This window comes from Periplaneta americana, chromosome 2, assembly GCF_040183065.1.
Source record: "Periplaneta americana isolate PAMFEO1 chromosome 2, P.americana_PAMFEO1_priV1, whole genome shotgun sequence".
In the NCBI taxonomy this organism is placed as follows: domain Eukaryota; kingdom Metazoa; phylum Arthropoda; class Insecta; order Blattodea; family Blattidae; genus Periplaneta; species Periplaneta americana.
In genome coordinates, this window is record NC_091118.1 from 165100017 (window position 1) to 165364109 (window position 264093).

The 264093-nt window shown below is 36.1% G+C and overlaps 1 protein-coding gene across 2 annotated transcripts; it reads left to right on the plus strand.

Moving 5' to 3' along the window:
• Window positions 1-70473: 70473 nt before the first annotated feature.
• Window positions 70474-243572, plus strand: LOC138694769 (very long chain fatty acid elongase AAEL008004-like). Of its 2 annotated transcripts, none has more exons than XM_069818802.1 (9): window positions 70474-70493; window positions 173115-173227; window positions 193237-193427; window positions 220956-221039; window positions 228160-228216; window positions 232582-232687; window positions 235056-235192; window positions 238579-238764; window positions 241579-243572. In XM_069818802.1, the coding sequence occupies exons 2-9, from the start codon at window positions 173170-173172 to the stop codon at window positions 241762-241764; spliced, it is 1005 nt and encodes a 334-aa protein (XP_069674903.1). In that variant the 5' UTR covers window positions 70474-70493; window positions 173115-173169; the 3' UTR covers window positions 241765-243572. The 2 variants fall into 2 exon arrangements, with proteins under 2 accessions (XP_069674903.1, XP_069674902.1); XM_069818801.1 differs by lacking the exon at window positions 70474-70493 and adding an exon at window positions 164496-164601.
• Window positions 243573-264093: the final 20521 nt, after the last annotated feature.

The window sequence follows — 264093 nt, forward strand, 5'->3', positions numbered from 1 at the left end:
CAATGTTCGCTCTGCAAAAGGCTTGTTGTGTTTGTTCCACGTCGTTATAAACATATTTTATGTCCTTCACTTCTATCCCTTCATGTTTTAACCGCTTAAAAGATTATAGCACAGATCTTGCGATTAGTTTTTCATATGAAATAAGACGAAGTTTGTAATCCCTTGGTTGCCTCTCTCATGCTCGAACATTGCAGGACACCAGTCTGAGATAAACTTCCGTGTTCGTAGATTCGTATAATGTTAACCATTCTGAAATAAGTTTGCAATTCATTTTGAATAATTTATCAGATAAGTCTATGATATACAATAAAACGATTTGATGTTTTCAGTCAATGACTTAACTTCATATGTATGTAAGATGTAAGCCCTTATATTGCATGATTTATTTTAGTATAAACGTTTTCATCGTTCCAGACGACATCATCAGATACATATTTATGTTAGAATATAATAATCTCTTAGTTTTAAATGCATGTGTCCTTATTACCAACAATTAAAACCTTATGCAATGAGCATAGATGAGTATAAATATATTAAAATCAACATAATTTAGGAATTGAATTTGGGAATATCAATAATCTCTTATTTTATGTGCATATGCTCTCATTGTCGACTGGTTAAAACCTTATTATATAATTACAAATACATATCAAATATAAAATTTGCAAGTCTTCACATTTTAAGAATCTTAAATCTGAAAGGAATCATGTGAAGTGTTGTGTGAAGACATGTTTACAATCATAACTCTTTGTTAATCCAACTTGCTTACAATCTATGTTTTTGTTAACCTATTATATGCCTTGCATTATGAATGCATTGAAATTTCATTCGAATTGATAATGTTTATGTATATACAATAAAATATAGGTATTAGATTCATACGTTGAAGCTTTTAAGCCATCGATGTTGATAATGACGGCATTACAACGAGCACAATATTTCTATGATGAAAGGTGGTCCTCTAATATTAATTGATGACGCGAAACTGTGCGTACAATTGTAACTGATGGTCTTCAATATGATTTTTATTAGAGGAAGATATCCAAATTCTATAGACGATGTGGAATGTTTTTGTAAGCTAAGTTGCGGCATTGTAATTTTGGATAGATATGAGATTGTATGTTAGATGTTGACTGTGCAGACGCTGTGTGTTCTGTGTTTTTTTTAGACATGTCTGTAGTTAAAACACGTCGGATTATGGAAGATAATCACAATTGTTCCAGATTTTGGTTTTTTTAAGATTACTGTAGGCTATAAACATTCTTCCTCTTCCGCGTTTTATACTTTCTTGTATTAGCGCTACTTTTAACTCGTTACCAAATGTGGTATGATAAAATACAAACTAGAGAGCTTCTTATACAAGTCTTGAGAAGATAATAAATGTACAAACTTCCAGTGCACGATCCTGCCCCATTCCCTTAAGCAAAATAATAATAATAATAATAATAATAATAATAATAATAATAATAATAATAAGGGAGTATAAGGGTACAGAGCATCAGTTATTCATAGATTTCAAAAAGGCATATGACTCGGTTAAGAGATAAGATTTATATGATATTCTTATTGAATTTGGTATTCCAAGAAACTAGTTCGATTAATTAAAATGTGCCTCAGTGAAACGTACAGCAGAGTCCGTATAGATCAGTTTCTGTCAGATGCGTTTCCAATTCACTGTGGGCTAAAGCAAGGAGATGCACTATCACCTTTACTTCTTAACTATGCCATTAGGAAAGTTCAGGATAACAGAGATGGTTTGGAATTGAACGGGTTACATCAGCTGTTTGTCTATGCGGATGATGTGAATATGTTAGGAGAAAATCCACAAACGATTAGGGGAAAAAACGGGAATTTTACTTGAAGCAAGTAAAGAGATGGATTTGGAAGTAAATCCTAATGGGAAATGCCTGTTATTATTCGGTTGAGAAGCTTTTGTCAGTTACTCTGCTGTCAAAAAATCTGAAAGTTAGAATTTATAAAACAGTTATATTACCGGTTGTTCTATATGGTTGTGAAGCTTGGACTCTCACTTTGAGAGAGGAACAGAGATTAAGGGAGTTTGAGAATAAGGTTCTTAGGAAAATATTTGGGGCTAAGAGGGATGAAGTTACAGGATAATGGAGAAAGTTACACAACGCAGAGCTGCACGCATTGTATTCTTCACCTGATATAATTAGGGGCATTAAATCCAGACGCTTGAGATGGGCAGGACATGTAGCACGTATGGGCGAATCCAGAAATGCATATAGAGTGTTAGTTGGGAGGCCGGCGGGAAAAATACCTTTAGGGAGGCCGAGAAGTAGATGGGAAGATAATATTAAAATGGATTTGAGGGAGGTGGGATATGATGGTAGAGACTGGATTAATCTTGCTCTGGATAGGGATCAATGGCGGGCTTATGTGAGGGCGGCAATGAACCTCCGGATTCCTTAAAAGCCAATAAAAAGTAAGTAAGTAAATCCCTAAAGACAAAGTATATGATTATGTCTCGTGACGAGAATATTGTATGAAATGGAAATATACAAATTGGAAATTTATCCTTTCAAGAGGTGGAAAAATTCAAATATCTGGGAAGAACAGTAACATATATAAATGATACTCGGGAGGAAATTAAACACAGAATAAATAAGGGAAATGTCTGTTATTCGGTTGAGAAGCATTTATCATTCAGTCTGCTATCAAAAAATCTGAAAGTTGGAATTTATAAAACAGTTATATTACCGTTATTCTTTATGGTTGTGAAACTTGGACTCTAACTTTAAGAGGGGAACATAGGTTAAGGGTGTTTGAGAATAAGGTTCTTAGGAAAATATTTGGGCTAAGAGGGATGAAGTTACAGGAGAATGGAGAAAGTTACACAACACAGAACTGCACGCATTGTATCTTCACCTTACATAATTAGGAACATTAAATGCAGACGTTTGAGATGGGCAAGGCATGTAGCACGTATGGGTGAGTCTATAAATGCATATAGAGTGTTAGTTGGAAGGCCGGAGGGAAAAAGACTTTTGGGGAGGCCGAGACGTAGATGGGAAGATAATATAAAAATTGATTTTAGGGAAGTGGGATATATGATTTTAGGGAAGTGGGAAGTGGGAAGTGGGTAGAGACTGGATTAACCTTAACAATTAGTATAATATAACAGATTAATGTATAACAGATATATTCTGTAGGACCAAAAAATAATAATCTCTACATGGATTAATCTTGCTTAGGATAGGGACCAATGGCCGGCTTATGTGAGGGCGGCAATGAACCTCCGGGTTCCTTAAAAGCCAATAAGTAATAATAATAATAATAATAATAATAATAATAATAATAATAATAATAATAATAATAATAATTCGGTTCATTAGCGTTTTAGAGCTAGAATCGTATCATTCAATTCTAAGATTACAGGGGTTAAGCCATTTATAACAATTGGCAATAGAGGGAGAATCACACTAGTTCATTGCCTACTGATGATGTTAATTAATGGGGTAAACGGCATTAATTCGAGAAAACTTGATCCAGTTGTGTATTCTTCATCACTTAAACAAATTGCATTCGACTCCGGGTCTGTCACATGGAAGGCCGATGTCTTAGTCAATGAACTGAAGGTGTGGCCCTGAGGGTTTAAAAAACAGCAAATATAGATACAGAGTAAAAACAAGCTATACTTAAGGAGCTGAAGAACCCGAACTTGACATGTAAGCCTTTGGACTAACGGTGTGGCCCTGAGGGTTTCAACAGTAGGAAATATAGAACAAAAACAGGCTGTACTCAAGGAGCTGAAGAACTCGTATAAGAACTTGAAACCGCAGGCAGATCTTCAGGACAGTAGCGTCACTGACGATCAGTTGCAGTGAATTTGTATTTCCTATCTATAATCTATAAGAAACTTGCGACCAGTGATTGGCATTGAACTTCAGCCAGGTTGCTATGAGCCCCCGATTTAATTTAAAGTTTTGTATTTAAGGTTATTGTCCAGTGTCCACTGTGATTCGTTCACTGAACGCGATTTTTTTTTCCGAATTTGCCTATACATATAAAAATAACATACAAAGTATACAATTATGATTCTAGCCTCATTATAACAAATGACAATAAACATTTTCATTTTATCAAAAGAAATACTCCTTTTATGTTCAGAAAAAAAATACAATATTTATACATCTTGATTACATAACTATTAACACTGTATCACTTCGGAATATGTATGATAAAAACTTTCTTGTGTTAAATATTAACGTACCTTGTTAACATATTTCGACCTATTTTCGGTCATCTTCGGAACTGGTCGTTGTTGGTCTTGGCGCCTCTTGTTTCCTGTGTGGGTGCGTTCGTAGTGTAGAGTCAAAGAGTGTATGTGTTTTGAAATTGAGTTGTGTGTTGAGAATATCGTTGGAGTGTGTTTTCGTGTGTCTGTGTATTTCATATTGTTCTAGTGTGTTGAGTTTCTGGCTTTTTGGTTGGATGTGCAGTATCACATCACAGCCATAACAAAATTACAAAACATCTCTACATATGCAGAACATATCACAAATGCCAACCACACCTACAGAGACATCAACACAGACTTGGAAATACTGCACATCCAACCAAAAAGCCAGAAACTCAACACACTAGAACAATATGAAATATACAGACACACGAAAACACACCCCAACGACATTCTCAACACACAACTCAATTTCAAAACACATACACTCTTTGACTCTACACTACGAACTCGCACCCACACAGGAAACAAGAGGCGCCAAGACCAACAACGACCAGTTCCGAAGATGACCGGAAATTGTAGCGGTCGTCGTCGTCGTCGGCTGCCCATCTCGTGTCGTATATATGGCCAAAATATGATGCTGTCGCCGTCGTCGTTGTTGGTCGTCGTCGCCCTCGGCTGCCAGCTCCGAAATATGGAAAGTATCTCGAGGATGGCACATCGATGTAATAATTAACTACGTACACTGATTAATTTGGGCGCCAGCCTCCTCGAGATTACTCCGGTAGAGGATGAGGTTCCCAGGTCAGCTGCAAAACGGTCGGGACATGGGGTTTGGGAGACGTGCTCGTAGGTTGAAATGATGTAGGCGCACACCAGAAGTTGTTGGTAAGAACTATGAAAATGTTTATTATTATTATTATTAAGTGTTCGTTTCAGATTAGCAGAAATGCGCGTCCAAGTGTATAATATCTCGCTCTCACTTCCCGCAAGTTGGTATACTAATTTCTGAGTTCACGTAATTATATATTTTGTACTATAAAACACCAGTAATATAACGGACAGTTGATAACGTGATGAGAGGAAAGAATTCAGACTTATAATAATAATGCAACACACGACTTCTTACTACACTCACTAAAAAATTCTAAGTCCGTAAATTGTTATACTTCCGAGTTAGGTTTGCCGAGAATATGTGGAGTTCGACCTCTCCGAACACTGTCTATCTGCCTTCTGTCTATCTGCCAAATCTATCCCCTACTTTCAACCACCAAACATAGAATTTCGCCCTCCTATCTATATATCACGTGTCTCTATTAAGAATCCTGATTGGCCATGATTACACTTACGTCACTTAAGACGCGTTCTTCAAAAATTGTTCGTTAACTAGAACATCCCCCTACTTCCGGCGTCCTATTCTCTGACATATACCAGATCATCTCTATTGGAACCTGGCTTGGCGTCATCTTACTGACCACCCGCAGGCAAGGTCCATACATTCCCTCATCAGTCAACTCCACGCCTGGACACATGTTTCCTGTCCCCCTAGCTTGGGTTCGGCCTTCCTGTCCACCTGTTACTTCCGTCTCAGATTCTGTAACTTACACGTCCATGCTTCTTACTATCCATATGAGAATATTAACACGAAATACTAATCTAATGAAAATCTCCTTATCCTATACGAGGAACCGTCTCAAATGCCCTCTCATAACAAAGAATATTCCCAAGGGAATATTTGTTGTTATGAGACGTCCCAAAAAAAAATACCTTCGCTACTAGTCTCCGGTGTCCCCTAATTAGTCACACTTGGATACACCTTTTGCTATGCTTATAAACAATGTACAAATTTACACTTACAATTATTACATATTTACAACTATTCACATGTATGAATCTATATACACACCTCACGCCTGCTTACATCTCACACGCCAGTTTAACTGACTTCTACCTGACATATATACAGCATCCAATCGTAACATTCAGGGCACATCCGAATACAATGGCGCTCTCTCACTCACATTCATGATCGGTTCCTTGATACATACTTATACTTATAACATATAAATAAGAATTATGAACCACAATAAAAAAAATATACGCTAAATAATACATAATACATTTTAAAATACCAATTAACCCTTTATATCATACTTCATACATTATCGGAAGCCTTGAAAACACATTTACATTCATAAAATTGAAATAATAACCATTAACCAGAATCAAAATTATACTAAACGATACATAATACTTCTGAAATACTGACTCTATTTATCATATCTCATACACAAGCTGCAACCTTGAATACACATCTCGAATAACGTCCCCTCAATATAGAGGACAACTTTATGTCTCGAACTAAAAATGATGGTCTGGCACTTAATATTGATTCTAAAAAAAATGGATACATATTCAAATCGAATCATTCAACCTCTACAAATGAATGAACATAAATGAAGTTAATTAAAAAAATATTCTATCATTATTATTAATCATTATTAACATTATCTTTAAATTATTGCCACAGGGAATACTACTTATCGCATGATCTTATAAGAAAACACACAAAAACAACTAATTCTGAAGGTGGCAAAAAAAAACAAAAGTAACAAAAATTTTCCCAAGGTTAACATTTTCAGCACTGAAATCAGTTCTTGGTTCTAGTTGCTTATACCGCTCAAATACTACATGCATAAAACAAACACATTCTTATTTTTCTTATAATTAAAATCATATTATTTTCAACTTTACACAAATTCTCGTCTATTAACCGGGTACGTCGCCTGGATGTCTATCATGAATCGGATCGTCATTCTCCGAATGGGATCGTCTGCGGCCTTCCTCATATGTCATTGTGCCATTCTTAAATTGACAGTTTACACGTGGAGACACGCTACTCCTCACATTAAATCTACCAGCATGCTTCCACTTAACTTTTTCTCCTCCTGCAGAAAAATGAGGCCTCCAATAGCCCTTCCTATATTCACTTCTTTGATCGTTGCAGTACCGCTTCCTATTGTTAGAAAATCGGTTCACAAAATACCGCGTGTCATTATTGTAGGGTTGTAAACCATGACCGCCAGCACTGTGTGGCCGATCCCTGCTCCAACCGTCATTATGGTCATTGCTATTGTACCCTCTGTGGGGTGGGAAGGCTTCTTCTGCCCTCCGCCCCATGTTTGTGATGGTTTCCGCATTCTCTTTCCCAAGTCCACTATTGCTCCTAAACTCATAAAACTTTTCGATTACTCTATTTACTTGCTCCTTGAATGCTCTATAACTTTCTAACACCTGGCTCTCTAACCTGATACTGTCCTCGGCTAGTCTATACTGCAATTCATTATTATTCTCATCGAGATTATCGTCCAATCCATTAATATCCATATTTATTTTACTTTCCAGCTCATTACTATTTCCAGCTACCTTACTATTCAATTCCTCAATATTCTTATCTACTTTATTCTCCAATTCATGACTATAACCTGCTTTCTTATTATTCACTCCATTAATATTCTCAGCTAACTTATCTTTCAGTTCAGTACTATTTTCATCTAGTTTCTCTTTCAACTCATTAATATTCACAGCTAGTTTAATTTCCACTTCATTACAATTCGCAGCTAGTTCATTACTCAATTCATTAATATTCTCAGCTAACTTATCTTTCAGTTCAGTACTATTTTCATCTAGTTTCTCATTCAACTCATTAATATTCACAGATAATTTAATTTCCACTTCATTACAATTCTCAGCTAGTTCATTACTCAATTCATTGATATTCTCAGCTAACTTATCTTTCAGTTCAGTACTATTTTCATCTAGTTTCTCATTCAACTCATTAATATTCACAGATAATTTAATTTCCACTTCATTACAATTCTCAGCTAGTTCATTACTCAATTCATTGATATTCTCAGCTAACTTATCTTTCAGTTCAGTACTATTTTCATCTAGTTTCTCATTCAACTCATTAATATTCACAGATAATTTAATTTCCACTTCATTACAATTCTCAGCTAGTTCATTACTCAATTCATTGATATTCTTAGCTAACTTATCTTTCTGTTCAGTACTATTTTCAACTAGTTTCTCTTTCAACTCATTAATATTCACAGCTAATTTAATTTCCCCTTCATTACTATTCTCGGCTACCATATTATTCAATTCATCAATATTCTCTTCTAATTTATTATCCAATACATTACAATTTTCATCTAGATTATCTCCCAATTCATCAATATCCACAGCTAATTTACTTCTCACTTCATTACTATTCTCGGCTATCCTATTATCCAATTCACTAGTATCCACAATTAATTTACTTTCCACTTCATTACTATTCTCGGCTACCTTATTATCCAATTCACTAGTATCCACAATTAATTTTCTTTCCACTTCATTACTATTCTCGGCTATCTTATTATCCAATTCACTAGTATCCACAATTAATTTTCTTTCCACTTCATTACTATTCTCGGCTATCTTATTATCCAATTCACTAGTATCCACAATTAATTTACTTTCCACTTCATTACTATTCTCGGCTACCTCATTATTCAATTCACTAATATCCTCAATTAATTTACTTTCCACCTCATTACTATTCTCGGCTATCTTATTATCCAATTCACTAATATCCTCAATTAATTTACTTTCCACTTCATTACTATTCTCGGCTATCTTATTATCCAATTCACTAATATCCACAATTAATTTACTTTCCACTTCATTACTATTCTCGGCTACCTTATTATTCAATTCACTAATATCCTCAATTAATTTACTTTCCACTTCATTACTATTCTCGGCTATCTTATTATCCAATTCACTAGTATCCTCAATTAATTTACTTTCCACTTCATTACTATTCTCGGCTATCTTATTATCCAATTCACTAATATCCTCAATTAATTTACTTTCCACTTCATTACTATTCTCGGCTACCTTATTTCTCAAATTAACGAACTGGCTCTCTAGCCTGCTAGTATGGCTCTCTAGCTTGCTACTATACTCAGCCATCTCACTCTTCAAATTATTACTAGTTTCTATCATTTCGTTCCTCATCTGATTCATCTGCTCCAATATCCGCTCTAACACATTATTCGACATGACATTGTCCGAACCTCGCGAACTTTCTTTATCTTGGCTAGTGTTCGTCCCTGCTGTAGTCTCCATTTTTCCACTTTTAGTTTGGCTCCTTAGCAACATGTAATATATAATATATCTTCAACAATTCCCCTTAAACTCAAAAACAAAATAAACCCTACCAAAATGAATTACACACATGTACATATATATGGATACAACAATTGAAATGAAACCCTTTATGCTTACGTATCGACGTCTTCTAGGTTACGCCTGGTTGATCGTCTCCCCCACCGTCCATCATTGTTCTCAGCTGTTTCGGGTCTGCACGGTGTTGTGGCTGTCGGTCGTTGACACTGCATGATACTGCAAGCTGCTCTACTAACACTGCGTCGGCTGTCGGCTCTCGCGTCGATCCTCGCTGCGGTCATTGTTGCCATCAGCCGCATTAACCCTGCATCGGCTGTCGGCTCTCGCGTCGATCCCCGCCGTGGTCATTGTTGCCATCTCGAGCCGCATTAACCCTGCGTCGGCTGTCGGCTCTCGCGTCGATCCCCGCCGTGGTCATTGTTGCCATCTCGAGCCCGACGTTGGGACGCCAAAATATGTAGCGGTCGTCGTCGTCGTCGGCTGCCCATCTCGTGTCGTATATATGGCCAAAATATGATGCTGTCGCCGTCGTCGTTGTTGGTCGTCGTCGCCCTCGGCTGCCAGCTCCGAAATATGGAAAGTATCTCGAGGATGGCACATCGATGTAATAATTAACTACGTACACTGATTAATTTGGGCGCCAGCCTCCTCGAGATTACTCCGGTAGAGGATGAGGTTCCCAGGTCAGCTGCAAAACGGTCGGGACATGGGGTTTGGGAGACGTGCTCGTAGGTTGAAATGATGTAGGCGCACACCAGAAGTTGTTGGTAAGAACTATGAAAATGTTTATTATTATTATTATTAAGTGTTCGTTTCAGATTAGCAGAAATGCGCGTCCAAGTGTATAATATCTCGCTCTCACTTCCCGCAAGTTGGTATACTAATTTCTGAGTTCACGTAATTATATATTTTGTACTATAAAACACCAGTAATATAACGGACAGTTGATAACGTGATGAGAGGAAAGAATTCAGACTTATAATAATAATGCAACACACGACTTCTTACTACACTCACTAAAAAATTCTAAGTCCGTAAATTGTTATACTTCCGAGTTAGGTTTGCCGAGAATATGTGGAGTTCGACCTCTCCGAACACTGTCTATCTGCCTTCTGTCTATCTGCCAAATCTATCCCCTACTTTCAACCACCAAACATAGAATTTCGCCCTCCTATCTATATATCACGTGTCTCTATTAAGAATCCTGATTGGCCATGATTACACTTACGTCACTTAAGACGCGTTCTTCAAAAATTGTTCGTTAACTAGAACATCCCCCTACTTCCGGCGTCCTATTCTCTGACATATACCAGATCATCTCTATTGGAACCTGGCTTGGCGTCATCTTACTGACCACCCGCAGGCAAGGTCCATACATTCCCTCATCAGTCAACTCCACGCCTGGACACATGTTTCCTGTCCCCCTAGCTTGGGTTCGGCCTTCCTGTCCACCTGTTACTTCCGTCTCAGATTCTGTAACTTACACGTCCATGCTTCTTACTATCCATATGAGAATATTAACACGAAATACTAATCTAATGAAAATCTCCTTATCCTATACGAGGAACCGTCTCAAAATAGATCGAAACATGTTAACGTTAATATTTAACACAAGAAAGTTCTTATCATACATATTCCGAAACAATATTTATACCCTGAAAATATTCGTTTTACGTCACAAGACGTTACTGGAGCAAATCTGAAATATGGTACAGTATTTCTTACTATCATCAGGTGAACAACTACTTTCTGAATCTAATGGTGTATCTCGTATATGGCACGCAATATTAATCCAGAATTGTTTTCAAGAAAATTTTAATTTCTTTTGTAATGACAGTTAAAAAGTTCTAATCGTAATTCTGATGTTGAACTTGTACAGTAACGCAACCGAATGCATAGCAGCACAAGACGCCAACATTTAACGAAGAATAATCCGGGGAAAAACAAACGTGTTACACGCTCCTGTTTACATAATTATTTATTAACAGATTAATTTACTTTTTTGGAATCATGCGTAATATATTATTAACTTTACGTAAATAATACAATAACAGAATAGCTCACTTTGTTTAGAACCTAAAATATTGATATAAATTAACAATATTCTTCAAATTGTTCACGACTCTACACAGCTTCATAGAATGCCCCTATGCGTTGTTTATGTGAACATACTGGGTATCATCTGTAGCGAGTGGGATGACATCTATACTCCTCGCTATACTAAACTGAAATCTACTTTTTGTTACGAACTTCCTACCTATGGTTATAAGTAAATGAATGTATGAATTTTATTATAATTGTCATGTTCGCGCTAAATTGGAATATGCCTCTGTAATTTGGTCACCCACTTGCAAATCACATAGTAATCAAATTGAAAAAATTCAAAAACGATTCTCTAGATATCTGTATTTTAGAAGATATCATTGTTCATCCCTCCATAACAAAATTTCGTACAACAATCTACTTGCTGAATTTAATTTAATGTCTCTTGCCAGTCCTAGACTACTTGCTGAACAACTTTTATTATATAAAATATTCAACGGTCTACTGGATAATAGCGAAATATTATCACAAATCCAGATTAACGCTAGAACATCACATTTAAGAAATCGTCAATTGTTATATTATAAAAAACCAAACACTTCATCACATAAAAATTCACCAGTGTTAAAAATGTGTTCAAATTTCAATGAAATATGTGAAACATGGGATCTACATTTCTGCATTTCTTACATGGAATACAAACATTTTCTTATTAATATACTGAAGGTAGTTGATTTTATATAATATTGCTATTTGTTACTCTGTAATTTGCCAATTATAGCTACATTTTACATTTTTGGCTATGATATCTATATTTAACTATTTTTCATTTATTTTATTTTGCATTTTTCATTTATATCTTTATCTGTATCTTTTATTTAGGTAGTATCTACTTGTCTGTTCTTTTTTTTCTTTCCTTCTCATTTTCAATTTTAATTTGTATTTACACTTGTATCTGTTTCATCTCTTTTTTCATGTTATCTATTTTTTTTGTAAACGAATATCAGTACTGTCTATTGTAATTGGGGCTTTGCCCTGTTATAGGCAGGAATGAATGAATGAATGAATGAATGAATTAATTAATTAATTAATTAATTAATTAATTAATTAATTAATGTTTAATAGTAGATTAAAACTTTTAATTCACTGCTGAGGAAAGAGTATTGTTTATGTCGGCAAGGACGACGAAAGAAAGAGCATTTGCGAATACACCAGTAATGTATACAGCAGTAAAATAAAATTCTGGTATACAGTACAACGACACTACTCGAGGAGAAAAAAGTTGTCAATGAAAACAAAACAAGACAAGAAAGCAGGTTAATGCACAGCGAAATATTTTCATTAATCAACTTGGCTGTTTTCCAGATACAGACATTGCTGAAGTAAAAACGAAATATTACTCTTAAAACCACGAATGATAATAATACAGACAATGTTGTTTCGGTCTTGAAGACCATAATGAAAGGCTTGGAACTTAGAAGTTCTCCTCTATTTGACCTCAAGAGGATTGGGAAACAATTCTCAGAAAATACCTCAAGGAGACGTGAATTTAAACTCCGGCTGACAAACAAACATTCTCATGGGGGCATATAAAAAAAATTATTTTTTTTTCTTCCACCATGTTAATAATGTCAAAATTAGTATAGTCCGGGTCAGCTTACTTCATACCCTAAGAGTGAAACCTAACCATTTTTCTCCCCATTACCTACTACATATGCTAGTGGATTATGGTGATTTTCTAGTTTCAGGTTGAATTCTCTTTTGCCAATTTCGTTTCGAATTTCGATACTGACAAATACTACAAATGGTAGTGATTTTGTAACTGGTATGTTGGCAGCTGAGACAAGTATCGACAATATTTGTGGGTACTGGAGTTCCATGAAATTAAAATTGTACTAGATTTCTGACTCGGTTACTGGAAGCTAGTGAAATTTGAACATACTAATATAATTAACATCAGTATTATTATTAATACATAATACAGTAGTTACTTTATGCGTTGCGTTGTGGTTATAATTCAAGACTATTATAGTCAGGTAAGTTTTCGGTTATAATAGGCCTACTAATAATTTCATGTGGTCAAACAAAATACATTTTTAGGTTAGGTCTCGTGAGTCAATTGTTTAGTCAAACCAATGAATTTCGTATTGCCAGACAAAATACTTGACGTGTTGATCCCTTTCCCGTATAGTTTGCCTACGAAAATATGTTACAAATTATTGTATTATTTAGAATAACCTTGTACATAAAGTACGGTAAGTAAATAATTAATTTAGTACATAGGATCGTGTGATATATGGTAACAGTTGGCAACACTGATAAGATGGTAATATTTGCTGTTTAGGAGCTGTTCTCATGTGACCCTCACTATGCTTATACAAATTTTGGCCACTCGAGCGCAATTACAAGGGCGTAAAAAAATACGTTTCCCTGGAGCCCTTTACAGAAATAAACGACAATTGGAAAAATTTATTTAAACAGATACAGCAATTGTTGATCAATTTTTTAAACATATTCCCCACCGGAATTGAGAAATGTGTCATACCATGGGATCAACTTTTATATTCCTCTGTCATAGAAGTCTGCTGCCTGGGATCGAAACCAGTGTGTGACAGCCATCTGCGCCTCTCTGTCGATCCCATTATATGACAAATGTTTCAATTCCGGTGGGAAATATGTTGAAAAAAAGTCGACAATTGCTGTATCTGTTCCAATAAATTTTTCCAATGAAAAATCGTGCTTTTTTTCTGTAAACGGCCACAGGAAAATTTATTTTTTACGGCCCTCGTAATTGCGCTCGAGTGGCCAAAATTTGCCCAAGCACCTGTTTTGACATTAACATGATGGAAGAAAAAAATAACTTTTTTATCTGCCCCCATGAGAATGTTTGCTTCTGAGAGAAACTGAACGTTGAACACCTAGGGCCGTATTCATAGACATTCTTAGCGCAGGCTTCCGGTGGATGATCAGCGAAATAACGTTTTTCGTATTCATAAACCAGTGTTAGCGACATGATGTGATATGAATGCTGTACAAGTAATCAGTCGATAGCCGGGGCTAGTTTAGCACGCTCGTAGCGCGGGCTAGCGAAATGTCTATGCATAGCACCTCTGGTTATTTTTTATTTCGTGGTGAACACATTTAGTTTGGAACTTCCGCCTTGTATTTCAGCGGCTTATAGTTTAGAGACAATTTCAGTCGCTTGAATTATGTTATTAGAGTAGAACCCCGCTAATCCGAAATTCCGGACAATTCGAACGTGCCAGAGAGAGAGAGAGAGAGAGAGAGAGAGAGAGAGAGTGAAGGAGAAGAAGGAGAAGAAAGAGAAGGAGAAGGAGAAGGAGAAGAAGAAAAATAGAATTCCAACATGAAACTCAGTAAATTTAATGCTACAATATTTAGAAACTCAAAATGTACAATATAGAGTACAACTTATGTTGTCACTAGTGAAAGAATTGGTACTTGTTTTCTATGCTGTTATGATGTCGGCAGATAATCTTGACGAATTGGAGGACAGTGAAGATTGGAGAGGGGATAAGGCATGGTTTCCCAGCTTGCATTCCTGTTCTCCGCTTAATCCGAAACTTCGATAATCCGAACAGTCCCAATTTGTTGTGACTAGGGGGCTCAACTGTATTTCATACAAAAAATGAAGAACTCAGTTCCATATTTCTTAGATTATCATCATCCAAAATTTGTGGAAATTTGTATCAGAATAATACGTGAAAAAATGTTGTTTATTCTTCAGAGGGAACTGTTCGTGAGCACCTGTTGAAACTTATCCTCAAACTACGCACGTAAATCTCTACTGCAGATATAAGAAAAAGTTACTCAAACTAACTGTAAGAGTATGAAAAATTTTCTTGAAATGAAGCATTAAAAACCTAGGAGTAGTTGAGTTGCTATCCTATCGTGAATGCCTACGATATCGAGTGATATGCGACATGACCTTGAGCACTCAACGCGCTTCGCCAGCTGAGTGAGCACTATCTACTCACGACCGGGGGATAGTAATTTACTCGAAATGAAACATTAAGAACCTTTGTGGAGTGTGGCATTGTATAGAGCAAAAACATGGACCTTACGACGAAATGAAGAGAAACGAATAGAACCATTTGAAATGTGGATATAGAGGAGAATGGAATGTGTGAAGTGGACAGACAGAATAAGAAATGAAGTTGTGTTGGAAAGAGTGGGTGAAGAAAGAATGATGCTGAAACTGATCAGGAAGAGGAAAAGGAATTGGTTTGGTCGGTGGCTGAGAAGAAACTGCCTACTGAAGGATGCACTGGAAGGAACGGTGAATGGGAGAAGAAGAGTTCGGGGCAGAAGAAGATATCAGATGATAGACCTGTCCATGGGCAGAACACGTGTATGTATGTATGTATGTATGTATGTATGTATGTATGTATGTATGTATGTATGTATTTTTTTATTTTATTAACTCAACCTGCATGTTCCATTGCTATGGAGTAATATTACAGGCAATGATATTAACTTGGTATGCATGCTATGTTAACTAAATATTACAGTTACTTTCTTTCTTACAAGATAGTGTATGACAAATTATTCTTTTCATTGTAACTTGTCAAAATCTATATTATTAGCAAATTTAATGAAGTTTGTAGTGTATTATGAGATCAATTTATTTTTGTTGGCTGGCCAATTTTCTATCCGTAGAACTTTTGCTTTCAAAGTTTCTCTTTCCTGCTCTATTAATTTACAATCATATATAAGGTGATCCACTGATTGTTCTGCTGAATTACAAGCGCACATAGGGTTGTCTATATTACAAGCACACATAGGGTTGTCTATAATTTTATACTTGTGTAAATATGATTATGTATGTAAGTATGTATGTATGTATGTATGTATGTATGTAACAAAAGTTTGAAATGGGTAGGGTATGTAGCTCGCATGGGTGAATCCAGAAACGCATAATAAAATTATAGAGTATTAGTTGGAAGACTTGAGGGGGGGGGAAGACCTTCGGGGAGGCCAAGGCGTAAATGGGAGGGTTATATTAAAAAGGATTTGTGGGAGGTGGGATATGATGATAGAGACAAGATTAATCTTGCTTAGGATAGGACTCGATGGCGGGCTTATGTGAGAGCTGCAATGAAGCTCCGGGTTCCTTAAAAGCTTTTTGTAAGTAGTAAGTAATTATATAGCAACATATTCTTAAAGATTTCAGTACGTAAATTTACGACGTAACAGCACATAAAAGTTCAAAGCCATAGGTGTACTAAAAATGTGTAAAATAAAATGATCAGTAGCGTGACTACTTATCAGATGTGACACGTTTGTTATTTGAATACATTAATTTCTATTTATTTGCATACTACTGTAGTTTGTACAACTTAATTAGCTCAATAGCAATTTAATTTAATGTCAGGTTATGCCGAAGGAGTATCCGTGTATAAATCTAGCGGAACCAGTTCGATCCCCGAGGGAATTATTGAGATATTTATCTCTCCCACGGGGATTGTTACTGTTATTGTAATTATACCTTACGCTGCGTGTATCTATGATCTATAAGAAAGTGGGGAGAAGCCACTAATCCTTTAGGACACGGTATTAATTCCAAGTAAAAATTATCAGCTGCACCTCAGGTTGGTGATAACTCACTTTCTTTTTTTTAAGTACTGACTTAACCTGTCAGACGTAATACTTTATCAAGAGTACGCAATCTCCAGAGATTACACAATGCCTGCCGTATGTCTCAGACGGCTTCAGTCTTCATTTCTATAAGTCAGTGGTTATCGAAAGTGGGTTAATCGCATTGCTGTTTTAAATGGTGGGGGGAGGGGAGATTCGTCTCTGTCTGCAAACCTCGCATGACGCTCTAATGACGCTACATTCTTGAGTGTAAAATGAACACGATAATTTTGACGCTGTTTTCCAGGAAAGGAAATGACCTTATAACATGGCTGTCCTTGTGTACACATTCTTTTGGTGTGTGTGTGTGTGTGTGTGTGCGTGCGTGCGTGCCTCGGAGCTCCCTAATAACTGCTATACAGCCACCAGCGTAGCTCAGTCGGCTAAGGTACAGTACGGTTATTTAGTCCTGACAGTCGCCGATAATGTGCGCCTAGGTCAGGCGAGTCCATGAAGTTACACCAAGGGGTGTTCGGGTTAGTCAGTCGCTTGCATTTAGAGCGATCGGATGTCACGCGTTCAGTAGAGCGGTGTGTTTCCGGTACAGTTAAGCTGTACTGCATTTCCTTACTGACCGCTCGCTCTTATCTCTACTCCTGAGCTCTCCCCACTACTATTACTTCCCCTCTTTCGCGTCGCCAAGCTGTCAGGCCTAAATAATCGGTTTGTACTTGCCTACCGATCGTGAGTTGCTCTCGGGAGCGGGTTCGGTTCCCACTTGGACTGATTACCTGATTGGATTCCGAGGTTTTCCCCAACTGTAAGGCGAATATCAGGTAATCTATGGCGAATCCTCGCCCTCATCTCGCCATCATCAATCCCATTGACGCTAAATAACCCAGTAATTGATACAGTGTCGTTAAATGGTAAAAAAAAATAATACTGCTACATAGCTACATCAATTCATTTTTTTATAGTATACAAAGCGTTAAAAGAAGTTCATCAACATCAAAGGACGGGTGCTTAATGTGTTTTCCATTAAACAAGAAAAAGCATTCATTATTCTTAGAGGTGGTATTAAGTTATCAAAATGTCTAATAAACATGAATCCTAAAATTAAATTTTGCACGAAACAAGAGTTTTGAAAGTGGTATTATAAGAACATATCTTCTGTGAGCTCTTGGCTTCTTTCTGGTAGGGTATACATGTGACATCGGAAATGCAGTAAACAAAAGGGAAACAAAACGTGATTCTCTAAGACTTAGGGCAGAAGGATCCGTTACTATGAATGGAAATCACTGTGAGCATCTCCTATATTGTTGGTAAATAAGTAGGGGCCTACTCATACCTCGATTTTTTTTAATTTTATGACCCATGTTCATTAGACCCAAGTTTCTTGTTTTGATGACTACTATCACTTCTCAGAATACTGAACGCTCTTTTTTATGGAAATCACATTGAACATCTGCTATGATGTTTATGAACAAATACTCATATCTTGGAAGATATTAATTTTAAGACGCATGTTTTTTAGACTTTTTTTACTTGTTTTGATGAATACTATCACCTTTCAAAATATTGAATGTTTTTGTAACACTCTGTATATAATATCGGTGGCCCTAGAATATTTTAGTTTGCAGAGCAACAGACTACGGACTGGAAGGTCCTGGGTTCAATCTTGGGCAGTGAAGGGATTTCTCTCGTTACCGAAACTTCAGAAACCGCCCCGAGGTTCACTTAGCCTCCTGTCAAAATGAATAGGCCTACCATGTCCTTTCCGGTGGTAAAAGGCTGTCGGAACATGATGCCGATCTGGACTGCATCCTGTATTTTGACATTAAACTATGCGGTGCGAACTTAACCTAACTCAATTCACTCCGAACCACGGGTTTAGTGTTCTGCTTGTTCGGCAGTTGATATAAGTTAGCGGAAATGTTTATCAGTTACGTCCAGTGAAATATGATACTCGTATTAAATTCCTACATCACATGTTTTGCCAGAGTTTATCACGCTGAGAGACGCATCATCTACAGAAGGGGATTGTGAAATTGTCAAGAATTAGTTCACAGAAGCTACTTCAATCCAGAAATTTTGGAGTGCCTTTTAATTTCATGGCAGACTCGAACTGTGTGATGTGAGAATTTATGTTCGATAACGTTCCAAACGTTGACCATGGGAATCATATAAATTGTATCTTAATTAGGGAAGTCTGAATTATTGTAATATAATTATGTAAAGTAGAACAAACAGTGCTGTAAGGTGTATAAAATCATGATCTATAGAAATGTTTTGTATATTATATAGATCTTGCAGTTGAGAGATTTGGAATGTTTATCGTTTGTGTTCGTGTAAAACACACTCATTCACAAACATAGAGAATGGTTGTATTATTGGGACAAACTTCGGGAGGTGATTCCTGGTCATATCAACATATATCCGGAAATGCATTTGTTCCGAGATAGATGGCAACACTATCGTTCACTACATTTCCTATCAGCGATTTAATTAGTGAAAGCGGATCTACACAGCGTGTTGTCTTTCTGTACCATTAGCAGTGGCGAGCATGTGGTTGATGCATGATGGAGCTCAAGACAAATTCTCTGTCACTATTCGCAATTATCTGTAAATCCTACCTGGCAAATGGATCGGTCGGAGGTTCTGTCTCGTGACCCGCTCGGTCTCCGGACCTAAACCCCTTTGACTTTTACTTGTGGAAGCATCTGAAAAGTGACACGGTTTTTGATGTTTCAATTATAGAACAACGTGTGCATGCCCTTTGTAACACTGTTCTGACACAGAGCGAAGCATTCTAAAGGGTGCGTCGGCCCATAATGCGATGTGTGATTACTTGCCAGAAATAAGTACAGTGTGTCATACTGTTTTTCATAGTAAATCGTGAATTGTGGATTGAAATCCATAATATATTCATAGAACCAGGAATCACCTCTCGAAGTTTGTCCCATATTTTGATACCTCTCTGAAAGTACATAGAAGAAACGCACGGGGATTTTTTTTTTTACTTCAGTTATTTAACGACGTTATATCAACTACTAGGTTATAAATAAATAAATAAATTTAGCGTCGATGAAATTGGTGATGACGAGGTGATACTTGGTGACATGAAGTTGAGGATTCGCGAGGGATTATCTAATATTCACTTTACAGTTGCGAAAACCTATGAAAAAACCATACCAGGTAATCAACTCTACCTCGAATCGAATCCACACCCGAACGCAGCTACGAATCAGCAGGAAAACACGTTACCGCCTGAGTTACGGCTGTGAGGATCGTGCTACCCGTCCATTGTAGATCGCCAGTGTTGATTCCACGAACTAACAGAGTGCATCCCCTCCGCGAATGTTTTAATCCCCTAGACTCCGTAATCGTCTACGATGTCTTCCATACAGTGGCGACATCAGCGCTCAGTGGTCATGTAACATTGAACGCGAAGTACATAGTACATCAGTACACATAATACTGTAGTCTATCCAAAATAAATACCGCCCTTGGTGTCTGTAAACACTGATATCAATACTCAAGGCGGAAAGAAAGAAAGAATTCTTTACTTTTCATTTTTTCTTGGGTATTCTAATTCTGTTTTACAATTTGTAGCATTTCGTTTTTATGGACATGTATAACAAATATATTGGCGATTAATATTGTGTTTGTCTAATAAATTGGCAATTATAAAAATATATACAGTAAGTAATAAGGTTCTTAGGAAAATATTTGGAGCTAAGAGGGATGAAGTTACAGGAGAATGGGGGAAGTTACACAACGCAGAGCTGCACGCATTGTATACTTCACCTGACATAATTAGGACCATAAAATCCAGACATTTGAGATGGGCAGGACATGTAGCACGTATGAGCGAATCCAGAAATGCATATAGAGTGTTAGTTGGGAGGCCAGAGGGGAAAAGACCTTTGGGGATGCCGAGACGTAGATGGGAAGATAATATTAAAATGAATTTGAGGGAGGTAGAATATGATGGTAGAGACTGGATTAATCTTGCACAGGATAGGGACCAATGGCGGGCTTATGTGAGGGCGGCAATGAATCTCCGGGTTCCTTAAAAGCCAGTAAGTAAGTAAGTATACAGTAAGTAGCTGAGATATTTCTTTAATAATTGTCGTCAATTTTTTATATGGATGTAACATTCCATATCGCGGAAAGCGATGTATAAATGCGAAAAATACATTTGAAATAAATAAGCTGCAACGTAACAGGTTGGAGTAAGATTAGCCACGTACGTGGTGGAGTAACAGCTTGGCCCCTATTTGTTTACGTCAAGAACGGGTCTTACGTTGGATGAACTGTACTAACATTACTAGCATTAATAACTCATTTGTCTCATCCCAAAGTCAGCAATTTAGAAACCTTCTTGTAGTTTAAAGTTGTCCTTTTGCTTATTTTTAATGCGCTGCAGAATTCAAACATTTTTCAGTAAGTTTTTTTGGACGCAATCGTGAAAAGGTACTTCATAAGAGTGTAAGAGGTATAATTAGAGCTGATGTAGCGAGGAGGGAATCTTAGTTGCCTTTATTCCTGTAGTTACAGTCTACAAGAACAAGCATAGCCATCCCGAACAACCGCAGCGTATAGCAAAAATAAAAGACAATAGATAAATATACTTCTCTCGGGTGGAAATTGAGATTATAAAACATTTGAAGACGTAAGCGCAACCATGATTCTTTTTGTTTTATCGTCGACTGGTTTTACATCTAAACTTGTAGCAACCTTACATTTCTGTGTCCGAGGTTGCGAGTTCGATCCCGGCTCAGATCGATGACATTTAAGTGTGCTTGGTGCGACGGCTTATGTCAGTAGATTTATTGGCATGTGAAAGAACTCCTGCTGGACAAAATTCTGGCACACAGACGACGCTGATATTACCTCGGCAGTTGCGAGCTTCGTTAAATAAGAACATAATTTACAACAAATTAATTTCATTTCTGGGTCTACCTACCCAAACATATAACCTCGCATAAAATCTATAACCTGGCTACGTGCACGATATTTCTGCCATGTTGAGGCAAAACGTGGAAATACTGCCGAGCGGCAAATGGAATATCGTGCATTATAGGCGCTATATTCGGTTCAAGTTTGTCGAGTATGGTGAAATTCGATATTCGCTGATGGTCGCTCTGCAGGAGGAGGCCGTCGTGTTTTTTCCACCTTGTTATAAAAATCTCCATTCCCACCTCTTCATTTATAACAGCTTAAGAATTTAGCACAGATCTTGCGATTAGTTTTTCATATGAAATAAGTCGAAGTTTGTAATGTCTTGGTTCCCGCTCTCATGTTCGAACATTGCAGTACACAAGAAATATAGTTGACATACACATAAGATCATAATAGAATCAACGTGTTTACCATGCGCGAAGGCTCATATAATTACAGGGTGATTCACGAGAATTTACCGCCACTTACGGAACTTATTTCCGAAGACATTTTGAGCAAAATATGTCATATAAACATGCGTTTTAATCTCGATATTTTCATAGTTACACTAATTTCAAGTATTTAGTAAAATACCCTTTTTCTTTAGTTTTAAGGCTGAAAGAATATTACAAATAGAGAATGAAGTACCATTTATTTAATTGGCTAGTGTTCTGAAGCTAAAAATGTATTGTTAATTGCTTTGTACAGATTTTGTTTTTAAATTTTTAACTAAATATTACGTCATTCTATCGCACTTATCATAAAAATTATTACAAATCATACGACTTTAGGAACGTCATTCTTTTAAGTTTAATTATGTATCCTAATGTACAATTTTAAAGAATTTGCAAGAACGGCGTGATTTGTAACAATAAATTAAGATAAATGCGTAAAAAATGTAATTTTGTACTTAAAAATTGAAAAAAATCTGTACTAAGCAACTATGGAATTTACAACACATTTTTAGTTCCAGAATTCTAGATAATTAAAGAAATGATACTCCTGAATAGTTCATCCTTTGTATAATTTTACCCTTAAAACTAGAGAATAATGATATTTTACAAATAACTTCAAATTAGTGTAACTCTGAAAATATTGATATTGGGAAACACGTTTATATGACTTTTTTGCTCAAAATGTCTGCGGAAATAAGCTTCGTAAGTGGCGGTAAATCCTCGTGAATCACTCTGTATAACGTTAGGTCTATCATATTCTGTGATGCAGGAAAGAATAATAGTATCACGATATCGTTAGAAAAACCAACGGAAAGGGCAGTCAGAATGTTAGGTATTAGTAAAACAACAATATGCAAAATACGCAAAGAATGGAGTTGTCGTCAGTAGGTGGGTGTACGATTGCTTGTTGTTTATTAAATTTGTATTCCTTTTGTGCCACTAGCCACCAGATCTACGGTCCGCTTAGCCAGGTAATATGGTCTCTTTTTACTAGATTATTTTACGACGCTTTATCAACTGCTGTAGTTATTTAGCGTGTGATTGATATGAAGGTGATAATGCCGTCGAAATTAGTTCAGGGTCCAGCGCCGAAAGTTACCCAGCATTTGTTCTTGATGGGTTGAGGGAAAACTCCGGAAAAAACCTCAACCAGGTAACTTGTCCCAACCAGGATTTGAACCCGGGCCCGCTCGTTTCACGATCAAGCTGTGGACTACAGTATGATCTTCATTTCGCAATATTATCAGATGAAGTTTTGGAAGCAACCATCTTCCGAAAGATTTAGGAATACAATACAGATGCTTAGTCCATCTATGTACGAGTGATGGACAAAGTCGCAATAGGTTTTTCTCGGGACTTTCCCGTTTTCTCATATTAGGCATATACACCATTCCGTCAATATTTCTCCATTTCGCCATCATTCATAGCATAGCATCCGGCTGGCGACGCACGGAGGGGGCTGGCTAGGGACGAGTAGAGTTGCCTGCTCGAAACATGGGTACTCAGCGAACCTTAGTGTAGTCAGCCGGTGTGGGTTTGGGAATATGCCTAGCTTGAGAGTTTGCGCAACAGATGTGTCATAGTGCCCTCTCCCGGAATTTCATTCCTTCTCTGTGCTGTTGATTTGCATTAACTGAACGTGGTGTAATGGAAAATGAGCATTGTTTAATTTATTTTATTTTATTTATGAACATGCTAATAATAGCTTATCGTCAATAACAGCTTAGCACTATGTTATCTATATAATCTAGAATCTGTTATGTCATCAGTCTACATAATAATGCAAATAATGTATATGTTATTAATTAAGAAAGATTTGTACAATATTTATGTTCAACATATCTTTGACAAAGAAATCATAACTTTCAAAACCTAAGTTTAATTTACAGTTTTTATCAGTTGACTGAAAAAATAGTCGTAAGTTATGTATTACTGTGTAGAAAAAACAACTTGTCATGTCTTTTACAGGAACACTTAAGTCGGTGTTATCAAAGAATGATTCACAGTTTGTATTTCCTTTAAAGATACAGAAAAGAAAGATATTGTCGTTGGAAATGTAAAGTGTCACACTGCAACATATTACACTTATTTTATTATTTATTATCGAATCAATTGCATAGGAAGCTGCATCAACATGGGAGCATGAATTTGCGTTGCATACTTTTTAACCTTACAAAGTCTGTTGTAATAGAATCCAAAACTACAAATGCATACAGTATTCAGTTTTGATTAGACTAGAGTGAAGTAGAAGATTAAACGTGAGTTAGTTACTATCGAAGAAGAATAACTTACAGACCATATTACTGTACCCAATATTCTATTTGCATGGTTGTAAATTAATTCAACTCGTCTATGAAACAGTTTTGTATTAAATTCAGTTCTCGTTTATAATATATTGCAATTCAACAAAAAAAGTCTTGTTAATTAAAAATACGTTTGTTCACGATCCATTTAACTCCATATTGTTTAATTAGACCATGTTATGGTATTATAATCTACGTGCCGCTGGTGAAAATGAGTACAATTTTCATAAATACACAATTTTTTTCTAAGTCATCAGTAAAAGTCTGAACTTGTTCTTATACAGAAAACATTCTGTATAGTAATTAATCACAATGATAATGGTGGCAATCGAAATCCATTAGAAAATGTTTGTTACTCATTAATGTTATTAATTCATGATACAAATATTTTATTTAAGATATGTGTAACAACAGCAATACTAATTTTAAGTTCAAGATTTTTAGTAGGTTCAAGATTTTATGTCGTTAATTTTTCACAAATTAACTTTTTTTCCCCACAACGACGGCGATGGACGGATGCTTCGCTTCACTCGAGCGTCCGCATCTAGGAGTGATACATCGAAGCTTTAGTTCTTTTTGGCGCCAGTTTAGGTCATTATCATGATGATTAAAATAGCAGTGGTGGGAGACGGGAGTACCCCCGAAAAATTTGGACCTACCGAGCTTCGAGCCCGAATTACCAGCATGAAAAGCCGACGCTCTAGTCAAGCGGCCATATGTTAATAATTGTGAGTAATAGTGGTGATCGTAGTGGTGGTGGTGGTGGTAGGAGAAGCAGTTGCGATAGTGCGGTAGTATAGTGAGGATCACGTAAGAGTAGTCCCTAAAAGGCTAATTTGGCCGTCTCTTCAGTGTTGCCAACTAATACCAGATATCACCAAAGAGGGTAAAGTCACAATGTCATGTAGGTACTTTAACAATAATAATAATAATAATAATAATAATAATAATAATATAGTACCGTATTGACAATAACAATGTCTTACTTATTTATTTAGGCTGTTTACCACATCTCAACTTTATGTTGAAAGGTGTTTTCTAAATGGTTCAATAAATTGTAAAAGACTAGTCTATATTTTCCTCCTGGACCTCTTGCAATTTATGTTGGTAATTGTAGTAGATCAGTAGCAGTAGTAGTTCGCCCTCGGGAGCGCAGTTAGTATAGCGCTGGCCTTCTATGCTCTATGTTGCGGGTTCGATCACGGCCGAGGTCGATGGCATTTAAGTGTGTTTAAATGCGACAGGCTCATGTCAGTAGATTTACTGGCATGTGAAAGAACTCCTGCGGGACAAAAATTCCGGCACACTTGCGACGCTGATATAACCTCTGCAGTTGCGAGCGTCGTTAAATAAATCCTAATTTAAATTTAAACAATAACACCCTCAAGGACGGTGGGAGTAGGATGTACTTCAGTAACGGAAAAATGAAGAACCTCGACCGTCACTGATTCAAGTTGCCCACAGCATATAAATTTTGTTTACGTAGTCATCCTGTCGATCGCCTACTTGGAATTCAACGTGACAGCAACTACGGTTTCCGCTAACCGGCTACGTAGCTACTCTAGGAGGACATTACCCTAAACACTCAAACTCTACGTTTCGAAGCTATCCAGTCGCTTTCTTAATCTTACATCGAACTAGGTTGAGTGACATAACGTTGCATGACTCTTGTTTGTGAAACATAATTTTGAAAGAGTCATAAAACTCGTAAGTATTTATGCCAGTTAACTGTTCAAGACATACGCATTAACCAAGTTTTATGAAATACAGTATCTGTACCTCTTTTGATGGTAATTGTCTTTCAAAAATAGTGTATTTTGTTCTTCTGAGAAGCATTATAAACAGTCTTTATCATTAGTGAAAACCGTGTATAATTTATTCATTCATTTATTCATAGTTTTCTGTCTAAGGGCAGGTCTTTCACCTAGCATTCTCCAAACTTCCCTTTTTTCTGCCTTCCTCTTAGCCTCCGCATAGATCCATATATCTTAATGTCGTCTATCGTCAGATATCTTCTACTTCCCCGAACTTTTCTCCCGTTCTCAATTCCTTCCCGAGCATCCTTCATTAGGCAGTTCTTAGCCAGTGACCCAATCAATTTCTTTTTCTCTTTCTCATAAGTTTCAGCATCATTCTCTCTTCACCCACTCTTTCCAACACAGCTTAATTTCGTATTCTTTCTGTCCATTTCACACGCTCCATTCTTCTCCATATCCGCATTTCACATTATTCTAGTTGTTTCTCTTTACTTCAGTAATATGCCACATTATTGTATAAATGCCTCAAATTATTACTATGGTAATTAAAATGTAATTACTTCCGTTATGACGGCATAACTTGTGCCATAAAATTAATATTATGAAACGATTTGCCGTTTGTAAACAGTCTTTATCATTAATTAAAATAGTGCATAATATGCCACATTATTGTATCAGAGCTGTAAAATATTACCATGCCAACTAAAACGTCATGACTTGTATTACGACGACATAACTTGTGCCATAAAGTTAACATTATGAAACGATTTTCCAATGGCAAACATTGTTATAATATATTTAATACAGGATTGTTGTCATAGCAACCTCTTTCTTCATAGACCATGATATAAAGCTACCCATCATTACAAATCTGATGTTAGTTCTTTATTAATTGTTTTATAATGCTGTCGTACAATGTGGTATATTATTGAAACACGTTTATGTTGTTTTATAGTTATACGGAGTAGCACTCATTAAAATTATAAAACTCGCTTAGCTCGTTTCTTAAATATTGACTCGTGCGTTAAACTGTAGCATTATGAACTTGATCGGTAACTTATATTATTATGTAACTAGTGGGTTAAGTACATTATTACCGCTAGAGTGTGCTTTTGAAAAACGAGGCGTTTTTTTTCTCTTGTACGAAGGAGGACCCCAAAGCTCATACTGCAGCCTGAGGCTTATTGTGCTTACCACTCCTATTCCTGTGAATGATTGGGTAGCCAAATGGCCGAGCTCTTGTAAAAGTACAGCACGCCGTACCGTGAACTTAACCCGGGCTATTGTATGGATGATGGTGATATGTGAATTAATGATGGCGAAATGAGTCCGAGGTCCAACGCTGAAAATTACCCATCAATTCTGCTTCAATTGGTTGAGGGGAAAACCCCGGAAAAAAACTCAACCAGATAATTTGTCCCAACCAGGATTTGAACTCCGGCGTTAGCATACAATATTTTATCCATGGTCGTTTGAAAATGTATATTTCTTAAACTATCATAATAATTATTTTTAAATGAAAGTATCATCATTTTAAATGTAGGCTGGACTTTGGAATCTATATGTCATGGTGTCATTGATTGCCAGGGCAATTTAATGTTTGTTATATTTTATAATATTTATTTATGTAAGTATGGCTGCACGTCAAAAATATTAAGTCGCTGAAGTGAGTGATTCTGAAGAAATCTTTCCTTCAGACACCGAAGAAGCAGCTTAGACTATTAATTATTTTACCTCCTTTACCAGAAAAATAGAGAGTTTAATATGAATTGGCATATGAGTGCTGCCTGAAAAGTAGTTAATATTACAAATGAGAGGATCGAAATGGAAATTGTAGGTGTTAATATAATCAAGCATTGGAAATATTACCAGTAGAAATTTTTCACAAAATTTGATATCTGGTCGTAATTTATATAAATGCAAGGTTGTGTAATAATTGTTGATAATTGGTAACCTAGGTAAGATAAAATAAGTAATGCAATGTTTATGTGTTTTTTTCAGTAAATTCAGAGTTCATTATATGTTGTGTGATTTTTTTTTTTTTTTTTCAGTAAATTCAGAGTTGATTACCGCACTCAGTCGTTGCCATGGTGGAATAAGTAGGCATCATTGAATGATCGTAGATAAATATTATTATTGACTAATTGTATTCATAAAATGGGCCAGCATCGAATTCCGCGTCAGAATATAAAGTACCGCCTTTATGGAAAGAGATCAGTTGTTCGGTCGCTGGGAAGACCACAAAGATGATGATGAGACCTGACCTTGGAAATCTCACAAGGCCGTCAGTTACAGCAGAGACGTGTTCGAAGTGGAAGAGCGGGAATGGTAAAAGGCAACGACAAAGCAATGAAGGTTATTGTTGTGTGGGATTTCTGGATTATCGTGTGGTGTAACATGCGGATTAATCACACGTATCAGAGTTATGGATCAGCTCCATCGTTTGGGAAGGCAAGGTTAAATAAAGGGGAACCTTTCTGATGGATCCTTTAACAGGAGCTGCAGTATCTGTTCTCCAGAAATACAGTAGATATGTAGCGCCGAAATACAGGGGTCAGAGATGGGATAAGTAGTTATACAGCTGTATAATAGCATGTATAATAATCCGCGGCGCTACAACCATGAAGGTTCCAGGCCGACCAGCCGGCTGCTAGCCTCACGTCCACATGCCGAAGCAGAGGTGAATGATCATCCAACCAGAATGGAGGTATCGTGTGGTGTGATCCACCCAGCCGTTATATCTGGCTTTCGCAACCAGATTTCGCTACCTATCGTAGCTCCCCAAGTGCATCATGATGCTGGGTGGGCACCGGTCCCATACACTGGCCGAAATTTCATGAAAAATTTCTTCTTCCATGAGGACTCGAACCAGCGCGCATTCCGTAACGCGAGTCTTAGGCAATAGTATGTATAGTAGGTGGATTAAGATGAGTATTTTGATCAAGAATTATGCAAGGTTTATTAGAGGATGATCCAGATTGCCGTTTACAATTCTGCGAAGTGATGTCTAACGAAGAGCGTGAAGGTAATGGAATTGTTCGAAGAAATGTGTGGGTTATTTTACGACGCTGTATCAACATTTCAGGTTATTTAGCATATGAATGAAACGAAGGTGATAACGCCGGTGAAACGAATCCGGAGTCCAGCGCCGATAGTTACCCAACATTTGCTCATATTGGATTAAGGGAAAATCCCGGAGAAAACCTCAACCAGGTAACTTGCCCCGACCAAAATTCGAACCCGGATCACCTGGTTTCGCAGTCAGACGCCTAACGGTTACTCTACAGGTGTGGACTTTTAAACTGTCGGGTATTGTAAATAGATATAACTGTGTCTACTACTCAACAGTAAACCTCCACTTAACAATACTGAGGAACAGCTGAATCAACCCAGCGTTACTACAGTTTGGGCTACCCTCTCGTGTAGATGAGTCATTGGATCTATCATTATGAACACAAGTGTAGACCACGTGTATTTCAACGACATTTCGAGGATTGCAGTACCACAAATACGATTGAACACAATTAAGACTGCTATTTCTAAGAAGATGGGGCTCCTGCTCACTATGCATTAATTGTGCGAGACTTTCTAAAATATAGATGAAGGATTTCCAAATAAGTGGATAGGACGACGAAGATCAATTGACTGGCCTCTAAGATCTCCAGATTTTATTCCTATGGACTTCTTTTTTGGAGTGTTGTTAAAGCTAAGGTATTTGCAAGAAGACCACATACTGTTGATACGATTCTGTTCATAAGAGAGGCATGCCAAGAAATTCATGAAAATAAAGAACTGTGTCGTAAACTGTGTTTGAGTGTAAAATCTAGACGACAAGAGTGTGTAAATACCGAATGCCAACAATTTGAACATTCAAGATAGTAGGCTAGTAATACTCAGTGTTACGTGTTTCTTCATAAAACTATACTATAGTGGAATTTAATTCAGATTTTCTTTGTTTCAATACTGTATACTTACTTATGCCCACCCCTGTATGTATTGGATGCTTCTACAAAATTATGTAACTGTGTAAGAGTAAAGAAATCTACCACTAAATTATATTTTAATATTATTATTATCATCATCATCGTGACAAGTATTAGGCCAAGTAGTCTGTTACAGTCTTGTCTTCTGTCCATATTTTTTAGGTTTGCCAATGAATTTCTTTTCCCTCGTTCGATAATTTAAAATTGCCTTTGGAAATCTGTTGTTGCTCATTCTGTTGACGTGATCTTTCCAGTTTTCTTGATATCGACAAATGTATTCCATCATTGGTTCAGCCTCGTGTTCCTCCATGATATCCTCATTCCGCTTGTGGTCGAATTTAGTGCATCCCGCAGTCCTCCTCATGATTCTCGTCTGACATGCTATGGTTCTGCTAATATGAGTTCTTGAGGCCCATGCCTCACTTCCATAAGAGAGAACTGGTATTGCGAAAATATTATACAGGCGTAAACGGGTATATTTCTGAACAATTGCAGGCTTGAAAACATTATTGATTATGCTCATAGTTTTAGTGTATTGTTGAATTTCTGGGAGATATCCGTTTCAGATTGAAAAGATAGGTTGTACCTCAAGTAAATGAAGTCATTCACCCTTTCCAAAATTTTGTTTTCTAAACATATTTTACTTCGAATTTGATCTTTGCCGGAAAATACCATAATTTTTGTTTTATCAGGTAAAATTTCCATGTTATATCGACCAGAAATATGGGGACAATGAAGCGATCTTAAATCATTTCCTGAAGATGCTAGCGAAAAGTATAGCACTGATTTTCCAATTTCTCTTTATTGGTATTTTGCCGTGAGGCTTCAGTTTCCATTCTTCCATAATTGTATTAATATACTATATTACAAATAACAGAGGTGATGGCCCACGACCTTCTTGTTATTGTTATTATTATTATTATTATTATTATTATTATTATTATTAGCCGATGAGGGGTGGTCCTCCAATTTAGGGGTTGGGCGAAGGGCTGACAACCCATCACCGTAAAAAACAGCTTGTTACGAAACCTTTAAATAAGCCTCGGACTGGGACTGATTCTCTGGCACGACCACAGCAAAGGAATAAGGTTTTGATAGAGTGTTAGTTGGGAGGCCAGGGGGATCAAGAAAATGGATTTGAGGGAGGTGGGATACGATGATAGAGACTGAATTAATCTTGCTCAGGATAGGGACCAATGGCGGGCTTATGTGAGGGTGGCAATGAACCTCCGGGTTCCTTAAAAGCCAGTAAGTATTATTATCATTATTATTATTATTATTATTATTATTATTATTATTATTGTTATTATTATTGTTATTATTATTATTATTGCTATTAGACTTGTGCAATAAAAAATTTGAAATTACACATTTTCGATACTATTCACAAGATACATAGGTTATTACTTATTAAAATAAAAATGTACAAGATAAACTTTCATGATATCCAACTGAAAACGAGTATGTCGTAGATGACACATTACACGTTTTACGCGTTTCTCAACATTCAGTTCTTTGCCTTATTCCGACTGATACTGTTTACATTTTATTTTTTTGCAACTGCTAGGACGCGCGGTGACATTGCGTTGCGCTACAAGCATGAAGATCGAGGGTTCGATTCTGTTAATGTCATAGATTTTCTCCGGCCGCATTATGTGATTCTATTACTATTGCTGACCTTATTACTATGACTACTCTTTTTACTATTATTAGGTCTATTATTACTACCCTTACTTTTGCAATTAATCATTATTACTACTTACTTTACTTTATTAGAACTCTTATTGTAATTACTGAAGCAAGCAATGAGATAGGTTTGGAAGTAAATCCCGAACATAGTACGAAATGGAAATATAAAAAATTGTAAATTTATCCTTTGAGAAGTGGAAAAATTCAAATATCTTGGAGTAAAAGCAATAAAAATAGGCTATAAATTACACTAGAAAGAAAATTAAAAGAAGAATAGATATGAAGAATAGGTTTTATTATTAATACTTCACAGAATAGTACATATACGTAACAATTAAAACTAACATACATACAATTTATAATTTTTCACATTAAATATACAATTTTAACACAATTTCTAAAATCAAATAATTAATATAAGTTGTCTTGTCTTGCACTTACGTCTAGTTTTAGTGCAAGACTCAACCATCTTAGTACGCTGTAGTCAAAATAAATTTGTATAATTATCTCTTATTAAATCTTGTGACTATTTGCATTTGAATAATTTCTAAATAGTACCAAAGTAGTAAGCATTTTTCTTATCTAATCTTTACTCATTCGTTACCAGTTAAAAAAAGAATAGATATGGAAATTTCCTGCTTGTAGTTTAACTTATTTTCGATGTATGCAATATTTAACAATGCAGTAGGCTAAAAAAAAAAAAACACTACAAAAATAACCTTTATGCTACTTATGGGTTTTTCTATCTCTTGTTAGCTAGCAAGTCCACCACGTCCACTTCCTCATGAAGTAACCGCTGTTATCACCTGTCATTCACCCAACTGTCTCTATCGTTATTAGTAGGCGAGATAAGTGATTTAATTTCCTTTTATTCTTCTTTGGTCGGTGACTGTAGAGTTTATAGCAATGAATCGATAGGCTCTGTAGTGAATTAAAAACACTTGAGTGCTTCATGCTGATCGACTTTGTCTCTTTTTTTCGCTGTTTGTAATTTGTTGAATTTAATTTTAAAACCGTATCACGAAGATATCGGAGACACCGGCGCGCTGCGTAGCTCAGGCGGCAGCGCGTTTGCCTGTTGTTCCGGATTTCCACTCGGGCGTGGGTTGTGCTGGTTACTTAGTTGGGTCCTTTTTCCGAGTTTTTCCTAACTGTAAAGCAAATGTCAGCTGATCTATGCCAAATACCATCACGTTATCACCAACCTCATCGACAGTAAATAATCAAATAGTTGATACAGCGTTGTTTATAACCGAATAAATACAAGACATGTCTTTCTCATTATACTATTTCAGTCCTTCTTATTTACACGTTATTTTCTTGAACTGTTATTGCTCAAACGACATGCATAAATGAAATCATTTGCAGTACTGTGCACTGAAAGCGTCGCTCGGTTCACCATTGGAGATGAGCTGCATAGCATCGATGGTAGAGTGTTGGTGGAATGAAATGTGTAATACCGAGGGGAAAAGGGGGAACTCATCTGATTTTATTCCACCACAAGTACATTCCAGTCAACGCCGAGATCGAACCTTAATCTGCGAAATTTTAAGCTTGTGTTCTGCCATTCAGTCACTAATCCTCATTCCATACAAGAAGACTCCCGATAAGCCCACAGACAGACCTTAAAATTCTTCCGTGCGCCAACCACTGATTGGTCTTACGTTAGCGCTGGAAAATGAGGTACGCATTGACAAGTGTGAGGCAGTGACATAATAGACAGGTATTTTAAGCTAACAGCTTAACGTAAAGCATCGAATGCATACGGGAATTTTACAAAAACGTATTTACATTATCAAGAGTCCAAGTCGGGTAACAGACTGTTTCTAAAGACTTTCCTCCTTACGATGTTTTAAGCCTGAATTACTGGCAAGTGACTAGTCATTTTAGCCTACAACCCTGTACTGTTACTGCATACAGGTGAGCCGTAACTCATGTCATTAATTTCAAGGGGTTATTGAGATATTTCAAACAAAAGTTTAGCGCAATTTTGCTCGTTTTTGCTTCCTTTTCGAGATAAAAATTGTTTTGTATGAAACATTTCATAGCGTGTTTTGGGAAGGCCATTGGTTTAATTCCCAGTATGTTCAGTCAATAAGAGAGCAGTATATTATGATAATAAATTATTGATATAATTTTAGTTTTGTCCTTTAAATGTATAGAAATTTGATCGGAACAAATGTAACTTTTCGTTCTGAAAAAAAAAAATTAAAACGTTACATTTGTTCGGATCAAATTTCTACACATTTAAAGGACAAAACTAAAATTATTTCAATAATTTATTGGCATAATACACTGCTCTCTTAAATTGACTGAGCATATTGGGAATTAGACCAATGGCCTTCCCAAATTACGCTATGAAAATAATATTTCTTATAAAACAATTTTTATCTCTAAAAGGAAGCAAAAACTAGCAAAATTGCATTAAACTTTTTTGATTGAAATATCTCAAAGAGTAACCCCCTGAAATTAATGACATTACTTACAGTTTATTCTGTATATGTCACAGAACGTTAACAGGATGCAATTTAACATCACTGAACCGATACCATATTATAACATGGTACAAGGAGCAAACAGTATCAGAAATCGATTGACCAATCACCGTTTCCACCTCTTTGTTTGAGTTATGATTTTAGTGGTTACACAGCCATTACACAGCCTCCTTGTTATATCACCCCTCATTGCAATGGTCCATAATAGACCCCACTCATAAATCATATTCTTTCATGACAACTTTAATTAGTTTTCCAGCTACTTCGAATATCGTATTTCCTTCTCGTGTTTAGAAAAACAGCAAGTTTGCCATTAACACTTCGAAAATGTGTAACAGGTGTGCTTTCAGACAGGGAACAGGTTCTTTGTCTTGCAGCCAATAGGGAGGGCTTGAGACAAGTGCATTTGTTTACATGTGGAATCTTCTTGTATGAAATGAAGATTAGAGAGAGGTAATAGATTTTAGTCTTGCGTCGAACGTGGCTTTTTATCCATTATCATTATTATGTCATACGTTTTAAGTGCTTTCCTCGGTGAAAAAGTTTTATGCGTTCTTCTTTCGACATAGCTTGTGAAGTAACTTTGCGATAACCAGAAGTGATAAAAATTCTGTCAACGTCATTAGATAAATTGCACAGCTTCTTCTGAATAATGTATCAATACAATTAAACCGGTATTGAGTACATGTGATATGATTTTTTCTCATAATACTTAAGTAGCTATCGCCGTGGTCTTCGTATAGCGAACAGAACTCCTGCTTTCAGTCCACGCGCAGACGTGAAATCGAAACCCGCTTGAATCGATTACCTGGCTGGGATTTTTTTCGATGTTTTCCGCAGCTATAAAGGGAATATCAGGTAATCTTATTGAGGATTCTTGGACTATCTCACTGTCGCCAATTCATGAACGCTGAATAACGCCGCAGCTGATACAATATAGTTAAACAACTAATAAATTGAGAGTGTTCTTTAAAATTAAGTTACGCAATAAAAGGTAGGCTAAATTGACATGAATGGGTAAACCTAATAAAATAGAGGCTACCAAAGAGTGTCGAAACTGAGGCACAACTGTTGCTTTTAGTACGGCCAATTGTTTTGCTCATATCAGGTGAAAATGAATTCTTTCCTTAGATCTAAATTGAATTTCATATGAGAACGAATAGAAATTTTCGAGTAACTTCAGAAGTTGTAGGATATTATAAGTATGTTGCAACCTGTATTTTTAACGTTTCATAATGTGTACAGAAACAATAAGTAAATCAGGTCTTCAAGTTGCACAGTAGTCGAATTGCTCAACTGAAAGGTAAAGACGTATGCGAGTTACTGTTCTGTTTTATTCACCTACGAAGGACTATTTAATCAGAATTGACGTATATGTATATACTGTGCCAGCAAATACTTGACGATAGTGTATCGTATGTCGTAATAATCACTCTGATATTACGTTAACGTCATCAGATGTGCTTATATGCTTGCATATTTCTTCGTTTGCACACTGACGTTCAATGTTATCTGACCTTATTAATCGATGGTGATCGATAATTTTTTGGTGTAAGTGTGGTTTCTTTAGTTATTACTTCTATGAATAGATATATGTATGTATGTATGTATGTATTTATTTACACTGCAAGTGGGCAAGCACCCGGTGGCAGTGGTATATACAATATTAACAATACACAGTTAAAATGATAAGCAATACACAATAAAATTTACAATACATAATAAAATTTACAACACATATACAATTTTATACACAATACAATAAGAATACACAATACAATTTAACACAATAATAATAAAACATAAAATAAAACACCTAATTTTACAACACAACCTACATAATTATGTATAGGTCCTACATAATTTTCAATAGTCTTTCACTTTACTCTCATCTCATTCCCTGTAGTGGCACTATGACGCATTTCACTGACACTTTAGCACACATTTCACTGACACTCTAACACATTTCACTGACACTATAGAACACATTTCATTGACGCTATAAATTATCACTGATCGGAACTGTTCACTGCACTGTAAAACCATAACTTCACTGACTCACCTCGCTTCACTGATACAACAGTTCAAATAAGTCTAATAATTGCATTCTTATGCATACTTATAAACAGAACTACATTTAAACTAAACATTTCTAGTCTAAGGCCCTCTTACACGCTATGTTTAAATAATTTACAATTCAAACCAAGGAAGTAAACTCGTCAGGCTAGATAAATACATGCCACCTTAAAAAATTAAATGTTGAATGTCACCTTAATTTTAATTTTCACTTTATATACAACTCTTTAAATTATTCTTGAATCTCCTTAAGGAAGGACAGCCCTCAAAGACCGCTGCAGGTAGGTCATTCCAATCATTTATAGTTCTATTTAAAAATGAGAATTTACCTACATCCGTTTTCTGTTTCCTACATTTGATTTTAAAATCATGATCGTTCCTACCATAGTACGTTGGCTTTTCTAACCGAGCCGTTATGTCTACCCATGCTTTCTGACCTAGATGTGCTCTATACAATGATGTTATTAATACAATGATGGTGATGATAACAGTCAATGTCGCCAATCGTACATAAATATACCCGCATTATAGAATTAACTTTTTCATTCCACTCTACTGATTGTAAAACAACCTCGGTGTAGCTGGAAACCGCTGATATTGTCCATTGAGCTTATTTATAACTTTAAACCAAACCTGCTGGATTTTTGTATTCAAAAGCAAAAGGCGTAGGCCTACCCATCAATGAGTACAAATTCAGTACAATTTTCTTTGCCTTTCACAATGACATACGTAGCCTATGTGAAAGTAGATTTTCTTGTATAGTATTTTTTAAGAAAAAAAAAAGCATAAAACTGAACATGACCTGACATTAAAGCTTTCAAAAACTATTTCTGATATTAAAAGCCTAGAGTCATCAAAACAAGGCCGTACTTCTCATTAAGAACATGTTTTGTAATTCCTGTATCTAATAAACTTATGGTAAATCCCTATATTTCTTCTGGTAAGTATTACTTGAATCTTCACTCATTTAATTAATGGTACTCGAAGAACAAAAAAGTTTGAGAATTCCTGATCTAGCAGAGAAGTTTTCAAAATTAAAAATATAATTAGAATCTAAAATTTGTTTAATCACTAAGAAGACCATATAGATAAATAATTGATTAAATGGCGATCTTACTCGTGTTAATTGTGTAAGCATGTGCGGCTTACAGATGTTTCAGTGCTTCTTCACACCATCCTCAGAGCCTACTAGATCTCGGCGTCATCTCGAACTTCGCTGCCTGTTGTGTGAGTGCGTTCGATTGTTGAAAAGTGTTTAAATGTGGTGTCAAATAGTGTGTGTGTTCTGAAATTAATCTGTGTGTTGAGAATTTGATCAGACATGGAAATCCTACACATATAACCCAAAAACCAAAACATCAACACACTAGAACAATATGAAATATACAGACACAGTAAAACACACCCTGATCAAATTCTCAACACACAGATCAATTTCAGAACACACACACTATTTGACACCACATTTCAACACTTTTCAACAATCGAACGCACCCACATAACAGGCAGCGAAGTTCGAGATGACGCCGAGATCTAGTAGGCTCTGAGGATGGTATGAAGAAGCACCGAAACAGCTGTAAGCTGCACATGCTTACACAGTTAACACGAGTAAGATCGCCATTTAATCAATTATTTATATTCAAGTGTTAAAAATAGTGTACGAAAGATTCAACATGGGATATAGATAAAATTGTGCAATTACAATAGCAGTATCTTTTTCCAGAACTAAAACAACATATGAGCTACATCAGTGACGTTTACAGATTAGTTTTCCGAATTAGTGACTTGTACTCGTGTACTCTTCAGTAGATGGCATTACTTTAAAAATGTATGTATACTGACGTTCAAAGATATCTGATCTATGATTTATGTAGGCCTAAGCGCTGAATGGGAAGAAATTTTCTCATGAAATTTCGGCCAGTGTATGGGACCGGTGCCCACCTAGCATCGTGATGCACTTGGGGAGCTACGATAGGCAGCGAAATCCGGTTGCGAATACCAGCTATAACGGCTGTGGGGATCATCGTGCTAACCACACGATACTCCATTCTGGTTGGATGATCGTCCACCTCTGCTTCGGCATGTGGGCGTGAAGCCAACAGCCGGCTGGTCGGTCTAGGCCCTTCACGGGCTGTACCGCCACGGATTATTATTTAAGCGCTGAATATTGTATACTTTTCGAGTGTGTCTATTTCGTATTTTATCATCTTTTTTTACTGTTTTTTTTTTTCCAAGCGTAGCCCTTTCTTAGGTTTCCAGTATATTTTCTTTTCTTTACGAATCGGTCCTTGCTTCAGAGGCATATGTAAGGACGGAATGCAGTAATTCATAAGTTCTGACTTTCGTATGAGTTATAACAAGACCAAATGTGCTGTCTTCGTGATACATTTTTCTGCTTATTCAAGGTGTGAAACCTTTCTCTTCTTGATCCTCATTCTTGTGGATAGCTTGCGCAAAACCGCAGTCATGGCCAAATTAATACGAACCTGAAACTAAGAATTGACAGCCAGTTGCCGGACGGGAAAATATAGTAATATCTTCTTTTTCCAATGAGATTAAACATTGATCCGTCTGGTTGGTGACCACAAACGCATCTACCTTGCTGCACAGAAGCTTTGTTTTGTGGTTTGCATAATAAAACTGTCACTTCTGAGTACAATTACTCATGCGTTGCGACAAGGAAAATTATGACTTAATTCAGGTACAGCACAAAATAACAGTCATTACGTTGTGCTCGCATATCTCTGCATAACAGGTGTTAGGTAAGTCCGTGAAAGGAATTGAATTTCAGGCAGTTGGTTCTAAGGAATATTCTAAGTATTCCATCCATTTATTGAGAGTTGATTTCTCTGACTTTTCGGATCCAATTACGTTTCATTTCCTAATGGGTTTTTCTTGTCCACACGGAATAATAAAATATTAATACACTGTTGAAATAATCAACATTTCCTTCACGACTTTGAAAAGTAATATTTGAATGATCTTATAACTTGTATATGTTCTAGTATAAAAGCTAAATAGTTCGCTTTTGCGGTCGTGTAGGTGGCGTGTTCCGTGGTTCGGCGTGGAGAATGGAAGAAATTTACCTTCGTCCACGAAAATGAATGCTTGTCCATTGCCATGTGTTCTGAGTTGTCTCAGGGGTGGACCTACGCCGTGCTGATCACATGACCAGGGAGGCACACAATGTGTACTTATTAAATGTGTTGGTCCATAGCAATATAGGCCTACTCTTCCTTACACAGCATGAATTTAAGTCTTTACGAGATTAAAAGAAGATAGAAAGATTGGGCTTACAGTAAAAAAGAACTTAATTTTTCACGGGGATTTGGTCCCTGTATAAACATAAGAGGTTTCACAAAAGTGAACTTAATTTTTCACGGGCATTCGATCCCTGTATAAACATAAGAGGTTTCACAAAAGTGAACTTAATTTTTCATGGGCATTTGGTTCCTGTATAAACATAAGAGGTTTCACAAAAGTGAACTTAATTTTTCACGGGCATTTGATCCCTGTATAAACATAAGAGGTTTCACAAAAGTGAACTTAATTTTTCATGGGCATTTGGTCCCTGTATGAACATAAGAGGTTTCACAAAAGTGAACTTAATTTTTCACAGGCATTTGGTACCTGTATAAACATAAGAGGTTTCACAAAAGTGAACTTAATTTTTCATGGGCATTTGGTCCCTGTATAAACATAAGAGGTTTCATAAAAGTGAACTTAATTTTTCATGGGCATTTGGTCCCTGTATAAACATAAGAGGTTTCACAAAAGTGAACTTAATTTTTCATGGGCATTTGGTCCCTGTATAAACATAAGAGGTTTCACAAAAGTGAACTTAATTTTTCACGGGCATTTGATCCCTGTATAAACATAAGAGGTTTCACAAAAGTGAACTTAATTTTTCACGGGCATTTGGTTCCTGTATAAACATAAGAGGTTTCACAAAAGTGAACTTAATTTTTCACGGGCATTTGGTCCCTGTATAAACATAAGAGGTTTCATAAAAGTGAACTTAATTTTTCACGGGAATTTGGTCCCTGTATAAGGACAAGAGTGAAACATCGGTTTTGAAGGGATATCCTTAAACTATTGGTAGAAACTGTATGTTAATGCCGGGTATTTCTCTCTCAAAACTTCATGATCCCGTTCTAGCTGTTGAGAATAAAGATCCACATCGACTGCACGTCCGTTTTGAACAAACTCCAAGTGAATCACAGTCTCAAAATTCCAACAGACACATTACATTACTTTTGGACCGAACCGATTTTGCTTAGCGGCGACTTTCGCAGGTTTTCGGTAATCGAGCCACTATTTTGAGGTGTCAGGAGTGCGGCAATGTACCCATTATTCATCACATATGGCAATTCTCCTGATAAATCTATCATTCATGGAATTAGCGATAAGCTGACGACAGATATCCACTCTGCGTTGAGCCTGTTCAGGTGTAAATTCATCATTTACAACTTCTGTATGATTGTCTAAGCGTCTTAATTTTCGATGTATTGTGTCTTTAAGCAGCAAGTTCTTCTGACAACCTAATAGTACTTTTTTGTGTATTTTTTTTACCAAAACTCTGCGTGCATTCTCAATATTTCATACCTTAGATCTTCCAGGACAATGTAAATGTTTAATGTTTCCTTCTCTATTATTGAAACGTTGGAGCCACCGTTACGCTACACGCTCACGAACGACACCTTCACCCTCGACTTCAATATTTTTCGAACCGTGGCAGAAGCTCTATAATCTTGTTTCTCTTAGTACTTTAGAATGACTCTGATCTCAAACTTTATCACCTCCATTTTGTTTTTTGTATTAACAATTGACGACTGTCACATGCTCACAACACACAATAATAATTATAGCTTCCTGTAAATTGCATTGCCTAATTAAATAAAATAATTAAAATCTTAAAGAATTTAAATTATTTATGACATGACCTAGTAATTGTAAGAGGAGTCGTGCCTGATTTTTTAAAATATTTGAGAAGATCAGGCATGTGAATTTAAAGCCTATGAAGCTTTCTTAATGCACTCGTATTGAAGACTTGTGTAATTTTAGCGAATATTTTCATTTCTGCTTTTATTTATATCCCGTTATTCCATTACTACCGTTAGGTAGAAAGAGAAATTGCTTCTACATACTATTAACATTCTGCAACTGATGGACTTGATTCATACTTGGCACTAGGACGTAAGAAGGAGACAGCGGAGACTACGATGAAGAATGATGTTGCCACATTGTTCGTGTTGCAACACCCGCCGAGCAAATTTCTCATTCATTGTGATCGAGATACACCTGTGCTTCGATACAGATACAATACAGCAGTAACAATGATATTGCACACACGCCTTCAACTGTTTTATTTGGTTGCCAAGGAATAATACAAACAAAATACAAGAGAATCTTTATAGTTTTGATCTATATTAATTACTTCTGAGAGAAAAAGAGCTTATTAAAGACTATTGCACCTATACTGCGTCATACTACTTTCGACCAGTGAGACGGTACGGAATGACGTGTTTCAACCAATCATGGCTGCTTATCCTACATTTTATCACCTCCCTATCATTTGTTTTTATCACCTCCCTAGCATTATTTTATCACCTCCCTAACATTGTTTGTTTTTATCACCTCCCTAGCAGTTTCTTTGTCAACATTGTACTTTCAATTATTTTTTCCATCATTTATATTGTTCATATTAACAGCATTTCTTAACCTTTTTGATGATGCTGCCCCCTTGCTGTTACATTATATTCATGCGGATCCCTGAAGTGTTTAGGTGTGCTTTATAAAAAATTAAAACTAAGGTAACACTACAAATCAAATATATTTGAAATTAATAAAGGTTTAGCAATAAATGTTACAAAATTATTCTGCCTCAATGTATTAAACTCTTGACGTGTTCACAGTTTATAATGATCTTTGAGTTGATGATGATAAATGAAACACTTCACTTATGCAACAAACTAAATGTGATACTTATTTTTGTAATCCTTCTACAAGATTATCAATTCTTGACTTCAATATTTTATTCAGACCTAGTCGCAAACAGTTTTGCAGATTGGGTAGCTCTAGCCGATTCCTTTCCTTTGAACATATTGAAGCAATTGCTGATAAGCCTGCCCCACATAACCAGGTAGTTGAGAATGGAAGAAGCTTTTTCACTGCCACACTGCTGAGCGAAGGATATTTTCTGCTTACGCTTATCCAAAATTTTGATAATGAAGTTTTCAAGAATTTATTTTTCAGAGTGTTGTCAGATAATTTCTGAAAACACCTCTTCACTAAATCCTCCAAGTAGATGTTGAACAGAGTAGGTGATAAAGATCATCCTTGTCGTACTCCTCTCCCTATTTCACTTCCTTCTGTCATTTCTTCTCCTATCCTGACTTTGACTCGTTTCATATAGCCTAAAGGTTCTGAACAGCTTCCTCTCTTTCCAATCCACTCCAATTTTCTTTAGAATCCCCATCAGTTTATTCCAATCCACTCTGTCAAACGCCTTTTCTAAGTTCACAAATACTATATACACTTCTTTATTCTTCTCTAGATATCTTCCGCCGATTGTTCGTAGCAGTCCAATTGCATCACTCGTACCTTTTCGTTTATTATTTGTAGAGTAATAAATTACACAACACTGCAATGTTGCATTGGTCTTCTCATAGTTCAATTAGTCAATCAGATATCAGAAGAAAGATGCATTAATAATGGAGTTTGACAAGACTGTCCGTTATCATCAATTTTATTTTAATATTTACATTACTTACTTATTTACTTATGGCGTTATGACTTTTAAGGAACCCGGAGGTTCATTGCCGCCCTCACATAAGCCCGTCATCGGTCTCTATCCTGAGCAAGATTAATCCAGTTCCTACCATCATATCCCACCTCCCTCAAATGCACTTCATTGCCGCCCTCACGTAAGTCCGCCATCGGTCTCTATTCTAGCAAGATTAATCCAGTTCCTACCATCATATCCCACCTCCCTCAAATCCACTTTAATATTATCCTCCCATCTATGTCTCGGCCTTCTCAAAGATTTTTTTTTCTCCGGCCTCCCAACTAACAATCTATATGCATTTTTGGATTCGCACATATTATATGTATACATGCCTTGCCCATCTTAAACGTCAGGATTTAATGTTCCTAATTATGTCAGGTGAAGAATACAATGCATGCAATTCTGCGTTGTGTAACTTTCTCCATTCTCCTGTAACTTCATTCCTCTCGACCCCAAATGTTTTCCTAAGCACTTAATTCTCAAACACCCTTAACCTTTGTTCCTCTCTCAAAGTGAGAGTCCAAGTTTCACAACCATATTAATATTTACATTAAAGAAATTATTACCAAATGGAACGAAATCTAATATATTATACGAAATTAAACACTAAGTTTTGCAGATGTTCGAGTTATGATTATTAACTCGGAGGATAATTTACAAAGATACATATTTAAAATAAAAGATAAGATTTAGGCTTTGATGAATCTACAAAAATGTAGAACTACGTCATACTTAGGACAGAGTCTAATAAAAAGCAAAATCATAATTAACAACAGATGTTCAGAGCAAGTACCAAACTTTTAGTACCGGTACGTTGGATGTGATATTATAATGTGAAGTGAAAAAATGTACACAAGAAAATCACTAAGTTCACATAAATTTTGTGAACAATAAATAACACTCAAAATGCTAATTCAGTACATAAAATTGTTTTGAATCAATATATGTAACACTTCAACTTTTTCTACACTTTCATATGAAGCTAAATTGGACTCTAAACCAAAGCGATAGAGAAATATTGAAAATCAATTAAATTAAATTTGTCAAAAAAGAAAAGCAGGAAATTATTTTTATACTTACAGGAATTAAGGATTTTAGTAGAATTACATGTTTAATCAGTTGAAGACAAAATTGACAATAATCGTAAGTGCAATCGCTGTATCATAAAATCCAAAATGGATAGCACAAGAATCTAAAGGATAATGTCCCAATGAAGATAAATGCAAACAAGACGAAGACGATGATCGTAGTGGGGTGTAGGCCTACTGTAAACGTTAACGAGCTGTTGCCAGGAAGTGAAAAGGAGGATAGCAATGACAATTGAAGCTTTTAATAGAAAAAGGAGCATCTTCTGCGGACCTCTGGAAAAAGAACTAAGGAAAATACTAGTGAAGTGTTTCGTATGGAGTGTGACACTGTATGAGGCAGAAACATGGGCATTACGACGAAGTGAAGAAAAACTAATAGAAGCATTTGAAATGTGGATATAGAGAAGAATGGAGCGTGTGAAATGGACAGACAGAATAAGAAACGAAGCTGTGTTGGAAAGAGTGGGTAAAGAAAGAATGATGCTGAAACTGATCAGGAAGAGAAAAAGGGCAACTGACTGAGAAGAAACTGCTTACTGAAGGATGCACTGGAAGGAATGGTGAACGGGAGAAGAGATCGGGCAGAAGAAGATATCAAATAATAGACGACATTAAGATATATGGATCATTTGCGGAGGCTAAGGAAGGCAGAAAATGGGAAAAGACTGGAGAATACTGGGTTTGCAGTGAAAGACCTGCCCTTGGGCAGAACATTATGAATGAATGAATCAATCAATCAATCTCCTACAAACCAAGACGATACAAAAGCCCAGACAGACCTCTCAAGCGATTATCGGATGGGGCCGAAACAGATCGAAGAGGGCTTAATTCGTGATGAACGATGATGATCAACTGTTCAACCAATCAGTTGGATGAAGACTTATCACCAAAAGGATCTGGCATAGATGCAAGATATCTGTGAGATTTAGTTAGTTACGAGCATTTAGTTTCCTCTTACCATTTGGACTGAACCATCATACCTTCATCATACCTTAACAAATACGAAATATCTAGGAATTTCATAACCATTACCAAAGAACTGTCTCTGTTTATCATGGTATTATCTGATTTCTGACGCGTTAGGCGCGAAACTTTCACGCGAAGACTTCAGACGTTGTAGATGTTGTGTCGCTTCATTTGTTGGAAGTGAAATTGTTTGGATTAGGAAAGGGCGAAGTGCCAAATACAGTTGTGAGATCATGCGTGAAGAGTGTTTAATCATCTCTGTTCAGTTTCAAATAAGTTAGCATGTAATGGGCACAGTTAAATATTTGGCGAGTAGCAGAACTAGGTGTGAGAATCCGTATTACGACACTGAATTCTTCTGTAAACACAGTTAAAGTTGTGCACGTAATAGTTGCTGTTGATACACAATCAGTCCAGATCTGAATTATAGGCTGCGTCCCTCATTTCGGTGTTGTAGGGCACTGGTTCCCAAAGTGGGGGGTCGTGTAAAGTGCTGAGGGGTGTCGTGAGATGATTTACTAAAAGAAAACACATTATTAACATGCTTTTGTATTGTATTTATAAACATAAACAACGTTGAAATTAAGTATAAAAAATGTTTCAGTAGGCTATTTATAAAGCAAAAAATAATTACTGAGATACATGTGCCTGTTTTTTCTCTTTCAGAAAGTAGTTTCTCAAATCTGGACTCTGTATTCGATACAGTGATATCACAGTCTAGTATATACAGTCACGAAGCTCAATACGTAGTAAATATGCATCCATAGATAGTTGCTCACCACAAGGATCGCTATCTCCCCATTACAGACAATGCGAAATAGTGCCTGCACAGTCTATTGTTCCTAGCACCCTCAAAACTCAAGCTTCGTGACTGTGTATACTAGACTGGTGATATTTTCAATGTCAATTAGATTTCTCGTTTTTGTTTTAATGGCGATAGTAGACGAGAAACTTATTTTATATACATACAAGGTTACAAATATTATAAAAAAAATTTAAGAGATTATTTTGCAATATCGATATATTCGGTATAGTTGCATTCTGTTGATGCAAATCTGGTTTACGCTTTACGAAAAAAAAAAACTACTAGTTTCAACAGTCCATCAGTAGGTACATATTTCAACGAGTTTCTTCGTCATATATATTTCCGCCAGATAAACGTAACTGCTCAAAAACAAATTCATTATCTATCTGTGAATGTCATAATTGTTTTGAGTTTCTTCCAGAAACACTCAAAAGCTATTGTTGAAAATTGTGCAAATTAAATTTATTGTGTGTCCGAAAAAAACAAACTATTTATCGTAGTCTTAAAATATGTAGTTAATTTTTGTAATACAATGAAATGAATCAATTTTTTTTTTGTCAGTGATGTGGACCATAAATCAAGGTTCCTTATAAATCCTTCGGGTAATTGCGTCATGGCTGTAATATTTCGAATAGGCCTACGTACCTAAAATGATTCCTATGTACAGTCCGCGTCACCGTTTTTGGCGTGTGAAATAAGTAATGGGAACGTTAAGTACTAGTGTCTTACCTTTACCGTAGTCAGTCTGACAACTGTGTTTGGCAAATAGCTGATGTGACGTGTATAGGAAGTGGTACTATCATCAGCTGCACTAGCAACATGATCACAAACTGGGTACAATACTCTAGGACACACGCCAAAAACGCTGGCGTCAGCTGTAACAATTCGTGTCATTGTTACATCATAAACTTGTATTTTTGTTATTATTTGGGTGATACCCACTCATTGAGTAAAATTATTGTCGTTTTCAATTTTACAGAAATTCGTATTTTTTGAATGGGATTAAGTACCTGTACTCCAGTGGGGGATTGCAAACAAAAGTTTCGCCCAAAAGAGGATCGTGTCTCCAAAAAATTTGGGAACCACTTGTGTAGGAGAATTGTGCTGATTGTTTTTCTTCAAAGAATAATTAATAAGATAAATTGAACAAATAAAAAGTAATTGGGCGATTAAAAGCAACTGTGGGAGGAATGATAATCTTTCGAGGGTTCTTTGGGCAAATGATAATTATATGAGCTTCGCCTGAGTGCCACCTGTCCCTTTCTACTACCACCGTTCCAGCTCGAAGGATTTAGATAATTTTGATGAGAAATAAGATGTAACATTGAAATATATGAAGGAAAAAAGTCAATGTTGAACATACTGCAAGTACAGGCACATCAACGACCGCTGCATTCCTCACAGTTCCAGCATTTGCAGCGCACTCAAGTCGGACACCGAAGATCGAACTTGGTGATAAATATAAGTAATAAATAATCAGTGATTAAAGAGAAATAAAAAATAGGATAGAAATAAAAAAATAGGTTGCAGCCGTCAAATTACTCTTCAAGGAACGGCCACTCACATAAATTGAGGGAAAGAAGACAGAGGACGGACACTGGAAAGTTTTCTGTTCTTAATCGTGCTATCAGGGACTGGAATGCTTTACCTGCATACTTACTAAAGGCTTTACCAATAACCAAAAATGTATTTAAAAATAGGCTTAAGGACTTAGTAATAGACTGTAGTATATTATGCACACTACATTTTTTAAAGGGTGTAATTGATGTTTTGCTATTTGAAGTGTTGTATCAGTGAAGAAGTGTGTTGTGATAGTGAAGTGTGTTGTATCAGTGAAGTGTGTTTGTGTCAGTGAAGTTTTATAGTTTATAGTGGTAGACCAAAGTATTTGAATAGTGAAATGTTTTTGAAGTGTTAGTGAAATCAGGATAGTATCAGTGAAATGTGTCGTAGTTCTATGCCAGTGAGTGAGTTGACATCGAAATGAGTGTAGTGCCTCATGAATTCCATGTCTACGACCGTTACTCTTGAGAAGTCTGGTGCTCTAATTGTCCATGTCTTTAAATATATCAACATGAATAATAGCCTACCTGTAACAAAAGTACGGGTGTTGATGTAGCAATAGGAGTTTTAAATTTCAATTTAATTTGCGAAGATGTTACATGTATCGATTTTTCATTATTTATACATTTCCTTCAGATGTTCCTTAATACAAATAAGCTACGTTGCAATGGATTCAGGCTTTACAACGTGAGTTGATACACCATGCCGGCAACCTCCATAACAACAAGGTTGGTCATAAATAATTATTGGCCTCAGCACTCGCTATAATGGCATAGTTGACAAGAGAGGACTCTCGAGTGAGTAAATCATTAATTTGTTATGTAGGTAGTAACACCAAAATTTTCTTCAAGGTCCGAGGCCGTAACTTTCACTTCATGCTGCGTCAAAATGCAATTCGTACACAAAACACACAAAATATCGACCTTGTAAAGCTCAAGGAACTCAAAACAACTGTAGTACATATTTCAAAACATGGCACATGAGAGGTTATTTTCATTTTGCGTCCAACCTTCGAAAGATGCGTTTATATCATTCACGTTATAGAACACAGTTTTTGTAAAAAGATTTTTTTTTCTTTTTTATTCATATGTTGAGATTTATTTTCGGAACAACTTAGTTTCTGTTGTGGTGATGGTGCTGGTGCTATTACTTCATTTAACGATACTTTCATTCAGCATTGAAATTCACGGATAGGGAATGGCCGACCAATTTTATATGGAACCAGCTATCAGAGACGGTGTTCTGTTAAGTGCCTCAAACTATAGGCTTACGACAAGGCTCTCCCAACTTCGTTTCGTTTCCGGAGGAATTTGTGCTAATGGTACTTAGTCTTTAAAGTCCATCACCCTCGGCGGGGTTTTAACCCCCAAACCTCGAATCAACCGTCGGATCCACACCTGTGGAGTAACGGTCAGCGCGTCTGGCTGCGAAACCAGGTGGCCCGGGTTCGAATCCCGGTCGGGGGAAGTTACCTGGTTGAGGTTTTTTCCGGTGTTGGACCCCGGACTCATTTCACCGGCATTATCACCTTCATATCATTCAGACGCTAAATAACCTAGATGTTGATACAGCGTCGTAAAATAACCCAATCAACCGTCGGCATGGTAACCGTAAGGCGCAATTCACACAGAGAAGACGTGGCTCGGACATCGGGCGGAGGCATGATGGCGTTTTGAGTCTCTCCCATGTAAACAAATGTATCGATGCACACAGAGAGGACGGGATGGGGGCACGCCATTTCGAAGCCAGCGCTTCGCCTCTTTCGAGTCACGAGTGGCCCTTCAAAGCGACACGTGGCGTCTGACTGTAAAAGAAAATTCGCGACGATTTTGAATTTAATATTCAATTTTGTGAAGATATGGTGTAATATAGTATAGAAACATTGGTGGGACACTATATAAAAATTCTGGAAACGGTCGGGATATATGTTCAATTCTTTCATTACATCTTCTACTCCAAAATATCTGAGAACTCGCTTTGAATATTTTACAACTTTGCGAAATCAACATCAGACTTTATTATCTATTCCTCGTCATCCTACTTCATCCTATTCATCCTCTTTCATCGTGCATTTTGTCGCCTATGGAACTCCTTACCTCGTCTTGTCAGGGATTGCCAAACAGTTAATCAATTTAAATTAAGAATTAAAATTACATACTTTTACATGGAATTGATTTGTGAGTGTAGCCGAATTTAATAGGTAATTCTATGTGTTATTTAGGCGTATTATAAAGTGGGAATAGGATATAAATTGCAATTACTTAATTATGGCCTTAGCTCTACCAGAATGAATAAATGAATAAATAAATAAATAAATAAATAAATAAATAAATAAATAAATAAATAACTCGTCTTAATGTGTGTACTCAATGTAACATGATTAAAGCATGTAGTGTTATTTGAAAAATTGATGACATGACGTGTATCTTGTATCATAATGTAGTTACATGCACCAAATCTCCACATTCGTGTTAGCCCTTCGTTCTAACATAACGCTCAAAAACAAAAATTCCAATACCTATCCAAACAAAAAAATAATAGGTGCACAAGATAAATGGGACACCCTGTATAGTCAGGTTCCATTCGCACACGCGTAACCGGATAAGGCCCGGGCGCCCGGAGCCCCAAGCCCTTCCAACATCAGCATCGGAAACCCGTACGCCCCCAAGACTTTACTATTGCAGATGATAGATGAAATGAGGGGGAGGTAGAGTGTGTTAGTGCAATGATAGAAAGAAATGGGAGTACCCCGAGAAAGACACTCTGCAACGTCTATTTTGTCCACCACAAATTTCATAACTATTGGCCGAAAATCGAACCTGGGCCACCTGGATGCAGGATGCGCTACCACTTGATCGATATTTGAATCCGTGTTGCCAGCGTCAAAAACTGACGCTCTAGCTGTTCGGCTAACGTTGCGTCTCACAAATTTTGTAGGAAATATAAAAGTCAACAATTTAATATGTAGTATTATTACTGCGAAGAAATAACTATTACATAATTGAGTACCTCCGTGGGAAAAGGTTGGATGTAACATGTTAACAAAGTGTTAGGCCTTACATCCAACCTTATTCCACGGAGGTACTCAATTATAGACACCAAAAACACATGAAGTAGCAAATTATGTAGACCTTAAGTTTGTAAATGTTACGGACATATGAAGTTAAAGATGGAGATTCATTTTGAAAGCAAGCTCCATACATGAACCTTGGTAAACACAGTATACATAGGTCCATTATTAAATCTCGGAAGGTCATATATTTTTATTTTTTCCTGGGGGTATAAGTGTACGCTGATAAAGTGTCTATAGGTACTAACTACAAATTTTGAACACGAGCCGGTGTTGCATGTAACTGTCTATGTTTCCAGTACTGCTTAAACGCATCTCATATTCAACACCTAAAATCATAAGGCATGCGTTTTTAGGATTATAATAATTAATTACACTTTGGGTTTTCTACCTATCCTGGGCCTTGACATTTCCAGCGTTTCGGAATTACATAAGGTTCTATCAACTGGGCAGATAGATGAGACCAGACCTGAAGAATCCGACAGAGTAGGAAAATATTCTTTTTACGTCTTATAAATCTAAAACACAGACCCCTGAAGGAAGCCATACGAAGGCTTTCCATTATCCTTAAAAGTCCATCACCCTCAAGCGGATTTGAACTCGGGACCCTCGTATCCAGTGACATGTATTGCAACCATTATTTATACGACTTGAGACGATACTCCAAGAAGGAAAGTCGACGTTTTAGAATTCAAGACGCAGGCTTAGTAGCTTACATAAATAATGTGGAGTGTTGGTAAAATCATATAAATCTTCCTCAGGATAGGGACCAATGGCGGGCTTATGTGAGAGTGGCAATGAACCTCCATGTTCCTTAAAAGCCAGTAACTAAGTAAGTAAGTAAGTTGGTAAAATGGAAAATGTCGGAGAAAAGGTAAGAGTAAAGTAAGACTTGGATTGGCTGGACCCGGGACGGATCCGTACACTTCAGCACGCTTTGGCCCATTGCGATGATTGTCCAATTCCGACAGGTGGCCTGGGTGCCATCCGTGAATCCGATGTTGACAGGTGACCCATCCTGCTTCAGCCCCTGATAAGAGTCAGGTCCAGTTTCGCGGTCGATTAAACTGATAAGTTCCAGGGGCCGGGAGTCTCAAGCCCTTCTTGTCTTCGTCGGCTCACAGGTCTCAATTCCTGATAAGATCCAGGTTCCAACCGCACACTAGTAGCCTGATAACCCCCAGGCGCCCAGAGCCCCAAGCCCTCCCTGTATCAGCATCGGAAATCCGTACTACCCCAAGAATTTATCCCAGCCTATATTTACTATTGCAGATGATAGATGAAATGAGGGGAGGTAGAGAGTCTTGGTAGAATGATAGATGAAACGGGAGTAATTTGGAAAGAAACCTCCGAAACGTATGCTTTGTCTACCACAAATTCCATCATGTGGCCGGAGATCGAATACGGACCGTCTAGATAGAAGACCAACGCGGTAGCACTTCAACCACAGACGAGGCTGGACGCTGATTTGTTGATGTTTAGTCAACTGTCCGAAGACAAGTTTGAACCTCACAAGTGACGCCAATAAGGCATTACTCATGAAGCAACTAAGCCAGGAAATAATGGGGTACGGTGGCCAGTTCCTTTCCCCCTCTACTGCATACATCGCTGACTAGATATATATTTCACTAATCAGACTTGAGATATATACAAACAATTGAATGCCTAATATTCTAAATGTGCTAAGTACCAATTTTTCAAATTTCATTTCATTCAATCTAAGAGACGAACATCCATACGAGAATATCATACTAAATTGTCTGAACTGTAAGTGACTCATTCGTGCGCCAAAAGACGGTGTTGTAGGTATCTTAATTAACATGCATTTCCAATAGGTAAGGAGTATGGTGGAGGAGGCTAGCTAGGATAGCGAAGTATAATATGTAGAAAATTAGTGAGATCGGAACAGGGAATGCACACAAGAAACAGACATAATAACGAACATATTGGACAATGGTGTAATATGTTTTAGTAACAACTATTATTAGAAACAGTGTGTGTTCGATGTAAGTGAACTGAAAATCAAGAACAGAGTCGTAAAAGTGTCAATTTTGAATGGTTTAAAATAAGTTGTTAGGTTTTAAAGGTGAGAATATTGATCAATTTAAATGGGGTCGAAAGTTAAATTATAAGAACGTCTACAAAAGGTATAGGCCTATCTGTAATGGTGGCACCGGATGCAAAATTGTGAGGTCCACATTACATGGATGTAAATGTTGACATCAAATATATCAAACCTCAAACATACATTTCGCAGTGTTTTTTCATAAATATCTCAAAGTTGTTTTTGGCACTTAGCACATTTAGAATGTTAAGTCCTCAATTGTTTTTCCGTCCACACCTGTGGAGTAACGGTTAGCGCGTCTGGCCGCGAAATCAGGTGGCCCGGCTTCGAATCCCGGTTGGGACAAGTTAACTGATTGAGGTTTTTCCGGTGTTTTCCCTCAACCCATTACGAGAAAATGCTGGCTAACTATCGGTGCTGGTCCTCGGGCTCATTTCACCGGCATTATCACCTTCATCTCATTCAGACGCTAAATAACCTAAGTTGTTGATACAGCGTCGTAAAATAACGTACTAAAAAAATTGTTCTTCCTCTGTCATACATATAGATAGTCAAATGAGATGTACTGTCTGATAATAGATATAGCTACATATCAGCCAGAACCTCAATCAGAGGTTGGACGCTGATTTAGTAAAATAAAACAAATCCGTGACGCAAAACTCCAGTAACAGCCAGGATCGACCAACCGACTGCTTGTTCACGTCTACATGCTTCCGCACAGGTGAACGATCATTCAACCAGGACGCAAGTATCGTGTGGTTAGCACGATGACCTCACCAGCCATTATAGCTGGTTGTAACAGGACTCCCATACACTGGCCGAAATTTCATGAGAAAACGTCTTCCCCCATGAGGACTCTACCCAGCATGCCTTCCGTAACGCAAGTCCTAGGCAGGATGCCATAGACCACGACGCCGCGGCGCGGGACTCTGATTTAGTAGCTTACATAAATTTGAAGTGTTTATAATGTGGAAAATGTGAGTGGAAAGGTAAAAGCTCAGTAACAATAAATTAATTGTGGCAGAATGCGGTCGCTGCAATTAGATGCCCCAACGTACTTGTTTGTATACTTAATAGCCGTCTTCACTGGTAACTGGAGCGTTCACAGTCATCGCCTTTATGTAATACAGCCTTTCAACTAGCGATTTAGAATGTAAACTATTACGTAACACAATACGGCATTGTAGTAAATTTATGATTCTTTCATTTATCTGGTTGGTATCTAACAAAACGATACGCTATGTTGTCATGATTGAAAGAGAACTGCTTTTGATAGAACATCTGCTAACAACACAGCTGACGGCACGCGAGTACGCGCCCACTAACACGCAAATTGTTCAACTGTCACTCTTGTTGTATGTTTCGTTCCTGGCCATTCATTTAAATTAATTAGTCTTTTCACCATTTTTATGGGATAAGTACGGTGATAATCGCTAGTCTTGCTTTGCTGGTACTAATAGGATATACTCATATATCCAACACGTTTATGACAACACTTAAGCGCACCGTTAGCTGAAAATGAATTATTTTGCATACGGTTACGTTTCTTATGTAAATAGACTTTTTGCAGAGAAGTTTTATGTGTGTTTGTGTGTGAGAAATTAATCCTAGGAGACCTAAAATATTTCCAGTATTTAGAATACATTTTTCAGAGCAATTATTAATCGAATTACTACTATAACATTTATAATTTAATCACTTCCGTTCCTAACTTCCGTCAAAATTTATTAACCCGAGTTAACTCGTGTGAGTCCCATTTTCGCTGTTAAGGATTATTATCCCGAATATATACGTTTCCATCATTTCATTAACATGTGATATTGCTACATCTGGTGGTGGGATTCCTACGTTTGGTATACGATATCTGAAGGCAGGAAGACACCCTTTGACTATCGAATGGTGGTAATTCGTAAGATTTTCGAAAAATACACGCCGAACGTCCTATCACTCAAGGCAGGATGGCCAGGAAAATCGCCCAACCCGCTTCGGCTTACAGGTAGACATTTTCCAGAAGTTATTCCACGAACTCTGAAGAAGAACAACCAACCAGACAGGATTTCATGTGTAGTATTGCGAGAGACTCAAAATACAAACAAATTCGACACAAGAGCAGATACCACTGTCCGGAATGCAATGTGCTACTGTGCGTAATACCCTGCTTTCGAGTCTATCACACGACAAGCAACATTTAACGCCTTGATAACAGCACTATTATTGTACCTCATAAATTAATCTATAAAGAAAACATAAGTTGGTAAATAGTTCAGGAGAAAATCAACGTGGGACAACTACCAGAGCTGGAATCAAGGTGCACAAGATAACTCGGGATAATAATTCAGGAATGAATGTATGTCTATTTTATAGTGATTTTTTTAGGTATGTAAGAAAATTAGTGATGTACAGTGATTCTGTTATATTAAATGACCTCTATACAAAAATAAAAAAAATATTATTATTTTTTTTTCACAAAATTGGTAAAATATATAGTAAGGGAAGAGGTTAAAATAAATTTTACATTACATTTTCATTGTGAGCACGTAAGAACCAGGAGAGAGTAGGCCACTCGACAGATATCAAGATTACAGTGAAGATCGGCGGTATATTAAATGCCCGAAGTGCTAGCCCAATATCATGAATGAATAAATGAAGGAAGGAAGGAAGGAAGGAAAGAAAGAAAGAAAGAAAGAAAGAAAGAAAGAAAGAATGAAAGAGAGAATGGGGCAAGTGGGAGAAGAAACATTCGAAAGGTACGCGAAAATGCATTCTTGCAAGGAAAATAGGAGCTGAGAGGAATTGTCCATGTAAGCTACAAACCTGTTGATCATTTGTCTCTTCGATTTTCGTCATTCAAAACCTCTGCGACAAACTCTGAGGGGTGATAGATCTAACAATAAGGAACCCTCTTTGTTAAACAACATATGTCTTTTGAAGCGTCGTTTCGAAGTTACAGTTGAAAATATTTTTGCGCGGGCGTACGTTAATGTATGCGAATGTGTGCAACCCTCTTTATTTGTTTGTTTGTTTGTTTGTTTGTTTGTTTGTTTGTTGAGATGTTTGTAAGAGACGTGAAGGGTTGTTGTTATTTGTTTACGTTTAAGATACCTTTTTCTTTCAGTTCAGTGTAATCATCAATTGAGAATGGATGTCTACTCGGTCTTCCACCAATGCGCCGGGGACGAAGAGACCCATCGTCTCGAAAGCGCTGATAAAGTCGAGCAAACATTGTGTGATGAGGGTGATTTCTGTTTTGAAACTGTTGTTGGTGCATGTGAAAAGCTCTTCTTCCGTTTCCGCGAGCCTCCCAATAACACATTACCATGTCGGCTAACTCGGGAAAAGTGTAGACATCCATTCTCAATTGACGATTAGACTGAACTGAAAGGAAAAGATATTGAACATTAAACGTAAATAAACAACCTTTTCTCGTCTCTTACAAACATCTCAACAAACAAACAGGGGAACACACATTCGCATACATTGACATAAGTCCGCGCAAAAACATAGGTTGTTTAACAAAAAGGGGTCCTTATTGTTAGATCTATCACCCCTCAGAGTTTGTTGCAGAGATTTTGAATCACCCTGTATATGAATGAACATTACATAATTTTGAAGGGAAAGCCGAAAATGGACGTAATCTAATAGCTACCACATGAGGGTGAAACGAAGCACCATGACATAACAGAAACAGAGCAGATTCGCTGAAATTATAAAAGCCTGGGCACTCAGTGGGGTGAGGGGGAGCCGCAGTCCTCGCAAGAGAAGGGATCCGATCCCTTGCGCTGTGGAAGTGACACGAATAAACTCGACCTAGAGTAGCCTATCGAAGGCGACAATGCGAAAGCCAAGGCCCCTATTTCAGGAAAACTCAGTTTTGAAATTGTCGAAGTTTATATTGGGATGGGGGTCTGCAGTCTGTGCCCATTTCTTGTAGGCCTATGGCTCATCCCGATCATTTTCTTCGCATCTTAGCTAAACCACAGAAAACCACAAGTAGGATGAGTTGTCTCATTGCACTACAGCTTAATTGTACTGGAAACGTACCGCTATACCGCACGCATGACATCCGATCGCTTCGAAGGCAAGCGAGTGAATAACTCAAACACTCCTTGGCGTAACTAAATGGACTCGCCTGACCCAGGCGCACATCGCCTGCGACTGTCAGGACTAAATAATCGTACTGTACTAAAATTCTATTTCACTAATGTTGGCTTATCCTCTGATTGAGGTTCTGGCTGATATATAGGCTACATCTATTATCAGGCAGTACTGTACATCTCACTTGACGATATTTGCCAGAGGAAGAACAATTGTTTGTATGCATCTGAAGTCTGACTAGTGTAATATGTAGCTAGTCGGCGATATATGCAATGGAGGGGGGAAAGGAACTGGCCACCCTATCCCATTATCTCCTGACCTAGTTGCCTTATAAGTGGTGCATTCTTGGTATCACTTGTGAGGTTCAGATCTGTCTTCGGACAGTTGACTAAACATCAATAACAACAATGTTAGCTTCACCAAAACGTTTGAACGGAGCCGCCATTTTCTGTTGACTATCTATGCGGGAAACAAATGACGCTCGCAAAGCATGTTTTATAGTACCGTAAAGAATTTGTAGTTTTAAATGTTGGCAAACAAAGAAACAAATGCTAATGAAGTGATAAAAACAAATAATTGCTAGGGAAGTGATAAAAACAAACAAATGCTAGGGAAGTGATAAAATTGTAGGATTAACAGCCATGATTGGCTGAAACACGTCCTTTCGTACCGTTTTATTGGTCCAAAGTAGTATGATGTAGTAAAAGTGTAATAGTCAAATAAGAATACTTAGTATCTTGAATCTTGTGAGCAATAATTGATTTTTCATTATTGCTTTCGTATCTACTTGTGTAATTGTTTAGTTGGGTGTCCTCTGTAAGTGATAGTTTGTCGGTTCAATATAGATTCACTCTGAAATATTAGACATATTCACATTGCAGGTCTCCCCAAGAATGTGGTTAGTATGATGCAACGCCACCACTCAGACATCACAGACCAAGCAAAAGAATAAGAATAAACAATCAGTTCCGTAGAATGGAGATAATCAAACCACGGACCGGTTGATTGGAAAGCAGACGCACTATCCACAGAATGACAACGGTGGACATTCTGCCTATACGAAGTAGTCACCATAGTTTCTCGACACGTAGATAGGCCTAAGACTTGCTTCGCCACTAGTTTCTCGCCCAAGCCAAGGTGAAGTAGTTTTTATATTTTTTCCCGCTGTCTTGGGTGCAAGTACGATACCTTCCCTGCAGGTATTCCCCTTGTGTCATATAATAAACAGTTACACTATCTCTGATTTACATAGACATTTTTTTTTTTCGATTAGTGTCTTTGTTTTGCGACTGGTATTTGTTCTTTATCGAGAATGTTAAGACTTGCGATATTTTGAATATAGTGTATGTATACTTATATCTACATTTAAGGCCCTGTTGTATGATCGCGGAATAAATCTTGGAATAGCTCTTCGTGGAATAGCCTAACTATAGAATAACTGGAGCTCCGTGTTGTATGAAGTTCGTTTATTCCAAGGTTATCTATTCCATAGTTAGCAAAATTCGAACAGAAGGTCCGCACTTGTGGAGTAGGCCTATTTATTTTATTTATTTATTTACTTATTTATTTATTTACTTATTTATTTATTTACATACTTATTTATTTATTTACTTATTTACTTACTTATTTATTTACTTATTGATTTATTTACTTATTTATTTATTTATTTACTTATTTACTTATTTACTTATTATTTACTTAGTTACTATTTACTTACTTATTTACTTATTATTTACTTACTTACTATTTACGTATTTATTTACTTACTTATTTACTTACTTATTTCCTTACTTACTTATTTCCTTACTTACTTATTTCCTTACTTATTTATTTACTTACTTATTTATTTACTTATTTATTTACTTATTTATTTACTTACTTATTTACTTATTTATTTACTTGCTTATTTATTTACTTATTTATTTACTTGCTTATTTATTTATTTATTCATTTAATTAATTTATTTATTTAATTTACTTATTTTATTTATTTAATTTACTTATTTTATTTATTTACTTATTTGCTTATTATTTATCTATTTATCTATCTATCTATCTATCTATCTATCTATCTATCTATCTATCTATCTATCTATTTACTTATTTATTTATTTATCTATTTATTTATTTATTTATTTATTTATTTATTTATTTATTTATTTATTTATTTATTTATTAACTTACTTAGATTTATAGGAAAGTTACAGATCTTTCGGGAGAGAAGTATGGGTGGAGGCCTGTGTTGTAGATTTACGGCACATCTAGGAACCCTGCCACTAATCAAGGTGATTCCTCGTCCTCCTCAAGGTGATTTGGATATAGCACAACGAGCCTGTTACAATGGCCTAAATACCCGAGCTTGTACCATCCTCTACCCCAAATCCGTCTCTGCTATTCGAGTCATTATCAGTGTATCAACGTGTCGGTTCGAATAATGATATGATGGACATGTTGTTCGTTCTTCCTCCTGCATATGTCTGTGTACTATTGCTTCCGGTCTAGCGAGCTAGCCTGAGGCCAGCGACCTGTCAGAGTTTTGTATGTTGATTTTCACAAGGATGTAAATCGACCTATTTAATAACATACAATGGGCCAGAGGGAGGAGTTGCGTTGCCTAGGGCTGCATTTACCTTTAGTCGAACTTCGGGTCAATATTGTGTTTGTTCCTTAACAGCACTGTAGGATATTTGTACATTGTGAACCGTGGAAACATAGCATGTGTATTGTCTTCGTTTTACAGCACAACCGATAGCGATCATAATATACTGTACCTGCATACCAGAAAGCTGTATGGCTGTGTAATTCACAATTTTCGCCAGGTCTTACTTCCATCATTGTCATTATACAGAATGCCCCAAAAGTCCGCGCATTATATAGACCAAAACATATGTTTTTTTTTTTTTTTTTTTTTAAAAGATTTAGGGTCAGCTATGCGCTCTTAAGCAGTGGTTTTCAAGAGCCACGGATCCGACACACTGTGCGTGAAATTCTGTTGATGCTTTCAGTAGGCCTATATAGCTTTGAGTGGTTTTTATAACAGAACGTCATTGCGTCGGTTTTTAGTTAAGATGGCTAAAATCATGGATCTAGGAGTTAATTCTTTGTTAGAACATGTGGCAGATATAGATGAAATTCTAATAATAATATAACTATATAGCCTAAATGTATTTCCCATAGTCTATAAAATACTGATGTTTTAAATAGTAACATTTTGTTATCTTTAGTACCCTTTGCTTTATCCATGTTAGCTATTAAATTTTAGTATTATTATAGTTTAATCCAGTTATTTACTGTAGAAACACCAGTAAGAAGTTTACTTTATTTGTATAAGAAATATGTTTATGTTAATTATGTCAAAGAAACTTGTATAAATTCAAAGAGTTAAGTTACCATTAAATAATCTCGCATAAAAGTTATCGGAATGTCTGATTTAATATAAAAATCAATGAAGAATCAATATGATATAAATCCAAATTGAATTTAATGCTATATATTTTATATTAAATTAATCATCACTATTTATAACTACACGAGGAAATCTATATTTTTAGTTTTGTGCTAAATTAAACAGACTGGAAAATCTATCAAAATACGTAATAACAAATAATTTATTAAGTTACAGTAAACTTACTAGGTTTTCCCAATAATGTGCCACACATTCTCTTTTAATGTCATGTTTTTGTAATTATTGTTCGATAAATTATATAATATGGGATAATTCCATACTAAATCTTTCAATTTTTCACCCATATCGTTGCTGAACTTGGATGTCATTTTTGTGACAATCACGCTGTCAGATGCCGGGACATTTGCCGGCTATTCAAGCGGACCGTGATGCAATCTTGTGCAAATTGAGTATGCGCAGCGTGGCATGCTGGAAACCATCATAACGTATCATCCATAAGAAACGTGAAAACGAAATTTCGTCCCCGCATTACCTGGCGGGACAAGCTTGGCTCTTGAAAACCACCGCTTTTAGAGTTTGGAATGCTGCGTAACACTACTTTCGGGATCTGTAACTTACAACAGTTTACGATTTGTGTTGGCAGAAAATTTGTTGCAATGTTTCCTTTTCAATATCACTCGTTCACGACTTTTTAATAGGGGTTTCCATCTGATGATTTGGAATGTTTCTTTGCTTGAATATAGTAATCCTTCATCCCATGCCTCTCTTGAGTTATTTTTGTTGCTTTCTCGAATATTTCACGCATTGCCGGATACGTAATCATCGTTCTTTAATAATTTTGTTGTCCTATAAGTTTATCACTGCTCCTGCGAAGTAACTAAGAAGAAAATTATTACTTTAAAATTATTGTTTCTATGTATTCATCCGATAAAAAGACTGTTCTAACAGTTGGTATGAAGGTAGGGGAAAAAGTACCAGAAATGGCCGTGTATACCCCGTAATATGACTCTTTACGTTACCACAGCAATATTGGCATGTCTACGTACAATACAAAAACGCGTAAGTACAGCACTTCAGTGAACTTGTTCAGATTACACAAAGCGAGTCTCTGGTGTGCTATCCTTTGTCACTTAATATTGCATTCTTTCTTTTGCATGTATTAAATATATTTTTATCATTCGCTGCAGGACGCTGTGGACTAACGGTTAGCACGTCTGACTGTGAAACGAGCGGGCCCAGGTTTAAATCCTGGTTGCGGCAAGTTACTTAATAGTGTTTTTTTTTTTCCTCAATTGCTGAGTAAATTTTGGATTGCACTCCAGACCCGTTTGTCACCATTACCACAGCTCTCGAGTTACGTTCACAGTACAGAGTGTTGTATTCCTACAAGAACGCGGCGAACCATTCGGCAACATAACCTATATTATTCGCGACAAGTGAGAATTCTGAGTGTGCTGTGGGCTGTTGTCATTTTAAAAAATGTATAACATCTAGTTAATGTTTTTATAAATGTTTATATGGGGGAGGGGGGAACAAAATCGTTGACGGAATATTGTTCAGAAACCTAATGAACTTTTGTGTGCATTTTTTCTATTATAAATATTGCTGTGGACAAATTTCTTACTCTGTCCATTTCACACGCTCCATTCTTCTCTATATCCACATTTCAAACCGTCGTTGTTTCTGCAATAACTCCTATGTGACATATTTATCTATTTTCAGATTTTTGCTCTATTAAATAACTTAAATAGTGATACAGCAAATAATAAAATCTTCTATATGTAATTATATTTTTTTGTTTCGAAAATTAAGAATTCACAGTCTCCTATGTACGGCTGCCATAGGATGAATAAATGTGTTTTTTCTTCCTACTGAAAAATTTTATATTTTGCACATAGGAGTTATTGCAGGAACAACGACGATATACTTCTATTCGCTTCTCTTCACTTCGTCGTAATGTCCATGTTTCTTCCCCATACAATGCTACACTCCACACAAAGCACTTCACTAGTCTCTTCCATAGTTCTTTCTCCAGAGATACGTACGTACGTATGTATGTATGTGTGTGTATATATATATATATATATATATATATGAGCTATTCCATCTCAAATCGACAGAAATATAGAGAAAATTGACCTTACAATTTCTAAATACAATAAAACGTTTTTTTTTGTACGTAGAAAACTGTGATACAATGCTTTGTGCAAAGTCTGAGGCATCACAACTTCATGGTGTTTAAATTAGAAATATTTAAATTTATCGTATTTTCATAAAATTTGCAACTTTAAACTGTTGTAGCTCCGAAACTCTTTCACCCAATGATCAAAATCATGGTTTATTTTGATGCTGAGAAATTAAAGTTTATATTGACATATAAACATATTTTCTTACTTTTTATGGAAATGGAGAAATTTAGATTTTTCCTCATTAAGACGCCTTTGGCAAGGAAAAAATATTTTAAAAATATATGGTTAGATTTCGCATTGAAAGTACAAATAAACACATATTTTTTACTGATGGTACGTTGATAAGAAAATATTGAAAAATCAAATAAAGAAAACAAATAGTACGCGCGTGAGGCGGGAGCTAGCCGAGGTAAGCAAGACCAGGAGACATAAACACGTGATGTGTCGTCTAGAATTCATGGCTGTGCTAGCTTTATTACAGGTTTTCATAAACACAGGAGTAAAATGAAGCCCAACGCTCGCTTATCTTCAGCTCTCGGCCAGTGCGTGCGGTACTGCGCCATTCAAGTCTAGGCGTGTGAAAATAATCTATTTAATAACCTCGAAACGTATTGTCGTGCCACTAAGCAAACAATGCCGAATCCCTCTTAATAATGCAAGGTTTTTTCTCTATATTTTTTTACATTTTTACAAATTAGCATAAAGCCTAAAAGTAAGTAAAATTAGATTATCTGCCTCTTTGTGTACAATAAAAAAAGGATTACTTCTTAACACAACCTACCAAATATCAGCTTCAAAATAAGCTCTCGTTCAATGTTCTGCAGAAAATGGTTCCAGAGTTCTGAGCGCAGAAAGAGGCTTGTTTTTCTAAAATACGCTAAATTTGTCGCTCAATAATACAAAAACCGTTTGACTTTCGATAGTATATTTTTGAAAATTCACTCTCCTCAGCACCTTGTATAAATATGGAAAAAATTAGGTAGAGGGGGACCTGCCCCTAGATCACCGGATTTAAATCATTTGAATTTGTGTCTATGATATTATGGAAAAAGCCTAGTTTACACAACAGACATCACCAGACCTGAAGAATTGCAGCATCGGATTGTAGATGCCTTCTAACAAATTAGGAATTACCCAGGATTGCTCGAGCGCATTCGCGGGTCTTTGCGGAGAAGACTAGAGAGGTGCATTCAAGTGCATGGTTAGCTGTAAAATTCTTCAGTTAACATGTTCATATTGTACTGTACTCTACATTGTTTATTCACAAAATGTACTGTTTTTTTAAAACAAAAAAGTTTCTTTTATGTATGTTCAATCTGATTTCTGTGGTGTTGAAGCCAAAATGATGAATTGTACTGTCTCGTGATTGATAAACTAAATAAAATTGTCACTGCTTTTGTTGGAATTAGTACTTAGCGGGCCCAACCAGCACAAAATGACTTTATCTCGTGTTTCTCTTCGTTTTTACTTCCCATCCACAAATTTTTGACCATCAGTTTTGTAGTTAAATTCGTGATATGATAAGAAAATGTATTGTAGCCTATATATAATACAAATTTATACATTAAAAATAAATATTTTAATATTAGAATTACGCTTTTGCGCAATCCATCATGTCCTGGAACTTGATTACCAAAAGGCCTAATTTTAATCATAGTCATCGTGAAAGCCTAAAAGCTCATAAAACATTTTAATAGTTTATTTTAAGATATAATATTTAAAGTTATTTTGGGTTTGATTTTAAAATGTATTATGCGATTCGATACATCTAAATTATACAGGGTGTTTAAAAATACGGGGCGTAATTTCAGGTATGTATTTCCCACATGTAGACAATCAAAATAGTTAATTACAACATGTGTCACCGGAACGTTTTTCTTCCCGCAGGTCGTTGCCGTCAAAGGAGACATTAAGAGGGCACTCTGACAGTTCATTCCGAGGCGAAGGTTACATTCAGTGTTGTGTAGGCGTTAGACTGTGCGACATGTATTCAAATCAAGAGCTGGCAGAGATACATTTCATGTACGGTAAGGCGGACGGCAATACTGCGCTGGCTCGTCGTTTGTACCAGGAGAGGTACCCACAGCGACAATGTCCAGATCGGAAGACATTTGTACGTCTCCATTACCGTCTGTGCGAGTATGGGAAATTTAACTCTCCTGGTGTGGGAAGGGGACGACCAAGATCTACAACTCCAGAAGTACAGGAGGAGATTCTGGAGGCTGTGAACATGACTCCTTCTATCAGCACACGAAGGGTAGCGTTGCAAGTCAATGTTCCTCATACGATTGTCTGGAGACTGTTGAAAAAGTACCGTATCAATTGTATCCTTATCATTTGCAACGTGTACAGGCCCTGTCACCAGCAGATTACCCTGCACGAGTTAGGTTCTGTCAGTGGTTCTTGCAGCAGTGTGGTGTAAATCCGAACTTTCCTGCCTTAGTATTATTTACAGATGAAGCACAGTTCACACGAGATGGCATAACAAATTTCCACAATCAGCATGTATGGGGTATGAAAACCCACGTGCAACTGTTCAATCTCACCACCAGGTGCGGTTCTCCCTCAACATGTGGGCCGGTATCATTGGTGATCGATTAGTTGGACTTCCTGGAAAACACCATACCTCATGTTTTAGAAGACACTCCACTGATCAATCGTCAACACATTCACTTCTTGCATGATGGCGCTCCTGCACACTTCAGTCGTACGGCTCGCCGGTACTTGGATCGAAGGTTTCCTGATCGATGGATAGGTAGAGGTGGCCCAATTGCTTGGCCTCCACGCTCACCTGATCTGAACCCTCTCGATTTCTACTTGTGGAGCCATTTAAAATCACTGGTTTATTCGTCTCCGGTGCCTGATTTGAAATCCCTTCGGAATCGAATTTTGGCATGTTCTGAGGACATACGCAATACTCGTGGAGTTTGGGATCGTGTTCGCAGGTCAATGAGACATCGATGTGAGGTCTGTATTCAAGCAGGAGGTGGACATTTTGAACATCTTCTGTAATGACAACGACTTGCGGAAAGAAAAACGTTCCGGTGAATTTCAATGTTGTGAAGGCCATAACTCGGAAATGAAGCATTTCCGGATATTTTTTGTAATGAACTATTTTGATTGTCTACATGTGGGAAATGCATACCTGAAATTATGCCCCGTATTTTTGAAACACCCTGTATATTTACAATTTTTGTTGAAAACCTGTTTTGAAAAGTGATGTAATGGTGACGTGACCTAACAATGTATACCAGTTTATATATTTCATAATTGTATTAAATTTTCGTTAACAGATTATAACAAGTGAAACCATTGTGTACACTATTTTTGCCCATTTTTAATTTATCTTAAAATACGTAAGGAGAAAGTACGGTTCTAGTATGCAGCTTGTAAGTGCAAGTTGAGTTTTAGTGGAAAGGTTTAATAAGAACAGGAAGACAGATGCGTGAACGGCCCTTATGAATAATTGATTCAGTGATGCAATGTATATTGTTTACGTAAGGTGCGGCGAAGTAGATTCCACAGCTAATCCTCGTTTATAGTCGCCACTGTCTTATTTCTCGTGTTATGATTGTGCAGAAGGGAAAGGAAAGCAGAAGTGCAAGAGTAACGGTGTAAATGTCTAATTTGGATTCACCAAAAAAAAAGTGCATTATAATCGTAAGGTTTTAAATAGATTATGATGATGTAGATTGTGATTATGATAATATAAAAAATTGCCCTAATAATAATAATAATAATAATAATATAATAATAATAATAATACGTAATTTTCAGTTTTATCTTCTGTTTTAATTTAACATATATTTTGATATTTTCGTATGATAATAATGACGATGATGGTGGTGGTAGTTCTAGTTTTTATTTTCTCTTTTGGTTTAAGATGTCTTTGGACAGGTCAGTAGGGTGATTATAGTAATAGTAGTAGTAGTAGTATGATGATGATGATGATGATGATCCAGTCTGTTGTCAAAAAATCTTAGTTAGAATTTATAAAACATTTATATTACCGGTTGTTCTTTATGGTTGTGGAACTTGGACTCTCACTTTGAGAGAGGAATATAGGTTAAAGGTGTTTGAGAATAAGGTGCTTAGGAAAATATTTGGGACTAAGAGGGATGTAGTTACAGGAGAATGGAGAAAGTTGCACAATACAGAACTGCACGCATTGTATTCTTCACCTGACATAATTAGGAACATTAAATCCAGACGTTTGAGATGGGCAGGCATGTAGCACGTATGGGCGAATCCAGAAATGCGTATAAAGTGTTAGTTGGGAGGCCGGAAGGAAAAAGACCTTTGGAGAGGCCGAGACGTAGATGGGAAGATAATATTAAAATGGATTTGAGGGAGGTGGGATATGATGATAGAGACTGGATTAATCTTGCTCAGGATAGGGACCAATGGCAGGCTCATGTGAGGGCGGCAATGAACCTCCGGGTTCCTTAAAAGCCAGTAAGTAAGTATGATGATGACAACGATAATGATTATAATATGTAATTCTCAATGTTATGTTCACTTCTGGTCAGCTTAGTAGGCTTAATAGTATGTGGTGGTGGTCGTGGTGGTGGTGGTGGTGGTGGTGGTGGTGGTGGTGGTGGTGGTGTCTCGCTGTTAAGTGATCATTGGCTTGCTAAATCTTCATGCACGCTATAGTTTCGAGATAATGAAAGATTTTTTTTGCCTTATTCCCTTCTTATTTGTTAAGAACAGGCTTCTTAACAGCAATAAATTTATTAAACAAATTAGACATTTTATTTCTTCGAGGTGCTTAACTTAATTTTTTAATGTATAGACCAATTGAATATTTAAAATTACATTTCCAAATAAATGAAATTGTACAATTAATTTTTCTTTTCTTGTTTCAGATTGGAAGGTAGGTCACACTGCATAAAATTTACCTCTGCTCATGGCATACGTAAGTACTCTGTTACATTAGGACATTTTTTAGTTGTACAATACTGCGTGAAGATTCTTTCAGTCATATATTCGATATTAATTATTATTAAATATAAGCTTTTTTATGTGTTTTTGCACATGTTCTTGTCCTTAGGTTTTTCAAAGAAACCGAGCTAGCTTTGTTGGTTTATGTCGGCACAGGATTTTTTAGAAAAGGAGTATGTAGCCTACTCACACTCCCACTTACATTCATCGTTGACGTAACCTCTCAGAAACGGATAGACCGAATTTCTTTTGTTTTCTTTCTTCTTTAAGATGTTATATAGGCCTACATCGTAACCGGTATTGTGCCATAGTGCCGAGGTTATTAAAGTTACGTCCTGGTCTTACGAGCAATCGCTTGCTGGCGTTTACGTACTAAACCGTGCAGTGTGTGATAACTCGTGCATAACATGCAGTTACCATCTGCAGTCCCAAGACTTACTGCACAAAAGCGAAGCAGGTGAGCGATATAACAAAACATGCAGCTAGTAGAACTAATGGCGCAAACATTTCCTTTCTCCCCTATTTTTCCTTCCTATGTGGTTCAATTAAGTAGCCTGCATGAGACTTGTCACTGTCTTACTAAACACATTATAGGTCTGCGCATTGGGCGCGTTGTAAACCAGCGACTGGTTACTCATTACTATACTATTTTCGCTGTAAGAAAAATCCTAATGTAAACACAAGCACGTTGCTGTCATACCCGTGATTGGTTCACAGTCGAAACGTTCACACGTCGCAGGAAAATATAGCCCTTATTTGAAAACTATCATCTTGTATTGTTTGAAAATAAAAAATTGAATTCTAGTTGTTAAATATAATGAAACATATAACTTCACTCATATGTAAAACGATATGTAAAAGAAAAGCTACTTTTATATTTTGTTATGTACTATGAGCGCGGATGAATACAAACAGTAATACCGAGGTAGTCTGTTCTTGTAACAAGCTGGCGTCACTTGAGTTCGTAGTTGTTCACGTAAGCACGTGGTACTGAAGTATGGCTTCTGCATCCTCAGTGTGTTTGGTTATTAAACATAAGAGTGGAAACCCTCTCAAAAGTGGAGAAAAACAAATAGTCTTAAATGTATATAATAAGTTATGTGAGTTTTAATTACAATAATTATAAAATAAATGTTTCCTAAGCAAATGAATGCATGGTAGTGAGGTTAGGCCTACTTGACGAGTAACGGGAAATGTTTAACATGAAACAGAATGTACAACAGTAGGCGGGAACACGTACTGAGAATCTATGGCGCCAAACAGCGGCCAATGAAGCGTCACTTCAGTCACGTGCTATTGTTTACATTAGGATTTTTCTTACAGCGAAAAGATTATAGTTTCGTATTCCAGCTACCTAAAGACTGAAGTTAAAGACACAATGGATATATAGTACGCCGAACAAAGGTAATACAACGGATAAGAATATAAACAAACACGTCTCGCTGGGTGTTCGTGGAGTACAGTCAAATCCCGATATTCTGAAGCTATATTAGTAAACACATGCTTGAGCCGTGATCTTCATTTTCGTCGTGATCTTTGCAGTGAATAATAACGTGCATTCGTAAGTTACGGAACTTGAACATATGCGGATGTCACTATAAATGATTTTATATTACAAGAAATTCTTTCAATAGCACATGATGTTATTGGTGCATGATGCAGTACAAGATATTCCTATTGTCTGATATTTTTTCGTGTTTCATTAGGATATTGCATGTCGCTAATCACTGGAAATCCACTAATTTTCTATGTACTTTTCTAGAAGTTCTCTAAAATGTAGATTATGTAATTTATTAATTGGGATGTTGGCACTGAACATCATGGTAAGCTACACAAATCCGTGCTAAACGTCGAGTTAATATCTTCATAATTTTCAGATTTTGATGGTAATGGTTCTTTTGGATTACGTTCAATACACTTTCTGTGCCTTTTGGTATTGCAGTGTCTTTCAGTGCACTGTTTTTTGGTACTTTTATGTTTATTTTACCTAATTTATATGTAATGTTGTCTATATTGACAGTGAAAATATTAGTTCAAATATCCTCAACTATGCCCTGCAATATTACACGCTTGAGCGTCTTACCCAAGGTATTTTACCTCTGCAATGAACCTTCAATCAGCCACAAAGATGTAGTTATTTAAATAATATGACTAGTAAGAGCAGTGATCGATAAGACTACTCAATATGACTACGTCTCGATTTTATTTTCTAGAGGAAGAGGGCAGAGGAATATGTAACTATTTTGTATACGCAAATCTGGCTTTCAGGTAATAGCTCCCTGTAAAGTAGGTTTCAATAATTTCAAGGAAAAATTGTTCCGGGGCCGGATATCGATCCCTTGACCCCTTGCTTAGCGCATGAATGCTCTCCCGACTGAGCTACCCCAGGAACTATAGACGACACCGTCACAATTTTTCCTTTATATCCACACAACTCAAATGGGCTGTATACGAACGTACCTGTACCTGTGCTGTGACGTCATATATAATTCGAATCAGGCAATTTCATTCCAGTTTATAGGTAGCTGGAATACGGACCCTACTCATTACAGCACTGACATAGGGCGCAATTGCGACATACTGTATACAGATATTCCACTGTAATGTAATTTTAAAATCTTATCTCATTGTGTCAGGCGTTGGTTTCCGACAAGTTAATGTAGTTCAGTTAGTACCAATGATGAGACAGCACGCTACAGAACATTCAAGACCTGATTACTGCTGTCCGGACTTTCAGGTTTTTACGAACACAGTTTTAATCTTTACTGATAATTTAAATAGCTCCTGTCACGCTTAAATCACAGGTTTAGGCTTTACCACAGAAAACGTGAAATTCAAGTTTTACTGGCGCATTGAACAGCAAACTTTATGTAAGGCTATAGTATCTTTTTTGTATAGCCTACACCTAATTACAGCAATGTTGTTGTTTAGTCAACTGTCCGAAGACAGGTCTGAACCTCACAAGTGATACCAAGAAGGTACCACTTATGAGGAAACTAGGCCAGGAGATAATGGGGTAGGGTGGCCAGTTTTTTTCCCCCTAATTTCAGCATTATATATCTTAAAATCAGAATTACATTTAGAAGACAGGAATCTGCACTGTGATATTGTAAATTTATGCTTAAATATCCATATACATATATAGGCCTAGTATATATCTTTCTATGTAAGCATTTGTTTGTATCTCATGCTAAGAGAGAGAGAGAGAGAGAGAGAGAGAGAGAGTGAGAGAGTGAGTTATAGTGAGGGTCAGACTGTAACGTGACGAGTGAAATTCACAAAGGCTAGTGAACTTACGACTAAATCACTTCTGGAACATTGTCATAAGTATCTTATTCTACATAACCGTACAAAAAATTTCCATTTTTCAACAGTTTCTTGGAATCCACAACGAAAAGTTTAACCGTCTACAAAGGAACTTTTTTGTTCGTCGTACTTATAGGAATCATATCTGTGAAAGTAATAATGTTCCCTTCCATTCTGTATCTGGTTTTTTTTTTTATTTACAAGAATTTTGTGTTTCTATCTATTACTCAGAATTTAATAATGAAGCCGTTCTTATTTTCCAATGCTAACAAGATAATATTTAAGACTTTGATATGCAGTTTTCAAAGCTGGACAGAGAGAGAGAGAGAGGGGGGAGGACTCCATAGCCATCCCCCATCCTTCAAATTTTATTATCGATCATTATTGTGCTAATTTTAAGTCACTTTTAATTTTACCTAAGTAAACTGTTATGTTACACAATGAGAGACATCATATTATATTCTTTACATTGGACATAATATTTTTTAACACAAACGAAAAATTTATCACATTTTTTTTGGTCTCTGCTACTGTAGCAGTTTACAGAATTTAATTTCTGTGTGGCACTTGTAACACAGAACTCATAAGTCTTATAATGAGATGAGATTCATTGATAAATACTCTTGAATTCAATCCCTGGAAGTTTGTTGGTCGTAAGAAATTGATAAGGCCCATATCATTTCGAGATAATGTTGGTAAGTTTTGAAGACTGTAATTGTAGCGCTGGTACTAGTATTGGTAGTGGTGGTGGTGGTAGTAGTATTAGTAATAGTATTCGTACTAGTATAAGTATTAGTGTTGGTATTGGTATTGGTATTGGTAGTGGTAGTAGTATTGGCATCAACAGTAGTAGTAGTGTTGGCATTGGTGGTGGTGGTAGTGGTAGTGTTGGCATCAGTAGCGATGGAGGTAGTGTTGGCATCAGTAGCTAGCGATGGAGGTAGTGTTGGCATCAGTAGCAATGGAGGTAGTGTTGGCATCAGTAGCGATGGAGGTAGTGTTGGCATCAGTAGCGATGGAGGTAGTGTTGGCGCCAGTAGTCTTATTTCTCTTCTTCAGCTGTAACAACTACTTATGTATCTCCTTGGCCATACGAGTAAATAATTGCATCGAAGTATGTTGCAGCAGCAAGATGGATAGCATTAGGAACAGCACGAATATCACTAATAGCATCTAGTTATGGCGGTGGCGGTAGTTGTAATGGTAGTAGTTGTGTCAGTGATAGTAGCTGTAGTAGTTGTTGCAGCAGTAATTGTAGTTGTAGTGGCAATTATACTAGTTGTAGTGGTAGTGTAGTTTGTTGTTTTGAAGTTAAGACAGAACGTAAATCTTATTCTTTATGAACTCTCAGAAGAATGAAAGAAATTGGGGATGTATAACGGAATGAAATGAAATTTACGGGACGAGATATAGGTTTACTATAGCCCAGCACTGAGACCTATTACTATCTATTGCGCTAACCCTCAAGCTAGGCGCGTTCCCAAACCCACACCGGCTGACTACACTAAGGTTCGCTGCGTATCCAGGTTTCGAGCAGGCAATCTCCTCTCGTCTCTAGGCCAGCCACCTTCGTACGTCGCCAGCCGGCGATCGGGGAATGTTATGGAATGATGACGAAATGGAGAAATGGCGACTGAATGATCTAGATGCCTAATATGGGGAAAACCGGAAGAACCCCGAGGAAAACCCCAACTAGGGCCTTGTCCGCCACAAGTGTCACTATAGATTTTTCAATGAAAAATTCCAGACCTTACCGGGTCTCGAACCCGGGCCGCCTGCGTGGCAGACTGGAAGTCGGGTAGGAGAGATGTATAACTATCTACAGATCTGTCTGCAAGCTCATTCGGTCATCTTTTGTAAACATTTCTTGTTGTCGATACTACTTTCTGTAGCTTTTGTAAAGCTATTATCCTTGTTACTCTTTTTTGTGTACTTTTAAGTACCGCGGTTGCAAGGATGTCAATAAACAATTGAAGTTCAGTGAATATTTAACTGTGTTTGCTGTCTATGGCACTTGAGTTGTTCAGTTTAAGAATCTTCGGGCAGTGGTACACGTACTCGATAGCACTGCATTCTGTATTTTTACGAATGTGTTGTATATGACGTTCAAACCTCCAAAAGCACTTGAAAAGTCGGGTAACTGCTAGTATTGATATTGGCTGGGTTCCCACAGTTATATCTTACAGTTGTGTATAAATATGTGTATATTTGAATGTTTTTATTTTCTGCAGACAATATTTTTTTGTGTTTGCGACTTTTACATTTACAAGAAACGACTTTTAGATCATTTTTGTCACAAACTGTAATACCAGACTTATTGTCAATACTTTTGTCATTAATTATGCATCTTTATTTCGTAATGTTCTAATACATTATTATTATTATTATTATTATTATTATTATTATTATTATTATTATTATTATTATTATTATTATTATTATTATTTGTTAGACATTTCCGCTTTCCAGCAGTTGCCTCTAAATTCTCTTTCTTCTCGATAGAGGAGAGAACACTCAACCAGTTGCCATATTTCTCGACCTATAGTGGAAGGAGGGAGGATTACATACGAAATTATGTATGATAGATTGTAGGATTGGGAAGGAAGCGGGTCGTGATCCTTGTAATTGCTGCTATCCAGTTTTCGCATGGAGATACTTGAGAAAACGCAAAAAGCCCAAATCAGGATAGCCGGCTCCTGGAATCTAACTCCGGCCCTCCCGAATACAAAGTGAATGTATTAATCTCTTCACAACCGTGCTTGGTATTATTATTATTATTATTATTATTACTCCATGGTTAAATTATATTTAAATAATGGATACTGCACCAGATGTTATTACTTCATTAAGGCGGGGATTTTACATCTGGTTGGTGCAGCGATCACCGCTTATGCTACCACAAGTTACTGAGGAAAGCCGTGCATTTCGCATTAAATGTACAGGTACGGAATATAAATTTCAAGCGAATCTTGATGGGTCCACCTGTATGCAGCCAACAATTTCACACGACTGTCCACAAGTAGCTTATATACAGGTGCTCTTGTTTACTGCACGTGCGCAGTGTGTTGGAAGCGAAACTTATACAATAAGGTAGCTGCAAATTTTACTTCCGTATCTGTACTTGTAAACACCCAAAAACGATATTTGGATCACCTAATTTTAAAAAGTTCCAGATACAACGCATTGCGCATGTGCAGTGAACAAGAGTGCCTAAATCTATGCTACTTGTCGACAGTCTTGCGAAGCTTGTTGCCTACATCGAGGAGGACTGCTACCAATACTCGGCCCTTTTTTTAATTCCATATCTGTACATGTACATGAATGTGATGATTTGAATTAAATAAGGGCCTAAGCGCCATTTTCCTAAAACGTTTTTTTAATGAAATAATTAATATAGTTAGTTCTGCAACCTAAAAATAAAACAACGGATTTTTTCTTTTCTTTATCGTTTTATTAGTCGTTCACAGATGACGGGACGTCAACGTTTTTTTAAGACTCATTTTTCTCGGAAGCTTGAAAATGGCACTTAGATCCTTATTTACGACTCATGTCAAGGGAATACGGAAGATGTTTCAATATTTCCTAATTCCATCTCTGTAGCAATTCAGCCACCTCTCCTGTGACATGACAACGAGCATTATCCTGCAAGATGAAAGGTGGATTGTTTCTCAGGAAATGTGAACGTTTGCGCCGCTTCACTGTCGTATGCCACTATCAGCATGAGTTTCATCCTAGAGGGTTCATATCGCACTTTTTTGGACGTGGTGATTCTTTGTGGTGTCATTCATTAGACTGACGCTTTAGTTCAGGCTCGTATGCCCATGCCCTCGCCTCGTCAATGGCAACAATACGTTGCAGGAATACGTCCCCTTCGTTGTGGTATTTCTATAGTTTGAGTTGACCTGTTGCGTATCGGTGCACTTCTGTGCTTCCATCAGGTTATGAGGAATTAAACGTGCTGCAGTTTTCTCATGTGGGAGTTTTTCTTCAGGATGTGCCACACAGTTTGATGAGTGAGTCAACCTCGATGGATAATTCTCGTAGAGTCCAGCGATGGTCAACAGCAAGGAGACCTCGCACTAACTCCACTTGTTCGTCACAAATGGACGGGCGACCTGTGCGAGTCACATGTGCCATCCCATTCCGACCCGTACGAAATGCAGAGATGCATCTTGCAACCGTCCGATAAGGTAGTGCATCGTTGCCACAAGCTTCAAGTAACCTTTGATGATATTGGCGTGCATTTCTACCACGGGCTATCTCGATTTTATCCACGATCGCTGCTCAAGTTTAATAAACATGCTTCAGAGCAGTTAAAAATAGTGCTCTACATTTAACTATACTTGTTTTTTTTTTTAAAGATGGGACATGACAGGAGCGTTGCTATCGGAAAAACAACTGAATGTCACAAGGCGTGGTAGGCCTGTTGCTATGGTAACCGCGGTTGAGTTGGCAAACTTACAGTTCCCATTTGGCAGTGCTCTCTTGGCGACATTTATTGTGCACACAATGTTAGCATTGGTACGTTTCGTCTTTGATTCTCTATCGATTTTTGTATTGTTTTTTTACCTTCGCGTCAATTGTCAATGAATGTTTTAACGTCAGCTATCTTAACGACAATTGCTAGCTTCCATCAGCTGGCAGCGTGATAGTTCATATTGGCAACATGGCACTGTAGTTCCAAGCTCGGCCGCTTAACTGTCATGTCCCATCTTTCAAAAAAAAAAGTATACGCACAGTAACAACATCTGTTGTCATAGCAATCGGTTTTTCGACAATATCTCCAACTACGATCACCATTTGTCTCGTATTGCATGCGAATGCGCATGACCCATTCCCGGCAGTGTTGCCACTACATTTACAACCTATGTACTTATGTAGATTAGAAGTTGGGAGATTTGAAACAAAACACAAATGCTGAACATAGTCAGCGTCTTTGAAGTTATTACCTTTTACCTTTTTAATGGTCTGTGATTTCTGTTGCCGATAGTGTCGCTGTTCGCAATATTTCATTATCTAATCCAGAGTGGCCTATGTGTTATGAGGGACACTGCTTCGTGATATCTTAAGCCTCACGTTCTGGCGTGCATAAACAAGTTCTCAACATGACAAGACATGCGATTGCTCGGCCACACGGAAAAGTGTAATTTACCGTTTACCGAGAATATCAGTAAAATTACCGGTTCGGAGAACATCTTCGTGGAAAGTACCCACAACATTTCCATAGGTGGGGGAACTGTATCAGGTTAGAATTATCACTGTGTAGCACTGGTTTATAGGCCTTTTTATGATCGTTTGCGTAGTACAAGACATATGAGATATGACTCTAAAATGAAAACTAAGTAATTTGTAAATAAATAAGTCCGTTAAACGTTGAGGCATTTGCACTTTTCGCACGTTTTCAACTTAACTTCCTGCTTTTCTCGCTACAAGAGGTCTCTTCGGTATCATGAGACGTCCTGAAGAGCATCTGCAGGACTTAAGAGATTTTTTTTTTCGTTGTTGGTAACTCTATAGCATCTATTAGATGCTTTATGGCTGTGCTAACAAATGGAGTTACTTGTCAACAATGTGACGCTGAAACGTGTGTTCAGGTTACTGCCCAGCGACAGTCCTGGTGTATTTTTATATTTGTGATGATTGGTTAATTAATATTAACCCGGCACACTCACAATCACACTCACATTTATACAAATTTCCAGACTCTAGACACCCAGGAAATTCCTCTTCTTCAAGAAAAATTCGAACCCGGGACCTCCTGATGTGGAAACCAGCATGCTGACCAACAGACCACGGAGGCAGTCGACTTAAGAGATGCTATAACCGTTCCGATCCGATTCTACACATTTGACAGATTCGCATTAAACCATTAAATTTGTCTCAGCAGGCAATAAATTGCAGGCTTTACTGGACATTAGAGTTCAAAGTGTAACATAACGCAGTGTGCCGGTATCTGACAGACAACCCAGAAGAACTACTTTTCGTGGAAAACAAGAAGAAGACTTTTTTTTATATTAAAAGCAAGAAATTTAAAATAATTTATCAATTCTACAGTTTAAGTAGGTATCTTCAATAATTTTTTAGAAGTATATAAAGTATCTATATGCATATTGTAATAATTCATTATATCATTTTCATATTTACTAAGATCGGTACAGTATTTAAAAATTAGACGTTATTGAAACAAATGGCTTATGACTAGAGCCAGAGACTGATAATACTTTAATAAGTTTGTCTACTACCCACTTCTGGCAGATGAGGATAAAGATATACTAATTTTTCAATAAAATGCAGAGCTAATTCTATATACAGGGTGTTTAAAAAATACGGGGCATAATTTCAGGTATGTATTTCCCACATGTAGACAATCAAAATAGTTCATTACAACATATGTCCGGAAATGCTTCATTTCCGAGTTATGGCCTTCACAACATTGAAATTCACCGGAACGTTTTTCTTTCCGCAGGTCGTTGTCATTACAGAAGATGTTCAAAATGTACCTCCTGCTTGAATACAGACCTCACATCGATGTCTCATTGACCTGCGAACACGATCCCAAACTCCAGGAGTATTGCGTATATCCTCAGAACATGCCACAATTCGATTCCGAAGGGATTCCAAATCAGGCACCGGAGACGAATAAACCAATGATTTTAAATGGCCCCACAAGTAGAAATCGAGAGGGTTCAGATCAGGTGAGCGTGGAGGCCAAGCAATTGGACCACCTCTACCTATCCATCGATCAGGAAACCTTCGATCCAAGTACCGGCGAGCCGTACGACTGAAGTGTGCAGGAGCGCCATCATGCAAGAAGTGAATGTGTTGACGATTGATCAGTGGAGTGTCTTCTAAAACATGAGGTATGGTGTTTTCCAGGAAGTTTGTGTACGCCTGCCCCGTAAGTCTGTTTACAAGTACATGGGGTCCAACTAATCGATCACCAATGATACCGGCCCACATGTTGATGGAGAACCGCACCTGGTGGTGAGATGGAACAGTTGCACGTGGGTTTTCATACGCCCATACATCCTGATTGTGGAAATTTGTTATGCCATCTCGTGTGAACTGTGCTTCATCTGTAAATAATACTAAGGCAGGAAAGTTCGGATTTACACCACATTGCTGCAAGAACCACTGACAGAACCTAACTCGTGCAGGGTAATCTGCTGGTGACAGGGCCTGTACACGTTGCAAATGATAAGGATACAATTGATACGGTACTCTTTCAACAGTCTCCAGACAGTCGTATGAGGAACATTGACTTGCAACGCTACCCTTCGTGTGCTGATAGAAGTAGTCATGTTCACAGCCTCCAGAATCTCCTCCTGTACTTCTGGAGTTGTAGATCTTGACCCTACCCTTCCCAAACCAGGAGAGTTAAATTTTCCATACTCGCACAGACTGTAATGGAGACGTACAAATGTCTTCCGATCTGGACATTGTCGCTGTGGGTACCTCTCCTGGTACAAACGACGAGCCAGCGCAGCATTGCCGTCCGCCTTACCGTACATGAAGTGTATCTCTGCCAGCTCTTGATTTGAATACATGTCGCACAGTCTAACGCCTACACAACACTGAATGTAACCTTCGCCTCGGAATGAACTGTCAGAGTGCCCTCTTAATGTCTCCTTTGACGGAAACGACCTGCGGAAAGAAAAACGTTCCGGTGAATTTCAATGCTGTGAAGGCCATAACTCGGAAATAAAGCATTTCCGGACACATGTTGTAATGAACTATTTTGATTGTCTACATGTGGGAAATACATACCTGAAATTATGCCCCGTATTTTTTAAACACTCTGTATGTATAATATTTATTTTCTATTATGAAAATACAGATGACTTTCTTTCCATGAGATTAACAAAGCATATTATGAACTATACATTATTATTTAAATCGGTAATTTTCTCAACATATGCCACTTAATATTAATGACAAAGTTGAAAATCTCGAGACCTATGCAATGTATTATTTTACCACGATTTCTTGCAGTTTCAAGATATTCTGTGAATTCTGATATAGTTGGGGACATGTTCATGGGAGAGTGGAAGTGAACCAAAATCTTCGGTTACCACTGTGTTGAAAGCTCTATAGCTTTTTAGGTGACTTTTTTCGAATTATAACACCTTATGTCATTATGCTTCTTCCCATATTGTTGTGGCCATTTCGTCATCTCATTATACGTAAGTTTCTCTAGCAAGCTAAGTTAATAAAGCTAGTGCAGTATTACGCCACCTTCCTAGCATTTTTTAGCTTAATTTGCCTCGTATGAAATACATCATATCTCGCAAGCTGTTAATTAAAAAACAGATATCTAAGTGGGTATGTTTATCATTTATTTATTTTTGTTATCGCGTCTTCAGAACAATATCAAAACGGCATACGTGATCATTTTGGCATAGGCCTAACAATTCTGCGCTTTATCAGGGCGCATTGGCACGTATTAGGTATGTCACCCAGATTCGGAAATTTGTGTTGATCTGAATGTTTTATTTTTGTTTCACTTTATAAATGGAGAGTATGGGTCTATGATAAGATACATAAATTAATTAAGGTAATGCAATATATTTTCTCTCCATATAAGCAACATTCCGGAATTACTCCTAGCTTACAACAAATTTTTCACTAGTGTTCACTCAAAGTGTATCATATATGACTATTATCACATCAATATTACAGCACTAGATGTTAAAAATCAAAATGTGGTAGCACATGGAAATATAAAAATTGGAAATTTATCCTTTGAAAAGGTAGAAAAGTTCAAATATTTTGGAGCAACGGTAACAATTATAAATGACACTCGGGAGGAAATCAAACGCAGAATGAATATGGAAAATTACTTTTATTATTCGGTTGAGAAGCTTTTGTCATCTAGTCTGCTCTCAAAAAACCTAAAAGTTACAATTTATAAAACAGTTATATTACCGGTTGTTCTGTATGGTTGTGAAACTTGGACTCTCACTTTGAGAGGGGAACAGTGTTTGACAATAAGAGTGCTTAGGAAAGTATTTGGGGCTAAGAGGGATGAAGTTACAGGAGAATGGAGAAAGTTACACAACGCAGATCTGCATGCATTGCATTCTTCACCTGACGTAATTAGGGGCATTAAATCCGGACGTTTGTTATGGGCAGGGCATGTAGCACGTATGAGGGGATCCAGCAATGCATATAGAGTGTTAGTTGAGAGGCCGGAGGGAAAAAGACTTTTGGGGAGGCCGAGACGTAAATGGGAGGATAATATAAAAATGGATTTGAGGGAGACGGGATATGATGGTAGAGACTGGATTAATCTTGCTCAGGATAGGGAGCGATGGCGGGCTTATGTGAGTGTGGCAATGAACCTCCGGGTTCCTTAAAAGCCATTTGTAAGTAAGTAAATTGTAAGGTAGTAGAGGCCTGGTGCTACTCTCGATTCCGAGATATTACTGAGAAAGGCTGCTCGGCACTGCTTATTTTGTACGCAGTTTCGATGCCCTCATTCTCATAGCGACGGGAGTTGTCATCATTGAGCTCAATCACACAAGTTATTTCGATTGATGGCCTATCTACTAATAAGTTAATAACAATATATTCGACTGCGGCACACAGTGTTGTTACAGTAAACATTTGAAATTCTGTGATCCCAAAACAGGTATTCATACTCGGTGGGATGAGAAACGTATTCTATGTCAAAATAAAGGCATATTACTCGAAAACAAGACATTTGTGAAAAGATTTATACCGTATGTATATTGGCAGCTTCTTTACCAAATCCATCAGAGCGTTCTCTGTGTAGAACTATACTAAAAATTAATATAGTAATTACATGATGTGAACATATTGTAAACATTGTTCCAGTTGAGAATTGTGAAGCTTTGCCTTATATGGTTACATTACAGAAAACCCCTTAAAACTACTTATAATATTGCAGCCTAAAAAAATACAAATAGCGGTTATTCGAAACTAGTTAGAAATTATCTGCGACACACTTCGTAGCCTCTAATTAGTCGTTCGTTACTGGAAGCCGTTAGTCGATAACGTATCGTCAGTCTACTTTTCTCACGAACTGTTTAAAACCAAATGCAGATTTTAAATTTCGAATAAATTTATACATTACGTCCGAGGTTCCTGCAGTAAACCCTAGCCGAGACAATAGATTAAAGGCCGCTATTTTGTATCATACATTCCTTCCAAATATAAGTAAAGACGGGAAGTCCGAATCTTGTAATTATTATAATTAATAGATCTTATAATTATATTAGAGGCCTTATAGTTATTATAATTATATTAGAAGTCTTACAGTTATTATAATTATATTAGAAGTCTTATAATTATTATACTATAATTATATTAGAGTTCTTATAGGCTTAATTAGAACAGATGTCGCATTATTTATTTATTTATTTATTTATTTATTTATTTATTTATTTATTTATTTATTTATTTATTTATTTATTTATTTATTTATTTATTTGATTTATTTGTTGGTTTGTTTAAATATTGATTGATTTATTTATTTAATTATTTAATTATTTATTTAATATTATATATGAGAGTATTTTAGGGAACATTTACCGACCAATTTTCTTTCATGTAAAGGAACAATTCTGTTAGTCATCGTTGTAACTTATCGCCTCTTCAGAATCTCTCATAGCGTTAACGAATTCATAAAGCCAAAACAAAGTAAGTGGTTCTTATTCCAAATTTGCTCATTCTTTCGAATCCAGTGAGTAGCAGCTGTAAAATTTGGTTCCAGTAGTGCTTTACAAGGACCCTAATCTCAATCTTTTATCATCTTCATTTTATATTCTTTGTATTGACGACTATTACCTGCTCACAATAAGCAATAATAACCACAGCGTCCTGTAATATATTACGATACAAGTGTGGTAAGTGCATTATAGCGGAACCGAGGAAGCAGTTCGAAAAAACGAGGTGAAGCCATAAATAAACTATTGCCTACTTTGACTCCATATTCCGATGCCAGAGGACTTGGAGCTCTGCGAGGCGAAATGGCATTTTGTGATTGGTTAAATTTGCACCCATGTTAGAATTTTTTTGTTGACGATAACGGACGACGATGTACTTGGACTCGTGAACTTACAGATCACAGAATACCAAATATATAGTTATCTATTATGGTTTCGCGGGCTATCAGCTAAGTCAAGTTTTTGAAATTCTCCAAGTTTTCGGCTACTATCTTCAGAGATGAAAATGGCTGCAGAGTTAGTAGCCGAAAGCTTGGAGAATTTCAACAACTTGATACTTGACTCAGCTGATAGCGAAACCATCATACGACGACAATGTTTTCATACATACAGGTTATTTGGCGCGTAATATTTTCATACATATAGCTTAGCTACCATTTCATGGAGAGCTGTGATCATCTTTTGTTTCCGCATCTTAACATGCGCTGTTCACCTCTTAGGCCTTATTTATTTGGTATTCTGTGTATTAGGCAACGTGTCAGAATATCAGAAATAGAAGAGACGTTTAGATCCGGATGTGATAGTTCAATAGGCCTACTAGAGAAGTACAAAAAAGGTATGAGTTGGTATATAATACTTACTTACTTACAAATGGCTTTTAAGGAACCCGAAAATTCATTGCCGCCCTCACACAAGCCCGCCATCGGTCCCTATCCTGTGCAAGATTAATCCAGTCTCTATCATCATATCCCACCTCCCTCAAATCCATTTTAATATTATCCTCCCATCTACGTCTCGGCCTCCCCAAAGATCTTTTTCCCTCCAGTCTCCCAACTAACACTCTATATGCATTAGTTTGCTGTGGTCGTGCCAGAGAATCAGTCCTATTCCGAGGCTTATTGTAGGGATTCGTAACAAGCTGTTTTTTTACGGTGATGGGTTGTTAGCCCTTTGCCCAACCCCCAAGCTGGAGGACCACCCCTTATCGGCTGTCCACGACTGCTTATTCAATATATTCGCAGCTACCCTTCATATCTGGAGGCCGTCTCCTCTATCCGCAACCTGAGGACGCGCCATGCCGTGGTGATAGGGACCCACAATACATGGAGTTGGTATATAATACATTCCAAAAATGGTTACATGCAAAACTTTTCAAGATCAATGAGAAATTTGTTGGCGTAGATCTATTTTGTTATAAGAACCAACTTCTTTCACGGGGCACGCTTTCAGGAGAACGTATGAAACTTTGTTTGTAGGTACAGGTGCTGACATTCTATCACTCAAAAGGCATGGAGGATGGAAATCTACTAATGTGGCAGAGGCCCATGTTGAGAATTCTCTACAAAGCAAAATTAAGTTTGCTACAAATGCTTTCAACTTAAAGACTATGAATGCAGATGCGGCAATAACATTTAATAATTTTAAAAACTGTAACATCACCTTGAATATTACAAAATAAAACTTCGTTTTGTAATAGTTTCACTTACCACACGTGTGCTTTATTTAACTATAACAGCATTGCATTTTCTTTTGCTTGCATAGAAACCAGATGAGGTGTGGTATTCGTTAATTTCATACGATCATACCAACAACATGAGTAAATACAGAGTCCGGGAAAAAGATCCGACATTGTTTTTTGAATGAGACAATACAAATTGTAAGTTCGTTTTTATTCTTTTATCGAAAAGAGGCATTATTGCCATTTATTGATGCAAAAGAACAAAATTAGGTTTTCAAAATTACACCATTCAAATGACGTCCATTTTTTCGAATGCACTCCTGGAGCCTGACTCTGAAGTTCAGCATTGCCCTACCTACCATGTCGGTAAGGTTCTTGGCCTTCCTGTTGATTTAAGTTTTGATGCTGAAAGAGTCGTTCTGAAATTGTTTACCCACAATTTGTGTTACGAGTGGGAACTCGCCCATGTCGACCCACACTGAAATGTTGTCGGAACTGCGCTGCGTAAGAACTACTGAATCATTTGTTTTTAAAAATATCTCCACGGAAAATGCCCGAAGCGATGCATTCCACGGATCCATAGCAACTGAAATGGCATCAATAATGGCGTTCACTCAATATCCTGCCACCGCTGCTCGACTGTCTCAGCCACAGTTACTGCCAATCTAAACACGTCAAATCTTTACACAAGTCAGATCATTCAAAATTTGCATTGTCCAACTAAAGAAAATCATTGAAATCTTTAAAAAAAACTTTTAACCGGTACTACTACTACTACTACTACTACTACTACTACTACTACTACTACTACTACATTAATAGTGCCTAGAAAAATCTTAGTTAACACTTCCATATAATGTGAATTATCAGCCATATCGGACCAGTAATAAAGTGGATAGGCATTAGACACACACACTTTATCAATTGCAAGTTTTATCTAGCGTCGATCGAATTGGTAATAGCAATGTGGTATTTGGCAAGATGGGTCAGAAGATTCGCTATGGAATTACCTGACATTTGTCTTACAGTTTGAGAAAACGTCTGAAAAAACCCAAGCAGATAGTCGGCGCAAGTGGGATTCAAACTCACACCCGAATGCAGCCTTCGATCAGTAGGCGACAGCGATACGGCCTGAGTTACGCCGGTAGCTTGACCATGACTGCAACAGTTTATTTTATCTAGCAATAGAGAATGACGTAATGTACGTTTACACGATTACACATTTTAGAATTCTCAACTCACGTGATCTGGTTCTCTTAGAAGTCGCTGCGGATTTACTACCACTCATCTCTTGTAAGACCATTACTTTCTCTTTTATATACTCCCTGCGGCATGAATATTAATGAATAGGAACAAGATATAAGCAAGCTATAATTTTGCTATAAATGCATTAACTGCATTTTTGAAGCCAATGAACTGCAACACGTGTATCATTCCACACTGTTATCAAGTCTGCTTCTACTAGGTTGCCAGCTTTGTTAAATGAAATTATCAGTCATTTGACACACGTAAGTTTGGATGAATGTAATATTAATATAATTTATAATTATGTAATGTACTAAATACAGAATCTGTTAAGGAAACTGTTTATTTTTGTTGAACTGTTGAGAGACAAACGGTTATATCCTAAGGTTACCAAACATCCCTATTTCCCAGGGACAGTCCCTGAATTTTTGTTTGTTCCCGGAAAAATTCGTCCAGGCAATGTTCCCGGATGTAGGTCTAATAATTTTTTCCAGATATTCCCGGATTTTCATTCTTAATTATGAACAGTGGCGAAGCTCGTAAGAGGCTTTTGAGGCTTAGCCTACCAAAAAAAATTGAGTTATTATACCTAGTAACATTAGGCCTGTAAGTTAGTAAAGGATAGCTACGACCTTGACTTGTAAGCTTGAGGAGGTGGGGGGGGGACGGGGACGGGGTGTCGATTCGCTACATCTCGTGCTAAACAAGGCTAGCCTTGTAGCCTATCGTCACAACAATACGTCGCGCTATATTGGTGTTCTATGAATGTACTGTGTTGTTGAGCGTTAGTTTAATCAAAAGAGCATACGTGTGTGTGTTGCATATTAATTTTGTGTGAAATGGCTCACACTGAGAAAACATTAAGGTCATTATTATTATTTATCTGTACCTTGATAATATGTTTGTGACCATTTATATCTGCCATCGTAAATTATGCTCATCGATTGTGCTGCGACCGCAATGCAAGAGGACGCTTTATAGTCTATACAGTGGACTCTCCTAAGTTCGACTGAACAGAATGATTGAAAGTGCAGTCCAATAAGAGTAGTGGGTGTGGCAGGTGAAATGAATACAAATTCTTATTGGTTATCCATCAACGAATATACTACTATACTTGCATTTCCTGTTCGCCCCGAGACTTGTGTAAGCGCTTCTAGTACCACAGTGGGTTTCGACAGTTCCGTCTCACAAACGGCACAGTTCTCAAATAGAAAAAGAAAAGTTCATTAATTTAAAATCAGTGATTAAATATGGATATCCTAATCAATAAAATATTTATTCATTTATTCATTTATTTATTTATTTATTTACTTATTTATTTAACCTGGTAGAGATAAGGCCATCAGGCCTTCTCTTCCCCCCTACCAGGGGATTACAACTACAATATTAGGAATGCAATTACAATTATAATTACAATTAACTTTAAATTTACCAATACAATAAAAATCTAAGTACTAAAAGATTAACTGATTAATAAAAGCTAGACAGTTTATTGTAAAACTTAAGAAGAGAGAAACATTTTTTTATTCTGTTTCCCTTTAACAAAAGTATCACTACAAGACACAGAACCAATTCCTATTCAAATGGCAAACCCATTTCTTAGTGCCCGTATAGGGGTGTGTCTAATTCTCCTACGTAAGCAGTCGAACTATAGGATATCGAACTTGTTTTCTGTCGAACTTAAGAGCTTCCACTGTTTAATGATTGCGCAAAGGCAGAGTTTCGTCGTCGGCAAATTACTGCCTCCCTTGAATTTTATTTTTATTGTTTCAATAATTTCACTTTACTGATGTGCTTAATTATTTACTAGAAAAAATCAAGTGTCACTCACAATTACGTCAGATGATCCAAGTGTTCACCTTCTGCTCTTAAACATACACCGTCTGTTGAAAAATTGCAGGAAGCTGCCTGATAGTGTAATGATACAATCATAATTCTTTGCGTTCAAGTAATAATGTATGCAGGTCTTTTTGTTGGTTGGAAGCTTATTAAGTTAATCTGTTTTCCCATAATTTAACAGCAGCAATTCTAATGCTTTCTCAAACAAACCACTTCACCATCCTCTTCTTTAAGTGCACGTCGTTTGATCTGATACTAAGCTCTGCGATAAATCTATGACGTAATCATATTTTTTTTTCCACTATTCCATACACGTGTCCTAATCATACGAAGTGAAATAGAAATTAAACTTTCGACAAATAATTTAATTAATCAAAAAATTGTTATTAATTAGTCAATTAAAAATGTAAATCTACAGGAGTCTCTCCTATAAGCCTCCACATAACACTAAAAATGATACAGTTTAATTTTAAAATATCCTGGAAATACTGAAAATGCAGACATTAAGAGTGGAAATTAAGCCAGGAAACAATAGCCCTACTCGCTTTTATTTTAAACTTTGTTCATTATTCGAATATATGCGTTTGCTTGCATGTAGCACGCATGCATTTTATGTTATATAAATCAATAATGTTACTTTCAGAAAATGTCGTAAAACATGAAATTACTTTCCTTGAACCTCATTTTGTAATACGTCCTTTCGCAGTCCAAGAACATGGATTTCTTCTTATAACTTTTTTCCCCCGTCTCTATAGCTCGGGGTGGGCATTGGTATTTGTCTGGAATTTTCCTCGATCTAAATTTAGGTTAATACACACTGGGTCTCTTGTGACGCCGAAATTCTATCTAAGACAAAGAAGGATGTTACATTTACAGCAGACTAAACCTCCGTGTCCTCCGTAGAATCTGAACCTGCGAGATGCAGTTTTATGTAATATAGGCTAAAGTCTAATACAGTATAACTGTGTGATTTATTTTTCCAAGCAAATAAAATGAAAAATCGCTCCAGTCCATTTCTCTGCCAAGAATTAATAAAAATATTTAATATTATTTTTAAAAATCATGAAAAATCGTGATTATAATATATATCCCTATTACAGGCCCACAGGGAAGCTGAAGACTAAGGGTGCTATTCATAGACATTTTGCTAGCCCGCGCTATCGACTGGTTACTTGTACAGGATTCATATCATATCGCTAACACTGGTTTATGAATACGAAAAACGTTAGTTCGCTGATCATCCACCGGAAGCCCACGCTAAGAATCTCTATGAATACGGCCCTAAGACTCCAACCTGTGCAGATAATCGGCATTAATGACAGTAGGGACGGAATTCCTGAATAAATCCCAGGACCGTAGCGCAGCTAGAAGGATTGAATCAATGGAGAAAATATATTACCCCATCGGGAATTGAACCCAGTGACCTCCTAGATTACAGCGCAACGCCTTAATCGCGACTTTATCGCGCGTCCCATTGTTATATTACATGTGTAACTATGTATTAATACTGAATGATCTAGTAGACAATCGACCGCCATACGGTATATGTGCTATCGGCGGGTAAGGCAGAACAAACTGGCAAATCAAGCTTCACATTCTCGTTAATCCAATGTAACAACAACCGATTCCGTAACATATTAAATGTAGACATTTTAAGATGTAGTATACATATCTAAACTAAGGAAATAGTTGTTGAAAGTTTCGATCATATTGTTCCAGACATTTCTGCACCCTTTAAATCAGTGGAAAATATACGGTTTATTGTTTGAAGCCAGAGGAGGTGTTACAAAATTTGTACATGAAATCTTAATAGAATGAGGTTTCACGGTAAATTTCTTGCGATAAATAATTATTGATGTTACAAAAGATTCCTTAGAGATACTTCACCACCATTTATACTTTTCAAATTAGTATTTTAAACTATTCTTGTTTTTTTTTTTTACTTGGTTATTTAACGACGCTGTATCAAATACGAGGTTATTTAGCTTCGATGGGTTTGGTGATAGCGAGATGGTATTTGGCGAGATGAGGCCGAGGATTCACCATAGACTACCTGACATTTGCCTTACGGTTGGGGAAAACCTCGAAAAAAGCCAACCAGGTAATCAGCCCAAGCGGGAATCGAACCCGCGCCCGAACGCAACTCCGGATCGACTATTCTTGTTAACTTAATATTTGATAATATTTCATATTGTTTGTTTGAAAGTTTTATATATCTTTATTATTATAATTATTAAATTCATTGTTTAGACTATGTAATTGTTGCACTTTTTTTTATATTCTGGACCCTCGTGGTCAACAGCAGTTCAGCAGCAGATGAAAATTATTAAATTTTATTAGAAGTATCAACATAATAACAAAGAACAAAACATTATTTTAATAATTATGCCGAAATATTTATTGTTGCTATTATTAGCAAGCAGTATGGTAGAAAGAGAAGTCTACCGTTGTGAAGTAACGATTAGCATATTTGACTGTCTTGGGCCCAGATTCAAATCCTGGTTGGGACAAGTTACCTGGTTGGGTTTTTTCAGAAGTTTTTCCTCGAGAAATTGAAGCAGAGTTGCTGGTAACTTTCGGCGTTGGGTCTCGGACTCATTTGCCATAATTTATTCACACCGCATTATCATCATTACCATAGCCCTGTTAAGTCGGCGGTGCAGCGTGCTGTATTCATACAAGAGGCGGCCATTCGACGAAAAGAATCATTCAGAGAACAAGAGTGGTACACACAATAAGCCTCAGACTGGGGTGCAAGCCATTGGGCTCCTCCACCGTCAACAAAAAATGGTAGAAAGAGGAGAGGGAACAGAGTTAACATTATATGTGCCATTAGAAAGAAACTCGCTGTTAGTTCTACATGATATGTTTCGATCTATATCTCCATCATGCACATTGTTTAGAATTCAAGAAAATCAGCCCCTTTGTCCAAGAGATATTTTGAGATATTGTCTATTTACTTATTTATTGCACTAAGAAATATATCTCGTTTTCTTTTACCTATTTGTTACATTGGAAAATAGATGTCGCTCGTATCGTTCGATCGGTTACCTAGTTCTTGCGTTACATTCTGTGCGATTTTTGCTATGCTGTAACAGAGATAAATAAAAAACGCAAATTTCGAGTTACCTAGTTCTTGCATTCAGGTGACGATATATTCTGCCTCAAAATAATGTAATCCTTATACGGTTTTAGCTTTAATAATTATGTATCCTGTTTGTTTCGAAGCGCAAAGAAACGTTTTGATAGGAGAATTTTTCAATCGAAAGTTAATGCCATCCAAATTCTCCTCCCTCGTTAGTCCTCTCCGTTCTTGTTTAGATTTTTAAGCTTTAACCATTTTTCTCATCTCCTACTGTTTGTTCACCATGTTATATACCGTGGAAAGGTGTTGAATCCTAACGCCAAGGAAATTGAGCTCTGAACCGTTTTCTCATGCCGATTCCGTTCACACGCATCAATCGTACATGAAAATCCTTTGTGAGGTGGAATATTTAAATTGAGCCGTCATTTCCCTTTATTAAAAATTCACATAATCATAAAGAAAAGTTAGAAATCGCAAGTACACTTCAGCCAACGATTTTTTTAATATTTGTAAGGGGAGAGAGAAGAAAACCTAGCTAGAATTGTGTGTTTTGAAAATAGATTCTTCAAATACCTATTATTGGAGAGAAAATTCTTCCCGGCATCGGGAATCGAACCCAGGACCTCTCAGCTTTGCGCGCTGAGCGCTCTTTCCATCTGAGCTATGCCGGGACCCGATTCACGGTGCCGGCCAAACTCTCCTCCTCTGTTTCATCAATGAGCTGCTACTTGCATTTTAGACATGTAAGTCATGTATACAGGAGCGCTTATTGAAATGACTTTTTGGCCATTTTCGACAACAGTTTTTGAGTCACTATATATAAGTTACTTTATATTAATATATGAGGAGTCCACACTTGTGGAGTAACGGTTAGCGCATCTGGCCGCGAAACCAGGTGGCCTTGATTCCATTCCAGATCGGGACAAGTTACCTGGTTGAGGTTTTTTTCGGAGTTTTCCCTCAACCCAATATGAGCAAATGCTGGGTAACTCGTGCTGGACCCCGGACTCATTTCACCGGCATTATCACCTTCATCTCATGCTAAATAGCCTAAGATATTGATTAAAGCATCGTAAAATAATCTACTAAAAATATATATGAAGACCTCGCCGTCCTCATTGAATAATCAGTGTCTGTGTCATATATGTCGAATCTCGACATAGCTCAGATGGAAAGAGCGCTCAGTTCGCAAAGCTGAGAGGTCCTGGGTTCGATTCCCGATGCCTGAACGAATTTTTCTCCAATAATAGCTTATAGTCATTGGTTATTCAATGAAGACGGCGAAGTCATATGAACATAAAGTAGGCTATATAGATTCTTGAAATTGTTTTAATATTAATTCCTGCATCCGAAGAGGACTTTCCGCACCGATAATTTTTTCTTAATAAGGTACTGCTGCAGTGCAGAAATGAACATTATCAATTGCAACACATTTTTGCACCACAGTAATCTCGAAATTTTTCTTGCAAGGTTATGAACATTGTTTCTAAGTGGAACGTTCAACTGTCACGCACTGTTCAAAACACTCGAGGGATGTCTAGACATCTACAAATGCATTGTCCTCAATATTCGAGAATAGGAAACATTGCAGCGGTAAATACAGTTAAGTCTTGAAAGGTTTTATTGAAATGCATTTTAAAACGGCGCTTTCCAAATATTTGCTTATCTGTAGATCATGACCCACTCTCGTAGGTTCTTGAATTTCCTGCTACACAGTCTAAGAATACAAGTGTCACTTTAGCTTTACACTTTCCACTTCAGAGCTACCTGGCGATCCTTGTGAAATATTTAGACAGAATGTATGGACAAAGAATCGTTCCATTTTTAATCATATTCAAGACAAATTTCGAAATTACGTCTCCTTGTAAGTGGCATAGCTGACAATGAATAACTTATGCGCTTGACGAAAATACAAAAGCTTTTTTCTTGGTGCGGGGAGGAGGGAATTCTGTAAACCAATACGCAGAATTGTTTTATTTAGAAAGGGAAGGTTCATTTCAATACTAGTAGGCCTATCATTACTCTTCACCTACTCTTCTTTTTTACTTTTCTTTCTTTTCCTTTCTTTCATTTTTGTGACATTAAACGTCTGTATTCGACCTACAAACTGTGGAAATATGTAACGCGTTTGTGTAAGATGAAGTTTTTTTTTATTTATATAATATTTTAGCTCTTAATTTCCAAGGATTTGTTAGCGTTAGATAGCAGATAAAAAATACATGGACACGTATGAATATTTTCATAGAATAAATTATGGGGCATTTTTAACATCTAAAAATTCAGTTTCGAGAAAAAGAAAAATTTGTGAAAGTGGATGCAATACTGAATACTTTATGAAAATCGCTCCTGGGCCTCAAATGAGACGTAGAGCCAAAAAAATCTTACTATGAACGTTCTAAGTACCAGGGAACATTTTCATACAAAAGACAAAAATTGATTTATGTGCTTTCTTAAAAAAATATTCACAATCAGTCCTACTGTCCCTTATGACTGGAAGTTTGATTCGTGGACGAAATAATCTAAATTATTTTATAGTATCAAGTCCACATCTGTGGAGTAACGGTCACCGCGTCTGGCCGCGAAACCAGGTGGCCCGGGTTCGAATCCCGATCGGGGCAAGTTACCTGGTTGAGGTTTTTCCGGGGTTTTCCCTCAACCCAATACGAGCAAATGCTGGGTAACTTTCGGTGCTGGACCCCGGACTCATTTCACCGGCATTATCACCTTGATTTCATTCAGACGCTAAATAACCTTAGATGTTGACACAGCGTCGTAAAATAACCCAATAAAATAAAAAAAAATTATAGTATCAAACTACTATCGATTCTTTTTGTCCTTCAGGAATGAAAGTAACTCTTCTATTAAAGGAGCTCTTTTATTTCGCAAGTGAAGCACTATAAGCGTAACAGAAATATAGATTAGCAAAATTAGATTTGCGTCGCCGGAATCAGGAGTAGCTTCTTGTATGATCTTTTATGAAGCATATTTATAAAACGAAATACAAATTTAATTGTACAGAAATAATTGAGAATAAATCTTATTTGACCGTTGTTATGGTCTGCCTTTTTGTACACCGAATCCAATCCTATTACGTACACATGAGGATGTGCTGCCGTACTGTTGTTTATCATGACGTTGGCCTATGTGGTATTTTCATCATTTTTTCTATATGAGAAAAAAACTTAAATTTTACTTTTATATATTTACACACAGTGTTACATTCAGACCTTTTCCTCCAAGTGTGGATTTATACTGTACTGGGGGAAGGTGGAACCACAGTCTACTATATACAGTCACGAAGCTTGAGTTGTGAGGGTGCTAGGAACAATTGACTGTGCCGGTACTAGTATGCATTGTCTGTAATGAGACGATATTAACGATCCTAGTGGTTTGCAACTATCTATGGATGCATATTTACTATGTATTGAGCTTCGCGACTGTATATACTAGACTGTGGTGGAACCGACAACAAAAAGAAACAATAATTCAGATCTTGCGTAACAGGAGAGGCAATCCATGTGGAATGGGATATAGAAAAATGGGGTCGATTAAAGAAGTAAAACTTTCATTCGTTTATATTTGTTTTAAATGCTAGTAAATGTTAATACAGGTATTAAATTAAACAATATTTTGTAGAACATGATGAATATGACCAGGTAACTATCCTTCTGTACAAAATTGTCCCATAAAGCTGGTGTTAAGTATCCTTAATAGTTGATACATAAACAGCCTAAATTCAATACCTACAATTAGCCATTACTCACCGCTTAAATTAGACGAATGCGTTTTCCAGTAGCTTTTCTGAAGTTTTTTTTTTATGATTTCCCCCTTCTGTTTTTTAAGAGTTTCGATGTCATTTTTAAATTAGTTTCACATTGTGCAAAATACACATCCCGTGTACGATCGAACGAAATACAGTCAGTCATATTCAGTTTCCCATCATTTTTTATATTTTATTTCGCGTCCAACCATTTTATTAATTGACTCACCATTAACAGCATTACACTCCGTTTCTGAAATCTGTAAAATAAGTCGAAACATTGGGTGGAGCCGATGACAAGCGAATGGACGGAGCCTATCAGTGCGGAAATGTATTGCGGGCTGCATCGGCTCCCGTCTGCTAAGGGGTAAGATGCGCGTGGAAGAAGGTGTGGCATTTTAGACGCTCATGTTCAAGCAATGGTTTTCCCCAGAGCGGTCATTGGACTGGCCCCCTCCACTCACCACTTGCGCAAAGGACTTGTTTCGTCTCCTATACTCTACAGATTCCAGAAACGGAGTACAGATGAAGGTAATACGAATGGAATTACCGGTTCACATATTTAATTTTCGCTTAAAGTCAATTAAGAATTTTCTTCATTAAATGCAACCGAAGTACTTTCCATTGACTCCTTAATATGTCTTTCCTTTTCAGGAAAAGTAAACAATGAGTCTTTTTTTTTTTTTGATCGTACACTGAAATATTTATAGATTACACATATAGGCCAAGGAGGAAAGGAACTGGCCACCCTACCCCATTATGTCCTGGCCTAGTTGCCTCATAAGTGTTGCCTTATTAGTATCACTTGTGAAGTTCAAACCTGTCTTCGGACAGTTAAATAAACATATATAGGCCTTACTGTATAGGCCTCTGCTATAACTACTTCAGTAAACAAAATTTGTTATATATTTTTTAAACAAAACCAATATTAAAAACTACGCCAATAAAGAGTACTATAACAATAAAGACTCAACATCCAAATGATTTAAATTTCATTCAATGAAGATCGGAAGGAAACAACTACCTGAAAATCTACATAACAGAATTTGTTAGTTACTGAAAAGTTATATCAAATTAAAATATATATCGTAAAAATTATATTTTTCTAATTTAAAATGTCTGAAATCTCCTGGAGAGACATCTTAGAATCCGGAGGAGAAATCTCCCTGTGCGTCGGGCCACCCCCTGAATTCGTCACTGATTACACAATCCCACAATTAGCCTATAAAACTACTTTACCGGCGAGGTGACTCAGTGTTGAGATTTTTATTTGGAAAGCCCCAGCTACAATTCCCAGTGCCAGCTAACAAGTTTTCATTGGTTTCCTCCTTCATAAAATAATCGGATAGAGTTATTGGGTTATTTTACGACGCTGTATCAACATCTAGGTTATTTAGCGTCTGAATGATATGAAGGTGATAATGCCGGTGAAATGAGTCTGGGGTCCAGCACCGAAAGTTACCTAGCATTTGCTCGTATTGGGTTAAGGGAAAACCCCGGAAAAAACCTCAACCAGGTAACTTGCCCCGACCGGGATTCGAACCCGGGCCACCTGGTTTCGCAGCCAGACGCGCTGACCGTTACTCCACAGGTGTGGACTAATCGGATAGAACAATGTTACCAGAAGCGCTCACACATTCTACAAGAGCATGATTCTCTGGTCACTATACAGAGTGGAAGTGAAATAACCCTGCAGATTTTCATAGTGAATAGCTCATGTTGTATGTTTAAAAGAAATGGTATACATATTGGTGGAAAGTTAATAGTTTTTTTTACCAAATATTTAACACCCTCTTATTCGGTAACAGTAGGATCGTCATTTTTGTCCATATTGATAGAAAATCTAAGGAAGAATCATTAAGCGTGGACGATTTTCGTGTAAATTTAATTTTAAACCCACTAATTTCAAGCCACTGAACGATGCGAGAAGATTGCAACGTTGAAACGAGAGAGGGAGGTTCGTGTACAGAGACAGACCTGAGTTCGTTGGCCTCGTACATCTTTATTTATTGCGGGAAAAAAGACGACTGTGTTAGTGGCGATGTTGCCAGACTGCTGAAACTTCCAAGTTAATTTTCTAATATTAGCCGTGCATTTAATCACGAAATGTAGTATAGGCATTCTGTTCCTTTAAGTGTACCCTATCGTCCCTTTCAGTTTGCAGGATTATTTCACTTCCGTCCTGTATAGCCTATAGGCCTACGTTCGTCTGTGGACAAATTTGTTTCCAATTTGTGCCGCAATATACTTAAGGCCAGATTCATCAACAAGCCACAAGTGACTTTTTCTGTATTTTCCAGTATCGTCAGGAGAGTTTTCAGTTTGTTACAGAAGTTCTGAATCAGCTGAGAGTTTCCCTTTGAGGTACGGTACACAGACAAGTTTTCAAGAGTTCTCAGACCTTTCATTAGCATTTAATACTTCTTATATTAGAGTTTATTTTACACTTGGACTCGTGTTATTCTCTAGCTGATTTCAAATACGATCATACAGTTTGTGGAACTTCTTTGATGTTGAACGACGGTGGGATTTATTGAAATGTCAAAGTGAAACAAGTATACAATAATACATATTATGTTCTCTGCCGTAGATGAATTTCGAACCATAATTAATTAACTAGCGGACTTACTCGTGTTAATTATGTAAGTTTGTGCGGCTTACAGCTGTTTCAGTGCTTCACGCACCATCCTCAGAGCCTACTAGATCTCGGCGTCATCTCGAACTTCTCTGCCTGTTATTTGGGTGTGTTTGATTGTTGAAAGATGTTGAAGAGTGGAGTCAAACACCTTTCAACAATCAAACACACCCAAGTAAGCCCGCAAGTTAATCAATTAATTATATTCAAGTGTTAAAAGTAGTTTACGCAAGATTCAAAATGGATTCGAACCATAGATGTGAGATCCGCATGTCTGTACCACATTTTCACTGCAATTTATACTATTTCTTTTTGCTTAGGCATTTTACACTACAGTGTCTCGCTTTTGTTTTAAGACATTTTCAACCTTGTGCAATAAACACGCACTTAGTGAGACTCCCGTGACGTGGGGTCACATTGACAATGAACAGACATTCCCTAGGCGATTTTGCAACTCATGATCGTGGCTTCAACACAATAAATATGCTGCATGTTTTGATCTTTGTGTATTTATGTTACTTAGATTACATAACATGAAATTAATCTTTGTTTTGATTATGTCTCTCTGTATAATACCAGCCTGTGCTTCTCTCTTTATTTCTTGTACACTCTTCAGTTATCACAACAGATGTTCGCAGAGGTTCCTTCCCTTCCTCCGCCCACGTTCACGAATACCCGCAGCGATGTCTTGGATTCGACTTGTCTGGGCTAACTAGCGGTTTGAAACAGTCACCTAAATCGTTTTTGTATTCAAGACTTGCCGTACTTTTGTGTTGTTTTTCTGCTAATCATAACTAGAGCCTGAAAGTTCAAATATTTGCATATTTTTTCTTCCGGAGACAACTCCGCAACTAAACCGTTGGCGACAAATTGTGTGAACTATCAACTTTTATGTGAATTTTAAACATTATAGGCTACATATCATTCATTGATCGCATGAACTTGTTCACCGTGTATGGAGAATAGAACCCTCTACTTTTGTAGGAGGTCATTGCCCTTTTTGGTCATCCTTAATCTTTAATCTTCAAAAGCTACAAATAACTCCATCATCAGCACAGCCCTGATCGAGCCTCGGCTTGCTTCAAGATCTTCTTTCTTCTTGACGGAAGCGAAATGGTAATTTAGCGATAGACCTAGGGTTCATCATGGATTACCTGATATTCGTCTCACAGTTCAAGTCTTTAGTATATGGTGTACCTCAGGGATCTGTTTTAGGTCCTATATTGTTTATTATGTATATTAATGATTTACCTTGTGTTGTTAATAGTAACTCTGTTAACCTTTATCTGTTTGCTGATGATGTGGCTATTCAGCTAGCTGCTGATTGTTATTCTGATTCTCAAGATTTGTTAGATGAGAATGACATCTTAATTACGTCATGGTGTTCTTCTAATTATTTATGCATTAATGAAAGTGAAGTGACATCTTAAATTTAGCTTAGATAGAAAAAGTGATGCTTTTCGTAATAACATCAAGTTTTTTTGATATCTATATATATAATTTGAACTGGTAATTTGAACTGGTGAATTACGGGAAAACTGCTGAACGGATTTTAATAAATGGCCCCTCATTTTGAAGCTTGGAACCCAAAGTTTTTCAGAAAAGTAGTAGTTTTCAGTGAAATGTCAATTTTCCTACATAATTTTCCTATTTTCCAAAATCCATCTGTTGTCAGTTTTGAGAAGTAATTTTATCGAATCACGGCCGACTTGATTGAATTTCAGAACAAAACACACACTACAATAAACAATAGGCTATTACACGGAGGCCATGACCTGCAGGATTGCCGACATATTTAGAGCTCAATTCAATTTGTTATTAAAAACTGATTCTGCAGCGTATAATAATTTTCTGAGTACAGCTGTGTATTGGATATTCAAATCTACGAAACTTGAGGTGGTTTGATGACATTATTATCATTAGAAATTAAATATTATTATAGTTAATATCATGATACATCTATTTTTCATTAATTGTACATAATATTGATGCTATATTGATGACATGAAAGTGAAACGTTTTGAGGTTATGTAAGTAAATGTAGAGAAAATCTTAATTTAGATCTTCATTTCTATAATTTACTGAGTGGCTGCTATATGTAACTACAAAACTTAAGTAAGATAATAATATTATTAAAAATCAAATATTTTTATACTTATTAGCCCAGTGGGGTTGGGTCTTTTTCATATACTAAATGGCGGTGTAGTGTAGATATTTATATGTGTCATTGTCTTCAGTATTGGCTCGAGAGAGCCCAAAAATTACAGTTCCTAAGGAAAGATCAAAAGGTATTACTTACTGATAAAATAAGAGGCCTAGAAAATTTTGTAGTCTCCAGATCATTTCAGCAAGATCTCTTAGTAGGATAAAATGATTTTACGCTCTACATTTCAAGTTCTACATGCAGCAGTTATACGAAAATGCTATTGTTCGAAAGCTTAGCAAACATGACTTTTTTTAACTTTCGCTTAGAATCCACAATGACCTGAAATAGCTACTGCTATCGTCCTGACATTGATACTTGCGTTTTCGCGTTGAAACTCAAAAACTGAAGTTGGATAGGTTCAAGAAAAAGTATTTGGCCTCAAAAATCCAGTACACTTAAATGCCATCGACCTGGCCCGGGGTCGAACCCGCAACCTTGGGCATAGAAGACCAGCGCTATACCAACTCGCTAACCAGGTCGAAAAGTGCTATTAACTGTATAGCTTTCATACATTCATAGTCATCTTCAATGTGATATTTTATTATGGGGGAATCACAGTTCATCTTTTAATATTTTTAAATTACAGAAGAAAGCAGTGAGAATTATTTGTGGTGTTCGACCAAAAGAACATTGTAAACGTTTATTTCAATCCTGTAAAATTCTCACTCTTCCATCGCTATATGTATTGCAGTGTTTGTTATATACTAAATTAAATATCAGTAATTTCCCATTGAACTTGATTTTTAACGAACACCATACGAGAAGTTGCAACGATATAAGACTTGGTTAATGCAGACACAAAACTACACAAAATAATTTTTATTATATGTCTCTGAAGTTGTACAATAAGTTACCAAGTTCAACTAAAAATTTAAATTACGATTTATTCAAGTCGTTAATTAAAAGAAAATTATATTAACACAGTTTGTATAGCATTATCGACTATTTTAACTTGGCAAATACTTTTGTATAATTTTGTTTATATTGACGTTGCTATGCATATTGGATTTATGTCCAAGCAATAAAGTAGCTATCTATCTAAAAAAAAAAAAAAGCCATTTCGAATTTTATCGCTCATGTGAAAAATAAACCTTAATCATGCTTCTTTTCAGCTGTAGCATTGTAATACGTATGTAGGAAGTATAATATTTATTACATATACAACAATTTATGTGTGTTCAACTATGTGATTGTAAAATTACCGAATATTGTTTGGGGAACAATATTTTTATTAAGCATTATTATTTTATTAATGTGTTGTTACTGTTATATTTATATGTATATAGTTGTGTGATCTAAATAAAAAAACTGGAGAAAAAAATGAAAGAGGGAACGTATAGTATTGGATCCGTTATGAAGAGCTATTCTTCGAGACAAAGAATTTCCTATTTATGTTCATTACATGGTCCAAGGTCATCGCCGAGACATCACAGAATTAATTCAAGGCAAGTTACGTACAATCAATGTAGGTGATCACTACCATTATCGTACGCATTGAGGACCAGACCTATTTTCCCTGTTTCGTCTCCAGCAAATCTCGTATCACTCCATCGTTTTGTGGGCCGTCCTAAATGTTTCCTGCCGTTAGGCTTATACTAGTACGCGTGGTAGGGTGTGGCATCGTTACGTTCGTAGAAAATAGTCATGTAATTGGTGTTACGATCCGATGAACCTGATATTTCAAGTAAACTATGCACCTACAACTCCGCACGAATGCCCGCTTGCCTTATAAGGTCCAATAAACTGTATGCTGTTATTAGTCTTAACAGTTTGTTTCGGGGCCTTCCCTCCCTTTGTGTTGGGTATTAATCAGAACTCAATTTGATGTTTCGCAATCTACTTCCTTCATCTCTTTAGTAATGTACGTTTCATTGTGTGTACAACAATCAGTTTTAATGAATGTAAGTAGCTCCACCAATCAGAAATTAAATCCGGGTCGTCTAAACCCCTGAGCAGCATAAAGTATCCTTCCATAACAACAATCACAACTCCCTTTGAAATTTTGTGCACGGATAAAAAAGAACAAGTTAGTGATTTATAAGACTATACAGTAGCTTCTTCTTTTCATCAATGAAAATTCCTTGTCAATGAAACTTATTCCTCTCTCCTTTCGGCTACTTTTTTATTTCTTGATAGTTATGGCATCCTATGATTGTCATCATATCTTCCAGAATCATCTTTCGACGTCTTCCTCTTGCTATTCTCTCAAAATTTTGCTTTAAAAATTAATTTAAGGAAATTGTTGTGACAATACATGACCAAAAAAGAAAACACTTTTTTTTTTTTACTGATTACGTCTTAAAATTAGACCGACATATTCATTTATTTACTTACTTATTTATTTGATTTATTTGTTTGTTTGTTTGTTTGTTTGTTTGTTTTTGTTTGTTTGTTTATTTTTGTTTGTTTTTTTGTTTGTTTGTGTGTTTGTTTCTTTCTTTATCTATCTATCTGTCTATCTATCTATCTATCTATCTATCTATCTATCTATCTATCTATCTATCTATCTATCTATCTATCTATCTATCTATCTATCTATCTATCTATCTATCTATCTATCTATCTATCTATCTATCTATCTATCTATCTATCTATCTATCTATCTATCTATCTATCTATCTATCTATCTATCTATCTATCTATCTATCTATCTATCTATCTATCTATCTATCTATCTATCTATCTATCTATCTATCTATCTATCTATCTATCTATCTATCTATCTATCTATCTATCTATCTATCCATTCATTCTGGTGGAGTTACGGCCATCAGGCCTTCTCTTATACACCACAAGAAATACAATACAACTACAAGAAAAATTATACAACAATGCAATTAATCTACAGTAATAACGAGTGACAGAATGAATATGACATAAAAACAACTGAACATACAAATAGAAATTGAAAATAATAAAAATTAGTCTAACATATTAAATGATACTAAAAAAGAACAAACAAAAAGTAAAAACATATACAATAAATATAGACACAAAATAAGTGTCACTCAGCATCATTGTTATTAACTACGGGACAATAAGCTGTTCTAGTATCCTGGCACAAAGACAGGAGAAAGGATTAATCCAACAAAAGGAAATTATTGCCAAAATACTAAAGATAAAAACTTCGGCATAAATCTGGTAATTTCTCAGAAACGGATTTCATGAGATAAAACATACTTTTCTAGTTTACTTTTAAACTGTTGCGGTGTCCGGCAATCCCTGACGTCACTAGGTAACGTATTCCAGAGGCGAGGCAATGATGCAGTATAGGAGGAGTTCTGTGACGAGGAATAGAAAGGAGAGATTGATGCTGATTTCGTGAAGTAGTGAGGAACTGAAAGCTTGAAGACATATGGGGTACACTGGCGTTCAAAGACACCTGACCCCTACTAACGATAGTTACCGATCATAAAATTTGTTCATGCAAGTGTGACTTCTTTAGTTATTACTTTTATAAAAAAAATGGCGAAGATAACAGTCAGTGTCGCCAACAGTACCTAAGTATATCCACATTATAGAATTAAGAATTTTATCCCCTCTAAAGATTGTAAAAGCAGTAGATTTAGCGGGATACCGTTGATAATGTCAATTATGAGGATAAATTGTACTTAATCTGCATCACCATTTTCCCCAACACTTTTTAATCCTTCCCAATCATACTGTCATCTATTGAGAACTAATGCAACTATTTCAAAGTTTGTCAATTTGTAATATCTTTGGTTCTGACTTATCCTGTTGTTAGGGTTGCCAACTCTCCCGTATTTTGGGATCTCTCGTATTTGGCCCCATTTTTAACTGTCACCCATTTTGACTGCTTTTAGAACGATTTTCTCCCTTATTCATGTCACGCAAATAGCTTTGTTTCAGACTTCTAATTTTACCACTCTATTATATTAATTTGAAATACAATGTAACGAATGCAGAGCGAATGGTTTCTGAAAATATAGGCTATATGTGTGTATGTATGTGTATATTATATATATATATATATATATATATATATATATATATTAAAATGTGCACTGTCTATAGAAGGTAATGCTAACTAGAAATTTATGTCAGTGTTTACCACTTTAAAATTAAAAAAAAATGGCGCTGTTCCAAATGTGACCAAATTAGTAGGTTTTGTTTTTAGCATACCCGGTAGTAATGTGCATACAGAGAGTATTTTCTCTCATGAACAATAAATGGACAAATATGCGAAATAGAAGCAGTACAAATCTAATAAAAGTAGAAATTCAAATTGCAGCCAACTTCAAATATTCCTGCAGAGAATTTTTACAATTTGTAAAAAATGATGTAAAACTTCGTCATGAAGCCAAATCTGTAACAAAATACAATGAGGTTTGACTTTGTTAGAATAAGGGTTTTCTTTAATAAATATAGTGTCATTACTTGTTGATTTATTGTATAACATTTTGTCGCTTACTTAATCTCCCGTATTTTCTTGAAAAAATAGTTGGCACCCCTACCTGTTGTTAGGAAGTTTGCTTACAAGATCAGAAATTTGTAGGTCAGATATCTTTGAACGCCAGTGTACCAAGACGAAAACGGCGATGTAATGTTCGCAGGATGATCTATTCCGATACTATAATTTTGTGAGTAATTGTGTGATTGAAATAAATGTGGTCTCTTTCGATCGCGTACACAACTACAATGCGAGCATGACCTTGAGTTTGTGCCACGCATGAGCGAGGAGTGGGATGGGGCCCGCAGTGACTGGCACCCATTTTGAACGTATGCGAAAATTTCCAGGCAGTACATCTCACGCCTCCGATGTGCTAGCGTGCTGATTTTGGGTGTCAAGTGAAATATTTCGTCTAGATCTATCGACTTAGAAAAACGTATTCCCGTAAATCCCACGGCCGTGTCCCCGACGAAATTACATCCCGATTTGTTTCTGTTGTTAATTAAAAAAAATATGATGTATCTTTTGCTTCATCAAGTAGTTGCTGGTTTGTTTTCTCATCTACCCAGCTAATCCTTGCTATTCTTCTCAAAAGTCACATTTCCATTGCATGTAGTCTCTTTCACTTTTTGTCAGGATCCAACATCTACAAGCATAATCTAATCTAACAGTACATTTCAAAAATAAGACTATATAAATTATTTCCTTTTTCTACTGCTTAGATTCTTGTTCTCAAATAATCCTATACAAGTGTGCTTTGTTCACGACAAATTCTATCACGACCTGGCCAAGAGCCAAACCCGGGCTGTCTGGTTGGAAGAGCAGCGTGTTAATAGTGAACCACAGACGTGGTTAATGCTATTCCGTGCTGGTGATAGAATGTTCTACCAGTTGTCGTTTGTGCTTTTGTTTTTAAAAATATAAAGGGAGAGACCAAAAAACCGCTCACTTTAAATTAAGATAGTATTACGTTTTTATGTAAATAAACTGTTTTCTTTTCTTTTCTTATGTAAATATACTAGTTTTACCGGTTTTTCTGTATGGATGTGAAACTTGGACTCTCACTTTGAGAGAGGCATAGAGGTTAAGAGTGTTTGAGAATAAGGAAAATATTTGAGGTTAAGAGGGATGAAGTTACAGGAGAATGGAGAAAGTTACACAACGCAGAACTGCACGCATTGTAGTCTTTACTTGACATAATTAAGAACATTAAATCCAAACGTTTGAGATGAGTAGGGCATGTAGCACTTATGGGCGAATCAAGAAACGCATACTATAGCCTAGAGTGTTAGTTGGGAGGCGGAGGGAAAAAGACTTTTGGAGAGGCCGAGACGTAGATGGAAAGATAATATTAATGGATTTGAGGGAGGTGAGATATGATGATAGAGACTGGATTAACCTTGCTCAAGATAGGGAGCCACTGGCGTAGCTCGGTCGGTTAAGGGGCTTGCCTGCCGATTCGGAGTTGCTCTCGGGCGCGGGTTGGATTCCCGCTTGGGCTGACTACCTGGTTGGGTTTTTTCCGAGGTTTTCCCCAACCGCAAGGCAAATGTCAGGTAATCTATGGCGAATCCTCGGCCTCATCTCGCCAAATATCATCTAGCTATCACGAATCCCATCGACGCTAAATAACCTCGTAGTTGATACAGCGTCGTTAAATAACCAAGTAAAAAAAAAAAAGGATAGAGATCGTTGGCGGGCTTCTGTGAGGGCATCAATGCACCTCCGGGTTCCTTAAATCCATAAGTGAGTAAATGTAAATACACTAAACATTGGACTTAAGCAGCGCTTTTTTTTCAGCCGGAACGGTCCGGAACGCGTTCCGGTAAACTTTTTGCCATTACAAATTCCAACGAGATATATTTTATAAGCGAAATTGAAAATTAAAATTGCCGCCACTGCTGAGTCCAAGAGTTTACATTTTCTCATTATTATCGTTGGTGCAAAAGTAACTCATGCAATCTAGTGCTGCCATCTTCCGTTATTGATCCTGAAACTATAGCTCGAAATCGCAAAATTTCCGTTATGCTTAAAATCGATGAGCTACGTTTGGAACTTATTCTAATATAAGGTATGTAGGCCTAATATTTTTAAACCTACGTTTTTGTTGTATAATGTGATCGAGTGATAGAGTTCCGGTAAACTTTTTTCCAGAACAAAAGCACTGGACTTAAGAGTGACGAAGTGTATGTTGTTTTATAATCTTGTAACTAGTGGCAGGACGTGAAATTCCTTTCTTATATGCAGTTCCTTCCACAATTATGGGTAAAAAAATTCATTTATTGCGATTTCGGCTCAGAATGCATAATCCACGTCTTTCTATTGCGATTTTTTTTGTGAGAAACATTGTTTGTGAATGTTTGTTTTGTCCTTTCAACATTAAATTCGTTAGCTACTTTTAAAGCTAGATCATACGATGGATGACGTCTTTGTCGTTTTGAGTATAATTAATTAATTAATTCTCTTCGTGTAATGTTGCTATTCTAGACCTAAAGGCATTTGTTCCGAGGAATGACACAGTTCAATAACGATGCTATAGTTGAAGCACGTGCTGCCGTGCTTCTTTCTGTAAGGAAATGGCCCTCTGTGCTCAGCCAGAGCATCCTGCGTTGCGTAATAGACGAGATTCCGGCCAAAACATTGACACTAAATCGCTGCTTGGCCATGGCATGACGGAGCTGGGCACACTACCGGCTGTCCATTCATGTAATTCGTTGCAGTGTTTACATCGCTTTTGTAAAGACGAACTCCTCGTCTATCCCACGCTGTCGTGGATATTGAAGGTTCCATTATTTTCATAGCACTGTTACAATTATTAATCTATCTTCTTCTGATATCAGAGTTCAAAGTTTGTCCACTTCTTGTCTTAACGCGAAGCCTCATCACTGTGGCTGTTCCTCGACTTTGGAATTCCCTACCGAGTAATGTCAGAGACTGTCAGGCATCAAACCAATTTAAGAATAGACCAAGGAAATATGTTTCAAGCAATTCTCGTTAACAATAATAGCTGTTTAATGTTTAATGATTATACATATACAGGGCTTTCATTTCAAAAATTCCCAGTTTAAATAGCTAATTATTTAAATTGAATTAAATTTAGATATTGAGGGGAAGTCTGAAACCAGACTTAATTGCATTTTAGATTTCACCCCCATCCCCAGCCAGCCCATTTTGAAATTTCAAATGGCCCCCCTAAATTTTATACTTAAATATGAAAGAGTATTCAATTGTTTATACACCTCATTCGTTTTCGCATCTTTCGTTTTATATCGTCGCCTGGCAACCTGGATTGTTGTTATTGTTGATTAGAGCTGAAGCGAATCTACAAAAACTTATTGAGCATTTCATGTAATAGTTGTGTTTGTGTATTAAATTATTTTAACCCCTTCAGGCCTGATGTACATTATACTGTACAGTAGTGGCAAAAAAAGACCGGACCGACCCTTGTAGCTGATTTCAAGGCCTTGTTCACTCCAGACCACGATAGACTGGTAACTAAGACTTTCGTGGTTCGAATCCTGCCTGGGAAGGAAACTTTTTTTTGTTCCTTATTCAAATTTACTCCCAATACTTTTCGATTGCAACGATATTTTACTATTTATTTAACTTATTATTCCCAGAATATGAATTTTTACCGCAATCGAAAAGTATTGGGAATAAATTTGAATAAGGAACAAAAAAAAGTTTCCTTCCCAGGCAGGATTCGAACCACGAACGTCTTAGTTACCAGTCTATCGTGCTCTGGAGTGAACAAGGCTCTGAAATCAGCTACAAGGGTCGGTCCGGTACTTTTTGCCAGTACTGTACATTATACTGTACATTGTTTCTTTTTTTATTTTCTTAGAATGTCTTCGATACTTTTAAATATTTTGAAAAATTCAATGCGGTAGAAATGGAGAATATTATTTTTTAAATATTTCTATACCTGAATTTAAAATAAAATTTTAAAGTTTGGGACCCCCAAATTTTGATTTTCTGTGAAGACTTGATTTGGGATTTTTGGATCCCCAGAATGATTATGTAACTAGTTTTTTTTCAAGTTTTTTTAAATATAAATTCAGGACTGAAGGGGTTAAAATGATATATACCCTTCAAGGGAGAAAATAAATCATCCTTATTGATTAAATTTAGGAAATTACACAATTAAATCAACAATAACAACAACAACAATAACAAAAATACAGATCTAGTGACATAATTAGGAACATTAAATCCAAACGTTTGAGATAGGCAGGGCATGTAGCACGTATGGGCGAATCCAAAAATGCATACAGAGTGTTAATTGGAAGACCGGAAGGAAAAATACCTTTGAGAAGGCCGAGATTTAGATGGGAGGATAATATTAAAATGGATTTGAGGCAGGTGGGATATGATGCTAGGGACTGCATTAATGTTGCTCAGGATTAGGGACCGATGGCGGGCTTATGTGAACCTCCGGGTTCTCTAAACGCCATTTGTAAGTAAGCAAATGTATCATATTGTGAAATAAGAGTTTCCGTCAGTTAGCTATTTCACTCTCATTAAATTGAAATTCTGCCTATTGTGATTGTGAAATTAAGTCAAAGCACTCAATGAAAGTGAAGCCTATATTGAACTCAAGTTCAGTGGTTGCACTGCCTGTACGATTACAGATATTTTAAAGGAGCAGTTTATTCCAAGTTTCAAACGGGATTATTAATTTTAAATAATACTGAATTACATTACTTGTTCAGTTGTTCTTTGTTCTTATGTATTCAAGAAGGTACAAATAGGAGCGCGCAACGAGAAGTGCTTGAGCGAAGTGCAACGGATATGACGTCAGACTACACCTGTTACGTCTCATGACGCTCCACGCGACTTGACTGGGGAAGGATTCAGTTATGCTATCTACTCTCACTTCAGCCCTTTTCATTACATGAAATGTGATATCGGTTTCAGCTGTTGAGTTAAGATTACGATTTGTGTCCCTGTAGATTGTTTTTCCTTTAGTATTCACGAACTTAGCAGATGTCACATTATGACAATGAGACTGAATATTCCGATGGTTCTTTGTTCCTCTCCTTTTTTTAATACACAATTTCCTTCCCATTGCACCTGTCTTCTCATTTTTCTCTCTCTCACTTTCCTCTAATCCTCATTCAGACTGTAAATGTAATTTATTTATTGATACTACAGTGCGTTAAAATAAAGAATATTTGATACAGAGTGAACCGTAAGTACAGTACGATTATTTAGTCCTGACAGTCCCGGCGATGTGCGCCTGGATCAGGCAAGTCCATTTAGTTTCGCCAAGGTGTGTTTGGGTTAGTCTCTCGCTTGCCGTCGGAGCGATCGGATGTCATGCGTGCGGTATAGCGGTATGTTTCTAGTACAATTAAGTTGTACTGCATTCCTTTAGCGACTGATCGCCCTTATCTCTACTCTGGAGCTCTCCCCACTACTCCTATTACTGCCCCTCTTTCGCGTCGCTGAGCTGTCAGGACTAAATAATCGGTCTGTAATGTCGTTAATTTCAGGGGGTTACTCTTTGAGATATTTCAAACAAAAAAGTACAATACAATTTTACTCGTTTTGGTTCCTTTTCGAGATAAAAACTTTTATATGAAACATTTCATGGCGTGTTTTGGGAAAGCTATTGAATTAATTCCCAATATGCTCAGTCAATTTAAGAGAGCAGTCTATTATGATAATAAATTATTGAAATAATTTTAGTTTTATTCTTTAAATGTGAAGAAATTTGATTCGAACCAATGTAACATTGTAAAATGCCTTTGCAGATCGAAAAGTTACATTTCATAGCGTATTTTGGGAGAGCCATTGATGTAATTGCCAATATACTCCGTCAATTTAACAGAGCAGTGTATTATGATAATAAATGATTCAAAGATTTATAGTTTTGTCCTTTAAATGTGCAGAAATTTCATCTGAACAAATGTAACTTTTCGTTCTGAAAAGGAATTTTAAAATGTTACATTTGTTTGAATGACATTTCTGTACATTTAAAGGATAAAACTAAAATTATTTTATTAATTCATTATCATAATACACTGTACTCTTAAATTGACTGAGCGTATTGAGAATTAAAGCAATGGCTTTTCAAGAGTTTGAAATATCTCGAAGAATAACCCCCTAAAATTAATGACATTATTTACGGTTCATCCTGCGGTGCTTAGATCATCAGCCTGTCACGCAGCCGAATCGGGTTCGAGTCCTGGTTAAGCCTCGAATTTTTCATTGAAAAATCCATAGTTTCACTTGCAACAGAAGAGTTGTGGTTTTTCTCTAGGTTCTACCGTTTCCCCGAGCTAATAGGCCTAAGCATCGACATCATTCCGTCAACATCTCTCCATTTCATTCTCATATTCGTCAACATTTTCCCTATAATCAGGCGAGATATGCAGGATAGGCTATTCCAGGCGCATGTGGAGTTGAAGTATGCACAGTGGATAAACAGGATGCCTTAGCATAGTCAACTGATGTGAGTGAGAATTGGTTAGCTAGGAGTTAGTACAATGGAGTAGAGAATGATTCAGGAAACTTAATTACAGGAGGGCCGAATGTAAAATCAAAATTGAGGCGTTCTCTGAAACAAGATCTTAACTACAAAATCTTGAATTTGAGATACAGAGAAGTAAACATTTTAGAACTTGTATAAGAGCATAACACAGAACGACGTTCAAATGTTTCTAGAGAGTGCTGCATTTGTTGGAGGGAAATAATATTTCGTCAGGAGAGAGATGTTTTATTAAGGATTCATTATAAGCTGGAGAAAGAAAAACGGCGTAATGTACGTTAAGTTGATATTCCAAGGAACGGCTCAATACTTGGCACATCTGAAAATGCACATAATAGATCGGCATGAAGCCCTGAATAAGTTAAAGTTGAACATATTTTCTAAATAATGCAGAACAGTTACTAGTTTATATTAAACTAATATTCATTTTTTTAACCTGAAAAAAAAAACACATAAAGCAAATGGACTTATTATTGTACGATGTGAAATAATACTTCCATAACCACTCATCTTTGAACACTCCGTTTCTTAAAAGTAGGTTACTGTTCATTGTTTGCAAATCAGATACAATATTTATAATAGAAATACAACATGAACACAAAACGATGTTTACGCGCAAGGGAGTGGAACTAGATGTATACTGACAGAGAAGTTGATTTCTCACTGTGATGGAATAGTTCAGGAGGAGGGGTGTCAGGGTGGAAAAATATCGGAATTGACATCCTGGGCCGCGAGTAACATTGCAATGCAGGCAATACTACAAGGATAAAGTATTTACCTGTCCGAGGGTCAATCACCCCTACATCGTGTAATTTTTAACAGAGAATAAAAGGTGAAATTTGTCTCTTTTTGCCGTTAACTTTGCCTCTTGTTTACTTTATCTATTATTCGTATACATTTATGTTTAAAAAAGAAGAAGAAGAAGAAGAAGGAAAAGAAGAAGACGCTATTTATCCTGCAGATCGGAATGAACAAATCGGCCGTATTTGGTCTGTAGGGCGTAGTTGCCCACCCCTGGTCTAAGTGTTGGATTGTTATTGCCCTCCATGCATACCTATAAATAAATCAGTCAATCCTATCCATTTGGTCAAGCCATCTCTTAAAAAAAAGGTTCTGGACTCACTCCGATTCCCTATAGGAGAAAAATCTCCATTTTCCTGCCGGAATTCGAATTACGGGCCTCTGAAATGTAGCTATAATCTCTGTAACTTGACCCATGACGAACTAACGTTGTGTTTCATATATGTAATTTGAGTATTCTGAAAGCATGGACATTCTAAAAGTTTTTTAAATTGATAACTTATAGCAACTTTATGAGCATCACAATATTGCGTGTTTGTCCAATCGAATGTCGTTTGTGCAATGCATTTATTGTCAATCTGGAGAAGTGTACCAATTGTCACTTCGAATGAGCACTGCACAACGTTAAACTGTTCCACATATGCGGGTCAAAAGTTCATGTGCATGCACATCATTGAAGTTAATTTAGTATTTTCTCAGAACTCTCTGCATAAAGAAATATTCCAAGAAAATAATCTATTGGAGTGAAATTTAATGTGGATTTAACATATAAAGCACAAACTGTAGACTAAATTGTACAAGTAAATAAAGGCAAATAGCTCTTTTTTTGACGTGGAATATGTCTTTTCACACGCAGAATATGGGAGTCCGTTCAGGGATACGTGTAGAAAAAGAATTTAGATTTCATATCATTACCTTCTACATCTCATTCCATAGACACATTAAGATAAGACGCAGCTCTTCGTCCGCTTACGGGAGGGGACGTCCTCTCTGCAACCGTTCCTGGGTTCCCAGTCTTCCTCAATATCTCTGTCAGGATTCATTTCCTTAAGAGCACTTCCAAGGGCGCTTCGACACCTTGGTAGAGCCGTTGGAATGGGTCCTGTGCTGCTTGGTCACCTTAGCTAGCAGTATGAATTTAGGGTGAGGGGTAGAGGATCCCCATTGGATGAGTAGGTGAAGGGTCACATGCAACCGGTAGGTTGGTACACCTCATCCTCATTCATCCCATAAATTCGGAATGCACAATAGGCCTCATATGGGCGACGTGCAAAGGGTCGTCCCTAACCCGCCCCTGGCCACCGTTACTAACCTGAACTACATCTCTACTGTCATTACTATAGATAAAATAAGAACGCCGAAAAAATGATAGCCGTTGGGAAGGTTTCAAGTGTGTTATTTTACTCGTAAACGCATTCGTTATCGTTATAAATAAATAAGAATGAAATATCGTCAATGAATATATATATATATATATATATAAGATAGCCAACAACAGACTGAAACTAGTCAACAAGGTACCGTACCTAGTATTTAACACGCGAAAGCGATAAACAACATATTACGAAGTAATATAGTGTTAAAAGTTGTGTATTCAATATTATATATTGTGCACCCCGAATTTATAGGATGAATAAGGATGAGGTGTACCAACCCACCGGCCGCATGTGACCTCTCACCCGCTTATCCAATATATATATATATGTGTGATAATAATAATGGCTTTATTTAACCTGGCAGAGTTAAGGCCGTAAGGCCTTCTCTTACATTCAACCAGGATTAAAACTTGCTTACATAGTTGAACATACAACTGGAGCGGAATTAAGTAATTACGTAATATGTATTTTCAAATTTAAACTTGGTTCCCCTGTAACATTATTGTACTGTAGCCAGTGTTATAAAACGATTACAAAATTAAATACATCATTTAGCTTACATTTATTCATGGATCACAACACCGAATTTACTTATTGCATGTCGTATTCTAAACATTCTCGCGTCATGATAAGTTCATAAAACAGTGATGTGATAATACGTCCTGAGATGGAAATAATGTTGTTTCAAAGAATTCATTATGTCCAGCGTCTTTACGCCTCTTTAATTATTGGGTGGCTGGTTAAGTTAATTTTACATTAAAGTAAAAAAAAATCCTTTGTACGACCTTATCAAGCTGAATAAAATGATTTTATCAGATATCTACTACTGATGTAATTGTGAGAACACAACACAATAATTGCCTACCGTTTAACTGAAACAATTCCCACGCTGGAGAACCGGATCATATGTAGACCTATCATATTCAAATTGAAGTTAGTAACCTTGAAATACGACATTGTGGACAGGTCCTGCTCGAGCATTTCCGCTACGTAGCACTACATCACAAGAAATGCATGTCATTAAGGAATAATTATCCCACTGATGGAATTAAAGATGCAACTGACGTATAATTAAGAAATCTAACGACGGCATGTTCAAGGATTAATATTTGTGGGAGGGAGGCTGACCGTCTACTATTTTTTGGGAGGGGGAAGCTGACCGTCTATGCCAATGATCACCAAAAGCTGTGTCATGACACATGTATCATATCTGCATCTACTGGATCATACATCCATACTTATCTTGCCCCCCTCGCTTCGTTACAAATAAATAGACAGATATGAGCAGCGGACATACAGCTCGATTCAACGTTAATGGCCCCTGTCCTTGGTTGTTTGGCTAGTGAGCAAATTGTGTGTTGCGTCACAAGAAAGAAATTGATCACAAACGTGCAAGGAGGGGAAGAGGGAAGAGAAAAAATGAAAATAATACTGTACTCCAACCATGAGAAAGTCTTCGGGGACTGAGACGAAGCGGGATAATGCTGTGAATGAATGTTGATGTCATAAGGTCACACACGTGGGTACTCTTATCTCTATTGGCTAGCTCTCACAGCACAAACCATAACATTGATCACACATATTGATAATTTTTGGGTGAAATCTTAATATTTATTATGACTTCATTTTATCTGAGGCTATGAAATCTTGGTGGATTTGCCGTAGATAATGCAACACTAAATCGATTCTTCACATTTCATTTTCTTCTTCTACCCTAGTTACAAAATTATATCACGGTTAATCTCCTGGTCTTTCAATCTCTCCATACAGGAAATAACATATGGAGGTGAGCGCATGGTTTTTAAACTGACGTTATAACGGTAATATTGTCTATCTACTTCGTTCCAATAGATGACGCAATAGTAAGCACATTCCTTTCACGGTTCATCTCCTGGTTGGAGAACAGTATCTTTGCTCGTAGCTGTGGGACACTCATGTCAAGAAAATGTCATCATGACAGTGTTTAGTCAACAGGCGTAGTGGTTAGTGACAGGACGTGTGGAATATATTCTGTTTTAGACGGAGTGTACCGCGACATGATAAGAAGGAAGTGTTAGGTGTTATGACTGCGCGGCCTGACCTGTGTGACCCACCTCGCCAGTAGTGATGAGTAACTCGCTCTTAGTCTGTTTACTTTTTGTAAGGGCCAAAATCCTGAATCAAGATGTACATTTGTAATACTATACTCCGTTTCATATTGTCTGACAGGCGACATAAACATTGCCGGAAGAGAGAGTAATTGATAATGAAGCAATAGCAGATGTATTATTCCAGGCTTGTCTTGAAGTTAGGCGGTCTAAAGCGTTCTATCCTCGCCCAACTTCAAGACAAACGTGAATTAAGACCTGTTACTGCTTGAATAACAATTATACTTCTCCCCTTCTCTGGCGGTAATGTTTACGTCGTCTATAAGACATTATAGAACAAGTATAAGTATGCTGGATACTGTGTTTCGAAATGTCTCTTTGAAAACCGAAAACAAATACGCAAAAACGTAAATTTTAAGAAGTATGAGAGAAACAGTTTTTCTTTCATACAGATGGCGAAAATGTGAGGTGTTTAATTTGCTGTGAAATGTTAAATGGAATTTATGAGAACAATATACGGCGTAATTATTCTTCTTGTCATAAAGATTACCACACCTTTATCTGGAAATTGAATCTGTCATTAATAAAATTAATAAACAAAAAATAAAAGTTATCTGTTCCTATGTCGGCTTACAAAATGAAGGCAACCTTCAGTGTCATACATAAAATATGACGCGAACTTTGTTACATAAATAGATACAGTAATATTGTTCCAAGTTTATGGATGAAATTTCAGAGTTTTTATTTTAGGAATAAAACGAATTGAAACGCTTTAACATTTGAAAGAAGCAAGTTCATATACAAACGATGTGAAGAAGTTACCACAACCGTGACTATGAAGCGAAAAAAACTTCTAGCTAGCTATTTTGTTGCCTCGAAAAATTTACCGTTTCATTTTGAGATCAGAAGCCTTAGTCGGGGTAAAATACTTCGGCGTTTTTTCGACATAACTGGTGAAATTTCTAATTTCATATTCAATCTAGTACGTTTTTCTAATTTGAAAAGTCTGCTGATATAAAGTAGGCCTAGGCCTACGTGTTTTCTTTCATGGAGCATAGCATAGGCTATCTATTCTGTTTTATTAATAATTTAATAATAATGAATAAGAGAGGAGAAAGTTAACACGGATAAAGCTGTGTAGCTAATACAGTAGAAGAATATTATATTGTTTTTGTTTCCGGTTACTGTCCGTCTCTGCACAGTCATTCACTGCATTACCTGAGGAGATACCGACTCCACCCCTCTCTGCGATAGTGGTGTACGGGCTGCATTTCTATTACGTCACCATTTCGAGGTGTTCGACTTATAATCGTGATAATAAGCATAGTATTTTTTTCAATGACGCTTTTAAATGCCGAGGTAATTCTTTGTCGAAATTTAATGTGGACGAAAAATGACCGACAGATTTTGCCTGGAAGTCCCTCGTCAGGGACAGGATTCATTTACATGTCGTAAATCTAAGACACGGAAAACACAGCTTTACTTCCCTTCCGGAGGGAAATATGCTAAGGATGTGGAACTATTCCTGTTCTTTGAAGTGAACACTCTTCTTTGTTCTTATTTATGTATATTTCTGGAATAGGAGTTATTAACCATCGGGATACCTCAGTCAGCAGTGGCGTTTTCCTGCTGACTCGGAGCTGCACTCTGGCGTGGCTTCGATTCCTGCTTGGCTGATTACGGTTAGGATTTTCTGAGGTTTTTTTCCAACTGTAAGGCGAATGTCAAATAATTCCACGACTAATTTTCGACTACATCTCGGTATCATCAATTTAATCGACGCTAAATAACCTAATAGTTGATACCTACATCGTCATTATATAACCGGCTAAAAAAAAAGGGCGTTATAATAGGCAGAGAACTTTTCTATGCCATTGGAAAATAAATGTTTTTATAGGAATATGACTGAAATAATTTAACAAATCTTCACTGAACACATTAGAATTTTCGCACCCTCGAAGCCCGCTAAACGTCTAACGCTATGTTGTCATTGATGACAGTGTTATTCAAAGCCGCCTCACGTTATTTCAATAGTGGAACTCGCTAGCTTTAGCCGAACAACGTGGACGTGAATGCAGTTTACCGTAGACCTAATTCGGTGTTAAAACATGGTATCTTGTTTGAGATTTACCACTGTGAATGATATTTATCTACTTATAACAGCTCAAGATGGATAAATCATTCAATCAGGAGTACAAAAAGGCTCAGGAAAGAATTTTTCGTTGAGATTCCAACAGACAAACTGTTGAATTGTGACTATTCCGCCAAACGAAAACGCACCTTTGTTTAACCCGCCGTAACTTGGACACCAGTAGATATTTTGAGTAGCGATCACTTTTAAAAGTAATTTCCATTCTTTCTCAACATTTCTTTCGCTTTGTCCTCCCATCTAACGTGAAAAACAAAAAAGTTTACTGCTTATTAACTTTTAAAGGTGTTAATATCTATTCCGAACAGATCATATCGAAGTTAGTATTTTGTTCTCACTTTTCAAAAAAAGATTTTCTTTTCGAATTTTTTCTGTGTCTTTCCTCAGACATTGAACTGTCAATTAAAAACATTATAGCGCGATTCAGTGACTATCATAGGAACAACAACATGATAAATGGTAAATCAGAGGGAAATATCGTGTAATGATTCTTTCCGTAGTTTTACGGACGTTAACATACGTCACCAAATTTGTCATTACTAACGTAAATATAGCGTTAACAGATCAGCGTACCAGGAGGGTACGAAAACTCTATTGATAATTTAAATTACTGCGTAAGACGTTTGATAATAACTCATGCGATTTTAACGACGCCTATTTTTAAGTTAGATTCATTGAACATAGCGATCGCGATCATTTAAATTAGGGTAACTTAGGAACTTTTGAACAGTGGGGCTTGTTGGATACTTTGTACTTTAACGTGTTACCTCGCCACTTGAGGGCACCACATTCTGTTAGAAGTCAGTGACGGAAGTAGCCACGAATGGAAGCTTCACAGAGAATAGAGGATCTACAAACAAACAGTGGCGAGGTAACACGTTAAAGTACAAAGTGTCCAACAAGCCCCACTGTCCAAAAGACCCTAAGTTACCGTACTGTCTGTAGAGTGATAAATCGTACGCTTTTTAATAACATCCATTTTTAAATTATGATACAATATGAATATTCAATAAGAATCTTACATCAATCATAATGGTAGTCTCGAATTTCACGTTTATGAATGTTTTACTTTATCAGTATTTGTATCAAGAAAAGGGAACATTTTGCCACGGGAATGAGGCGACTTTGTGTGCTCGTACGTAAACATGTTCAAGGCCTTTACTAATAAGGTGAAGGAAAACACAATTTCCCATGAGTCAACAATACGGTAGGCCTATGTGCTTTATTTCCAAGTTCCCACATTTCTTAATACAATTTTCCTCACTGCGTAACTTGCACTGTGATTCTAATTTTACTAACTCCGACGTAAATTGGAAGGATTGCTCCTGGAAACTAGTTTCATATCTGTAATATCTGTCGCTATTGTACTCCATTGTCTACTGCAACTTGTCAATTCTCATTGTTGTGTATCAAGATGTGCCTGTCCTTGACGAAAATTATGTTGAAAGATTATAGTGTTTAAGATCATAGGAGGATTGGAAAGACATTCTGAGGCAGAATGTTGAAAGAGTCTCTACCATAAAGTTGACATTTAGTAGCCACGTTGTAAGCGCCCTGTGAGAAGTGAATTTCAGTAGCTGAAGAAAGAAGAACTAGATCAGTAAGAAAGTTATTTTTTATTTCTGTGTGTAAAACACAGAATTTTTTAACTTAAGTGTCTTACGTAAACGTAAGTACAAGGACAGTGTTTTAAATTAATATTCTGTTTTGATTGTCGCTTAAGTCAACCAAAATTATTCTTCTTGTCAGTGTTGTGTCCAGCACTCTAAAATTTTACTGCAATATTTGACGAAACAGATTATTTCGCACCGAGCGAGATGGCTCAGTGGTAACGCACTGGACTCAAATTCGGAAGGTTCCGGGTTCGATCCCCGGTGCCGACCAATCTGGCCGAGGTTTTCCTGTGATTCTATTCGACTGTATATTACAAATTTTCAGTTAAATAAACGATGATGCTGGATTGTACACCTACTACTACGTAATAATAGACAGTACAACAGCTACAAGCATTCCAAACTGAACAGTCGTGATCTAGGAGTTAAAGCTAGTTTGTTGTTTGGTTCGTTCGTTCATGTACTTCCTTCGTTTCTTCGCTAATTTTTTTACTTTTTCATTATGCCAAATCAATAAAAATATGCAATTGCATCAAGTCCCGCTTTCTACTCTTGATTGTTGCTTTCTTGATTCTTTTTGTCCACTGGTGTAAAGTTACAGGCTTGTGTCGGAAAAACGTATTGAATATCGATTTGTTTCCAAGTTTTCTGATCTGGTCTGTGATCTTGTGACTGACGTGTGGCAATGCGTTGTTGTGCAATAGCAGAACATCCCGAGTGTCCTTTATATTTGTTACTTTTTATTATTATTATTATTATTATTATTATTATTATTATTATTATTATTATTATTATTATTATTATGCAAAACACACTAGTTGTGTGTAATCCGCGGGCCTGTTCCAGTAGGGGATATACTCTTCATAGTTGACAGCGTATAACACTGAAATGAAACAACATCCAAATATTACATTCGCAAACAATAACCTTTTCTGTGAAATCTTTATGTACTTGACATTCGAGAAATATGGTCACACTTTCTGTTAATACGGTGATGTTATTAATTACAGTAGGCCTTGGATGACTGAATTTATGAGTAGTTTCGAAGCCCAGCCAGTCGTGATGAGACACAAATGAAAAATAAATGGATGTGACATCATAAATAATTATTATCGTATACAAATAGGAGTTATTAATAAATGCTGGGAGTATAAAGGCAGAATTACGTAGTTAATTTAACATACTTTTAATTATAAAGTAGTTCTAACTATGGTATTAATCAATTTCATGTTGAAGTTTGCCTATAAGCTATTAATGTTTGACTATAATTATATGTGTACAAAACCGCCTTTGCTTATGATAAAATAAATAAATTTTCATTAACGTTTTCGATATTTGTGTATCATCTTCAGATGTGAAATGTTAGATTAATATGATGAAAACCTTGCCTATTAGATGGAACTTAATGTGGTAATTTTCGGGTCATATTAGTCTGATTGCTTGGACTTAACTTAGGTTGATCTATGATATACATGCTGTGTTAGGTTAAATCACTGCGAGTCATATGATATGATCTAAAATATATAAAAATAAAACTGTTTAAGAATTGTAACCACTATTAGCGTAGTCATTGAAATCTTTAAATCGGCAAACACAGCCAACATATGTTCAACGTGATTATAATCTTTCAAAGTGATTTTACAAAGTGTTCACATTTCAATGACTACGCTAATAGTGGTTACAATTCTTAAACAGTTTTATTTTTATATATTTTATGTCATGTCACATGACTTGCAGTGATTTAAATCTGCAAATACAGCCAACACATGTCCAAAGTGATTTAAACTTGTAAAGTGTTTATACAAAGTGCTCACATTTCAATAACTACGCTAATAGTGGTTACAATTCTTAAACAGTTTTATTTTTATATATTTTAGATCATATCATATGACTCGCAGTGATTTAACCCAACACAGCATGTATATCATAGATCAACCTAAGTTAAGTCCAAGCAATCACACTAATATGACCCGAAAATTACCACATTAAGTTCCATCTAATAGGCAAGGTTTTCATCATATTAATCTAACATTTCACATCTGAAGATGAAACACAAGTATCGAAAACGTTAATGAAAATTTATTTATTTTATGATAAGCAAAGGCGGTTTTGTACACATATAATTATAGTCAAACATATAGTATTACTCGTTAAAACATTATATTACCGGTTGTTTTGTATGGTTGTGAAACTTGGACTCTCACTTTGAGAGAGGAACAGAGATTAGGGGTGTTTGAGAATAAGGTTCTTATGAAAATATTTGGGACTAAGAGGGATGAAGTTACAGGAGAATGGAGAAAGTTGCACAACGCAGAACTGCACGCATTGTATTCTTCACCTGATATAATTAGGAACATTAAATTCAGACGTTTCAAATGGACAGGGCGTGTAGCACGTATGGCCGAATCCAGAAATGCATATAGAGTGTTAGTTGGGAGCCCGGAGGGAAAAAGATCTTTGGGGAGGCCGAAACGTAAATGGGAGGATAACATTAAAATGTATTTGAGGGAGGTAGGATATGATGATAGAGATTGGATTAATCTTGCACAGGATAGGGACCGATGGCGGGCTTATGTGAGGACGGCAATGAACCTGCGGGTTCCTTAAAAGCCATGAGTAAGTAACTTATTAAAGTATTACTCGTAATTCCCAATGCAGTTTCCAAACATTATTATTGTTTACAATTTCAAACAAATCATTAGCGTCATACTTTTTTTTACATTCATTGTTTGCTCTCTAGCACCTCTTAATGCTTTCTGGTTGACTTACAGATGGTATTATTTGTCAACAATGTGTCATTGAATCATGTATTCAGGTTTCTGTTCAGCGAGAGTCTTGATAATATTGGATTTGTTTTATTTGAAGACTGGTTAATTAATAACCCTCCATTCTAGCAAACACACTAGCATTCATACAAATTTTCAGAGTCTAGACACCCGGGAACCTTTCTACTTCAAGGAAAATTCCCCGAGAGTTCAGCCCAGGAATCAAATCTAGGACTTCCAGGTCTGGAAGCCAGCATGCTAACCACCAGGTCATGGAGACAGTTTGGCGACATATTTATGTGCAAATTGTTTCGACTATCCATTGCGTTGTTGCCTAGGTCTCATAGAATGACGAAGCAATTATGAAGTAATTAACGAGAAGTTTTCACTTTATTAAATTTAAATGCGGAGAGTATAAAGACAGAAATTAAAAGAAATATCAAAATGTTATTCAGAATTCCAAACATGTCTTACAATTCTTACAGTAACATTCACGGACAGCACAGACGTTTCATACAATAGACAATTTCTGAAATACAGGTTACTAATCTGTAGTACGATTGAAGCTTTCTGAAATAAAAGTTACTGATCACAAATACAAGTTATTAATCTGAAATACAATTAACGCGTTGTGAGTTACAAGTTATATTAATCTGAAATACAATTGACGCTTTCTGAAATACAAGTTACTGATCTGAAATAAAAGTTACTAATCTTAAATACATTTGACTCTTTCTGAAATAAAAGTTATTAATCTGAAATACAAGTCACTGATATGAAATACAATTAACGCTTTCTGAAATACAAGTTATTAATATAAATGCAATTGATATTTTCTGAAATACAAGTTACTGATCGGAAATATAAGTTATTAATCTTAAATACAATTATTGTCACTTCCTGAAATACAAGTTCCTGATCTACAGTACAATTGACGCTTTCTGAAGTGCAAGTTAATAATGTGAAATACAATTGACGCTTTCAGAAATACAAGTTACTGATCTCAAATACAAGTTATTAATCTGAAATACAATTAACGCTTTGTGAGTTACAAGTTATATTAATCTGAAATACAATTGACGCTTTCTGAAATACAAGTTACTGATCTGAAATAAAAGTTACTAATCTTAAATACATTTGACTCTTTCTGAAATAAAAGTTATTAATCTGAAATACAAGTCACTGATATGAAATACAATTAACGCTTTCTGAAATACAAGTTATTAATATAAATGCAATTGACTTTTTCTGAAATACAAGTTATTAATCTGAAATACAATTAATGTTTTGTGAATTACAAGTTATATTAATATGAAATACAATTGACGCTTTCTGAAATACAAGTTACTGATCTGAAATACAAGTTACTGATCTGAAATACAAGTTACTGATCTGAAATACAAGTTACTGATCTGAAATACAAGTTACTGATCTGAAATACAAGTTACTGATCTGAAATACAAGTTACTAATTTTAAATACTTTTGACTCTTTCTGAAATACAAGTTACTGATCTAAAATACAAGTTACTAATCTAAACACAATTGTTGCTTTTCAAAATTAAAAATCAGTCACCGGCGTAGCTCAGTCGGATAAGGAGCTTGCCTACCGATCAAGAGTTGCGCTCGGTCGCGGGTTAGATTTCCGCTTGGGCTGATTACCTGGTTGGGTGTTCCCTAACCGTAAGGCAAATGTCTGATAATCTATGGCAAATCCTCGGTCTCATCTCGCCGAATATCATCTCGCTATCACAATACCATCGACGCTAAATAACCTCGTAGTTGATACAGCGCCATTAAATAACCAAGTAAAAGAATTAAATATCATTAACTTACTTACTTACTTTAACCGTATCATGTTTAACCTCGGATTAATTCGCAGTTTGTTTTTTAAATTGCTCTGCTCTTATTAGAGTTCTGAAAACTGGTTTCAGCGTGAAGATCTCGAAAATGGATTTTCTTCCATCATCATAGTATAAGGAAGAAGTAAAGAACTGAAAGGAAGAGATCGGCTCATCTGCGCCGACGTGGTCAATTTCCACAGTAACGATTGCACTTATATTTGCAATGCATTAAGAAGAATAAATAGCCAATGTCAACTTTCGCCATGTACTTCCGTTAAGAGGAAAGTGTACTCATCACTTGAAGAAATATTAACATTTCCTGAAGATGTTTTCTTTGCTGCTCGTCAAACAGGAAGATTTATCGAAAGAATTACTGCTGTATGCACCCTAATCATGTGACAGGATTTCAACTTACTACTTTATTATAGCTCACAAAAAACAGTTCAAATTTCCGATTTCTGACTTCATTGTGCGATGTTGTTATGAGTGACAAGTATTCGTTCATTTATGAAGAAGGTGATAACTGTTAAATTCCACTGATCATTTGCAGTGAGTGCCGGATCTGATTATTCAAAATGTTGGCATAAACTATAGGGACTCCGTATTTGCCTTGTGTGACGTCTGTAGTCACCTTGTTGATGCATGGGAGGCGGGGAAGTATGGCTTCCACACTTACTTAACCTCAGCGCAAAAAGGTGACGTTCTCAGCATTAAGTTCCGGCCTTCTTTTATCTCAAGGAAAGACTCACAAGCAAACATCCTGATGGCAGGCAGATAAATAAGTTATTATTTATTTTCTTCCAGGATGTTAATCATGTTCAAGTAAGTCCTTATATAAATTTTGGCCACTCGAGCGCAATTACGAGGGCCGTAAAAAGGAGTTTCCCTGGAGCCGTTTACAGAAATGAAACACAATTTCATGGACAGATTTATTGAAACAGATACAGCAATTGTTGAGCTATTTTTAAACATATTTCCCACCGGAATTGTGACATTTGTCATAGCTTGGCATCAACCTTTGTATCCTGAAATCTGCCGCCTGAGATCGGAACCAGTTTGCTCCTCTCTGTCGATCCCATGTTATGACAAATGTCTCAATTTCAGTGGGGAATGTGTTGAAAAATGGTTCAGTAGTTGTATCTGTTCCAATAAATTTTTCCAATGAAATTGTGTTTTCTTTCTGTAAACGGCTGAAGGAATACCAGACGAAAGATTACGCCTCTACCTAGATGTGAACCCAGGCTCTTCCTGTCCATAATTTGTCACTCTAATGACAAAGGCAGCTTCTGATTGTCTCTTGCATATTCTCGGATAATTTTAATACTTTTCACAACGTTCTAGATTTCATTTTGCAGTACCTGAATATTTTAAAATTTAAATTAAAATTCTTTTTGCAGTACCTAGATATTTTTAAATTTGAATTAATATTAATTTTGCATTACCTGGATATTTTTTAATTTGAATTAATTTTATGTAAGGTACTATTAGCGGAATTTAGTTAATTATCTCGTCTTCATGAGTCCTCTTTCCGGTACTTGCAAGAGATAATATATGAAGCCTCTGCAATTGGATCAATGATAATAATCTGTACGGGATGGTCAGTCGATCGCACATCCCTGGCAATGATGTAATGGAGCAATGGCAGAATAATTCGCAGGGAAAAACGAAGAACTCGGAGGAAACGTGATCCAGAACCGCTTTGTCCACCACAAATATCGCTAGCACTGCCGGGGATCTAACCTTGATCGAGGTCGGTGAAAGTATGTCATCTAACCGACTAAGCCAAGGTTCGGCTTATTAATTAATTATATTATGTAGATATACAGGCTGTCCCGTTATTATGTACCTTAAACGCATGCACCGTGTTCTTACATCTATATACAAACAAAAAATGTCACATGAACATACAAACTGTCTAAAACGCTTAGTTTCTCACAATTGGAGACGACGAGAATTCTAATTCGGAACGTACTTGCAAGAGTCTTATTTTGTGAGGGCAAGATTTAATTCATGTTTTGCTGTTCGTATGTACGGCCCACATTGTCCCAAACATTTGGACATTAAATTTCCAAGACGACGGATCGAGAGGAATGGACCAGTTCCGTGGCCGACAAGATCACTCGGTCTCACGTCTTGTGATTTTTTGTTATTCGGTCATCTAAATGGTCTGGTGTATGCTGAAAGATATCCTACGCAATACCATTTGTTGCAATCAATTGTGGAGGTGTGTGCTGAGATTTCGGAACTTTCCTCTTTCCAAAACCAAAGACTACACAATAATGGGACTTCCTGTTATACATACGTTGTATAGTGAAGTGAAAGGACATAGTAAAGAGCAGGTATTAAGGTCACGATTCGTCTGTGTTTTATGATGCAAATAATGTAAATAAGGGAATGCTGGCCCGAATACAGAAATTTGAAGGGTCAGCAAGTCCGAATAAATATGTATATATACTTTTATATATATATACAAAGGGGTTAGAGAGAGAATAACGAAATTAAAAAATCGGAAGTCTCGAGGACCAGATAGTATTGCTACAGAGATTCTTAAATTAGGTTCCGAGGCCATAATTCCATACTTAATGCGTATATTTCATGTTTCCATAAACAATGCAGCTATTCCATGTGACTGGAAATCAGCTATAGTGGTACCCATACATAAAGGTGGAAATAAATTAGATGTCGGAAACTACAGACCGATTAGCCTTACATCTGTCGTATGTAAAGTCATGGAGCATTTGATATCGGATTATATTCGTCATGTTCTAAATGCGAAAGACTGGTTTTACAACCGCCAGCATGGTTTTAGGGAAGGCTTCTCATGTGATAGTCAAATTACGTCGCTGGTTCAGGATCTAGCTGAAGAGGTAGATAGAGGCGGAAGAATCGATGCAGTTGTGATTGACTTTTCGAAAGCATTTGATTTGGTGCCACATGACATATTAATAGATAAGTTAAGTAGGCTAGGAATAGATAAAAGAGTGGTGCTATGGATCCAAGAATTCTTAAAAGGTAGAACCCAGAGAGTTAGAGTAGGTCATGAAATATCGGAAATTGGAAATATAAGTTCAGGGGTGCCACAGGGCAGCGTTCTGGGTCCATTACTCTTTATAATATACGTAAATGACCTATGCCAGGATATTACATCAAATGTGAGGCTATTTGCAGACGACTGCATTATCTATAGAAAGATTAGAAATAATTCAGATGTAGATGCTATTCAAACAGACTTGAATAAAATTTACAACTGGGCGTTAAAGCATAGGATGAAAATAAATGGTTCTAAAAGTAAATCTATAACATTTTGTAAAACCCGAGAGGAAACTACTCTTAATTACGAATTCAGTGGTGTTGTAATTCCGCAAGAACAATGTTGTAAATACCTAGGAGTGTATTTAAACTCCAAACTTTCTTGGGGAGAGCATGTTGATAATGTTACAGGCAAAGCATGGAGGGCACTTCACTTTATTATGAGAATCTTGAGAAAGGCTAGCCCCAAATCGAGGGAAATAGCATATCTAACATTAGTGCGACCGTTAATGGAATACGGAACTACATGTTGGGATCCCTATAGAATATATCAGATAAATTCCTTAGAAAGAATCCAGTATAGGGCAGCTAAATTTGTTAAAGGTAAAAGAGAAGATGGGAACGATACGATAAAAGAACTTAAATGGGAAACTTTGGAAAACAGACGTAGGAAAACTAGAATAACATCATTGTATAGAGCACATCTAGGTCAGAAAGCATGGGTAGACTTAACGGCTCGGTTAGAAAAGTCAACGTACTATGGTAGGAACGATCATGATTTTAAAATCAAATGTAGGAAACAGAAAACGGATGTAGGTAAATTCTCATTTTTAAATAGAACTATAAATGATTGGAATGACCTACCTGCAGCGGTCTTTGAGGGCTGTCCTTCCTTAAGGAGATTCAAGAATAATTTAAAGAGTTGTGTATAAAGTGAAAATTAAAATTAACGTGACATTCAACATTTAATTTTTTAAGGTGGCATGTATTTATCTAGCCTGACGAGTTTACTTCCTTGGTTTGAATTGTAAATTATTTAAAAATAGCGTGTAAGAGGGCCTTAGACTAGAAATGTTTAGTTTAAATGTAGTTCTGTTTATAAGTACAGTATGCATAAGAATGCAATTATTTGACTTATTTGAACTGTTGTATCAGTGAAGCGAGGTGAGTCAGTGAAGTTATGGTTTTACAGTGCAGTGAACAGTTCCGATCAGTGATAATTTATAGCGTCAATGAAATGTGTTCTATAGTGTCAGTGAAATGTGTTACAGAGTGTCAGTGAAATGTGTGCTAAAGTGTCAGTGAAATGCGTCATAGTGCCACTACAGGGAATGAGATGAGAGTAAAGTGAAAGACTATTGAAAATTATGTAGGACCTATACATAATCATGTAGGTTGTGTTGTAAAATTAGGTGTTTTATTTTATGTTTTATTATTATTGTGTTAAATTGTATTGTGTATTCTTATTGTATTGTGTATAAAATTGTATATGTGTTGTAAATTTTATTATGTATTGTAAATTTTATTGTGTATTGCTTATCATTTTAACTGTGTATTGTTAATATTGTATATACCACTGCCACCGGGTGCTTGCCCACTTGCAGTGTAAATAAATACATACATATTTATGTATATATAATGAGACAGCAATAATATTTTGAAACAAAAGAAGATACTACTTTAATTAAGAATGCATAAAGCTAATATTGATTATAAACAATTTGTTGAGTGCGTTTGTGGTGCCTGCAAGCACAGCTGGCATAGTCTGCAACATCTTAAGATGCCCCATCGGATATTGACGTGTTATACTAGTTACCAGCCGATATAGTTTTAGTTGTAAAACAGTTTTCAATTTTATGTTTATCTTCTGTCTTCTATCTTACACTTTAGATTTAGATTTGTTTAACTCACGATTTTAACTCTATCACTTCAAGACAAACTGTGACGTCATTTCTTGCATTTTTGTTTTCAGGAGCGAGCTTTTAAAGTTTGAATGCGCGTATAAAATCATAGTAATCTTCTTTCATAACAACGAGTTAGAGAGAAAAGTAATAGAACTATGCATGTCATATTTTGCCACAATAAAGATGCCATCAGGATGTACAATCGCAAAATTTTGTTTTCGAATTGACATATCACCTTTTGTCTTGGAATCACATAACTGTAATAAATTTGTGTATTTATGATGTTATGGCACATACTCGTGAATGGAACAATGTTACAGATTTTAATCTAAGATATGATATTCACTATTATCGTACTATAAATAAAAGTAATAGTGGTATTCCTTTTTCTACATTGATCAAAGTTTATAATAGTTATATGATGGGTATTAAGTTTTACAACAAAATGCCAATTAAATAACATCATTTTTATTTATTTATTTAACTAGCTAGCTAATGAGTACAAATTAAATTTATAAAACAAAAATGTACGGCACACATTGTCCCAAACATTTGGACATTAAATTTCCAGGACGATGGATCGAGAGGAATGGACCACTTCCGTGGCCGACAAGATCACCCGGTCTCAAGTCTTATTTTTTGTTATTCGGTCATCTAAATTGTCAACTTTGAATGCATTTAAAAGTAAATTTTATGATTCGTTGATAAGGAACTCTTATAATTCCGTGAATGAATTTTTACTGTGTCAAGATATTGTATTATAAATTTTGTATTTCTAATTTGTATTTTTATGAATTGGCCAATTGTTGTTGTAGCTTAAAGGCTTAATAAAACGAATACGAATATGAATATTGAATCCTTTAAATGACACACTTCAGCTTAATATGCTGATAACTTTAAATTACATTACAGTGTTTACAATTTGTTTGCAACTTCCTGAAATTCCACTTCCGAAGCTATCAATTAGATGACCTTTCGCAAAGAATTGATGATGCATCATCATTTGATTTCAAGGTTTAAGCTACTTGCCTCATTGTCTCCTCATTTATATGAGGATTGTGAATCCACTCCAGACCTTCAGTAACAGTGGAACTCCTTGGTTATGCAGTCAGTATGGTACAAGGCCACCGCTTAAGACAACATAGAACAAACGCAAAACACGGGCACAATGTCATTACCCTTGGCATGGAGATATTAATTCCTTACGCAGGATAATAATCTTCCAATAATCCATATTGTCTTGCATTAAGGCGCTATGTTCGGTTCAAGTTTGTCGAGTCTGGTGAAGTTCGATATTCGCAGGAGGAGGAGGCCTGTCATGTTTGTTCGGCCTTGTTATGAAAATATGCGATGTCCTCCACTCCCATTCCTTCATATTTTAACCTCTTAAGGATTTTATTACAAGCCGCCACGGTGGTCTAGTGGCTAGAGCGCTGGACTTATAATCCTGTGGACCAGGGTTCGATTCTTTATTTATAACTTGTGTTGGGCAAGTCCCTGGTCCGCGTATAAACAAAGCCACCGTTTATGGCGCGCGAAATAAGTAATGGGAACGTTGAGAGTGAGTATCTTATATTTGCCATAGTCTGTGGGCGAGAAAGCTGACAACTGTGATTGGCAGATTGCTGACGTCACATCTGTTTAGGAGGTGGTACCACTTTCAGCCAAATTGGCAACAGATGCTACTGACTCCACAGTGTACTCAATGACACACCCCAGAAATGCAAAGTGAGAGTGTCTTGCCTTTGACGCAGTCAGTAGGCAATAAGACTGACAACTGTGATTGGCAGGTTGCTGACGTGACGTGTTAGGTGGTACCGTTCTCAGCTGGACTGCCAATAAGTGCTCAATGACTGGTTTTTACACAAGGACACACGCCAGAAACGCTGGCATTGGTTTTAACACAGGGGTTTTCTTCAGGATTTCCTGTCCCCCTATGGCATCCCAACAAATCTTCTTCGTCATCTTTTCTCATTGCGGGTGTAGTGTAGACCAGACTCCTATGGCGCCTCTGGGCAACGACTCTGTTGGTAAATTCGTTTACACAACTGGCTTCATATGGGTGAATGCCTTCAATCAAATATCCGATCGCGGACATGAGTTTAACTCATGACGAAGGCGGAGTTATTTTTGTGATGCACAAAGCCAAGGTTGTGACAGGCTTTTCTAGAGTGTCTCCGTTTTCGTTCTTTATTTCACCAATATTCTCCTCAATTCTTCATTCATTGTAATCTTTGTTTCGAAAAACAGAACACTACTTGCGTTTATGCGGCGTTGAATCGACAGTCCGCCGTGGTAGGTGTTCCTCATAGTTTGGCTAATGATTGACAGATGGCAGTGGTATTGGTTTCTAGCGAGACCGTCTCCAATACAATTTATAACAATTGACCGGTTTTGTTTATATTTGTGAAACTTGGACTCTCACTTTGAGAGTGGAACAGAGGTTAAGAGTGTACGAGAATAAGGTTCTTAGGAAAATATTTGGATCTAAGAGGGATGAAGTTACAGGAGAATGGGAAAAGTTACACAAAGTAGAACTGTACGTATTGTATTCTTCACCTCACATAATTAGGAACATTAAATCCAGACGTTTGAGATGGGCAGGTCATGTAGCATGTATGGGCGAATCAAGAAATGCATATAGAGTGTTAATTGGGAGGCCGGTGGGAAAAAGACCTTTTGGGAGGCCGAGGCGTAGATGGGAGGATAATATTAAAATGGATTTGAGGGAGGTGGAATATGATGGTAGAGACTGGATTAATCTTGCTCTTGATAGGGACCGACAGCAGACTTATCTGAGGACGGCAATGAATCTCTCGGTTCCTTAAAAGCCATAAGTAAGTAAATAAGTAAATGTATATCTTTTCTTGTTCTAATGAGATATTATAACGGTAGCCTAAATATTTAAATGAGTTAACTTGTTCTAAAATTTTGTTTCGTATATGACATTTACCATGAAATGCCATTATTTTGGTTTTGTATCTACCGCAGATACAACTCCGCCATCTCGGAGAATTGAACTTGGGACTGCAATCGTCGTCAGCAAGCGCTCTGCCATGAGCTACTAAGGCGGCTAGGATATACGTCTAGAACACTGACAGATATTTTACATCAACCGTGCCAACAAAAACATAACTTGATTATTGAAGAGTTGGCAGTGTTTTCGGGTGGCGATGCTCGTTTATCTTTATCACCTCTCCTGTAGTCCATTTAGACCAGAAACGTTTCGTGGGCGTATAAGAACCGAGGAAATAGAGAGCCTCAAACCTTTCAGAACTTCCTGAATGGTAATCATCAAGCCAATGTCGCACATCTTAGAGAAAATAAACAGTATCATGCGAAATGGCACATTTCCTGATTGTAAATTTTATGCACTAACCACAAAACCGCCATCTTAACTAAGATTGTGGTAAATTAATTGTCATCGAGCGTTTTATATCCAATATATCCTCTTTTTAGCGTAAGGATTATGTTTCACATTAAAATTGGTGTAGTTCTTTCTAGAAAGATATAATAGTGTCAATTCCTTGTAGCCACGTCAAGGATATGTTTTTATCTCACTGTGCTATTAGTCGTAGGTTGGATCATTGTTATAAAATGTTTCTTGTTTGAAGGTGACGGCGATTACCGATTACTTATTTACTAGCTATATAGTCAATCTTCTGCATCTCTCGCTCCTACATTAGTTTGATCTAACCGTTGACGATTATAAGAATTGAGCGTAAACTCCCTATCGTAGGACCTTCTCCAATTTCACAGTATAGTGTTACAGAATTAAAAAAAAAAGTATATCAGTAAATGATGAAAGATGAGTGAAACGGAGAAAAATTCTCTCCGGCACCGGGATTTGAATCTGGGTTTTCAGCTCTACGTGCTGACGTTCTATCCACTAAGTCACACCGGATTCCCATCCCGGTGTCGATCGAATCCTCTCAGTTTAAGTTCCACATCTTGGGTTCCTTCTAGTGGCCTACCCTCATGCACTGCGTCATAGATGACTGTATGACAGTGGCACAATGTCCACACATGTGCAGAGGTGCACTCGTTATGAGTGAATAGAGCGTCAGCACCTAGAGCTGAAAACCCGGGTTCAAATCCCGGTGCCGGAGAGAATTTTTCTCCGTTCCACTCATCTTTCATCATATGATGACGCAGAATTTTTTGCATGGAAATATCATATGTACTTCGGTACATCATAATAATATATGTCAGTAAAGTTATTATTCTCGGATATATTCAGTAATTTATTATAGAAATAAAAAAATAGCCCTGTAGAAGAAATTACTAACAAGGACAATGTTTCAGATAGGCGGAACGTTAAAAATAACTGATACGTGTTATAGTTTTACTACGCTGCATATCTTTACGTAGAACTATGTGGGCAGAATAGAATGAGAACAGGGAAAATATTTTAAGTAGGTTATTTTACGACGCTTTATCAACATCCTAGGTTATTTAACGTCTGAATGAGATGAAGGTAATGATTCCGGTGAAATGAGTTCGGGGTCCAGCACCGAAAGTTATCCAGCATTAGCTCATGTTGAATTGAGAGAAAACCTCGGAAAAACTTCAACCAGGTAACTTGCCCCGACCGGGAATCCAATCCTGGCCACCTGGCTTCGCGGCCAGACGCGCTAACCGTTACTCCACAGGTGTGCGCACAGGGAGAATAGAATGGAATGAGAACAGAGAGAATGGAATGAGAAAACGGGGAGAATACAATGAGAACAATGGGAATATAATGAGGACAAGGAAAGTAAAGGAATAACGAGGGAAATACAAGGAATATCCCCAATGGTGCCACCTATTGAGAACTAGCGAAACTTTTTCAAAGTTTGTCAATTTATTATATATTTGGTTCTGACTTATCCCGCGGTTGGAAAGTTCGCTTACACGATTATAAAATTGTAGGTCAGATATCTTTGAACGCCAGTGTATATAGGATGAACTTCGACGATCGTTGTGTGCTTCATGGTCATTGATCAGTCGCATTGTGAAATGTTTAGTTATTCCAGCTCGAATACCGTGAAACATTGCTACTTCAAGTCAATGTATATGCATTTGAGAAATACTGAGACCTTGGAATGTTGTTCGATGTCTCTTGAATGGGAGTTTCCGCAGTAGCCTTTGAAGTGGCTCGATACTTGTTTTACACTCGCGTTAATGACACTTTATTCGCACATTTCCTCTGTGTGTTCCCTAGCTCTCAGGATGGATATTACGTCACAAGGTGCCGCAACATAATGGTTGTGTTCGAAATTTTGTTACTGTCGTTAAATCGTACTTGCTAGACTGAAACGTTTTTGAGAGGCCGACTGTGGAATTATGTATGATAAGTACCTACTGATGCTCAGTGACCCAATTGGAACGCATTCAAAACTATCGTTTCCACTTGGCATTTCAGACCCTGTTTCATTGTGCGTTAGTCGTGCAACTGTACCTGTCTCTCATTTTATACCTGGCTCGAGGTTGAAACGTGCGTAAACACGTACAGGAATTTTGACGCAAGAACTTGGTTACTTTTTCTTTCTATTTCGGTGCTACATTTCTGAGAATGCATAGCTATACCTGGTAAGGTTTATCTTGTCTCAGTAGCAATAAAACCAAGTCCCTTCAAATGAGGGTGGAGATTATAGGAGGGTTGTAAATTTTCAGGATTCCTTTCAAAACTTTGTTATTGTACAGGCTACCGGAACTCAGTTTCTTGAAAGACAAGCTCTGTGACGGAACTACACAGTACGAAGAAAGATATTTTGTAATTTTATTTTGCGCTACAGAATGTATCAACTGGTCCCTCCCGCCACTGGATGGATGGACGGCATCGCTCCACTCCCCCATTGCCATAACAACACAGACGAAGTAAGACATCTACTTTCTCTCTCTTTTCACAGTGAGACAAGATACATCACACAGACTTTAGTTACTGTTGGGCAAAATACATAAAATTATGAGAATTTCGTTTTGGTTTGATATAAAAATATTTTTGCATTTTCTCTTCTTTTTATCTAATCTTTACCGAAGTCCATATCGGAATTTTTTCTAAGCTTCATGCATTTTTAAACTAATACATTGTGGAACTCCTATGATGTGAGATCAACCAGGCAACATCATTCGATTCTGGGTATCACACTTACCTCCATGCCGCTCTTGCACTTTCATGGCGTGAAAAAGGAATTATATATATACCAGCCATGGGCATAAGAGGAGAAGTGAAAAGGACTAAGATACCCTCGCCCATGTCCTTCTCGCTTACACCGCCTATAAACAAACGTAGATTGAGGCTCTGTGTATCAGTGGTGGATTTTAGGCGACCAGCGAGAGCCGAAAGTTCGTAAAAGCTGATACAATCCATCACTGACTTCTTTTCCACTCTTACCGCACCAAAACATAATTGTGTCAGCCGGGGAAGGTGGAGTTAAGGGGTGATCTGCAGTGATTCAATCGAGTTAATAACGCCCAGGCCTGATCATGGCCATCATGGATGCAAAGTTCGTTAATTCAAACCCTCCCGAGGATAATAAAAGGCTTCGCTTAAACCGTTAAATATACTTGCATGTGTCACTAAAGATCATTTTTTTCATGCCTGTTGAGTCAGTCTATCAAACAGCATCAGATTGTCTTTAAGAACTGAACTTCTATACCTGATTTTCTGCAAACGTGTTAAGGATTACCGCGATTTTTCCTGGAATCTTACGCCTTATGACAAGTCTTCTTCTCTGCCTTTCAAGTAATGCATTTAGTATACGTTCCAGGCATTTCCCTGGTTCTAGATAGCTTCTATGCTTACTATGTCCTGTGTATTGCCTACATTGTATATTATATAATATTCCTCATAAGTGTTGTCTAGTTATAATTTGTCTCGACTTGTAACTCTAAATTTGTACTATTGTGTAATTTAGTTCACTTATTTCTTGCTTACTGTAATATTAATTGAGAGTAACTTCAAAGCCATAATTCGATGGTGTTGAACAGCAAGCTCGTATGTCAAAATAATTAAATTTATAGAAAATCGAAAAAGCATTTTAATATCTTGATAATATAAAAAATATATGACATCAGATGGTATTTAAATAGCTTTATGCTCGACCATGCATGTAGTAATTATACACCTGGTAGTAGCCCTTTAATGCACCTCATTAAAGTACACCTATTCATTATAATTCAGTTGCTCAGCCAATGAGAAATCACCTTTGTACTGATTGTACCATTATAAAACCGCAAGTATCGATTATTCTCGGATATGCAATCGAAAGACAATTAGCGAAAAGTCACGGAGGCTGGAAATCCAATATTGTCGCAGAAGGTTATGTTCTGTTACTATAATAATTAGCGTTAATTGTAAATAATATTCAAATAAATTCAATTTGTCATCTCGTTTTTCAATTCTAAATCAATTTCCAGGTTATATCAAGACTAATGTTCATGTTATTCTATAGATTATATCAAGGTCAATGACATTCGTGCCTCGGAAAAAACAATACTTTCGCGTCTGCGCAAATCTCGCAATTCAGGTCAGTTCCGCTCCTCACTTACATAATAATTTTAAGTTAGAAATACGGTCGAGCATAAAAAGTCGTATGAAACTTGCCTATAATGGTAATTAAGACGCTCGTATGAAAATTATGAAACTCGCTTGCGCTCGTTTCATAAAAAAACATACTCGGGGTCTTAATTACTATCATTATAGGCTCGTTGCATAATGTACCATTTAAGTTTGCATCCATGCCTTGACGTAAGATGTTTGAAAAAATTCGGAAAGACTTTTTATATAGGGATAAAGTGAAATCTTATTTTGTTATTTTTTTACATACAAGGTTGCTGTTCAGTGCCATGAATATATTATTTTGAAATTAATATTTAGTATGATTTCATTATTTTATTAAACTTATTCTTGTATACCTATATTATCAATCTTCGAAAGTTCTTTAAATATTAATCTGAAATTATTATCGTGTATTATTAACTTGCAAAATTGTATACACTTCTTTGTTTCTGGCTGAGTGGAAGAGAAGGCCTACTGGTCTTAACTCCACCAGAAAAAATAAATAAATAAAATAAAAATGTCAGTTGTTGCCTCTGAAAATGTAGTAAAATGTACACTTAAAAAAAAAATATCCACGAAAGAACAAAATACTATTAGATTTTCTTGTTTCGTCTACTCTGTATCTGGCACTGACTGCTCAGTTTCCGTCACACGTTGATTATTATGAAATGAGACGACAAAAATTCACTGACAATTATGTTAGAAATGGAAAAGATATAACAGAATGTTACTTTCAGTTGGAAGGGTTCGTTGTTTCCTCAGTTTGCTCCAGTCTGGTGTTCATATTTGCACGATTAATGTAGGGCTCTCCGCTGGAGCAGGAAAGCACGGAACTTGATTTGTATCTCTGTCGTGTGAATGTAATATGTCTTCATCAACTCCTCCCACACGTTCTACTATTGCTAGACACTGTTCGCGCCATGTATATACTCGTACATGACCGAGAGCGCTGATTTGCTTTCTCCATTGACTACCTTAAATGAAATACCCCGGTATTTTTATAGGTTACATTAAAATATTCAAAATATGCGATAAAATAGACATGTTTACAATGGTGGCAATCACGAGGATTTTTTATTGCTGAATTTCCATTGCCTAAGAAATAAATAGTTTTTCTTGGGTTGAACCCACTTGTTAGTCTTGAAGTGAAGAGAAAAAAGACGGGATTCATCGGATTGTTATAATTGCGTGAAACGTTTATGCTGTTCGTGACTGTTGTTGTGAGCATGGTTGGGATTGTAAGGATGTTTGGGGCTTGAAGTAAAAATTTAATTTGTCTTCATACCTATCGATTTATTTTTAACAAAGCGGAGACTTCTAGTTAACTACTCATAATCGCTTCCTCATTCCAGCAGCCTTCTCTCGAATTAATGCAATTAATAGTCGAATCGAATGATAGGTCTACATCAATATGACGTCAATAAGTTGTTTGAAATTCTGTTTTGTTGATCAACTGTCCGAAGACAGGTTTGAGCCTCACAAGTGATAGCAATAAGGCACCATTAATGAGAGAACTAAGCCACGAGATAATGGGGCCTGGATGGCCAAGCGCTTCCTATATCAGATCGGAAACCCGTACTATCCCTAATACTTCACCCCAGCCTATTTTTACTATTGCAGATGATAGATGAAATGAGAGAAGAAATGGAAAGTATTGATGGAATGATAGATTGAAACGCCCCTGGAGCTTATCAGTTTACTCGTCCGCAAAACGAGATCTGGCTCTATCTGGGGCTGAGGCAGGATAGCCCACTTGTCAGCGTCGGATTCACCCAGGCCACCAGTCGAACTTGGAAAATCATCGCATATAAGGGCGCACGAAGGAACAAGTCATGCCCAATTATTGTGGACTCGTCGTGGGTCCACCCTCGTAAAGCCAAGCCAAGCAAAGACGTCCTACTGCTTCCCAGAAATCATTTGTGAAGTTTGTTGACCGTTAGGAACCGCCTGATACATTCTGCTGTATTTCCGAAATGAATAGTCTTCATGATTGCCAGATTCTCTCATCAGGAATCCAGGACAGATTATAATACTGCGTACCTTAACGTCATTAAAGATTTGAAATAATAATTAAATTTGCAACACAACAGATTTTATGTATTTCAACTACTTATATTAAGACTTAAGCTTTTAATTTTGTTACATTCTTGCTAGATTATGAAATTTCGTTTGAATTATTGATAAAGTCTGGAAAAATAATTCCATATTAGAGGCTAATCTATAGGCCTACAGGAAAAATGCACGATAATACAGTGTTTAAATCCCATCAATATCCAACGAGAATAAAGACTAAAAATACTGTATAATACCTAATATACTGGGTGTTCATTTGAAAGTGTGTCATGACGTCACTGTTGATGAGTCAACGATTTGAAGCGAGTTTCACCTTTTGTGTCAGAGAAGTTGCCTATTAATCAAGGCGTTCAATCTGAACTTGAGAACGTGTATGGTATAACTTGAACGTCGTAGCAACAGATGGCGGTCTGTACGGTCTGTGTGCTACCATAACCTCTTTCGAACTGTGTTTTGCACGGCCAAGTCGTACGCAGGGTATTTTTTATCATCGGTTTCGCACGGCAACATTCCACAATACAAATCAAATGCTCCGTGTCCATGTTGACCATCGAAGTTAATGTCAACAAATACATAAGTAATCGTCTTAACCCTCTCCCCATATCCCGACAGTAAGAAAAAACTCACCTCAGTACATGTTTCGAAACAGTTCACATTCCTGTCACTACCGGCGTTACCGTACGTATCGGTAAGTGCTCTTCTGAATGAACGCCGTACTTGCTAGGCAACTTTTCTGGCACATAGTAATACACCTCTGCGGAAGTGTAGGAAGATTGAATTCTCTAGGCTCATCGACTAGCCACATGACGACATACAGCGAGCCATGACACACTTTGAACTGAACACCCAGTATACTGTAGTAGGCACCAGGCGGTAATGACGATGACATTAAACATAGGTTGGATAGGGTCTTAAAAATGAATAAGAAATTTTAAAATTCATTGTATAGAAATGAACAAAACATTACTTTTTTTTTTACATTCCGCAACAAATATAACTCAATTCACAATGTTTGACAACCTTGACAGTCACCCCCTTTTCCTTGAAGTTCTATGCATAAAGAACTTCCTTAAGGGTATATCTAAACATCCGCCTCCTTCGTACACACACAAACACATACGCACACCTTGTTTTTCAACGCGATCATTTGACCATATGACGTATGTCTTGGACTTCTTCCACTCCCATTTATTTAGATATTGATAACGTTTTAAATTTTCCACGAAATCGGATTCTCGGAAGTCTGGAGAAAACTGTCTTGTGATGATAGAGTATCTTATCAATTATTGCTTCTTTATCCGATTACCTTTTTTATGTGTCTGCCTTGTACGTAGTACAGAATCCTCCACACTCACCATTCCAACATGAGATTTCCAGTCTGTGAAACCAGGTCGTGGTACGTACCCTGTGATTAAGACATAACTTGGGCACAGCTTAGAAGCCACGGTCGTGCGTTCAAAACCCGCCTAGAGCAGAGACGTGTGTTCGTTTGTTGTTTCAGTCCATCATGCCATTTCCTATTGCGTGATGGCATAGTGTTTGTAGGTTGAAGAAGTTCGAATGAGCTAAGGACAAACCTAGACAAGTAGACTCGATGTACGCACATGGATATTTATGGAAAATCGGTGGAACTGCTCAGTGGCTGTTAAGGCCCATTCACAATGAAAATTAAACGTAAACGTAACTTAAACATAAAAGCTAGAAGCTATGTAATATAATGGAACCGTTCACAATGGAACACGTAAACAAACATACAGCCCTGGGCACAACGGGGAAGTGAAACGGAACTCTGAAACCCCCCTCCCATGTCCTTTCCGCTTACACTGCCTTATAAACAAACGCACAGTAGGCACTATGCATCAGTGATGGATTTCAGGCGACCAGCGAGAGAGGAAGTTCGTAAAAGCTATGATGCAATCCGTCACAGAGCAGTGCTTAATAAGCTGGCCTAGTCGTCTCAGCCGGGAAAGGTGGAATCAGGAGTTAAGGGGAAATCTGTACGACCCAATTGAACTAATAGCGCCCAGGACTGACATAGAAGCTTGCAAGCTCCAAGCTTCTGTGTTTACGGTTATGCGAAAGGTAAGAAATCAGCCAACCAGAGCGCACTGCTGTTGTTCATAGTTCCACAATGGCGTCGATTAGTTGCGATTTATCGTACCAGACATCCCTGTTTGTATGACAAGAAAATCAAGTCGTACAAAGATGCAGCGATCTACACCTGTGGAGTAACAGTTAGCGCGTCTGACCGCGAAATCAGGTGACCCGGGTTCGAATCCCGGTCGGGGCGAGTTACCTGGTTGAGGTTTCGCCGGAGTTTTTCCTCAACCTAATATGAGCAAATGCTGGGTAACTATCGGTGCTGGACCTCATTTCACCGGCATTATCACCTTCATTTCATTCAGACGCTAAATAATCTGAGATGTTGCTATAACGTCGTAAAATAACCTACTAAAAAAAGGCAATGTTAAAAGATTATGTATGAGAATCAATTTCACGTGAATTAAACTGTGAAAGTAAATAAATTGTTTTACATTATTGTATGTACATAACCTATTCCGTTTTTTTAATGTTTTCATCATCATATCCTGTCAAGGATTAGGCCCTCTGGCCTGTTCCGCCTCAAGTGAGCTGGTCCTTCCATCGCTTTTTCGGCCTTCCAAGATCTCTCTTCCCGTTAGATCTGTAAGCAAATAATCTTTGAGGTTGCCTGTCACTGGACATCCGTGATGTGTCCATACCAGTTACCTCGGTAAACTGTTATGGTTTCAGTGATGGCTATGACGTTTAATTCCTCTCTGATGTCACCATTTCTTTTATGATCAAAAACGTATAGCCCGTTAGGAGTCTTAGCAATCTCATCTTAGCCGCTTCTATTCTTCGGAGTTGATGTGATGTTAAGGCCTATGTTTCTGATCCATATAATAAAGTTGGGACTGCCAGTGTTTTATAAAATTTCAAAATTGTCTCTCGTCTGACTTTCTTTCTTTAGTAATGTTGAAATTGGGCTAATTTTATGCCTACATCCCTAGAGTTTATGTAGGAGAGATTACAACCGAGATAATTGAATTCACGTAGACCTACAGTGATTATTTATTAATAACAATTTTAGATCTTTGATGATTTTTCCCTTCAAAAGCCATTATTTTAGTTTTCTTTGTAGATGTATTCAGATTACAGTCGTTTGCTATTTGTTGTAAAGTGTATACTGCCTTTTGTAAATTGTCTTCAGAAATAGCTAAAATGATCTGGTCATCTGCATAAAGTAGTGTATTAAGTGGGTAGTCATTGTTCATGAACTGTGTTGTTAATTCAGATTCCCAAGTCTTAATAATAGCATTTGTATAGTTATTAACAGGCTTCGGCCTAGGGACACAGAGTAACCAGTATGAGGTTCAGAGTACACGGAGTATAAATGACGTCATGACCCGTGTGGAGGGGTGACTGCAACAGCACAGGTGGGTCCGTAATGTGCATTACCGTTGTGTGTATTGCTGCTTGGCTGCGGTACGTGTAACAGGCTTCGGCGTAGGGACACCTGATTGAAGGTCACAACTCACGTTAATACTTTAATGGTAGATATTTATTGTCCACACTAGGAATGTACTGTATATTCTGCAGCTACATATATAGGGTGAAATATATTTTGTGCCGTACTATGACGGACTGTTTACATGTTGAGACATGAAGTAACGGCGCGCTCCATCCCCCACTCCACTCGACCAACACAACACTAAACGTCCGTGCGTTCTGAATTTCATGCGTTTCTGTGCCCAGGACCGAAGCCTGGTTATTAAACAGGGTAGGGGACATTGGACAACCCTGTTTCAAACCTTGGTTTATTGTTCTACTTTCATTACTTGTAGTATTATTAATTTTGATTTTTGTGCTTTCGTACATGCTTTGTATTGCATGAATTAGACGTTCTGTAATTCCTGTTTTAACTAAAACTCCCCAAAGCAGTACTCTGTTCACAATAACAAAAGCTTTTTAATAAATAACGTAATGTCATGTAGGTTTTTAGTTATTTATTTTTATTTTGTTGCGTCTATCATGAACGTCGTGGAATCAGAAAATGCTTTGAAATTATAATGTTTATTTTATAAGGAAATTCTGCATTTCATACAGTTAATGCTTGTAAGTCAAGAATGGAATTGTAACAAAAACGATACAAGTTGCCATTTTGAATCAGCTACCATTCTTCCACTTGTATTTTCTGATAGGCGTTTGCATATTTCAGTGTGAATGCCTAGCTACATTCCAGTAATTTTACGCGTTCAAGTTTTATGTTCGTACATTTACGCTTAATTTTCATTGTGAATGACCTTTACTCATATAACGCGCACTTCAATTTCCTGAATAGAAGCTTATAGAACTAATACTCGTAGATTGGTGCTGCTATTTAGCGAGCCGAAATTAAATGCAATTGACTGTGACATCAAGCTTTTCAAATATACTCGTACAAGTTAGAGGTAAGGCTGTTATGTTTACAGAAACTTCCATGTTAACTCAAACTGAAGGTAACGTTGGCTAAATATGTAATATTCAACAGCAGATCATATTTGAATATTCTGATGACTAGCGCAGTACTGTTTGTTGTTACTAGAACCCTGAAGTTTTTTTCCCTGAAACCTGCTAAATACGCATGTGATAATGACCTTAAAAACTAATAAACTGTGTTGTTAAATATTACTAGTAAATCAATAATTTTATGTTTCCTATAACAGCATGAGCACAGTTTGTATATAAACTTGTGTGTTCCTCAGAAGTTTAAGTAAAATCGATTAGATTTCCTAAAATTAATGATAATCATAATTGGGAGGTTGGGTGCAAAAAAAAAAGGTACTTCTCTCAAATGCAAGTTTTGAGAAAATTGGTGTTGAAAATTCAAATCGTTATAACAGTAGTGTCAGAGTTCTAAGCTCCAAAACCGGTTGTTGAGTTAGATCGGAGCGTGAACTTGCTTATGTCTGTGGAAACACCGGAGCACGCAACCAGTCTAGTGGAGCGCTCCGCTCCGTTTAGTCCCTGTCTGACAACGCTGCGTTATAATGTTATCTATGCACGCCTTTACATTTTGGGTACTCCTGACCTCTATGATCACAGTATTGAACTACAACTTGGTGATCATATGCGTAACAGATCAGGGGCACATCCTCTAAAATGCCCTTCTTGCACCCAGCCCTCAATTGGAACTCAGCAAGAGCTCTTGACTACTGCCCCTCAAGATGGTTTTGTGTTATCAAAAACTTATTTTCGTGTCATGCATGCGTCTCAAGTGTGATTAGTGAGTTATGTTTACTAGTCAGCAATATATGCAATGGAGGGGAAAAGGAACTGGCCACTCTACTCCATTATCTTCTGACTTATTTGCCTCATTGGTGTCACTTACGATGTTCCAACCGTCTGTTTATTTGTTTATGAACATAATAGGCAAAACCCAATTAAAATGTCCATGATTTACCCTACTTGGAATAAAACATTCATGTGACAAATGGACAGATATATATTTTTTTAGTGTTCCGATTTTTATTAAAATGTCCAAGAGGAGAAATAGCGTGGTAGCGACTTAGGAGTATGTATTTTAAGTAGGGTATACATTTCAAAGTGATATTCTGTTTTCGGAATTCGTACTAATCATTTCACGTGATCAAACAAAATACTATTTTAGGTTAGGTCTCGTGAATCATAAACTGATTAGCCAAAGAAATTAATTTCAAGTTGTCAGACAAAATACATTTTAATATTAGATCATATTAATCTACTAATTACCAACATAATGTGCGAGAGATCCAGGATAAAAATATATTCTTTCATAAATTATTGAGCCTAAAGAAAACACTTCCCAACATAAACATTAGATGTTATAAATACGTAAATAAGTAAGACATTGTTACTGTTAATGCTATATTATTATTATTATTATTATTATTATTATTATTATTATTATTATTATTATTATTATTATTATTATTATTATTATTGTAGTACATGGCATTGTGATTTTACCCTCTTTGGTGATATCTAATTTTAGTTGGCAACACTGAAGAGACGGCCAAATTAGCCTTTTAGAAACTGCTCTTATGTGATTCTCACTATAACTTTAACACTTAATATTGCCTTCCCCTCTGTCATTGTTCTGTCACTTCGCCTTTTACTACCAGCCGTAAAATAAATGTTCTAATCGGTTATTTAACGACTACATCAACTACGAGATTAACTAGCGTCGATGAAATTAGACATGTGGGGATGGCATTTGGCTAGATAAGTTCAAAGATTCGGCGTGCGATTACGATATTCGCCTTACGTTCGAGAAAACCGCGGAATAACTGAATCAAGTAATCCACTCAAGCAGGATTCGAACCAACGTCCGACTGGAGTCTCGAATCATACCGCCTGAGCTACGCCGGTGGCTCCCGTAGAAGAAATCAGTTAAAGTTACCACGTGAATGCGATGCGATCATAAATCTGAAAATCTATTTAGACATAACAATTACCTATTCATGAGGCTTATTATAAATTTTTAAAATGGTCTGCTATAATGATATCACGATTCTTTTTGCCATAGTACTCGTACTAATTTTTTAGACCATATTCTTCTTTAATCGCTGTAGCGTGTTCATTAATATGTCCGTTAGAATATTTTACTTAAAAGAGTTTTAGATTATTCATCTCACCTCGCAATAATTGTGTTATAATACCGTTAATAGATGTAGAAAACAGTTCTGGGTTCCAGTCTAGATCTTACGGAAGGCCACGTCATGGCAGTAGCATTATAATTGGTGTAATTTTTTAACGGTAGACGTGAGGTAATTAGTCTTGATCCATAACCACAATATTGCCAAGTTTTCAGGTATTCCTTTAGAGTCTGTGTCAGATTATTGAAGTAATTGCAAAGAGTGGCGCCGTGATGCCCCCTCTTCCTGTCTTCCCCAATGCTGGTTCCCTTATAGAAAAGCTGCCAAATTTTCTAAATTTCTCATTGTTTCCTAATTTCAGATTCCGATCTATTTTCTAAACTGTTATTAGCAGACCGTGGTCCAGGGTGCCGAAACGCATTAAATTACGAACGCACGTATGACTGTGTTGTGTCGATCGAGGGGAATGGGAGATGGAGAGTGCAATTACTCCTTGCCTCAACATGTAAACTGTAAATATAGTCTCAGTAGGCACAAAATAAATATTCACGTTTAATATAATATATACAGTGCATTTTAGTACAAAAAATAATTGCCTAACATTACATGTTTCAATTTCCATTATACTGTACATGCTTTAATAATATAAAATAATAATCAGTATATACGTGTGAGAAGAAAATGAAAAATATACAGCACATAAAATAGATTTCTTCACAATTCATTGCGCTGAATTACAAGGCACATTCGCAATACGGTATATCAAAAGAAAAACATCTCGTATTTTCAGTCAATATAAGTTGTTTCAAGAAACTCTTTGAAATAGTGTTGAATAGGATGTTGACATGTACCAACATTATACACAAATTTCGATTAAATTCTTCTTGATGTTATGTCTGATTTTGATGTTGAAGAGCTGTCTTGCCTGTATAATAAATTGAATACCTTCCATGTGCCTTTTGCTATTACATTACTTTTGAAAGAAATGAGTAACATTGTAACGCTGTAAAATTTCTTTGCAGAGCGAAAAGGACATAAAATAGAAAAATAACTAAATAAGAGACTAGTGAAGTGCTTTGTGTGGAGTGTGGCATTATATGTAGCAGAAACATGAGCATTACGACGAAGTGAAGAGAAGCGACTAGAAGCATTTGGAGTATGGATATAGAGAAGGATGGAGCGTATGAATTGAATAGACAGGATAAGAAATGAAGCTGTGTTGAAAAGATTGGGTGAAGAATGAATGATGCTGAAACTGATCAGGAATAGAAGAAGGAATTGGTTGGGTCACTGGCTTAGAAGAAACTGCCTAATGAAGGATGCACTGGAAGGAATGGTGAACGGGAGAAGAAATCGGGACAGAAGAATACATCAGATGATAGACGACATTAAGATATATGGATCATACGCGAGGAGTAAGAGGAAGGCAGAAAATAGGAAATATTGGAGAATGCTGGCTTTGCAGTGAAAGACCTGCCATGTATGCTGTAGACTGTAGAGAGACAGATAATACCCAAAACAACTTTTTCGATGTCAGTGATACTGAAAATCTGGAAATAGATCTGCGGCACCACAATACTTTCTCTTCTATACTTCTAGGTAATGAGAAAGTAAAACAGAGATGAACAAAATGAAGAAAAGTAATGATGGACAAAAGTAAATAAAAGAGAGGTGTACGAAATTGAAAAGGGAAGTGGAAATAAATAAAGGAAGCAAATGTGGTAGTAAATTATGTAAATGCTCCTAAATATGTAATCTTGGATATCATCGCACACTTGCTGAACGGTGGCTTTTCACTCTAGTAACTGTGGTTCAAATCCCGGCGAAACGAAGTGAAATTTGTGGTGGACAAACACTGTTCATGGAGTCCGCCGAGTTAGCTCTGTGGTAGCACGTCTGCCTCCAGACTAGTCGGCCTGGGTTCGATTCCCGGCGGAGTCAGAAATTTTCGTGTAAAATTTCTACCTCCAGACTAGAAAAGTGGCGATGCAGAACTTTTAATCACTAGATTGCCACCAATATGCCTGGTTAAATCCCAAGTCTCTCCATATTGCATATGAAGAGAAGGCTTATGTCACTGTAGATAGTGTTGAACGTTAAGCCTGGCGGTTTCCTTGGTGCTATTCGACAGGAGTAGGCTACGTGTCAACACCGAGTTCCTCCTCCTTCCTTCCTCATCATCATCATCATCATCATCATCCTTACCTATTCCCTATATTATACTTATACAAACACTCACCTAGTGCACGATATAACTCTCCACAAATACACATCATGCATAGCGTGGCCCGTCCAAGTGGTGTGCAACTTGAAAATGAGTCATATCTATCCGCAATATAAGGAACCCGAATCACGCAAGTGAAGTGGGTAGGCATTGGATACACACACACATACACACACTGTTTGGTGGTAGATTTTCACACGGTATTCCCGTTTCTCCTACCATCATTCCCTCTTTGTTCTGTTCATAGTCATAATCATGTTATGCTATTTAGCTCGCACTTCCATGACGCACCGAGGGCAATGCCTACGGAGGTAAATAAAACTACAGCTTCGGCGGGTCACTCCTAGGATGGACGATTGTGTGAATGACTAAAAGAAAAGTATTCGCCATTGGACATAAAAAATATACGTGGAATTGAAAAAAAAAAGAATAGATATAAAGAAACGTAGAACTTTATAAAAGAAATAGAGGTACGTAATGAGAAAAAGTAAAGAACAAGCGTGATAGTGTGATAATTTTATTTATGAATATGAGAGGTAAAACCTGAACTAAAAATTTGGCTGTAAAGCATAGATAACATTTCTTGGATTTTCCCACAAAGAGACTGAATAAATATCATGATTGAACTTGTGAAATGTCATCTAGGCTAGTGAAGGTAGTTTACAAAACATTTGTCCTGTTCATTTAAGCTTTTTAGTATTCTTTCACTCTGTTTCCGTAAGGACATTTCAAAGGTTGAACTTACATTTGTCTTCGTAAGGAAAGGGAAGGGAAAATACTACTCATTGTTATTGCTACAACTGACAAATGATAAATGGGTAACAGACAATATACTACATAATACTTAATCATACATATTTTGTACAATTTAGTAAGCGACTTTCAAATAAATTATTCACTGTCACAGAAGGACTTTCCCTGCTTCAATCCTGACAGAGTCAACTCCCAGTCACAGACGAGCCCCAAGCCCTTAAATCCTGTGTCACCATTGAAGAACTTATTACCTCCAAGAGGTTACCCCAACCTATTTTTAACTAAAGCAGATAGATGAAATGAGGGGAAAGGTTGAGAGTATTGGTGGAATGAAAGAAAGAAGCGGGAATAGCCGGAGAAAACTCTCTGCAACGTTTACTTTGCCCGTTATAAATTTCATCACGACGAGCATCGTCTTCCATTGGTTAATGTTTCCTTGATCTGCTGGATGACAGCACATTATCTATTGCTTTCCTTTACATTTTCAACTTCTTTGTTTTAATGTAATTTCCTCTACTTCATTCCGTACTTCTGTTTTATCCCCTCATCCAACTTCTTGCAAGTTTTAATTTGTACTCGTATTTGGTCTTTTACGTTCTTTTAATATAATTGACTTGGAATCCCGTTAAATTTCTTGTTTTTCCATTGATAATCTTCTGCTTGTCACGCAGGTTCGAGTTCCCGTCTGACCTGAAATTCATTATTTGAAAAATCCATAATGACAATTGTGACGGACAAGACCGCTTCTGGATTGCAGCGATATTTTACTACTTAATTATTCCCAGAACATGAATTTTACCAGCAATCGAAAAGTATTGGGAATAAGTTTGAATAAGGAACAAAAAAAAGTTTCCTTCCCAGGCAGGATTCGAACCACGAAAGTCTTAGTTACCAGTCTATCTGCTCTGAAGTGAACAAGGCTCTGAAATCAGCTACAGGGGTCGGTCCGTTTTTTTTTTTTTTTTTTTTGCCAGTACTGTACACAAGGTAGGTGTCCCTGATATAGCCATGCTAAGGTTTGAGAATTTTTCTAGCCGCCATTTTGAAATAAATGTAAACCACTTTTTTCTTACTCGTTCTCAGTCTAATGGACTTTCTTAAAACAATTTCCTTTCCCCATAAAAAATAGCTTTAATTGTCCAAAAAGTCCCAAATTCCAAAAGTCTACCTAGTGGCCATATCAGGAACATGTGCACATAATATGGCCACCCTTGTTCCATGTTCTACAAATCGTGATTGTTTTCAGTTTGATAGTGCAGTTGTGCTAAAATTAAATGAATAAACATGACACTCAATAATCTTTTTTATAATTCAAAAGTGTAGTCAAAACAGGGTTTTCCATAAAAAATTAAGTTGTTTTTCTTAAAATACAAAATTTTTGCATAATCCCAGCTATAAGGCATGTAAATTTGTCAGGTGAAAAAAATAAAAGTGAAATGAACTTGATATGGCCATGGTGCATTTGATATGGCCATATCAGGAGCAGGTAAGCTTTCACGAAAATCGTTTGATTATGAACAACTCGTAAGAGATACGCCATCAACGACAACACCAATCAACAGAACATTGAAAACTGAATGGAGTACTATGGTTTTCATGAAACAAGTCTTTGAAAAACATCCATAAAACAAGAGACTTACCAGAGAAAAATAAGAAGAGGTCACATGAAAACCGCAAAACAGGCAACTGACGCCATATTGCTCAACCTGACTGGATGGAAAGCGGTCAAGTAACATATCAGGATGCCCTTTCACTGGATGCTGCTGCAATTTAGCGGGTTTTTTGGTTAACTAACTCACAATAGGGGGGTGGCCATATCAGGAACATGGCCATAACAGGAGCACCCACCTTACTTGTATTCTTTTACATATTTAATGTTTTGTATGTTATATTATTTAATATCCGGCATTACTTATTTATATACTTCCACTGCGCAACTTGATCAAATCCATATCACCTTTACCACCTGACCTAATAGCCGTAACCATTAGCCTATGCGATGAGGCGTGCTTGTAGCTTAAGATGTCTTCGGAAATAAGCTTTGTAAGTGGCGGTAAGTGCTCGTGAATCACCCTGTGTACTCCGGTGGCCAGACAGACACCTGCGAGAACTCCGGTTCTTAATCGCGGCTATTAATTTCCAAGAACATTAACGCGTGTGGTGCAAGGCGCTTGCTGACCACCCTGTGATAACCCTGGATGGAAGACAGTAGAATGATGACTTTCATTCTGTCCGTAACTTTCACTCTCGGTATTGCATCCCAATACCCACGTGACCAGAGACATACATACGCACACGCAGCGGTATATGTATTGGTTTTCGCCGTCGCTCCTCTTCGCATACTTTCTCTGTTCCTAGTCCGCCGCCGCGCCGTGTACGTAGGAGATAATCGCGCTTGATCTTGCAATTGGCTGCTGTACAGCGCAGCGGCTAGACGTCAGCAGTAGAAATTAATTGAAAGCCAAGATTTCCCACTTGGTAATTTTCTCTCGTTGAATAAAAACGGTAGATGGCGCAGTGTTTCTAACATAACGAGAATTCATTAGTTACTTGATTATATTTTTTGTGTTGTTACTAGAGCAGTGATATTTTAGTTGCGTTGTTATACATAGTGATGCAGAATAAATGTGAAATATTTTATTATAATATAACGTCTACTGTTACACAGCAGTGCATATTCAAGCCCATACGGGCTGAAGCATGCGGCGAGCAGATTGCTCTGTGCGCGGATTAACTTTCTTCCCCTATAAGAACGCACCGAAAGAGGGGTAGCGGTGCAGAGATTTTCCATGCATACGTTAAATAGAGCAGCGATGTGTAGAACAAGGAGACATACTGTCCTTAAAATGTGGAAAATATTGCATTATTTAGAAATGTAGTATTCAGAGACGCTAAATGGAAATGATTTAACACAAATTAGAACTCTTCTGTCGTCACCATTCCGCAAATCCAGGAAATTTGCCTTCAGAGTTGTAGTTAAAATTAATTGGTATTTCACATACTACACTGCTGAAATGTACGTACAGTGGAAGCTCTTAAGTTCGACAGAAAACAAGTTCGACATACTATAGTTCGACTGCTTACGTAGGGGAATTAGACACGCCCCTATATGGACACTAAGAAATGGGTTTGCCATTTGAATGGAAATTGGTTCTGTGTCTTGTAGTGATATTTTTGTTAAAGGAAAACATTGATTAGGATATCCATATTTATAACTGATTTTAAATTAATGAACTCTTATTTTTCTCTTTGAGAATTGTGCCGTTTGTGAGACGGAACTGTCGAAACCCACTGTGATAGTAGAAGCGCATACACAAATCTCGGGGCGGGCAGAAAATCCAAGTACAGTACTGTATTCGTTGTTGGATAACCAATAAGAATTTGTATTCATTTCGCCCACCACACCCAGTACCCTTATTGGACTGAACTTTCAATTATGTTCTGTCGAACTTAGGAGAGTCCACTATATTTAGCGTATAATGACAAGGACTTCTTTAGCTTTTACAATTCCTTGAACTATGAACCGTGTTCGAGGATTCGTAAATTTGCAGCGAAAATTAGTCTATTACAATTTTCAGCACCACATATGTACTGGTAGGTTCTCACGAACCTAAAAAAAGCCAAGATTAAAGGCGAAGCCATTCGATCATGATAAACGCCCTATACTTAGCTTTGCTTGTTTAAATAGAATTTTGCGAGACGTAATAAGGCTAGTGTGGGGCGGAAATCGAAGTGACGTCTTGAAGGAATGAGGTTTATAGAACTGAGGGAAACGCGAGAACAATGAGAAAGATTCATCTTCGAATCTTGTCCACTACAAGCACCATTTCAATCAACGCCGGGGAAAGTCCCGAGTTTTAGGTATCATAAGTCTATTCTCTGACGCTTAGACATCGAAAGACCAAAGATATTGTTAGGACACTCGATTACTCACGATTATCCAGCTTATCATCAAAGCAGAAACCTGAAAGAAACTCTTCTACCGTATGAATTTCCATGAAAGCAGTTTCTTAAGATTCATGTAGAAAAGTAAAGTAAGGATATCCCTATTGCTTGGGCGCGGGTTCGATTCCCGCATGAGCTGATTACCTCGTTGGGTTTTTTCCGAGGTTTTCCCCAACCGTAAGGTAAATGTCACATAATGTATGGCCAATCCTAGGCCTCATCTCGCCAAATACCATCTCGTTATCACCAATTCCATCGACGCTAAATAATCTCGTAGTTGATAGAGCGTCATTAAATAACCAAGAAAAAATATCCTTATTATGGGCAGGGCATGGAGGTCCAGAGGATAGTGGGAGGTTAAGGCTGTCATCTTTTCTACACAATAAACATTAGTAGGAGTATGGATGTGAATACTACGTGCTTACCCCCAAGGAAATGCTACTGGTACTCATTTCCCTTAGAGTTGTAATAGCGCGGTCGCGAGGTTTAGATCAGTGGAAAAAATCTATGATTATCGGAAATCGAACTCACTACCTTGCGGCTTACAGCGCAACGCCTTAACAGCGACACCACCGCTAGCCCCCACATATTCAGATATAACACAAAAAATAATGTTCATTTCATTTGATGGGCAACAGAATACGTAGAAATAATTTCTATGCCTTGTGGAATGTCAGAGAAACAATATTCATAAAGAAGCTATACAAATACCGAAGTTGTCCATGCTGTAATAATTCCACTTGAATTAATCACGATCTGAACCTTGGAAATATGATGCGTTATCCATTCACAAGGGCGCTACAAAAAATCTTCTCTACTTCTCAAATATTTACCTATATAAGCTTTCGACCTTCTCTTTGACAGGATTGCCGTGACCTTAGTTCAGCACGATGCTGGTCTTCTTATGTACGACAGCCACGATAACAAATTGACACCGGGCAAACGTCCAAGTTCAGAGGCGAGTTTCGAACGCTTGACCATGTCATTCATACAATATCAAATGAAATAAAAATATAAGGAACAATATTTATAAAAGAGTTACATTACCGGTTCTGTATATTTATGAAACTTGGACTTTCATTTTAAGAGAGGAACGGAGGTTAAGGATATTTGAGAATAAGGTGCTTAGAAAAATATTTGGGCCTAAGAGAGATGAAGTTACAAGAGAATGGATAGAGTTACACAACGCAGAACGGCACGCATTGTATTCTTCACCTGGCATAATTAGGAACATTAAATCCAGACGTTGGAAATGGGCAGGACATGTAGCACGTACTGTCCTCCAACCAGGAGATTAACCGTGAAAGGAATATGCTTACTATTGCGTCATCTATTGGAGCGAAGTAGATAGATAATATTACCGTTATAACGTCAGTTTAAAAAACATGCCCTCTACTGCATATGTTATTTCCTGTATGGAGGGATTAGAAGACCAGGAAATTAACCGTGATCTAATTTTGTAACTAGGGTAGTATAAATATGTGTGTATCAGTGTTATCGTTTGTGCTTTGAGAGTTAGCCAATAGAGATGCGTGTAACCACGTGTGTGACCTTATGACATCTTATGACATCAACATTCATTCACAGCATTACCCCGCTGCATCTCATTCCCCTGAGACTTTCTCCTGGTTGGAGTACAGTATGGGTGAATTCAGAAATGCATACAGAGTGTTAGTTAGGAGGCCGGAGGGAAAAAGACCTTTGGGGAGGCCGAGACATAAAAGGAAGGATAATATTAAAATATATTTGAGGGAGGTGGGAAATGATAGTAGAGACTGGATTAATCTTGCTCAGGATAGAGATCGATGGCGGAATTATGTGAGGGCGGCAATGAACGTGAGGTTCTCTAAAAGCCATACGTAAGGACGTAGGCCTATAGTAAGGAGGAATACAGTTCATGTTTCTCGATTGAGTAAATGAGGAATTCACTAGTCAAACTCGAAAAAGGGCGCGTGAATGCTAACGAGAAGGTCGGCTAGGTCTGTGCGAATCCCAAGATGTCAAACACTCAGCTCAGTTGAAGGTATTCTTCAGATTATGCTTTGAGGATCCTTAGTGGTCGGCCTTGATGTACCTACTCAACAGCTATGATGCAGCTGTGATGTTACTGTAAAAGCCACGGTCATGGGTATGAGTCGCGTGTAGGGCAAAGATATTTTACTTCTGTCAATGAGAAAATGTGTGTTATGGATGGGGGAACGCCATCTTTCCGAACCCTCGTCAAGTCTACCATGTGTTTGTCTAATGTCAGTGCGCGAATAATTCTAGTTAAGGATTTAATCTCAAGTAGTACATTGTTTTCTAGAGTGAAGAGTCGAGAGAAGTAAAAGTGAGAAAAATAATGAAAAGACAGAAATGAAAGGAAGTAAGGGCAGTACCGATATAGAAACCGAGTCAGAAGTGAAATAAATTTAATACATGAATGTATTTATTTATTTACACTGCAAATGGGTAAATACCCGGTGGCAGTGGTAACTAATTATACTCAATAATGACAATTAATAATAAATACAATTAGTAATAAATTATTAATAATAATAGTAATTAATACTAATAATAAATAATACTAATAAAAACAAATAATAACAATAGTGTAATAATGTTAACAAGGAGAATCCTAAATTAAATAAAGCACGATCACTTAAAATAAATTTAAAATAAGTCTAATTTGTATCTTAACCCTAAGTTCGAACTAAAATCCACGAGTATGATATGTTCATACATCCACAAGTACCTTTTAGCACTACACTCATTTCGCTGTCAACTCACTCACTGCACTGAAACTACGACACATTTCACTGGCACTATCCTGATTTCACTTACTTACTTACTTTACTTACTGGCTTTTAAGGAACCCGGAGGTTCATTGCCGCCCTCACATAAGCCCGCCATCGGTCCCTATCCTGAGCAAGATTAATCCATTCTCTATCATCATATCCCACCTCCCTCAAATCCATTTTTATATTATCTTCCCATCTACGTCTCGGCCTCCCTAGAGGTATTTTTCCCTCCGGCCTCCCAACTAACACTCTATATGCATTTCTGGATTCGCCCATACGTGCTACATGCTCTGCCCATCTCAAACGTCTGGATTTAATGTTCCTAATTATGTCAGGTGAAGAATACAATGCGTGCAGTTCTGTGTTGTGTGATTTCACTACACTTCAAAAACATTTCACTGTTCAAATACTTTGCACTACCACTATAAACTATACTTCACTGACATAACACACTTCACTGACGTAACACACTTCTTCACTGATACAACATTTCAAATAACAAAACATAAATTATACCCTTTAAATCATGTGCATAATATACTACCGTCTATTAGTAAAGTCCTTAAGACTATTTTTTAATGCAATAAATACAACTACATTTTTGGTTAAAATAGAGATACAAGGAAGAACGAAAAATAAAGAGTCAAACAGTAATGCAAAAAGGAGAAATGAAGAAATATGAAAGGAAGAAACAAAAGCAAGCCAATAAACATGATAGTGAAAACATAAAGCAAATATCAAAGGAAAAACAAAAAGGTGAAGGATAACCTAAGAACGGAAAAATCAAAATGAAAGAAAGGACAAAAACAAAGCATTAATTATAGAAGGAAGGAAGAAAAGCAAAGAAAAATGAATGGCAGAAAATAACACATGGAAACATAAATTAAAGGAAGACGAAAAACAGTTAAATATGAAAGGAAATGCACAGAATCAAAGTGAAACGAAGAAAGAAAAAGAAAAAAATATGTGAATGGAATAAAAGACACAAAAACTGACAGGCTTGTGTTACTGTTTTATATTTTATTCTTGTTTTTTATCATTAGGGATTTGGAGTTTACTATTGATCTGTTAAATTAACAACTTCTTAATTTCACTGTGTTAATATCGAATAATTTAACAATTTTAACAAACCATTAGTGATATACATGTGCTAAAAGTGTGTAATAAAGAAAAATATGAATTTTGTTATTTAATATTTTTATATTTGATTTTATCATTGAGGATATAAGTGAACGTTTCTTTTGCGATTAAAAAATAAAAAAATTACAGAGGAAAAACAATAAAATTCACAATTCTCTTAAAGGTAATGTCATCATCTAATTCAGTAGGCCTATATTGCTGCAAAATGTAACACTGTTCCTAATGAAAAGTAGAAAAGGATGACTGAATTCGTGGTGATAAATTCTTCTTCACCAGTTTTGATAAGAAAAATATAAATTTTTCAGTAATAGCCTATACTGAATTAAATGACATCACCCTTATGAAAATTGTGACTTTGATTTTTTTTTTCTACTGTACTCTTCAAATGATTAATACACATATGATCTGTGGAGAAACTTCCGGGCTTATACCGCGTTGTCTTGGTATAGTGGCTGACGTTTCAACCGCTGTGTTGTGATCATCTTCATTCACTGCTCTGAAGATGACCACAATCCTAGATCATATGTACCCCAGATAGGTCGGCCTTATAGGTTTTGACGTTAACAACTTTTGTCAGGTTTACTACACTGCCATCTAGTTGTTACATAAGGAGTAACGTCATAATTCCCATTTGAATTGCATTAGCGACTGTACTGCCATCTCGTGTTCGTTTACGGCGGACGGGTGGCGATCCTGGTGTTGTTCTCTTCAAAGTGCAAACGATTTTAACATAGCGACGACCTATCTGTTACATATATGATCTAGGCCACAACACAGTGGTCGAAACGTCAGCCACTAGCACCAAGACAACGCGGTATAAGTCCGAAAGTTTCTCCACAGTTCATGTACACCGGCCGCGGAAGCCTACGCTAATCAATATACATATGAGTTTGTTTTCATACCCAAAGATACTCCTAATACATAAGTATTTTATGTGAAATAAGTTAATATACTTCGTGCACATTTCTTGATCTTGTTGGTGTTCTTTGCTAATAACGGAATTTAAGATTTTTATTCACCGTAAAATAGGGTCCATAATAATTGAACAGCTTCCCGGAGAAAGGATGTAGGCTAATATCAAATTATTGATTTAGGTGGAAAAAGTAATTTTGAAGCATTTATTTATAACAATAAATTATTGCCTTCAATGACTGAATAGCCTAGACTTGTGTCCTCTATTAATCAAATGGTTGTGCTAGTAAATGTAGGCCTAATGAAATATGACCTTCAAATTACTTTCCTTTCTCCTGAAACATGAATTACAGTTTTGTTGGTTACATCCGTATTCCGGGGAGGTCTTCAATTATGCAATTTCTTGGTAAACTGACATATTTACACTGCTTCTTGCTCCTAATTCAAATGACATATTTGATATTAGAATTAGTATCGCATTATGTATATTTAGTTGTAAATGTGTCTGTTTACAGTCCAAAGTCTAACACAAACCTGAAGAGAAACAATAAATTGATAACCTAGTACATGACACGGAAGTCGCGTAATGTTTACACGAATCTATTAAGACAGCCTTGGTCTTTTCGATAATGTTTTATTTTAACTTTACGCAAGACCCTCATTTATTTCCCTAACCCTGAGACGGCAGTAGTCTCCGGCATCAAGGTTCATCAGAAGAGGTGTGACAAGGCACTTGTGACTGTGACTCTACAGTCACGCGCTCGGTGAAGGTGAAAGTGGTTCAGAAGGTGGTCGTTGACAGGTGCACTTTGCTGTTTTATCGAATATCAAATTAAATATCAAAGAAAAATACCGTTACGATAACTTCTACTTCAAAATTTTCGCGGGGATACACGTTTTCGTCTTCGCTGGAGGAGACGCCTCTCCTAAATAATTCAGCGGACTTTATTTGTAAAGCAGTGACAGAATTATAATACACTATCTACTAAAAATTAATTGGGCACTGTTTTTACCCCTTTAGAACCTCGTGGTACCACTTCTTGTTGCTATAACAGCAGCCACCCTGTCAGGCATACTCTCCACTAGTTTGTGTAGGATATCCACTGGAATGCGTCGCCATTTCTCTTGCAACATGGCACTCAATTGAATAACATTAAGGTACTAAGTATTGACAGTAATATACAAAATGACTAATAATGATTAAAATGCACTACATATGGACAGTAATAAACAAAATGACTAATAATAACGATTAAAATGTACTACGTATTGACAGTAATATACAAAATAACTAATAACGATTAAAATGTACTACGTATAGACAGTAATACAAAATGACCAATAATAACGATTAAAATTTACTGCGTATAGACAGTAATATAGAAAATAACTAATAACGATTAAAATGTACTACGTATAGACAGTAATACAAAATGACCAATAATAACGATTAAAATGTACTACGTATAGACAGTAACATACAAAATGACTATTAATAGCAATTAAAATGTACTATGTATAGACAATAATATACAAAATTACTAATAATAACGATTAAAACGTACTAACTATATACATTAATATACAAAATGACTAATAATATAAATTAAAATGTAGACATTAATATACAAAATGACTAATAATGATTAAAATGTACTACTTATAGACTAATAATAACGATTAAAAAACGTACTACTTATAGACTAATAATAACGATTAAAACGTACTACTTATAGACAGTAATATACAAAATGACCTTTAATAAAAATTAAAATGTACTATGTATAGACAATAATATACAAAATGACTAATAATAACGATTAAAACGTACTAACTATATACATTAATATACAAAATTACTAATAATATCAATTAAAATGTAGACAGTAATATACAAAATGACTAATAATGATTAAAATGTACTACTTATGGACTAATAATAACGATTAAAACGTACTACTTATAGACAGTAATATGCAAAATTACTAATAATAACGATTAAAATGTACTACATATAGACAGTAATATACAAAATGACTAATAATGATTAAAACGTACTACTTATAGTCAGTAATATACAAAATTACTAATCATAACGATTAAAATGTACTACATATACTAGACAATAATATCTAGATGACTAATAAAATTATAATAAAGATTAAAATGCACTACATATAACAGATGATCACCACAAAAGAAATTTCTTGCTCATTCTAGCTGCTAACTCCAGCAAGAAACTTAGTGTCCAAAGGACTGGATGAGTCCAGTTGTATCTTATTTGTCCTGTGTTACCTTATTGTTAACTCAACTTTATCTCAGTCAACAGACAATGTAAGTGGAACTCTGTAATACAACTGCTGGAATAAGTGCCGCTTAGACGTAAGAAAATAAAGCAGACACTGTGTTATTTTTGACTACAGGAATATGACTACAGTTTTACTCTAACACAGAGATTTATTTTTATCTGAAACTGAGTTTCTATCACCTGCAATGTAGGATATGTATGCTTCTTACAAAATAACCTGTGTGGAACCCACAATGGCGAGATCGTTGACCACCGAGACAGAGATGTGATGTCGGTGATTACAAAAAATGTGGTCAGATGCGTAATTACTCAGTCCAGTGAAGCTCTGCGAATCCGAGCCTTCTCCCCACTCTGGCTTCTCATCCTCACACGTTAATTACTCTATCTGAGACCGGATTCTATTGCTTCTTGCTGTATGAAATGCATAAGCCAGTAAAATTGCAGTGGAAACAGACAAGTATCTCGACTTTTTCTTTCGTATAAATTAGGTCAAGTTTTCCTGAACCTTAAAGTAACTGTAAAGCAACTCCAGATCGAAGCATCCTACTTCTCTCGCCAAATATCATCTCGCTCTCTTCAATTCCATCTACTCTAGATAACCCTGCATTTGTTCATTGTTATTTATTATAATGAGACTAGAATCATAATTGTGTACTTTGTATGTTATTTTTATATGTATGGGTAAATTATTTTAGATTGGGAGTTACGAAGTTTACTATTACAAATTATTATTTTTTTTATTATTCGCTTATTATGTTTCTTTTTCTAAGGCCGTGGACGATTGGAGCACACATTTGGTTATCACCTGGTTGTACGTGTTTGTTGTTCTGGTTCACTGACATTGAGACTTGCATCAATACTTTACTTTCGGTAGAAGTATAGTCCAAGCTCACACAACTTAAGAGTTTTGGTACCAACTTCCTAGCTCTGCTTGTAACTAGTTCCTTCACATCTTTCCCATAGAAACATACAGTAGCTAACACACTTCGTTCATGAAGCAAACACACACACATGAAACAAAATGCGTATAAATGTTTATGCTCGACCATGCCGAAATGTAGTAATTATACACTTGGTAGTAGCCCTTTAACGGACCTCATTAAAGTACACCTATTCATTAAAGTTCAGGTTTTCAACCAATCAGAAAGCACCATTGTAGCAATATGAAAGCGCAAGTATCGATTATTCTCGGATATGCAATCGAAAGACAACTAGCGAAACGTCACGGGAGGCTGGAAATCCAATACTGTCGCAGAAGGTTATGTTCTGTTACTATAATAATTAGCGTTAATTGTAAATAATATTCAAATAAATTCAATTTGTCATCTCGTTTTTCAATGTCTAAATCAATTTCCAGGTTATATCAAGATTAATGTTCATTTTACTCTCTAGATTATATCAAGGTCAATGACATTTGTTCCTCGGAAAAAATCAATACTTTCGCGTCTGCGCACATCTCACAATTTACGAGATTGCACAAGGTCACTTCCGCTCCCCAGTCAGATAAGAATAATATGAATACTTATGAATAATTTCAAGTTAGAAATATGGTAGAGCATAAAAAGTCGTATGAAACTTGCCTATAATGGTAATTAAGACGCTCGTATGAAAAATATGAAACTCGCTTGCGCTCGTTTCATAGACATACTCGCCTCTTAATTACTACCATTATAGGATCGTTGCATAATGTACTATTATAGGTCATTCGTTATCTCGTGAAACCAAATGAATGCGTGCGTCGTAGATCATAGCAAGAATCTTACGGTAGGGGTAAGTAAAGCCCGGTTCAGACGGTGCTTGTTTCCAAGCTGGCTAGCAAGCTGGATGCCGTGTTGACTGCGGTGATTGTTGTTCTCGCGGAGCTCGCTCTTTTCACAGTTCAAATTGGAAAATCATCTGCTGTTTCATTTGTTGCCAACACTCATGGTCAAAAAGAAACTAAACCGTGAGTGGAAAACAACTAAAGTCCTACATTAACAATAGTAAATGTCATAATAAGGTAATTAAGCCGTAAGTGCAAAACAGCAAAAGTCCGATATTTAATTGTTGTTTCTTAGAAACTAGAGAATATAGAAAAAAACAGATTTAGTTAGAAAACAATGAACATGGCGACATGGTTTCAATGGTGATACTATATCATCATCTTTGGTTCCAGCCTGCAAACCAACACGAAAAATAACAAGGAACCTACACTCGAAATCCAGCAAGCTAGCCACCAAAGCAGCCACCAGAGCGCATTACTTCCAGCAAGTGAGCACGCAGGGTAGCCATCAGCGCAGCCACCTTAGAATCCATCACGGAAACAAACACTGTCTGAACCGGGCTTAAGCTAGCTAGCTGCAAGTGGCAGCATAGCAAGGAAGGGAATCTTCCAAGGCTTTCCTCTTCCCTTCACGCGCAAATAGGTTTCACGAGATAACGAATGGGCTCTACAAGAGAACTATCTTGGACGTGAAGTAAAGAGTGAAACCCCTCTGAGCACAACAGTCACTCGGATCACCAGGAATAGCAGTTGGTTTTTGGCATGGCTTGGCTATGTTTAATGAGGGTCGTACTGCTTGACTGGGTCATGCACTTAGGCATACCGAAACCGTTGTTCGCCTTGTATGCGATGATTTTTCCAAGCTCAACAGTGAACACTTGGTGGCATTTGTACATCCGATGTTGACAGGAGGGCCATTCTGCCTGAGCCCTTTCTGAGCAAGGTTCCTTCCCGAATAAGACCTTCGATGACTGGACCCGGAGTCCCAAGAACCTATCACCAAACCGTGGATCGAATCCGGGCAGCCTGGCTGGAAGACTAGCTTGCCACCACTGATTCGCAGACGCGGTTACCAGTTTCTTTGTAATGGCATTAAGTATTCAAATATTGTGACAAGATACTAAAGGAAATGCAAATATGGCCTTCCTACAAATGCATGAAGCAAAATACGTGTAAATGTTTACAAGAGAACGTATCATGGACGTAAAGTGAGAACACTTCCTTAAAATACAAGTGTGTGTATGTGTGTCCCTATATACATATGTGTATGTATTATTTAAGAGATGTTGTCAAAATTGATTGGAAATTATTTAAGTGCTGTAGAGTCGATGAAGTTTGTTGTTTACCAATGCATTTACAAAATGAAGTTAACTTTGAGTAAGCCTTATTTGGGCACCTTGAATGGTACAGTCTTACATAATCTTCGACAATTTGTTTATATATTTTATGTTGGCAAAGAAAAATAGATGTATAATTACTGTATATTATCTAGTTCCGTTCAGGGAGAAGTATTTCGATTTCGTAACCTTTTCACAGACAACTTGTTAGCTTTACAGTCATTTAGTTTCAGATATTTACGACCAGACTTTTAAATCTACAAAAATAAACGAGATACTAATACCTATTGCATCCTAATGAGTCCACTTGTGTCGCAAGTGAAACGGAAATGTCATTAGTACGAAGTAACATGGAATTAGGCGTGCAACCGAATTCAGTGTTACAGTGTTAATCCCAGAACCTTGAGCGCAAGCTCATTTCCCGTCTAACGGACGTTCAGAAGAACTAATTTACAGGGTAAGTAAACTGTGATAGATAAAAATATCAATATGGAGCCCAGAAATAATCGACTGAAAAACTTCATGAAATAATAAATGAAATCGAAGGAAGTAATTCTGTAACAATAATAAAACAATGTCCGAAAATAAAAGTCTCTATCGTTAGAGGGTGCGGAAATCCTTGATAGAGTGACCTATATTTCTCGGCACGTAAAATCTGAAGTAATAGATTGAAGGTAAGATTGATCAGCTTAATATACTTTCAAGACAACTTTTGTCAATTCCACTATGCTGCCATCTATCGACTGCAAAATAAGTCACGTTACAACCGTGACTGAATTTCATAGAGTAATAGCTTGCAGCTGTACTTCTATCTGTACTGTTTTCGCTGTAAGAAAAATCCCAATGTAAACACAAGCACGTTGCTGTCATACACGTGATTGGCTTCCAGTCGAAATACTCACACGACGCAGGAAAATATAGTTCCGTATTTGGAAACCATAAGCTTGTATTATTTTAAAATAAAAATTGAATTCTAGTTGTTAAGTACGATGAAACATATAACTTCACTTAATATTTAAAACGCTATGTAAAAGAAATACTATTTTTATATTTTGTTATTTACTATGAACGCGGATGAATATCAAGAGTAATACCGAGGTAGTCTGTTCTTGTAACAAGCTGGCGTCACTTGAGCTCGTAGTTGTTCACTAAGCACGTGGTATTGTAATATGGCTTCTGCATTTTGGAAGGAATAACTCCTTTGTCCGGCAGCTATTGACTTTACACGTAAGTTTAAAATAATTTAATTACAGTAATTATAAAGTGAAAGTTTCCTGAGCAAAGTAGTGTATAGTAGTGAGGTTAGATCTACTTGACGAATAACAGGAAATGTTTAACATGAAACAGAATGTACAACAGTGGGCGGGAGAATCTATGGCGCCAAGCTGCGGCCAATGAAGCCACACTTCAGTCACGTGCTATTGTTTACATTAGGATTTTGTTACAGCGAAAAGATTATAGCGGTCGTTACCAAAAATGTCATTTTCGACAGTGGAATCCTAGTGGTTGTTTTCTTTTATATGTTGCCATTAAAATGGGACACACCATTAAAATGGGACACACTCACGGACAGGAGAACGCGAATTCGATTATGCGCACTGTTCAAAACATACAGAGGTGAGCCTGCCTGGAGAGAAATGAAAAATAGGTTGCAGCCCCCAAATTACTCTTCAAGGAACGACCACTCATATAAATTGAGGGAAAGAAGGCAGAGGACGGACACTGGAAAGTTTTCTTTTCTCAATCGTACTATCAGGGACTGGAATGCTTTACCTGCAGACTTACTAAAGGCTTTACCAACAACCAAAAATGTATTTAAAAATAGGCTTAAGGACCTTACTAATAGACGGTAATTATACACAATATTTAAAGGGTGTAAATGATATGTTGTTATTGAAGTGTTGTATCAGTGAAGAATTATGTTGTGTCAGTGAAGTGTGTTGTATCAGTGAAGAAGTATGTCGTGTCAGTGAAGTGTGTTGTGTAAATGAAACGTGTTCCTGTCAGTGAAGCTTTATAGTTTATAGTGGCAGTGCATAGTATTTGAACAGTGAAATGTTTTTGAAGTGTTAGTGAAATCAGGATAGAATCAGTGAAATGTGTCGTAGTTGCATTGCAGTGAGTGAGTTGATAGCGAAATGAGTGTAATTTGAAAGGTACTTGTGCAGATATGAACATATACTCGTGGGTTTTAGTTCGATCTTAATTTTAAGATACAAATTAGATTTATTTCAAATGTTATTTTAAGTGATCGTTTCATTTAATTTAGTATATTCTCTGTTGTTGTTGTTGTTGTTATTATTATTAATTATTGTTAGTATTAATTATTAGTATTATTATTAATTGTATTTTAATTATTAAGTTTATTATTGTCATTATTGAGTGTAATTAGTTACCACTGCCACCGGGTATATACCCACTGCAGTGTGAATAAATACATACAATTTCATAACATGAGAATGGCCAATCTGATATATATGATCAGGGATAATACGAATTTTGGTGGTCTTGTTTATAAGGAACTAAACGCAGAATGGAGGACTTAAGAATCTTACTATAAAGCTTTAATAGCAAAATGAAAACAATGTAATTTTGAAATGAGTAAATGGAACAGATGTAATATAATGTCGTCTACAAGACATTATAAAATTTAAAGAACTTATTTAAACTGGAATCCAGCAGCCTGGATGAATTCCTTGCACACTGGTGCAGCATGAGCTGGCGGACTTGCTCGAACATCCGTGGCATTTTTCTAACGGGGTCTGCGCGAACTACGCTCTTTGCACCAGCTTCTCCTGAGTTTCGCATACAACAGTGCGCATTTGGGTACATGCAGTGGATTGCCTATTTACTGGAACATACCTTGGAATTCGACGCTTCTAGTAGTGATCGTTGGTTTATTGTTAAAAATTACTTGGCTTGACATCATCTATTATCCCTCGAAGTTTATCCAATTTTTATGCACGCTTTAAATAACCTTGTATAATTTTATGCACCCTTAAGTAATTTTATTCCAGATAGATTTGTTAGTTCTCTGTTTGAATCTCTCTTGCAGTTTGGTGATATAATAGTTAAATAACCAACTCCAGAATTTATCTCCTTGGGCTGGTTAAAGAAAAGACTATTTATTGAAATAGGTAAAAAGATAAAAAAAAATAAGTGATTCGTTTATATTTTCATTTAAGGGGACACGTATGATTTTTAAAAATTCTATAATTGTCATCCAAATTGTATCAATTTTAAACTACATAAACATACTATCATCTTTACAAAATTCGGTGTCATTAGAGCTAATAGTTTTTAAATTATATATATTTTTTTAATATATCATATTTACGTCACTAAAAAGGCTCCTTGCGACAAAGTTTTAACATTTTTAATTCATTTTTAGTAGGTTATTTTACGACGCTTTATCAACATCTAGGTTATTTTTAATTCATATTGGCTCAAAAGTTGAAAATAGTAATGGAAATATAAATAATGTAGCCCTATTTATTAGCTTTTTGAGCTCGGTATAAATAGAGAATCGCAATTTTCTCAATTTTTCGCCATTATTTCGCCATAGTGTCCCCTTAATTTCATGCGTATAGAGAAAGGATATTCGTTCAAATCTAATACTGAAATAATAAGAATATGTAGTAATAAATTTATTAAAATATTTTTCTTCTTCTTCTTTCCCTTAGTTTAACCTCTCCCTTGTAGGTGCATTTACACGACCCACGCCACCCGGGCCTTACAGGGCCGCGACCTGTCGGGAGAGGAATTAAGCTATGGATCACATATATACTTTTTTGACCACACAAGAACATGGAGGGCCTCCCCGGACGAGGGATCAGCTCAGTGCCAGGGCCACCTCCGATACAACACAAACATTTAACACATTACACAGCATTCACTCACACATATGAAAGGATTAAGGGAAGGATCGCCGTCCATGGCCGGACTTTCAAGAGGTACAATCCCGCAATTTGCCTGGAAATAACTGAGGAAACCATTAAAAACCTCAGTTAGGATTGCCGGCCCCTGGGATCGAACCCCGGACTCCCGAATGCAAGGCCAGCCCTCTACCACTCCGCTAGCCCGCTCGGTTATTAAAACATTCACTAGGCTATATTTATGCAAGTACAATTAATGTAACTGTAACATTTCATCGCTGTTGAATTTCCTCCTGTTCAGTTGAAAGCCTAGTTACGCAGTATTGCAGACCATAAGACATAATAACATGAAGTAAAACACTGAATGCGCACCGCATCATTTCCGCGTTTTCATGAAATTAATTATTCCACTTATTGCTGTTAATATGTTAATATATGTGGTATCAGTGCCCTTCATAGTCGCTTTGTCATGCGAGGTAAGCAGCGGGTAGCGAGCTGTGTACAATACGAGTATGTAGTTCGAATTTCCCAAGCAGTTTATATTTAAACAATGCACTGAATGAGCTGAGGAACTGAAAGTCAGAAGCTGCCTCCTAGTGTTGGAAGCAGACAGAAATAATCCCAGACGGAAACACAAGCCAGGTAAGATCCTTAGAGCCAATTGAAGACACATTTTGTGTCGAGAAATTTAGTTTCATAGCTATTTTAAGCGGAAGGCAGTCACAGAATTGTTCCTGTAAAAATATTATGTTTCTATATGGAGAGTCCCATATTCATACTCGACGCAATTTTACTGTTAACATCAGAGTGTCAATCATAAATAGACCGAGGGTTTGCATGAAAATGCTTGTTTTTATTGATATGTCATATTAAAGAAGTAGGCCTACTCATATGTCTTCATTTTTCGAATAAAGAATATTCGAATAATGCCAATTTTATTTTCATAGTGTATTTCAAAAGTTTGGTGAAAATGTATGCAAGAAGCAAAGAACGGGCGTAGGTAAATTCTCTTTCTTAAATCGAACTATAAACGATTGTAATGAACTATCTGTAACGGTCTTTGGGAACTGTCCTTCTTTAAGGACATTCAATAATAACTTTAAAAAGTGTTTATAAATTGTACATGTTACAAAAGATATGTTACATTACATTAATTGGACTGAGTTACTCAATAAGAGACCAAGCGCCAAAAACCTGTTTCGAAATATTGGCCATTGAAATAAATGTTTTTTTATAAATCATTTTATGCAAGAAGAATTATAACATTCATACTATTACAAAAACATAGCACAAATAATACCAAAAAAGGCTAACCGATTATTAATAAGGACCAGTAGTTGAATTATTATTTTAAAGCAAAATAAATAAATAAATTTTATGTAATAAACGAATTTTTGCTTATAAATAGCAGTAAACTTCAGATATATCTTCTTCTTTTTTTTTTTTTTTCAAATTGTCGGTTGGTCTATTATTGCGTAACTCCGTTCAATTAAAGTGGCATGTATTTTGCTTAGCCTGAAACTTTCTTTGGTTTTAATTGTAAGTTAGTTTTAAAAAACAATAGGTAGCTTGTAAGTGGGTCTTAGACTAGCAATTTTAGATGAATATACTAGTTTATAAGTATGATTCTACGTAATAATAAGAGTGTAATTATTGATTTGTTATGTGAAATGTTGTATCAATGAAGTTGTAGTTTATAGTGGTAGTTAAAAGTTTTGTTCAGTGAAAAGTTTGTAGTGTCAGTGAAACATGTCATAGTGCCAGTGCAGTGAGTGAGATTAGAGTGAAATGAAAGTAGTGAAAGACTATCAGTGCAAAATAATACACATGTGCGTACATGGATATGTGTCAGATATATGTATATATGTGTAATGTGTATATACTAGTAGTCAGAAAGTAACGGAACTTCGGGTGGCAAGGCCATGCTCTATAGGCAACTTCTCTGCCTTATCCGTGTGGTATGTGACCTACTCTTCAGGCGTATAGACTCAGTGCGGCTGCGCATGAGAATGGGGAAGACTAACGTAGCCGGAAACCAATCGAAATGCAGTGCAGCTCTCAGCTTCGTGTAGTGAAGACGTGTAATATAGTGCAGCTCTCAGCTTCGTTTAGTGAAGACGTGTATGTGTATGTGGTAAAATGAGCTTGAAAGAGCAGAGAGGGAACATTAAATTTTGTGTCAAATCGGTAAAACAATTACTGAGACTTTAGCACTCATGCGCCAAGCGCATAGAGAAGAAGCAATGTCTCGGACTCGAGTGTATGAGTGGCACAAGCGCTTCACATCAACGGATGATGAACCACGTTCAGGAAGACCCAGATCGGCAAGAACGGAGGAAATGATAGCTCGAGTTGCACAAAAATCAGACAAGACTGCAGATAGTCAATAGTTTATGTGGCTACTTTCTTAGGCACTTCGTATGGTTCTGTGCAGTCCATTCTCCACAATGACTTGAAAATGCAACGTGTGTGTTAGCACGTTGTTCCAAGAAGCCTAACAGATGACCAGCGGGAAGAGCGGCAACTGGTTGGTGAAGACCTGATTTACAGGGTGGACCACGATCCAACTCTCTTACACAGAGTGATAAGACATGGTTGGGATTATTACCTGGTTGGGTTTTCCAAGGTTTTTCCAACCGTAAGGCGAACGTAGGATAAACTAGGGCAGGGTTAGTGAGCGCGCTCGCGCTGACAGAGAAATCAGCTGGATAGGAATGATAAACAACGCAGAGGTTCAGTGACGTGCCATTCACAATTAGTGCAAGACGTGCTTCGCTTACATATGTACATAAATACTACATTTAATTTTCTGTTTACAACAATTGTAAATATAGCTTACACAGTGCACGCCACTGGTCGATTTTTATGTCCACGATGAACACAATTGCGGGAGTAGAAGGAGACCGCTATCTGAAGAAGATCGCTCAAGCTAAGGCATAAATTCTCCAGGCCTGATCTAGGGCGAATCGTCAACCACATCTCGCCAAATACTATCTCGCTATCACCAATTCCATTGATGCTAAACAATCTAGTAGTTAATACAACGTCGTTAAATAACCACTAAAAAGAAACTATTACTGTTACTACTGTTGCTGCTGTGTTGCTCACCTATAACTCTTTCTTTTCTTCGAGATTCGAACTGGAGTCTCTCGCATGGAAAGACATCGATCAGAAATGCGCCTTTATTTTAAGTAATTGTGTACAGTTTATATTTTGTTGAAGTTCAGTCATGTCGTTGCCAAACCCCTTCACTCCATCATCACTGTCACCATTATTATCTATTTTCAATTTTATACATACCGCCTTTTCCCTGCCTTTCTCTCTGTTAAGAGTTATGTCTACACAGTACAGACAGCGCTAGTGCAGCATCAGAACTGCCTTGTCGGGTGGTTTGTATTCAGTATCTATCGCACATACAGTAACTCCCAACTCAATATTGATCATGCTTTGTTACCCACCGCTTTTATCTAATGTTTGTCTAATGTCTCATTGACCTTTAAAATGAACGACTTTGATGGAACGACTAAATGAATAGCAAGTATACTACAATGAAAAATTACTCAGACGTAGTTCACGGGTTCCCTCGACCTTCCCGCCATTTTAAGCTGCCCCGGATGATTTCAGAGAAGAAAAACAGCCTACATTTTCGTCGCCATTCTCCGTGGAACTTGGTGTTGTGCCCTCAAACCTACAACTGAATCGTGAATTGCAGAAAACTCACAAGTCACATTTTTTTCTCAAATTCAGTTTTTCATTTTTTTTTTCAGTAGGTTATTTTACGACGCTTTCTCAACATCTCAGGTTATTTAGCGTCTGAATGATATGAAGGTGATAATGCCGGTGAAATGAGTCCGGGGTCCAGCACCCAAAGTTACCCAGCATTTGCTCATACTGGGTTGAGGGAAAACCCCGGAAAAAACCTCAACCAGGTAACTTGCCCCGACCGGGAATCGAACCCGGGCCACCTAGTTTCGCGGCCAGACGCTCTAGCCGTTACTCCACAGGTGTGGACTTCAGTTTTTCATGTGGTTAGTAATATTCATACACGGGCCTTTAATGTGGTGCAGAAATCCCTCACGTCCAGTGCTCAGTGTACATTTCACAGCGACATTAAGTTACAATGAATCGTAGGAAATTGCAGGAACACCACAAATTCAAAACATGAGATTTTTTTAGAAACCAAACAAACTTTCAGTTTGCTTTTCTTTATTTTTTTACATTATTAAAGGAATTTGAAGAATTAGACAGGCTATACTATTCTCATAATTTTGCATTCTTGTATGTTTGTGTAGTTACTTTTTTCAATTTCTTAGTTTAAATATACATTTACAGTTTTTGTAAAAGATAAAAAAAATTCCTCCATCGTCTTCACATAAAAATTGTTTTAAAGAAATAAAATTATTGTTACTAGAGTCGACGGCAATTCGGAAGGCGGTAGTCTGCTAGCGTTTGCGTCGAGAGAGACAGATAGAGAGAGCAAGGCAGCGTACAAGATTGCTACATCGTACTTCACGCGCACGTGTAATACAAATAGCGCAGGAGAAAATTTGAATTATCAGAAGACAATAATGACCTTAGTCGTTGATTACTGTAAGCATGACACCAAAGAAATCCTCTTTCCTTCACTAACAATATTCTATATACATCTTGATTACACAACTTTTAACACTGTATCAGTTCGGAATATGTATGATAAGAACTTTCTTGTGTTAAATATTGACGTATAGTTGTCAAAAAAAAAAAAGTGGCCGCACTCGTGAACAGCGAATATTTTCAAAGTCCACTTCGGGTCGCGGCGATGTTACACGATGCATGTGCTTGTACTAGCACTTCCGGAACTATGAAAGTGTTCCATATCTACACCTCGTAGATCAGCGGTAGAGTGCTTGTTTAATGATTGAAAGGTTGTGGGTTCGGGCCTTCTTCAAGTTTTCATTTTATTTTTTAATCGTTCTTTAGCGATGTAAATGATATTCAAATTATCATTTATATCCAGTTATCGTTCTTTATGGATATCACGTTATTTATATTTTGTTATCGTTCTTTAGAGATATGAATAAAATTCAAGTCATCATTTGTATTCTGTTATCGTTTTATAACGGTATGAATGATAATAATAATTATTATTATATCTCCAATGGGAGTTAGCCCTATTTTACACATGTATGTTAGGGCTATAGTGTTGTACACAAAAAAGATAAGCATAAAGAGAAATGGAAAAGAAAATTAAATTAGCTTACGCGATGTAAACAAAACATAAACAATCCGTAAATTAGGCATTGCGATTGCAAAACAAATATCAGGTATCAATTTGAAGCATACAAAAACATTAACAACACACATACGTAACACTTCTATGACACAAATATGTAGCTTTCCGTACCATACATCATAAATTAATACACAATAGTCACACAAACACAATCAAACTATAATTACGACATTGCGACGGCATCAAACATCCCATAACTGACTCACATACATAACAAATCAAGCATCCGTTACAACACATACACTTCAACATAGTAACCACACTTTTAAAAGTTACAAATTTGGCTCCAAGTAGAATAAATAGGACACTGTTACTAATTACTATTCTTCTACAATTTCTTAAATACATCTGTAATAAATCTGTGAAATTCCGATATGAATAATATTCACATTTTTTATATTCTGTTATCGTTCTTTAACGATATAAATAATATTAAAGTTATCATTTATATTCTGTTTTCCTTCATTAGCATTATAAAATAATATTCATGTTATTTATATTGTTATTGTTCTTTCGCAATATAAATAGTCTGTATTTTATGTAAGTAATTATTATAACACAAATAACCATCTTCTTTGTAAAATAGGTTATTTTATTTAGATAACTAAATACGTATTATATAATATCTTATATTAATTAAACAAACCGATATTTATCATTCATATTCTGTTATCGTTCATTAGTGATACTGTATAAATAATATTCAAGTTATTTATATTGTAATCGTTCTTTAGTCATATAAATAACATAAATTTAATATTAGGTTTGGAAAAATCCAGTTGCATAATACTGGTCTTAGTTTTTTCTTTTCGTATTATTACATTATACTATCTTGAACCACAATAAAATGAAAAGGAGTAACGAGGAATTGAACCCGAGGCATTGACATCTAAATTCCGACGTTCGTCCGCTGAGCTACGAGGGCAAAAGTGTGGAAACATTTTCGGAAAAATTGGCCCAATCACACTCTAAGATTTTCTGATGATTCGTAGAAGCTAGTCCAGGATGCGGGGGGCAAAGGCTAATTGGGATTTCCCGGTCTCTGATTGGGTCAAACATCCTGATAGAACTAATATTTAACCCCTGCCGTGACTTTCGGTGAAGTCCGGAGGGCCCAATTAGTCAAATCCACTCTCCTCATCTCCACGCTTGGGCCCCCTGGAATCTAATAAGATGCGAAAGAGATAGTGGTGTGCTGAAAGCAACGGGATGTTACCGCATTTAGGCCTATCCTTCCCAAGAAAACTGCAAACATGAACAAAGGAAGCTTTTAATAGAAGAACCTCTGGAAAAAGAACTAAGGAAGAGACTAGCGAAGTGCTTTGTGTGGAGTGTGGCATTGAATGGGGAAGGAACATGGATATTACGACGAAATGAAGAGAAACGAATTGAAGTATTTGAAATGTGGATGTGGAGAAGAACGGTGCGTGTGAAGTGGACAGACAGAATAAGAAATAAAATTGTGTTGGAAAAAGTGAGTGAAGAAAGAATGATACTGAAACTGATTAGAAAGAGAAAAAAGGAATTGGTTGGGTCTCTGGTTGAAAAGAATAATAGACGACATTAGGATATGTGGATCATATGCGGAGACTAAGAGGAAGGCAGAAAATAGGAAAGATTGGAGATTGCTGGGTTTGCAATGAAAGACCTGCCCATGGGCAGAACACTTATGTATGTATGTTCAGAATGCCTGGAATATCGTGTCTAAGAACAGTCGCTATTTGCAAAGACTAGTCGATTCCATGCCCACTCGACTGCAAGATGATCGAGATAAGAGGAAGATAGACTAAATATTGAATTGTGGCTTTTTGTTTTGTTTTTTTAACGCTTAATTATTTGAATGTTTTAAGGCTGACGCCAGTAAATTTGTTTTGTTTATGCCACGAAAGATATTTTTATTGAGAATAAAATCTTTTTTCTTTCCATTTGCAGCCACAATATCATAATGATAAAGTCATGGCATAATATATTAATGAACCTGATGTTAATTACTAAAATAATCGTAAAAGAGAAAGGATCCATTATGTATAGTTTGTCTCTCTCAAAAACAGAACAAAAAAAGAACATAAAAAGCACGAGGTTGTAGTCGAACCCAGGACTTCACGAATAAGAGGCAGGAACGCTACTATTACGCTATCGAACAATACACAGAATACTTCAATTATAACTGTAGATATCAAGCAACGTGGTCCAACAACATGTAACATCGCCTGTCTCCGAATTGTAGCGAAGATGCCCTAAGGGAACTTTGTTTCAGGAGAGCGGCCACTTTTTCTTTTGACAGCTGTACCTTGTTAACATGTTTCGACCAGTTCCGAAGATGACCGAAAATAGGTCGAAACATGTTAACAAGGTACGTTAATATTTAACACAAGAAAGTTCTTATCATACATATTCCGTAACAATATTCTTTGCACGGTTTTCAATCCCACACCACATGCTTCTGCAGTCGTTTCTTGCGCGTTGGCAACGTTGCAGCCAGCGTCATGATGGCCGGCAGCGTTCTGCTCGTTAACGTTTTTAAAATAATTATATACCTTAAACACTATTTTCTGCGCCTGCCTGTGCAATACTTGTCTTTTTACAGTCTCTTCTGCCAATTACTTATCTTACACATGCACAGTAAATGCTAGTTTTACTTATTAAATGTATTGAAACATTCACACGTGAACAAACGAACTCGGGAAGTATTTGTTACAGACTGATTCGCATTGGTTCTACTGTACAAGCTTGTGACGTCACATAGGCCTACTAGAAATGCTACGGCGCATATAACAGCCGACCGCCTTCAGAAATGCTGTCTAGTTTAGTCATAAATATTGCAGAAACCCCACATGTCAAGGCAATTCAGATTTTTTTCCAGAAAATACAAAAGAAAAAATTGAAGTTCATGTATGTCCAACATTAGAACTAGAGGAATGTTTGGAGAAGTAACTGTTAATATGTACTATTTATAGTCTTTCTTATGTGGTTTTCTCTTTAACCGTCTCCTTTTCTACCGACTTACAATCAATGCGGTATAGAGGAGGATATAATAGCTATGGACCAACACTTCCCAGGAGCACATTACGGGTCTCTCTGTTCGTGTGGTCAGCACGGCGGCGCAAGGCCACCGCATAGACAACACAGTACAACACATGACAAGGGACAAAAACACAGTCCTACGGACTGAAAATATATGTATTTCATTATCCACGCTGGGAATCAAACTACGCACCGCTTGGTTGGGATACGAACACGCTATCCATATATCCACAAAGTTCCAATCTGTAGTTTTGCATTACTAAAATTATTTTTAATTTACCGGTGTCAATGTTTTAATTTTTATCACTGCCAAAACAGGAGGTCACATTGCCGTAGAGAATTTGCCTCGATGCATCTAGTACGTGGTTCTACGTTGCACCAGTTTCATGACAATGATGACGATGTTTACTAATGGATAAAGAGTGGAATAATGGATGGGGAAATGGGTGTATTCGATGAAAAAAATCCAAATATTATTTTTATCCGTTACAAATTTATTGCTCTTTGCTTCGGAAGAATGTAAACCTTTGTCGCCTGCAAGAAGGGTCATCACTCTGTTTGGTTAACTGTGATCGATATTAAAAATATTATTTGATTAATAAAATGTACAACCAAGCTGAACTTATTTTCTGAATAAATCTTGTATTTGTACTAGAGTTTAAATCGATGTTGCAGTCGTCCTCGGTGGCCTAGTGGCACCATGCTAGCCGTTGGCTTCGAGATACACTGCTTCAAACCCGGCCGAGGGAGATCGGTTTTAAATTCGATAAAGTCCTTAACATGTATTCCTTCAGAAAGAACATAAAACAGAGGATTGATTTAGTGATCAAATTGTAAGATGGTTGTTTGTGTTTTGCAGGTTGCAGCTGACTGGGGAACCACGCTGAGGCAGCAAAAGGAGCTGACATCTTGATATGGCACAAATAATTAAATTTTTTGACGACTTCCGCACGATGCTAGAGAAGAATGGCGGTAAGTTTTTATAAGTTAGGAACCACATTATACAAAGGTTAGGCAAAAGTCATAGCACCTATTTTTTTTTTCAAAGTCAACCGATGGTAACAGAAGATATCATAAGTAGGTATATAGGCTATCTTATGGCATCCATAGTATGTGGTGGCATCACTAGATGGCAGTGTGATGTATGGTTATCACACAGAGAACAATGTAAATTCAGTTATGAGTCGACCGTCGTTCAGTAGTATTTATTTAACCCTTAAATTGACGATGTATCCTGTAGGATACAACAGGCTAATAGGCTATATGCTATAATTTTAATAGAACAATAGAAAAAAAATTGATAGGAAAATTAAAATTTCACAATACTATAATATATATAAAAATATGGACATTGCGATAGTTGTTTTCTTTACGGTCCGACAAGGTTTAATAAACTAGTGTGAGAAATCAAGCTTTGCCAAGTTAAGGGTTAACCTGGTAGAGATAAGGCCGTCAGGCCTTCCTGCCCCTCAACCAGGGGTATGTGACTCGATTAGTTTTTTCTTTTTTTTTTTAGGAGTATGTGTTATTCCAACTGCCGTGTAAACACGAGTAGCATGATGCAGTGTCACTTATGGATGACTGATCGCTATTTTACCCTGTCCCACCCACTAGTACACAAACTGTTGTTTCAAGCAGCACATGCACATATCATACTCTTTCAAGTAGCATGATGCTGTGTCGTTTACGGATGTTTAATCCTAACCCTATTCTACTAGTACGCATACCCTTCCCTTTCATTTCCATAGGCCTATTTCAAAAATTTTAACCGAGCCCGCATTATCACAAAAAATAATATAGTTGTCATGACTTATTCCCTCTCGCAGTTCTCATCACCACTGTCGTCTTCATTATCATTATCATCATCATCATTATCATCATCTCTCAAGGATTGGTTCCATTTGGATCTATTTATCTTCATCTTTTAAAGTACATATACAGTTTATTAGTTTTTCCATATTTTTCGACGGAGCATCTGCTTCGTGTCTTTTTCTTTATTATAGAAAGAGCAAGTATTGTAATGGTCTAAAAATTATATATATATCTTTTTTTTTCGCGAAAAGCACATTTTTTGCATCCCTGACGCTTAAAAAGTCATTTTCGGCATTCCTTCTTCAGTAAGTCAGTGTACAGTTGTTTCCGGAATACATAGAAGGTCATTGTGAAAGTTTCTTTCGTCGTAAATAGCCTACGTCTTTAAAACCAGAGCGACACGTGGTATACCAGGGCGGAAACGGCGATGTAACGTTTGCAAGGTGATCCATTCCGTCACCATAACTTTGCAACTAATACCATGATTGAAATTAATGATATCGTTCGATCGGGTATACGACTATGATGCGAACGTGACCTTGAGTTGGCGCTGCGCATGCGGGTGTGGACCCGAGGCGACTGGCGCCCATTTCCGGGCAGTAAATATGTCTCGCAACTCCAGTGTGCTAGCGCGCTGATTTTGGTGTCAAACGAAACATCTCATCTAGATCTGTTGATTTAAGCCAGTTAGTATTTATGTAAAGCCCACGGCCATATCTCCGACACACCCACACCCCGATTTTTTGTTAAAGAATTCTTGTCTTTGTTTCTTGTCACATAAACACTCTAGTGAAAGTTGCAATACAAGTGACAAAATAATGTACTGCAGAAGCTATTTTCCTAGAAAGCAACTGTATTTATGGCAGAGACAATGGATTCACGCCATAGAATGTGAATGTTTATTTGTATCTATCTTTAAGCGTGAAAATAGAAAGCACTATTAATGTATTTTACATTTCCTCACAAACCAGGGTTACCATGAGAAGAAATTCTATAGAAGGACATGGAATCTAAAATAAGAGGACATTGCTGAAAAAAGGAAGACTTTTTAAAAATTGATATGAACAAAATTAAAGATAAAAACAGTAGTGGCGTGGCGTCAATGTGAGCTAAAAAGCTAAGCTTCCCTATTTAATAATAATTTCATAATAAACCTGCAATTAATGAACAAAATTATTTATCAATTTTAATAGAATTTATACGAGGCGCATCCAGAAAGTAAGTTTCCCTATTTAAAAAAAAGAACACACACTTTCAGGAAAACTTACTTTCTGGATGCGCCTCGTATTTATGCGTTAAATATTGTGATGCGGCAGGTCAAGATGATTCGTGATGCAGCAGTAAACAAGAAGCCTGCACACACCAGCTTCCATGCAGACTGGTTTCTTTCACTCATTCTTCTTTGTAACCACCCCGCAGATTTTCCATCCCTTTCTAACTAAACTACCCTGGTCGCAAGGCTCGCAAGAAGCTAGCTTTTACATTGAAAATAATATAGTTTCGAGTTATCCCTTTCGTGAGTTGTGTTTAGTTGAAGTGTTAGTGTGCATTGTGGCTGATATAATAAATAATGAGTGAAATAACAGTTCCTGACACCAATTTACTTGAATTTTTTGGACAGTTCTATTATCAAGACTGACTTATGAACTAAAGTGCGATTTAAAAAACAAATGACCGTGTCTATTTGTTAGAGATATGTGTAAACCATGAAATCATATTTTACTACGTACCATTTGAGGTCATGCCTTATTGGTGTTACTTACGAGGTTCCAACCAATCTTCGGACTGCTGACTTGACATTCACTACTATTTATTTTAAGACTGTATTTTTGTAATACATTTTCTCATGTGTATATGAAAAACAACTTGAGTTAGCTTCCCATGCTCAAAATTTCATGCTACGCCACTGAAAAACAGTGGCTCACCTTAGTTTTCTCACTAGTTGCTGGATCAGTATTACATCTGTACCCTACTTATCGGTGGAGCCCACTTTGTGCACAAGAGCCTGAAGAGACAAACTTCTATTTTGTAACAAATAACTATGGAACTGTTCACAGGACATGTTGAAATTATATTTCACCATGATGATACCTCTGACTGTCTCAGTTAGCATGCAATTTCGTTCTTTTGTACATTGAGCCAATATTAGGGAAAATACTCTCTCAGCACTTCCATTGTGATTTGGGATAAATACGTAGAATTGACATATTTTTAAGAGTTCTGAGAAAGTTTCAGTGCTCGCAGAACTATTGGAATTGAAGAATCTGCACCATTGTTATCTTAAATCTTTGTCCAAATTAACTTGATTGGCATATCTTTGAATATTGCAGAATAAAATTGATAAAATAGCTTAGAATCATGAATAGTGACATTTTTAGAGTATAAGAATTCAATGCATTTCAATAGATCATATTTTATGTTTTTTAATGTGCTCCAGCTTCAACCATTGAAAACAGTTAAATTCTTTCATAGGTTTTCACCATTTGTTCAGATATTCTATGCATAATATCGCACATTATTCAATATTCATATTAATTCTAGTTGAAATGCGAAATGCCGGACATTTCAATTTTTTTAATGCCTGCCGGACAGGATAAAAAGATTAAAAAAGAGAACATGTCCTCCTTTTGCCGAACGGATGGTAACCCTATCACAAGCAGGAGAATCAAACTCTCATGCTGTGAAATAAACCCAGATCTTCATATCAGTTAAATCTCCCGATATGAATCGTCAGAATCTATATCTGTATGTACAACGTAAGCCTTGGTGGCATTATTCATGACATGCTGACAGATGTTTAATGAATTCCAGTTTTAATTATCGATCAGCTAACGTTTCTGAGAGTTAACAGTTCTTGTTTGCTAGCGAATTTATCTCTCAGTGTCAATGAACGGTTGGATCTATGTGAGTTGCTGGCAAATTATACAACACCTCTATTTAGATTTGCATAGCGACTAAAGCGTATAACGATCGATAAAATCTAAATTAATTTCGGATAAGATTTGATTGGAGTTAGAATTCTATTTGTTACGGTTTAAATCGCAGACCGTTAAGTTCAGTTGAATTATGATGATCTGCAGTTGATATAAATCTAGTTGCAAAGTGTGGCGTCATCTGTCAAATCATTTTTTTATTTTAGTAGGTTATTTTGCGACATCTTAGATTATTTAGCGTCTGAATGAGATGAAGATGATAATGCCGGTGAAATGAGTCCGGGATCCAACACCGAAAGTTACCCATCATTTACTCATATTGGGTTGAGGAAAACCCCGGAAAAACCTCAATTTGGTAACTTGCCCCGACAGGGAATCGAACCGGGCCACCTGGTTTCGCGGCCAGACGCGCTAACCGTTACTCCACAGGTGTGGGCTGTCAAATCAATGATGTAAAATTCATATTATGAATATGTGTTCATAAACAATTCATATAAAATGTACCTTGCGACTTTTTGTCGTATCTGTCTGAATGTTCGCATCAGAAAACTCGGCTCGCAACTTCGCATGAGATTTTTCACTTTCACGAGGATTATGTTCAGAAACACACTTTTGAGTATTCCACAGTTTGCTGGAACTTCACATTTCCAACATTTCGGAACTGCATATAGATTTCATCTTCAGGACAATATACAAGGTGTATAAAAAGTCTGAAATCACCTTATTATGACCCGTATGTAGTACCTAAGAGGTTACGTCCATTTTCGGCTTTTCCCCTTCAAAATTTTCTAGAACTCCTTCAGTGTAGCAGTGTAACCTGGAGTGAGACAAGTGGCCAACAGGCTTGGAACTCACATATTCAGTTCCTTTCAGCTCCGAATCCTTTGCAAGGTCGCGTTTTGCGTGCCTTTTAATTTTTTTCCTCCCACTTCTCCTCTTTAAATTCAATTCAATTATTATGACATGAGTCTGGTACTGTACCTTAGGTGAATATAGATGTTCCCATTTGAAGAGTTCACTGCAAGAATGATGGATGTCACTTTCTTGTTGAAAATGAACCAAGACTGTCAATATATAGCTGAAGACATACAGGATGTACATAGAGAGTTACATGGCATTAACATTGGTAGTCATTGTCCAGTAATGATCGGAAAATCACAGTTAAGCTCTGAGCGCTAAGCATTTCAAACTTTCAATTGCTTCTCCTGAAAAATGTATTCCAAATGACATCCATCGTTCTTGCAGTGGACTCTTCATTTATTATAACACCAATGAATCAACAAATTACACAGAATTGTAATACTGTGTCATTTTGAAAGCCGCCATATTGGATTCAACTTTGAAACTTCAAATGAAAAGGAGGTCGCATGACCATTATAAATTGTGTAACATTTTGTGACAAAACCAAAGGCAAAATCGATTTTAAGATACCTAAATTCCCGTAGAAAATATCGCAAATTAAATTTTCCGTAAACTTGGATAAAACTTTGAAATTCCAATTTGACGGAGTTACGCAATAATAGACCAACCGACAATTTTAAAAAATGGAGATACTGCAGAAATTTGTTGTTGACTTGATTGTTTAACCCCGAAAAAATCAATAATGCGATACCTGCACTCTGCTGACATTTATAAGCAAAATTCTTTTATTGCATAAAAAATTCATTCATTAATTTTGCTTTGCAATATTAAATCAACTGCTGGTCTGTTATTAAAATCGATTAACCTTTTTTATTATAATTTATGGTATTTTTTCGTCCACACCTGTGGAGTAACGGCTAGTGCGTCTGGCTGCGAAACCAGGTGGCCTGGTTTCGATTCCCGGTTGGGGCAAGTTATCTGGTTGAGGTTTTTTCCGAGGTTTTCCCTTAACCCAATATAAGCAAATGCTGGGTAACTTTTGGTGCTGGACCCCGGACTCATTTCACCGGCATTGTCACCTTCATCTCATTCAGACGCTAAATAACCAGAGATGTTGATAAAAAGTCGTAAAATAACCTACTAAAATAAAAAAATTATGGTATTTTTTTCTAATATTATGAGTGTTCCAATACTTCTTGTGTAAAATGTTTAATAAAGAACAAGATTTACTTCAGTGGTCAATATCCCGAAAACAGGTTTTTGTCAGTTGGTCTTTATTGCATAATTCCGTCCAATTGGAAAAAAAAATTATATGAAATATTAAATAGCATAAATCAACTTTTTTTTATAAAATGTGCTCAACATGGTGTCCATTTTCGGCAGTGCCCAGTCGTAGATGTTTTCCCCGCTCGTAAAGAACACGCTGATGCATCTCAGGAGTGACATTACCATTGTACTGTAGGTACAAATATGACTTTTCAGGAATAGCTCCCTGTAAAGCTGACTTGAATAATTTCAAGGGAAAAATTATTCTGAGGACGAATATCGAACCCGGGACCTTTGGCTGAGCGCGCCAACGCTCTACCGACTGAGTTCCCCAGGAACTCTACCAGACCTCGGCTCAATTGTTAGTGTACGAATCCTCAAACAGGGCATTGAACTATGCAAATATGGCTTTCAGGTAAAGCTCCCTGAGAAGCAAACTTGAATAATTTCAAGGTAAAAATTGTTCCGGGGCCGGGTATCGATCCCGGGACTCTTCGCCTACCACACGAATGCTCTACCGACTGAGCTAACCAGGAACTACACCCGATACCGTCCCAATTTTTCCCTTTATATCCACACAACTCAAGTGGGCTGACAAGGCGTCAGAAACTCAACTTTGAGCGCACACAAACTCTCAGAGTCTCATATTCTTTAAGCGTTTTGTTAGAATATAAACGTCATTTTATCCTAGTGTGTCATTTTATACCTATTTCCTCTACCGGTACAACGAAATTAAGATTTGTTTCAATGAATTTTCAATTTGTTTCCATGAAAGGAAATGAATATTTTACGCGCTTCCAAAAATTTCATTTTTTTATCATGCTCTGAATCATATATTATGTTACCTTGTATTGCCTTTGAATAATATTTTCAAAAGACATTACTAAATGAAATCATAATAGATATAACTAAATGAATCATTCCGAATACAAATATGAACTTTCGTTCTTTTGCTTACACACAAAAGCCATTCTCTACAATCCCAAAATTAAGATATATCGCTTAATTAAAAATTACATAGTATAATAATTAAAGTATTCAATTATTGCATACATGTAATTAATCTATACTAATAATAAATCTGTAGCCAAAATTTTTCTGGTAATTTTCGATTTTCCAAAAATAATTGGTGTTAACATGTATAATTAACCATCCTGAAACCGAAAATCGCTTTTTTTTATTTTTGTATGTCTCTGTCTGTCTGTCTGTCTGTCTGTCTATCTGTCTGTCTGTCTGTCTGTCTGTCTGTCTGGATGTTTGTTACCTTTTCACGCGATAATGGCTGAACGGATTTCGATGACAATTGGAATATAAATTAAGTTCGTTGTAACTTAGATTTTAGGCTATATGGCATTCAAAATACGTTATTTAAAAGGGGGTTATAAGGGGGCCTGAATTAAATAAATCGAAATATCTCGCTTATTATTGATTTTTGTGAAAAATGTTACATAACAAAAGTTTCTTTAAAAATGATTTCTGATAAGTTTTATTCTTTGAAACATTTTGATAGGACTGATATTTAATGAGATAAATGAGTTTTAAAATTAAAATAACTGCCATCTAAGGCGGTGTATTGAAATAAAAAACAAATGACTTCGTCTATAAGGGGCCTTGGACACAACAATCGAAAGCTATGAAACATAGCCTACAGACAATGTTTCTGTGTTTGTATGAAGTAATATCAGAAGCTAAATTAACCGATTTGTATAATTAATTATTATTTCATCATTGGAAAGTGTAGTTTCTCTGGATGGACATAATGCTATAATGTTATTACAGTAACTTGTGAGTGAAGTGAAGACAGGTAAGATTAAAATAGCTTCTTATGCACAGAAAACTTGATAGGTTATTCTGTATATTCATTTCCTGTATTTCTTAAAATAATGGCTTCATTGCCAAATGCAAGGCACTAGACAACAACATTTCTTAAAATAATGTTTATGAACATATTCATTTTTATCTCAGAGAATTAACGAACAACGAGAGTGTATTGATTTAGTATGCAGTAATAGTACGTTAGCTTAGCAATCCAATATTTTATAATTCAAATTTTAACTATGCACAATTGAATCGTGTTAAAATACATAAAATATTTATGCAATAAATGCAATGCAAAAAGTTGGATAATGAGCCAAGCAGATTATGTTGCGCTGTTGTAAAAGTTGTTCCTCCTGAGATTCAAGAGCTCCCACAACAAATTAAAAACTTTCTAATTCGAATACATCCGTTATCAACACGCTTTTTACATAATATAATATAATATAAACATAATAAATCTGTAGCCAAAATTTTTCTGTTAATTTTCGCTTTTCCAAAAATAATTGGTAATAACAATTAAGAAACATGTTAAAGGAATTGTCATTGCACCAAATGAGTGGTCTCTGGATCAAAATGATCGCATTTTAATATTTTAAATACAATTTAAATTAAGTAACATATTAAACGATTTATCCTTCTATCAAACACGAATGTTCCCTGGATCAAATGTCCTATTTTAATTATGTAATTACTTTATATTTATTTCTAACGGGTGCAGCGGAGCGCACGGGTACGGCTAGTTTATAATAAATTTGCTTAACAGCTGTATGTACTTATATTGCAATCATTTGCTATATTTTTCTATTTACGAAAATTTTTATTAATGTAACATGAATTTTGAAGTGTGTAAGACTTTGATTTGGTTTGTTTATGACAAGGAACGCTAATTTTATAACATTGAAGCGCTCTTCTCTAAGAGCAATGACTCGCATGTGAACTGTTGACACTTAAAATATTCGCATCTAAAAGTTTAAATGATTCTGCATATAATAATTAATTTATTCGAAGTATAGTAGGCTAGTCTGTGAACATACTGAACTGCCCATTTCAATTATTTCTCCATCTTATACAGGAAGTAAATTAAAATAAAATTTTTGAGCGAATTTCGAATTCGTCGCTATTTTGTAATTTTGATTTCAAATAAAGACATCGTATTTTTTTTTAAAGCAGTTATAATTCCTTCACAATATTCCCGGTAATTGAATTTTATAAAACGAATGTCAGATAATTACATAGCGTATCCTCGGCCTCATTTCGCCAATATCATCTGGTCATTACCATATCTATCAATTCCACGGACGTTAAATATTTGACCTAGTATTTGATACACTTTCATTAAATAACTGACTGAAAACATTTAATTGTAGATGGCAAACCTCGTCCACTAGTCTAGGAGAAATACCTGTACATAGGCAAGCAGGCAGACAAACGGTAGTATACCCAAAGCCTTATTTTCGGCTTCAGTAATGCCGAAAACGTTTATTTTCGCGAAAAATCTCGAAATCGATTTTTTTAAGCTGCAGAATGCTTTTTATAACGACAATATAAACATGACTACAAAACAAAGCATTAAATTATGAACTGAAGTGACTGAGTAACGTCGGGAACTGAAAACATAGCGGCTATGTTGAGAATATCTCCGTTGTTCCTAGATTCGGAACTGGCATGTTCTTTACCATTGTGCGTAGGTACTCTAAAGGAAGGCTTAAATAAAAAAAAAAGTTACATAGGATTTAAGGGAATTCCAATGATTATATGAAACTTTTATACTCGAATTAAAGTAATAAATTAAAATTCTTTAACACTGTAATGTACTTTATGTGATATTCAAGTATACATATACAAAATCCATATACCCAGTATTTTCTTGACTAAATAGAGAATGGAGTGAAACGAGGCGCGTGGAAAACCACAAGACACGAAGTACTTCGTACACTTCTGTTTCCATGGTGCCATAAGTGACGTCAGAGTAAATCTTTCATGTCATACCGTTGCAGTTTTTCTCTGTTATACCTCGAACATAGACGTTTCACATTACTAAATGAAAGTACCTAATTCGAGATAAAATGTTGTTATATCCTCAAATATTTGTTTAATTTTGCTGTTTCACTAATCATAATTTGTGCAGATATTGCCTAGTATGTTATACATAATATTTAAAGGATTTAATTGATATTTTGTTATTTGAAGTGTTGTATCAGTGAAGAAGTGTGTTGTGTCAGTAAAGTGTGTTGTGTCAGTGAAGTGTGTTGTGTAAGTGAAATGTGTTTCTTTCATTGAGGTTTTATAGTTTATAGTGGCAGTGGAAAGTATTTGAACAGTGAAATGTTTTTGAAGTGTTAGTGAAATCAGGATAGAATCAGTGAAATGTGTTGTAGTTCCAGTGCAGTGAGTGAGTTGACAGCGAAATAAGTGTAGTGCTGAAAGGTACTTGTGCAGATATGAACATATCATACTCGTGGGTTTTAGTTCGAACTCAGGGTTAAGATACAAATTAGATTTACTTTAATTGTTATTTTAAGTGATCGTGCTTCATTTAATTTAGAATGCTCCCTGTATTATTATTATTATTATTATTATTATTATTATTATTATTATTAATTTATTTTTTATTAATTGTGTTTATTGTCATTATTGAATTAATTAGTTACCACTGCCACCGGGTATATACCCATTTGCAATGTTAATAAAAAAATTAATGAATAACATTAGCTACAGGCCATTCGTTTTCTCTTGAAACCGACGCTCATGAGGGAAGAAGAAAGATGACTGGGAAGCTTCCCTCAATCGCTACGCTTCCATTTGCAGCTAGCTAGCAAACTAACCTTCACCATAAGGTTATTACTATGAACTATGTTGCACGCATCACGAGATATCGAATGGCCTGCACGAATATGAACAGTCGGACACAAAAACATGTATTTGAATAGGCTAGTAGGCCTACTCGTATTTTTGTTAGGCTGTTAGAACACATGCCTAACACACTTTCTCAGCTAGATTCGCAGACGAAATTTAAATATTCTGTCTTCGACTTCCTATATTAAACTGGTTGCATATTGGCAGATAGGGTATGTAATTCTTCATAATTGCCCAATGAGAACACAGAATCTAATTCATAGTGTGCGATGCTTCGATGACATTATGATTTACAAATTAGCGTACATAGGCTACCAATCTGCCCTTACTGTAACTTATGATGTGGTTTGGCTGACAAGTCCTACTAATGTAATGGACTATCTTAGTCTATTTTTCAAGCTTTCACCCACCTACTCCTTACAGTATATATTGGCAACTAGGTTTTGTAGGTCACGTTTCATTTGTAGTGCTTAGCCGTGTACAAATTTTCAAGGAGCGTTTCGACCTGGAGTTGTCAAAGCTTCCCTTGCAAGCCATGTTGCTTTATGATGACACGAAATTGCTGCGTCCTAGTTTTGCATCCAGGAACCATCAACAAGTCGCTTTGCATCAAATACTTGACTTCCTGCACTATAGTCTACATCTGAGATTTATGCTTATTGTGCAACTTTATCTGACCACTAATAGTGTTGTCTGTAACCGCTAGCATAATTAAAATAGTGAACGTGTGGTCGTTATAAGTGAGGCCAAATTTATCCCTCCATCCGTTACCTTCCAGCTGTAGGTCGTGCAGTCTTGAGGTCAGGACTTTGCACCTTTTTCGCAGAAGAAACTGTCGTATTCAAATCGGATATCTTACAATATTGTTCCAATCCGCTAACTATGAAATTCATCATAACGATATGAAACCAAAATTATTGTGTATATGAAATGTCAGTATTGACCGAAATCCCAACCCAATGTTTTGTGGTGCTAGTAATAGACTACTGGTAGAGGTAATTATATAGAGATTGGCTTGTTCGTTAAATCTAGGGTATTTGAGAAACATAATGGGGATTAAAATTTGCGTTTGGGATTAGCGATATTTTGGTGACAAGTCGGATATTTTAAGGAAAAATCTTGGGATTTATCAAATGCCAAACTTAAATACAATTATTCCCAAATTAATGTTACGCATTCTACATTTCGTTCATCTATTAAGCTGGAACAGAATGAATACTGATTCACACCTGTGGAGTAACGGTTAGCGCGTCTAGCCGCGAAACCAGGTGGCCCGGGTTCGATTCCCGGTCGGGGCAAATTACCTGGTTGAGGTTTTTTAGGGGTTTTCCCTTAACCCAATATGAGCAAATGCTGGGTAACATTCGGTGCTGGACCTCGGACTCAATTCACCGGCATTATCACCTTCATCTCATTCAGACGCTAGACAACCTAGGATGTTGATAAAGCGTCGTAAAATAACCTACTAAAATAAAAAAAGAATAATGAATGATACATTGGTCATTGAACGCTATTTTTACTTTAAGAAGTGGCCTACCGCGTATAGAAAAATGTTGCCAATCATATGAACTTCCTAGATCAGTGCTACATTTGATAGGCACCATGGCGAGTGATCCCATACAATCTTCTGAACCTTCTTATTCTAGATCAGATGGACCTATTCAATCTACTTCAACAATGAAGGAATGTGGCAAAGAAGATAAGAACAAGATTTAAATTGATGAAAGTTTCAAAATCTACGTTTAACTTAATTGGATAGTGGTATAAAATATATACAACCAATATATGAAGTTTTCTGAGCATAATAATAATAATAATAATAATAATAATAATAATAATAATAATAATAATAATAATAATATAATAGCCTAATAATAGCCTAATAATAATAATAATAGTAATAATAATAATATAATAATAATAATAATATAATAATAATAGCCTAATAATAATAGTAATAATAATAATAGGGTATTTTACGGGAAAAATTTAGATCATTTGTGGTACTTCAAATTTGAGGTATTTTACTTGAAAATGGAGACTTTTCGCCTAGCATTTAGGGACATTCAGCATTGCCGAGTTGGCAACACTGAATTCACCGCATTTATATAGGAGCACAATGGACCAAAGCAAGCCTAATTGAAAAGATCCGGTCCAGCTTTCGGAAAGTCAAATCAAGCCTAACTATCTGGCTGTCTGACTAATGGAATGACTGACTGACTGACTGACTGACTGACTGACTGATTAACTAATAATTAGCTTGCTGAGTGGGTAGCTGACGCATTAAAGCACGCTGATTCGGCGCAGACATAAATACAATTACGTTACTATTAATATAATATTGTACTTTTGTGGAACAGCACAACGCAAATACAAAGTGTCCACATGAAACCTTTACAACTTTAGATGTAAATAACGTATTAGTGAAACACGATATCAGGATCCGGTTTTCTGCATGTTAATCAGAAACTGTCAAAAGTTTTATGGGAATCTTGTTGAATGGTTTAAACGCGTTTTTGGTGAAATATGACACCTCAGGAAATGGCACAATGTGTATCCTGGTTTATCGAGACACGATCAGATACATAGGTGCAACGTCATGTCCGGACCAAATATGGAAGAGAACCGTCATCATGGCCAACAATCTGGGAATGCCATCAAAAATTTATGGAGACTGGGCAAAAGAGCAGTGGGCGGCGAAACACAAGTGTGGAGGACATTGAACGTGTGCAAAGTAAATTTTTCCGAAGCCCTAGTAAGTCCATTCGCAGTGCCGCCAGGGAATTGAACTTGCCGCATTCGACTGTCCACAAAGTCCTTCACAAGAATCTGAGGCTGTTTGCATACAAAGTTCATCTATTGCAAGCTCTTCAGCCAGATGATCGCCCACGCAGTACAGCATTTTCTGTAGACATGCTGGCTAGAATTGATGTCGAGGAAGGATTCCTTTGGACAAATGCACCTTGCACACGTTCAATGTCCTCCAAACTTGTGCTTCGTTGCCCACTGCCTTTTTGCCGCAGCACACTCCTATAAATATTCGGTGCCACTCTCAGATTGTTGGCCTTGATGGCAGCTCTCTTCCATATTGAATCTGGACGTGACGCTACACCTGTGTATTTGAGTCTGTATTGATAAATCAGAATACACTTTGTGCCATCTGCTGAGGTGTCCACATCTCCTTCAGTGTCAGATTTCACCAAAATTCACACCTGCAACCAAAAATAGCATTTCAACAATCCAACAAAATTTCCATAAACTTTGACAGTTTCTTATTAACCGCATCTGGATATCATATCTCAATAATTTGTTATTTACTTCTGAAGTTGTAAAGTTTTCATGTGGACTCTCTGTATCACTTGGAACTATTAAGTATGAGATAATAAAATACGAGTACAGATGTACAAGAAACTATTTTGGAACATTATGTTTCTATTTGTATGAGATACAAGCAAGTTTACTTACAAAGTAGGTTTATTTCTTCCTACTTCGTGGAACAATTTCCTAGAAGGTTTTGTATCGATCAAAAGTTGAACTGTTCGCAACCAATCACTTAATGCGTCAAGTGAGGTTAGGAAATGGTAGCTCATTATCGACATCAATTCTGGAAGCTCGGAACTTAGTGAAATAAATTAACCTGCTTGGTCTCTGTGTAGCAGAGGCATGACCTTGCTCCCATTTGTTACTTGCTGTTGAGTGCTACAGTAGTTGTACAATATCGTAACTTGTTATTAAACGTCATTGACTAATAATAACACTCTTTCCAAGTATAATTTGTGAGTATGAGCAGGCGTACATACATTTACGGTTACTTATATTATTACTACATTCGTTGTATAACAAATCGATTACATACACAGAATTTACTGACTTCATAGACGAATAACAATGACTCGTAACTTTATAACCGTCACAATAGGGTCATTCCATGTCAAGTGACCCACGAGAAGGCAAATAATTATTTTTTTATAATGGTATTGTGTTGTACATCATTTTAAAGCTAAATTATGTATGTATTTATTCACACTGCAATGGGTATATACCCGGTGGCAGTGGTAGGCCTAACTAATTACACTCAGTAATGGCAATAATAAACTTATTAATTAAAAATACAATTAATAATAATACTAATAATTAATACTAACAATAATTTATAATAATAATATTATTATTAATATTTAATATTAATAATAACAGGGAACATCCTAAATTAAATGAAGCACGATCACTTAAAATAACATTTAAAGTAAATCTAATTTGTATCTTAAACCTAAGTGCGAACTAAAACCCACGGGTATGATATGTTCATATCTGGACAAGTACCTTTCAACACTACACTCATTTCGCTGTCAACTCACTCACTGCACTGGAACTAAGACACATTTCACTGATTCTATCCTGATTTCACTAACACTTCAAAAACATGTCACTGTTCAAATACTTTGCACTGCCACTATAAACTATAAAGCTTCACTGACAGGAACACGTTTCATTTACACAAAACACTTCACTGACACAACACACTTCACTGATACAACATAATTCTTCACTGATACAACACTTCAATAACAAAATATCATTTACACCATTTAAATACTGTGTATAATTACCGTCTATTAGTAAAGTTCTTAAGCCTATTTTTAAATACATTTTTGGTTATTTGTAAAGCCTTTAGTAAGTCTGCAGGTAAAGCATTCCAGTCCCTGATAGTACGATTGAGAAAAGAAAACTTTCCAGTGTCCGTCCTCTGTCTTCTTTCCCTCAATTTATATGAGTGGTCGTTCCTTGAAGAGTAATTTGGCAGCTGCAACCTATTTTTTATTTCTCTCCAGGCAGGCTCACCTTTGTATGTTTTGAACAGTGCGCATAATCGAATTCGCGTTCTTCTGTCCGTGAGTGTGTCCCATTTTAATGGTGAATTTTTCCGACAACATTTTTTAATCTTTTCCAGTGTCTTAATATGTTCTAATCTGTAAGGATTCCAACATGCAGCACCATATTCCATTACTGGACGTACTAATGATTTATATGCAATCTCTTTGGATTTATCAGAGCCTTTTCTTAGTACCCTCATCACAAAGTGTAACGCTCTCCATGCTTTTCCCGCTGTGTCTGCAACGTGTTCCCCCCAGCCGAGATCGCTGCTAAATGTTATTCCGAGGTATTTACATTTGTTAACTTCCGGAATGGTTTCACCCCCTAACGTATACGATGCGATTATTTTGTTTCTTTTCCTTGTAAAGCTGATGGCTTTGCCCTGGGGAAAAAAATAGTAATTGTTTCAATAATGTTCTCTCCATCCCTTCATAACTTGCCCTTCAAACGAGAGTAATGGTGAGAAGAACAAATTCAAGTTAAAATTTTATGTAGCGTATTCTACATATATCAAAGATTATTTTAAAGATTTTTTTTAATCTACTGGTTTTTTACCATATGTAACTATCTTCTCCCCTTAATTATTGTACAGGCTGATTATTTAGTCCTCACAGCTCAGCGACGCGAAAGAGGGGAAGTAATAGGAAGAGTGGGGAGAGTTCCGGAGTAGAGATAAGGGCAAGCGGTCGGTAAAGGAATGCAGTAGCTATAGCTTAATTGTACTGGAAACAGACCGCTCTACCGCACGCATGACATCCGATCGCTCCGAAGGCAAGCGAGTGAATAACCCAAACACCCCTTGGCGTAACTGAATGGACTCGCCTGACCCAGGCGCACATCTCCGGCGACTATCAGGACTAAATAATCGTACTGTACTTTGTACCACCTGATATTTGTATGGATGAAAATTTGAGTCTCGTAAGCATATGGGACGGGATCATTGTGTCATAAATTAAAATGACGAAATTTACGCCTAGTAGCCTCAAAACTGATATTGTTGTTGTTAAAGGCTGTAATTGTAAAAGCACGTTGTGTCCGCTCCACATTTCCATGAAGACTAAATGGCATTGTATTGGCAACAAAATATGCGCGCAATTTATCATTCCTCAACACTGTGCTGTGAGCGATATACGCTCTTTAAAATCGCTCGTTCCTATGCCGGACCCTGTATGATGAGGGCCTCGGATGAACGTTCCTCGAAGCGAGTACTGTGGGGAGCTCACGAGATCAGCCCTGGTAGGAATGTGGAGTAATGCCAATCCTATACGCAGGCAACATCCAGCATAACGCCACTCTTGCTCGTAGAAAGCGACATAATGACACACTACTACTGTCTTCCAACCAGGAGATTAACCGTGAAAGGAATGAGCTTACTATTGCGTCATCTATTGGAGCGAAGTAGTGTTACCGTTATAATGTCAGTTTGAAAAACATGCGCTCTCCTGCATATGTTATTTCCTGTATGGAGGGATTAAAAGACGAGGAAATTAACCGTGATCTAATTTTGTAACTAAGGTAGTATAAATATGTGTATCAGTGTTATCGTTTGAGAGTCAGCCAATGGAGATGCGTGTACCCACATGTGTGACCTTATGACATCAACATTCATTCACAGCATTACCCCGCTGCGTCTCATTCCCCTGAGACTTTCTCCTGGTTGGAGTACAGTACTACATTACAGTAACTAATCAATGTGAAAACATTTGATCAACTTTTAAAATATAAACTAACAATTTCAACTTACACAACACACAGACACAGAGCTAGTCTCAAACTAGTTGATATTTTCAGCCACAGTACAATTTAACACTATGTGGCGACAGTGATGTCATCTGTTTAGTGTCATAAGGGTCAAACTCATAACAACTTATCTTGTCTTTGGTCAGTTCTAGGCAGAGCAATGCTCCATTCATCAATACTTCCCCGCACCGCACCTAATAAAAATACACCTCCCAGAGACTTCCTCGTCAGCTCCCCACAGTAAGACAGCTAGGTCGATGCCTGTGGTTTCAGAGTAGAACGACAACGACGATGTCCGTGATGATGACGACGGCGACGACTCGTCTCTATATTATCTAATTATCTTGCTTTCCCGAAGTAGGAGGACGAACTCCAACGCTACATTCATATGAGAACTCTTAAGCCTTGGTTTTTAACAACCGCACAATGACGCGTGCGTGAGCGTAATGCGGCACGCAGAAGCCAAATCTGTGTTTATTTAGGAACTGGATTTTAATGGTGGGTTTACACATGCACGAATTTATTGGCGTCAATAGCTATTGGCGCGCAAGTAAAAAAAAAACGTTCACGTGTAAACCTTTACTGGCACGCAAGCTTCGCCACTGTATGCAATGTTTGGAAAAGTTAGTGGCAGTCTGACTTTTCAATGCGCCAGTGGTGACGCATGCATAAGTGAAGATTTCTGTTGCACATGTAAATATGTAGTTTCTCATCGGCTCGCAAGTATTGAACAGTACATAGTCCGCTGATGTCTTTGCATCAAGTTTTGTAAATTTGATGATTGAATAAGTGGAGTTCTGAGATATGCATGAAGTTTCTTGACGTATATGAAAAACACCCTTGTTTGTGAGATGTGCATTCTAATCCTTATATAAAAAAGAGATGCCAAAGTAGAGACTTACGAAAACATTGGAAGGACAATGAAAATTAATGGATTTGAAAGTAATTTCTAAGGTATACTGACTATCTTCTATTTTGTGTTGTTTTGTAATCTATCACATAATTTTGTATTTCATGTATATTATTGGCCTTAACTCTGCCAGGCAAAATAAAACAACTACTGCCTCTGCTACTACTACTACTGTCGAAGTGAAAGAAAAAATACAATTCATACGGAATGCGTATACTATGGAGATAAGGAAAGTAACAAGAAGCATGAAATTTGATACTGGAACAGATGACATCAACAAACCTAAAGTAACACGATGAAGGATGGGGTGGAGCAGAGAAAAATTCTCTCCGGCACCGGGACTCGAACCAGGGTTTTTAGCTCTACGTGCTGACGCTTTATCCACTAAACCACACCGGATTCCAATTCCGATGTCGGATTGAATCCTCTCAGTTTAAGTTCCAATTCTCAGTTTCCCTTTAGTGGCCAACCTTCATGCACTGCGTCACAGATGTGTGACAGTGGCACAATTTCCAACAGTAGGATTCCCTTTAGTGGCCAACACTAATGTGCTGACGCTTTATCCTCTATTGGAGAACGCTATGGAATGATAATGGACTCAAAGTCGGCGCAATGATTTCGATGTCTAATGTTAGGAAACAGGAGACACTCCAGAAATGCCCAAACTGCGATCTTGTCCGTCACAAGTGTCACTATGACCGGGACTCGAAATTGACCGTCTGCGTGACAGGCTGAAGGTGTAGACCACTCAGTTGTGTCCATGTTAAAGTCATGTTTAACAAACTGTTGAGTTTGGTGTAACCATGCATTTTCTAACAAAAATATGGTAATGCTCGTTGCTACTTTTAAGCGAGTATGAAATGCCTGACTGCAAGTCTGCAATTCCACAAGTACTTAATTGGCATATTGTAACACGTAAACATTCGCTTTCTGTGTTTTGCTGTTGGCTCAATCATTGGAATGAAACGAATGAATGCTATTGGCAGAGAGAACGTATTTAGAATCCCACGATACTTTTGTTTCTTATATTTTTATGACATGAAACATAATCTATATATTTTATTTATCTGTCTGTCTGTCTGTCTGTCTGTCTGTCTGTCTACCAACCTACATATGTATATATACAGGGAGATTAAAAAGCTAATTAGAGAAATGATAATCCTGAATGGTTCATTCTTTTTATCTGTAATATTCTTTTACCCTTAAAACTCAAGAATAATGGTATTTTGCAAACAACTTCAAATTAGTGTAATTCTAAAAATATTGAGATTAGGACAAATGTTTATATGACTTTTTTTGCTCAGAATGTCTTCGGAAATAAGCTCCGTAAGGGACGGTAAATCCTCGTGAATCACCTTGTATATTTAGTTGAACTACTTTTATTTACTTTTATTTATTTATTTATTTATTTATTTATTTATTTATTTATTTATTTATTTTAGTTATTAATTTAATTTATTTACTTAATTACTTTGCAAACGTGTGAAACGATAATGGGGAAATATGTGTTATCTTTATGACACACTCTCCCTCACTACCTCACCCTCTCTCTCTCTCTCTCTCTCTCTCTCTCTCTCTCTCTCTCTCTCTGTCTTTGTACAGTGCATCCTATTTCACTTTTTCACACTTTTAAAATCGTCTCTGAAAAGTAATACATTGTTTCAGCACTTTTAAAATTTCAAATTGTAAAGAAACTGTCCATTTCACGGTTTATCTCGCGTGTTCTCGACCCATAACCGAGCGCTTAGAGCGGACTGCATGTGGGCAGCTGCTCTGTGAACTGCCGCTTCCACTCTACTTCCGCGAGCGTGGAAATATAAAATGAATGCACTAATATTCCGTTACCATTATTATTATTATTATTATTATTATTATTATTATTATTGTTTTTTTTTTTTGTTTTGTTTCAGATCCACGAACAGCTAACTTCCCCTTAATGAGCAGTCCGTTTCCAACACTAGCGATATGTCTCTCTTACGTATACCTCGTAAAAGTTTTAGGACCCAGGATAATGGAGAACAGGAAGCCAATGGAGCTAAGAAACGTCCTAATTTATTATAATTTGTTTCAAGTTTTATTCAGTACGTGGCTCTTCTATGAGGTAAGTGAGTTCGTACCTGCTAAATTTAGTCAACGTGTTCAATGTATAATCTCATATTGCTCACTTCTATGTACTGTAATATATTATAATTATTTTTATGCTCGACCATGCCGAAATGTAGTAATTATACACCTGGTAGTAGCCCTTTAATGCACCTCATTAAAGTACACCTATTCATTATAATTCAGTTGTTCAGCCAATGAAAAATCACCATTGTGGCATTATAAAAGCGCGAGTATCGATTATTCTCGGATATGCAATCGAAAGACAATTGGTGAAAAGTCACGGAGGCTGGAAATCCAATACTGTCGCAGAAGGTTATATTCTGTTACTATAATAATTAGCGTTAATAGTAAATAATATTCAAATAAATTCAATTTGTCAATTGTAAATAAATTTCCAGGTTATATCAAGCCTGATTTTCATGTTATTCTCTAGATTATATCAAGGTCAATGACACATTCGTTCCTCGGAAAAAATCAATACTTTCGCGTCTGCGCACATCTCACAATTCAGGTCAGTTCCGCTCTTCACTTACATAACCATAACATGAATAGTTATGAATAATATCAAGTTAGAAATATGGTCGAGCATAAAAAGTCGTATGAAACTTGCCTATAATGGTAATTAAGACGCTCGTATGAAAATTATGAAACTCGCTTGCGCTCGTTTCATGGACAAACATACTCGCGTCTTAATTACTACCATTGTAGGCTCGTTGTATAATGTACTATTAAATTACTAAACTACAATAGATAGAATTCCTGTAATATAGTAACTTACAGTTTGTTTATTTTCATAGCTATATGTATGACTATACTTTGGTCTGTTATAATAGGCATAGTGATATAAAATGGTTCTTGTTTCACTATATTTCAAGGCAGAATATAAATTTTATTAAGATTTCAGTATGAAATTAAATTGTAAATTTGAAGTCGTTTAAATTGAAGACTCCCTAAAAATAATGCCTCGAAATATAATTCGTAGAGCATGAAAGGTACCTTAATGACTTTTAAAATCCAATTAATAATCACATTGATAGTATCAAAAGGACATTCATAATAAAAATACTTAACATTGTTATCAATATTGTACAAGTAAAGTAAATGAAATTATTTCTGTTGCAGTATACGTTATTGCATTTTTCGATTATGTACAGATACGGAATTAAAATTTGGAGCTAGTCTTGGAAGTCCACCTGTATGTAGGCAACAATTTCACACAATTGTCCACAAATAGCATATATACAGGGGTTCTTGTTTACTGCACGTGCGCAGTGTGTTGTAAGCGAAACTTATACAATAAAGGAGCTCCAAATTTTATTTCCATACCTGTACTTACTTTAAATGTTAAGTAATCAAACTTGTTATATTCATTTCTAAAATACGAATAGTAACGAGTCACTTCTGACATAAAATGTTTTCTAAAACTTCCGTAGGTATATGTCACTTTATACTTTTCTTCCCGTAATTTAGTACAAAATTGATAAAGTAGGCTTATATAAAATAAAATTTCTTCCTTTGAATTGACTACGGTAGCAGCCGGTTTTTCTAATGCTGACACTAAAATGTACGGAACTATTCCATAACGCTTATGGCGTGATAATTCTAGATAGTATTTCTTGGCCTTACTGAGTAATGTTGGCAACACTAAATCTTACTGTCTCCATGTTAAAAGCAGAAGTGTTGATTCCTGAAATGAAGTAAAATTTTCCAAACTCCGATTTTTTTAATTGTATATAAAAATATAAGAATATCTTGTCTTGGGAATATACAGGGTGGAATTGAAACAACCCTGCAGATTTTCAGAGCGAATAGCTCATACTGTATGTAACAAAAAGTGTAATAACAAATTGATGGAAAGTCCATAGTTTTCTCAGAAAAAAAATTCCCCAAATGTTTAACATCCTCTTATTTGGTAACTATTACAAGTAGGGTCATAATTTTTGTCCATATAGATAGAAAATCTAATGAAGAATCATTTATCTCTCTATTTCAATAGCGTTGACGGTTTTTATGTAAATTGAATTTAAAAACCACTAATCTGAAGCCAGTGACCAATGCGACAGCTTGCAACATTGTAGATAGAAAGAGAGGTGGGAGGTAGTTCACTTTAGACAAACAGCCCTGAGTTCATTGAACTATTACTTCTGTATTAAGAAAAGAAAGAGGCGGCGATGTTGCCAGACTGTTGAAACTTCCAACTCAATTTTCTAATCAACCGTGCATTTAATCACAAAACGTAATATAGTTTTTCTATTCATTTAAGTGTACCCTATCGTCCCTTTAATCTGGAGGATTATTTCACTTCCACTCTGTATATTCCAACATGATTATGTTAGTTTCTTAACAGAGACGTCACTTGATCTTTGCTTACAAGTAATGCTTTATTGCATATGTGATAAATGGTTTGGATGTAATGCTTAATAGTAACTTATACATAACAAGCATGTGCTTTGATATGACTTGAGTTTGTACTTACATTATTCACTGCTTCTTGTACAGTTATGCTCTGCCATTTTGTGTAAGTCGGAAGAGCTTGAAGCTAAATGTGTGCAGATATAATACCAAATAGAATGTGTTTCATCTCTATCCTTTTATAAGCAGTTTGAGAGTCCTTAACAAAAGTGCAAGGGAAATGGGACATGATATACAAGCCAATTACCTACAGCCAGACAATGAAGACATGGAGTCCCAATTCCATCACTCCTACAACTATATTCTGTGAATTCCATGTATGCTGTGCACTATAAAAGCTTACACTATAGCTGTTAATGATCCCCTCGAACTGCGAACACAGATCTTAGCACCAGATAGGTATACAGACTGAACCGTAAGTAATGTGATTGATTTTGGAGGGTTATTCTGTAAGATATTTCAAAAAAAAAAAGTTTAATACAGTTTTGCTCCTTTTTGCTCCCTTTTCGAGATAAAAAATGTTTTATATTAAACATTTCATAGCGTGTTCTGGGAAAGTCATTGATTTAATTACCCATATGCTCAGTTTAAGAGGACGTGTATTATGATAATAAATTATTGAAAGAATTTTAGTTTTGTTCTTCAGATTTGCAGAAATTTAATCCGAACAAATGTAACTTTTCGTTCTGAAAGGAATTTAACATAACACAGGTAAACAGTAGCAGTAGAAGTTTGGCACGTGAGGAAGTTGTACGGACTCTCAGGACACATGCGCAGTAAAGGCATAAGGTCGCCGATATCTGGAAAAATGTGGGGATCCATTCTACATGCTACCAGCGAGCTAACAGGCTAAGTAGCAATCGACCGAACACTCCTGTCTTGCACGCCTCCATTGCGTAACGTTAGATATTCCTTCCAGTAAGGTAACCAGCCAGGTTACCAGCTAGGCTTCGTCTTGTACGTATATTCCCGTCGCTTGTACCGAACACGTTCAATTATTTATTGGTTTGTCCTCTTAACCACCAATCTCCCGCCGGCCCGCCGCAATATGCTAGTGGACTCTCCCAAACCCAAGTCGCAGGATCAAATTTCCTTTTCAGTAAGTCTACTATACTTGTTTTTTTGAAAGATAGGACATGACAGGAGCGTTGCGATCGGAAAAACAACTGAATGTCACATAGCGTGGTAGGTCTGTTGCTCTGGTAACAACGGTTGAGATGCCAAATTTATCTTTCCCACGTGGCGAGTGCTTAACAGCTCTCTTGGTGACATTTATTGTGCACACAAGTTAGCATTGGTATGTTTCGTCTTTGATTCTCTGTCGATTTTTGTATTGTTTTCTTACCTTTGCGTCAATTGTCAATGAATGTTTTAACGTCGGCCATCTTAACAACAATTGCTAGCTTCCATCAGCTGACAGCGTGGTAGTCCATATTGGCAACATAGCACTGTAGTTCCAAGTTCGGCCGCTTAACTGTCATGTCCCATCTTTCAAAAAAACAAGTATACATAGTTTGTTTCGTGGTGTTAAGCTTCTTGTAAATAAGCATTTTAGCATTCTTAAATTTATTGTTTTGTTCGTGTGTTCCCATTTATTAAATGACAATGTGTTAGAGTAAATCATATAACCTGTACGTGTCGTTATCTTCGTTGCTTGCTGTATGGTGATGGCTAGTCACATTTATTGACGTGATTACTGATTACACTACATGAAGTCGGTCGAACCTCAACTATCAGAAGAAAATGCCGATATCTTTTATATTTGATATTACTACTACAGCTTCAAGAAGTGTTATTTGAACAATCAATGACAATTTTAAAATGTTTCAAGATAAATTTGTCATTTTCTCAAGAACACAGAGACGAACGAAGAGATGAACTGAAGATGTAACGTAGCTATTTAAATAAATATTTCACTGAAACGAATTCTACGTTTTCCTTAAAAGTATAGGCTAAATATGTTACTAGCAAATTAAGTTTTTCTACTGCTTCCTCATCCAATACATCGAAGTGTTGAAAAATGTGTTGCGATAATATTTTTCCCTTGTGACTGCAGAGCTTAATGGGCGGTTGGTGGGGAGAATATAGTTTTCGTTGCCAGCCTGTGGACCCAGGTACTTCTGGCTCGGCAATAAGGGTGAGTGGGGGGCAATATGTTTCGGACAGTTGGCAGTACTATAACAATACTAATACTATATAAACATAGGGCCACAGTATGTAAGGAGTATTTTAATTGAATTAAATTCCTGGAGGGTGGTACCTCATAATAAAGGCATGTCAATTGATGCCCACAGGAGCAAGCGCGCGCTTTAGGGCCCAAGAGAGCCTGAGCGCTTTACAGCGGAAAGGAAAAAGACAGACGAAAGAGGTGGTATATGCCGCTTGGTCGAGCTGTATTCAAGAATGGCCAGCCCTGATTCAATAGATAAAGGGAAGAGAACTTATTAAAACTGTATTCACGATAACTTTTAGATTTGCCTGAGAAGTGTAAGTGCATTATAAGAATGTAAGTTTTAATGTTAATGCTCATTTTTCACAAGTTTGATTTTTTTATTCAAAAGAAATATTTTCTCCACTTTTCGTATAGAAAAGTGAAATTTTCAGGTATAGGCCTATTTATTTAGTAGCCTTACAGAATGTTTTCGTAAATCTAATATACCGTATATACGTATTACTGAAGATAGTGTATTGAAAATTTTGAAAATATTCGCATGGAAATTGTTTGTAAGGAAATGAATTAACAAAGCAACTACTGTTACATCATAAGCAAAAGATACGTGCCCATGTGTTGTAAAAATGTCAGTTCTATAGCTTCAGAAGATTTCGAGAAAATAATTTAATGTTCTGATGATAGGAAGTTGCTCACAAATATCACCTTAAAAGCATAATGCGATAAGAGTTTTGTTATGTAATATTAGTTACACTTAAAACAGATACAGTACCTACGTAACTTTGCTTTGTACTGTAATATTGTTTTGATTAGTTTATTGATTAGGCCTACTTTTGTAAGGCTAAAGAGACCATCAATATAAATTCCAACTTATGTCATGCTCAATCTCTTTCTTTGGAATATCACTTTCTTTATGAATGATTTGTTTCATCCACTTCATACAGTATAATATTATACTACTATGGAATTTAAGTGAATATTCCTTCTTAACTCTCTATTATGTTATTAAGATTTAAAACACAAGTACAATATTAAGAAATCAGTGTTAGTACTTTTGTTTTACAGACAATATAGAAATATCAAACAGAAAGAAGCCATATAAAAATAACGACATAAAATTTCACGTTCCGTTTGAAGTTTGTGCACCACTGTTTTCTTAATCCAACAGGTTGCTTATTCATATACACAACCCTTCCTCTTTCCATACTTAGCGCTTGCTGCCCGCGCACGACGTCAAGGTCAGAAAAATGCGCTTGCTTTGACATCACTGTCATAATACAACCACAGTCTAGTATGTACACAGTCACGAAGCTCAATACGTAGTGAATATGCATCCATAGATAGTTGCTAACCACTAGGATCGCTGCTATCGCCTCATTACAGACATTACATTGTGTGAGGTGAATATATATTTTTAATTCGTACAATCGTTCTTTTTTGTTTTTTTTATATAATTTATGTGCGGTTTATTTTAAACGCATTGAACATATAGAAAATGTACAATAACGACGTAAAAAAGCTAAAAAAAAAAAGGCATTTAACCTTAAAATAGGCAACGGCAGCTAAAATAGGCAATATAAAAATTGGGTCTATCGTCCCCAAATGCGTGGAAACGTATTTATCTCTAATAGGTATTTCATACATACACTCGGTTTAAAAAAGGCATTTTGCCTAACATCCGGGCTCTAGTTATGTCTAATATGTTGTTCATACAAAAATCAGTATAGTCCAGTGCCAGTATTAGCAATGCAAAAGTAAATTATTTCTTTCAATTTTACAAAATCTATTTGAAATAGCACATATTTTAGAATCAATTAAAACATGATATTTTAATTTTCATGTAATAAAGAAATACTAATGAGAACTTAGATTTGAGCTTCTAACACAAGCATTAACTTAATCTTCAAACATAGTCAACAACGAAAATAAACACACCGGAACGCCTCACTTCTATGCTAACGGAGCATCTAACTTCTTCATTTGTATTTATTTACATATTGGAGGAGGGAGGAGTGTATTATGGCTCACTATACGTTACTGCTTGTCCCGCGCCGTGGCGTCGCGGTCTAAGGCATCCCGCCTAGGACCCGCGTCACGGAATGGGCGCTGGTTCGAGTCTTTATGGAGGAAGAAATTTTCCCATGAAATTTCGGCCAGTGTATGGGACCGGTGCCCACCCAGCATCGTGATGCACTTGGGGAGCTACGATAGGTAGCGAAATCCGGTTGCGAATACCAGCTATAACGGCTGGGGGGATCATCGTGCTAACCACACGATACCTCCATTCTGGTTTGATGATCGTCCACCTCTGCTTCGGCATGTGGGCGTGAGGCCAGCAGCCGGTTGGTCGGTCTAGGCCCTTCACGGGCTGTAGCGCCACGGATATACGTTACTGCTTAAATCTCATAAGGGAATGTTTCACAATAATCAGGTTGAAATCTCCCTTTGTGAAGTCATACACGGGCAGAGACTATAAAGGAAAGCTGAAGTATAAACAATTAGGTGTCACTACGAACTGTAAGAAATAACAGATTCCAAAAATAGCGTAAACCCCGCGGTTCAGCCGTCTCTAGTCTGTAAAGACACGTGCTCGACACGACCCTCCCTAGTCCTTTAACTTCCTTCATCAGTAAGACATATGGACCAAATGTAAAATTCACCCCGTAACCTAGGACTCGTGCTACGAAGTTGCTTCTGAGCGTAGGTTCTTGTCTCACTTGGCCCCATTACGTGGTTGGGTTTCTTCCGAGATTTTCTAAAGCGATATCGATTAACTTCATAGTAATATACAAACTTATCTCGCCACAACCCATCTCGCTACCGTCAATTTCACCGACGCTAAAATAAAAACGACCCACAGTTGTTACAGCGACATTAAATAACTATTGAAAAGACCAAATATAACATTACTTTCTTTGACCTTCTACAGGGTGTAACAAAAACGTATGTCAAACCTTTAGGAAAATATTCCTCATATATAGAGGATGAAAATATATTATACGATCATGGATCCGAAAACACTTTATTTCCTTGTTAGAGCTGTTTTTCTAAACTCTGTGGGACACTTATTATTTTTTTTTTTGTATCTGTAAATTATTTTAATTTCTAAAGATATAGGAGGTCTTATAATTTAAGTTTAAAATGTTGGTTTGAATTTTTGGACAAAAGAGGGGTTAGAAACCTAAAATAGTAATAAAATTAAGGTATTGATACAAAACAAATGAACTTCATCATCCTTTGACACGAATGCAAAGTCTAAGGCTAAAATGAAAGCTTATAAATCGCGTAAAAAACTTAAGTTAGGAAATTTTTTAAAAGAAATTCACTGACAGCTTTTATAATTATCAAATATTCCTTCAATTTCTAAAAAAAAAATAATAAAAAATTGTATTTCATACAAAAATAAAAATATAAAAAAGTTCTCACTTGGAATTGTTCATTAAGTTGCATTATACATATCATGCAAATTTTAAGTGAATATGTATAATAGTGTCAGAGTTATGGTATTTTGAAGATTGAAAATATAGAAAACTTTTTTTTCCGCAGAAATGAGAAGAGAAATTTCTATAGTTAAATGTCCGAGACCGTGCATGACCATTAAAAAATAATAACAGATGAGTTGTTTGGCGTCATATCACGATGCGGTTTACTTTAATTTTTTTTATTTTATTTTAGTAGGTTATTTTACGGCGCTTTATCAACAGCTTAGGTTATTTAGCTTCTGAATGAGATAAAGGTGATAATGCCAGTGAAATGAGTCCGGGGTCCAGCACCGAAAGTTACCCAGCATTTGCTCATATTGGGCTGAGGAAAAACCCCGGAAAGAACCTCAACCAGATAACTTGCCCCGACCGGGAATCGAACCCTGGCCACCTAGTTTCGCGGCCAGACTCGCTAACCGTTACTCCACAGGTGTGGACTTTTACTTTAATAATAGCTCAAGCGATTTTTTTTATAAAAAAAAATTGTCATGTTTGGTCAAATTTTGTTGTTTTTATAGGTTCTGCCCCTTGTAAAGAATAAATGAAATGCAAGAGTACCATATCAGAAATAAGTTTTTTGAGATTCTTTGCAAAATCTCATGAAGAAGAGATAAGAGAAGAACAAAAAGTGGATAATATTTAAATAGGATAAAATTCTATAAATAAAAATTATGAACAATAACTTCCAAGTAGACTAAACAGCTATGAGCTAACTGGTAGAACATTCGTTGGTCAGCCATTACAAAATGCAAGAGTCAGTTATAACAAATCTCGAAGACGGAACAGGCGTAAATACTTCAGCCAATCTGTTATTAATGATGTTGAAACGTTTTTGCATGCTGAAGTGACACCTAATTTCAGATGATTGATATATATAATAAGTGACCTAGATGTGGAAAGTAAGTGTAGACCTGTGGTTCATTTTACGACCGTTTCGAATTGCAGAATTTATTTAGGATCTGTAACATGACGATAAGTATACCTATTTAACTATGCACTCGAGGAATGGGTGTGGAAAAGAACAGAAACACTTCGATAAGTTCACCATGCAGTCACTTCGTCCAGAACAAGACAGAGTATTATAATATCAATTTTTGTTTACCACCTGTGCTTATCTTAATATTTGGATTTATATGAACGTTTTCGACACTCGGTGTGTGTCATCTTCAGATATGGGGCCTATGTCATTGTGTGTTGTGAAGCCCTAGCTTCTTAATTATGTTGTGGGTTGTTCACTTGTGTATGGCCTTTCATGATTTCTTAGTTTACTATAAGTAGTATGTGGTTGGTATTTGTGTTTCTGTTAAGTTCTATCTTTTGAAAAACCCGTATAGGACAATAAAATTATGTTAAAAACATTATAACACCTAATTATAAACAAATAAAAAACAAATAAATATATACACTATAAAAACACTGTAAAACATTGTATACACTATATTACTTTTCACATATATGGTTGGCTGTGTTGGCCTGTTGTATCGTTAAAATTGGGTTACCAAGAACAGTAAATTTTAACGATACAACAGGCCAACACAGCCAACCATATATATGAAAAAGTAATATAGTGTATACAGTGTTTTACAGTGTTTTTATAGTGTATATATTTATTTGTTTTTTATTTGTTTATAATTAGGTGTTATAATGTTTTTAACATAATTTTATTGTCCTATACGGGTTTTTCAAAAGATAGAACTTAACAGAAACACAAATACCAACCACATACTACTTATAGTAAACTAAGAAATCATGAAAGGCCATACACAAGTGAACAACCCACAACATAATTAAGAAGCTAGGGCTTCACAACACACAATGACATAGGCCCCATATCTGAAGATGACACACACCGAGTGTCGAAAACGTTCATATAAATCCAAATATTAAGATAAGCACAGGTGGTAAACAAAAATTGATATTATAATACAGTAAGCTTATCGGCATCTCCAAAATGAAACTAACTAAACTAAAGAGAGAGTATGATCACTGTCGAGCAGTACTTTTGAAGATTATTCTTTCCATGTTACATTAGTGTTACGCTATGCTTATGTAAATAGGTTCTTAAAATGAATTACAACATTATACAGAGATAGAAATGGATGTTCTCACGAACAGGAACGCTCTGTCATTTTCGTGCACACGACAAAATTAATTACCATTGTGATGGCACCGAGTATTATAATGCAGTGTTTATATGCGCATCAATATTAATATGAGCTCATATTTCCGCTTGATTCCACTTCCAACTTTTAATGTATTTAATGTATTCAATGTAGTTAGTACTGTAATTGTATTCAGTGCTCTTTTTCTGTTTGTATTTGAATTATTGTCCTTTGGATCAATGTCAGTGTCAATGTACCCGCCACTGGAATAAATAAATAAATACAGTGAAACCTCTCATTTACGGACATCGAAGGGATGTAACAATCTGTTCGCATCTGGGAGGTGTTCTTTATTGGGAGGGAGGCTTCCCAATCTAACAGTAAATTTATAATATGGATTATGTATCCCTTTACGCTTTAAATGAAATGTATTACTGTAGTTTAATTCTAAATACACTATATTACAATAAATTCTTTGCAACTTTGAACTACAGTAGATAAGACCGAAAAAGGAAAATACAGTACTATGCCATGCAATTTTATTCTAGGTCTACAGTTATGCAATACTGTAATTTACAGTTTTCAACTTAACCTTTATGTTCAGGTGCCATGTCTCTCAAAACAGAACAACTGATTGAAGTGAAGAGAATAATCCTACTAACCCTATCATGTGTCGAATACAATTTCACGATCTCCGAAAACTTGGACCCATCAGACAAGTTAAATTTTATGACTTTATCCACCCGCTTCCAGCTAACAAGGGGTAGCCGGTTGGACTAGTGGTAGGCTACGAGACTCTTATTGTCTTCTTTCATGTTAAAGAATTTCTGTACTAAATTTCCATTTTTGTAACACATTAGGTCTTGAAAATCAAGTTCTGTCCGCAGTTAGGAGGTAAAGCAAGGTTTAGGACTGTGAAACAGCTGTCCATGTCCGTGTCTGAGAGTGTCCGTAAATGAGAGTTAAATTTATCATTATTTCTATATTATTTCAGTTGGGACATAAAAATCTGTCCGTATGTGAGAAATGTCCGTATCTTGGGGGTGTCCGTAAGGCAACCGCGGCGAAAATGCGACTCACGAGCACATTGTGGCTCGCAGTGCTTTTCTCTCGCTTCCTACCTACAACCCCCACCCTCTCACTCACTGGAGTCAAACTCCGTTCTATTTGTATTTGTCTCGGACCTGCGAGTGGCGTATCGTCGCAATATCTCTCTCGAAACCATGTACCTCTATAAAAAACGAAAGTTTCAAGTAGGATGGGAGGATGCATTCTTTTGCTTACAATATGATGAAAATATTAAATGTATGATTTGTTCACAAATATTACTAGGAAAACGGTTGTATAACATAAAACGGCATTATAAGTTACTACATGTTACTGATGAAACATTAAAAGGTTAAGTATTATTATTATTATTATTATTATTATTATTATTATCATCATCATTATCATCTCTGTACGTCGATTCTTTTACAGCAGATGTACGAATAATGCGGTTAGATTTTCAATTTAAACTCACAGATTTACAATGTGACGTTAAATGAAAGCTAGATGTAAGGACTTGACAGATATTGAACTTTTCAAATCTTCTGGAAAAAAATAAATATTTGAAGCTTCGTTCTTTCGCTTGCTCTGTTGAAGCCATGTTCGCTGTAACTTACGTTTGTGAAAAATTATTTTCAACAATGAAAATAGTAAAAATCAAATTTAGATCACGACTGACAGACAAATACCTTCATGATCAACTACGATTGGCATTAAGTGACATAATTCCTGATTTTGAAACTTTGTCGCAGAGACATTCTGAAGACAGTTAATTTTAGGTTGTGATAATGTGTCCTGTGTTTTCTTGTTCATTTCTTTCTTCGTTACACGTCCTAAACAACTTCCCCTTCGGTGTCCGCCTCCCTCCATAGGTGCTATGCACGTTGCAGCTTACACAGTGGCTCGGCGCACCATGGCCTTTTCGCCACGGCTGCCGTAAGGGGAGGTTTCACTGTAAATAAATAAATATTAATATAAAAATTTCGCACACATGTCTTCGGAAATGTTCATCGCTTTATCATATTTACACAGACGGAAACCACGAACGTTAGTCACTTCATTCGGCCGAAAAAAAAAACATATTGAATAAAATGCACACATCTTTAATTGTTTACTTCGACGCATATAGCCTACTGTAGTATTACTAGAGAAAGCAAATTATTTCCGGCCTTACACTTATGACTGGAACATTTTTTGTTTCGCAAATTTTCTGAAATGGGCACTCAGGTCGTAGTTTAAACAATAAAAAATTCGACACTGCCTAGCAATGGCCTGTGACATCTAATCATTAGCTCGATATGGAGTGATAAAGTGTTGCTGAGTGTTTCAATTTCATTAAAGCCGCATTATTTTTCAGAACCTCAACGACACTCAGTGTAAAGACAACGTATCAAAGCCATGCCACAAGAGTATTATAAATTAATGACAGCTTATACGATGCTATAATAGAAAAAAGCAGTGGCGACAGTGTTATCAGTATTTTAACGGTTTAATCACATTTAATCGAAAACGGATCGTAACTATTTCTTACGAGAAGAAACTAAAAAGGTTCCTGAAATGCATTCCTGTCCACTCCGGCGCATTTCGAGTCCTGACGTTATATCAAGAAAGTAGGCCTACGTCTTTTTAATTTACAAATCAAGTTACGTCACACAAAGATGAAGTGCGAATGTACCGGTACGTTACTAGACGGAGGTAGATATAAAGTTCGTCACGTTAACAAACTATTTACCAGCAAAGAAGATAGTTTTCTACACATGAAACTTTTGCATTATTACAAATTTAAACGATTATTACTTATTATAATACATTAAAATTGAATGAGGGGATTTTGGACAAAAAATTCAAATACGTCAAACCTATTTAGAAAACACTGTGCTGATGACCGCTGCCCTAGAATCTCAGAATCTTTTTACCTTTCCACGTAGACATTACCATGGTTCCTCAACCTCGGGACGAACGAGTTACCGTAAGCCCCAGGGGAGAGCCTACGGTACATAGCACTACCACCAGCAACTAATGACCACATACCACGGGATCTAAGATTATACATCGGAGAAAACCCAAAATATGGGAAAGAAACGGAGATGATAAAAGAAAGAAAGTGAAATTATGATGGCGAAATGAGTCCGAAGTAGAACGCCGAAAATTATTCAGCAATTTTGCTTCAGTTGGTTCAGGGAAAACCTCGGAAAAAACTCAATGAGATAACTTGTCCCAACCAGAATTTGAACCGGGGCCCACTCGTTTCAGTATCAGACATGCTAACCGTTACTCCACAGCGGTGGATTAGGGGGACATGGAGAGAGAGCTCTATGCTATCATGGTCTTCACATTAAAATGAGATGGTGTGGTCGGCATCATGCTCCGATAACATTTTACCTTCGAGAAAGATCGGACATTCAATTTGGCAGAAGGCTGAGTGGATCTCGGAACCGTTCTGGAAGTTTTGACAACGATAAAAGTACCGTCCCCATCTGGGACTTAACCAAGGCTTTCCCTGTCCATAGCTAGTTGCTTGACTAACAGAGCTACCAGCCGCCATGCAGCCCATATTCATGGGATATAATTTAAAATAAACTTTATAAGTACTGCCAACTATGCCGTTATAATGTATGTTATACTTATAAGAAGAATCAGATCTCACAAATGGCTTCAGCTACTTTATAACAATTGTTTAATCTATTAACGTTTTATTCCTCAGCACAAAACTGCACTTTGAAAATGCTTTGATCTTGTCATTGCAATTCTTAAGCACATTGTTTCATTACTATTTGACTATTTACTTCTTATTAATGCACTTCACTTAACCATTTCCATTCTCATTAACTCACCTCTGTAACCATGAAGGAGCTGATCTCACAAATGGCTTTAGCTACTTTATAACAATTGTTTAAGCTATTAGGGTGGTATTCATAGACATTTCGCAGCACGCTCTACGAGCGTACTAAGCTAGCCCCGGCTATCCACTGGTTACTAGTACAGAATTCAAATCATATCCTATCGCTAACACTGGTTTATGAATACGAAAAACGCTGATAATCCACCGAAAGCCCGCGCTAAAGTGTCTATGAATACGGCCCAATGTTTTATTTCGCAGCACAAAACTACACTTTGAAAATGCTTTGATCTTGTCGTTTCAGTTCTTAAGCACACTGTTTCATTACTATTTGACTATTTACTTCTTATTAATGCACTTCACTTAACCATTTCCATTCTCATTAACTCGCCTCTGTAGCCATGAAGGAGCTGTAGTATGTTTTTTGTTTCATAAAGCACGCAGATGAGAAGCTGTCTTTATCACACATAGAAACTCAAGTAGGCTGTAATTGATTAGTGTGTGTTGAGCTTTGATATAGTGCTTAAATTGTTGTGTGTTGATGTATGTTCCTATGCTAGCTTCACCTGTTATGTCTGTACTTTGAAGATGCTCATTATTTTAATGAACTTACAATATGTAGTTAACATAACATCAGTTTTCCTCATAAGAGGCACAAAGATAGCATGCATTTGACTCCTAACTTCTAATGGTTTAAAATTTAATAAATGCAAATTTTCAGTTCCTTCAAATGTATCTAGTTTGATTATAAATTGAGTTTTAAAAATAGGATACTTATATTTCAAAAAAAGTTTAACATAATTTTGCTCTAGATAAATACAATATAATATTTGACTGAGTAACAAATATTATATTGTATTTATCTATATTAATTGACAATCTGAACAATTTTCATCATGCTCTCTAAGATAATTTTGCTCGTTCTTGCTTGCTTTTCGAGATAAAAATTGTTTTATATGAAACATTTCATAGCGTGTTCTGTGAAAGCCATTGCTCGTCAGTTTAAGAGAGAAGTGTATTGTGATAATAAAATGACTGAAAGAATTCTTTAAATGTCCAGAAATTTCATCCGAACAAATGTAACATTTTAACATTTATTTTCAGAACGAAAAATTACATTTGTTCAGTTCAAATTCCTGCACATCTAAAGGAGAAAACTATAATTCTTTCAATCATTTCTTATCACAATATACTGCTGTATTAAATTGACTGAGATTGTTGGAAATTAAATCAATGGCTTTCCCAAAATACGCTATGAAATGTTTCATACAAAACAATTTTTATCTCATAAAGGAAGCAAAAACGAGCAATATTGTATTAAACTTTTTTGTTTGTAATATTTCAAAGCCTGAAAGTTAGAATTTATAAAACAGTTATATTACCGGTTGTTCTTATATTCTCACACTGAGAGAGGAACAGAGGCTTAGGGTGTTCGAGAATAAGGTGCTTAGGAAAATATTTGGAGCTAAGAGGGATGAAGTTAGAGGAGAATGGAGAAAGTTACATAACACAGAACTGCACGCATTGTATTCTTCACCTGACATAATTAAGAATATTAAATCAAAACGTTTGAGATGAGCAGGACATGTAGCACTTATGGGTGAATCCAGAAATGCATATAGTGTGTTCGCTCGGAGGCCGGAGGAAAAAAGACCTTTGTGGAGGCCGAGACGTAGATGGGACGATAATATAAAAATGGAGGTGGGATAAGATGATAGAGACTGAATTAATCTTGCTCAGGATAGGGACCGATGGCGGGCTTATGTGAGGGCGGAAATGAACCTTCGGGTTCCTTAAAAGCCATTTGTAACTATGTAAGTTTGGAATATTTCAAAGAATAACCCCCTGCAATGAATGGCGTTACTTACGGTTGACCCTGTATATAAAACGGAAAGGAAATCGAATGTCCAATCGATTCAATACGATTTCAATATCATAGCCTATGTAGGCTACTGTACCGTACGTCTGCTAATTCTCTTAACGTAGGTCTACTATGGAATTTAGTGACTTAAATTGCATTACTGTGCATGGAATAAGAGGCAAAGATAAAGGTATCCCACGCGGGCCATGGGAGACCCACAGAGTAGCGTGAGGTGAAGGCCCCTGCTTTTACGCCTAAGGAAATGCCTCTAGTATTCATTTCTGTTAGAGGCTGGGTATAGGCCTACTCCAGGGCCATCTGTTTCACACAATTTTAAACTTCCAGAATAGGACATTTCTGGTTTTTCTGTATCCTACTTCCTAATTCTTAGGTTTTTTTAACTTCTGGTGAGATTATTTTTTTATGTATGGTTATGAAACTTGACTCTCACTTCGAGAGAGGAACAGAGGTTATGGGTGTTTGAGAATAAGGTGTTTAGGAAAATATTTTGGGCTAAGAGGGATGAAGTTACAGCAAAATGTAGAAAGTCACACAACGCAGAACTACACGCATTGTAATTTTCACCTAACATAATTAGGAACATTAAGCCCAGACATTTGAGATGGGCAGGACATGTAGCACTAAAAGATGAATCCAGAAATGTTTAGAGAGTGTTAGTTGGGAGAACTGAGGAAAAAAGATCTTTAGGGAGGCCGAGACGTAGATGGAAGGATAATATTAAAATAGATTTGAGACAGGTGGGATATGATGGCAGGGACTGGATTAATCTTACTGAGGATAGGGACCGATGGCGGGCTTATGTGAGGGCGGCAATGAATCTTCGGGTTCTCTAAAATCCATTTGTGAGTAAGTAAGTATGATAAGATTATTTTCCTTAATCATTTCGGAACTGCGTAGGCCTACAGATTTAATTATCATAGTCGTATAGTTGGGGACTCTTTTAGATTATGGGCGATACGACATTGATTATGGAACCTGTAAGCAGATCCAAAACGTTTGATGAAATATAAATAATCTCACCACAGGTAGAGAAACCCAAAATCTCCACAGTCAATTTACCGAGAAAGTTTTAAACCCCGTATGTTTAAAGGCGGAAACTGTAGTTCCAAATGCCGAAAAAAGATTTTTCGTGGTTACTTTATTTTCTCTCGTTTTCCGTGTATAATATAAACAAAAAACATCTGAGCGCGACAGTCCATAGAGGGTCAAAGCCGACCAACAGACTGCTGGCATCACGTCGACATGTCTCAGCAAAGGTGAACGATCAACCAACCAGTATGGAAGTATCGTGCAGTTAACACGATGATCCCTCAGCCATTATAGTTGGTTTTTAAGGACCACGTGTTCACTATCTACCGTAGCTGTGTGCAATGCGTTTGCGCCAGATTTATTGTTTATTTGCAATTTGAAAAGTACGGCCATATTTAAGGGTAATGGGTTTGCGCCAACGACAGTTTTGGGTAAGAATGTTCATTTTTCTTAAGTTGGTAGTGAACGAAAAGTGCACGATATCCAGGTGGCGTGTTTTGTTTTAGTAGTAGGCACATTGAGTGGGAGGACATAAACATTGTGAGGGAGACTAGTGAAGGTTGTCATGGAGGTAGTCCAAAGATGCAGCAATAGAGGACAGGATTTACTTGTAAGAGATGATTTTAAGTTTCGCAAGGCGTACACATATGTAGATGGACATATACGTTGGCGTTGTACAGCGAAGAATTGACCTGCCAAAATAATAATCTTAAACAGTGAAACGAAAATTGTAGGCGGCCATAATCACCAAAGTAATGAAAGAGATCTCATACGGCAAAAAATACGTGCGTCGTGTAAAAGGGAAGAGACTAGTGACTTAAGTGAAAAACCAGGCATCATAATACGAGTATCTATAACATTCAATGGGAATTCAGAGTCTTGTGCTAGTGTATTGCATTGCACCTGCAGGCCAATAAAAGAAGGAAAGTAGAAAACAAAGTAACAAAGATATAAAATTACTTACTTTCTTACTTACTTACTTTTAAGAAACCCGGAGGTTCATTGCTGCCCTCACATAAGCCGCCATTGGTCCCTATTCTGAGCAAGATTAATGTTAATGTTATGTTTTATTTAACGGCGCTCGCAACTGCAGAGGTTATATCAGCGTCGCCGGATGTGCCAGAATTTTGTCCCGCAGGAGTTCTTTTACATGCCAGTAAATCTACTGACATGAGCCTGTCGCATTTAAGCACACTTAAATGCCATCGACCTGGCCCGGGATCGAACCCCCAATCTTGGGCATAGAAGGACAGCGCTATACCAACTCGCCAACCAGGTCGACAGCAAGATTAATTCACTCTCTACCATCATATCCCACCTCCCTCAAATCCATTTTAATATTATCTTCCCATCTACGTCTCGGCCTCACCAAAGGTCTTTTTCCTTCCGGCCTCCCAACTAGAAATGACACTCTATATGCATTTATGGATTCTTCCATACGTGCTACATGCCCTGCCCATCTCAAACGTCTGGATTTAATGTTCCTAATTATGTCAGATGAAGAATACAATGAGTGCAGTTCTGTGTTGTGTAACTTTCATAATTACATAAAGTAATACAGAGAAGGCCAAATATCTCGTATTGCTTTTGTAAAGTACATCTCCCGTTTGAACGGACCTAAATATGAAAGCACAAATTTTAATCATAACAATCATTTCAGTTTTTACTACGTATGTTACGACATTGTACAAGCATAATTTTTAACCACACCACGCGCATATTCGCGTGTCAGTCCGCAGTCTGGGACGGAGAATTGTATCGTAACATCTTAAATAATTATTTTTTGTACCAACATACGAACAAAAAAGTTGCATATTACGTTTGAGTTACTGGTGCAAACGCAATACGGATATACAGCAACCCATTGGGCGCAATTACAAGTGGCGCAATCATGGCGGCCCGCCGTAGCTCCCCAAATTCATCATGATATTGGATGGGCACCCATGAAGACCATAACCAGGGTGCATTTTATAATTTAGTAAGAATAAGCTTAACTTACCCGTATTTAAGGCGATGGACCTGAAAAATGTTGTTTTGGGATCAAAAATCACATTTTTTTATTTTTATATTAAAAAATTCTCAGCAGTTTAAATAGCATATCTACGAATTTTAAGAATATGCGTTTATGTCGGCATTTTTTTTAATTTGCGCTGCGTTTAAATTTCCTCAGCCACCGCCTCACCCAACCCTGTGCAGTTACGATATTTTTTCTTCCAACTTGTTTTTCTGCTGCGTGTTTTAAGATACATTTATGAAATTTGGTAGTTATGTTCAGAAGAGTGTGGAGCATATACTCCGATACTACTTTCTTTCTCAGTAACATAGAACATGAGATATAAATGTTTACATATGTATATATCTCTATTATTCAAAGGGGGGAAATATGAATTAGTAATATGCGTTACAAGAGCGGTATGTTGAAGTTTTCATGTTCGAGGAAAAGTTTGAAAAAGCGAAACATAGTTGAGCTTTTTTAATTTCCGAGAATTGAAAGAAAACATACCGCTCGTGTATCGTACATTATTTTGTGCGAAAATCGTTTATTACATACCTGAAAGAGGAATTTCTAATTAGTTGCAATGAAATCTCCATCTTGGTTTCTGTTCAATGACGTCAAATTTGCAGAACAAAAATATCTATCTTCAACATTGTTGCTTTAAAATGTTTTCTGTGTTTACTATACTCCAGCAGGCCGTGATATACGTCTGTCTTTTTTTTTCCCCCAGTCTACAAATGCCGCCATGATGAGTCTGGAATCTTGTTGATTTTTTCACGGCTTCCTTAATGTTACTTGCATCACGAATGCAGTAACTTTAGTGGAGTTGTAGAGTTTACTTAATATTTTCAAATATTTAAAAACAATAATTAACAGTGCAATTTAGGTGAAATTGCAGTGGTAAGTTTCCAATTTATAATTATTACTATAGCCTATTGAACGTCTCTAAAAATAATATGTTAAAAGCCTAAAGCAGTAAAATCAATATGTCACTTAAGCGGTAAGAAGAGGGAAATTGTTATGTGTGTTAGATTGGGAATACTGAATGTGGAATTTTAGACTTTCCTCGGATTGGTTTTGTGCGGAAACCAAGCAAATACGCACGATCTCGTACAAAAGTATTTTTTCTCTTGATCTAAAGGGGACACAAAAAAAAAACAAATACTGGAGTGTATGGATCTCATTATTGGCTACACTTTGACCATAAGGACATTAAAATATCTTACAAACTGAATGGATACAATGGGTAGCAGTGGCGTATCATTTTTTAATTAAATTAATTACTATAGCTACATATTTCATTCAATCTATATGAAACTTTGACCATAATACTTATTGATGTAGTCCTAGTTACTGGTTACAAAATTTTAAAAAATCCACCAGTAGTTTCAAAAATACAAATTTCAATGGTCCATCGTCTTAAATGAAGAATCAAACAGTCGGAATACACTCAGATTCTTGCGCATAAGAATTGAGAAGCATGACTTAAAAATGTGTTGTACGTTTAAGTGTGATTTTTCAAGTATAATACGTTACCTTTTATTCATAGCTCAGATTTTTAAATATCATTGAATCATGTAGGCAAACTCGTACTTTCCAACTAATCGAAATCTTGACATTCTTAAACTCACATTTTCAATATTTTTGGCTGTCTTTCTATAGCCATACCAACTGCCAAAAGTTTAATTTAGAAATAATTTAAGTCTTAAAACTGGTATAATGCCAAGGTGTCTTCTTATAGATTGGGATGCCTAAATATAGAACTTTGTTCCAGTTTTGTTTTATGGCACCTATACGTGTCGAAGTATGAGCATGTTTAAAATGCTGGGCGGTTAGTTTTACTTTCGGTTGTGATGTTATGCTCGGCTACTAATTTACTATAAATTTGCATCTCTCTTGGCCTTCTCATGGCATATGTCTTTATTTAAAACTAATTTTTATAATACACCGTGTTCCGCTTAGAGGGATCGAGAAGTAAGTTATAATTTATAATTTAAAGTATAAATAATGGTTTTATAACAAAACTTGTTACATAACTTGATGTAAAAACTCTCAGAGTTTCGGAGAATGGTCACTACAATTCGATGTGTGTGCCTCGAGTTACCTTGTAGATATCTAAACGTACTCAACCTCCTGCCAAGTGTTCTGTAACATTAGTGGTGTGACCATCGCAACAGCATTTGTAATGCGTTGCTTCAGTTCTTCCAAAGTTTCAACTCTACCACGTTTGTAAACAACACCCTTCACAAAGACCCAGAAAGAGTCAATGGGAGTCAGATCGGGTGACCTAGGTGGCCAAGCAAGGGTTCCTTTCTTCCGCTCGATCTATCGGGAAAGTTTGCATCCAAGAAGTCACGCATTGCTCCATAGTAATGTGAGGCAACAATAAATTAGCATAATGAAGACTTACTACAAGCATTAACGTCAGGGGAAAGATTTTTTTTTTCGTTGTTGGTAACTCTATAGCATCTATTAGATACTTTATGGTTGTGCTAACAGATGGAGTTACTTGTCAACAATGTGACGCTGAAACGTGTGTTCAGGTTACTGCCCAGCGACAGTTCTGATGTATTTTTATATTTGTGATGATTGGTTAATTAATATTAATCACCGAAGAAAAATTCACCGAGAGCCGAGCCCGGGAATCGAACCCGGGACCTCCTGATCTGGAAGCCAGCATGCTGACCAACAGACCACGGAGGCAGTCGGAAAGATAATTGAAATGTAACTTTTCGTTCTGCAAAGGAATTTTACAATGTTACTTTATTTGGATCATATTTCTAAACATTTAAAGGACAAAACTAAAATTCTGTCAATAATTTATTATCATAATACACTGCTTTCTTAAATTGACTCTGCATAGGTATTGGAAATTCAATCAATGACTTTCACAAAGCACGCTATGAAATGTTTCATATACAACAATTTTTATCTCGGAAAGGAAGCAAAAACGAGCAAAATTGTATTAAACTTTTTTGTTTGAAATATCTCAAAGAATAACCCCCTAAATTTAATGATATTGTCGGCCTGGATAGCGCAGTCGGTATAGCGCTGGCCTTCTGTGCTCGAGGTTGCGGGTTCGATCCCGGTGCAGGTCGATGGCATTTAATTGTGCTTAAATGCGACAGGCCCATGTCGGTAGATTTATCTGGCATGTAAAAGAACTCCTGCAGGACAAAATTCCGGCACACCAGCGACGCTGATATAACCTCAGCAGTTGCGAGCATCGTTAAATAAACCATATTTTTTAATGGTATTAATTACGGTTCACTCTGTATTATACCATATATTATGTGTACAAAGCACAAGTATTTACAGTGGAATTACAGTGTAGTATCTGAATTAGTTTGTTGGAGAGCCGTTAGTATTGGTCTATAAGAGAAATAAGAAAATCCAAGTGCAGTCACGTAGAAAGATCAAGGAAAAACTAGTGAAGCTATATACCTATAAGCATTCTACTTTACAGAAGTTGTGCTTTTCGTTTACTATGGGTACACACAATACAATTATAATTGTTTGCGATAGTCATTGGTTTATTATTCTGGTTACATGTTTTGACAGGTAAGGTTATTCTTTATACAAGGTGATTCACGAGGATATGCCGTCCTTTACAGAGCTTATTCCCGAAGACATTCTGAGCAAAAAATGTCATATAAACATGGGTTCTATTCTCAATATTTACAGAGTTACGTTTCGTTATTGGAACGTATTGCTGTGAACGCGTGATCTTGGTCAGCGTGCAGTCAGCAGCCAGCGCGAGCGCTACGGAAATCAAAGATAGCCGTATGCAGTTACGTAGCGCGACGAGTGCCGTTCACAAGCGTGAACTCAAGCGGACGGCGACATTTTTAAAATGTGTTGTAAACTCTCCAAGACTGTAAATTAGGATGCAAAATTGAACTTCAAATAATTAAGTCGGTGGAAGTGGTGTGATTTGTAATAATTGTTGTGATAAGTGCGTAAGAATACCGGTAAGATGTCTCTACGAAGCAACTAAGGAGTTCAAGCACATTTTTAGCTTCACAATACTTGCCAATTAAAGAAATGATACTTATAAATGGTTAATTCTCTATTTGTATTATTCTTTTGCCTTCAAACTAAAGAAAAAAACGTATTTTACAAACAACTTTAAATTAGTGTAACTCTGAAAAAATTGAGAATAGGAACTATGTTTATATGATTTTTTTGCTCAAAATGTCTTCAGAAATAAGCTCCGTAAATCCTCGTGAATCATCCTGTATATGCCATAAAGGCGCTTTGGTGATCGGTACTAAAGAAATGTGCAGTTGTCAAAAACGTTGTCAAAATAACAGATTTAAAAAGTCACACAGAGATTGTGTGCACTCGATGTGGATCTCTGGCGTTTCGTCAGCCCACGCGAGTTGTGTGGATATAAAGGGAAAAGTTGAGACGGTGTCGGGTGGAGTTCCCGGGTAGCTCCGTTGGCAGAGCGCTGGTACGTTCAACCAGAGGTCCCGGGATCGATACCCGGCCCCGGAACAATTTTTCCCTTGAAATTATTCAAATCTGCTTTACAGGGAGCTTTACCTGAAAGACTAGATTTGCATAATATATACGTCACTGTGTACGTTAACAGAAAACCACAATTCCAAGTCACACAGAGATTGTGTGGTCTCTGGCGTTTCGTCAGCCCACGCGAGTTGTGTGGATATAAAGGGAAACGTTGAGACGGTGTCGGGTGGAGTTCCCGGGTAGCTCCGTTGGCAGAGCGCTGGTACGTTCAACCAGAGGTCCCGGGACCGATACCCGGCCCCGGAACAATTTTTCCCTTGAAATTATTCAAATCTGCTTTACAGGGAGCTTTACCTGAAAGACTAGATTTGCATAATATATACGTCACTGTGTACGTTAACAGAAAACCACAATTCCAAGTCACACAGAGATTGTGTGGTCTCTGGCGTTTCGTCAGCCCACGCGAGTTGTGTGGATATAAAGGGAAACGTTGAGACGGTGTCGGGTGGAGTTCCCGGGTAGCTCCGTTGGCAGAGCGCTGGTACGTTCAACCAGAGGTCCCGGGATCGATACCCGGCCCCGGAACAATTTTTCCCTTGAAATTATTCAAATCTGCTTTACAGGGAGCTTTACCTGAAAGACTAGATTTGCAGATTTAAAAAAGTTACATATTGTATATAAGAGGCTATACTTATTACAGTTATAGTAAAATTAATTTCAAATGCATATATATTTTCAACATCTTTGATAACGAAATTGTGGCTTTTAGTTTGCCATACAATTGTTCATTTCTTCGTCTATCTTAAAGATTTAATTCTTAAATAACTAAAGAAATTATTTTATTTTTTAGAACTTATGAATTAATTTTCGAGAAGAAAATATATACACGAAATTTTACAAACTTTACTGAAATACTAGCGACATTTAATATACAAATGAAAGGGTTAAAGTATCACAAACTTATGATGTTCATAATCCTCTGTAATAATGTTTCTATATTTTGTTTACTTTAAAAGTAGTCTGCAATAGCATTACCTATGTCCCTAAAGGTCAGAACAATAATTTTACATTTTTATTCAAATATGGCTAATACCGGAAATAATTTAGAATTAAAATTCCAGTACATAGGTGTAAATATATCGCATTGTTTATTTTGCGTAATTTAGCAGTTCACTTTTAGCAAAACTTCCTTAAGTATAAAACAAAGACACAAAATTATTGTTTGAACTTTTGCAAAGAAGAGTAGTAAAACTACAGTACCTAGTAATAGTAGTAGTGATGGTCAGTAGCGGATCCAGGGTTCCCTAAAGGAGGGGCTAATTAGTTTTCTACTTTCGTCGCCAGTCCCGTCACTGCTAGGACAAATCCACTAGCTATAATTCAAGGAGTGTATGCTCAGCTCCAGTACTGGAGACGTACTTATGTAAGACAGAGATAGAACTGTTGGGTTTAATTTCATTAAAGTAAAAGGAATATGTAAACTTAAGTATAACTGTTGTCATATCGGCTCAAGTGGTGGGAACTAAAGCCCCCCCTTAGCCCTTCCTCTTTACCCCTTCTTCGATTCTTCTATGGTGGTGGTGGTGGTAGCGGTGGTACTGAAGATGCACTGAATTTTATGAAAATTGTTAATTTTTATATTTTTTTAATAATATGAAAGTATTTTACTGAAAGGTATAGGTTGTTAGTCGCTGAACTTTCTCAAAGAATAATTGTGAAACTACGATAATAGTGGTGGTGATGGTGGTAGCGGTACTGTAAATGCAACGGTAGTAAAAGGTATTAGTAACAACATTATAGTATTTGTCTATACGCATATATGACATTATGGTCATTGTTCGACCTTCAATGGTGCACATTTAACACATACACACATGTAACATGCATACATATAATACAGACATATATGCACGCGCCATTTATGATACTGATAGGTATATGGAAAACATCCATCTTCATAATGTAATCTTGATGCATCTATATAATAATTTTGTTTCGTTGCCCTATGATAATAATAATTATTATTATTGTTACTATTATTATTATTATTAATCTAATAATTATATAGTGAACACGAAGATTTAGTATATTTAAGTACCTTTTTTTATCTTTCTATTTACCGTTAATTTTAATGATAAGATTTCCATGTTCAAAAGTAAAAGACTGTTTAAAAGAATGTGGAAATTTTAACAAAACTTCTATATGAATTCTATTCGGCCTATATTAATTGAAGTTCTTCCCAAAATCTTTTTCTCCTAAATGTAATGTAAGACTTCCTGTTAATGAACTATTAATATTACTAATATTGATAACAATATTTATGTTCGAAATAAGAAATCATACTCCAATCGCTATTTATATTCAGGATTCATTCTAATATTATTAAAAAATATACCTTACTTAACATCTTAAAATTTATGCTCAAAGTGAGAAATCGTACTCAAGTAGCTATTTATAGAGGCCTATTGATGAGCACTCCAAAAGATCAGTAACTTCATGCTCACAACTATGTTCACAATAGCATAAAATTTGTAGAATTAGTGAACCACTAATGTCATCATTCTGGAGAAATTTTAAAATGAATTCAGGTACCACTTTGAAAATGAGAATGTTGAGTTGTGGTTTACTAAAGGTACGGTCACACGTCGCTACTTTTGCTGAGCAACTTTTGTACTGCAGCTGCAAAAGTTGCGTGTCGTGTTCACACGTAAGCCAAAATACGTCCAAACAATAAAAGTATCATTGGCACATTTGGGTGGCAACACTGGTTACAACCGCAGCAAAAGTTTCAACAAAACCGATATCAAAAATGCTGCGGCTGCAAGACCCTGTTCACACGTCGCTACTTTTAAGCTGCGCGCAGCATGGAAAAGTAGCGAGCAGCAGGTTTGGCAGCCGCTACTTTTCGGGTTGCACCGTTGTTCACACGTCGCAGTACGAGAGTTGCGCAGTTTTTTGTACTGCATCGCTGCAAAAGTAGCGACGTGTGACCGTACCTTAATGCTGGAGTGTTTCATATTAAAATGCAACTCTATTAATTTCACTGACATGCAGATTTCATCCAGGGGTAGTATAATACGAGAAAAATCACGTCTGTTAATGTTACTGGCATGCTGCCTTCATCCACGGAAGTAGTATAATATTAGAATAATCTCGATAAATAGTTGGTGCAACTTTTGATGTAGTCATGGTCACTTAGCCTTATTGTCACTTAATGTGACCCATAAGAATTTACTGGTGTTGGCAAAAGTGCTGTATTGAGTCTGTAAGCAGTAAGAAGCACAAAGTTTTTTTGTTTTTTTGCCTTGTATTTATTGAACAGAAAAGTCAAGAATTGTTCCATATTTGATGCAGTATTATTTGTGACGGTTACCATTTATTATTAACAGAGAAAAATTCGCTCTGATGCCGAGGATCGAACCCGGGTCTCCCAGCTCTAGGCACTGGGCGCTCTAACCACTGAGCTACGCCGAAGTTCAATCCACCGCACCGGATCGAATCTTTCTCCTTTGGTGTTTTTCTCTCAGTGACCTTACTCCGTGTTCAACTTATATATATATAATATGTTGACGTGTATTTTAAGTCAACAATCATCACACAAGAAGCACACTCAATTGACTGACTTGACGACCGACACTCTTACAGTATGTGCACTGTTAGGCGAATAATCTATGTACAGATTTTTTTTTTTTTTTTTTGGTCCTATAGAATTATCTGTGATGGTTAATTTAATGGTAACTATCATAGTTAATTCTGTAGGACCAAAAAAATAATAATCTCTACATACAGTATTACTTTATTTCAAGCTAATATAAGTTCAACTTTACTAATCTGTTTTTAACTGCGATCTATTATTTATTGTTGCTCTTCTTTCTTTTTAAAAACATGGAGAAAGTAGTGGTAGCTAGCAGACCTTTTAAAGTTATACAACTTAGAAGAATCTGTTATAGTTATAAAATCATGTTAGTGGAAATTCCTTTAATCTTGTTTTATTTTGAAGTTTATGATAACGCTCCATTCTTCTTCTTTTTCTCATATGTTTCTCGTTATGTCTGTTACTGCAGAAATGCTGTTTTATTATATCATTACAGATAGGAATGTCAGGGTGGCTTACCGGTCATTATAGTTTTCGATGTGAACCAGTCGACTATTCTAATCATCCCCTCACAATTAGGGTGAGTTCTAAACTTGAGTGCTATTCCTGTGTTACCATCAGTTTACTCCACCATTTATCAAATGATAATACGCAACATTTAACTGATTTTTATCTAACAAAAAGAACAATATTTTTATTTTTCTGGATTATTTTTATTTGCATAAATTGGGAGCATACAATATGGTGAAAATGATACTACATACAATTATCCAAATATAAAGAGGAATTCAAACATCTTACATAATTTTGCATGGTGTTGTACACATATTTTATTAAAATTAATAAACGTATTAAACAGTGTAATTTCCTTATATTTATTTTGAAACAATACACTCGTATATTATTATAATAATACAAAAAGGTTGTCTTCGACAGATGACTTATTTGAATTAACTAGAATTAAATAATTATTTCAGACATAGATACCGGTATTTCTCTTCGAAAATATTAATTCCTTCATTCATTCATTCATTCATTCATAGTGTTCTGCATCCTTCAGAAGGCAGTTTCTTCTCAACCAGTGATCCAGCCAAATTCCTTTTTGTCTTTCTGATCAGTTTCAGCATCATTATTTCTTCATTCACTCTTTCCAACACAGCTTCGTTTCTTATTTTGTCTGTCCATTTCACACGCTCCATTCTTCTCCATATCCACATTCAAATGCTTCTAGTCGCTTCTCTTCACTTCGTCGTAATGTCCATCTTTCTGCCCCATACAATGCTAATCTTTCTGCCCCATACAATGCTATACTCCATACAGAGCACTTCACTAGTCTCTTCCTTATGAAACAAAATTATTTTTCTTTCATTGTATGCAATTTTATCGAATTTACGTTCATAGGGCTATAAATAAACAAACACATTCTCGTATGTCATACGCCGTAATTTATGCGTTTGTAAGGAAATCATCGCAACCAACTTTTTTGGCAATACGAGTACAGTACATTAAATGCACAAAATCATAAATTAAAAAAACATGTAGCCTATATTTACAGGACATTCAAACCGGCTTCTTTAAGATCTTCGAAAAAATATTTTTATAAACACGAAAATTATCATATATAGCCTACAGAGTGGCCATAAAGTCTTTAGGCTACAACATTACTAAAGTGTTTTTTTTTACAAATAAACTACTACAGTTACAGCTCTATGGTTTATGGCAAATGAAATAAAAATCCATAAAGTTTTGTTACAATGTAAATACACTTCCATTTGTGCACCCCTTGACGCCAGCAGAATGTCTAAGCGATATTCAATTTCGCGCCATGTTTTGTGCAACATTTTTTTTGTTGACACTAGCAACATCGTTAGTTATCCTTCTTCTCGATGTGTCCAGATCAGATACACGTGTTGTATACAACTATCCTTGACATAAACCCACAGAAAAGTCAGAGGGTTATGTCCGGCGATCGTGGTGGCCAGGGTGACGGACCGTCGCGCCCAAGCCACCTGTTAGGAAATGCCACAACCAGGAACTCTCGAACGAGTAATCTCCAATGTGATGGTGCGCAGTCTTGCTGGAAAATCACCATGGGTTGCAAGTCATTAAGTTGAGGAGCCACATAATGTTGCATCAAATCCAGGTAAATGATAGCTGTTACTGAACGTTCGGCAAAAACAAAAGTGGCCAACTACTTTGTCATCCTGTGGGGATATGTCAAGGAGAATGTATGCAACAGTGTACCTGATCTGGACACATCGAGAAGAAGGATAATTGACACTGTTGCTAGTGTGACTCAAGAAATGTTGCACAACTCATGGCGCGAAATTGAATATAACTTAGACATTCTGGGGGCGACAAGGGTGCACATGTGGAAGTGTATTGACATTGTAATAAAATTTTATGAGTTTGTCTTTCTTTTCCCACTAACCACACAGCTATAACTGTAATAGTTTCATTGCAATAAACATTTCTAATGTTGGAAAGACCAAGGCATGGCGCGTCCACAGGTTGCGGATAGAAGAGATATGGAGGTCAGCTGCGAATATATTAAATAAGCAGTCGTGGACAGCCCGCAAGGGGCTGCCCTCCAGCTTGGGAGTTGAGCGAAGGGCTAACAACCCATCACCATAAAAAAACTGCTTGTTACGAAACCACACAAAAGCCTCGGAATGAGACTCATTCTCTGGCACAACCATAGCAAAGGATGTTTGAGATGGGCAGGGCATGTAGCGTTTATGGGCAAATCCAGAAATGCATATATAGTGTGTTAGTTGGGAGGCTGGAGGTAAAAAGACCTTGGGGAGATCGAGACGTAAATGGTAGGGTAATAGGAAATGGATTTGAGGGAAGTAGGTAATGATGATAGAGACTGGATTAATCTTGCACAGGATAGGACCGATGGCGGGCTTATATGAGGGCAGCAATGAACCTCTGGGTTCCTTAAAAGCCATAAATAAGTAAGTAATGTTGAAAAGACTTTATGGTCACGCTATATATTCCACAACGATTGAATTATTAAAGTAAATTGGCGCTTATTTATTAATATTCATAGAGACATATAAAATCGTGCATTTTAAACTCTGGAAACCACATTATATCGTGATATAAATCCGAGATTATATTTCGGGTACCGTACCTATCTCACTATAATAAACTGGAAATAGTTAGTTTTGTATTAATGAACACATACAGTAGCTACTTCGCTTAGTTTAGTAGTGTTTAAAAGTAACAAAATCATTCTATGCCAATTCTCCCATTTTTATAATTATTAAATAATAATACCGGTATAACAGCACATGCAACTATCGAAATCATTTAGAATTGTTATTATAACCATTTTGTATTATCATCTGATGTTGGTGTTATTTTCTACATCATTCCTTGTCCTCATCTTGCTTTCATGTAAAATATATACAGAGTGTAAATGATATAAACTGCCAAAATTATACATACTGTACATCTCGGTCTACTAAACATGATGTGTAGTGAAATTTTGTTTTTTCTTCTTTTTTTGTTTTTAATTCCTAACATATCATGTTTTTAGGATTGATAGTAGTCTATTATTTACTGTTCGAGTAAATGTGAATGTCACTGCCAGTGACCTTCCGTCCAACACACGCTAACACCATCACAATAGAGACACAACTGCAATGTATATGGCAGACCGAAGTAAATAATATTGGTCTACTATTAGTTCCAAAAACGTTAGTCTCACAAATAACATTTTTTCTAGGGAAACCACAAAAGTTACAAACAATTTTTACTAGACTCTTTTGTTCAGTAATTTATGCTCTATCTTCAGTATTTTTTTGGCAGTTTATATTGTTTACACACTGTATGTGTATTGTTCAAAATGTTAAAATTAATTATATAATATAATCATTATTATATGACAATTGTGTAATGTACAAGTTGATCATTATGCATACAAGCAGAATATATGTAATACATAAATAGACAATGACAATCTCATGTTATTGAAGTGTGTGATTCAATTATTCTTATGACATAGCAGTTTATGTCAAGTAGGTAGTGTTATTTTTTTGTACAAGACATGGCTGTTCATTAATTGCTTGCTGTGCCATCCATGCCTTCTGAGGACAGGCTACGATAGGTATGTAATGATTCAGAAACTGCAACATGATTCCATTAAAGAAATAGCTAAAATATTACATACAAATGCATGGATGACGTTTTCAAGCAAGCTAAATAATAATTATTCTTAAGATGGCTGCAGAAAAACAAATACCGTTATCTAAACAATTTATAAGAATTATGTTCCATCTAAAAAGATAATCAGACGATTATGAGTAACATACCTTTTCTTACAAAATCACTGAGATGATGATAATTTCTATAGAAAAGAAATACATAAATGTAATGAGTTATAATAATTATTGTAAGGTTACTACTCCGATATCTTTTCATGTGATATCAAAATGCGTAGTTCATCCTCTGAAGTGTTTTAATTTTTATTTTTGAATGCATACTGTATTTACTCGCATTTCCATAAAAAAAAAAAAACAATGTTGGTATGAAATGTATTCGCTTATGTAATGTGTGTTACATTTCTTACGAACACAATATATCAAGTAGGTATGTTATGAATAGAAGTTTAATGTAAATTTAATACAAATCACTTTTCTAAATGCGTCCAAACCTGGTTACCATCTTAATAAATGTAATAATTTTTTTTTAATTCATCTTTAATAACTTCTGCACCTAATGGTTTCACACAAAAATATCCGTTAAGTGACGTAACAAATTCTGGAATTGGGACAATTCAGAATAAGTAAGGGGACGGATGACTGAATTTTGGTAAAAGTTAATGAAAAACTTCATTAAAAAAAATTTGTTTTAAACAAATCTACAATCTTTCCTCTTTCAAAAAAATATATTAAGTTTCGTAATTTGTATATATTAATATAATAGATAGCCTATAAATTACTGAATTGTAGTGAAGATGGATCACTTGTTCCAATGGCAGAAAAATATTAGTATTGAATGAAATTAAATTCTGAAGGATAGCAGCAGCAAGAGATAATAGATAATAACTGCCTCCCATTGGAGGTAGCCCAGAAGGACTCAGTATACTCTCCTACATGAATTTTACAATATAAAAATGTTTATATAAATTTTATAGAAGAAAATTAAAATAAACATATATGAATTATAAAGTAAAGAAAAAAAATTAAACAGAGTGAATATGATGACTCAGAATTTGGCAAGAGCGTTTCAAAACTGAAGTTATAATAGCAGACCAGATAAAAAATAAATATGTTAGTAACTTTGGAAATTAGAAATTGCACCATTTTTTCATCATGTAGATAAATATTATAACAGTAGAATGCAAAAATAATGTTTCTCCTATGGACAACTTTAAAATTACACGGTGTTCATTAGTAAAACCTATGGGTAATATATTAGAAAACCTGGCAGACCATTAGAACCTGATGCACATCGAGAAGAAGAAGATAATAAATTATAAAATGATACCAGTACTACTTGAGAGTATTGTCACTGATGGATTCACTTGTTTGAACATGCTTAAAAATATAAGCAAGTGAATGAAACAGCTAGCTACTCAGCGTGTAAGTAAACAGAACTGGATGAATATGAATATCTTCAGCGGAAGCTGAGTTCAGTTCTTACGATGCTAATGACGACAAATTAGTGAAAAATTTGTTAGTGCTCCAATTCGGAACGAAAAGCAACTACTATGATGAAATATATTATGCATGTGATATGACATGTAGTGCGTGATTTGATGTGATGTAAACAATTCTATTCGAACTGCCTAAATTCTAAGAAGCTATTATGAACACAGATTTGTATCACTCTGTCCAAAGCTATCCAGAAAGTGTGACAGGGTTCATTTGTCGGAAAAAATCTTAAGTCATTTGTTTTTATAAAATTACTTGTGATAGGAGACTGGAAATCATAGATTCTCTTCCTGTAACTGTTATTTCAATTCACTGGAATTAATTTAAAAACTTGTTAATGAAAAAAAGAAGAAGACGAATAAGAAATATAAGAAGAAAGAAAGAAAGAAAGAAAGAAAGAAAGAAAGAAAGAAAGAAAGAAAGAAAGAAATGAAAAAATAAGGAGTAAGGAGAGAGATGGCACATTTCTATTGAAAGATAGAAGTTTCTCCCAGAAATATTGTCAATATTTCTTATATGGCATGGAAAGAAAAAAGTTATTCTTCACGCTAAATTAGAAGAACAATATTAGCATAGCAATGACATAATTAAATATAATGGTAAACAAATCATAATGGATATTAAAAAGACTCAAGTTCGAGTGAAGTGACAATAAGAATAACAATGTAAATATTGGTTCTGATAGTGACACTGACGGCCTTGGTGTAAAGGAACTACCAGTACTTTAAAACAATATCGTATTTTAAACTTACTATGTGTAGATTACATTATTCTGTGTTGCGGAAGTTCAGTATTACTTCCAGACTTATAAGCTAACTGTTATTTCTCATTTTATTCTTCTTAAAACTTTTAGCATTGTCAGGGTTTGGCCTTTTCGTTATATGTACAATAATATTGAACTTTCATATTAAGCATGAGGTAAGAACAACAAAAGACATATTGATAACAGGCAAACACTTATACACAAAACAGAATTCAAACCCACAACAGTCATTACAAATTTTGTTTCTCTTCTTAATAAAAAGTATCTTATTCATAATCGTTCTGATTTATACTTATTTTGGTGAATAGTTTTTATATTGGCACCACAGACATACACGCCACATTTCTCAACCTGCTCAACGAGTTATTAAGACTTCAGAGTTTACCTTAATACTAGTCTATTTATGAGCTCAACAGCTGAAGTTTTTATGTCTGAATAATATGTGTATTGATGTCTGAATAATATGTATAGCCATAGGCTAGGTACTGTACTCTTAATTTTCTTTGTTTTTAAAAGGTGCGATTATTTTGTATTACACATTAGATACTTCTAACGTGAAAGTCTAAATAATCCATTGTAAAAATTATTTCCAGAATATAGCATTTTTTACGTGTGAATGAGATCTTTAGGTCAATTCATTTTTCTTGATTGTAAGTTCTGTTGAATGTTTCCTGAAATACTTCTAGCATAAGTACGTAGTAAAAATATATCTCAGAATTTCCAAGACTGAACTGTTATAAGTAATACAGCTCAATTTCATGTGTGTCATAATTGTCTCATTTTAAGTGAAGTGTCTTTTCTATTTCTTTCACAGTCGGATCATCTCTAAGAATATACACACATACATTTCAACATATGTTTCCTCTTCTTCTTTCATTAATCATTGTTTCATTATGTTGGACATATGTCATTTATTTTTAAAAGTTGCAATATGTAATTAATTTAATACAGAATACTTTCAAGCCCTATTCCATATTTCCCTTCCATTCAGAGATTTTCAAATTACCTACGTAGTTTTGTCTGAGGAATTTGCATAAGCATGATTAATATCCCATAATTAATGCATGTTATATTAGAAAGAATTATCCATTTTAATTAAATGAAACACATAGAAGTATGATGCATAATTAAATCATTATGATTTAGTATGTGACATCATTTATAAGACTATTTGTAGTATTGTCCTTAAAGACTAGATTTATTAATATGCATGTGTAGCGTACCTATTTTAATTTTATATGTAATGTTCTTATTGTGATTTAAATTTTCAGATGGTACATGTATGCTGGTGGTACTATTTTTCAAAATTTACGGAATTTATGGATACAGTAAGTATAAACCACATGATAAAGGGAGTCAATTTCTTGAAATGTATAAGAATGAGTGATTGTAAATAGGGACCTAAGTATCTTTAGACAAGTTCTGAGATAAACACAAAAAACTATCCTATGCTCAAGATTTTCAACCAAACAAATCGAGTGTTTTCAGTCAATAGTTAGCTTAGAAACGATTTTACAGCACACTGTTTAATGGCCACTAAATGATTTTCAGAAGAGGGAAAAAAAATGTTTAAATTCGCCGACATGGGTATCTTTTAACGAAAAATCCATAAGTTCTTTAATTCCTTTCCCCTTTTAATCGTGGCGGCTTGTGATCATTTTTGTTGGTATTTCACAAATTGTGTGGTATATGTTAAATAATGGCATCAACATTTTTCATTTCATTTTAGTTAATTTTTTTCTGCTTAAAATTAGTTCAGCCTAATACGATTAAAACTACCACCCATTATTGCAGCACTATCATATGTTTGAGCTATGAGTTTATTTTCTAAATTGAAAGGATGTAGACTTTGTTTTAGAACCTCGCTAAAACTGTTAGCCATGCGGTTGTTTACCTCTTTGAAAGAAAGAAATCTTTCCACAGGCTTACAACCTTTTATATATCTCAAAGTAATAACAATTTGGCTTTTGAAGGTTATGCCTGTTGTTTCGTCAGCCTGCACAACAACAAAATCTGTAGAATTAATGTTCTGTTTCAGATCTTCGATGTATACATGATACATACTGTCTAATAAGTCATTTTGTATAATGTGTAAAGTATATTTAAAAATAGTAGTACTGTTTAAGTGTTCATCCAATACATTATCAAAACTGGCAAGTAAAGATAACAAGTCACAGAACTCGAAAAAGATCCCACCACACAATACCACAACACAGTAAAAAAACACAATCAACAAAAGCAAACACGTAATACCCCACAACATGAAACACCAACTCAAACCAATCAAACCAGCAGCACCTAAACTCAATGCACTACCCAAAATACACAAAGAAAACATACCTATCAGACCCCTAATCAACTACAAACAGGCACCAGCACACAAACTAGCCACACACATGGACAAAATCATCAGAAACAACATAAAATTCAGAGAACAGACAACAATAAAGAACACTATAGACCTCGTCAACAAAACAAAACAACAACACATACCACACAGTGCAACACTAGCATCTTTCGATATCACTAACTTATACACTAATATACTAATACAGGACACATTACAGATACTAAAACAAATGCTCATAGACAACAACACACCACAGGAATACATCGAAGAAATCATCGAAATCACAGACATCATAACAAAGCAAAACTATTTCACACACAACAACAAATACTACACCCAAACAGAAGGTTTGCCAATGGGATCACCCATATCCAGCATACTAGCAGAGATATTTTTACACAACATAGAACAAACATACATACTCAACAATGAACACAACAAATATGCAGACAACATAATAAACTGGCACAGATACGTAGACGACATACTCATACTATACAAAGGAAACAAAAGACAAATACACAAACTACACCAATACATAAACAAATTACACCCTAAACTTCAATGCACACTAGAACTTGAAAACAACAACTCCCTAAATTTCCTAGACATCACCATAAAAAAATCGACAACAAACACACCTTCAAAATATACAGAAAACCAACCACCACCACCACCACACACATACACAACACATCTAACCACCCCATACAACACAAACATGCTGCATTCAGGACAATGGTGCACAGATTACTCAACATACCCATGAGCCAACAACACTACAATGAAGAAGTGAACACAATCAAATACATAGCACAAGAAAACGGATACAATCCAAACATAATAGACAACATCATAAGAAAGACAAAACAAAAACTTAACAAACACAAAAACACGCAAAACACAACACAAACACAAGAACACAAGAAATACATCACACTAACATATGAAAACAAAAGCACACATAAGATCGCATCTTCATTCAGAAAGCAGAAATACAACATGACATACAGAACAGAAAACACACTACAAAGACATCTCAACACACAAAAAACACAAACAAATAAATACGACCACACAGGTGTATACAAACTCAATGTAATAGTTGCGATAAGTTCTACATAGGACAGACAGGCAGATCATTCCAAACACGCTACAAAGAACACATTAAAGCAATAACCAGAGGACACAATACATCTACATACGCCGATCACATAACCAATGCTAACCATACATACAATAACATAAATGTGGACATGGAAATCCTGCACATACAACCCAAGAACCAAAAACTCAACACACTAGGACAATACGAAATATACAAACACACTAAAACACATCCCGACCAAATTCTCAACACACAGATCAATTTCAGTACACACACACTATTTGACTCCACTCTTCAACACCTTTCAACAATCAAACACACCCACATAACAGGCAGAGAAGTTCTAGATGACGCCGAGCTCTAGTAGGCTCTGAGGATGGTGCGTGAAGCACTGAAACAGCTGTAAGCCGCACAAACTTACATAATTAACACGAGTAAGTCCGCTAGTTAATCAATTAATTATAACAAGTCTAACAATTTCCCCTATTTGCAGATCCCTGATTTTCGTTCTGAACCCTCAATTATAATTCGTGCTTCTGATGCTTTTACAATACTAAAAAAAAATGAAACTTTGATATGCTGAAATGTTCATTTTCTACACAAGTAGCATTCTTGATCTAGGTTGAGTTTACTGATAAATAATTTATAGAACTGGACCAGAAGTTCTTAAAATCGAGAAGCATGACACTTTCAACCACTGTTACTGTTTCTTGAGACATCTTGGACGCATTGCAGATATCTCCTTCAATGTGTAAATCCGATCTTTCTTCATAGTGGCCTCTTTATAACATCGAACTTCTTGTCACAGGGTAAGAACAAGTGGCCTCGAAGGGGGGAAAACTGGACTCTGTAAATGCCAGGGCGTTACAACAATCGCAATCGCCATTGCCAAGAACCATCAGAACACAAAAATCACACTGTGAAAAAATCGCTATTATCTATCACAGCGATTTCTCAAGAGCTATCACAGTTCAAAGCTGTGACGACAAAACTCTGTCATGCTCCACCTCTAGTACCAACTACATTTTTCACTAGGTAGCATTAAGATATTGATATACAGAGTATTCCAATGCAGACTCTACCTAACAAAATCTGTTGGTGGGTAGTGAGAGGTCATAGGCTAGCATATGACAGGTTCGTACATACTTCCTTATGCAGACCAATCCAGTCCACCTTCTACTGCTTAGTTTCCTTGGGATGGACGCTCTACACTACTTTCATATAAGTTGAAGGAATATTACTACCTGGGACCTGCTGCATAGGAATGCTCCATAGTTTAAACATTATCTGAAAATGTTAAGATATGCTTCGAAAGCTATACATATTTTTATGTAAATACCATTCAATTTTATTTTAAAGGTTAATTCTATTTCCTGTTCGTTTAATTTAAGAACAAGGACATAAAAATAATTATCTATCAGAATCCAATTGAAGGACTGGCGGGAAGAATGATGAGGGTCCATAAAATGAAATTTTTTAGTTAGAGGTGTCATCTATTGGATTATGTTGAGAACTAATAGAGGCTTACATGGTTATTACAAAATCTCCAGATGCAATAAAAAAAATTAAAAGTAATGACACTCATACGAATTAAAGCAGACTGTTTTAAAGTTTAAAATTCATTTTTCTCTAAAGTTTGTTATTTGGACCCTCATCGTTCTTCCCGCCAACCCTTCAATTCTTTTAATTTCTGTTCATCATTGCTCCTTACATTATATGTATCTTGGAAAACTTCACATCTTAATGGTTACTGATTTAGGATATAATGAACATTCTTACTTAAACTTGTGTGTGTAGGCATGCTTTAATACATTTCAGTAAAATATATTTTTTCAATATTGTAGTATAGGCTTACATTGAAAAGAGAAAATCTCCAAAAGTTTGTAATAAATCCATTGCACCAGTTTTCATGAGTATGAGATTATATACCTTGGCTGTATTTCTTTTTGTTTGCGTAGCTACTTCCATGAAGGAACTCCAGTAATAGTAACAGAAATTTATCAAACGTTTAATTTTGATCAATTTAATTAATTGCCATGTGAAAGAGTTATTTCAAAATAAAATTTTACATAATCCCTCGTAATTCTTTTAAATTTGATCAGTTAAGGTGTTCTCATAAATGCCAAGAATACTTGTAATAATCTCAAATTGTAAAAATATGCATTTTTGCCTTTAAACTACTTTTAATCGAATATTTTCAAATATAATCTAATCTCACTCCGTTTTATGTTACAGATATTCTTTGTACTTAGAAAAAAGAATCAGCATGTATCTACACTTCACGTCATTCATCATGGAGTAATGCCTATGAGTGTATGGTTTGGAGTTAAATTTACCCCAGGTTGGTAAAAATCAACAAGATAAATCATGAAAACTGTAAAACTTATTTTAAATGTGATTCTCCTTCATTGTACCCCATAAGACAACTTACCAAAGTATGCCAGTGTCTGGAACCAGATAAACCATATGAAATAAGAATAATAGATTAATGAACAGATTTATATTATTGAAGTAAGGTGACATGGGTTCGATTCCCGTCTGGGTCTGATGGAATTTGTGGTGGATAAAACGGGCGCGAGGGTTTTTTTCTCGGGGTTCTCCCACTTCCCCTCACAATAATTTATTGTCGTCATTATTCTACAAAGTACTCCACAATCAGCCTCACTCTGTGAGGTTCCGAGTCAGGTCTCTACAATAAATTGAAAATGTCTAAAAGTTGTACACATTTGTGTTTAATAAAGATTATTATTAAAAATTTGTATAAAATTTACTTATGGTAGGTATTTTATTTTACTTCGCTACTCCCCAATTTAGTTTTTCAGCAATGATTTCAATTAGCCAAGAAGTTAGTTCATTCGATTTACATCCAAATACTCTGGTTCAAATTCCAGTGAAACCTACGTATAATTTGTGGTACAGTAATTAAGAATTGTAATCGGGAAGATTTCATCAGAATATTTCCGCTTTCCTGCTGTGATTTCACCATTTATCAATGATTCACTAACCATTAGCATGAACAGAAGCCTTACTGCCACTTATGTGACCATATCTCTGGTGATAAAGAGGAGACAATAATTCTCTATTATGAGAAGATTTTAATGGTCAAATTCAGTACAGAAGAATCCCTCTCCCCCAAACTATAACATTTAAAATTCTGAAGCGTCAGAATTTTTACATTTACATTTCATGGTATTCATACATCACTTCAGGGCTAGAATATGGAACATGTCAAAAGAATCTTAATAGTACCACAGTCTAGTACATACAATCACGAAGCTTGAGGTGATTTTTTGCGTTTCTCGCAATACAATACTCCAAGCAGTTGGCAACTGAGAGTACTGTACGATAGTAGTGATCCTAGTGGCTAGCAACTAAAGTTCAACTGTCATTGGATGCATATTCCCTAAGTATTGAGCTTCGTGACTGTATGCACTAGACTGTGATAGTACTATACAAAGTCTTAATTATAGTCACAGTCTACTTGAAATATATACAGAAGAATTTTACAATATACTAGTACAAAATAAGGGGTTGGTATCGATACTTAACATAAGACAGAAACATTCATGCAGCATTGTTGAATGTCATAAATTCACCTACTGAACAGAAGACGTGAGAAATTAGGTACCATACTTCTTTAATTTGGCTCTAAATATTCTTATGTTTTGAGTTTGATTTTTTATATCCATAGGAAGGCTATTAAAAATTTTTACTGCCATATAACGCACTCCTTTTTGATAGCACGATAGATTTGCCAATGGAGTATAAAAGTCATTTCTTTGACGAGTATTTATGCTGTGAACTGTTGAATTAGTTACAACTTTTCACGATTACATACGAGGAAATTTATTAATGAAAACATATATTGACAAGCCATGGGAATTATTTGTAGTTTTTTTTTTAAATGGTCCTACACAATTCCCTAGATTTGGCACCTACTATTATTCTAATTACTCCTTTTTGTAGTAGGAAGGTGTTTACATTGCCATTGTAAGTTAAATTTTTATTTTCCACTACATGAACTACAAATGAAACACTGTGACGATACAAAATTCTGTGCAGAAATTTGATAAACATTGAAACATGGTTTCTAGCATTATTGTTTGTTTTTATGTACCCATGTATGTCTGTATTAATATCTATAAGTAAACCTTTACGAGTCTTCTCTCTTTCTTAACTTCAACTACTGGATAAATTTTGTTCATGTTCAATGCATAGTGTGCACAAAAAATTTCAGAATCTTTACTCAACAATAGCAGTAACTCATTTTAAGTACAGTACCGACATTTAATTTAAATAGCACAAACTGGCGATTGATTCGAAATCAGCAGTCATCTCGCAAAATGTCACTTAATGCTATTAATTTATAATCTGTTACTAATTTATAATTTTACGATTTTATGTAGCTTTAAAATTTTGACATTACTGTACTAATTTATAATTCTAAGATTTTATGTAGCTTTAAAATTTTGACATTAATAATTTATAATTTTAAGATTTTATGTAGCTTTAAGATTTTGACAGTGTCAGAAATTTCTATACAAGTCTATTGACAACTAATAAATGAATACTGAATACTGAAAAAATCGTCATCTGTAAAATGATCTTGCTCTTGCTTTAATTATATCAGCAATAGTATCCAGAGAGTATTTACTGAAATATTTTCATAAATTTTAATTACAGACATTTATGTATTTGTTTGTTTACAGGCGGACATAGTACTTTTTTTGGATTTATAAACACCTTTGTACATATTGTTATGTATACATATTATCTTTTGGCTGCTATGGGACCTAAATACCAGAAGTTCCTCTGGTGGAAGAAGTATCTTACCACCTTCCAGATGGTAAAATATATTTTAATAAAATATTAGTCTTAAGTAATTAAGTGTTACATAGTAAAGGTTTCTTTTTGCAATGAATTGATATTTTATATTACTGAAATAAATTACATCTTGTATTTTGGTTTGATTATCTTCAAGTTTAGTTGAGTTCCTTTTGAAAGTTAAATTTATGTCTGAATTATGAGTTTTGGTTCAAATGTAACAGCTACCATTTTTTTAAATGCTTAATGTCACAAGTTACAGATTTTCATAAATATAAAATTTATATTATTTCTCTTCAGAGCAAGAGTTAGTATAAAATTATTCTTAACATGTAAATCTGATAACAGATATTAAAAATATCGTGAAGTTTGCCACTCATTTCACAAAATCTAACAATAGTGGTACACTTAAAAATTCAATAATACCGGTATTCATATAATACCGGTACCGGTATGTGTAATTGTTTGTCCTATTTTTCTTCTAATCTGTTTCTGTTTTATTAAATTAAATTTCATGGCCACATATCCTTACTCTGCTCTTAAAAATCCTGTTGGTCATTATCACTTACACCAACATTTTGAAGAAATGAATTATATAATCAACACATTACCTTTGTCTTTGCTTATTATTTACTTGTGACTCTCATTTTTTCTCCAATACAGGGGTAACGAAAAAAGTGAGCAAAACTTAAGGTATTGATTCCTCATATGTATAGAAGAAAAAAATGTTATACCAACATGGATCCGGAAATACTTGGTTTCTGAGTAGGGCTTGCAAGTATGATTATAATGCATTTCAGTGCATTTGTTTGCCGGAATAATTTTGATGCATTCTGTTTATATTTTCATAGATGAACTGTTCAAAATGTTCACCTCCTGTCTGAATACAGGCTGCAGCTCGTCATCTCATCGGGATCCGAACACATTATCAAATTCCTGACATACATAGTTCTTATTAAATAATTTCAAGGGAAAAATTGTTCCGGGGCCAGATATCAATCCCAGAAGAAATGATGAACAGGAGAAATGTTCGGGGCAGAAGAAGGTATCAGGTGATAGACGACAATAAGATAAATGGATCGTATGCAGGAACTAAGAGGAAGGCGAAAAAGAGGGAAGATTAAAGAATGCTGGGTTTGTGGTGAAGGCCCTGTTCTTGGGCAGAAATCTGTAAATGAATGAATTAATTAATGTTCCCACATCGAGAAATACCGTACATAAAGAGACCTGGATTTTACCTCACCAACACAGTCAATCAGATAGATCATATTACCTATTCATTCATTCATTCATTCATTCATTCATTCACAGTGTTCTGCCCAAGGGCAGGTCTTTCGCTGCAAACCTAGCATTCTCCAGTCTTTCTTATTTTCTGCCTTCCTCTTTTGTCTCCTCATATAATCCATATATCTTAATGTCGTATCCAAATGGGGGGATAGTTTACGTCCAGAATCTTTTACCATGGAAAGACTCATCATGCCATGTTTGCAGTTTTTCTTGGGAAAGAGGCGGTAGCTTCCCGTTACTTTCCGCACACCACTGTCTCTTTCGCATCTTAAAAGATTCCAGGTGGCCCCAGCATGGAGGTGAGGAAAGTGAATTTGACTAATTAGGCCCTCCGGCTATATTAATTGAAAAAAATAAGAGCATCCAAACATAACGAGAATAAAAAATGTGAGGTCATATGAAGAGCAGACTATGTTTTCAGTCACTATTTAATCAAGATAAGCTTTCGAGCTCGAAGAAAGAAAACCCAAACTGCAAAGAATAAAAATTTGTACAACTTCGATGTACATAAACTGTATAATCCAGAAATTAAGGAAAGAGCTGCAGGCGAACCTGACTGATTAATTAAGCAATAGGATGGTACAAAAGCTCAAAAGATTGAACAAAATTGGAAACAATTTCAAAATCACCATCCCAGAAGTAGAAAAAATATCTTAAAATTAAGTTAAGAGACGTAAATCATAGGTCTAGAACGACGATGTACAAGGTACTGATAGGGACAATCATTGGGTATCATAGGGAAACCTCGGCTTACACCAAACAACCTGATCAACATCTTCGAAAGAAGAATATATTGTTTTGCCCAAGATAATGGCACATGGAGAATAAGATAGGTACAACAATGAACTACGTAAGTTGTACATGAAAAATTATCTAGCAACCATCATGCACCTGAGAAGGTTGGAATGAGTAGGGAAAGTAAGTCGAATAGATTTTTATCAACGATTTCCAAAAAAAAAGTAATGCTTAGCAAGTTCGAAGAGAAAAAAATCAGTGGGAAGACCCAGAGAATGCTAATGGATGAATTCAAAATCATCAACACTATTGAAAATTAAGCAGCAGATGGCAGCAGCAAAGGATACACGGAAGTGGGGATAGATGATAAAGGAGGCTAAGGCTCGATCTGTAACGCCAATTGAGGATGGATATTTTCAATTGTAGTTGTCATGCTCATTATTATTATTATTATTATTATTATTATTATTATCATTATCATTATTATTATTATTATTATTATTATTATTATTATTATTATTATTATTATTATTATTTTCTCACTTTGAGAAAGGAACAGGTTAAGGGTGTTTGAGAATAAGGTGCTTAGAAAAATATCTGGGGCTAAGAGGGATGAAGTTACAGGAGAATGGAGAAAGTTCCACAACATATGCACATGCACGCATTGTATTCCTCACCTGACAAAATTAGGAATACTAAATCCAGACATTTGAGATGGGCGGGGCATGTAGCACGTGTGGGTGGATCCAGAAATGCATTTAAAGTGTTAGTTGGAAGGCTGGAGGGAAAAAGACCTTTGGGGAGGCCGAGATGTAGACGGGAAGGTAATATAAAAATGTATTTGAGAGAGAGAGATATGATGGCATAGACTGGGTTAATCTCGCTCAGGATAGGGACCGATGGCAGGCTTATGTGAGGGTGACATTGAACCTCCAGTTCCCTAAAAGCCATTCGTAAATAAGTAAGTATTATTATTATTATTATTATTATTATTATTATTATTATTATTATTATTATTATTAAACTGGGAGTTACAGATTAAACATCTTGTTAGGTATGGTATTAATAATAATAATAATAATAATAATAATAATAATAATAATAGTAATAATATTTATTTGTCAGAAACCAATATACGAAGCCTGGATATGAAATCGTCAGGTTAGAATGGTTAGATAATATACGCACGCACACATACACTCACATATGCACGCACAAACAAATAAACATGTACATAGGTTCAAATGTATGATATTTTCGCATCAGCAACCAATGTCTTAAATGACAGTTTGGTAACATGAATTGATGTGAGAATATTATATTTGTTGAATATAAATAATTATGGTACTGACAGCTGAAACTACATTAAAAACTTCTATTCAACAGATTCAGTTCATCGCCATTATGGTTCATGCATTCCAACTGCTGTTCATCGAGTGTAACTATCCTCGTGCATTTGTCTGGTTCATTGGCATGCATGCCGTCATGTTCTTCTTCCTCTTCAACGAATTCTACAAACAAGCCTATCAGAAAAGAGGGAAATCAACTGCTGGAAAAACTACAGTTCAAAAGGTAAGTGGCAGTGGGATAAGTTTGTACTCGCAGTTCAGCTATCTAGCATTCACAGAATAGGAATGGTAAACACGATAAACCTCAGGCTGCAGTACAAGCATTCAGGTCCCTATTCCGTACAAGAGAAAAAAAAGTCTCTTTCTTTTTGTATTATATACCGTACTTCTTAATTTCAATTCAGGAATCCGCCCCTGAGCATGAGTTCTATTCTTTCAGAGGCAAGCTAAAGTTTTTCGGTTTATATTATATTTTATGTTACAATTATTAGCAAAATAAATAAATAAATAAATAAATAAATAAATAAATAAATAAATAAATAACATTTTAACGATCTCTCCCTATTTAAAGGGTATGGAAATCAATTTCTGTATTGATAGAACCAATATGGAATAACCAAGGTTTTCAGAAAACTTCCCATTATATAAAATTAAGATACAAAATTAAAATGAGGAAAACAGACAACAAAATATTCAGTTCGCTTACTCTTGGTGTAATATTATATAGTATAACCTGATCATTTCATGTGGTCACTGAAAAAAAAAACACTACCAAATCCAATAATATTATATAAAATTAATTATTTTAATGAGGCTTATAGGTGAAAGCATGGAAAACATAATTATAAATTTGCTAATATTTGAACTACAGATGTACAAAAAGTTGAAGCCATTTTAATGGATTATATAATACAGTATTTTAATGTGTAAGACCTAACTTTTAGATGCGTAGTTTGTTCTTTACTCACTATCAACATACTATATAATTATAATACATATATACATAGTGTTCTGCCCAAGGGCATGTCTTTCACTGCAAACCCAGCATTCTCCAATCTTTCCTATTTTGTGCTTTCCTCTTTGTCTCCACATATGATACACATATCTTAATGTCATCTTTCATCTGATATCTTCTTCTGCCCCGTACTCTTCTCCTGTTCACCATTTCTTCCAGTGCATCCTTCAGTTGGCAGTTTCTTCTCAGCCAGTGACCCAGCCAATACCTTTTTCTCTTCCTGATCAGCTTCAGCACCATCCTTTCTTCACCCACTCTTTCCAACACAGCTTAATTTTTTATTCTGTCTGTTTTCACATGCTCCATTCTTCTCCATATCAACATTTCAAGTGCTTCTAGTCACTGCTCTCCACTTCGTCATGACGTCCATGTTTCTACCTCATATAATGCCACACTCCATACGAAGCACTTCACTAGTCTTTTCCTTAGTTCTGTTTCCAGAGGTTCACAGAAGATGCTCCTTTTTGTATTAAAAGTTTCCTTTGCAATTGCTATCCTCTTTTCGACTTCTTGGAAGCAGCCCAATTTACTACTTAAGAGCCTTAATCTATCATAAGAAAAAAATTGTAACATTTCTGAAAAATAAAAATAAATAAATAAAAACTTATAGATAGGAACACCCGATTTTCGCAAATGGTTTTTTTTTTTTTTTTTTTTTACGAATTTCTACTAATTGAGTCAGAGAGTTATAAATTTTTTTAGATATGAATGAGACTCATTCTGTAGATACGTTTCACTATCGCGAGTTGGCACAAATTTTGCTTGTTTTCTCCACTTTTTTGCGACTTTGGCAATTTTTACGTTAAATGTCATTTTTAAGAATATCACTGAATCATACATTCATCAGTCACGAAATTCAATTATTTTGAATATTTAAATACTTATATAGTCACAATTATGCCATGGTATGAAAGAAAAATTTCACAACCTCTAGCGGGATTCGAACCTGCGACTTCCTGCGAATCCCGCTCGAGATTGTGAAATTTTTCTTTCATGCCATGGCATAATTGTGACTATATAAGTATTTAAATATTCATTAATATGTCACATCAACGGACGTATATACGTCATCCAACATCGTAAGATGAAGTTTATCAATTATTTTATTTTTGATCATGAAACATTCGAAATAAGTACGAAAATGAGTTTATTTTTCATTTTATACTATGTGCAAAGCATTACCCCTCTGTGGAAAATACAAATCTGGTGTCGCTCATGCTCAATGCAACAAGAAGAAATGTGTATAATATTTTACCACATTTTCAGAAAGAACATGCAACGAAGACTAAGCAATAATGTATTTTGATAAATCAGCAACCATGCAGCCTGTTGTAATATGCAAAATGAACATAGGTCTAATGTTTTTGATATTCATGTGACACTTTTGTCCATCTAGCACATAACTGCCCTTATTAATAGCCTACCGGGGAAACCTGTAGGGGAATGAGTGTTTTATTAACAATTTTTAAATGTGATTTCAATGTTTAAATTAAATTAAAACTTTTTCATCACGATTTACATATTTAAATAATTGTTTCACGAATTACAGTAGTTTCATTTACCAACACTGATGTATTTTATTCACCGTTTTATGTTGTCCCTACTTATAATGTAAAATAAAGCCAACCCCATGACAGGCCAAATCAGCCCAGAGGATGGCGAGAGGTTAAGGCTCTCATCTTTACAGACAGTTAGCATTTAATGACAGCAGGGATGTCAGTTCTACATGCCCGTCATCTTTACCCCCAAGAAATGCCCCTGATATTCATTTCTGTTAGAGGCTGAATGAACCCCAAGGCTATAGTGCGGCTGGAAGGAAAAAATTCACGACCCCATCGGGAATCGAACCCGCGATCTTCCAGTTTGCAGCGTTATGCCTTAACCATAACAATGCCATGCACCCCACTTATAGAGTATACCTTCTCACTTACTAGTACATTATATACACTAATGACTGACCATGCATAGTTGTATGAAAATGTATAATGTATTTTTATATAACATGTTTTCATAATGTTTCAGGGTGCCACTACTAATGGAACAATAACAAACGGCCATGTTACACACTCGAAGTCAAATGGTCATACACTGAATGGTTATAGCAACAATCGTGCAGCTGATTACTACATTAAGGCTTCTTCAACAGATCTTCATCTTAGGCAAACATTAACAACAGAAACAAGAGAATGTGCTTCGAATATCAAGTAATAACATGGAGGACTTAGAAATTAAAATAATTTGTTTATGGAAGAAAGAACTATAGACAAAAGTAAAAAGATTGTTTCTTTTTATTGCAAGTTTATCTTCTACCTATAGTTGTTCATACAATTATGAGAAATGTCTCATTATCACAATGGCGCTGGCCGCTGTATGCATATGTCACCCAGCAAATGTCCTCCAAGGTTAGATATCATCTCGTCAAGAATTATACAGACAATGTCTTTTTTATATAATATATTATCAGAACTTACATTTGAAAAACTACAAAAGTTCCATTATACTGATACATGTGAAGGAAATACAATTATTATAGGCTTGTAAATATTAATCAGAATTTCAACACTGTCCGAGAAGATACTCTAATAGTCATAAGTGTACTTATTTCTTCGATTGTCTTATAAAGCAAATGAAGACGTTAACAGAAAAAGGAGTAGGTAAGCAGCTTGAAGTTGGAAAGAAGACATTGGCTGGGTCATAAACCTCACTAGTTTGTAAAAAATACAAACATAAGTAACTAGACATAAAATGAAGACATTTTTGTTATCAAACATTCCAAGACCAATCACACTATAAGTAAGACAGATTATTCTCATGACTACCAAAAAAATATGTTCATGTGTTAATCCAATAACGGAAATGGCTCTTGAGAATGGATATGAAATTGAAAATCAGATGACAATGATACTGAAAAATGTTATTACAATCAAACAATTTTGAGGATAAACCTGTAGATAATAGGCATTTAATAGTACTATAAAAATGTTGTAATAACGCTTCAATATTTCATCCAACATGAGTAAAATGAGTGCACTATCATATGGTCGACATATCTCAGAAAGCTATGTATATGTGAATGTGTATGAGTGAGAAAAAATAAGAGGGAAAGAGAGAGTGTATGTGTTTTTGTGTATATGAACTTGGTTGTCTGTCATCATCAGCATCTTTAAGAAATTAATCATTTCATCCATGATATGTCGAATGTCTTGTAACAGATGGCAACAGTTGCAATTATTTTGTAACAATGATACTCCTCAATAAACTCGAGCAGAGGTAGTCCCAGTAGAGCGGGAGACTATGAATTGGAAGAGTGCAGGTTCGAATCCAGATGAAGATGGGGTATTTAAATTCGTCATAACTTCCAGAATTGCTCTGGGTCTCACTCAGCCGGGGCTTTCTTGGAAGAGAAAAGGTACTAGAGTGTGATGCTGACCACTTCACTTCCTCCGGTGCCAAGGTCACGAGAGTATGGGAGCTCTGTGTACCTCCATGGCATATAGGTGGTCATCTTTACCTAGTAAGCTCAAAAGGACTGTTGAGTTTCATTGTGTCACTGAGGTATCTATCATCATTTTCTGTCATTTTTAAGCTAATAAATGTCACCAATGACCTCATCAATGATTCTTGAAAATCTGGCAGATACACACGCCAGTACATGAGTGTTTGTACATTTGTCTGTGTATATGTACGTACTTTAACGAATAAGAGAAGAGACTGTGTACTAGTTTTGATAGTATTTTACATACAACACTCTTATGGGACCTTTAAGTGCAAATTAAAGTTTCAAGTACATTTGTATGACCTATATATTGGCCCAGAGAAGGTTTTATATTGATGTATTACCAGTCATTCAGAACAGGAAGACAAATGTAATAAATAAAATGTGTATCCCACATATAATGTACTACATTTTCAAAAATGGCAATTTTAAAGGAGCACGTGTTGGAATTTATTTGAACAAATATTTATTGTAAGTGAAATAAATCCGAAATAAAAAAAACAAGATGACTGAAGGTAAATTCACAATTTTATTACTTTTCTTTACAATAGTGTATTCCTAAATTACATATCAATTCGTGAAAATGTAAATTTTATTGTCATATGAAAGTAACAGATGACATTATTATAAATATGAAGACACAATTATTCAACAAACACATACATTCACACAAACACTATAATTTTCAGCTTTGAAATCTATGTTGGAGAGTATTTCTGTCTAGTCAGCATTATGAGAAATTAAATAAAGTTGCATAACAAATGCAAAGCACTGAATTACATGGTTGTGCTCAAGTAGTAACAAGAAGCCGAATTTATTAGAGACTCATATTTGTACTCTAATCTTATATGCAAAGTTAGCCTGTGAATTTCCATGTTCTTATACCTGTTTTCGTCTTCATTTTGTCATCTGATCCATTCTCACACTATTCCAATATCTGCATCAACTTTTGCAATCAAGAATGTATGACTCCTTAATCATATAGCCAAAATATCACAAGCTATTACTTGAGATATAATAAACACAGTAGTAAGAGACAGCCAATTCTTATGAGAGAAATAAAATCTAAACTTCCCTTATCTATACTAATAATAAATCTGTAGCCGAAATTTTTCTGGTAATTTTCGATTTTCCAAAAATAATTGGTCCTAACATATATAATTAACCACCCTGAAACCGAAAATCGCTTTTTTGAAATTTTTGTTTGTATGTCTGTCTGTCTGTCTGTCTGTCTGTATGTTTGTTACCTTTTCACGCGATAATGGATGAACGGATTTCGATGAAAATTGGAATATAAATTAAGTTCGTTGTAACTTACATTTTAGGCTATATGGCATTCAAAATACATTATTTAAAAGGGGACCTGAATTAAATAAATCGAAATATCTCGCTTACTATTGATTTTTGTGAAAAATGTTACATAACAAAAGTTTCTTTAAAAATAATTTGCGATAAGTTTTATTCCTTGAAAAATTTTGATAAGACTGATATTTAATGAGATAAATAAGTTTTAAAATTAAAATAACTGCCATCTAAGGCCGTGTAATGAATTAAAAAACAAATGACTTCGTCTATAAGGGGCCTTGGACAGCAACAATCGAAAGCTATGAAAGATAGCTTACAGAGAATGTTTCTGTGTTTGTATGAAGTAATATCGGAAGCTAAATTAACCAATTTGTATAATTAATTATTATTTCACCATTGGAAAGTGTAGTTTCTCTAGATGGACATAATGCTATAATGTTATTACAATAACTTCTGATGTAATATAATATAATATAATATAATATGTAATAATATATAATATAATTTAAGTTATTTGAAGAGTTCACAACCATAGTGGGCCAAGCGCCATTTACTGAATATGTAGAAAACAAGGGTTAAAATTATTACCATAATTCAATGGAAACCTATAACAAGTAAAATAAAGTATACACATTAAAACTAAATGATGTCAATCTTCATTAAACTATGGTTGCATGTAATAAAAATTAAGAAACAGGTTAAAGGAATTGTCATTGCACCAAATGAGTGTCTCTGGACCTAAATGATCGCATTTTAATTATTTGGATGCAATTTAAATTAAGTAACATATTAAACGATTTATCCTTCTATCAAACACGAATGTTCCCTGGATCAAACGTCCTATTTTAATTATGTAATTACTTTATATTTATTTCCAACGGGTGCAGCGGAGCGAATGGGTATAGCTAGTTTAGTATATACACTGAGTTGATGGTTACAAACAATATCAGAAAGCTATCATCGAGAGAATGAAGTTTATGTTGTAAAATATTTTGAAGTTAGTAAAGCAATTTTAGACGACCACATTTTTTTATAACAGAATTTAATTAAACCGAATATGTTTTTTTTTTGGGGGGGGGGGACTGTCTAAAAGAAGAAAAAAAAAGGTTAATTTTACTCTAACCTGATACACTGAAAAGACATGCTAATTGGGACAAAAAAACTAGTTTTACGCTCCTGAAGCTAAGGAACGGCCATAAATTCTATGGAATCACAACAATAAACTAAATTTTTCACTTTCCCTGAAATCTTTACATCATTTGTTTCAAGAAGTTGGAGCATCACTTGAATCTGTGTATAAAGCTAGGAAACGTGTGAAGTTATGTATCAACTGAAGATGTACACACCATGCATTCAGGGCTTCTCATATTAGGACTTTGTTGAAATGCAAAATGTTTCATCTGAAGAAACAATTTATCCTGAATTCCTAACTTAATTTGTAACTTGTCTGCAAATGTACACCATTTACTTTCTTCGATTAGATCTGACTCAAGTCATATTATAATACTTTCAACGTATAACAACACTACACCTAAGTGAAAACAGTTTCCCCTTTTGATTTAATTTGACGAACTTAATAGGAAGTAGATTTTAAAAACTGAAGATTCACGTATAGAAGTCCTCAATAAAATTTTCTCTTATTGGAAAGGAAGGATAAATGGCTTATGCTTGAAATGCATCCTTAATATTAATGACCTAATTGTGATGCTGACAAATTTGTAATATCATGTTCCACAAAAGACAAAAATGTAACAAACATGTACATAAAAATATAAAGCATAACAATATTATTAATATCGGTCTCATTAATGTATATATGGAATTCAGTCTCTCTTCAAAGTACCACCAAAACTCTTCAATAACAGTATATCATAATATGAAATAATGCATTTCTGTACATACTTTTAAAAGCATGTGGGGAAAAAAGAGAAAGAAGTCCCATGTCATTCTTATTGTACTGGTAGCTTAAGGAGGTAAAGAGCTAGTATTATATTCCGTCCATTTTTACTCTTTAGGAAAGACTGTACTAGCCACCGGCATGGCTCAGTCGGTTAAGACGCTTGCCTGCCACCTAAAGTTGCGCTTGGGAGCGTGTTCAATCCCCGCTTGGGTTGATTTACCTGATTGGGTTTTTTCCGAGGTTTTCTCCAACCGTAAGGTGAATGCCAGGTAATCTATGGCGAATCCTCGGCCTCATCTCGCCAAGTATCATCTCGCTATCACCAATCTCATCGATGCTAAATAACCTCGTAGTTGATATAGCGTCATTAAATAACCAACTAAAAAAAATACTCTACTTCTTATTTAAAGTGAGATTGAATGAATAGCAGAGCCATTTTGGAAGTTACAAAAAAAATTCTTTGTTTGCGACTAAAATCATACTGTGCCCTTAGCCAGTTGGAGCTCTACTGGGCTAATTCAGTTTTTGTCCCATCATTAGTCAGATATTTCTAGAATTTATTTAAAGATAATAATTAAAACAGATACCTAATATAATATGTTACATTTTCTTTTCTATGTGTTCAAAGTGGCTTCCTCATATTACACAACAGATGTTCCAGAAGTAGACTATGTATTTCTTCAGAAGTGTGACTCAGCATATTTCCGTTCAAATTTGTCACAGCATTATTTATTCGTTCTTGTAGATATAGAGCCTGCAGAAGAACATGGTCCTTCACAAATCCCCATTAAAATAAATGTAATGTTGTGAGATCTGGAGATTGTATAGATCACATTATTGTACCCTTCCAATCCATTTGAAGAAAGTGTGATTCAGCAAACCTTTCCTGTTTAAATCTCCATAATGGTTGAAAATTTGGCCTTTTTTACGTAAGTTGTTATTAACTTTAATTGACAATGTATTAGTGACTAGATGAAGCATAATAATGTAACCATTCTGCCTAAAAAAAATTCTCTGTAGTAGCTTCCTGAATGTATTCATTGCATTTACAATTCACTCTCATTCCATTTGTGTTTGATAATGTGTTGAAATAATGCAAACAATTTTTGCCCACAGTTTATAATAAAATTAGCTAAATAAAAATTAAATTAAATGCAACTTTGCATAAGAAAGTAAATAAATAAAGCAAATTATACGATGTTATATTCGGCATAAGTAAAACACATGCGAACTTCACTGTTATTTATGACCAGACAATAACATCCAAGCACCCGGCATGACAATCTTTGTTTATTCTACACGTGCTCTCATTATCTCTTTGTACACGAATTCTCAGTACTGTAGTTCCGGTTTTAAGCCCACAATCTTCTGGCAACACAAAAACAGATGTATTAACTATACTATATGCAATACATACTGGTATTTATTCAGGTACTTGCATTTCGGGTATACATGATGTGTTCTGCATTCTGTTTGAGCAGAAACAGCAAACTGAAGTGTTGCTCTAAAATAGTAGTTATCTTTCTGTATATCCCTTTCACTCTTGTTAAAAGTAATTTTATTTTTCAGATTTAAGAATCAGCAATGTGAATAAGAAAGTGTCTATCTCTAGTATACCAATACCAATATACTCGTGCACTTAATAATGAAGGTTCATTTCAAATTAGTGCATCCATTTTATCACACACTTGGCAGCGCTGTTCGTATAATGTATATAAAATACCAGTACCTGTTCTACATATTTTATTAATTTTGAACTCGTACAGTAAGATTGCTTTGATTTCTTTTTCATTTGGAATCTGTACATTCAAGCAATACCACTATTCATTATCTGAATTTTCAGTACCAGTTCCCAGTGCTTCAGTAAAGTTGAGATATTGTACAAGACAAGTCCTGGATTTTCAGATTATGGTTTCTCTAAGAATAAAGCGATAAAACATATAAATGCAAGAGAAAATTCCGCAAATAGGCAAAAGTATTAATTTATCTTGAGAAAAAGACATGTAGCCTACAAAATATGTTGTACCGTCAACCGGGTATACTTTACACAAGGGGGGTAACTTTACACATTTCTAGAAAAATGTTTAGAAGGCAGCACATTACAGACAATGTAGCAACTTTGTGGAACTGATTCTATGTGACAACAGCACATATGTGTGGTAGACTGAAGTGTGTGCCATTATTAAAACTGTTACACACCATTTTTCTAGAAATGTGTAAAGTTACCCCCCCTTGTGTAAAGTATACCCGGTCGACAGTAGATCAATGGTTTCCAAACTTACAAAATTTACAATATAAAATAAAAACCGCCTTATTAGCCTACACTTACCATGTTTTCAGAAACATAAACATTTAACATAAAAATAAAGAGAAGTTTCAGTAGTTACCAGTACACACAAAAATAAAAAATACTGTAATTGTATTAATGTGACAAATGTGTCTATTTTTCAGAAAGTAGCTCTCAAATCTGGACTGTACATTCGATACACACATAGTGACATCACTTTCAAGTTCAATGAGATATCTCGTCTTTGTTTCGATGGCAATCATAGACGAGAACATATTTTGCATAAATATGAGGTTGCAAATATTATAAAAAATTTAAGAGCTTCTTTTTCAAGCTCGAAATATTCATATATTCTTTTGATCCACTCTGTGAAAAAGCCTAGTTTCAACATTCCATCTGTTGATGCAAGAATTTACAATATTGTCGCATATAAGATATGGTCATCTGGAATGTCATTACATAAACTTATCAAACTGACAATAGAAAATCGAATATAGTTAACAGTTACAGATTTGCTACCGGTATGTCTTTATTTTCTTTTAATCTGTTCTCAATGCAAATACATGATCAGATAAGACACCAAAAAATATGGTACCATGCTTTCTACTGAGGTTGATACATTCTTGTGAGATGCTAATAATATTATTATTAATAGATAATTTGTGGAGAGACAGAAGACCATGATAAATCTCTCCAGCACTATAAACTCCAGCTTAATACACAGACGTGAACTTCAACTTCAGCATGAAAAGCTATTGCAGTAGACGTTCTTATATTGATGTATCAACTATGCAGTACAATACAGCATTATGATGCTGAGAAAAGTAAAAATAGCGGTATGGTACTACTACTGCAATTTGTACAGTTATTTTGCAGAAATGTCAGTGTTGCAGCATAAATTTGTTGTGAATATAACTTTTCTCAAATATATTAATTATACAGAGTATAAAGTAATTTTTTTTCTTCTTCTTCTTCTTCTTCTTCTTCTTCTTCTTCTTCTTCTTAATGACCGAGATCTTGGTTTTTACACCATTTTTCTTCTAACTCCCGAATATAAGTAGGAGATGTCATTTGCCTCATTATGGAAAGCAGGACTCAGCATGTTGCTCATTTGCACCATCCACGGGATACTACCTACGTGCGGTTTAAGGAGTACCACGATCGCGAACAAGATGTATGAGGGAAATGTTTGAGGCATGAGTAGAGAACCTAAAAATAAATGTTCATGGTACCGGTAAATATATACCAGTAGTCAAGTACGCTTTGTTTTTTAATCACAGGTATTTTTTAGTTCATACATGTCTGTAAAAAGAGAAGTAAAAACGAAGTTGTAATAAGCAAAGTCAATAGGCTACATAATTCTATAGATATTACTTAAAATGGCCACCAAAAGTTTTAACACACACTTCTAATTGCTACATCATGGACTGTCTTACTTCTTCCAAAATTCCAGGTGTCTATTGTATCTGCTGACATCCTTCTTCAACATGCTGGCCAAGAATTTAAAATATGTTCTCAATAAGTTTTGAATATATAATATTGCTTTTAAATGCCCTCTTTAGTAAAAATCAAGTGAACTTAGTATATACCGGTGTGTGTGCGTGCGTGCGTGTGTAACAATGAAGAAAAAATTGTACTTTTGTGAAAACGATAATATTATTGATATTACGTCTTACACAATCATTTCAAATGCTTGAATTATTTTGTAAATGATACTAGATTTGGATTTATACTTTGTTAACGACAAGTTTAAAATGGGAACTGTTATGGTGTAATTCTTTGTATGTTTCTGTAGCTTAGTCTTATTTTCCTTTCTTCTAAATTAATTAATAAAATACAGAAGTTAAGACATTTTCTCTGATACACTATATACGAATATATTTTGAGTTGATTTATGCGCATTGTTAGGCCTACATAATATTTATTGAAGCTTAAATTCTTACTACTCAGGGAATGTAATATTTTCAAAATCCTTCTCGGAGCCAATTTCATATAGGTTCATACAAAGTAACAGTACTGCCTTATATAAAATACAATAGAAATGTTGTAGACGTGTTAGTGATGACTGACCAAATCAAGCTTCCATGTCATATAATGTAGGGTGAAATGAGTTAAGTGCGACTCAGAATAATTTGATAAAATTTGAAAAATATGCAACAACCCGACTTACTTCTTTGAGGTTACAATTAGAGAGACACATCTTGCGTAAGTGGATATGTACCGCCAAGAGTCAGTGGCAGAACGGAATGTTTTAATGTTAAATTGTTCTTAGCATGCATTTCTGCGTTACTATGTGAGAGGTAACACTGAAGTAAAAATATTGAATTTTCTCTCTAATTTATTTTCCCACTTCTCCAGCATTAGCCACAGGAGTATTATATAATACTGTGCAGACTTAAATATAAATAAAGAATACAGATTGAAGACAAATATAAACCTTTTTGATAATGAAGTGGACTTTTTCCATTGCTAGAGATAAAAATATTTATATACAGGGTGATTCACGACGACCTGAGCTTTAGGAATCAATTCTATAAACCATTTTGAGCATAATATGTCATATTAACACAGGGGCAGTACGTCGATAAGAGCACGTGAACACCTTCTTTCCGTTAATGTAGCTATTTGTATTATTTAATGTTGTATTGACGTACTGGGAATGTATAATATCTGAATTGAGTACTTTAAACTTCCCGAAACTTTCACAGACTTCATATATAAATTTGGCAACGTACATTCACATGAAATCCATGCTCTTTTCAAGGAGACTACACGACTTGACCGCATGTGCTGGACAAAATTGTCTGTAGCTGGCCTCTTATGACTCATCAAGAGCACAAGGCATTACGTGAACATTGAACTTATCCTGCAAATGTCAGGTGCGTCAGTGCATTCTCGAGGAAGGAAATAGTCTATATTTTAGTCTATAGATGTCAACATTTGCTGTCGGAGCTTTTATTTTCCGGGTGTGTGTACAGTGCTGTTACAGGAGTGTAGTTTGTGAATTACTATACTTTAGAGTAATTAGTTAGCTATATATGCCATCATGATATAATGACATTCTACAAGACAAACGTGGTGACCAAACTGAAATAAAATAATTGAGGTTTCATTATCATCATTGATCCTCTGATTGAGGTTCTGGCTGATATATACATCTGTTATCAGACAGTACACCTCACTTGACGATATGTGTTAGAGGAAGAACAATTGTTTGTATACATCTGAAGTCTGACTAGTGTAATATGTAGCTAGTGGACGATGTATGCAATGGAGGGATAAAGGAACTGGCCACCCAACCCCATTATCTCTTGGCGTAGTTGCCTCATAAGTGGTGTCTTATTGGTTCACTTGTGAGGTTCAGACCTGTCTTCGGACAGTTGACTAAACAACAACATATTATCATCATCATTATTATTATATATTTTTTTTAACTTATACTCGGTATTTTTTCGATTGAGAGATGTTACAATCATGACATTTACATTAAACCTATTAATTTAGGTTAATGATTTCAAGTTCTCTTCGGTTTTGGAACACAAAATTGTGAATATAAGCAATATTTTATCACGAGCCACCACTGTAATGAACATGGGTCCAATTATCATTCGTTTAAAAATTACCCAAAAATCAAAACCTCATATTGTGAATCAGGCTTTGGAATTGCTTGTATTGTAATGCAAACATTGGAATCTAAATGGAGGGTTACACTGGGGGTGGGGTGGGGGGGGGTGAAGAGGAAGACAAGTCTGCCCGTATTGTGCACGCTGCTGCGCTCATCAGGGACAGCCATGCCGAGGTATGGGTGTGCTCGACATGGCTGTCATTTTTACGTCCTTGCGGCCAAGTGCATTGAAGTGTAAGGAGAGATATTTTAAAATCTGCTTCCAAACTGAGATATATTTATTTTATGATTAATACAGTATTTTGAATTAATATTTATATGTATTTTAACTGAATAATACTTAGTTCTGCTCAGCATTTTTGGTGTGTGTCCTAGATATATAGTGCCCAGTTTGTGAGCATGTTGCTAGTGCAGCTGAGAATGGTACGACTTCCCATACACGTCACATCAGCCATTTGCCAAACACAATTGTCAGACTGACTGTGGCAAATGTAAAACACTCGCATTTAACGTTCCCATTACTTTTTTCACACGTCAAAAACGGTGATGCGGACTTCACTTTCATAGAATTCAGTCAGCTGTAACTCAACGGTTGATAATAAGACCCATGTTCATATGATATTTTATGCTCAAAATGGCCCATAGAACTGATTCCTAAAGCGCAGATCATTAGTCGTGAATCACTGTATATAGTCACCATTTCTCTCCCCACATTCAGAAATATAATCTCTTAATATATAAAACATATGTTACGATAGAATTGTCCATACTTAAAAGGAATGTGCTAAGAACACAGCCATTGGTTGTGAAATATACATCTATAGATGGTATGAACCTACACTCCGTTTCTGGAATCTGTGGAGTAAATCGACGCATTTGGGTGACGCCTATGACAAGCGAATAGGCAGAACCTATCAGTGCAAGAGTGTGTTGTGGGCTGCATCGACTCATGGCCGCTAAGAGGTAAGATGCGCGTGACAGAAGGTGATAGGTAGGGGTAGAATTTTAGACATTAGTCTTCAATCAATGGTTTCCCCCACAGCAGTCATTGGACTGGCCCCCCTCCATTCATTACTTGCGCAAAGGACTTGTTTCGGTTCCTATACTTCACAGACTCCAGAAATGGAATACAGTTAACATCAAAAACTCCCAATAAATAAGAGCTGTCTATATTATGTTCCTGACTAGTAATAAAGTCAGAAATACTCATACCAAATACGCACTTACTTCATCTTACTCTCGTAAAAAAAAAACTGTATGTTGTTAATCAGTAAAGACAACGCTCAAGATCATAATTTTATGAATTTAACAGAACAAAAGGTGCTAAAATACGTATGACACATTATAGTATGTGCCTTTTGAGATCAAGAATTCGAACATAAATTATTATAAAGAAGTTCTGTGTAACCATATGTCTATGTAGTTGTCATAAGATACACTAAATAAATACTGGTACCGGTATAAGAAATGTCTGATATTTAAATACTTATTTAATACAGTTTAAAACACGTTATAAAAATTGAGTTTGTGTCATACTTGGTTACATGGTACTTTCCTTTCATTAACATGTTTAATCTTTCTTGTCAATGCAAGTAATAGACTTAAGAGTGATATCACCATTGTAAAATCCAGGTGTATTTGTTAAAAAAATCACATATTTTTACAAATTGTTTTTGTATGTGTGCAACAGATACCGAGTGTAATTAAAGATATTACATATGTAAATGTGTTATGTATCAATTCTTCTTTTGCAACAGTTGCTTGTGAATTTCCCTAGTGTCTCCTCGAATTATTCAGTGTACATACATGAAACGATTCTGATTACATTCCAAAAATTCAATTAATATATTAAATGACTGTTATGTTGGGTAATTTGAATTTATCAAGACATTTTTCACTTTTGCACTCATTTCTACCTTCAATGTTTGGAATATTAATCTCCAAGTGCCTTGTGTAAAAAAAAAAAAAAAGAAAAAGAAAAAGAGCTGTACAAATTATCGCGAATTCCGAATTAGCAGGGTTTCACTGTATGAATTTCAATTTTATTTAAACCAATGATGAGAAAATTCTTAGGGAGAGTGCAGAAAGAAAGAAGAAATGTATGAGGTGAGCCAACATTTCTTTACCATTCATAAAAAAAATTTAAACTTCACCTCTTCTGAATAATCCACTATTGTTTTCTTGCTCATTCAGGATAACACATTTAATGATTTTTATGGAAATACAGCATGTCTGATATGACTGGGAACAGGGATATCGAATTAATTTTTGATAACTGAAGAGACATGTTGAATATATTCTGTAGCCTACTTACGAATTTTTTATCCCAGTACAGCTACATATAAAATGTAATTCCTGTGCAAAGAAAATGTTACTGTCAAATACTATGGTAAAAACTGCATAAGATAATGACTTAATTGAAATAGGTCCACTGATTTTCTTCCCGAGTTATTTCCATTTCCATTTCCATTTGCACAGGATAGGGACTGATGACGGGCTTATGTGAGGGCGGCAATGAACCTTCGGGTTCCTTAAAAGCCATTTGTAAGTAAGTTATTTCCAGAGAAATGGACAGACAATCAAAGCTGTCTTGGTAGCTTAGTTGGCAGAGCATTGGTTTACAATGACTGCAGACCCAGATCCGAATCCCAGTGATGGTAGCCAAAAAGACCTGGAATCTCGTCAAGATGTACATAAAGAAGAGCAGCGCAAACAGACACAAACAACTTAGGGCCTACATCTTTCTTTAAATCATAGTTTAAAAATTCCAAAGCTAATACTTCCTGTATAATAATTGACTTGGACTAAGTAAAAGCTAGTTACAATATGATCTTCCTGTGCAGTAACTGTCTTGAACTAAAAAATTTCACACTCAATTTCTTTTTTTAATTAATATTTTATTTCGGTATGTATGATAAGAACTTTCTTGTGTTAAATATTGACGTACCTTGTTAACATGTTTCGACCTATTTTCGGTCATCTTCGGAACTGGTAGTTGTTGGTCTTGGCTCCTCTTGTTTCCTGTTTGGGTGCGTTCGTAGTGTAGAGTCAAAGAGTGTATGTGTTTTGAAATTGAGTTGTGTGTTGAGAATATCGTTGGGGTGTGTTTTCGACCAGTTCCGAAGATGACCGAAAATAGGTCGAAACGTGTTAACAAGGTATGTTAATATTTAACACAAGAAAGTTATTATCATACATATTCCGAAGTGATACAGTGTTAAAAGTTGTGTAATCAAGATGTATAATGTTTTATAGCATAGTTGGTATAGCACTGGCCTTCTGTGCTCGAGGTTGCGGGTTCGATCTTGGCCCAAGTCGATGGCATTTAAGTGTGCTTAAAAGCGACAGGTTCATGTCAGTAATTTACTAGCATGTAAAAGAACTCCTGCGGGACAAAATTCCAGCACACCAGCGACACTGATATAATGTCGGCAGTTGCGGGCGATGCTGATATAACCTCAGCAGTTGTGAGTAACGTTAATTAAACCATAATTTAAATTTTTAAACACTACGTTAGTAATTAAACAACTATATAATATCAGTATTTTTTTTCAATTGAATAAATAATCCTGTTCCAGTAAATTATCTATAATTCGGACTTTCATTAATTTGGACTGGATTTTTTCCCCAATTAGTCTTAATCAGTATTGCCAGCTCCAGCTGCTATGTGTAATGGAATTAGTGAGGTTTTACCGTACTTCACTAAACTGGTGTTCAGTTCAAGAAGAATCACCCAATTATAAATTTGGACAGTTTTTTTTTTTTTTTTTTTCAGTGTATACAACACCAAACACCAAATATTTAACGGACATCAAATAAAGAATACCATCGTTTAATAGTAAAATATATTGTCTGGTTGTTGAGACATTTCCATGAAGTGAATTTAATGTAGATATTACAGTAAATTCCCGTTTTAACATTCCCGTTTTTTAAAGAATAATCTGTTAAGTGCCAGCCAAATCACCATAAGAATAATGTACTGGTAATTAATTTTATTATTGCTTTTATGGAAACCAGCGTAAGGAAAATCCCGCTTTTAAGAAATATTTTTCAAGTACATTTTGTGATAATGAAGCCCGAAATATCGAATCGACTTTCAATAATCAATAGTACCGGAATATTTAATAGTTCATCTCAGTTGACAGTAATGCAGCGCTATGCAGCGGCATTATTCTTTAATTATTTATGGTCTTGCTTTGCATCATTTTTACAGAGTGGTTGCTTTGCTTGCTTTTGTTCTCATGAGTTTGTGTGGATCCTGTTTTCAAGTTTTTCTTTTTGTTTGTTTATGCTGTTTATGCATCGTTGTAATAGCAACTAAATGAAAGAAATTAATTATCAGACAGAAAATGAAAGTAATAAGGTATGTCGAGGTTAATCCTCAAATAATATTATCGCATATGGCAAAAAGGCATGGTTTACCAGCTACAGAGTGAGTCAGCCAGTGCTAGACTGGCATCAGCGGAAAATCGTATGTGCCATCGCAGTGATCAGACCTATTGCTCGCGTACATTTCGTGTTTAGTTACGTAAACACGTTCACACAGTGAGGGTGCAGCTGTATACCATACATTTAGAGTACAGTAGTGTGTCCATTATGAAATATAGCCTTGAACAACGGGTGTTTATTTACGACAACTTTGTGAAATACGAATCTTGGAGAACAGTTGTAATAAACTTTCGTCAGTCATTCCCTGATTTGCCAGAGCCTTCCAAAGCAACTATTTACAATTTAGTGAAGAAATTTCATACAACTGAATCAGTATTGGATAAGAAACGAACATGTGTGAAGCATGTTCTCACTGAGGAGATGTTAGATGAAATTGGTCACTGACTAGAAAGAAGTTCTACGACATCATTCCTCTGTGTAGCTCAGAAGAGTTGTCACAGTCTTCAGTGATAAGAGGTACGAAACAATTAAAATTAAAACCTTACAAAATTCGTGTAGTTCAGAGGTTAATGGAACCCGATTATCAAAGCAGACATAGGTTTTGTATGTCGTTCCAGTAGTCAGTATATGATAGACTACTTGACCCCACCTTCATTTTTTGCAGTGACAAAGCATGGTTTCACCTCAGTGGTTATGTTAATACTCAAAACAATCGTTACTGGGACAGTGAAAATCCACACCGTTTTCACGAACAACCACTACATCACATAAAATTGAGCCATTTGGAGAACAAACTGCGCTACGCAACTTTTTGCTAAAAAAATTATAAAATTGAGGTTTTGCAGTTGTTTAGACACAACAAGGAACTGGAATGTGAACTTCACATTAAAAATATTAACTGTCAAATGCACAAGACGTTAAACGAAAGTTTCACAATAAAGTCAGAACTCTAAATGTGAATAACACTCTTAAAATGAATTTAAAATCGACAATCCATAATATTTAACATCTGCACTGCAGAACTGTCAAAAATCCCTTTCCAATATGTTTCACAAGTTAAATTTTATATTGTGTCAGCTTCATTTTGTTACAAGTTCGGTACTAGGCGGTAGGTCTCTATATAATAAAGAGAGCATTATTATAATTCGAACATGCCGCAGCACCAAGCACAGGGATTATATTGAAGGGAGGGGTAGGAGAATTATGCCTTATGTCGATGTAGATTTTGTTATTCTGACAGTGAAAAATTAGAGAAGGATAAATGATAAATATGGATAAAAGATACTCAAAACTAAATATGTCATTTTTTTTAGTTCAAAAAAGGAGGGGTCAAACCTGATAACCCCCCCCCTTGCGTACGCACTTGACAACGCCACATCTCCGTCTTTGGATGATAATAGCTTAATACTTATGAGAATTTATAGGAGCATATTATACCGGTACCTTGTGTTCATTTTCAAATAAGATGTTTCTTTTTTTTTTTTTTGTGCCCATGAGTATGGAGCGAATTTAATCCTCAAAGCATAGGTAATTTATTTAACATATAAAATGCAAGCATGCATTATGTTAGAATGCTTTAGTTAAGCTCGGCATATAGATCAATGACGTCATCAACGAAAAACAAGTGCTGAATGCTTCCATTTCAAAATAAGCACACGGAATGAAAAAATAAAGGTTAATCTATTAAAAAAAAATGTTTATTGTATTTCCAAAAGAAATTTGTACACTATTTTAGACAATAACCCAACAGGCCTATTTTTCCTAATTTTACAAACTTTCAACTGCTTGCTATGACTAAACCCTAAAAGATGGACCTGAACACGCTGCATCAAAATACCGGTACCTACATTAATAAATGCGACCATCCACCGCTGTGGAGTAGCCTAATGGTTAGCAAGTTTGACCGTGAAACTAGTGAGCCCAGGTTCAAATTCTGGTTGGGACAAGTTACCTGGTTGAGGTTTTTTAGGGTTTCTTAACCCATTAAGAGCAAATGCTGAGTAATTTTTGGTGCTGGACCCTGGACTCATTTTATTGGCATTATCACCTTCATTTCACTCAGATGCTAGATAATCATCGCAGCTGATAAAGAATGGTAAAGTAAACTAGTTAAAAAATGAAATGCGACTTTTTCAAAAATGCAATCCGTTTTGATCCATCTCTTACAGTTTACGAGTTAAGACCTTTTTGTATGCAATTGTTATGCTGACAGTATGACGCATTAACCTTAACAACTGCAAGCATGTGACGTTATATACAGCTAAATATGTCTACAGGAAGCAGTCGTGCAAAGTATATGAGAATTTATAGGAAAAGAAGATGTGAAGAGAAAGATGATTTCCAGTACAGTAATAACGTACCAGTACCTAAACAAAGAAAGACCAATGATGAATACGTAAGTGAATATATTCTAACTACATATTATGATAAACAACCCATATCTCAAACAAAAACATACAGACATGTACGTCAACTCTCCATACATCTACTCCAATGATAAACAACAACGATAAATAATCAAGTCAATTAATACTTTCAGAAGCACTTACTGATCATCCATTTGATTATATATGCAGTATATATAACAGACTAAGAACATTTTCAGACATTAATGCTTAAATGCTACAGCAGCGGCTCGTCGTAAAGAAAATAGGTGAAGTGCTGTTCACATACACAAATGCATGAACGGTTTTGCTAATATATTGAGTAGGCCTACTATTCGTAAACTACGTACAATTTTACTAGTTCTAGAACACATGCAAACAGAAAAATTAATTTATTTCAGGACTCACCCAATTTCTTGCATACAAAGTCAATCCTCCTATCTTTTAAAGCATCAAACCTGTCGATGATGTCTTCATAAAATGTCTGAGTTTAACTGAGGGTGAACAGTATATCTCTATGCAAAGCTATGGGGCTAATGATGAAAGTCTCTCCTGTGATGCAGCATTCCGAGTCAAATTTTCAATCTTTTCAAACAGAAAAGCTTCTTTCATCGGAATAATTTTTAAAGTTATTTTATACAATTTCTCTGGCACTTTTTAAAACAAAGATCAAATGGAACTGTAGGACATCCAGAATTTAAAACAGCTTTCTCATCCTCATATTTAAGTCTACAAAATGGCATTGCTAATATATTACAAACCGTGACATTTTTTGGATAAATATTTCGCACTCATTTATCAATATTTTCTATGTACTGGTACCTAAGTATTTGCATAATACCACTATAGTGATTAAACATACAATATACACTACGATGTAGGATTAATACACTATATACACTTATCACTAATATACCGGTACTCTAAATAATGCGTTAATAAGTACTAAACTACAATTGTAGGCCTACATTTACGCGTGCGTTAAACTTTCAAGTACAAGAGCTGGAATAAAACTGGCAAACTCATGGGAAGAAATAATACACGCAGTGGAAAACAACTTTTAAACTTTACGTGCATTCCTGATAAAATAACATATAGCCAGCTAATTTACCGCTGCAGGGGTGGCTGCTTAGGCACAAGGAATGAGGATACTTTTCTCGAGTCAGGTAGTACATACTGTAAAATTTCACAGCCCTTCAACAATAGCCCCGGCTTTGGAGACCAGCTTCAACCCTTCTCTATTATTAGTACCGTTAGATCTGCAAACTGGTTACTCCACCTACAGCAAGTCCGACAGTTCTCCGTAACTGAAAGACTCAGAAACGCACTTCACTCGTACAATCTTCCTTTAGTGTGTGACATTACGTTACCATGGAAACCAAGTGCTGTATGAGAAAGGGAGTCCAAATAATTTCACCTCTACAGTATTGCAGGTTTCAATAGACACCACTCGGCGCTCGTAACAGCTGACATTCTATTCAGCGTACGGTTACAGGTACTATTTATATAACTAAATGATGTTAATAACGAGTGAAAATAAAACTTTTTTTTATTTTAGAAATACGGAACTGGTAATAACAAAAATTAATTATTAATATGAGATAAAATTGTGTTTTACACGTAAATAGGTGGTGAAGTGGCACTTCACCTACTTCACCTGAATAACCGCCCCTGTATGCTAAGGTAAAGATATTTTAATACAAAACCTAATATTTAATGTTATTCAATGTTAATCCTGGAACCAAGGTTCCTTAATAATTTTTAAACTACAATTCTATATCAGTATCAATAATCACGCCAAATTGGTGACAACTAAATTTACAATTAGCCAATGAATGCAAAGTCTAAATCGTCATTGATGGATACAATTTTATTTTTTTTTCACTGCAGTGCCATAATTCATTCATTGTACCAGTTGAAAGAAGTGAGGTTTGAGGTGTTAAATGTTAACAATAGTTCATAAAATCTGTGGAGTTTTTTTAGTGAAGTTATAATACACAGGGCCGACTTTAAGCCAATTCGATCGATGTGTCCCAATTGAGTTCCACATCTAAGGATACCAATATAAGAAAATGTGCTGCAGATCTGAAAATGGTACTGACGGATGCCAAGCTAGAAGAGAAAAAAGAACAAGTCAATAAACTATAAAAGTGGCTGATATAGATGGTTACACGCCTTGAGAAGAAATTGAAGCACTGCAGCCAATTCTACCAGCAGAGATTAGAAAATTCCATTAAAAAGCTTAAGTTCCTTGCTTGCAACAATAGGTCTGCTGCATTTCCAAATTTATTTATTTTCCTGATACTCTCAATGACTGTGGCATCGTGGAAAGGAGTTTTTCCGAGCTTAAACAGACCAAAATTTATTTGAGATCATCAATGCAGCATGAATGTATAAATTGGTAATTATGTCCATTGAATGTGAAATTAGCATGAATTTAAATTTAGATAAAATCAAAAAATGAAAGAAAGATAAATTTTTCACATTAAAGACAATAATAGTAATATGCCTATTTATTGTCTATTGATATTAAATAATATTTAAAATTAATATAAACAAAATTTATAAATTATTTTCTATATTCATGTTCTTCATTTTTCTAGATTTTCATTAAAAATAATATAATAATTTCATTAAATTATTTCGCAGACGATTTTCTAACTATTTCAACTATTAAAGGTAATCAGCATGATATTGTGGCGCCATGCTAGAAGATTCTGGTAGTTGCGCACGCATCTAGCGAGAGGGAAGGTGTGGGGAAACGGAAACTCGAGCTTCAGTAGGCACTGTATCGTGGCACGGAGCGAGGGGAAAGAACTGCAGTGATGGCACGGGGCAAGGGGAGAGCAAAGGAAGCGTCGAAGCAGATTTCTCTCGGAGATTCTGTAAGCCACGCGAATTGAAGGTCCGAGAACATGTGGTCTAATAAATAAAAGCGTGAGACAGTCGCGAGTTAGTCTTCAGTCAGCTTTCAAGTCTTGGACAGTACGAGCAAGGTGGACCTGAGTTCGACGTGCAGTGAACTTGAGTGAGTCCGTAACTGTGGCAGTGGCCAGGCGAGGGCGACATATCCGGAGAATCCGAGTTCGATGTGCAATGAACTTGAACAGTGAGCTAGAAGAACTAGCCAAGGCAAGCAAATGGTGAACTGAGAACTGACAGTTTTGTTCTGCACTTAGTGCTTTGTGAACATTAATTGAAATTAGGAGTACATTGGTGTTCTTCTCAATAATACACGTGTATTGTCATTGTCGTCGTATGGAGTGCAATAACGACTATTGTGTTGCTGTGTTGAGTGGAGTACCCATTGTTGTAGGGTAAATTATTAAGAATAAAAGTCACATTGTTGACAGGTGTGGTGGTTAAAAGTAGAATAAAAAGTTACAATATTTTGTTTCTTTACTTGCACACTTACTCTCCATTAAAGTGCACTTTCTAAGTACATATTTTGGTAAATTGTCATTATATAATAGAAATATAAGTCTATTATATAATAGAAATATAAGTCTATAATAAATTTTTATTTGCCGGCATAATTCTGCAGGTCTTGTCTGTGAACATGCGCCCATCAAATAATGTTTCCAATTGGGCTCCACAACTCCTAAGTTCGGCCCTGATAATACAGTATACAGTTAGCAATAATTGGTGTATCAATTTTACAATGAGTAACAATGAGTGTATTCCGAATCTCACCGGTGAGCAATCCGATGGCATCACGGTGTTCCGAATTCCACTGATGACGTCATTGATGCCCCTCGGTGTCGCACCGGTGCCATCAACTTGCAGAGATGGTGGCAGTCTCCATCAGCCGCCATCAGTGAATCTGATTGGTTCTTGTATAGGACGGGAATTAGCAGACAAATAACATTGTGCACTGTTGTGTCATGGAAGTGTGTTCTGCTTTAGTTCTGCTGTATTGTGTGTAATGAGCACAACGTAAAAACAATATGTTAATGGCTTATGAGCGAACATGTCAATGGACCTGTTATTACTACCGGTTCAAGAAATAAATTGTTTATGCTATCTTTTCTTTGAACGAGATGGGAGTACGAAAATTTCGCAAAATTTTGCTAGCGTAGCACAGACAACAACTTGTACAGTCGCCATGACAGCCATCGATCCTTCCAGCAGTTTTGTTCCTTATTTCACTGCAACGTGATGTCATTGATGCCACCGGACCAGTGAGATTCGGAATACGCTGAATGACAAGTAAGATGATCCCATCCATAAGTTTTCTACCCCTGAGAAAAAAAAAAGACTAAAAAGGGGAGAAATTCCAAATTCAGACAGGCCCAAACATAAATCACAAAAATTCGTTAATTTCGGAATTGGTTGATTCCTGATAAAAATAATTCTCACAAAGCCAAGTGTAGACATTGCAATATTTCAATAGGCATAGGGGTTTTCTCTGGGAGCTTCACTCCTCCTTTGGACATGAGGCATCCCAATAATCAACAAATCTCCATCATCTCATCTCATCTCATCTCATCACAGGTGTAGCAAAGACCAGCCTCCTATGGCGCACCCTGGGCAATAACTATGTCGGTAAATTAGTTGGCTTTAAATGGGCAAATGACAAACAGTAAAGTATCCGCCATTAGTATATAAATTAAATTGTGGTGGAAAGGTGAGACGGAGCTTCAATTGTGCTGTTAATAATTTTCTGAGCCTAATTTGTTGAAGTTCGAGTACATACAATTTAGTCGTTAAAAGATACGATTATTTTATTTTGTCACAGTACTTGTACTAAGTTGTACTAATTTCACCTAGGGAATTTTTTTATCATGAATGTGTTTTGAAGTAAACATACAGGTACGACAATTTTGCGAAAATGGTGTGAGAAGTCATGTTTCAAAATATGACAACACTGGTAAACATTGTCCTCTACGTAACACCCCTCCCCCACAGGAAAAAATCATAGAGAGAATTAGGTCAGGTGACCATGGAGGTCATCTCATCAAGTTTTGGTCTTTAGCAGCACAATGGCCAGTCCTACATTGAGAGAGACGCTCATAGAAGTATTTCTTTACTTTATTATTTAACGACACTGTACCAATTACTAGGTTATCTAGCGTCGATGGAATTGGTGATAGCGAGATGGTATTTGACGAAATGAGGCCAAGAATTCGCCATAGATTACCTGACATTAGC

Coding starts and splice junctions, on each gene's coding strand:
- LOC138694769 (XM_069818802.1), top strand. CDS start 173,170: ATGGCACAAATAATTAAATTTTTTGACGACTTCCGCACGATGCTAGAG. Junction 173,228..193,236: donor GATGCTAGAGAAGAATGGCG/GTAAGTTTTTAT, acceptor GTTTTGTTTCAG/ATCCACGAACAGCTAACTTC. Junction 221,040..228,159: donor ATCATCCCCTCACAATTAGG/GTGAGTTCTAAA, acceptor TTAAATTTTCAG/ATGGTACATGTATGCTGGTG.